General features: G+C 40.8%; 8 protein-coding genes, 2 long non-coding RNA genes, 1 other non-coding gene and 1 pseudogene across 17 annotated transcripts in view; 5 read left to right on the plus strand and 7 right to left on the minus strand.

The window, feature by feature from the left end:
- Positions 1-1,837: 1,837 nt before the first annotated feature.
- Positions 1,838-1,943, minus strand: LOC118900333. The gene has a single exon (XR_005021112.1). It is a non-coding gene; the product is annotated as a U6 spliceosomal RNA (small nuclear RNA).
- A 2,959-nt stretch (positions 1,944-4,902) lies between these two features.
- LOC118899957 (olfactory receptor 10V1) lies at positions 4,903-5,832 on the minus strand. Its single transcript, XM_036862038.1, has one exon. The coding sequence runs from the start codon at positions 5,830-5,832 to the stop codon at positions 4,903-4,905; it is 930 nt and encodes a 309-aa protein (XP_036717933.1).
- Positions 5,833-26,057: 20,225 nt separating this feature from the next.
- On the plus strand, positions 26,058-26,990 carry LOC118899599 (olfactory receptor 10V1-like). Its single transcript, XM_036861363.1, is given in 1 exon segment — positions 26,058-26,990. A coding segment is annotated over 1 exon segment (933 nt).
- Positions 26,991-41,413: 14,423 nt separating this feature from the next.
- On the plus strand, positions 41,414-42,396 carry LOC118899600 (annotated as a pseudogene).
- Positions 42,397-46,064: 3,668 nt separating this feature from the next.
- Positions 46,065-52,479, minus strand: LOC118899294. Of its 2 annotated transcripts, XR_005020923.1 has the most exons (7): positions 52,405-52,479; positions 51,844-52,007; positions 51,362-51,803; positions 50,601-50,766; positions 49,642-49,807; positions 48,333-48,469; positions 46,065-47,520 (listed from the first exon to the last, which is right to left on the minus strand). It is a non-coding gene; the product is annotated as an uncharacterized LOC118899294 (long non-coding RNA). The 2 variants fall into 2 exon arrangements; XR_005020922.1 differs by having other exon boundaries at positions 51,362-52,007.
- STX3 (syntaxin 3) lies at positions 52,140-94,131 on the plus strand. Of its 6 annotated transcripts, none has more exons than XM_036860776.1 (11): positions 52,140-52,460; positions 69,232-69,315; positions 79,816-79,915; positions 80,507-80,581; positions 81,713-81,780; positions 85,011-85,119; positions 85,975-86,048; positions 86,178-86,312; positions 88,076-88,186; positions 89,700-89,813; positions 91,575-93,512. In XM_036860776.1, the coding sequence occupies exons 1-10, from the start codon at positions 52,431-52,433 to the stop codon at positions 89,781-89,783; spliced, it is 870 nt and encodes a 289-aa protein (XP_036716671.1). In that variant the 5' UTR covers positions 52,140-52,430; the 3' UTR covers positions 89,784-89,813; positions 91,575-93,512. The 6 variants fall into 6 exon arrangements, with proteins under 6 accessions (XP_036716671.1, XP_036716669.1, XP_036716668.1 ...); XM_036860772.1 differs by lacking the exon at positions 91,575-93,512 and adding an exon at positions 94,034-94,131 and having other exon boundaries at positions 52,203-52,460; XM_036860771.1 differs by having other exon boundaries at positions 52,203-52,460; positions 93,177-93,512.
- A 2,509-nt stretch (positions 94,132-96,640) lies between these two features.
- MRPL16 (mitochondrial ribosomal protein L16) lies at positions 96,641-100,599 on the minus strand. Its single transcript, XM_036862560.1, has 4 exons — positions 100,431-100,599; positions 100,003-100,068; positions 98,171-98,319; positions 96,641-97,323 (listed from the first exon to the last, which is right to left on the minus strand). The coding sequence occupies exons 1-4, from the start codon at positions 100,483-100,485 to the stop codon at positions 96,838-96,840; spliced, it is 756 nt and encodes a 251-aa protein (XP_036718455.1). The 5' UTR covers positions 100,486-100,599; the 3' UTR covers positions 96,641-96,837.
- Positions 100,600-110,738: 10,139 nt separating this feature from the next.
- CBLIF (cobalamin binding intrinsic factor) lies at positions 110,739-125,859 on the minus strand. Its single transcript, XM_036861884.1, has 9 exons — positions 125,731-125,859; positions 124,856-125,032; positions 123,996-124,109; positions 123,440-123,580; positions 121,387-121,568; positions 116,891-117,068; positions 115,292-115,493; positions 113,028-113,146; positions 110,739-110,961 (listed from the first exon to the last, which is right to left on the minus strand). The coding sequence occupies exons 1-9, from the start codon at positions 125,831-125,833 to the stop codon at positions 110,900-110,902; spliced, it is 1,278 nt and encodes a 425-aa protein (XP_036717779.1). The 5' UTR covers positions 125,834-125,859; the 3' UTR covers positions 110,739-110,899.
- A 12,366-nt stretch (positions 125,860-138,225) lies between these two features.
- TCN1 (transcobalamin 1) lies at positions 138,226-151,809 on the minus strand. The gene is made up of 9 exons (XM_036861722.1): positions 151,665-151,809; positions 148,929-149,108; positions 147,733-147,873; positions 145,880-146,035; positions 144,416-144,603; positions 142,061-142,247; positions 140,588-140,774; positions 138,565-138,683; positions 138,226-138,392 (listed from the first exon to the last, which is right to left on the minus strand). Exons 1-9 carry the CDS (start codon positions 151,774-151,776, stop codon positions 138,331-138,333), a joined length of 1,332 nt encoding a protein of 443 aa, XP_036717617.1. The 5' UTR covers positions 151,777-151,809; the 3' UTR covers positions 138,226-138,330.
- A 53,557-nt stretch (positions 151,810-205,366) lies between these two features.
- Positions 205,367-219,381, minus strand: LOC118899919. Its single transcript, XR_005021009.1, has 5 exons — positions 219,209-219,381; positions 218,851-218,945; positions 216,199-216,376; positions 214,448-214,548; positions 205,367-205,636 (listed from the first exon to the last, which is right to left on the minus strand). It is a non-coding gene; the product is annotated as an uncharacterized LOC118899919 (long non-coding RNA).
- Positions 219,382-240,164: 20,783 nt separating this feature from the next.
- On the plus strand, positions 240,165-248,801 carry LOC118899601 (oocyte-secreted protein 2-like). Its single transcript, XM_036861364.1, has 4 exons — positions 240,165-240,228; positions 245,586-245,764; positions 246,827-246,930; positions 248,597-248,801. The coding sequence occupies exons 1-4, from the start codon at positions 240,165-240,167 to the stop codon at positions 248,799-248,801; spliced, it is 552 nt and encodes a 183-aa protein (XP_036717259.1).
- Positions 248,802-285,386: 36,585 nt separating this feature from the next.
- LOC118899792 (high affinity immunoglobulin epsilon receptor subunit beta-like) overlaps positions 285,387-288,358 on the plus strand; it is a 6,151-nt gene continuing 3,179 nt past the window's right edge. Inside the window, exons 1-3 of the mRNA XM_036861743.1 lie at positions 285,387-285,486; positions 286,625-286,748; positions 287,282-287,416. Coding sequence (XP_036717638.1) covers positions 285,425-285,486; positions 286,625-286,748; positions 287,282-287,416 — 321 coding nt within the window. The 5' untranslated portion in view covers positions 285,387-285,424. The remainder of the gene's footprint in view (positions 285,487-286,624; positions 286,749-287,281; positions 287,417-288,358) is intronic.

Genomic DNA, 288,358 nt, shown 5'->3' on the forward strand with positions numbered 1-288,358 from the left:
AAGAAGAGTTGGATGTTAGACCCTGAGCATAGTGCATCTTCCTACATGTTTAATAAAGAGCAGTGGTGGATAACTAAGAAAGACAGTATTTTATATGGTCTGTGTTAGTCTTTGGAGTATTTCTGTGCTTTGATTGGTGTGTTCAGTTTCTTCCATTAGGTTATTTAACCTGTACTTCTCCAGATGATTTTTTTTTGAGTGTCACCCATTCATTGTGGCAAATTTATGAGATATTTGAAGATATATTAGGTAGGGTCTCTGGAATCAGTGAGGTCAGCATCTGACTTGGGAGATAAAACACACAGGCCAGGAATGTTTCCCTAATAATGAAGTCCAATGTGAGACTGTCCCTTGAAAGTGATGTTATCATAGTTGAGGACAGAGGGACAATAAGAGTCAGGTAAAGCTTTACGGTGGAGGTGAGCTGGCCCTGAAAGAATGACTGTGAATTAATGATTAATGGATTAATTTGATGTTTTTGAAATCTCTAGACACCAAGCTAACATAAATAGTTACTTCCTCCAAAGAGGTCAGAGTGTACATGAGCACTACAATGTTACAGATGCTGTGATGGAGTTATACTCAAGGTACAGAGGGAGCATGGAGGAGAGTGTGGTCACTTGTTCTGGCATGGGAAGCGTGGTCAGGAAAGCCTTTTTAGATGACATGTTGCTGGGCTAAATAGCTCAATAAAAATACATATCCTTACAAGATATCTAATAGGAAAGCATGGAGGTATATTGTTTAGGTTTTAACAATCCTCTGTATTTTAAACAGAAAAGATTGGATGTAGTGAGATGTGTGCTTACCAAATCATTGAAAGGGATGGAGAAGCAGGCTCTAGGCTGGGACTCTAGGAAAGACTTTATAGCACAGAACTGGACACCCAGAGGAAACATGACATTTATCTGAAAGAGTCTGGGTGATCAAGGAGTCCCCATTGATGGAATTTTTGGCTCCAGAGCCACACCTCATCTGCTAGACTCCCAGCAGCAAAAATGGAAGCCTCATGCTCAGGGCACTTCTTTCTCCAGGTTACTCAGTTTTAATTCATGTCTTGAGGGATTGCATCTGACTGGTGGAAATTAAATAACATCCTAAGTTGTTAGGGTGTCTGGGAAGTCTAAATCCTTTTAGGTTCTGAAGTTTGTGAACACTCACCAGATGGTGGTTGGGACAGATTATGTACAGGCTAAGTTGCCTCTACAAGTTGTACATCGACTGCAAAAGTCAAAGACCATCTAGTACCGTACCCCTGGGTAGGTAGGCTGTCTAATTGGACTGGCAAAATACAGATCAGAAAATTGTCCCATACAAGTCAAACACATGGAGAATATTCAAGTTTGTAATTTATAACTAACACACACACACATGCACACACACAGCCTAGCTGGTTATCTGCTGTCCACATTGCTATCATATACATTTCTTTAATTTTTAATTTTCTTTATTTTTTATAGAGATATAATCAACATATAACATTATATTAGTTTCAGGTATGAGACATAACGATTCAATATTTGTATATATTGCAAAATGATCATCACAACAAGTCTAGTTAATATCTGTCACCACACATAGTTACAAATTTCTTTTTCTCATGATGAGAACTTTTAAGTTCTACTCTCTTAGTAACTTGTAAATGTACAGTTCAGTATTATTAACTATACTCACCATGCTGTACATTACATCCCTAGGACTTATTTATTTTTGTAACTGGAATTTTGTAGCTTTTGACCCCTCCCTTCACCCATTTTGCCTCCTCTCCCCCCGCCCCACCCACCTCTGACAACCACCCATGTGTTCTCTGTATCTATGAGTTGGCTTTTTTGTCTTTAAAAATATAGAACACTTCACAAATTTGCATGGGATCCTTGCACAAGGACCATGCTAATCTTCTCAGTATCATTCCAATTTTAGTATATGTGCTGCAAAAGGAGCGCTCATTTCTCTTTTTTCCTTTAATTAAAAAAAATTGAGATATAGTTGATTTACAATATTATTTAAGTTTCAGGTGTACAACATTGTGAGTCACAATTTTTATAGATTATACTCGTTATTATAAGATATTGGCTATATTCCCTGTGCTGCACAATATATCCTTGTAGCTTATTTATTTTATACATAGTAGTCTGTACCTCCTAATCCCCTACTCCTATCTTGCCCCTCCTTCTTCCCTCTCCCCACTGGTAACCACTAGTTTGTTCTCTATATCTGTGAGTCTGTTTCTTTTTTGATATATTCACTAGTTTGTTTTATTTTTTATATTCCATGTGTAAGTGATAACATATAATATTCGTCTTTCTCTTTCTGACTTATTTTACTAGTGGGTTTCCAAACAATAAAATAGCTATCTCAATGCCAATCTCTAGTAAAATTCTGGAAGTACATGATTGGGCAGATAACTTGTAAGCATTTGAAAAACCTGGTGATGACTAAGAGCCCATAGGAAGTTACTGAAGACAAATTATGACAAATGCACCTCAATTTAAAAATAAGGCTTCTAAATGGTTAAGTTTATACAAGTGCTGCAGTGTATTTTGATTGTATGAAAGGATTTGATATGCTTCCTATGATGTCCTTCTTGGAGAGATGGTTTATTATAGATTGGATGGCGAATTGGTTATTTTTTGCTGCAAAAGAAACCACTCCAAACTTAAGGGCTTAAAATATCAATCATTTTATTTGCCCAGGGTTCTGTGGGTCAGCATTTTGGCCTAGCTCAACTGGGCAGTTCTTCTGCTGGTCTTACTGGGGTCACTAATGTGGCTGCAGTCATTGGTGGATTGACTGGAATTGGTCTAGGGAGCCTCAACTTGACATCCAATTTGTGTTCTACAAGGTGTCATTCTAGCCCTGGTTTCTTCACATGTCAGTCTCAGGGCAGGAAGAGAGGACAGGCACCAAAGGGTAAGGGTAAAGCCCCTGCCTGCAACAAAGCAAGTCACATATCCGTGGGTGACAGGGGTCACCTAAAAACATGGATACAGGATGATGGGGTCGACAGGGGGTGGGGCTCATAATTGTGACAGTGTACCACAGATGGTGTTAACTGAGCAGGTTTCTATCTAGTTGGACAACAGTTCTCAAAGAGGAGGACTACCATAGATGCTGCATTCATCCTGTCCTATTTTAGATATTTGTTAATGACTTAGACAAAGGAAATGAAATATGATCGCAATTTTGACCATGACACAAAATTATGATGAATAAAATAAATCCTGAAGATGACTTGTCAGTTTAGTCACTTGGCCAAAACTAATAAAAACACAATATATCAGTGTTAAATGAAAAGTCCTCCATGTATATTAGTAAAATAAATTATGGTCAGGCAGCATTGAAAGCCATACGAAAACTGTATTTGATACCATATTTATGAGACTAAAATGATCAAGATGAATTAATAGAAATATAGTTCACAGGTAAAAGTAGCAGTTCCCCAGAACAAAATATTCCCAGTGTATTTTGTTTATTTCTGAAAATTTGTAGAAGAATATGGAGCTAGAGAAAATCTAGAAGGTGACTTGTATGATGAGAGAGTTCAAATATAATCTCCTGGAAAATGGTACAGATGAACCGGTTTGCAGGGCAGAAATAGAATCACAGATGTAGAGAACAAATGTATGGACACCAAGGGGGGAAAGTGGTGGGAGCGGTGGGGGTGGGGGGATGAACTGGGAGATTGGAACTGACATGTATACACTAATATGTATAAAATAGATAACTAATAAGAACCTGCTGTATAAAAAAATAGATAAAATAAAATTCAAAAATTCAAAAAAATAATGTAATCTCCTGGAGGAAAAGTTGATGGAGTACTTGCTCTAGAGAAAAGAGGACTGAAAACTTATAGAAGATGCACAATCGGTCCTAATACATGTGAAGAGCTGTCATGTAGAAGAGAGCTCTTAGAGGGGAAAGACAGGATCAGTGGGAGGAAGTTGTTTGTAGATAGACTTTAGCTCAAGATAAGGTACAGTACTTTAATAACTGGAATTGTCCAGCGAGGAATGGAGTGTCTTACAAGTTAATGACCTCTCTCCTTGGAAGCTCAAGCAGAGTCTGGAACACTCTCTGAGATAGAAGAGATCCTCAAGGAATCCAAATTCAATGATGCCCACTTTCTTCCTCTCCTATATTTTCACTTATTAAATTAAACAACATTTCCTCCATTATTACTATGCTTTTTATTACTGGGGTGCTCTTTAAACGTTATGAACAGAATCATGAGTTTTCATTTTGGTTAACAAAACAGGAAATGTAAAAAAAAATTCCTCCTTCCTTTGGCTAACTGCAAAGCCTCTTTTTTTTTTTTTTTCCCATTCAGGGTCTGCTGGGCCAATATTTAAAACATAATGTTATGACCTTGGAAAGAACACATCTCTGCCACTTCAGAAATAAGGAAACTGAAACCTAGAGAGATGGAGAAACTTGCACGAGGTAACGTATATTCCTACTGGCAGAGCGAGCTTAGAACAAGGGGAGCGTCATTGTGTGAAGACAGCTTAGTCTTTAGATTTCCCAATACTTGTGTTCTCATCCTGGATATGTCTTTTGTTAGCTATTTTAGTTTTCTTTTTTAAAAATGAAGACAATGATACTTATTATAAGCTGAGTGAGATAACCCACATAAAGTACCTAGTACGCAGTAGAGGTCCAATAAATAAATGCTGAAGCTCCTCCATCCATGCCCAAGATGTCATGTTGCCCTATGTGATAAAGCTTTATTTCAATTAGTAGTATTCATTTCCTCCAGTGCATTCATTATTCTTCTAGAATACTATGTCTCAGTTTGTTGAGGACAGTCCTGGCTCATGTATATCATCGCAGCATAATTATTAATCGCATCCCATTTCATTCTCAGAAGTGTCCTGATTTAAATAAGTCATAGAACCATCCTACCTAGAACTTGCTTAGTGCCCTCCTTAGGGCATCTTTCAATTCCTTGTTCCTCATACTATAGATCAAGGGGTTTAAAATGGGAGTGATAAAAGTGTAGACCACAGACACCACCCGGTCCATCTCAGGAGAGTAGCTGGAACTGGGGGACAAGTATATAAAGCTGGTGCAGCCATACTGCAGGAAGACCACTAAGATGTGAGAGGAGCAGGTGGAGAAGGCTCGGTGGTGCCCTTCTGCTGACTGAATCTGTAAAATGGCTACCACGATGAAGACGTAGGAGATGGAGATCACTGAGAGGGGGATGCTTAGGACGATGAAGCTGATGATATACAGAGCAGTTTGGTGAACGTGCGTGTCTGCACAAGCCAGGCGCATGACGGCAGGCATGTCACAGTAGAAGTGGTAGATTTCACTGTTGTTGCAGAATGGGAGATGGAAGATTAAAATAGTCAGTGGTAGTGACAGCAGGAACCCCAGTACCAGGGATCCTACCATCAACTCCACGCACAAGGGCCAGCTCATGATGAGGGTGTATCGTAGAGGGTAGCAGATTGCTATAAACCTGTCATAAGCCATGACTGCAAGCAGGACACAATCAACCCCACCCAAGAAGACAAAGAAAAACATTTGGGTGCCACATCCAGTAATAGAAACAGGAGTTTTGCCCATTGAAAGAAGGTTTGCCAAGGCCAGTGGGGCGATGGAAGATGTATAGAAGATCTCCAGAACTGCCAAGTTGGCCAGGAAAAAGTACATGGGGATGTGGAGAGAGTGGTTGATCTTGACAATAACTGCAATGATGGCATTTCCACTGAGGCTGGTCAGGTACATCACCAGGAAGGCCACAAAAATCACCACCTGTACCTTTGGGTCAGCTGAGAATGGACGAAAGAAGAATTGTATCTTTGCAGTTTTATTTATTTCTTCCATGGGTACGGCATTGGACCTACGAAAAGGGAAGATGGCACAGTCTCTAGGTACCTCTCATTTAATACGATGCTTTCCCAACGTTTCCATTGACGGAAGTACTTTGGCAATTATGTGCACACTTTCATTTTAAAGCAGATCATGGAACATTAAAATTTGTACATTTGCCACCTTTACCCTCAAGTACTGAAGACTGAGAAATCCTCAGTGGTGGGGATTTTGATGATCTTTGCTTTAATTCCAGTGCCTAGCATAGTCCCTGATAGAGAAAGTTTTCCAAGAAGTATTTGCTGAATGAATTAATGAATAAAGTCAATTTAAAGTTCAAAGTTACAAAATAGATAAAATAGGGTATCAATTCATTATGGGAAACTTGAAATGTGAAATTTTAGGAATGTATAAATAGCTGTGTGTCATAGTTTAAAGAAAATTGTGCTAGAGGTACATGGTGATATTGCATCACAAGCTCTGTAATTTAGCTCAAAACCTAGAGACTTTATTGATTCATTTTGCTTCCTCTCCTTTATCCAATAAATACCAGTATTTATTTGTCCCTAAATACTGATAGTTGGTCCTTCAAATTTTTCTCATATCAAAAAACAAACATTACATGATATTATTTATATGTGGAATCTAAAAAAATAATAATACAAATGAACCTGTTCACAAAACAGAAACAGACTCACAGACTTAGAGAGTGAACTTATGGTTACTGGGGGGGAAGAGTGGGGAAGGAGGGATAAATTAGGAGTTTGGGATTGACATGTACAGACTGCTGTATTTAAAATAGATAACCAACAAGGACCTACTGTATAACACAGGGAACGCTGCTCAATATTCTGTAATAATCTAAATGGGAAAAGAATTTGAAAAAGAATAGATAGATGTATATGTATAACAATCACTTTGCTGTATACCTGAAACTAACACAACATTGTTAATCAACTATGCTTCAATATAAAATTAAAAATTTTTAAAGTTCTCATATCTATTACTTTGGTCCCTTCCCACTGCCCTATCAGTTCTATCCATTGTTACCTTACATTTGGATTCTTGTGATCGCCTCCCATCTAATCTTCCATTTCCCTTTGTTTCTCTCTATAATACATCCTGCTGTCCATTATCATATTATTCGTCTGCTTAAAATTTTTCAATGCCTTCCTAATTATTAAATGACAGCTTTCTCACTCCTCTGCTGATTATTCCAGTCTCTCCTGGATCAGACTTTTTTAGGCTAATCCCACTATGGCCCTCAATTATCCCTGTTATATACCATATGGTCTACTCATTGGCTTCTTATCCATCATTCTCCTTTCTGCTTCGTATAATTCTATTTTCCTTCTAGCTAGAAGTCTTCTCTCTGTTGTCTGATTCAAATCTTGCCCACTTTTAAAATTCTAGGTTATGTTCTTCTTTTGCAAAGTCTTTCTAGGCCACTCCAGTTTAAATCTCTCTCTCCTTTCTCTGAAATTCTATGTCACTCATAATGTTATGATTTTAGAGCTAACATACTGTCTTTACTGTATCTGTATGTTCTGTCCCAAATTATATTCTAGGTTCCTGGAGGACGAGGGCTCTGTCTTATGACAAATTATCATTTATTCCATGCTAAGTGTTAGGCAAAGTGAAAGTACTGAAATGCATTAGCTTACTTCATCCATTAAACCAATTTAGTAGGCATGTACTATTATCATCCCCATTCTACAGATGAAGACATACAGGATTTAAAAAAGTTAAAAAGTGCTTTGAAGTCACATAAGTTGGAAATGGGAGAGCTGGGATTTGAAAGTTTGTCTATACAGCTTTTGTCCTTAATCTTTGTTTACACTACACTGCCTCCGCCTATACTTTATATCTCCTAAGTGGCTTTGTTATTTGATAGGTTATAGTTCAGCCATAGGTAGAACTCTGGATGGTCTATTGGAAAAAGAGCACCTAAGATCTGAGACCAAAAATGTTTGATTACAGTATTTCCAGGCAAGAGAAGCATAATTATAATTTAGACTGTGGTTTATCTAGTAAATACTGCCCTTGCCAATGCAACAAAAACAATCTCCCTTCTTTCTCTCATAAGGAGCAGAGGGGAAGTGTTTGGTTAAAAACGATGGGGACTTCCCTGGTGGCGCAGTGGTTAAGAATCTGCCTGCCAATGCAGGGGACACTGGTTCAAGCCTTGGTCCAGGAAGATCCCACATGCCGAGGAGCAACTAAGCCCATGTGCCACAACTACCGAGCCTGTGCTCTAGAGCCCGAGAGCCACAACTACTGTAGCTGGTGCGCCTAGAGCCCCATGCTCCGCAACAAGAGAAGCCACCGCAGTGAGAAGCCCGTGCACTGCAACGAAGTGTAGCCCCCGCTCGCCACAACTAGAGATAGCCTGTGCGCAGCAACGAAGACCCAACACAGCCAAAAATAAATAAATGGATAAATTTATTTAAAAAGAAAGTTTCTCCCTCATTGTGGTCTCTTCATTGTGACAAGATAAAGCTGTAAGTTATGTTTTATCTGGAAGCTATCTCAACTTTAGATTATATGAAGTGCTTTTGTTATTGCAAAGAAGAAACCAACTAGACACATGTTTCAAAAGATGGTCTGGAACATATTTGTTTTAAATGATGCCAAAATATTGAACCAAATGTCGGGCATCATGCAAACAAATAACTGAGTGCTTTGCTTACTTCATTCTTTATGTAAATCTGGAGGGGTGGTAGGGGTTATTTGAATCCATGTTGTGCTTCCTAGACTAGAATGTATATATTCTAGAATCTAGACGGTACAGAGCTGTGTCCAGAACAAAGTGAAGTCCTAGGATCAACATAGCACTGCTTTTTTAAAAAGTCAATTTTAATGTGAAAATTTTTGGATATAAAAAAATAAAGCTGTGCTGCTCAAGGCTCCGGATCCTCCAGCTCCCGGTGTGGAACGCAGCACGTCTCCACGCACCCACGGAGCAGCCATTTTACACTAGGAACTCTGGTCTGAAGCGCCGAGACAAGGCCTGTGTGCCACCCTGGCAGCAAGTGAATCTAGATGAAGCACAAAGGAAGAGGAAAAAAAAAGGTATCCACCACTTTTTGAAAGTTTGCTTTACACTGCTTCGCCATTAAGAAAGACCTACGTTAGTACTTGTTTTCACTAACTGAAAGAAATCCAAAGAAGCTCCTCCAAGCTCCTTCCCAGGAACTACAATAGCATCCAGCATCAAGCTGCCATAGCTTTGAACTGCGTCTGTGAGCATCTCTGCTTTGTCTGGATTTATTTTATGCATCCATTAGCAAGATGTGTCCAAAGCTCTAGTCTTCTCTTTGACAATCCACATAGTTACGGGGAAGTTGCTCCCAATACCAGCTCAAGAGGCATGGCGTGTTGTCCTTTCAAAGACCATCAGTATATTCATCTCTCCTGACCACAGGCAAAGCTAGAAGTGACTCGATATTTACAGAGCATTGAACCAGCGGCTGTTTTGAAAAATCCCAAGATGATATTCTGCAGGAGAGTGCTTTTGGTTAATACCACAAAAGATCAGTGTTGCCGTGCTGGATAAAAAGCCCACTTTAAGCCCCAAGTTCCTGAATGCGAGATTGCAGCCTGTCTCTTAGAATTTAAAGAGTTTTCAGTCCTTAAATGTGTGTATATGTACACAGAGATTGAAATGCCAGCAAACAAAACTAGGTGCCTTTTCATAACTCTTAATTACCTGACTTAAGCTTTGATTGCTGTGGCATCCACTTCAAAGAGGGCTCTCTGAATAAACACACTGTCAACCACATGGCTAGATAAAGAGCCAGGATGTGCCCGCTGCACTCCCCTCTCCCCCACATACATACCCAGACTCTTGGTTTTAGAGATCTTGGTTGATTTTAACAACTGACCATTTGGGCCTCTTGTTTTTCTCTTTCTAAGCTTTAAATTTCCACTCTTATATTTTAAATTCACCAATAAAAAGTGAGCCCACAAAACCCTTATAAAACAAGGGAAATAAAAGAGCATTGCTTACCAACTAGTTCTACAAGGATTGAGTCATTAGTCACTGCAGTCACCAACCAACAGTGCACCCTGAGAAGAATTCAGAATGAAAACCAGGATGAGGCACTCTGTGCTTTGGATAAACAGGCCATATGGATATTTAGATGCATATCTCAGGAAGAATTCTAATGAACCCAGATTCTTGCATCTTCCCCTACATAGAAAAGCACTAAAATCATTAACTTGGGATATCCATTCTTTGTGACTAGCCGTAATCTTTTACCAAGATGTATGCTGGACTGCACATATTCCCTAGCCAAAAATTATATACTGGTTTCTCCTCTACTTCTCTGGAGCAATTTCCTCAGAGCTACTGAGAGGCTATCTCCTGGGCTATAGTCCTAGGTAAGATCCTGAGTAAAACCTAAACTCACAACTCCTATGTTGTGCATTTTTCTTTGACACCCTAGGCCTCCACCATTCAACCCAATAAAAACAGAACTTCAGGCCTGTAAAAAAAAAAAAATAAAAAAAATAAAAAAAAAAATAAAAAAAAAATAAAAACGTGGAAATAGTATGCATAGAAAAAAGATCTGCGTGAATTTTGGGAGATAAAAACATAAGATTTCCGAGAGAGTTCTTGGTGGCTGATCACCAAGTCCTTAGGAATGTAAATCGTCTCTCGTGCTAATTAGATTACCTAAGTAGAAAAGATCTAAAAGTACAGATTTAGACCCTAGATTGGCTATTACTCAGTGGAAAATATAATTCCCCAAACTTCCCAAATATAAAATCTTGACTTGGAACACCCCCTCCTTTATTATTCCAAAGAACACAACTAAAGTAGTAGTCAACACTTTCTAAGATCGGTATGCCTAGAGAAAACTCCCAGGGGACAACTAGTCTTTGGAAAGATGGTTTATCATCTCTTGAGACTGTTTACAATCATGCGACCAAGAACAAAGCTTCATGAGTTCTTCGTCCTTCACATAAACCCTGTACAAGTTGACTAGTGGACATGAAAGATCACACATACCCACAGAATCGGAGCTCTGCCAGGTTATATGATCCATCTCGTCCAAAGAGAATGCCTGACTTGTTCAAGGTTGCCCCAGTAGGTCATTTTTTAATTCATCATTTAAATATACACGGTACTGTAGAGGATGCAAAGATGACTGAGATGCTGTCTATTTCATGGAGTCATAGAGACAAGACTGTCAGCCAGATTTTCCCTTATTCTTGTTCTGTTTGCAACACCTTCCACCCTCTCTTGTCGGTTTCTCTCAATTTAAATTGTACACAACATTTAATAACAAGGGGAAAAAGGTAGTGAAAAGGTGATCTTTTAACTAAGTCAGTAAACTGTCTCTTTGATTATACAACCAGATTTTAGGAGAATGCATTCATTAAAAAAAGCATACAAATGTGGGGGAATTGTTCTTTTTAATGGCTGAGTAGTGTTCCATTGTATATATGTACCACATCTTTTTTATCCATTCATCTATTGATGGACACTTAGGTTGTTGCCATGTCTTGGCTATTGTGAATAGTGCTGCTATGAACATGGGGGTGCATGTATCTTTTTGAATTATAGTTTTGTCCAGGTATATGCCCAGGAGTGGGGTTGCTGGATCATTCCCTTTACTGTTAATAGGTTGAGTCATATAGAATTTGCTTCTGAAAGTCAATAATGGTAGCATATAGGCAATCGCACATAATACTTTTCAACATAATACTTTTACAAGCATAGTTTGAGTATATCAAATGACATGTTCAGACACTCAACAAAAAGTTATTATTCTCCTACTGCATAATAATAGGTAACATTTATTGGGTACTGTGCACCATGCTAATCATTTTACAGGCATCCTTTCACTTAAGGGGTCCTTCAGTCCTATGCAACATGTACCTTTATTGTCCGTAGTTTTTTCAGATGAAGAAACTGAGGCTTAAAGGTTTAACCAACTTGCCCAGCTAGTAAATGGCAAAGTAACACAATTCCTAGGTCAGTCAGAAGCAAGTCTAAGCTTCTATCACAAAAATAAATTGTACCTCACTGAACAATGCACTGCGTGTAAGGCTGACTGATAGGTGTCCTAGAAAGACAAATCCTTTCATTCTAATTGTCCTTTATCTACAAACTATTTCACTGTAAAGTGACATGCCACAAGCCTTTCTCAGATCCTTACAAAGTCAGTGCTCAGTGCCCTGATTTGTAATCTCTCTCTCTTTCCTTTTTGCTCCTTCTTTTCATCCTCTCTCACCAACTACTCATTTAATCAATATTTATTTTAATAAATCTTTAAAAAATATTTATTAAGACCCCTCTCTGTGTAAGGTATAGCTCTAGAGAAGAGGGAAAAGTGTAGAGAATGAGATGGGGTGTCAATACACAAAGAGGCCAAAACTGAATGAGAGATAGAGTAATAAAAAGAATACAAGTCAAATTCAGCTAAGGGCTGTTGTAAAAGGACAATGTGTTAGGAAAGTGCAGGCGTATCTCTCTTTCCAAAAATGCTTTTTGAAAAATTGCATGTAATTAGAATTATTTTTTAATGCATACAGGGGATTCTTTTTTTTTTTTTTAACAGGAGAAAATCAAATTTCATTTTGTATGTACCGGAACATATGGGGGATTCTTAATGAGAAGAAACCTTCCAGCCATTCCTTTTATAACAGAAGTAGATATTTTCTAATTCTTCAGCTTCTATTGACATTTGGGATGACAGATATATTTTTAAACTGGAGAAACCTTGAAAGTACTGACATTATATTTCAAGGCCAGTTAATTTCGGACTCAATCTGATCTAGAGCATGATCCCTTGACTATTTTGGACAGAGCCTCCTTCTTGCCATTAATCATTTTGAAGAACATGGATTTCACAGTATGCATTCTTGAATTCTCCTTAAACTGTCTAGTAAAGGACGCTGGTTCTGAGTCAAAACTGAACTTTGACTCTTTCTGGGAAAAGCTCCACTCCATATTTAGTTTCTGTTCCTTGGCCAATGTCCACAGCAAGCCTTGTCCTGGTTACAAGCTAGGGATTTTCCTAATCTTCTAAAATCTGGAGTCTGGAAGGAGATTCTTACCTTTTAATGTACTCCTGTGGACTGTAAGCCATTGCAGATTTACATGAATCCTTTGCTAAATGCTGAGGGCCCCAGTGGTCTGTCCTCAGAAGATCTGTGGGCTGGCATGCTTACCACTTCTAGATTCATGTATCTCACTGATTCAGGGCACTATGTTAAAGCTCTTCTCAAACTAGATCTGATTCCTATCTGATCAATTCTGGGACTGAGAGTATGGTCCATCCTGCCTCTTCTTTGTATAAGGTAACATCTGTCTATACTTATATCTCTGTAACCTGGAACTTACCTTTGAAGTTCCCTTGATATTTGGACTTGAAATTATCATCAAATAATGACATTCATAATAACTAAGCTGGCTAAAGTGACGCTCTTGGTCCCCTGAGATGACTTGGGAAGGTCTGCTTGGGAAGCATAAAACAACAAGATTAAATTCAGTGTTCCTAAGAGTTAAAATTGCATCAGGATTATTCCATCGGTACAGCTTCCCTAAGGATTATTTTTTAGTCACTTGTTGATGAACTCAGTGATGAGGTCAGTTGGGGAAAAGAAAAATTACTATTTTCACTTGATTTACCTTGAAATAATATTCAAAAAAGAAAATTTCCACATGTGGCATTATTCATTGTTTTTTTTTCTTTTCCATATTCTGCAATATCCCCTTTTCTCTTTGCTTCTGGGAAATTAATTCCTCTCGACTTTACTCTCATATCTCTGATATTCCTTCTTAGTCTACATTATTCATTTTTTTTTGTTCTTTTCCATATTCTGCAATATCCCCTTTTCTCTTTGCTTCTGGGAAATTAATTCCTCTTGACTTTACTCTCATATCTCTGATATTCCTTCTTAGTCTACTTTGCTAGCTTCTATACTTGCCCTAACTCCCACTCAGGCTGGATCTTGGCCCCAGGCCCTCTTTTCTATTTACATTTTTTTGGTAGGTAATCCAGTTTAGTTGTTTGTCTTTAAATACAAAAACAGGCTGATAACTCTCAGATATGTTATTTGCAGCCTAACTTTGTCCCTGAACTCCAGACTAGTATATCCACTGTCTAGCTGACATCACTATTTGGATCCTAGTAAGTATCTCACATTTAACATATCAAAACCAGAACTTTTCACCCACCATCTACTTAGGTGTTCTGTATTGAACCATTCAAATCCTGATGGTAGTCTCTCAATTTACTTGACATTTGGGACTTTCTTGGTGGAGCAGTGGTTAAAAATCTGCCTGCCAATGCAGGGACACAGGTTTGATCCCTGCTCGGGGAAGATCCCCCATGCTGCAGAGCAACTAAGCCCGTGTGCCACAACTACTGAAGCCCACGTGCCCTAGAGCTCGTGCTCTGCAACAAGAGAAGCCATTGCAATGAGAAGCCTGTGCACCACAACGAAGAGTAGCCCCTGCTCGCTGCAACAACGAAGACCCAACGCAGCCAAAAAAAAATTTTACTTGACATTGATGAAACTAATGCTTCATTCAATTTCATGTAAAGCACCTGAAGAGATGGTTTTCTTTCAGTGTCTCTTGGAGAAATGGGGACCATCTAGAGCGTCTTTTTTTATTAAAAAAAAAATTTTTTTTAAGGTTTTTCATGAAATCATAGAACTAGAAGGGATTTTAGAGGTCATGTAGTGGGTGACCATATCTTGGATCTCCATATCTCAAAGGGCCTTCAAGATTATTAATGGAGTTTTCAAGGTAATTTTAATATTTCAAAAGCCCTAGCATATGTCATACATTTTCTTGGGATACATCTATACATGTATTGTTATTATTATCACTACTACTCTTTGTTTTTTGTTTGTTTAAAAGATAGAGTTAGGCAGATAGTAATTTTCAAAACTTGGGGGTTGGAGGCAATACATAAGAACGGTTAAAAGAGTAGGTCTAATTCAGACAGACTTGGATGCAAACCTTGGCTCAGCCACTGACTATGTGTGCCCTTGGGTACATTAATTACATTTTCTAAGCCTTGGTTACCTTATCTGTAAAGTGGCAATGATAGTACTGTCTCCCTCTCATAGAGAAGTTGTGGAGATTGAATGAGATAATGCACATGCAGTGTTCATTATGTTACATAACACTTCATTAGCTTTAAAAGGATTATTGTGGGGTTTATGGAGAAAACATTGTAAAATTCATATGGTGCAGAGAATGTTAAGAGCTACCGATTATTCAGCCTTCCTTCCAATACAGATACTTATGCTCAATATTTTATTTTTCAGCTTTGTTGAGGCATAATTGACAAATAAAATTTGTACGTATTTAAGGTGTACAATGTGACATTTTGTTATACATTGTGAAATGATTACCACGATCAAGCTAATTAGTATAACTTTCATCTCATATAGTTGTTTTTTTGTGTGTGTTGAGAACACAATATCTACTCGCTTAGAAAATTTCAAGTATACAATGCATTATTGTTAAATTTAATCACCATGTTGTACATTAGGTCTCTGGAATTTATTCATCTTATAACTGAAAGCTTATACCCTTTGGCCAACATCTCCCTATTCCCCCTACTCCCTGACCCTTGGTAGCCACACTTCTACACTCTGTTTCTATGAGTTCAACTATTTTTTAGATTCCACGTATAAGTGATACCACCACTTGTTTTTCTGTGTCTAGCTTATTTCACTTAGCATAATCTCCTCCAGGTTCATGCTTGCTGTCACAAATGGCAGGATTTCATTCTTTATTAGGCTGACTAATGTATATATGTTCCATTGGTCAATGTGTCTGTTTTTGTGCCAGTACCATACTATTTTAATTTCTACACCTTTGTATTATAATTAAAAATCAGGAAGATTAACCAAGATGGCGGAGTAGAAGGACATGCTCTCACTCCCTCTTGTGAGAGCACCAGAATCACAACTGGCTGCTGGACAGTCATCGACAGGAAGACACTGGACTTCACCAAGGAGGATACCCCACGTCCAAGGACAGAGGAGAAGCCACAGTGAGACAGTAGGAGGGGCGCAATCAGAGTAAAATCAAATCCCATAACTGCTGGGTGGGTGACTCACAGACTGGCGAACACTTATACTACAGAAGTCCACCCACTGGAGTGAAGGTTCTAAGCCCCACGTCAGGCTTCCCAACCTGGGGGTCCAGCAACAGGAGGACGAATTCATAGAGAATCAGACTTTGAAGCCTAGTGGGAATTGATTGCAGGACTTTGACAGGACTGGGGGAAACAGAGACTCCACTCTTGGAGGGCGCACATGGAATAGTGTGCGCATCGGGACCCAGGGGAAGGGGCAGTGACCCCAGGGGAGACTGAACCAGACCTACCTGCTAGTGTTGGAGGGTCTTCTGCAGAGACGGGGGCTGGCTCTGCTTCACTGTGGGGACAAGGACACTGGCAGCGGAGGTTCTGGGAAGTACTCCTTGGTGTGAGCCCTCCCAGAGTCTGCCATTAGCCCCACCAAAGAGCCCAGGTAGGCTCCAGTGTTGGTTTGCCTCAGGCAAAACAACCAACAGGGAGGGAACCCAGCCCCACCCATCAACAGTCAATTGGATTAAAGTTTTACGGAGCTCTGACCACCACAGCAACAGTCAGCTCTACCCACCACCAGAGCCTCCCATCAAGCCTCTTAGATAGCCTCAACCACCAGAGGGCAGGCAGCAGAAGCAAGAAAAACTACAATCCTTCAGCCTGTGGAACAAAAACCACATTTACAGAAAGATAGACAAGATGAAAAGGCAGAAGGCTATATACCAGATGAAGGAATAAGAAAAAAACCCAGAAAAACAACTAAAGGAAGTGGAGATAGGCAACCTTCCAGAAAAAGAATTCAGAATAATGATAGTGAAGACGATCCAGGACCTCGGAATAAGAATGGAGGCAAAGATTGAGAAGATGCAAGAAATGATTAACAAAGACCTAGAAGAATTAAAGAACAAACAAACAGAGATGACCAATACAATAAATGAAATGAAAACTACACTGGAAGGAATCAATAGCAGAATAACTGAGGCAGAAGAACGGATAAGTGACCTGGAAGACAGAATGGCGGAATTCACTGCTGCGGAACAGTCTAAAGAAAAAAGAATGAAAAGAAATGAAGACAGCCTAAGAGACCTCTGGGACAACATTAAACGCAACAACATTTGCATTATAGGGGTCCCAGAAGGAGAAGAGAGAGAGAAAGGACGAGAGAAGATATTTGAAGAGATTATAGTTGAAAACTTCCCTAACATGGGAAAGGAAATAACCACCCAAGTCCAGGAAGCGCAGAGAGTCCCATACAGGATAAACCCAAGGAGAAACACACCGAGACACATAGTAATCAAATTGGCAAAAGTTAAAGACAAAGAAAAATTATTGAAAGCAGCAAGGGAAAAATGACAAATAACATACAAGGGAACTCCCATAAGGTTAACAGCTGACTTCTCAGCAGAAACTCTACAAGCCAGAAGGGAGTGGCATGATATACTTAAAGTGATGAAAGGGAAGAACCTACCCGGCAAGGATCTCATTCACATTCGATGGAGAAATCAAAAGCTTTACAGACAAGCAAAAACTAAGAGAATTCAGCACCACCAAACCAGCTTTACAACAAATGCTAAAGGAACTTCTCTAAGTGGGAAACACAAGAGAAGAAAAGGACCTACAAAAACAAATCCAAAACAATTAAGAAAATGGTCATAGGAACATAAATATCAATAATTACCTTAAATGTCAATGGATTAAATGCTCCAGACAAAAGACACAGGTTTGCTGAATGGATACAAAAACAAGACCCATATGTATGCTATCTACAAGAGACCCACTTTAGACCTAGGGACACATACAGACTGAAAGTGAGGGGATGGAAAAAGATATTCCATGCAAATGGAAATCAAAAGAAAGCTGGAGTAGCTATACTCATATCAGATAAAATAGACTTTAAAATAAAGAATGTTACAAGAGACAAGGAGGACAGTACATAATGATCAAGGGATCAATCCAAGAAGAAGATATAACAATTATAAATATATATGCACCCAACATAGGAGCACCTCAATACATAAGGCACCTGCTAACAGCTATAAAAGAGGAAATCGACAGTAACACAATAATAGTGGGGGACTTTAACACCTCACTTACACCAATGGACCGATCATCCAAAATGAAAATAAATAAGGAAACAGAAGCTTTAAATGACACAATAGACCAGATAGATTTAATTGATATTTATAGGACATTCCATCCAAAAACAGCAGATTACATGTTCTTCTCAACTGCGCATGGAACATTCTCCAGGAGAGATCACATCTTGGGTCACAAATCAAGCCTCAGTAAATTTAAGAAAATTGAAATCATATCAAGCATCTTTTCTGACCACAACACTATGAGATTAGAAATGAATTACAGGGAAAAAAACATGAAAAACACAAACACATGGAGGCTAAACAATACGTTACTAAATAACCAAGAGATCACTGAAGAAATCAAAGAGGAAATCAAAAAATACCTAGAGACAAATGACAATGAAAACACGACAACCCAAAACCTATGGGATGCAGCAAAAGCAGTTCTAAGAGGGAAGTTTATAGCTATACAAGCCTACCTAAAGAAACAAGAAAAATCTCAAGTAAACAATCTAACCTTACACCTAAAGAAACTAGAGAAAGAAGAACAAACAAAACCCAAAGTTAGCAGAAGGAAAGAAATCATAAAGATCAGAGCACAAATAAATGAAATAGAAACAAAGAAAACAATAGCAAAGATCAATAAAACTAATGGTTCTTTGAGAAGATAAACAAAATTGATAAGCCATTAGCCAGACTCATCCAGAAAAAGAGAGAGAGGACTCAAATCAATAAAATCAGAAATGAAAAAGGAGAAGTTACAACAGACACTGCAGAAATACAAAGCATCCTAAGAGACTACTGCAAGCAACTCTATGCCAATAAAATGGACAACCTGGAAGAAATGGACAAATTTTTAGAAAGGTATAACCTTCCAAGACTGAACCAGGAAGAAACAGAAAATATGAACAGACCAATCACAAGTAATGAAATTGAAACTGTGATTCAAAATCTTCCAACAAACAAAAGTCCAGGACCAGATGGCTTCACAGGTGAATTCTATCAAACATTTAGAGAAGAGCTAACACCTATCCTTCTCAAACTCTTCCCAAAAATTGCAGAGGAAGGAACACTCCCAAACTCATTCTATGAGGCCACCATCACCCTGATACCAAAACCAGACAAAGATACTACAAAAAAAGAAAATTACAGACCAATATCACTGATGAATATAGATGCAAAAATCCTCAACAAAATACTAGCAAACAGAATCCAACAACACATTAAAAGGATCATACACCACGATCAAGTGGGATTTATCCCAGGGATGCAAGGATTCTTCAGTATATGCAAATCAATCAATGTGATACACCATATTAACAAATTGAAGAATAAAAACCATATGATCATCTCAATAGATGCAGAAAAAGCTTTTGACAAAATTCAACACCCATTTATGATAAAAACTCTCCAGAAAGTGGGAATAGAGGAAACCTACCTCAACATAATAAAGGCCATATATGACAAACCCACAGCCAACATCATTCTCAAAGGTGAAAAACTGAAAGCATTTCCTCTAAGATCAGGAATGAGACAAGGATGTCCACTCTCACCACTATTATTCAACATAGTTCTGGAAGTCCTAGCCACAGCAATCAGAGAAGAAAAAGAAATAAAAGGAATACAAATTGGAAAAGAAGAAGTAAAACTGTCACTGTTTGCAGATGACATGATACTATACATAGAGAATCCTAAAACTGCCACCAGAAAACTGCTAGAGCTAATTAATGAATTTGGTAAAGTTGCAGGATACAAAATTAAAGCACAGAAATCTCTTGCAGTCCTATACACTAATGATGAAAAATCTGAAAGAGAAATTATGGAAACACTCCCATTTACCATTGCAAAAAAAAGAATAAAATACCTAGGAATAAACCTACCTAGGGAGACAAAAGACCTGTATGCAGAAAACTCTAAGACACTGATGAAAGAAATTAAAGATGATACCAACAGATGGAGAGATATACCATGTTCTTGGATTGGAAGAATCAACATTGTGAAAATGACTATACTACCCAAAGCAATCTACAGATTCAAAGCCATCCCTATCAAATTACCAATGGCATTTTTTACGGAACTAGAACAAAAAAATCTTAAAATTTGTATGGAGACACAAAAGACCCCGAATAGCCAAAGCAGTCTTGAGGGAAAAAAACGGAGCTGGAGGAATCAGACTCCCTGACCTCAGAGTATACTACAAAGCTACAGTAATCAAGACAATATGGTACTGGCACAGAAACAGAAACATAGATCAATGGAACAAGATAGAAAGCCCAGAGATAAACCCACACACCTATGGTCAACTAATCTATGACAAAGGAGGCAAAGATACACAATGGAGAAAAGATAGTGTCTTCAATAAGTGGTGCTGGGAAAACTGGACAGCTACGTGCAAAAGAATGAAATTAGAATACTCCCTAACACCATACACAAAAATAAATTCAAAATGGATTAGAGACCTAAATGTAAGACTGGACACTATAAAACTCTTAGAGGAAAACATAGGAAGAACACTCTTTGACATCAATCACAGCAAGATCTTTTTTGATCCACCTCCTAGAGTAATGGAAATAAAAACAAAAATAAACAAATGGGACCTAATGAAACTTCAAAGCTTTTGCACAGCAAAGGAAACCATAAACAAGACGAAAAGACAACTCTCAGAATGTGAGAAAATATTTGCAAACGAATCAAAGGACAAAGGATTAATCTCCAAAATATATAAACAGCTCATTCAGCTCAATATTAAAGAAACAAACACCCCAATCCAAAAATGGGCAGAAGACCTAAATAGACATTTCTCCAAAGAAGACATACAGACGGCCAAGAAGCACATGAAAAGCTGCTCAACATCACTAATTATGAGAGAAATGCAAATCAAAACTACAATGAGGTATCACCTCACACCAGTTAGAATGGGCATCATCAGAAAATCTACAAACAACAAATGCTGGAGAGGGTGTGGAGAAAAGGGAACCCTCTCGCACTGTTGGTGGGAATGTAAATTGATACAGCCACTATGGAGAACAATATGGAGGTTCCTTAAAAAACTAAAAATAGAATTACCATATGACCCAGCAATCCCACTACTGGGCATATACCCAGAGAAAACCGTAATTCAAAAAGACACATGCACCCCAATGTTCATTGCAGCACTATTTACAATAGCCAGGTCATGGAAGCAACCTAAATGCCCATCCACAGACGAATGGATAAAGAAGATGTGGTACATATATACAATGAAATATTACTCAGCCATAAAAAGGAACGAAATTGAGTTATTTGTTGAGACGTGGATGGATCTAGAGACTGTCATACAGACTGAAGTAAGTCAGAAAGAGAAAAACAAATATCGTATATTAACGCATGTATGTGGAACCTAGAAAAATGGTACAGATGAACCGGGTTGCAGGGCAGAAGTTGAGACACAGGTGTAGAGAACAAACGTATGGACACCAAGGGGCAAAGCTGCGGTGGGGTGGGGATGGTGGTGTGCTGAATTGGGCGATTGGGATTGACATGTATAAAGTGATGTGTATAAAATTGATGACTGATTAAAAGAAAAAATCAGGAAGTGTGATATCTCCAGCTTTGTTCTTATTTTTTTTTACAAGATATGACCATTTAAATTTATCAAAGTTAACTTATATTGAAGGGTTGTCCAGACTTTGGAAAGTATATTAATTGAGAATTAAATTAAGATGTTCTTGTTAGTTTATCTTAGTTATCTTTTCTTCACATCTAGTATTTTTTTTTTCACACACACACACACTGTATTTTATTTTTACAAGAGATAAATAGACTGACACCAAGCATTGTATGTGGATGACCACAACAAAAGCAACAATGATTGCAATTACCAAACATGAAACACACTCATACTATGTCATAATATTGACATTCAGTCCAGTAATCCTCCACTGTAACAGATCCTTTACTTTGCAGTGAAAATTGATTTGTATATTCTTTGCCTCTGAGTCCTTGTGGGATTTTTTTTTTTTAATTCAAACAGAAAGTCACAAAAATTATACTCATTCTCATCAGTTCACTCAGTCCCATGTAATTAATTTTTTTTTTCATCTTGATCTTTTGTTAGCACTTTTATGAGTTCATCAGTTTTTCATTAGAGTTCTGAAAATGCTTATTCATTCAGTTCAGCAGTACAGTCAGTTACTAGCTTTGTTCTTATTGTTCAAGATTGCTTTTGCTCTGGGATCTTTTGTGGTTCCTTCTATTTGAGTTCTAGGATTGTTTTTTCTACTTCTGTGAAAAATGCCATTGGAATCTTGGTAGGAATTGCATGCATCTATAGATAATTTTGAGTAGCACAGACATTTTGAAAATATTAATTCTTCCAATTTATGAACATGGGTTATCATTTCATTTATTTGTGTCATAGTTAATTTCTTTCATCAATGTTTTATAGTTTTCAGTGTATGGGTCTTTTACCTCCTCATTAAGGTTTTCATCACTACTTCTGGATTCTTTTCTTAGTGAAGGCCTTTTAATGCATTGAATTCATACACTGTATTATTTAATGACTATAGAACAGTTAGATATTTTTATTCCCTATATGTTGTGTGATCTGCTTCTTTCTTTTAGATACAGAAACAATACTACTAGAAATAGCTTTATATGAATACCTTTTTCATCCCTTTGACTTGCTTCTTTAGAATTAATTCCCTGCAGTAGGAATATTGTGTCTAATTTTTTTTAAAAGATTCCCAACTAGGAGATGATGTACTGTCTCCTATAGATAGAATATAGCAAATCTTTATTCTTCCCCAAGTCCATATACACAAATCTGAAACCTGCAAAGGAGACAAATATGAGGACGTGTTCATGGCAAGCCAACACGGAGTAGTGGTTAAGTGTGTACAATCTGCAGTATTTGGCCAGGGTTGGAGTCTATGCTTTGGTTTTTCTCATCTGTAAAATAAGGACAATAATGGCTCCTACCTCATAAGTTTATTTTGAGGAGCAAATGAGTTAATTGGCATAAAGTGCTTGGAATAGTCCCTGACACCCAATAAATGTCAGTCATTATTATTTGTAAAGCAGTGGACATTAAGAGGCACTCAATACCTGTTAGCTGGCATTTTAGTTTTATTTTGTTTTACAGTTTTCCCTGCTGTGACTCAGGATACTTGGCTTTGTCAAGTTGGCTTCATTATTTTTAAAAAGTTGAGTGGCATTTACTATACGCAAATTATGTGTGAGTATGTGTGTTAAGGCAAACGAAATATAGAAGCTGCCCTCAAAGATGCTAATAGTGTATTGTGCAGCCAGGGAGACAGGCGTATACACAGATAACTCAAGAGTGAACAGGGTAGAGTGAAAGGAATGTGTTGACCGTGTACCAAGTGTGAAAGAGCCAGTTTCAAGCTTCCAAATCAGCACTTTCCTTTGAGGTGCTTGGTGCTTCTGGCCATGATGGCTTTGGTTCAGATGTTTCCACAGAATAGCTGATGCACAGGGATTGTTCTGCAGTAGGCATTCCGGGAAAGCAGCCTGGCTAGAAAAACAAACTTCCTCCAATTCCATTCCAGGGGTGATTGATGATAAGTTACCTGAATGAAAGATGAACTGTGCATTCATGGAATGACAGTTTTCTTATCGAAAATATAGTGATCAGTTGTGGTTAGACAAACTTTTTTCTTAATTTCTGTATAAATTGTTTACTTTGCTTTAAAAATTTGCAAAATATTGTACTCCACAGTTTGAGGACAACACTGCTTGTTTCTCCTTTTATCGTGTTATAAGTTTGCAATTAATTAAAATGATAACAGTATTGATGTTTATTAAAGAATATTAGAAAATATAGAACAGGAAAAACACTTTTCAGCCTCATCACTCAGAGTACATTCTTTCTACAGCGTGGAGATCCTAATTTTTTAAATCTCATTTTCTGTTTAGTATTATATCACAGATATCTTCATGTTATTACATTGTCTGTATAAATATAACTTTAAACAATTGCATAGTATTTCATCAACTGAATCTAGCATTCCGTATTAAGTTGTCTTCATTATTCCCTATTAAAATTATGCTATGATTTTTACCTTGTATATAAAGGTTTTTGTTGCTGTCATTGTCATTCTAATTTCAGATTAATTTCTAATTTTAGACTCCCAAAGTGTGATAACTAAACTCAAATGCTAATTTTTTATTTGGCAAATTTCAAATCTACACAAATTAAGAGGATAGTACTATGAATACTTAGGTATGCATTACTCACCTTGGAAAACTGTCAATATTTTGACAAAATATAAGCATTTAAAAATATTATTATTTTCCTAAAGTGTTGAACCTCTCACCTCTCCACCAGTGAGCTTGGTAATGCTCACTTGTCCACAACTTTGCCAGTGCTGGGGATCATTGTTAACAACTAAACCAAAAGAAAACACAATGGTAAAACTTGGTTCACTTGTTACACCAAAAAAACAGTGGTGGTTGAACGTTGTAATTTGCATATGTTTTTGGCCCTACCCCTCTCTTTTAGCAGGAAAGTGTTTTTGGCATGGCCCAGCCTCTCTGAGAATCCCCCTGAGAAGATCAATGCAAAGACCCTTCTGTAGGCTGCTACCTTCGGCTGTTTGAATATCATTGCAAAGGTAATCCATAAACACAATAAAGTATTTTTGCGTATGTGCAAGTCTACCTTGCAGCAAATTAAAACAAAATTTAAGAGTCGTGCATAAGGACTGGGCGATTTAGAGCAAAGGTGTGGTGGGTGAGATGGGACAGTGGATTTTGGTCACTGAGGGATTTCCTGAAGTTATACCCCAGGTAAGTTATGCTAGTTTCACTTATAAAATTATTTTGTGATAATTGTATGTGATATCACAAGAATAAGAGATTCCTGTATTATTTTTTCTTCAGTTTTATCGGGGTATAATTGACTAATACGTTTGAGGTTCCTTTGCTTTTTAAGTTTAGGGTCAGAGTAGAGTAATATATTTTAAAAGTGTTTAAGAGAGGTTAATCTAAAAGTATGATAAGTTGGGTTGGTGGGCAGTGAGCTAAACATGAGGGGATGAAAGCCTTATTTAGGGTGGACACCGTAATGATGCAAATGAAGGCAGATATGAGAAAGAAGGTAAAACAAGAGTAGGGTTAGTATTTGGTAAAACAAAACAGAACAAAATTGGATTGTTCAAAGTTTAAGAAAAAACAAAAAAACAAAAAATACGATACCAAAATTGCCAGTTTGGGAATGGGGAGGAGAGCAGTGTGAGCTGTCTAACTTATCTGGGCTTCTGGTTTCCACCTTTGTAAAACAGGTAAAGGAAACACCTGTGTTGCCAGCCTTTTAGGTTTGATATGAGAATCATATGCTCTTTGTACAAATATGTACTTTTAAGGTGTCCTGGGGGTGATTGGACAATCATAGTAATGAAGAGGCATGAGAATGTTCAGGAAGGTTTGCTTTAAAAAAAAAAAGAGGGGGGCTTCCCTGGTGGAGCAGTGGTTGAGAATCTGCCTGCCAATGCAGGGGACACGGGTTCGAGCCCTGGTCTGGGAAGATCCCACATGCCGCGGAGCGACTAGGCCCGTGAGCCACAACTACTGAGCCTGCGCGTCTGGAGCCTGTGCTCCGCAACAAGAGAGGCCGCGATAGTGAGAGGCCCGCGTACCGCGATGAAGCGTGGCCCCCACTTGCCACAACTAGAGGAAGCCCTCGCATAGAAACGAAGACCCAACACAGCCATAAATAAATAAATAAATAAATAAAAATTAAAAAAAAAAAAAGAGGAATGGAGATCAAGGAAAAAATGCAATTGGAAGGAGACCCTGTTGAGAACCGTTCTATTGCATGGCTGGCATGGGGCATGGCACTCTCAGACACCGCCTCTCCGAGGTGTGTGTCACACCCTTCCCATGTTTAAAAGGAGAACGCTGATGTCCATAACTTCTCCAAGGTCACACAGCTAGTAGATTAAGCAGTGCAGGAGGCAAGATCACCTGAACTGAACTCCAAAGGAAGCAATGAAGGTAAGGAATCAATGATTGCAAACTGTGTTTCTAACACAGGCAAGCTCAAGGACACAGGAGGAACATTTTGCCCATGATGTCCTTCCTGGTACCAGGGCTAATGGAAGAACACAACCAGACGGGATTGGTCCATTTCCACTTCCACCCCTTCTCAACAGACCAGGCAGTGGTGTCCCTCATATTCATGGCCTTCTTGCTGTTGTACCCAGGAAGCCTCATTGGAAACGTCACCACTGGGCTCACAGTCTGGTGAGACCACTCCCTCCATACCCCAGTGTTCTTCTTCCTCTTTGCACTGGCCATGCTGGAGATTGGCTACTCCACCAACCTTGCTCCCTTGACTCTGGCTGGCGTCCTTTCCATGGGGAGGATGCTTATCTCTCGCCCTGGCTGTGGAGCCCAGATGTTCTTCTCCATCCTTCTTGGGGGATCTGACTGTGTCCTTCTTGCTGTCATGGCCTACGACAGGTACATGGAAGTCTGTCATCCATTGCATTACAACCTCATCATGAGTTGGCAGCTCTGTGGGCAGATGACTTTAGGTTCTTTAGGTCTGGGATTCCTGTTGGTGCTGACTTTGACCATTCTGATCTGCCACCTTTCATTCTGTGGCCACAATGAAATCTATCACTTCTTCTGTGACACACCTGCCGTTATGCGCCTGGCCTGTGCAGACACCCACAGGCACGAGGCAGCTCTCCATGCCATCAGTGTGGCCGCTGTGGCCATTCCCTTGCTCCTTATCTGCCTCTCCTATGGCTGCATTGTGGCCACCATCGTGAGGATGGATTCGGCCCAGGGAAAGTGCAGGGCCTTCTCCACTTGTTCCTCCCACCTCATGGTGGTTATCCTGCAGTACGGGTGTTGTACCCTTATCTACCTTTGCCCCAACTCTAGCTACTCCCCAGAAGAGGGCCAGGCAGTGTCTGTTGTCTACAACTTTTTCTCACCAGTGCTGAACCCCTTGGTCTATAGCATAAGGAATCAAGAAGTGACTAATGCAGTGAGGAGACTATGGCAAGAATGTACTTGATCAGGGAGCCAGAAATAATCCTTCTTAGAAAAAATATTCCTCAAATCAGAAGTAGGGACATGATCTTAAGGACAGGAAGCTCAAAAGGAAAAAGGAGGGAGTGGAGAGATGACTGTCCCATGGCTGTCTCGCCTGTGAAATGCTAATCAGTACTAATTCATCCACTTTGTATTAGATTCTGATGATGAAACCCTGGATTGCCTACAAAACCAGCCTCCTCTCTCACCATAGTGCTTAGCATAAGGACTAGCACAGGAATGTCAGTGAAGAAGAGAATGATTGAATGGATGGATAAGATGATGACAGCAGTTGATAAAGTAGATGTTTTGAGAATGGGCCATCATGTATATTTCAGGCTATAGGTAACATTCTCTTACAAAGGTGCAGAGCCAGCATGACTAAGCACAGGCAACAGAGCACAAAGTTTAGAGCTAAAGGAATAGATCCAATATGGAGTCAGGTTTGTTCTTCTTTGTAACAGTAGTGTTACTGACCCAGGCCCTTGTACTCTTTAATCAATAGAAATTGATAAGAGGCCAGACGAGAATTTCAGGCAAGTCTGTATTGGGGCTTGTGCTGCAGCATGAGGGAGAGAAAATAAGTAACAGGTGCCCTTGCTTGCTCCAGAAAGGAGCTGCTTGGGTCCTTAAATGCGGTAACAAGGGGGGGCAGGTCCGTGGGTTGGGCAGGAGGTGTAGCTTAGGTGGTCTGCCCACCCACTTGGCAGTGCCATGCCCATGGATCATGCATAATACCCTGCTTTTGCTCCCAGCACCTCAGAAGTGGCAGTTGGTTTGTGGCCTTTTTGTATCCTATTGTTCATAATTGCCCCAACTGTGCATGCTTGCAGTTATTTTTAGTCCCTTATAGTTTCTTTGTATTCTGTTGCTCAAGGAGATGTTTGTCCAGGTGTAAGCACTCTGGTAAAGGGTCCCAGGTCCCAGCCTATCTCAGTAGAGTCATCTGCTTCTCATGGCAGGAGATTGGCTCCTGTGATCCTTGCAGGAGAATCCCAAAACAGCAGTAGCCAATGAGCAGGGCTGTCATGGAGACTGGTGGAGAGGACCAGAAGGAGGACTGAGAGCAGGGAAAGATATTTCCAAGATACCATCCTTAAAGAGAAAAAGAAAAGAATCCCAGTCTTTTCTTGATGTTGCAAATGCAATAGATGATTAAAGCCACCCTATTCCATATCTGATTGTGCTACACAGAAGAAAGGGGAAAAAGGGGAAAAACAGTATGAAAACCTGATGACAAGAATTCTTGGGACCCTTGGCCAGACAGCAACATTAAGAGGTACAGGAGCATGCAGAATTTTGAATAGTGCTAGTGTGGAGAGTCAATAAATATTTTATTGATAACAATGGTATTTGTTGAAATTAATGTTATTTCTCTAATTATTTTTAATTTATTCTATTCCCAATATCCTTATACAAAAGATGTGAAGCGGCTTAGAAATACATTGAATACAAAAGTTAAAAACACATTGTCAGGACTTCCCTGGTGGTCCAGTGGTTAAGAATCCGCCTGCCAATGCAGGGGACACAGGTTTGATCCCTGGTCTGGGAAGATCCCACATGCGGCGGAGCAACTAAGCCAGTGCGCCACAACTACTGAGCCGACATGCTGCAACTACTGAAGCCGGAGCACCTAGAGCCCGTGCTCCACAACAAGAGAAGCCACCGCAATGAGAAGCCCGTGCACCGCAACGAAGAGTAGCTCCCGCTTGTCTCAACTAGAGAAAGCCCACGTGCAGCTACAAAGACCCAGCGCAGCCAAAAATAAAAAAAACAAAAACAAAACAAAACAAAAACCCCCCACATAGTCAAGAAGATCAGGGTGAAGGCAAAATTCAGGAAGAATATAGTAGTAAGATTTCTATGCAGAAATGTAAACCATGGGCTTCCCTGGTGGTGCAGTGGTTGGGAGTCAGCCTGCCAATGCAGGGGACACGGGTTCGAGCCCTGGCCCGGGAGGATCCTGCATACTGCGGAGCAGCTAAGCCCATGCGCCACAACTACTGAGCCCGTGTGCCACAACTACTGAAGCCTGCGCACCACAACTACTGAAGCCTACGTGCCTAGAAGCCACGACAATGAAAAGTCCGCGCACTGCAATGAAGAGTAGCCCTTGCTCGTCACAACTAGAGAAAGCCCGCACACAGCAACGAAGACCCAACGCAGCCAAAAATAAAAACAAAAAACAAACAAGCAAAAAAAGAAATGTAAACCATGTGCTTCTCTGCAGTTTATAATAGTGGTCACCTACAGGTATCTGAGCTTCCTAGTAGCCAAAGTAAAAAATAAAATACAATCAAATTTGAGAGTTTGAAAGGTCATATAATTTCTAGACATAGGGAGAAATTTAACACTGTTTTGGGGTTAAATCTCAGATGTAAAAGAATCTTTTCTTACTGCTTTTCAAAAGCGAATACAGCACATTTAACAACATACCAACAATTATAATAATAACACTAGCTATCATTTATTGAGCCCTGAAGTATGAGCCAGATATTGTTTTAGGTGCTTAGTACACATTAACTTACTTGAATTCCACAAAGTCTTAGGAGATAGGTACCATTATTATCCCCATTTTACACATAAAAAACTGAAGTTCTGAGAGGTTAAGTCATCTTCCCAAGATCACACAGGCAGTTAAGTGCTGGCACAGTTTCATTCCAGAGCCTGTGACCTTAACCAGTATAACATATAGTAAATTTGAAATTAATTTTCTAGGGCTAATTCTCAATGTAAATGGATGGAGTGACATTGACGTTCAAGTCACTTAACACAGTTCTGGAAGGAATGATCACAGTCAACTAAAGAATACAGCTCTCTGATGTTTTAACTTGATTTTAGTTTAGGGAATAAATCTAAAACTATGAGAACCTGATTGGCAAGCATGTCTTTCTGGAAGCGCTTTCGCAAACACTATTTTACTCAAGCAGTGTCTTGATGAAATGAGTCTGTTGTAACAGACACCAGGCTGTGAGGAAGTAAAACAGGTGAGCAAATTGAATGAGGGAGGGCAGCGTGTTCATACTGCCAAGTCAGCTGGGTCAGGAAGGGTTCACCAGTGAGCTACCATGTCTTACTGACCTCAGGTCCTATTGCTGAATTTGCCTTCTAATGGTAAGTTTGAGAAATTTCTTCTTTAATTTTTGATACGTTACCTTTCATTGGTCCCTTATTCCTTCTTTAAACATTTTCTTTTACATTTTAAAAATAATACGTGTTCATGAAAAGAAATTCAAAGCAGTAGAGAAAAATGCAAAATAAAAAATAAAGCTTCCCCCAGTGGTAACCACCATTCACAGTTTCTTGTTGTGTATATCTTTCCAGAGATTTTCTATTACAGTACAGATATAGGTATAGTCAATTTCCTTCAGAAATCCACAAATGGGATAGTGTTACAAGGCTCTTCTGCCCCTTTCCTCATTTAAAGTATCTTGTACATCTTTTTATATCAGCACGTATAGATCTACCTCATTCTTTTTAATAGATGCAGAGTATTGATTTTACTCAATTGGTCCCCCTGTTGATGGGCATTTTTTTTAAAACATCTTTATTGGAGTATAGTTGCTTTGCAATGGTGTGTTGGTTTCTGCTGTATAACAGGGTGAATCAGCTATACATGTACATGTGTTCCCGTTTCTCCTCCCTCTTGCGTCTCCCTCCCACCCTCCCTATCCCACCCCTTGGGCATTTGTTTTACTGTGATAAATAATGCTGCAATGAGTGTCCCTGTCCACAAATCTTTGCATACTTGTAAATCTGTAGAATAAATTCCTGGCAGTGAAATTGCTGCGTCAAAAAAGAAAAAAAAAAAAAAAGAAAATGCAGCCAGTTAGACCCATACCCTCTTCACATTACCAAACACAAATCCTTTCAGATATATTTTAAGATATGATTGTTACCCAGATAAGTTTGACCTGAGAACTAAAAAAACTTCAAGAACAAATAGAAGAAACAATTTTTTTGTAGTGACATTCAGACCTCGCCACTATTGATCTTTCCTCTTAGAAAAAAAAAAGATCTTTGGGGCCACACAGCCTTTGCTGGAGCACGTCTCCGCTTCCTCTTCCTGGAGAGGTGAGATGTGGGTCAGGATAAAGGTCAAGGCCTCACTGAGAAACAGCAGGATTCACTAGCCCCTTCAGCCCACAGAGACACTGCACGTACCTGTCAACTATGTCCACTGTGGTTTTCAATTGCATTTGGGAGAACCAGGTTGAATGTTGGGGTCAGCTGTGTACCTGAGCAGGACCCTAGGGGGCCTTCCCAGGGCAGACCTCTCCCCCATATCCTCTGCTTTAGCTCCTTTCTGAAGTACCTAGATAATAGTATCTGATGCACATTTCCTGAGTTTTTTACAGGTGCTAAACCCACCACCAAATGGAAGAAATTAACTACTTGATGACCATGAGCACGTAGCCTCATGTCTTCGTGGATTGATAATGTTTAACCCCTGTGACACTGCCTTGTTACCTCACCTCAACCAATCAGAGAATTGTGCATGAGCTGATCACATACCCTGGGACTCCCCTCCCTCACCTTGCCTTTAAAATGGCTTTGCTGAAACCCATCAGGGAGGTTGGCTTTTTGAGCATTAGCTCTCCTGGACTCCTTGTATGGCGCCTTACAATAAGCGTTGCACTTTCCTTCACCACAACCTGGTGTCAGTAGATTGGCTTTACTGTGTGTGGGCGAGCAGACCCAAATTTTGGTTCGGTAACAGCTGGAAAGACTCAGTGAACCAGTGGGGAATGTGGAGAGAGCATCCTGGGAGAAAATGATGCATTGGTCATAGAACTAGCTTCGTGGCCTCACTGGGTACAGTCATTTTCTCATCTAAACTCCGTGGAGTCCGATTCTAGAAGAAGTATCAGAAGATGACTAAAAGCTAGTGTCACTAAGGAGTTGTTACCGAACCAGGTTGTTTGCTTGACATGCAGCAAGTCAAAACAGTGAGATGCCAAGATTTGCAGCAAAGAAAAGGTTTATTCACAAGACAGCCAAGAAAGGAGATGAGACAGGAAAACCAGTCTCAGCTCCATCTCCCTGAGGGCCAGGGGCCTGACATATTTATGGGATAAAGAACCAAGGTAGACTTCCCTGGTAGTGCAGTAGTTAGGAATCTGCCTGCCAATGCAGGGAACATGGGTTCGAGCCCTGATCCGGGAAGATCCCACATGCCGCGGAGCAACTAATCCCGTGTGCCACAACTACTGAGCCTGCGCTCTAGAGCCCGTGTGCCACAACTACTGAAGCCCAAGCACCTAGAGCCCATGCTCCACAACAAGAGAAGCCACCGCAATGAGAAGCCTGCGCACCGCATCGAAGAGTAGCCTCCGCTCGCCGCAACTGGAGAAAGCCCGCGTGCAACAATGAAGACCCAACACAGCCAAAAAAAAAAAAGAAAAGAACCAAGGTGGTCTAAGACATGGGGAAAGGCGATTTGAGGTAGGGAAAAGGTGAAGTAATTGGTGTTCTGCGCAGGCATATCTGAGTTACATGCTTCTTCATGGGATGTGTGTTCAAAATGGTGGTGTTAAGCATGATCTGAGGGTGGAGTTTTTGGCCTTCTGATGTTAAAAGGTCATTAGACACCTGCACAGGCCCAGTTTTAGGGTCAGTGGTCCCAACCAGTCTTAGCCAGCTAGAAGTAGAACTACACACAGCTGACTCCAAGTTCCTAGGGCAAACATCTTACTGTTTAGGCAATGTGAAGCTTGGAGGGTACGCAATTTGCAACAAAATAATTAAGGTGAACTTGCTCAGTGAAGGCAGGCACCAGGCAGAGGGGTTTTTAGCAAGCTTTAAGACAGGTTCAAGAATTTCTGTTAGTCACCAATTTCTGTTAACCCTATGGGGCATGGTTTCAGAGTCAGCAGATTTTTCTCCTTGCAGCCTTTTAAACATGAATAATTACTTAGCACCTGTAAGGTATAGGCACATTAAATTCAGCAAATAGAAAATCATAGGGGACTAGGAAAAAAAAGAAGAGAAAGAAAGGCAAAAGAAATGGAGAGAGGGAGAAATGGAACTGGGAGGCCCAAATGGAGAACTTAAAGAAGAAAGGTTAAAAAAATTTTGTGTGGCTGGAATTAAAAAGTAGACTGCCAGATAGGGCCTCTGGTGTCACTGAGAGATGACTGTGGCTCTGGCTGCAGCGGAAAGGGTCTAGACTCCCAATAAAGTGAGTTCCAGCCCCAGCACGGCAGCTGTTCCGTTATATAGCATTCTTTTTTTTTTTTTTTTTTTAACTTTGGGTTTATTTATTTATTTATTTTTATGGCTGTGTTGGGTCTTCGTTTCTGTGTGAGGGCTTTCTCTAGTTGCGGCAAGTGGGGGCCATTCTTCATCGCGGTGCGCGGGCCTCTCATTATCGTGGCCTCTCTTGTTGCGGAGCACAGACTCCAGATGCGCAGGCTCAGTAATTGTGGCTCACGGGCCCAGTTGCTCCGCGGCATGTGGGATCCTCCCAGACCAGGGCTCGAACCCGTGTCCCCTGCATTGGCAGGCAGACTCTCAACCACTGCGCCATAGCATTCTGAAGTGTTGAGCAGTGTAACAAAGCTGCTGAACACAAAGCGTCTGAAAAGCCATCCACCGCCTATGTGTGGCGTGTGGGTCAGCAGCTGGCAGCCTCTGCTGCAGAGCAGCAGAGTGGCCTTGTTTGTCCTTCTCTGAGTGGACCACTGATACTTGCTAAATACGTCCCAGCTCAGTACACATACAATTAGACTTTCAAGTGGCGGGTGATTGTTTCTTCTGGAATTGTTTTGCATTTTTCTTTCAAGATTGCTTTGACAAACTCCTGCCAAGTTCTCTCTCTCTCTCTCTCTCTCTCAATCTCTTTCTCTCTCACACACACATACACCTGTAGGCCTTCATTTCAACAGTATTTCCAGAGTTTTCAGAGCTACTTGTCCTTGAGATGAAAGTTTTTGGTGATACATACATGAGCATTTAAACCTTTTTTTTGTATTTATTTAAAAGTGAGGGATAAAAAATATAGCCAGTACAATGATGCTGTTACATTAAAAAAAAAAAAAGTGAGTGAAGGACTTCCCTGGTGGTGCAGTGGTTAAGAATCCGCCTGCCAATGCAGGGGACACGGGTTTGAGCCCTGGTCCGGGAAGATCCCACATGCCATGGAGCAACTAATCCCATGCGCCACAACTACTGAGCCTGCACTCTAGAGCACACAAGCCACAACTACTGAGCCCGCGTGCCACAACTACTGAAGCCCGCGTGCCTAGAGCCCATGCTCCGCAACAAGAGAGGCCACCGCAATAAGACCACACACCGCACGAAGAGTAGCCCTCACTCGCGGCAACTAGAGAAAGCCCACGTGCAGCAACGAAGACCCAATGCAGCCAAAAATGAATAAATAAAATAAATAAATTTAAAGAAAACTGTATGTCTTTCTAAACTACCTCAAACTTGGAGAGTAAAAATTTAGGCAATAATTAAAATATAGCTAAGTCTAGCAGCAATTAGACCAGTTTAGAATATCATGTCCTTAAACAATTCTTGTTTGTGTTCAAATATTGACCTACAGGGGATGGTCAAGTTAAAAGCTAAGATAGCCTCTTGGGGCTTGGTTGAACCAAAGTAGGCAGGGAATTCTCCAGAAATGAGATGAGAAGGGGTGAGAGTTGAGAAAGAACCCAGAATTCTGACTCTGCAAATCCCAAAGTCCCACATTCTTCCCTTGAGATGTAGCAGCAGGGAAGGATTAACTGTATCTAGATGTGTGCTTTCCTCAGTTCTCTGGGTAGTTTCTCAGAGATTCAGTCTCAATGGTTCCCAAGGTATTAAGAAGAGGATTCCACCTTGGGCTTCACTCAGCCTCAGGGAAGGATGTGGCTGCCAGCCTCTCTAGGCAGAAGGTAAGGAGGGTAAGGGAAGACCAGGCTGATTGAGTTGTTGTGTGGTCTAGACCCTGGGGAATGAACCAATAAACCCTACTGACCTTGGGCTTTCCTGATCCTGTGAGGGGCTTCCTCATGTGGAGATAGATACAAATGAATTGGAACATTAGTTTAACCTCCTGGAGCTAATGATGTGACACTATTGATGTCAAATATACTAACAACAAGCAGATCTTCAAAAGACACTCCACTGCTGAGGGTGAGAGAAGGAACTCTGTCTCTCCCTAGAGAGACAGAAATGTGTCCCATTTCCTAGGTTGTCTGAGACGGGTATGAGAGAGTTGTTCAAAGAGGACTACATGCTTTGTTGGGACACCCAGAAAACATAGTGTAATCTGCTGAGTTTTCAAGTTACACACCCAATGCCTAGTTGATAGTAGCTGCTAGATAAATTCTTGTCAAATAAGTGAATGCATGAACAGTCCTATTAATTACACTCAGTGAGGGGAGAAGGTAGATGAATATGCAAAGGTCTTTGCGGAAAAGGAAGGGCTCTCTGTGTGAAGAATGCCATGTCTTTGGAGGCAGTGCTGGTGCCACAAAAGAGACTCATCAAAGAGGATGCAGTGTTATGAGGGTTTATAGTTCCTGGGTAAGAAGAGGTCTGGCGTTTCCTGATTCATGTAGCAAGGAACTGTGCAATAGCAAAGGCAGGATAAAGCAGACAGTGGAAGAGAACGTTTAACCACCACCAAAGCTCACAGTATTGTTATTTTTATCCCACTGAGAAGACCCCAGAGGAGGAGTAAACTTGGGAGTGAAGAGGGGAGAGATTTCTCACTCACTCATCAATGCCTTGGATGAAGACACAAAAGGCAAGAATAATTTTTTATTTGTATAATATATTTATTATTCTTTGAATGCTCCTAAAAATAGAGTGCCTTACAGTAAAACCCTAGCTACAATGAGATCAAGATCAACTTATAAAAGGCTGTATAAAAGACAAAAGTTAAATAGAAATGAAGATATTGGGGCTGAGAAATGCTAAGCGATTGAATATAAAACTTAGTTTTGGGCTTCCTAGCAGCTAAGGCAAAAAGGGAAATGAATTATGTAGCTCTCACAGACAAGTAGGATGACTTATGTGTGTTTATTAAGAGAGAAATGTATGTGTCTGGGTGAGGGTGTGGGGAATGCATTGAGAAGTCAGGTGAGTCTTTATCCCAGGTATGTTGAACATCCATTGTATAAACAATGTGATTGTTTGTTGCAGTGGAATTCACTGTAGTTTTTAAGTGTTCCAGAGATATTCCACACAGAGAGCCTTGTATTTTTAAACTGATTTGAAAACTGACTGATATTCTGAAGAAAATTTTGAGGGATATTAAGGGCAGTATGCTTGAGGGATGTGGCTTCCTTGAGCTATGGTCTAATGCACAGTTATAGCTTTGGGAAGCATGTTCATTAGAGTCGTAGATGACAATGGGGAGAAATTGATTATTTGTTGGAGTAAAGAATTGTCATTGTCCATAAGATCTCAATGGGCTAGAATGATGAGCTAAGTCTGAAAGGTTGACTTTAAAAAGAGATGAAGGTAAAGAAAAAAAAGAGAGAGGGAAAGGAAAATAGGAAGAAAGAAAAGGGAAGGGATGGAAAAGAAAGGGAAGGAAGAAGAAAGGAAGAAAGGAAGGTAGGAAGGAAGGAAGGTAGGAAGGAAGGAAGGTTAACTACTTAACAACAAACTCAGCCCAAGTCAAGGTTGTGGTATGTCTGGAAATGAACAAGCACATAAATAAATAACTAGATTTAGCACAATCTTGGACAACATCATTGGCAAGTGTGCAGATTTTGTGGCTATATTTAGGTGTTAATCCTCGTTCTGACAATTCCTGGTTGTATAACTAGGGGTATGTTATGTACTTCAGTGTCCTTGCCTTTCAAATGGGCATTTAAAAAAGCAATAACATTTGTAATGTTAAAAATAAATACATATTCTTCACAGAAAGTTTGAAAAATGGAGAAAAGCATGAAGAAAATAGTCATCTCCCATTTTTCTCTAAAACACCATTGAGAGTTTATTGTTTCCTTTTAGACTGGTAGCAGAATTGGTGTCATATTCTGCATGCAATGTTGCCTTTTCATTTTCTTCATTTAACATTATATTGTAAGTACTTTCTCACTGTATTAAACCTTATAACAATTTTAATGTCAATACAACAGTTCATCATATTAATACACCTCAAGTGACTAGAATGTCACCTCTTGTTAAGCATTTGTTTTGTTTCCTTATAAAAATTATTATCAAAGCACACTGCACATATCTTTGTGTATTTGGCTCTATATTCCAGACTATTACCTCAGGACAGATCCTTCAATGTGAGGGTAGTGATTCAATACATATAATTTCTTGAAAATTGCTGATTTTCTTTCTAGAAGGGATATGCTCTTTTAGCATCAGAGTACTAAACTGAAGATTATTACTTCTACTTCAAAAGTACTGGGGAGCAGTCGTTGACATTGATAGAACCTCAGTAACTCTCCAGTGTTCATGTCAGTACAGTGTTACATGGTACCCAGTATTGTGCTAGGTCCTGGGTATTAGTGAAGAACAGAATCCAGTCAGTCCCTGCCCTCATGGAGATGAGGAGGGGACAGAGATACACAAGTGATCACAGAGGCAAACACATCATTAAAGGAGTGGTGAGATCCCTGGTTATAGATAATAGTTCTCTTTCTTGTGCCTGACTTGTCCCCTTAATGTCTAATTCACGAAGATTATTTGGGGTAGAGGGTGTGTTGGTCGTCTTTACCCAAAGTAGAAAGAGAGGCAGGCAGGTGTGTGCTCCAGTGCTGCTCCTAGAAAAGGAATTAAAATTCTCAAGGAATAATAGTCTTAGAAACTTCCAAGTGAAAAATTTCCCACTATGATTCCACCCATCTTCCAACCCTCTTACCCACACAAGGCTGTGCCCAACAGATGACAGTACAGAGGCAGAAGCATTTAGAAAAGGAAAGAAAAACTTGCAAAACATGCAGGGAGCCAGACTTTAAAAGTACCGGCCTGCCAGAATAAAAAACACAACAAACATTCAAAGGAAAAAATTGCAAATCAGCAAGAATACTAAGGTTGCATTATTCTGTTTGTGGTGGAAAACAACAATGTCCTTACATGATTATCATATTCATAAAGGTTGTGATATATCTTCAGACATCAGCACAGCAAAAGTAAGCAAAAATGCATTCTTTGGTGGGGGGACAAAACCAGTCAGGTGATCCTGTTAGTTTTGGTTTAACTCAGGGTGCAAAGTGTCCCCCCCCACCCCACTTACTGTGGCATGTGAAGTATTGACACTTAATCATTGGACGCAAGGCCAAGTATCAGTTTTTGTTTCTACAGTAGATATGATGTGTTGGTGTGTGTGTGTAGTCAGGGTATGTTGTTTTGGATACCATGTACACTTGCCCTGAAATTCTTTCCTACCGATCATGGGCAGCAGAAAGAAAACTGGATAAAGAGATTCTAAAATAAATTAAAATAATAAGATTCTTTTCCTTTATGCATTCAACAATCATCTATTAAAACGTTCTCTATGCTAGTCATATGGACAGGACTTGGCATTTAATTTGGGGACCATTTATAGAAGTGAGGGCAGAATTAAGGGCACTTACTGTTACCAAGTCCAAGCTTGGACTGTTCACCGCAAGACAGGACAATAAATCGAGAGACGAGTTGTTGGGGCAAGGAACAGTGACTTTATTCAGAAAGCCAGCAGACTGAGAAGATGGTGGACTCGTGTCCCAAAGAACCATCTTGCTAGGGTTTGGATGCTAGTTTCTTCTATAGAACAAAGAGGGGGAGATGAGGAGATAAAGTAAAAAAGTCAATAAATTGTTGCAAATATTTCCTGGTTCCAGCCAGGTTCCCAGGAAGGTGTTAATTTCTTCTTTCCTGCAGTCATTCATGGGTGGGCCTGGTCAGGATGTTTCCTCTGAACTAAACAAAGGTATTTTAGCTTAGGCTCAGGCATGGGAGGCAGGGTTCCCAGAGATGGGCCATTATGTATACTTTAAGCATATAGGCAACACTTTAGTGATTAACTTGTAGCAAAAACAATAGAAAACAAAGGTTAAACGAAAAGAAAAAGATCCAATATGGACTCAAATTTATTTTTCCTTGTTACACTGTAAGGGATGGTGAGGCACTCAGGGCTAGCAATGGTAGGAAACTGTTTGCATCCTGGGGCCTGAAGTGACAAGGTGAGAGAACACTGTTACTGGAGCCCAGCAAAAACTGGAGCCATGGAAGATGGGCCACCCAACAAGAGCTGTGGTCATAGAACCATCATGGTAGAGGGAGAAGAGGGTAGTGGTGTGTGTATGGGGAGAGGGATAAATACCCTACAGACCTTTGTGCTACTCTTTATTTTCCTTCAAGTACCTTCATTGGCCACATCCAACCAGAAGCCACAGGGTGAGTGAGCTCACATGATTCAGGCCTTAGTGACCAGCCTCCCAGGCGGCAGAGCAGGGTGGAGAGTGGATCTGGGGGGGTAGACCTAGATTAACCAACAAAACCTTCCCTTTGCGTATCACTAAGAGGAAGAGCAGTCTCCAAAAGTGATGGAAACATAGTGTCCAGAGAGGTGGGAAAAAAATTTGGCTAGAATAGCATCACAGAGTCCTTGGGTGAGGAATTTCAAGGAAAAGGGAGACTCCAGTGCAACAGAGGTCAAGTCAAAAAGTAGCCACTGGATTCAGCAATTTGGAAGTCATTGGTGACCTTCATTAGAGTGGTCTCTGGGTGTAAGACCGGAACCAGACTGTGCTAAAGAAAGAATAGGAAATGGTTGAAATGCAAAGGAGACAGGGAGCCTTTAGAGGATGATATAAGATTAAGGGAAGTTGCTTTTTGCCATGAGGTGTAGAGGCGGAGCAGAGGCAGATACTGGAGACAGACTGAATGATTGTGAAGCAAGATCACAGAGGAAGCAGGAGGGGCTGAGACCACTAGCTTTGCAGAGGAGAGGGGACACTTCTAGAGAGGCATATGGGGATTTGCTATGGGTATATGGAGGGAGAATGTTGTGGGTCTAGAGCTGGTGAGCATGATGATGAGTTGCCTCCAGGTAGCTTCTGTTATTTTTTTCAGTGAAGTTGGAGGCTGGGTCATTACTGTTGGTGAGAGAGGAGGTAGCAGAAGAGAGGTCTTAAAGACACCAGGGAAATTTGCCCTGGTCTTGGTGGGGACCCAAAGGAGCAGCTGACTCAGAGCCTTGGGGACAGCACTGGGGTTGATAATACCTCTGTATCCCTACCGTGGCACCAGTCAGCAGAAATTTGTGATCTTCTTTAGTCATGTTCAGCCTGGAATGAAGATGCTGGATATTACCGAAGGTAACAGAGTTGGCAGAAGATCAAGGAGCCAAAGACAGTGATAGTATTGATAAAAGACTGATGGAAGAGATGGACCATAGATCTTGGTTGGATGGGGCAGGGAGGAAAGCCCAAAGGAGGCTTATTTGGGGGAACTGGAGGCATCAAAGGTGGTCTTGAAAAGGTGGAAGAAGAATAGTATTAATGATGATTGCTAACATTTATGGAGAGTTTCCTAGGGGCCAGACACATTTAGTTCTCACAGCAATCCTACCTGCTGTGTCCTACTGTTGTCTTCACAGATGAAGCAATTGAAGCAGAAAGCTTCAGCAAGTTGTTCAAGGTCATACTGTTGGTCAATGATAACCAGACAAGAGATTGAGGGCGTAGAGATTTGTGGTCTAGGAATAGTATACTGTGGGTTAACATTTCATTGCTGACTTGAACAGATATTCATACATCAATTTTCATAGCAGCATTATTCACAATAGCCAAAAGGTGGAAACAATCCAAGTGTCCATGAACAGATGAATGGATAGCAAAATGTGGCATACACACATACAATGGGATATTATTCAGCCATGAAAAGGAACATAATTTTGATATAAGCTACCACATGGATGGACCTTGAAAATATTATGCTTAGTGAAATAAGCCAGACACCGAAGGACAAATACTATATGATTCCACTTACATGAGGTATGTAGAATAGGCAAATTCACTGAGACAAAGTAGGATTGAGGTTGCTAGGAGCTGGGAGGAGGAGATCGTGGAGGAGATCATTAGTTTATTGGGTAGAGTTTTTGTTGGGGATGATAAAAAAGTTTTGGGTATAGATAGGGGTGATGGTTATACAACATTGTGAATGTATTTAATGTCACTGAATTGTACACTTACACATGGTTAAAATGATAAATATTATGTAATGTATATTTTACCACAATTAAAAAGAAAAGATTTCAGTGGGGAGCTACTTCTGGGTGATTACAACAACAAAAAAGCTGTCGTAGAAGTAAGTTGCTGAATTTGGAGGTAAAGATGGTTTTCGTTGAGGAAGGAAGGGAGAGGCCAGGAGCTGAACAGGTCATCCAGCAGGAGCCCTGTGTCCTGACATTTATCTGTCCTCAGGGGGCAGTGCCTGTGCCATCAGCAGGCCCGATGCATTGAATCCATGCAGGATGCAAAGCAGACCGGAATGATTCACCTCCACTTCCACCCCTTCTCCAAACTCCCTGAGGTACAGATGCTGATTTTCGTGACCTTCCTGATTATGTACCTGGTCAGCATCAGTGGCAACCTCTCCATTTCTCTCATCCTCTGGATTGACCGTTCTCTCCACGCCTCCATGTACTTCTTCCTGGCCAAACTTGGCAGGTCTGGAGATCTGCTACTCTTCCACCATTGCCCCTCTGACTCTGGCAAGCACCCTGTCCATGGAGAAAACCCTCATCTCCCTGCCTGGCTGTGGTGCCCAGATGTTCTTCTTCATATTCCTGGGCAGCGCTGACTGCATTCTGCTGGCCGTCATGGCCTATGACAGGTTCGTGGCCATCTGCCACCCTTTGCGTTACACCCTCGCGATGAACTGGTGGTTTTGTGCCCGACTGGCCCTGGGCTCTCTGGTGTTGGGGTTCATCTTGGCCATGCAGCTGACTGTGCTCATCTTCCAACTCCCCTTCTGTAGGAGCAAAGAAATTGGTGTGTTCTATTGTGATGTCCTTCCTCTTATGAGACTGGCCTGTGCAGATACCCGGGTCCACGAGGCCACTCTGTTTGTGGTCGGTGGCACTGTCTTCACCATCCCCTTCCTGCTTATCACCCTGTCCTATGTGTCCATCATCCTGCCATCCTGAAGATCCGCTCTGTGGAGGGAAGCACAAGGCCTTCCCCACCTGCTCCTCCCACCTGGCCATGGTTCTCCTCCAGGATGGAGGTGCGAGCCTCATCCACCTGTGCCCCGGCTCCAGCTACTCTCCACGGAGGGGCCAGGTAGTGTCTGTGGTTTACACATTCATCGCCCCTATGCTGAACCCCTTGACCTACAGCATGAGGAACAGAGAGCTTAAGGATGCTTTGAAGAGAGCATTGATGAGGGTCCTGTCATCCTAAACGCAACAAACACCCTGGATGTTCCTGTGTAACATTGCTGAGTAGAGACGAATGGGTATGCTCTCTGAAAGACGGGAGACAGCGGCTAAGAGGTCATTGGTTTTACACTGTTACTTCTTCGTGGTTATATTATTTTTGAAAAGTCATTTTCCTTTTCTCATTCTTAGACTCCTCATCTCTAAAATAGGGATTAAAATGCCCACAAGACCTAAATTCTGGGATAGTTATCATGATCAAAAGATATATTAAGTGGAAATACTTTGTGACTTCTATTTATTATTATTATTATTTTGCCGCAGGGCATGTGAGGGCTTATTTCCCCAACCAAGGATTGAACCTGCGCCCCCTGCAGTGGAAGTATGGAGTCTTAATCGCTGGACCACCAGGGAAGTTCCTACTTTGTGACTCTTAGAGGGAGATGTAGCAGTGTACATCATTATCACTAACCTCAGCATCAAGTGAAAAGTCTGTGTTCTGCTTTGGACTTCTCTCCAGATGTAGTTCTCAGGTTTTTAGCATTGCACATATGGGCAGGGGCAGAGCCAAGAATAAGAGGCAGATCAAACCAGGACCATCCCAATCATGATTCCCATTATGTAAATGCTGAGTTTGTGCCACTTTGAATTATTTGTCTTTCATCCTAAATTATCTTCCAGGGAAAAGGGATAGGGAAAGCACTAGAGTTTTAAAGTTTTGTTAGGTTCTCTTTATTTAACTTTATACCTGGAGCTAATCTGTCTCCATCTCAATCTCTGACTCTATTAGTCTGCTTCCAAATCCCTCTCCCTTTATCCATTTGTTCTCTTCCCCATTCTCTGTCCCTTTCTTCTCTCGTTCTCGTTCTCTTGCACACACACACACACACACACACACACGCGTACACATTTATCTCATAGCCTCCCTTTCTGCCTACCCCTAGTTGATATGGTCTGAATATTTGTGTTCCTTCCAAATTCACATGTTGAACTACTAATGCCCAGTGTGATGATGTTAAAAGACGGGGCCTTTGGGAGATGCTTAGGTCATGAGGGTAGGTCATCTCACGAATGGGATTAGTGCTCTTATAAAAGAGACCCCTCAGAGCTCCCTAGCTCCTTCCGCCATGTGAGGATACAATGAGAAGTCTGTAACCTGGAAAAGGCCCTTACCCACCCATGCTGGGACCCTAATCTTAGACTCCTAGCATCCAGAATTGTGAGAAATAAATTTCTGTTGTTTATAAAGCCACCCAGTCTGTGGTATTGTGTTACAGCAGCCCAAATGGACTAAGCCTAGTGTATGTATTATGCTAAGCATGCATAATATGGAAAAATTGCTTTGTTCACTAAGCCCCTTGGTGGAGAAAAGAGGTAGTGTTGGTTCAAATCTGGATTCAGGTAAAACAGAGCTAATTCTGTGAAGACAAACACTGGATACATTGAGGAGGTGAAAGAACTCATTCATACGGTTCCGAGCGGTCTCCGTAGGATGATAATCGTTCTGACGATGATCATTTGTCTCAAGACAACGGCAGCAGAACATAGATGCTTTACTATCTTTCTGTAAGGTAGAGGAAGCTCATTCATTCTTCTACCTGTTGATTACTGAGGGATTTATTTATTCACCAACATTGAGAGAGACAGTAAGCAATGATTTATTGAACTCTACTGTGTACTACGCTCCCACCTGTGGTAGGTGGAACAGGAAATGGAAAGGTAAGTAAGAGGCAGCTCCTGCCTGGAAGGAAGTTAAAAGTCTAGCAGTATATGAGAACATACACCACGATTACACCAAGTGTCAAGTGATACAATGCTATGAGCCACCAAAGGACGGTCAGTGAAGGGAATCCAGGTTAGTTTGCTGGGGAAGGTGGCACATGAGCTGCACCATGCCAGGTCTTCAGGTCTGCGTGTATGCAGAGGGGCAGGAAGGGCATTTCTGGAGGAGGGAACTGTGAGGGCACAAAAACAAGGGCATCAGCTACGTAGGGAAACAACCTCTGTTTCCCTACCTGGAAAAGCATAACACATGTGCCATGACATTTTTCTTCTATTTTTTCTGACGTGTGTCACAGGCCTATAGGGTAGAAACGATGACCAGAAGTCATATTACATGAAGCTGAAATGTCACCTTACTCTTTTAAAAGACGAGAATCCAAAAGGATCTTCTTTGGTTCACTTACAGAGGCTTGCTTCTCCTCCTATGTTCTACTGCAGTATTCTACTGGGTCAGTGTTATTATGTGTAGGACACCAATCCTGTTGAATAATAGGTGTTTGGGGGAAATAAACATTATACGGTCAAACAAATGTGAAGAATACTGTGCTGATCAAAATAAAACTAGTGGTTTACTGCAGGTTTATTCAGTGCCTGTACTGTGCAAACGTGCAGTCATGACTCTTCAAGATGAAGGACGCATGTTGCATGTTTTCTAAATTGTCACCACCAAACTCTTTTATTCCTTGGAATCTCTTAGGAAATATTTTATCGTGTTGAATCTACTTTGGAAAATGCTGCCGTGGCTAAGGCTGACTGGATAAAAAGAGGGCGATTTCACTAGTGATTGATTGAAATATTCCAGGCACTTTTCAATTCCCCATGGTCTTTGAGAAAAGAGTGTAGTTATGAGTTAGCAGGCTTCTTTTCCAGTGATTGAATAAGGGAATTAATGATTGCCATATACCAACCCATTTATCATCATAGTAACCCATGAAATGCGTGTTAGTATTATCTCTGCTTACATATAAGGAAACTGAGACACAGGGAGGCTAAGTAACTTGTTCAAGGTCACACAGCCAGTAAACATAAAACTGAGATTTGACCTGGGCAGCGTGGTCACCAAAGCCTGGGCAAAAAACCACTCTCCCAACATGCTATGACTGTCCAATTAGAGCTTGGGAAAATCGCTTCATTTTTCTGACAATTCAGTTGCATAATAAAATGGGGACAATACTATCTACTCTGTCTCCCCGAGTTATTGTGAGATCTCCAAGGAAAAAAAACCCCAAACTGTAAAAGGATAATACAAGATGCAGCACGGTTATTCAAACATCGACATGGAGAAATACACTAGATGGCTCATTTTTTTAAATACCAAAAGCTTAAAGACATAAGTGTTCAATTCCTTTCACCTAAGGTTTCCCTATGTTTATCCTGTTACCCTTGATAGGTGTTTCACAGGTGTTGTGAGAAACAAGCATGTCTTCTGCAGCTCAGAAGTAACAGCAGGCTTCTCTGCATGAGGCTTCCTAACTGAGTCTTCCCACTTACCTTACCAGGCTCCTCGGAGAACTATATGCTTAAGGGTTCCAGGGATTGAGGAGTTTGTATAAACACAAAAACGAATGAATATGGTGCAAATTATTTATATTGTTAAATCATAGGCATAGGTATGTGGTATAGGGAGATTCGTGTTAGGAAAAACATCTGAACAACATGATATAAAACATCTTTATAAACAAAGCACATTATTTTTTAAACATTTATTTTATTGAAGTGTAGTTGATTTACAATGTGGTATTAATTTCTAATGTATAGCAAAGTGATTCAGTTATATATATATATACATCCTTCATATTCTTTTCCATTATGGTTTATTACAGGATATTGAATAGAGTTCCCTGTGCTATACAGTAGGACCTTGTTATTTATCCATTCTATATATAATATTTTGCATCTGCTAATCCCAAACTCCCACTTCATCCCTTCCCCACCCACCCCCCTCGCCCTTGGCAACCACAAGTCTGTCCTCTATGTCTTTAGAATACATTACTTTAAACACACCATTCAGTGACACAGGGAGTTGCAATTGCATTTAGCTTTAAGATCCAGGAAGGATCTTCTTTCCTCCCTAGGCAGAGGAGAGGAGAATCCCTAGGGAGTGTGTGTGTGAGTGTGTGTGTGTGTGTATGTGTGTGTGTGTGTAGTCACACACTACATAAGAATAGTAGTCAACTATTCTTTGATTTATCCTCCAAATAATTGCAGTGCACCTACCTCACAGTACCCCTGGAAGGTGAATAATATAATACCTGGTCGTCGCTCTCAACAGGTATGTAAGCAACGAGGTATAAGACAACCCAGGGTTTGCTTTTAAAATAGATCTGAACAAGTACTGTTTGGGGCGGGAGGGCAGAGGGCCAAGGAGACCACCTGAGTGAATTGGAGAAGGCCTCGGTCTTGAAGGAGGAGTAGGGATTTGTCAGATATGAAACGGAAAAAGGACAAATCAGGCAGAGCTGGGTGGGAAATCCTGGGCATATTAGATGCAGAGAAGAGGAGAGTGTTTGAGGAGGCTGAAGGTGGGGCTGTGTGTGTCAGGGAGTGACAGAACCTGGGGCTGGGGCCAGACTGTGCAAGGGCTTGAATGACATTCTAAGAAGAGTCTGGACTCCCTAATCTTGTAATAAGGAGCCACTGATGAATTTTAATCAGAAGAAAGACATAATGGAGCCCTAGGACAAGAAGATTCATTTAATTAATTTGGTAAACCCTAACTGAGTGTCTACAGCGACGTTTTGGGGCCGAGGCTGGGGTCTGGGTTCGCATTAGTGAAAAGGAGAGACCAGGCTGCTGACCTCGCGGAGCTCACGGAAGGTACAGGAGGTAGACCGGGTTACACAGTGTGGTAGGGCTATAATGAAGTCCAGGCTGTCAGGGAAGCATGTCTGAGGGACACTTAATCCTAGAATGGGTGAGGGTTGTCCAGTTCAGATACAGGGGAGAAGAGAGCTCTAAGTAGGTGAAAGAGCGTAACTCTGGCATGAATCTGGGATTTGAATTGTGTTCTAGGCAGCTGCTGAGATGGCTCTCGGTCTCCATCCCCTTGTGTTATCTCCTGGCCTTGAGTGGGGGCTGAACCTAGCACTTCTCTTTTAATCGATACAGTACGGCAAAAGTGATGTCACAGGCGAGATTAGGTTACAAAAACACTTTGGCTTTTCTCTCTCTTTCTCTATCCCTCTCACCTGCTTGGGCTGATGGAATTCAGCTGCCATGTTGTGAGCTGCGCTATGAAGAGGCCCACGGGGTGAAGTACAGCCCCTGAAGAACTGAATCCTGCTGGCAACCATGTGAGTGACTTTGGAAGCAGATCCTTTCCCAGTCAAGCCAGGAGATGAGATGCAGCCTCTGGCCAACACCTTAACTGCAGTCCTGAGGCAGAGGCACCCAGCGAAACTCACCTGGAGTCCTGAATCACAGGAACCAGAGGGTAATGTTGTTTCAAGCCGTTTTGGGGCAATTTGTTACGTGGCAATAGATAACTAATACAAACTGTAAGGGGGTGAAAACTACAAGTCAGGAAGTGTATTCTCCATCCTCCCTGCAGTGGGGAAGAATTGCTGTGGGGAACAGAAAGGACCTTCCCCTTCCATTTTCTAGCTCCTTTATCTCTTTCTACTGAACACCGCACCCTGGGGACACTGCCTCCAGGTACAATAGCCAGAAAGTGGTCTCACCTGTTCCTCAGCAGGCCCTGAGGGTCAAGGTGGGGTAAGGCTCAGTGCTTTTCTCCAGTGAGAAAGATACAGGCTTAGAGGAAAGAGAGAGAGAGGGAAGCGGAGCCCCAAACCCCAGGATCCTCTTTTTGGTTTGTTTGTAAAGGTGAAATGAAGTGTTGGCTGACTTATCTATAGGCAAAATGCAAACACTTGATTTAATCTTGCTATATTTGTTTAGTGGGGAAACAGCTACACACTAGACATGGCGGGAAACCAAGTACCCTGGTAGAGCAGAAAAATAAAAATACATCAGAGAGGAGGGGATCCTACTATGCCTGGAACCTTAAGTCACTGTCGGTCTACGTGGAGACCCTACAGTCCACTTGGGCACAAGGTCGGAGTCTTCCTCACCAGCCCATGGCCTCTCCTCACCCAGGTCCCTTGTCCCTCAGTAACTTGACTTTCTTCAGTTTATTTTACACAACTAGCTGCTGCCATCCAGACTTCTGCCTGTCATGGAAGAGCAAATATTCATAGAAAATGAACAAAATAGGGTTCATACCTAATAGGAGTTTTTTAAAAAAAGGCTGGAAGTCTGTGACAACTCCCTTCGAATAGAACGTCATAAGAAGAGAACTCTGCTGATGCTTCCCTTCCTGGGTTCCTGGGCTCCACGTGCAGTTAAGAGCGCTCTTTATGCTGTTTTCAATGTGTAAAAAAGCTAAGGAAAATCAAATGGTCATTTCTGTTATGGCCACACAGGCTAACCAAAAGGTCATTTTTTTTTTTTTTCCCTTCATGGAAACATCCTCTCATAGGAAACCAAATTTCTTTTTTGTTTCCTAGTTTTATTGAGATATAAATTGATATATAACATTGCATTAGTTTAAGGTGTGCAACATAATGATTTTTTAAAAGATTTTATTCGTGTATAGTTGATTTATAATGTGTTAGTTTCAGGTGTACAGCAAAGTAATTCAGTTATACATATACATATGCCCATTCCTTTTCAGATTCTTTTCCCATATAGGTTACCACTGAATATAGAGTTCCCTGTGCTATACAGTAGGTTCTTGTTGGTTATCTATCTTCTATATAGTAGTGTGTATATGTTAATCCCAAAATGATGACCACAATATATCCATCGCCTCACATAGTTACAACTTTGTTTTTGTTTTGATAAGAACTTCTTTTTTTTTCCAGCATCATGATTTAATTAAGGGAGCATATTCATTGTAGAGAACTGTAGAGAATACATTGATGATTGTAAATGTGACTCCTCATTACAGCCTTAAAATTTTTGAAAGACCAAAGCACAAAGATGTCAATTATATATCCAAACTACAGGTACAGAACAAGTACATGTATTTTCCATGCTCCAAAATTGAGTACACACTGTACTGTCATAGGGAAGGGGTTTACCAATGAAGACCTGACAATAAAGTACTCAAGATTGATATACCAAAATAAAATATAAAATAGGAGTTTATAAAAACAAGTTTGACAATAGCAGAGAGGACCCTTGATAAGAACTTTTAGGATCTATTCTGTTAGCAACTCCAAATATACAATACAGTATTATTAACTATAGTCACCATGCTGTACATTACATCCCGGGACTTATTTTTTTATAATTTGAAGTTTGTACCTTTCGACTCCCTTCACCCCTTTTGCTCCCAGCCCCCCATCTCTGGCAATCATCTGTTCTCTGTATCTATGAGTTTGAGGAAACCAAATTCTACCTAGTAAATGTATTTTCTAAGGGATATGGAATCATTCAAAACAAGATATCCACAAATGAAAATAAAGAATGTATGATGTTCTTGACCTTGAAAAGTTCGAGAATCACTAGTTTTGATCAGCCTCCTGACCTCACAGATGAGAAAATAGATTGTGCGATGTCAAGTGACAGCTGTTTTGTGGCAGAAACTGTGTCTAGAACTCAGTCCTCCTGGCTATGTGTCAGCAATTGTTCCGTGGCTCCATAGCTACTGTCCCTTCATGGAGAGCCCGTCTTGTGAAGGACAGATTAAATTTCTTAATTGTTTGGACAAAGGCAAAAAGCAAGAAACAGTGGTGGAAGTTACAGGAAGGAAAATTTTTGTTTCATATAACAAAACACTTTTAAACAACAGTTGGAACTGTTCAACCAGAGAAGATGCTTGAGAGTGTTTGAAAAAACTGAAAAAATTAAAATGCATTCAGGCAGAGGCTGAATGGCCATCCTTGATCATTTCCTGTGGTCCTTTTCAGACGTCTAATGTGAAGAGTTGTTCACATATCTGTCTCCTCAGAAGACTGTCTTTTCCTGAAGCGCGGAAACTTAGCTATCCCCATTAACAAAAGTTTGTTGGGACTTCCCTGGTGACTCAGTGGTTACGAATGTGCCTACCAATGCAGGGGACACGGGTTCGAGCCCTGGTCCCGGAAGATCCCACATGCCACGGAGCAACTGAGCCCGTGCGCCACAGCTACTGAGCCTGTGCTCTAGAGCCCGTGAGCCACAACTACTGAGCCCACGTGCCACAACTACTGAAGCCCGCCCGCCTAGAGCCCATGCTCCATAACAACAGAAGCCACCGCAATGAGAAGCCCGTGCACCGCAACGAAGAGTAGCCCCCGCTCGCCGCAACTAGAGAAAGCCCACATGCAGCAACGAAGACCCAACACAGCCAAAAATAAATAAATAAATAAATAAAATAAAAAACCCCAAAACAAAAAACCTCACATTGTTGTGCAACCATCCCCATCATCCATCTATAGAACTTTAAAAAAAAAATTTTTTTTTTGTTAAGGAAAGGAGGTGGAATGCGATTTCTCATTAGCTTACCGTTTCCATTTCTGACCACCAGGGGGCGCAGGAGCCTTCCCTTTACCAAAGATTGGAAATTAATTCACCTAGCGAACGCCTGGGGTAGAAGGAAGTGTGCAGGACTACAGCGAGGATTACAGACCATATCTTCATGGGAGGCGATGAAGTCAGCACGGAGCAAGCGCTAAGATTGCAGAACAGGGCAAAGTTCTGTTATAATTATGAAAATATTTACAGCCCTTTAAAAAATATATTTATTTATTTAATTAATTTTGGCTGTATTGGGTCTTCGTTGCTGCACGCGGGGCTACTTTTCGTTGTGGTGCACGGGCTTCTCATTGCGGTGGCTGCTTCTCTTGTTGCGGGCTTAAGTAGTTGTAGCGCGAGGGCTCTAGAGTGCAGGCTCAGTAGTTGTGGCGCACGGGCTTAGCTGCTCCGTGACATGTGGGATCTTCCCGCACCAGGGCTCGAACCCGTGTCCCCTGCACTGGCAGGCAGATTCTTAACCACTGCACCACCAGGGAAGTCCTACAGCCCTTTAATCTGGATGCATAGCTCAGATTCTTTCCCTGATTTGAGGATTGAATCTTAGGCCTGTCAGTCCTATTTATTGAGCTCCACTCCATATCTGCTGGATATGTCATTTGTTCCCAAGAAGGAAGATAAATAGGGAAGACGGAAGAGAGGGTGGAGGTGTGGGGCAGGGGAGGGGAGAAAGACGGAGGGGCAGTGCGAAGAAACCGCCCACTTTTCAGAAAGTGGGATCAGGTACTACTCACCTAGGGGATCAGGTCGGAAAGCTTAAGCTTTCCAATACACACATCCTTCTCTTACAGCTCTGCTCCACAGGTGACGAATCAGTCATTCCTCCTCTGTCAACAAGGCCTCACAGCAAACTGGGAAGTGGGTAATATCTCTGATTTACAGATACAGAAACGGAGTCGCCTAGAGAAACAATAACTTTCCAAAGGTATACACTTTGTTAGCGGCAGGTGTTCTGACTTCATCACTGAACTGCTTGCATTTCTCTTAAGGATCCCCATTGCCAACATCATAAAATCCAAATTCTTCGTCCCGGCCTTCCCCACCCCGCCTCACCTCCAGTTATTTCCACGAGGAGCACACTCTTTCAGCTCCAGCACGCAGTCCGCCGGACCGTGCGCATTCCTTTACTTGGAATACCCTTCCTCCAGGCAGAATTAATTGCTCTCTCTCCCCCACCTGTTATAGCACAAATCACTTTGTCTTAGAGTTCCCCCACCTGTTATAGCACAAATCACTTTGTCTTAGAGTTCCCCCACCTGTTATAGCACAAATCACTTTGTCTTAGAGTTCCTCGTTTACGGGATGTTGGCGCCGCCTAGCAATGAATCAGTCTGTTGAGGGCTGGATCCTAGCACAGAGCCCGGCACAGGTAGTGAATGGCTGTTGAATGGAAAGGCTGGAATTGAGGTCAGACAGACCCACTCGCGGCGAGATCTCCCAGTGCTGGTCCATCGGGGGACCTGGAGCTAGGGGAGGTGGAGTGAGAGGCGCGGAGGGTGGCCGGGCGGCGGCGGGGGCACTGGCCCTTTAAGGAGGAGCGCGGGGCGCGGCCCAGGTAAGGGGCGGGTCCGCCGGGCGGATCAGCGCTGCGCGCCGGCGCCGGCCAGGGAGCCGGATTTGGAGCGCGCGGCGCCGGCTGGGCCGGAGGGGGCGGCGCGGCGGAGCCTCCAGTGGCCTCGGACGCTCCTTCTCGCCCGCGGCCGCCGCCCGCCTCCTGCTCCTTCGTCCTGGCCGGGCCCGGACGCCACTTCCGGCCGCTCACCTGGGACGTGCTCACCTGTCTCCGGGCGCCTGGGCACCAGGATGAAGGACCGGCTGGAGCAGCTGAAGGCCGTGAGTCTCGCCGCACCCGGGAAGCGGGCGGGCCGGGGGCTGCGGCGGTGGAGCTGCGCGGGAGAGGGGCTTCCCTCGCTCCCCCAAATCGAGGCGGGCGGGGGGGGGAGTGTGGGGCGGGCGCAAGGCCTGTCCTCCCCAAGCTCCAGACGCACCCACCCCTCCTCTCTGGGGTCATGTGCCGGGTGATTCATCGCTAGGCTGCAATTTCCCTGGATGCCTCTAGTCTCCTCCCACCCCCGCCCCCCCAAGCTGGACACCATCAGTCTAGAGATGGGATCCTCGGGAGGTGGTGAGTGCTTGGGCCCAGCGGGGCTCTCTGTGAGGTCAGGGGTCACTCACCACCTGCCCAGTGCTGCCTGGCACTGTGCCCAGCACCCGCCTCCTCCCACGCTCCTCCTAGTTTCTCTCCTGGGGGACGCTGAGACGACTGCCCTCGCCCCCGGAGAGCAGCTCTAGTGGGTGACCTCCCGAGCTGTGAGCTGGTCACGTGCCTGGATGGGTCCAGCTCCTCACTACCCAGCTGTCTGTAATTATTAATTCCCCCCTCCCACGCCCACCCCCATCCTTGGGACAGCTGTGGTCAGGGCCAAGGATCTGAAGGTAGATCGTGTCCAGCTCTGCTGCACAAAAGCTGTAAAACCTTAGGCTACATACTCTTTTGAGCCTGTTTCCTTATCTGTCAAAGGGAGAGTGATATGCCTTAGAGATTTGTTATGAGATCAAATGATATAATGGGGCTTAGTATAGAGAAGTGTTAAAGCATGGGTTAAGTCCAACATTCATTGAACAAATAATTATTGAGTGTATTCTATGGGGCAGGCCCAGTGCTAAGCCCCGGGGATTGGGTGACTCAGGCTCGGTCTTAACGGAATTTAAAATCTAGCCCGAGATACAAGGTAGTCCATCTACTTGGGAGCTTGTCAGAAGCGCAGAAGCTTAGGCCTCAGTCTGGACCTATGGAATCAGAATCTGATTATTCATAAATCTCCCCGGGTGATCATGAGCACATTGAAGGTTGGGGAACAGGGGACTGGATAGAACTGGGTTTGCCTCCTGGCTCCACTACTTACCAGCCATCCCTTACTTAACCTTGGAGCCGAAGTTTTGTCATCTGTCAAATGGGTAGTTGTGAGGACTGAACCCAAGAGAGTATGCAGAGCCCTTGGTATGGTGCCTGGCACATACACGACTAAGCAACGGTAAATCTTATGCTCGTCCCTGCGAAAGCTCTTCGGAAAAATAAAGCCTTGTACAAGCGTGAGGGACTTCTGGGCTGATGTCACAGTTATTTTTCTTTCTCCTCCGTTGTCTTGGCTGAGACCTTCTTGACCCTCTCACCTGCTCTAGGTAGTAGGGCTGCGGAGGAGGCGGGGGTGATGGGGAAGTGACGGAGGCCAAGGGGCAGCCGCCGATGGTGGGAGTGAGCCTCCCAGCCTCCTACTTGCTCTTTGTCATTTGAGCCTCATATCATCCCGTTTACTGTCAGGGCAGAATTGATTGCCTCTGTTTTTAAAGATGAGGAAGCTAGAGCTCAGACTGGGAAGGAGGGACGCCCCAGGTCACAGAGCTGGTGAGGGCTCAGCCGGGGGTGGGGGGGGGAACCCAGGTTGCTGACCTCTGTTGCCCTGGAGCACGCTGGCTGGGGCGGCAGAAAGGGAAGAAGAGCGTGGTTTTGAAGATCTTCCTGGAGCGCGCAGCCGGCAGTCCCGAAACAATGCAGAACTGGACGGCAGGTGGAGGTGGCGCCCTTCCTTGCGTTAGGAAGTCCATTCCATGTCCGGCTTGCGGGGTCTTAGTTCCCCGACCAGGGATGGAACCTGTGCTCTCGGCAGTGAGAGCGTGGAGTCCTAACCACTGGACCGCCAGGGAAGTCCCTCCCACGGCCCTTTCAACGGCCATTGCCAACAAACAGCACAGAGCCTTCACTGAGCTTTGAGTTCCAAGTATACTTTCACTTTGCCGGGGAACCCAAGCAAGTCCCTTTGCTTCTCCGAGCCTCACTGTTACCTTCTGTAAAATGGAGCTAATGCTGTGTTTCTCCCTTTGCCTCTTGGGGATGTGGTGGAAGTGAGATTGTAGACGGCGCGGTTATGATGGCAGTGCTGTTCTGACATCACAGGTGCTGTTCCAGCCTTGTGGAGCAGGGAGACGGGTGGTAACACTGTGCAAGAGGCCCCGGCTCTGGGTTCAGAGGATTCCAATTGTGGCTGTGCCCTTTAAGAGCTGTGTTCCTTGGTGTCACTTTACCTCTCTGCTCCTCCAATCCCCCTTTGGAACGCAAGGAGTTTGGTTAATCTCAGAAGCCCCTTCCGGCAATATTAACGTTTTTCTTGAAGACTGTTTGTTGTTAAGGTTTAGATGGCTTTTGGCTTCTGGCCCACCTCCCCTAACCAGCCCCTCCTTCCCCTGGGAGAGAGACACCCCCCCCCCCCCAGCAACAAAATAACCATCTTGTCTCTCTGATTCCTTTTATCAACGTTTGCTAACCTGCATGAAACCAATTTTACCCTGAGCGCTGGTGCAATCTCCGTCTGTGGGGCTCTTTCTAAACTCTGGGGGAGGCGAGGCGTTAACTGCCTCCAGATAGCTGGAGAGCTGTCACGTGCAGGGGATTAGCTCTGCTCCGTGCAGATAGGAGGAGAAGACGTGAAGAAGAAGCGAGGCTGATGGGCAGACGTGAGGTCTCTGTAGAAAGCGTTTTCGGTAGTCAGAGCTGCCCGAGGATGGGCTGGGCTGGGCTGGCAGGACATGGGAGGGAGGCAAGAAGCTTGTTGGGATGTTGAATGTTGTAGGAATCTGAGTGTTCTTGGAGGGAGGGGAAGCACATGAGGAGATTCAAGGCCTCCATCCACTCTGAGGATGTGAGTTTCTAGAAATGCTTCATTGAGAGCCTGTCCCAAGCACTGGGAGGCTCTGACGTCCATAGGACTGAGGCCTCAGAGTTGCTCCTGTAAAGTGGATCGTCGTACCCTCCCTATAGGGTCCCTGAGGGTGAAACGAGATAATCCGTGACAATCACCCACCACAGTAAATTCGAGTTCCCCAAACTTGACCTGCTGGGAGCAGCACCCACGCTGCAGGGCGCACCTTCCTGAGGCTACGGTCACAAGCCCGGACTCGTCTTATCTCTTGCATGGCTCCTCCTGGCTGGCCGTCCCAGCAGCCTGCCCTTTCAGTGACATCAGGCAGGCTTGCCAGGAATGTGCGGTGCCTACACCCAGCCTGTCTCCCAAGGCGGTTCCTCCTGATTTCTCACCAGCTGAACTTTGGATCCGCTGAGTCCAGACAATTCCCATCCAGGAACCTCTTGCCTGGCCCTCTTTTCATCCAGCAAATGTTTACGGAGGGACTTCCCTGGTGGCGCAGTGATTAAGAATCCGCCCGCCAGTGCAGGGGACACGGGTTTGAGCCCTGGTCCGGGAAGATCCCACATGCCGCGGAGCAACTGAGCCCCTGCGCCACAACTACTGAGCCTGTGCTCTAGAGCCTGTGAGCCACAACTACTGAGCCCACGTGCCGCAACTACTGAAGCCCGCGTGCCTAGAGCCCGTGCTCCCTGCGACTGGAGAAAGCTGGTGCGCAGCAATGAAGACCCAACGCAGCCAAAAAAAAAAAAAAAAAAACCAAAACAAAAAAACCGAGCGCCTACTATGTCCTAAGCCCTCTGATAGGTGCTGGGGATGGGGATGGTAATGCTGATGAACACATACTCCTGGGCCTTAGGGAGGTCACAGTCAGCTAGGGAGACACACAAGAAACAGACACAGTGTCCCATCCTTGGGACAGAAGCAACCGCAGGAAGACCCTGCTGGCCAGCCCCTGGGGACAGGGCATTAGGGCTTGGGGGCTCTTCCCAGAAGAAGTGATGCTTCTGCTCAAGTCCGTGTTGAGGCTGAAATCCAATTCCGTCCGAGGCATGGGGAGTCTCCCATGAAGAAAGGCAAGGATCCTGGGTTTTCTCAGCCATTCTCCCGTTGGCGAGTGCTTCACACAGACAACACGATCGGTGCTTTTTGACCTCTACGTGCCTAGCATCCTGCTGGGCATCCTGTTAGGCAGAGTTTTATTTATTTTTGGCCACGATGCATGGCTGTGGGATCTTAGCTCCCCGACCAGGGATTGAACCCGGGCCACGGCAGTGAAAGCACCGAGTCCTAACCACTGGACCGCCAGGGAATTCTAGGCAGAGTTCTTATACAGAGTCCTGGTCTGAAAGAATACATGGTCATATAGGGAAAACAAAGGAGTATATTCCATGAAAAGAGAACCCCCAACATCAAAGGTAGATAATGCTCATAGAGAAGCAGTGATGTATGGAATGGAGGGCCAGGACTTTGGATCCCTGTGGAGATTGATCTGTAGAGAACTGGAAACATCTGGGGGTTTACTGGTTCCTCCACAGGCGGCGCCATTAAGGACACGCTAATGAAATCAACCACCTGAGGCCCTAAAGACCAGACTGACTTTTTCACTCTTTCTGTTCTGCCTTGTGTCTTGCTGCATCTTAAATGGCTTGTCCTTGGCCTCCTTCCCCATTTGAAGTTCCCCCATTTGAGTTCCTCAGGAGCACGGTTATAGTATAACCATCAGAAACATGGAGCTGTACGTCCCCTTTAGAGCTTAATTCCTTCCAAGACTATTTAATGAGCCCCTACTGCGTGCCAGGTGCTTTGGATCACGGCCAGGTTGTAACACCCTGCCTGGAGACTCTCTGCATTGGGATTCCATCCTTTGGTGATAAGATTGCTAACTGGTCGGTGGTTCCTTCCTCACCTCCTCCCTCTCCCTGGCAGGATTCATCCCCTGGGAGAGCTGTTCTGCCATGAGCAGGGCTGAGATGAGAGTTATAGGGATTGAGTAGGGATTACAGACCCATCAGCCAGAGGCCAGAGAGAAAATGCTTGGCTGAGAGCAGGGGATTAGTGTTATTTTTATTCCTGGGAGGGGGTGGGGGGAGGCCGGGGGTGGGGGGCTGGCAAGAGCCCGGGGAGAAACGATTGTTCATGTTGTTTTCTCTCCCTTCAGGGCTCCTTTCCCCTTTTGTCAAAATTCCTGCCCATCTTCCAAAACTCACTTTACAGGTAACGCTCCCTAAACGCAGCCTAGAAAATGCCCCCTCCATGCCGGGAGCCCTCATGGGCTGCATGTTGCTTTGCAGTGAAATACTGATACTTCTGTTAAGTCAGCGGGGTTTTTTCTTACCATGGAGTGGGCTTGAAACCACCTTCCATCTGTTTTTTATGGGTTGGACTCTTTTGCCTCCTAGGTCCCGTTGTCTTTAAGACCGATGGCTCTATTACTTGTTGGTGTCACCGTATCAACTGCAGTAACAATGATCATTTATTGAGCTGCTACTTACTGTCGGAAAGGACTTGTGTTCGGTGCCTTACACGCCTTGTCTCTAATCGTCTGAACCCCCACAAGGCACGATGGTGTTATATATTATTGCCATTTTACAACTAAGGGAATTGAGGCTCAGATTGGATTGAGATTCCCCAGCTGGGAAGTGGTGAGATCAAGAATTGAACAAGTCTGTCTTGCTTATTTATATCACCCTACACTGTATATAATCATCTCCCCAACTACGCTGTATGCCCTTGATGCGGTGGCTGATGGGACGTTCTTCTGGGGTCCCAGGGCCAGCACTCTGCATGGTAGTTCCCTAGTAAACACTTGTCCATTGACTGAGCAACAGCACCTTGACCCTTACACACCCCTGATTCATCACTAGGACTTGCTCTTCCCACTCCGTCCCCTCTGGGTTGGTGAAACTTTACCTGCTTGAAGCACAGCGTTTACTCAGGGAACCCATGAATTTGCTGACGAAGCCAGAGGTCACTGTTCCGTCCTCCAGGATGAGGATGGATGAGTTCCAAGGCTCCTAGCTGTACCCCAGCACAACACCTCACGGAGGGCTGCCCCTTTTCAGAAAGACCGTGAAGGAGAAGATGTGGATACCACAGTGAAAATCTAGCAACCTCGTTCTTCCCCTGGAAAATCTTATATGTCCCTCAAGGCTCAGTCCCAGTGTCATCGCTGCAGGGAAGCTTCCAGATCTGGCATTCACCAGGCCTTCCCTGGGCTTCCACAAATCGTTATTTTTGTCGATATGTAAAAGCAGCCACGTGATGTTATGTTAAATCCTCCTCTCTCAGGGCCCAGACCACACACGCCTCATTCCCCTTGTGTTTTCACTTCCCAGCCCACAGCTCAGAAAGCTGTAAACCTTGCTGTCCAGTGGATGAACGGGGATGTTCTACAAATGAACTTGCTGGGAGATTCTGTAGTCCCGAGGGGCCTTACCTCCAGCCTTTTGTATAGGCCCCTTTGTAGCTTCCTCCCCTCATTACTGTCTCTGCTGTTAGGTCAGCCTGTTTTCTGGCATTGGGCCGTGTCCATGGCAACGTTCTCCTGTCTCCATCTGGAGATGTGAGTAAGGTTCAGCCCCCACCCAAAGAGATTAGTGGAGCGTATACTATCTGGGTATGTTTAGCTGCCTGGGTCAGGGCAACGCGGTGCGGCGACAAGATTGCTTTTTTTTAGGAATAAACGTTTTACTCTGGACTAATTTTAGATTTACAGAAAGGTTACAAGGATAGTACAGAGAGTTCCTGTCTACTGGGTTTCCTCCATTGTTAATATCTCAAGTTATGATGGTACATTTGTCGAAACTGAGAGACTGACCTTGGTACATTGCTATTCACTAAACTCTAGACTTTATTTAGATTCCACTTGTTTTCCCATGGATGTCCCTTTTTCTGATCTAGGATCCCACCCAAGATAATGCATTTCATTGAGCTGTCATGTTGCTTCAGCGTCCTCTGAGCTGTGACAGTTTCTCAGGCTTTCCTTGTTTTTCACGACCTCTTTGGTACAGCATCTGTGTCTTAGTGCTTTGGATGTTTGCGGGGGGGGCGGGGGTGGAGGGGGGCGGGCTGCAGGCTACAGCTGGGGGTGGGGTTTGCTGTTACGAGGCATCACTCCATGGTGGTGGAGAACAAGGGCTCTGCAGCAAACTGCCTGGGCTCTCCTCCCGGCCCTGGCACTCACTGTCTGCATGGTCTTGGGGAGGTTGCTTGCATCTTTATGCTTTAGTTTTCTCAGCTGTAAGGCGGGGAGGGTCCCCAGAAGATTCTCGTAGAGATTAAGTGCCTTGGGAAATAACTATAAGGCACATATCTTAGAATCCTCATCCCAGGGTGCTGCTTAGTAACTGTTAGGTATTGTAACTATTAGTGAAGTGCTTTGGGAGGATCCTGAGGGCGAGGGGCTTGTGGGACAGAGGCTGAAAGGAAGTTGAGGAGGAGGCTGAGGACGGACTAGAGAAGACACTCTGAGCTCCTTCCTCCTTTTGGTATCCTTGGCAACTGGATACTGTGGGGTGCTGAGGGGGCAGTGAGGGGTGGGAGGAGGGGGAGGTAGTCAGGAAAAAGTGGAGAAGGCTGTGGTAGGGGAGGAAGAAAAAGAGGGTCATCTTTGAATCTCCTTGAATGCTCCTGGGGTGAGAGGGAAAGCAGGAAAAGGTGTGGTCTTCTCACCCCAAATGGCCTTCCTGTAGGTATCCTTTGGGTAAATTCATGCAACCTTCAAAATTTCCCCGAGAAGTCACCTTTGCATCCATTTTCTAATACCTCCCCCTTCCCTGGGCGGATTCTAATACCTCCCCCTTCCCTGGGCTCCGCCTTGAATTCAGGTGACGTTGGGTGCCCCATCTTCTCCTGGGTGTACAATTCCTGTGCTAAGTGCTGTCATCACTTACCGTGTGGCATTGCAATGACCTGTGTGCCTGTCTGCCTCCCATTTGAGACCATGAGGTCCCGAAGGGCAGGGGGTGCTGAGTTTGGTCTGTGTTTCTCCAGCGTTCTGTACTATTGCTTGGGAAATTATAGATGTTCAATAAATACTGTTGGCTGAGTAAGTGGACAGATGGATCTGTTATTGTGGATGGGACCTTGTAGTGAGTGAGAAGGAGAATGTAGTAGGCGAGGTGGCTGGTTATGAGACCCCAAGATCCTTCTTCAAAATAATCCACTGTGAACACTGGGTTGGACCAAGCAGGGTTCCAGCCCTGGCTTTGTTCCTTACTAGCCGTGTGATTCTGGATGAATTAACCTCCCTAACCACAGATTACTCATCAGTATAGATAACACCTGCCCACAGGGCATTTTTGTTTTGTTTTTCCTCCTTCCTCTCTCTAGATGAACTTCCATCCCTTGTCACTGCTCCTTCTCTAGACCTAGCTCAGGTCCTGAGAAACAAAAGCAGAGGAATTAACGTGGCATGTGGGGATGAAACTTTGATGATTTTTGTATGCAACAAATGGAATGCAAGATCTTTTCAAGCACACATAGAAGATTAAAAAATACTGAACATGTATTAAGACATAAATAAAATGTCAAATTCCACAAAATGTTAAGTCATATAGGCCATGCTCCCTGATGTTGATATAATAAAATTAGAAATTAACAATACAATCAGAGTCCTCCCCAGGTTTACCCGCTTTGGAAATTTAAAACCACCTTTTAAAATAACACTTGGGTTCAAAAGAAACCAAAATGGAAATGACAGACTATTTAGAAATGAATGATAATGAGAGTAGTAAAGGTCAAAATTTGTGAGAATGTCGCAGAAGCAAAATTCAGGAGGAGGTTTATTTCTTTAAATCCATATAGTAGAGAAATGACTTCATTCAAATAAATGAACTACAATTTAGCTCATTCTAAGGGTCCTGCTGCCACCTTCTGAGAATTGGCATTAGAGTTGCATCTTTTGCAGAAACACTTTTTAGAGAAAACTGTCTGCATGGCATGGTCTTGGGAGTTTAATATGTACCCAGTATTGCTCTGAACACTTCACATGCATTCACTAATTTAATCCTCACAACAGTTCTATGAGCAGATTATTCATGCTACAAACAAGGAAACCAAGTCTCAGAGAGGTTAAGCCACTTGTTTAAGGTCACACAGCTACTTAAGTGGCAGAGCTGCGTTTTCAACTCAGGCAGTCAGATGTATCTCCACATACCTGCACATTCATGGGATTATATGCACTGCTATCTTTTTCATTCATGCATATAGATTAGATCAATTTAGTTGTACTGACATTGCAGCATCCCCTGAAATAAGTGAGGGCGTGTTTCTGATCCAGCATGGGAAGGACACCTTCGAATAGAGTGTAGAAGGTAAGAACTGGGGCTCTTGGCTCCCACAGACCTGCTTTTGAGTCCTAACTCTGCCACTTATTAACTGAATCACCTGGGACAAGTTATTTAATCTAATTAAGTAGTTGTCTCAGCTGTCAATGGGGAAAGTCCTATTTGTCCCTCATAAGGTTGCCGTGAGAATTAAATAATATGTGTGAAACCACAAGAGTGCCTGCAACAAAGTACACATATTATCTGGTGGTATCATTGTTATGGCGGAACGCAAGGAGCAGGGACATCAGGGACTTTGGCTCTTGTTCAGTTGTCCAGCGACTCACTGGCCTCGGGTTTATTCCTCAGTGTCTTCATTTCCAAATGGGGCCATTTCTTGCCTCAAACTGTTCAGCCAGAACAACATCTTGAAAGTAAAAGTGCGAGGCTTACCCAGGGTACCGTTATCGCTTGATTTCCTCTATCGCAGGTGTTAGGGAAGAGGTAGTCAGTGGAAAGGGGAAGCAAACCTTCCCCTTTCCACTGGGAACCTTCCCTCTGGGAGGGTTTTGCTGGAAGAGACCACAGTGTAGGAGGGAGAAGGGGCATAGGAGAAGGTCCCTCTGACTCTCAAATGGGGAACAGAGAGCACTGAGTGCCTATTCAGAGCTGACACTTACTCAGAATTTCTGGCTTTTTTAATTAGAGAAGAGAGACTGGAAAAACCAGATGCTGGGCCGAGGGTGCACGGGCATGAGTGTGTGTTTGGAATCCTTGGACGTGGTGGTATTTGTCTTTGGGAATCCACAGTCCCTCATCCTGGAAGGAGGCTGGTGGGCGAAGTAGGCTGCAGGGACAAGAAAAATCATGCGTCCTTGTCTCTTTGAATCAGATTTATTGGGTGAAGATCTGGGTTTATAAAGAAGAGTTTATACCCCCAAGCAAAGAGCTATTTACATGTTCAGAGGAGGAGATGCGGGAATTTGTGCTCACTTGTTCCCACCGGCCACAACCCTTTAATACCCCACAGGGGGAAATCAGGACCAGATGCTCCTTCCTAGTCCAGACTGCTGGTCCCATCCTTTCTGTTATTATTTCCTTCGCCCCAAAACTTTCCCGAGGGCTCCTGGGTCTCCCCTCTTGTCCGGGGACCCTCTCATCTTTCTGGGGTCTGACACCTGAGGCAGGGAGGGCATCAGAGAGCCAGTAAACGTGACCTCTTCATTTGGGATGGCGGTTGTTGTTTGTTTTTTTTTGTCTCTTTCTTTGTCCCTTCCATCTTGCCGCTCTGATTTGTAATGATCCTTAAGGAATTGCTGATGATTTAAACGTACGTTGCAGCCGTGTTTTAACTTGTAAAGGAGAGAGAGGATGCCCTCTTCTTTCTCTTTTCTTTAGAAGGCATACATTCATTTACTTTGGTGGCTTTCCAGCTAGCTAAGCTTGCTTCTTTCTTTCTCCCTTCCTATTTTCCTCCCTCCCTATATTCCTCCCTCCCTATATTCCTCCCTCCCTATATTCCTCCCTCCCTCCCTCCCTCCCTCCCTTCCTCCCTTCCTCCCTTCCTTTTTCTCTCTTGGTAAGAGGCCTCGTTCTGAAAATGAAATCATATATTCAACCTCAGTGTAAAAAGCAGATGAAAATGAAGCTATGCAGATTGAAGGGGGGGTGCGGGCCAACCTGCTTGACTTCCCCTGGTGGTTTCTTCTTCTTCTTTTTTTTTTTTTTAATACATTTATTTATTTATTTTTGGCTGCATTGGGTCTTCTTTGCTGTGCGCGGGCTTTCTCTAGTTGCGGCGAGCAGGGGCTACTCTTCATTGCAGTGTGCGGGCTTCTCATTGCGGTGGCTTCTCTTGTTGCAGAGCACGGGCTCTAGGTGCGCGGGCTTCAGTAGTTGCAGCATGTGGGCTCCAGTAATTGTGGCTTGCGGGCTAAGAGTGCAGGCTCAGTAGTTGTGTCGCACGGCTTAGTTGCTCCGTGGCATGTGGGATCTTCCCGGACGAGGGCTTGAACCTGTGTCCCCTCCATTGGCAGGCAGATTCTTAACTACTGTGCCACCAGGCAAGTCCCCCCCGGCGTGGTTTCTGAGGCACCCCGGAGGTCTGGGGTTCCACAAAGCCGCATTGGAAAGCTAAGCTCCTTACTTGGTGAGAAAACCAAGGCTTAGTGGAGACAAGTGCTGTCCCCAAGGCCCCCAGCGCCTTTCTCTCGGCTCCGCTTTCTGCAGGGTTGGGCTGCTGTGAGTGGGGTGCAGTGGAATTAACAGGGGCTCAGGACCAACAACGGAAGCGTGAGCCCCAACTCTGCACATCAGTAGGTGGGAGGCCATGAATAAATGAGAACTTCTCTGCCCTGCAGGTTCTCAGTGACAGAATTTAGGAGGGGTTCATTGACACAGCGTACGTGAAGCAGCCAGAGTGTGGCGGCCACCTAGCACCTCCTAGGGGCTCTGCAGGTGGCAACTATTTTTATTAAAGGAGCTGATGAGGAGAGACCCACAGTCGAACAGACTAAGGATGACGAGAAGGCAGTTGAGAGAAAGGCAGTGAGGTTGAGTGAGAGGAATTGCAGGTTGAGTTGAGTCCTGGGCCCCCGAACTCTTTCCACTGTGTCCAGAGAGGGAGTCATAGCCCTGGCTGTCCTCACTGAGTGTTGGGGTGCATGTGAGGGGTGGGGGGCGGGGGATGGAGCCCGGATTCGAGCTCAGTGCTGCCTGAGTCATTGGTGGTATCTCCCATCTCTTGGCAGGAGAGGCAGCAGGAGGTCGGGGGAGAGGAAGTGGATGGTGGGGCTTGTGGTTCTCATGTACGTTTTTTACTGCAGCTGATGTTGCAGCTACTGTGGCGTTCCTGTTATCACATGCCTTGATGCTTTGATAAAGATGCCGAAGTTCTCTTCTTGGCTGTGCCCACTCATGTGGGCTGAAGATAAAGTGCATCATGTGCTTTCCTTGCCCTTGGGGTCCCTGAGGCCTCTTGGTCTGTAAGAGCACAGATGTGTCAGAGGGGAAGGACCCTTGCCTTGGGATCTGGTAGATCCCCTTCCGGAGAAGCCTGGTTCCAGCGTCACGTGACTCAGATAACCTGGGATGATGGCCCGTTTCTGGAATTTTCTGATCTGGACTAAACTTTGTTGCTTTTGTTGCCATTGTTATTTTATATTTTGGAGGCAGCACGCTACAGTGGGAAAAACTCTGCATGGGAAGATGGGAATCAAGAAACCTGGGTTCTATTCCTGGCTGCTCCAGTAACTCATTATTTGGTCTTGGGCCTTGGTTTACCCATCTCTTAAATGAGAGAATTTGATGATAGAATCGGTAGGGTTGCATTCAGCTCTAAAAGTTCTGTATCTTTTTTTTTTTTCTTTCCTGCTTAAGGGTACTTAGACCCAGATTAAAGCTATAGAGAAGATGGCTGTGCTGGATCTTATGTATGGTGTTTTTTTTTTTTTTTTTTAAAGAAATTCACGTTCTTTTATTTATTTATTTATTTATTTATGACTGTGTTGGGTCTTTGTTTCTCTGCGAGGGCTTTCTCTAATTGTGGCAAGTGGGGACCACTCTTCATCGCGGTGCGCGGGCCTCTCACCATCGCGGCCTCTCTTGTTGCGGAGCACAGGCTCCAGACGCGCAGGCTCAGTAGTTGTGGCTCACGGGCCCAGTTACTCCGTGGCATGTGGGATCTTCCCAGACCAGGGCTCGAACCGGTGTCCCCTGCATTGGCAGGCAGATTCTCAACCACTGCGCCACCAGGGAAGCCCTGTATGGTTGTTTTTTTGAGATGTTATCATGTGCTATTCGTTGTGTAAGGAGCTTAAGATTATTATCTTATGTAATCCTCACAAAAGCCCTGGTGGACACTTTTGTTCCTGTTTTGTAGATAAGGAAATTGAAGCTCAGAGGTGTTGAGCCCAGTATTTAAGGCTCAGTGACTAGCATGAGGTGGAGCCAGTTATAGAACCCTGGTGGTCCTGATGCTGCAGAATTGAACTTCTTTGTGTGAGCACTTTCCGCGGAGAACACACACTTTTTTTTTTTTTTTTTTTAAACAGGCCCTTTACTTTATTTATTTAAATTTATTTATTTATTTATTTATTTTTGGCTGCATTGGGTCTCTGTTGCTGCGCGTGGGCTTTCTCTAGTTGCAGCGAGCGGGGGCTACTCTCTGTTACGGTGCGCAGGCTTCTCATTGCGGTGGCTTCTTGTTGCGGAGCACGGGCTCTAGGCACGCAGGCTTAGCAGTTGTGGCTCGCGGGCTCTAGAGTGCAGACTCAGTAGTTGTGGCACACGGGCTTAGTTGCTTCGCGGCATGTGGGATCTTCCTGGACCAGGGCTCGAACCCATGTCCCCTGCATTGGCAGGCGGATTCTTAACCACTGCGCCACAAGGGAAGAAGCCCAGAACACACACTTTTAGACATCACTTCTTTATGACTAGGTGATGGGGAAACTGTCACTTATTAGGCACTACTGTGTGCCCTGTGTTGTGCTAGAAGCTTTCCACATGTGAACTCTTCCAAGCCTCGTAAAAGTCATAAAGTATGTGGTGTTATTACCATTTGCAGGTAAACTCAGGTCAGTAAGGGACTTGACAGAGGTCTCACAGCCAGTAATTGGTAATAACAGGTTTTGGACCTCGGTTGTGGGTGACCCAAGGCTTCTTGTTTCCCAGTTCACATGTCCTCTCACTGGAGGTGGCCCAGGCTGCCCTGTTAGAGCCTGTTCAAAGCCAACATGTGGCCGTCTTGGGTGGGGAATCCCGGTACAGATTCCAGGGGTTAGGATGGAGGGCTAGGGGCCTGTGCCCATGCTTCAGGACTCACGTGTTCCCAGCTTCCAAAACCTTCCCTTAGTCCATCCCACGATGGCAGCCTTATCCCATTTCCATAGCACGTGTACTGATTTGAAGAAAACTTGAGTTGACACCCTCATGTGTGTCTGTACACACACAGACATGGGATATATCCCCTCAGTGGGGGTCTCTACAAGACCTCCAAAGAGAGGAAACTCAACAAATGCTTGTTAACTCACCTTCCTGGAGGGAGACCAGGTTCCTATTTTCTAGTGAGGATCTCCGAGATCCTTTTTGGGAGATGGAGCTCTCTGGAGGCTGCTGAGAGGCCCAAGTATTGATGATAGTTGATAAAAGGAGCATCTTATCTCACACTTTAGAAACTGCTGGGTGGATCCAGGCTGCTGGTCTCTGGTAAGGGTTATTTGTTCAACTAGAATTGATTAAGTTTCCGTTACATATATAGCGTATGGTAAGTGCTCAGTATACATGCGGAATGAGTTAATTAATGACAAGTACAAGTAATTTTATTTTACTTATTTATTTTTTTTGGCCGCTCCCCATGGCTTGTGGGATCTTAGTTCCCCGACCAGGGATCAAACCCAGGCCCTCAGCAGTGAAAGAACCGAGTCCTAACCACTGGACTGCCAGGGAATTCCCAAGTACAAGTAATTTTAATTACAAGTGACAGAAGCCAGTTCTGGCTGAATGAATAAAAACAGCATTACAAGAATACTGTTGGGCTCATTGAAAGAATACTGGGGAAGATGTGTAGAACTAGCTCTAAGCCAAGGGGTGGCTTAGGGAGGATAGAAACAAGGGTAGCCCTGGGAACCAAGCAGGTATCTCTGTTGGGTGCTGCTATAGGTTGACTCGGCTCTGTTCATTTCACATTCAGAATCCTCAGGGAGCTTGGGTGGGGATTGATAACCTTCCCAGAATCATGTGGGGAAGGTCGGGGTTATCTTCACAAAGGGAGGTGTTCTGGGCAGGCACACACTCAAAGTATCTTCTCCAGTGGATACGTAAGGCAACCCTGACCCTCCAGGAGTTTACAGTCAGTGGGGAAGGATAGATAAGTGAAGGGATAATTAATAGAGAGGGCTGGGATTAATGCTGTGGAAGGTTTGCACAAAATGCATTGGGAACTCAGGGAGGTTTTCGGGTTTGCATGGGGGGTCGGGGAGTGTCAGATCAGGGAGACAGAGAAGTTTGTTCGAGATGGAGTTTTAAAGGCTCAATAAAATTTTGCCAGCTGGACAAATGCATTTCAGGAAGAAGTCCTTGTGTGACAGCTCAGCAATATGAAAGAATGGTGTGTCCAGGAAGTGCTAGGAGTTTCCAAGCGCCTGGTCCAGAGATGCATCATAGAGGGAGAAACGTGGGCGGGACTGGATCTTAAAGGACCCCATGTGCTCTGTCGGGCTTTGGGACTTTCAGTCCTGGGAGATGAACTATCATTGAACGACTTTAAGTGGCAAAAGGACGGGATCAGTCCTAAGTTTTAGGAAGGTGATTGTTGGGGGCTGTAGCAGTGTCCTCGAATTCAGTTCCTTTGAACGTGGCTATTAAGCTTGGGTGGCTGATGGTTGCAGACAAGCCAGAGAATGAGATTACAGAGGAGCCAGTCAAAAGAGGCTCCCCGGATGGCTGGAGAGTCCCAAATTTCAGTGGGAATTCCCGGTAACTCCATCTGCTGTAGCAGGTCAGGGGGATGGTAGCAGGGGAAGGAAAGAGTTCCCTGGTGGCTTTCCTTGCTGGTGGAGTTCCCATGTTGAGAGTGACATGTCTTGGCTTAGGAGGCCATAGGCCACTGAAGGGTGTGGAGAAGCAGGTGTCGAGGGGTTCACCCCCTCCCCACCTCCACTCCCAACAACCAGTTCTTCCTTGCTCAGAGGTGGGCTGTGTGTAATGCAGCAGTCGTCTGGGAGGAGCATCTGGGAAGAATGCAGAAGCCGCTCAGGCCCTTTAGCTGGGTGGGAAGGGAAGCACTTCGTTTAGATAGCCATTTTGTGCTTTTGTAGAGGTAGCTGAATGAGATTATGAAAGCCGGGGTCCCCGGGGGTTGCTGGGGGCTGCCGGGAGAGCTTCCTTTTCCCCATAAACGTGAGCTCTGACAGGGAACAGCACACAGTGCTGTTTCCTTTGCAGTAGGTGGTTTCTGAAAACAGGAAAATGTTTGCTCCTACTGTGATGATTTGAAGCTAGTGCTTTGGAGGAATTGGGACTGTTTTAATACAGATCCCCGGTAGGGTAGGTCATGCATCTGAACGTTGTGGAGAAGACTTCAGGAACATATGGTCCAAATCCAAAGGATGGGCTAGAATCTGCCTGTCTCCAACATTTTAGCTGTGTGACTTCGGCCAAGTTACTTAACCTCTCTGTTTTACATTCTCCAACTGGAATGAGTTATAGTAACATCACCAATACCACCACCACCACCACCAAAACATAATATTTATTGAGTAGTTACAGTATGCTAGGCACTGTGCCAAAGTGTTTTATATTCATTATCTCATTTATTTTGTAAACGAACCTATGACGTAAGTGGTGTTCTTATTAGCACTTTACAGATAAGGAAACCTAGGCACAGCGAGTTTAGTAACTTGCTCCCGTCTTCCCCTCATCCCCCTGTAAAATATCAGTAAGTGTGGAGCTAGGATTTAAACTCAGACAGTGTGACATCAGAGTTTGATACATCACAGAGCTGTTCTGAGTTTTAAAGGAGATTATGTATGTAAAATGTTCACTACAGATATAGCTTCTTGTCTTTAGCGAGCATTCAGTGCTGTTCGTTATTTCCGGTGCTTTTGGTCTCACCCTCCTCCTTTTTGTCTCCCACAGAAGCAGCTGACAGAGGATGACGATGCCGATGAGGTCGAGATTGCTGTTGACAACACAGCTTTCATGGACGAGTTCTTTTCTGAGGTAGGTGCCCTTCCGGTATTTTTTTTCTGAATGGACATAAGGAAACACAACTTCCTTAGTAAAGAATAAAAACCCCCAGATCTTTCAAGGGTAGCAGAGGAAAGTCAGTCTTTTGCTGGGGTGGAATGGACACACCAAGAAGTTACAAGGAGAGTTTCTTCAGTACTTGGAAGGATTTTTAATCTTACTGAGAAAGTCAGGAGAAGGTAAATTATATATATTAAAGAGATGCTTTTAAAGTCTTATGCTACATGACAACATTTTAATGATATCCTTTCTTGCCTGAATTACATATTTTAAATACAGAACCAACCCTGGGGGCCCAGCCACAAGTGTGTAAAAAAAAAAAAAAAAAATCGCATTTCATTGCATTTTTAGGCCTGTGATTTGGGTAGATCAGAATTGTTGTTTCCAAAAATTCAATCCCTTTGACTTTTCTGGTGATAACTGAGAAACCAAGAAACCACCAGTTTATTTTTTTCGAAATTCAGCAGAGGCAAACATGGGTGTCCCGTGTGTACAGATTCACATAGTCTTTGATGTAGAGGGTCCTGTTGGAAGGTGCTGTGGTAGACAGTGAGTGATGGGAAGCTTGGGTGGGGGGTTGGGGGGCATTGTGTATCATGGACAGAAACACAGCCTTTGAAGCCAGGGAAATTTGGGTTCAAATCTCAGCCCTGCTTCTGACAGCTGTTGATCTTGTGAACGTTTCCTTAACAGGCTTGGTTTCCTTATCTGTACGTTGGGATTGATAATGTAATTCCCCATAGGGCTATTAGGAGGATTAAATGGGTTAGTGTTTCTAAAACATTCCACATAGCAACTGACGTACATGTGTTTCAATAAAACCAAACCGAACCACAAGAAGTTCCGGCACTGAAGTTTCTGCCACCATGTTATGGTTTCTTTATTTAGGCTTTTTATTGCATATATAAAAAGGCGTCATATTGTTTTTGCAGGGGAGATGTGCGTGCTTCCGGTCGTCTGGATTGTGAGTGTGGAAACGCCACCCTCTAGTTGTTTTCTAAGGGGAGTGGAGCGGGACTTGATAGCTTATGCCAATTCATCTGTGAGAGTCACAAGCCGGTTTCAGAGCGAACCTGAGTGTGTGCTGACCTGATTGGGAAGTTGGCTGTGAATACTGCACAGATCCCCACCCTCTCCGTGGGTGGGTCCATCCCTTTGGTGGAGGAGTCATAGTGAGATCAAACAATGCTTGAGTTTTGTGAGTCCAGTATTGTTCTAGGTGTGGACTGTGGAAGGAAAGGGTCTTTCTGTTCAGTGCTGGGGGTGGACTTGAGGAGATGCATGACATCATTGTAGCTCATCCCTCTGAACTTGCCTTAGAGAACCAGTTACATTAACTTCTTTCCTAGGATAAGGATTCTTCTCCATTAACGGTGTCCTACCTCTTTTCTTAACCCGTAAGAGGGGCCCCGAGAGGCAGTGCTCCTTGTGAGGTGGGAAGATGGTGGGCCTTGGCCTCCAAGACCTGGTCTGAGTCTATCCCTCAGGCCTTTCATAGCAGTTGACCTTGGTCAGGTTCCTTAACCCAGCTGGGTTTTGATTCCTGCTCTGGAAACTGGGAATGGCAGTACTTACCTTTCAAGGCTGTTGTGAGGATCACATGAGATCACATGAAGATTGTACATCTGGAAAGCATCATCTGAACAGAACAGCACCAGACGGATGGTAGTTATCTTGGGGGACTTAACAAGGCCTCGAGGGTTGCTGCTTTTCTTATTGCTTTCTCTTAGTTAAATGCTTTTCTATCATTTAGGAAAAAAAAAAAAGACCTATCATATTTAGGGTGGAGAAGGGGACAGCGTGGTGGGGTGGAAACAGCATTATTTTTTTGGACATAATTCCCTACCTGCCACTAACTGTGTGATCTTGGGCACGTGCCTTAACTTCTCTAAGTCTCTGTGGGTTTAGCTGTGAAATGGGGAGAAAAATATTCACCAGACAGATTTGTTGGGGATGAAAGGAGCCAGCACTCGGAAAGTGCTTAGAGGGGGCTTAGGTAAATGTTACCTTCCTCTGTACTCGTGTAGATAGAGCACAGAGAGGATCAGTATTGGAGTGGGGCAGAGGCAGGAGGGAGCCCATCATGGGAAGAGATTGTGCAGGCTCTGGCGCCCCACGGATCCTGGTCTAAGTCTCAGCTCTGCCCATTACAGTGGTATAGCTTTGGAAAAGTTGTTTAACTGCTCTAAACCCCAGTTTCCTCTAAAACGGGCCTAGCGGCATTACCTGCTGGTTGTTATAAACATAAAATGAGAAAGTATACGATGTACCCGCACAGTGCCTGACCTACAGTAAGTGTGTCTTCAGTAAATTTTAGTTCTCATCACCATTCTGTTCCCCAGTGTATTTGTGAATAAATAGACCGCAAAGTTTACTTTAGAGAATGTGGTCTGGAAATATCCTTGAAGGTGGGTTAAAGTGCATTCCAGATAATAGGGATTTGGGGAAATGAAAAGGTTTCCCTCTCTGTGTGTCTAAGGAATACACCCAGTACATCCTGCAGGATACCTTGATAGCTGTGTAGATTTCTTGCGAATGCGCTCTTGTGATAAAAGGTACCTTTTGGACTGCTTTCAGCAAGTGGGTCACCCCTGGTTATTTGCTGAGGACTAATGGTGTGAATCACAGCTTGGTCAGAGAGGCATTTGCAAGGTGCAGATGAAGTCACAAGATCAGGATGTTTTCAAAATGTGCTTTGCCCTGTACAACTCAAATGGTTTCTCCAGCCTCCCAGTTATTATAGAAAAGAGTTGACCCTTGGGTGTTTAGGCCTCCTTGGCTGTTAAAAAGCCAGGGTCTAGTAAATGATAAACCTTAGATTTTTTGTCTAATTTGCAGTCGTCTGTATTTTCCTTGGTCTCTTTGTTCAGTCGGCAGAGAGTGCAGAGCTTTAGAGGAGACAGAGCCTGCCTGAGAGGGCAGGATTGGGATTGAGAGATGGAGTCTGCCTGCTATGTAACAAATCACCCTACCAGTTAGTGGGGTAAAGCAACCACTTTGTAATACTGATGGATTCTGTGGATTAGGAATTCAGACAGGGCCCAGTGAAGGTGGTTTTTTTGGGGGGGGGGCAGGGGCTGTGCCCTCGCGACTTGTGGGGTCTCTCAGTTCCCCATCCAGAGATTGAACACGGGCCCCAGCAGTGAAAGTGCCGAATCTCTTAACCACTAGACCACCAGGGAGCTCCCGGAGGTGGGTTATTTTTGCTGCACAGTCTCTGGGGCCTTGAATAGCCAGAGTCTGGAATCTCAGAGACTTCTTTTTTTTTTTTTTTTTTTTTTTTTAAATATTTGTTTATCTATTTATTTATTTGGCCGTGCTGGGTCTTAGTTGCAGCACGTGGGATCTTTTAGTTGCAGGTTGCAGACTCTTAGTTGCAGCATGCCAACTCTTAGTTGTGGCATGTGAGATCTAGTTCCCTGACCAGGGATCGCACCCGGGCCCCCTGCACTGGGAGCACAGGGTCTTAGCCACTGGACCACCAGAGAAGTCCCTGGAATCTCAGAGACTTCTTAATTCAAGCATCTGGTGCCTGAACTAGGGTGACTCAAAGGAGCACCTGTACTTGACCTCTTTCTGTGGCATGGGCTCCTCAGCATGACCAACTCAGGGTCATCAGTTTGGTAGAGGAGGCTTAGGGCTCCAAGACAAGCATTGTAGCTGTGGAAGTCATACAGCCCATCACTTGTATCATACTCTGTTGTCGAAGCAGTCACAAGCCCGCCAGATTCAAGAGAGCAGTACATAGATACCACCTCTCAATGAGGAGATTGAAGAATTTGTGCCATGTTTTAAAACCGCCAGAGTCACAGCTCCATATGCCATCACCCTACACCAGCATCACAGGCAGTGAGAGAGCAGGCAGCTAGAAAAGTTCAGAAATCCTTTGATCAGGGAGGAAAACTACCCAAGTCCTCCACACTGACTTCCCCTGTGGCTCTTTGGCCGGCAGTGGATCACATGGTCATGGCCACTCTTTTCTAGAATGGAGACCAGGAAAGTGAGAACTTAGCAAAGGGGCAGGGTTGTCAGGATTGCCATAGAACCGATCATGATGCATCCTCTGGGGCTGGCAACGTGGCTGCCCAAACAAAATCAGAGTTCTGTTAACAAGAAAGGGCAGGGGCGGGTGGGGATGGCTATTTGGATGGCAGTATGAGATGCAGAAAGACTTCTGTGATCAAACATGTTTGAGAAACACTTCATACTCTTTTCCTCCCATGGAGATTGAAAATGCACAGGAACTTATTAAAGATTCTAAGAAGTCCCGTAATAAAGAAACCTGGTTACCTTACCTATCTCAACACTTACTTTTTTCATAGAACCCTTTCTGACATGTAACTTCGGTTAGCAAGATGAATGAATAGATTTCAGAAAATGCTATTATAAAGTTTTCTTTCTTGGATGTGCTTAAAAAAGGTATATGAGGCAATTTGGCAGTGGTGTATGAAGCAAGCTTACCCCTGGAGTTCCTTGTATTCATTTGTCTATCCATTGAACAAGCTTCTACTGAGGGACACCATGTGCTTGGCATAGTGATGGAGATCCAGGCGTCTGAGGGGAACAAGACGGGTGGAGCCGTGACTGGTTAGCGGAACTGATAGGTGAGCAGTCTTGTGATTTTTGTTAAAACGAAGATCCTCAAAGTGGATGTAACTTGGAAATCTAGGCATTAAGTTGAATCTAGAAGGTTAAATACTCTCCAACTCATTCTTTTTTTTTTTTTTTAAAGACACAACCAAGCCAAAGATGGGGAGAGGGAAGGATTTTTTTTTTTTACACTTTATTTGTTTATTTATTTATTTATTTTTGGCTGTGTTGGGTCTTCGTTTCTGTGCGAGGGCTTTCTCTAGTTGTGGCGAGTGGGAGCCACTCTTCATCGCGGTGCGCGGGTCTCTCACTATCACGGCCTCTCTTGTTGAGGAGCACGGGCTCCAGACGCGCAGGCTCAGTAATTGTGGCTCACAGGCCCAGTTGCTCCGCGGCATGTGGGATCTTCCCAGACCAGGGCTCGAACCCGTGTCCCCTGCATTGGCAGGCAGATTCTCAACCACTGCGCCACCAGGGAAGCCCCCAACTCGTTCTTGAAGTAGCATCTTTGGATGACTAGGCGAGCTGGTAGGTTCTGCATTTCTGGGCTCTTTCCATAGGCAGGCAGGAAGCCCTTGCCGGTCATTTGCCTGTTTACTCTCAGGTCCATTCCCCGCCCTCCCTGTACTCTGCTCTGTATTGCAAGGTACTCGTTGCCCAGGTTCCCTTGCCAGCTGGCTTTTGGTGTGTTTGACCCAGGGGAGGCACCGCAGAAGAGTCAAGGTCGGGGGATGAAGCTGTGGTTTTCCTCCCAGACGTGTCTCCTCCACGGCCTTTCACTCCATAGACCCTGCCTCCGTGGTCCTGTTCTGCCGGTTGACTCCACCATCGTCTGGCTGCCATCAGAGGGGCCCTGGTGACCCTGCCTTCCTTGTCGCCCCTCCAAGCTGCTGTTGCTCATTGCCAGAGTGCCTCACCATCCTCTGTTTGGCTTCTCAGCTCTTGCATCTCTGTGTCAAGAATTCCCTGTATTTTCTAGCGGGCAGCTAGAAGAGCTCAGAAGTCCTTTTATGAGGGAGGAAAGCTACCCAAACTACCCAATTACTTCGGTTAAAATAACTAGATAGGTTTTTATTTTCCTGACCCTATTTTGAGTGATGCAAAGCCCAGATACACTTGATTTGAGGTGATTGTCCAAGACTACTACCTTTCACTGGTCAGTATAACTCTGAGATCATATGTTTCTTTTCATTCGTAAAAGGAGAGTTGAAATACTACTCTCAGTCTTGATAAAACCCCTTGAGGGACTTGACTTCTGTTGCTTGGCTGACTGAGACCTTTCTCTGTCCCTTCTTGTCAATGTTTGTGTTCCAAAGCAAAGAAGCAAACAAATCAAAGAGGACTTCACCAAGAACTTCTAATACAAGGACTGTTTTGGATTTTGCTATTTTTGGAGAAAAGTAAAGGTATATGAATTGTGCAAAGCAGGAATCATTTATTTGACCCTTACAACCCCATTACTTTTGTCACCTTAAAAAAGTGACATATAATAAGTTTTCAATAAGTAAATATGTAAGATTTAATGCCTAACTTAGAGGTACAAGGCACATGGGAATTTAGGAGAGGCAGAGACATTTTAGGTAGAAGAGACAAAGCCTTACACCTTACCCCAGGGCATCTGCCAGTCTCCAAAGTAGTACTTTCTCTGCTTTTAGATTAGATTAGATTACATTACATTAGATTGGATTAGATTCCACTGGCTAATTAGGTCCAGAGGGAAGAGGCCATCCATGCCTTGAAAATAACTCCCTCCTTTTAGTTGGATGATGGCGATTAGTACAGTCCTTCCTCGTTATCTGCGGGGGTGGGGGGAGTTGGTTCCAGGACCCCCGTGGATACCAAGTCTGTGGATGCTCAGGTCTCATATAAAATGGCATAGTATTTGCATATCATCTACACACACCTGTATACTTTAAATCATCTCCAGATTACTTATGATACCTAATACAATGTAAGTGCTATGTAAATAGTTATAAATACAATGTAAATGCTATGTTAAATAGTTGCTAGTGTGGTAAATTTGAGTTTTGCTTTTTCGAACTTTCTGGAATTTTTTTTTTTCCCTGAGTATTTTCGATCCGGGGTTAGTTGAATCCATGGATGCAGAACTTGAGGATACAGAGGGCAGCCTATATACTGTGGTAATTATAGTTGGTTCCATGAGGCAGACACCCAATGTGAAGAGTGGTTGGTTGACTTGCTGTCCTTACTGGATTTCCTTGGGTGGCTACTGACATCACAGAACCTTTTGTTAACATTAGCATTGCTGTGAGGATTAAGTGAGACATTGCTTGTAAAGGCTCAGCGTAGTACCTGGCACACAATAAATGTGTAGTAGTTGCTGGCTATTTTTGTCTTTATCACCATCTGACGTTTATTGAGCATGTACTTTGTGTTATGCCTTTGACATATCTCATTTAATGCCCACACAAACTCTAGGAAGTGGGAAATATGATAATCCTCATTTCACAGATGAGAGAACTGGGGCTCAGAGAGGGTAAGTGGCTTGTTCAAGGTCAAAAAACTGCTAAGGGGTGGAGCCAGAATGTGAACCTGATATGATTCTAACTTATTTTCTTAAACTGTGCTATCTAGATTGCCCCATTACTGACAAATCATTGAAAATTACATTTTAAAAAGTAACAAACAATAAGTGGGCATTGGGGATGTATTAGCTGCAAATTTAGCATGGTGATTAAAAAAAAAAAAACTTGCAGATTGGTTCCCTCAGTCAGCAACCTTGCTTGAGCATTCCTTGTGTAAAAAGCTCTCTACAGGGAGCCTTGGTTGGAGAACAAAGAAATAAGGCACATGATGTGAGTCAAAGGTAACTGAGCCAATCTCACAGAACTGGTGAGTGGATCACACACATTCACCTGACACAGGCTGAATACACACAGACCTGGGAGAGAAGATAGAGAGCTTCCAGTAGGTGATTCTTGCACCTTCACCTGGTTCAGGAGACAGGGTTTGGATTTAACAGTTGCCTTGGTTCAAACCTCGGTTTTGCCTCTTTCTGCAGTTATGGCCTTGATTGACTTCCTCAATTTCTTTGAGCCGCAGTGCTCTCGTGCATAAAAAGGAGATAGTGATGGTGACTTCCCAGACATCCAGTGAAGGGCCTTGTTTCTGGGACAGGTATATGTTAAATTGGGTTTAGTTCTTAAATATATTATTGTGCAGGGTAATGTCAGTCTATTTAAAACAACCCCAAACAGACACACAGGCAAATAGCACTTGAACTTTTAGATTCAGCACTGGCAGATTTCCCGCTAGCCCTGTCCCCCCCTGCCCCGATCTTTGGTTGTCTGGCAAATGCACAAAAGGAAATTAATTGCATGTATACCTGCTACCATGAAATACTCAGAAAGTCACCTTCGAGAAAAACTAACACTTCCAAGAAAAAACAGAGACACAAAGTTAAAAAAAAAAAAAGCTCTGTGATCGGCCAGTTGCCCATCCTGAAGTCCTGAAGGGATTCTGAGGTTATTTGGTGAACTGACTAAATTACTAGATTACTAAATCAGAGTGCCTGCAATACCTCCAAATGGTGAGGGTGTTGAGGACAGAGGGAAGAGAGCAGCCGCCGTGGGTGGAGGATGAGTGCGGGTGGGGGTGGAGGCCCCTGACCTGGAAAGTTCTGCGGGCAGGTTGAGGACGGAGCCCGAGGCCCAGTGCGCCCGTCTGTCGGGCCAGATAAGCCATTGACCATCTGGTCTCCAAGTGCCTGGAGCGACTCGAAGCTTGGGGTCCAGCAGTCTCATCCTAAAAGATTCCTACCTCGTCTTCCTACCTCGTCTTCCTACCAGTGACCCAGCTTTGGGTCAGGATGCTCTTCACTTGATGAACTAATATTCCAGGAGCTATTTTCTAAGACATCCAATCCGTTGAACATGCAAAGGCCTCTGGCTTCTTAAAATAGGGTGATTAGTTCCATTGTTAAAATTCATTTTAAAATGGCGAGGACATGTTATTCTAGAAAGTCTTTTTTTCTCAGTCCTGTTTTATACAATGCAATTGCTCTGGCAAGACAGTCACGTGATGGACGTGGAAACATGGTATGATGCACTGACACTTTAGGAGTTGCAAGAGGAGTCAGTGTTTGATGGGAGAGATGAAGAGAGAGGGAAGGGTAAGGTGGCAATTTCTGGGTCCCCCGAGGGCCTGAGTCTGAGGTGGTTACATGCCTAGAGCCACCGGCGTTCACAGGTGATAACATAGGCCTTTCTGATAATTGGGTAGCTTGGGATGCTGCTAAAAGGGAAGCAGTATGAAGAAGCCAAAAACATTGTCGTCTTAGCTCTACTGGAAAAAGCACCCCAGTCGGACTCTGGAGAGCAGTATTTGAGTGCTGTGCCTACCACCAACCCTGTGACCTATGACCTCTTTAACCCTTAGTTTCCTCATTTCAGTAATGGTCTGAATGCAGTGCTATAGATTGTTTTGCCAGCTGTGAAAATACTTCACAAATGTTTGGCTTGTATGGTAAATGGTAGCTACTTGTATTTGTATTTACACTCTGATGATATTATTAGACTGAAAATTTATTCTGTATCATTTTTTTTGGGTTTTTTTGTTTGTTTTTTGGTTTGTTTTTTTTATTCTGTATCTTTAAGCAAGTAATTCTATTCTCAAACTATGGTGCATCAAAGCCAATATATTGGGTTGGCCAAAAAGTTCGTTCGAGTTTTCTGTAACATCTTATGGGAAAAACCCAAAGGAACTTTTTGGCCAACCCATATTTGTAGAGGGTCAAATCCCCACTCCACTGTCAAAAATAATAATTTGAGGGGTAGAGAACTCAAGTTTTATTTCTTTGTAATTTGGAGAGCTGAGATCAGGGTGTCTTTTTTTTTTTTTTTAAGTGAATTATTCACCGGAAGAAAGGGCTGCCGGAAGCTGCATATTGAGTTGTATTTTCATTGTATCTCAGGCGTTAAGATCCTACTCTTTGGCATTTTACAAGGTTTCTGTTTGTTGACTGTGGCCGTGTTGACGTGCCCCTCATTGTGGAAGTGAGGCAGGTAGATGTGGTGGGTTTTGAGATCTCTTTGGCATGTGCTGCTCCCTGCATATGCACTGGCACCGCAGCAGAGGCCGTGGTGCCAGGACAGCCGGTGCCTTTGAAGAGGGAGCCAAGGCTGAACTTAATGCTCAGGCAGCAGCGTGCTGGGACGGTGTTCCATCTGGGAATGAGGCGCGGCTAGAAGTACTTTCTGATACACACCTGGTACAGTTAGGAGCCTCAGAAATGGGCAGAAATGGTCCACGGCTTGAGCTCCTGGGTCTTGATTGTCTAAGGCGATCAGCTAGTAAGAGGCATTTCCCCAGAACACGTGTCCAAGAGAAGCTCAGCATCTCCTGAGACGGTCATTGCTTCGTCTCTCTCTCTCTCTTCTTCATCTCTGTTTCTGTCTTTCTCTTCCTCTCATTCTTCTCTCTGTGTTTCTCACTCTCCAGGTTTGTTCTCTCCCTTTCACTTTTTTTCTTTCCTTTTTCCCTCTCTCCTGTCCTCACTTTCTGCTGTTGCACTTTCGGAGGAGCCGAGGATCCGCCTGGTAAGGTTTCTTGACCCTTCCCTCTGATTATTCCTCATGGGTTGTCCTGGCTCTTCTCAACTCTGGCTGGGATCTTCCCATCCAAGGTGAGTAAACGTATTCCTCTCAGGGAGCCATGAGGACGGGTCTTCAGTGACTGCTCTGTTGACGTTCGTTTCTCTGACTATGGAAGGGGGACTCACTGGGCTCACTGGTCCTCAGAAGACTTTTCCTGTCACCGTCTTCTTCCACAAACCCAGAAGGTGGGCAGGGAGCTCTGCTTTCATCTCAGTCATGGCTGTATTCTTCCTCTTGATGACAAAGGCTATCATCTTTCTAATTATAGATCGAGGAAACTCGATTCAACATTGACAAGATCTCAGAGCACGTGGAGGAAGCTAAGAAGCTCTACAGTATCATCCTGTCTGCGCCCATTCCAGAGCCAAGTGAGTGTTGACTCAGGGCTGAATCACCCAACAGTGACCCTTGGCCATTGGGGCTGGGCCTTGGTTTCCTCCCTCTGTGAGCAGCAGGGGAGGGGGTGTATTACCTTACACTAACGTATGTGCCATGTCATCTCCCATCCTCCTCTACCCTCTCCTGGCTCACTGCTCTGCTACTGTTACCTCTTCTCTTCATGGTCCCACTTAACGCATTTAGCCGAACTTTCCTCTCCTTCCCAGCTAGTCCTTCTCATAACTGTCAGTGGCTCTTACAGCTGCTCACATACCTCATCTCTGTCCCACCCACCACTGCCCCTGTGCTATTTCCTCTGCCTTAAATGCTTCCCCAGTACCCCCCTATTTTTCCATGAGGTGTTTTTATTCTGTAGTTCTGGGGTAGGATGCCAGGAAAAAATGCCTTTTAAAAATAAGCTCTCTGTGATTCTAAGGACAGATGTCTTGAGAGCCCTCCAGGATACATACTGCTCTGGGCAGTGGGCACCTGAGAAAGTTCCCCACCTCCTCTGTTGATTGTTGTAGCTGACTAAGCTTTCAGTCTTTTCTAACTGACTCTACCTGCATTTGTTTACCCAGAAACCAAGGATGACCTGGAGCAGCTCACGACCGAGATCAAGAAAAGGGCCAACAATGTCCGGAACAAACTGAAGAGTAAGAAAGGGACAAAGGGAGCAGGCAGCACTCCCACCATCCGTCTCGCATCCGGGGTCCAACTCTTCTGGACCGAAACTCTTCCTGATGGGAGTGACACCACCCTTGCCGTCTTTGCTTGTGGTCTGGGCACTGTCCCTGGAATGACCTATTATAGCCCCAGACAGTTTACCAGCTCTTGAGTCATGGCTGTGGTTGAGAGAGTCCAGAATTGAAGTTCGGAGATGGGAATGAAAGTGTGCTTTCAGCTATTGGATATTTGTGTGACTTGGTCCTTTAGCTTAGTCCCTCGACTTTTCTCTTCCTGGTCCCATTTCCTTCCCCAGCACCTACGTACATTTGAACAGTGATGTTAGTGATGTATGGATGCCAGATGCATTATAGAGTCTAGAGACATTTCTTGGGGGCCAGGTATCACCCTCCCATCACCCCCATGCCCACCCCTCAATTTAGGGCATTGTTCAGTGAAGCCACTGTCGTAGATTCAGTTCCTCTGGGGGCCCAGAAGGTTCCTTAGTTCCATGGCTGCCATCTGCATTCTTGCCCCACTGTATTTGGTGACAAGTGCATGCTGTTGGTCTGAGAGTGAAAGCAGCATTGCTCAGCCTAATTTATCATTTCTTCCCCCCAAACAGACTGTGCTGCCTGTTTTCATGCGGGTGGAGGTGGAAGTCGTTAGTGGCAGCTTCCAGTCATAGCCGTGATCGTGTGCCAAGCCCTCTGTGTGCATTCTCATTTAATTTTCACGTTGGTGTTGCTAGGGGGGGCACTGCTGTTTATTCCATTTTACAGACGAGACAACAGGAACACTAAGAGAGGTTAAGTGGCTTTTCCAAAGTTACGTGGCTAGTCAGTGGCAAGGATTTGAGTCCGAGTCTCTTAGTGACAGAGACTCATGCTGTTAACCACTGTGCTGAGAGGTATCCAAGGAAGAAGACCCGGCAGTAGTAAAGGTCGTGGAACATGTGTCCCGTGGCTCAGGTGTGAGCTGACCTTTTGAGGCTGGGCCTGCCTGCTGTTACGTCTCCTGGGCCGGGTGTGTGAGAAAGAGAGAGGAGGCCGCACTGCACAGTGTGTTTCTTGGAGGAGAGCAGCAGATGCGTTGCTAGAATAACCTCCTCTCCTATCCAGGCATGGAGAGGCATATTGAAGAAGACGAGGTCCGGTCGTCAGCAGACCTTCGGATTCGGAAATCCCAGGTGAGATTTTCCCTGGTCTAACAAGCATCTAGTCCAATCTTTTAATTTTTTTTTTCTTAGCTGTGGAGTCTTTTTAATTTAAAAAAAAAATTTTTTTTAGATAAATGTATTTATTTTTGGCTGCGTTGGGTCTTCATTGCTGCGTGCAGGCTTTCTCTAGTTGCGGCGAGTGGGGCTACTCTTCGTTGCGGTGCACAGGCTTCTCATTGCAGTGGCTTCTCTTGTTGTGGAGCACGGGCTCTAGGCATGCAGGCTTCAGTAGTTGTGGCACGCAGGCTCAGTAGTTGTGGTTCATGGGCTTAGTTGCTCCACGGCATGTGGGATCTTCCTGGACCAGGGCTTGAACCCGTGTCCCCTGCATTGGCAGGCAGATTCTTAACCACTGTGCCACCAGAGAAGTCCCTTTTTAAAGTTTTTATTGAAGTATAGTTGATTTACAATACTGTGTTGGTTTTAGATGTACAGCAAAGTGATTCGGTTTTGCATATATATATATATATATATATATATATATATATATATATATATGCTTCTTTTTCAGATTCTTTTGCATTATAGGTTATTATAAGATATCGAATATAGTTCCCTGTGCTATACAGTAAATCCTTGTTGTTTATCTATTTTATATATAGTAGTGTGTATCTGTTAATCCCATATTCCTCATTTATTCCCCCCCCTTCCCCCTTTGGTAACTATAAGTTTGTTTTCTATGTCTGTGAGTCATGTCTGTGCTTCTGTTTTGTAAATAAATTCATTTGTATTATTTTTTAGATTCCACATGTAAGTGATATGTTTGTCTTTCTCTGTCTGACTTACTTCACTTAGTATGATAATCTCTGGGTCCATCCATGTTGCTGCAAATGGCATTATTTCATTCTTTTTTATGGCTCAGTAGTATTCCATTGTATATATGTACCACATCTTCTTTATCAGTTCCTCTGTTGATGGACACTTAGGTTGCTTCCATGTCTTGGGCTATTGTAAATAGTGCTGCTATGAATGTTGGGGTGCATGTATCTTTTCGAATTAGAGTTTTTGTCTTTTCCAGATATATGATGGGGAGTGGGATTGCTGGATCATATGGTAACCCTATTTTTAGTTTTTTAAGGAACCTTCATACTATTCTCCATAGTGGCTGCACCAATTTACATTCCCACCAACAGTGTAGGAGGGTTCCCTTTTCTAGCTGTGGAGCCTTTAAAACAAAAAACAAAAAAACAACCGACAACCACTATTTGGAACTCAATTTGAAGAACTGGTGGAGGGGAGCTGCCCAGGTTGAAGTGGGGGACAGGGCCGAGTCCAGCTGGTGGCCCCTCTCACACTGTCCTCTAAGGAGGTGCCTGAGGCTCCCAGAGCACTGCTGAGGGTTTAGTGAGCCTCCTTGGTTTACAGGTGAGGAAACTGAAGTCTTCTCTCTGAAGACTGTTGGTCATTAGTTGTCCAGTTTGGAATCAGGCTGTTTGGTGGTCATCAAAGATATGATCCTTGTCCTTGAACTGGCACGATGGTCAAGTAGCACAAGGAAACTATGACATAAGACCCACAGGAGAACGTGTACGAAGACGGGATCAAATGCATGTGCTCCCAGCATCAGACGATCTCGGGAAAAACTGGGGTGGCCAGAGGAGGCTGGGCCTTGGTGGGCAAGATGCCAACATGGATAGGCTTGGGGAGAGGTTCTCCTTAGAGGCATGGGGGCAGGAGTGGTGTGTGTGGGTGCCTGGGCGGGTTGGTAGCAGTGGGGTTGGGGGTGGGTGTGAGGGGCAGACGTGAAGAGAGCAGCCTGTCTAGAGAAAAAAGTTTGTCATGGGATAGTGGACGTTGAGTTTTTGGTAGAGAACATAGCACCATATTCCAGAGGCCTTTGGCTACAGTCCAGGGAGTTTGGATCTGACTGAGTAGCCTGTATGCATTTACTTTGGGTGGCAGTTTGTTAGGAGGATAATATGGGAACCATTTGAAAACTGGATCAGAGTGGGAAAGAGGCAAGAGGCAGGTGGGTCTCTAGTTGGGTTTTGCAATGATTTTGGTCTGAATTTGCCTGGTGGTAGTTGGTCTGAAAAAAGCATAGATATTGGTGATTTTGCAAAGGAAAAACCAGTAGGGCTTGATGCTGAGAGGTGGGTAAGGAAAAAAAATGATAAAGATTTGAGTTTAGGCACCAGGGCCATTGACTGAAGGCACTGAGTTAGAAGCAAGAAAAGTTGGGGAGGTCAGTTTGAGTAACAACCCAAGGATCTTTGGATGTAGGAGGGAGTCCGGCAGCTTTAGAAAGCAGGGCCTCTGAGATTCACAGGGTATCTCCTTTGGCCTCACAATTACTATAGGAGTTCAGCAAGACAGGTTAATAGATACTGAAAACATGCTTTGGAAAGGTCAGCCGACTTTTCCAACGGTGTAAAGTTAGGAAACCAAAAAACTGAGTCTTGTACCTGGTCTTTGTTTTTTGTTTTGTTCTGTTTTCGCTTTCATACAATTTTGAAAGGTTACTTTCCATTTACAGTTATGACCAAATGTTGGCTGTATTCCCCGTGTTGTACAGTACATGCTTGAGCCTGTCTTACACCCAATAGTTTGTACCTCTCACTCCCTCACCCCTATATTGCCCTCCCCGCCCCCACTGGTAACCACTAGTTTGTTCTCCTTATCTGTGAGTCTGCTGCTTTTCTGTTATATTCACTAGTTTGCTGTATTTTTTAGATTCCACGTATAAGTGATATCATACAGTATTTGTCTTTCTCTGTCTTATTTCACTTATGCCTCCCAAGTCCATCCATGTTGCTGCAAATGGCAAAATTTCATTCTTTTTTTTTTTTATGTCTGAGTAGTATTCCATTGTAGATATCTATACCACATCTTCTTTATCCATTCATCTGTTGATGGACACTTAGGTTGCTTGGCAATTGTAAATAATGCTGCTATGAACATTGGGGTGCATGTATCTTTGCAAATTAATGTTTTGGGTTTTTTTTGATGTATAACCAGGAGTGGAATTGTTGGGTCATATGGTAGTTCTGTTTTTAGTTTTTTGAGAAACCTCCATACTGTTTTCCAGTGACTGCAGCCGTTTACATTCCCACCACGAGTTGTCCCTGGTCTTCTGGTTCCAGGACCAGTGCTGCTGTAGATGAGCCTGCGTCGGGGCTGGGGTTCTGTAAGAGTTGTGGACCTTCCCCTCCCTCCCCTCGCCTCCTGGGGGCTCACAGCATTTGACCTTGCTCCCGCAGCACTCCGTCCTCTCCCGGAAGTTTGTGGAGGTGATGACCAAATACAACGAAGCTCAGGTGGACTTCCGTGAACGCAGCAAAGGGCGAATCCAGCGGCAGCTCGAGATCAGTGCGTGTTTGAAGTTTGGCCTGTGCCCCTTCGCCCTTCCTGCCACGTGCTTGTCCGTCCCCAGTCGAGAGGCCCAGGGAGAGGGAGCAGGAGCCCCGCCGGTGGCTTCTGCCTTCTCTTTCGTGCCCAAGCTGAGGACAGGCCTCACAGCACTGGTGCATCCTGGACGTTGCGTCTTAGGCTGAAAGATGGCTCGGAGTTACCAGGCCCGAGTCGTTTGATTGCCGTGGGAGCCAGCGTTTCTGCATCCATGGAAGGAAGCACTTGCTACACGGCTGCACTCCTTGGGGCTCGTGACATCTTTTGCCACCTGTCTGACAGCAGAGAATGGTGCTAGTTGCCATGAGGAATAAAGAAGTTACTAGAGCCACGCCCTTCAGGAATCAGAAACCGGACTGCAGGGCCCCACAGGGTGGAAAGTGCTTTGAGTGCAGGAACCGAACGAACAAGGGCGCAGGCAGAACAAAGCACACGAGTTCAGGAGGGAGAGGCCGTCCAGGGCCTGGGAACAGGGCACATTTGGGTGGAGCAGGGTGAGGTTAAGGCGGATGGAGGGAGGGCTCACCCAGGAACTGGCTCCTTGTCCTGAGGACCTTGGACTCCGTGGTGGAGTGAAGGGGGCCAGGAGACATTCTGAGCTGGAAAGGAATGTAATCAGACATGGGCTTCAGGAAGGTAACTGCTGATAATGTTGAGGATGGACTGGATTAGGGGAGAAATCCAGAGAAAGGCGAGTCCGGAGGCTTGTAAGGCCATGGTCTTTAGAGTGAACTTACTGTATTCCCATTTTCAGGGAACTTCTGAAATGATGAGCTTTGCTCTTATATTTGATGCTCTCCTCCTTTCGTTATAAAGCCGGCAGAAAGACAACAGATGAGGAGCTGGAGGAGATGCTGGAGAGTGGGAACCCTGCCATCTTCACCTCGGGGGTGAGTGATGGTGGGGGCGGGCTGGGCTGCAGAGGCAGGGAGGACGGGGCGGCGGGAGCCCCGCAGGGTGTGGGTGAGGCTGCGGCGGGCGTGATGGCCGATGGTTGGTCTCTGTGCGGCCGGGCCTAGATCATCGACTCTCAGATTTCCAAGCAAGCCCTCAGTGAGATCGAGGGACGGCACAAGGACATCGTGAGGCTGGAGAGCAGCATCAAGGAGCTTCACGACATGTTCATGGACATCGCCGTGCTGGTGGAGAACCAGGTAGCCCAGTGGGTGCCGCGTGGGCAGGGAGGAGAGGAAGCCCGGGCCTTCCTGAGAAGGGCGAGACGGGACTCCTGGAAAGCCGGGTGGGGTGGGAGAATCACTGGGAACTTGCGAAGTAGATGCTGACATGTTGGGCAATCGCAGCCTCATCATTCACGCCTGTTACTTTGGCCTGGAAGTCATTTCTGATTAATAGGGGGTTTGATGTGCTCTGTCAAGTACCTGGTTCCCTCCAGCCTCAGGATCGTTGTCTTTTTTAAATTAGAGATATGGGTTCTTAATGGTGATGCCTTAAAACAATCTCCTGATAGGAACTATTTCACTGGTGACATTGAAAACATGGGGCCTTTTCCCCAGTTTAGGGCAAAAAGTTAGGTTTAACAGAGGTTTTTGTATTTTTCCATTTTTGTTTTTTCTTCTGTATGTGTGTTTTTCCAAAAATGTTGACGGTTTTTGCTAAGGAACAAGAGCAGACAACAAAAGGATTGAAGGGACAGCAAAGTAATATTTACAGAAAAACTTGAAACTCTCACAGTGCTTAGCTTGACAGTCTGTTTTGTCCCGGGTAAGCCTGCTCAGGGATGGACAGCTCTGTCCCCAGCACTTGGTCTCAGTGTCACATGGTCACATGTCTCCTGGTTCTTATGATGCAGTTAAATTCGCCACTGTGTCATGGTTTGGTGCCACTATTACCATGAACTCCCAGTGGCTCTGCCACCTGGAGAGGATTGAAAACTGCTTCCTTTGTAGAAGGAAACCTAACTGAAGCCCGAGCACCACTTGGCTGGTTTTGACATCAGTTCCCTGCTCTGGGCTCGGGTGCCTTTCTTCCACCCCCTTGCGGCCTTTGAGACCATTTCTCCTGCCCCTCCATCCCTACTCTTCTTTTTTCTCCCCACACTGCCTTGCCGAGGAACTGGTTTGAGATTCAAGTGATGGTAAGTTCTGTTCTCTGTGTAGAGACTGACATAACGCCACGGTTTGGGTTGAGGAAGGTCTAGGTGGGTGAAGGGAATTCCCATCCTAAGATGCACAGAAATCAATTGGAGAGACCAAACTTCTGGTCAGGAAGTAATAGCTGGGAAAAGGTTAGGAATCTTATTAAGAGACTGCTGTCTCTTAACCAGATAACTCAGGTAAAACCAATGTCTGTCACTTACGGGACCTGGGAGTACCTTAGAGAAAACAACTGTTCCCACCTCAGCTACTTATTGAGCACCTGCTGTGTGCTGGGCACTATTCTATAGTAGTGAATGAACTTGGTTCAGGTCTGGATGACCAGGAAGAAGCCGGCATCCTGGCAATGCCCTAAAAACATGAGATAGATGTATTGGGTTGGCCAAAAAGTTCGTTTGGGTTTTTCTGTGAGATGTTATAGAAAAACCCGAACGAACTTTTTGGCCAACCCAATATCTTGGCTTCTCTCTTCACATACTTAAAAAAAAAAAAAAAAAAAAAAAGGTGGCAGGATCCTTCAGAATATTCCAGGCATCTAGACAATGTGCTCCAGGTGCCCAGTGCAGTGCTTGTCACAGAGAAGTAACTGAGTGAATGTTTCTGGAATGAGTGACAGCCACCAAGGCCTGGGGAACCACAGGTAATCATGGGGAAGTTGTGCAAGTTTGCCCCACAGAAGGCTGCATGTTAAAGTTTCCAGATGCTCCTCTTGGTGCTGAAAAGAAAGAGAACCCCTTTCTCGTGTGAGCTAGGACTGTCCTGGGGTGGGTTTCCTGGGTGTGACTAGTGTCTGTCCTTTGCAGGGTGAGATGTTAGATAACATAGAGTTGAATGTCATGCACACGGTGGACCACGTGGAGAAGGCTCGGGAGGAGACAAAAAGAGCCATGAAGTACCAGGGTCAGGCCCGGAAGGTGAGCCTCTCCTGCTGCCTTCGGAGAAGAGAGTCCACTGTGCGCGCCGTCTCTCGCTCTTTCTCTCCTCCCTCTCCCTGTCCCTCTTTCTGCTGGACCCACCTCTTGCATCCGCGGAAAGGGAGCCATGATTGATCGTATTGAGAACAACATGGACCAGTCAGTGGGCTTCGTGGAGCGGGCCGTGGCAGATACCAAAAAGGCTGTCAAGTATCAGAGTGAAGCTCGGAGGGTGAGCCCTTAGTCCCAGCTGGACCCACCGGCTTCTCCTCTCTCTGGTCGCCCCCACCCGTGTCCTTGAGCCCGTGCCTTCCCTCCGTCTTGGCCTCGTCCAAAAGCCTGCCTCAGCTTTCCCTAGAGCACAGCTGCCCTTCCTTCCCAGGTGTGCCTCGCATGGATCTGGCTCACGTGCCCTCTACCCGAGAACCCACATTTGCAGGCAGCTCTGCATCGTTGCCCAGGTGCTGCTGCTAAGCCCCTGGCCAGAGCTCATGGTCCCTTCAGCTGTTACACTTGACTCCTCTGCTGTTCAGAAGCCTTCCCTTCATTGCCTTCCACTCCGGTAGCCCAAGCCCTGCCCCACTTGGTCTCTTTTTCTCTACCATGAACCCAGTGGTGTGCTGATGGCTTTGTGAACATTATCTTGTATCTTGGGAGCACCTATTACTTCTCCTTTATAGGTGAAACAGTTGAGAATCAGAGGTTAAGTAATTGGCTTCGGGCCACCTAGGAAGCATAGGAACCAGGATTCAAATTCAGCTTTTCAATCAAACTGTTTCCATCCTGTCTCCACGGCCCGCCCCCCACCTCTAGTTGTGGTGGCCCTGTCGCCTGAGGACTTGTAAGCTTCTCTACCTAGTGACGGGGGCGGCTAGCTCTGGTGGGTTTTGCTTTTTAGCCTGCTGTTTTCTATTTCTCTTGGGCTCTTGATATTTTTGTTCTTCAATTCTTTTTCTTCCAACTTTACCTATTGCTTGGGCAGGTATCTAGGGAGCTGGAAAGTTATTTTACATGATGAATCCAGGCTGGTTTGCAACAGCACCGTAACCATACTTTCTGATCCCCAGTCACTGTACGGGGTTTGACAGGTGGGAATGTACTTTGGGGGAGAGATGGACAGACGTGTGTAATTAGGACTATGTCAAAAATGTCTTTATACTCCTCCTTGAAAAGGAACAAATGAGTCACTTGTATCTTGGCCTGTTGCTGCTTGGAGACCCCATTATGGTTGCCCTTATATCTGTGCGCACATGAAGGCCGCCGTGTGAGCTGAGAGCTGATGCAAACTCCATATTCCCATCTGCTGGCATTGCTAGTGCACAAGTAATTTAAGAAACAAAATATCCTAATAGAGTGTCTTTATGTAGAGATGTTGGCTTTTTATTTCATTTATTTAGATTGATAAGATGCTTCCTATGTAGAGGCAGAGGGGTTGGGTTTTGGATGACTTACTATGGCTTTCTGGTTGTTTGTAATAATGACTTGTTTTTATTTCTCTTATCCCTCTCTCCAGAAATTGATAATTATCATTGTGGTAGTGGTTGTGTTGCTGGGCATTTTAGCGTTGGTTATTGGACTTTCCGTTGGGCTGAAGTAAGGGCGGCCCGGAAGGCTGCTGCCCTGAAATGTAAGTAAACGGAAGGTACTCGGGGACTCTGGATTGGCTCCCTCTTGAGAAATGAGCCTGGGATTTAAAATTCTGCTTCTTCCCCCTGTGGTTGTCCTTGGACACACCGAGCGCTCTGAGACTTCAGTACCTGTGTGTTCTTTCATCTGTGTAACTTCCTGTTCTCGGGTCCTGGCTGCATACAAGGGTTGGGTCTCCTGTTTGTTCCTATTCTGTGGGGTCTGTCCCCGCTCTTTGTCCTGTTTCAACACCGCCCCTCATTTTCACTCCCCTTCCCTAGCAAGCCTGCTCCTCCTCAGCTGGGTGCAGTCTATGTCTGGGATCTGGGGTTTGTCTTGTGAGTTCTTACTGGCTTTCAGGTATCTTGGGCTTTGCCTGCCGTATCCTTTTCAGTGTAAATGAAGCTTTGAATCGGGATTTGGGTCTGTAGGGTTTTGTTTGTGGTTGACTGGTTGGATCTCGAATGATAAGAGTAGCTAACATTTTTGAGGGCTGGGTTGTATCAGACAGTGTACTAAACACCTTACACATGCATCACTGAGTCCTCACGTCACCCGCGTGAGACAGGTGCTATTATCGTCCCTACTTTACAGATGAAGATGCTCAGGCTTAGAGAAGTTAGGTAACGGGCACGTTGGAACACACAGCTAATAGCGGACCTAGCTTCTCTTTGTAAAACAAGGTGGCCATTTATCATCATCTACAAAGTCTAGAGAACCTTAGAGGACAGCAACTTTTTAAAAAAATATTTATTTATTTGGCTGTGTCAGGTCTTAGTTGTGGCATGTGGGATCTTCGTTGTGGCGTACGGGCTTCTCTCTCTAGTTGTGCACGGGCTCTCTAATTGTGGCGTGTGGGTTCAGTAGTTGCAGCGTGCAGGCTCTCTAGTTGTGGTGCGCGGGCTCAGTAGTTGCGGCGCGTGGGCTCTAGAGTGTGCGGGCTTAGTTGCCCCGTGGCGTGTGGGATCTTAGTTCCCTGACCAGGGATTGAACCCACGTCCCCTGCATTGGAAGGCGGATTCTTAACCACTGGATCACCAGGGAAGTCCCAATAGCAACTTTAAAATTCAGGATATTAATTCCTTTAAAATCTGGTAAAAAGAATAGAGCTGACCACTGAATCAGGGTTTCATGTGTACAGCAGCAGCATGACAAGAATGATGTAGTTACTGGCACCGTGAAGACTTCTGTGACTTCTTAAGTATTATTTTTCTGAATATGTTTATGCTCCCCAGTTGTGCTCTAGGATAACATCATCACCCCATCTTCATTGGGGAAGCTCTGTGAAGCTCAGTGAAATTAGGAACTTGCCCAAAGCCTACACCGCTCGCAAGGCAGAGCAGGTGTGACGCCTGAACTTTTCTGCATCTTTTTCACGGTGCCTTTCTGCCTTCTAAGATGAGTGGGGGATAGGGGGACTAAGGAGAAGATGATTCTAGTGCCAGCAAGCTTCTGAAACTTGTATTCGAAAGGTGCTGATGGGAGCCCCACAGACAGAACAGGTGTTTTCCACCAGCGATGGTGCCTCTTTTCCCATAAGTCCTTCCACGGTAACGCGACAGCCCCCGGGAAGGGCTGTAAAAGGCCCAGGGGTTTTCCTATTTTTTTGCCTCTTGTAACAGGGCTTTTTGTTTCTGGTGCGGTGGGGTATTTAATTCCAGGCCCTGTCGTGGGTGTGCTTGTTGGATTCCTTGGGTTTGTGTTGAGTCTTCCGTTGTTCTCTTTTTGCAGCTGGTTCTGACCTTTCCTCTCCACCTTCTAGGTGTGTGGCTTGTGGCTGAGTCTTACTGTTGCTCTTCACCGTCACCCTGGCCGCTGACCGGCTCCTCCTCCCCCTGCCTCTTGTAGAGCCCACTTCACCCCAGCCTGGTGTGGCCACCCTTGTCTTCAGATGGGAACGGAGTGTGAATGGCCTTCCTGAGAGAGAGTGGGACCTGTTCCTTTGTTTTCTTGTAACCAACCTTGGACCTGACCCAGCAAACAGTCTAGCCCAGGAGGAATCTAAACTACTGATGTAGCCCTCAGAACCTTCTCCTGCCCCACCGGCTCTGAAGCACCTTCTCCTGGACTGTAGGAACTGCCCCGGCTTCTCCTTCTCCCCCCTGATGTGTCAAATTATGCCCCGCACCTTGGAGAGCCTACCTGAGACCTCCCCAAGGTGCTGTATTTTCTACCTCATGGAGTGTTCTTCTCCCCAGAATCGCGGTGTATTTTTTTTTTTTTTTTTGCCGGGGGGGATATCTTTAACAAAGCAAGGGGATTCTTCCAAGCAACAGTAAGGCTTGGACCTGAGTCTTCTACCTGGCAGGACCCCAGTGCTCATGGCTGGTTGTCCCTGTCCTGAAAGCAGGAGGGACTGGCAGAGGTCGTTCTGGTCTTGGAAGCTGACTTCTTGTTTGAAATTCAGCCTCAAATTAAGCTCTGTGTGTTCAGCTCAATGGCCAACTCGATCTCTGTCTATGTTGTACTCCCTCACGTTGACTCAAGGAGGCGCTGCCATGAGACAGTCGTCTGAGGTTACCGTCTGTAAAGGCTGGGCGTATGGAGTAACTGTTTCCGTGTCTCAGTCTTGGGAACTGGCTGTTTACTGTTAGAGTGATGCTTTGTGAAGCCATTGCCTTGAGGCCCAGAATAACCAGGCACTAAAATTAGGCCAGGGATGAGGTGCTTGAGTCTCAGGCTCTGGGAACGTTTCAGGCCGGGGCGAGTATGAGTATTCAGCCATTTCATGTGTTCCAAGTGTATTTTTATAATTGTGTGTGTGAGATGTATGTACATACATGTATGTGTCTCTCAGGAAGTAGGAAACTGGAAATGAGGATATTATAACCTCAAAAAAATAACTTGAGCTAGGCTAAAAATTAGGTAAGAGACATTTGCTTACCTGCAAATGAATCATAGTAGAAATGTGACCTTCCCACATCATCGGGAAACCTGCTGTTTTCTGCACAAGCGCTCGGAGAATCACAGATGGTTGGGGTGAGGACTAACTTGACTCCCATTAGGTTTTTCGCAGACAGAAGGTGTGACAAGCTCGACACCTCTCCCCACTTGCTGCCTGGGCTAGGCTTGTCCTGAGAACATCCCACAGCAATTTGATATCATTCATGGGACCTTCGGGATGTCCCGTCTCCAGGACGGAGTCAGCTCGGGGAGGCCAGGGTCTACTCAGCAGATCCTCCTGCTCCCAGATTCACGAGCTTGATAGATTCTTTGTCGCCCCCGCTTGTCATGGAGCAAACAAAAGCCAGGAAGTTTCTAAGTGTAGTGACTGTGCTGTGCCAGTGTGAGCCCCTTAGATCCCCTGCTGGTCTCTGCCGGCCTCCCGGATTGATGTTTCAGCTTTGACTTTAATGCCTTCTAGGATAGGGCGAGCACCCTGACGCAGGCCTGGTCCACTGGCTTCCTTTGCAAAGGAATGATTACTCCTCATCATTGCCCAGCACTTGGACGGAGCCCAGGGGACGCCGTCTTGCCTGTGGCTATGATGTCCAACAGGCCTGGCTCCGCAACGAGGGCAGACAAGCTTCAATCACAGACAGATCTTTGCTCTCCTGAGATTGAGGCCTGGGGCTTATAGTTTGGAATACAAGTGAAGGGATTTTTGTTCTTTCTTTGTACTTTTTTTAAAAATGTAAACTTGATTATTTTATTGCTAATTTAAAAATAAATGACTTTATATTGATTGTGAAACAGTTCTGGCTCGATGTCCTTGTAAAACACTTGGTGACTGGCTGCCACCATGTGGTGACTTTTGTTTAGGTTTCGGAAAGGGGTTAGATTTTTTTTTAACCATGTGCTAGATCAGATGGATCAAAAGTTCTAATTTTTGAAAATGGTTTAACTCTCAAAGAGTGCAGTGTAACTGTATTTGAGTCTTAAGATTTCAAGGGATCCCCCCCTCCCCAAAGACTTCAGCTGACTCACTGAGAGTATCTCGCTCTGGGGGGAAGTGGGGTAAATCTGATAGGATGGCAGCTGGAAGGCAGAACATGTTACATACGAAACATCCTCTGAGCTTGCCGTTGATCTGATTTTTGCATCTCTCACCGAGAAGTAACGTTTCTCTTAGTACCCTGGGTTCTAGAAGCCAGATCCATCTCCCTTTACCTTCACATCTGCTTCCATGCCCAGACCCACCCCTGTCTCCCTTCCTTTGGAACCCTCTCTGCAGTGACATTGTTTCTCATGTGCTTTTTCTTTCCTTGTCTGGATGAGCAGAAGAAGATCATGATCATGATCTGCTGTGTTATCCTTGCGATCATCTTAGCTTCTACTATTGGGGGCATATTTGCCTGAAAAAAGCCAAAACAAAACAGGTGAGCCGTCTGTGGGGAGGGTCAGGCCTGTTTTCGCTCGAGAGGCTTGTGTCCTGAGGGCTTTGGTTGTCACCAGGTGCCTTAATCTGTGTGGGATTGGGTGCTGGGATAAAGGTTGGAGAAAACCAAGAAAAATGAGTGAAGAGGGAGTTGGTAGATGGGGAGACAGAAGGTGGCAGTCTGTCCCATAAGCAGGTCTGGTAGCAGACTGTTTTGTTCAGAATGCTTTGCCTAAGGGTGTTGATTTCCTGTAGTGAAATCTGGGCACTGGCATGTGGGAACGGCAGAGGAGAATGAATTCATTATTGCATTAGAAGCACCCTGAACTCTTTGGAAGAGGGCCACACAGGGAGCCCAAAGTAAATATCAATAAAATTTTCCCCTTATGAGGTTAGGCCAGGTTTTTGCAGCCTTGTGAGTAGTCCCTTACCCCTGTAGACAGGCTTGGTGATCCTAGCCCCACACGTTTTGCCGTATAATCTATGATTTTTTTCCCTCCGTTTTTGTTATCCCCTTCAGTCCTCACAGATGGATCCTCACCTGGCATTTTCAATTCTTCTTCCACCTCTGTGGTGCCATCCCTTCTCCGCTGCAGATTCCTCAAAAGCTCTTCTTTCCATTATGAAACCTCTTAGGACACAGGACCTCAACCACCTACCAGTTAAAAGTTACACAAAGGGAGATTTACAAAAATATGGACTTGGGCAGGCAGGGGTGAAGGAACAGGGAGTACAGCACTGTGTAGCAGGTTAGGAGGATGGTTAAAGGAGACTGCAGGGTAGAGGAGAAAGCATAGGTACCTGTTTAGGAAATAAACTCGGAGCCAGAGCCCAGGCTGACGTTATGGCTGAAGCACACCCGGCTCATCAGGATCTGATTTTAACTGCTGGGAGTCAGTCAGGATCAGAGTACTTGTCACTTCTGCTCTTCCAGTTCTGGGTCTCACCTTTGACCAACGCTCTGTCTCCTTCCTTCTTCAGGGTCCAACGTTCTCCAAGGTGATTGTCTAACGATAGGCCCCAGGCACATCTCCCTCGCTGCTATGTCCCCAGTACTTAGCACAGTGCCTGCCGCTTATAGCTGCTCAAGAATCTGTTGACTTTATCTGAAATTAAGCTCTCATTTCTGCTAATGGCCGAGTCCTTGGACTTGCCTCTTAAACGCTTTAAGGCATCAGTGGGAAATGGTCTGTGTCACAGCCTGTGTAGAAATGCCTGGGAATGGTCCATCCACCCACGCAGAAGCACAGCAGGCCCCCCTTTCACAACATACACTTGAAAGTCCTTTTTTTACAGGAGGTGGTGATAGAGTTCTGTCAACGGCCTCTTACTTTGCAGAGATGGCTGGCCCCAGGACTGTGGTTCAGTAATTAAACGTGGACCCCATAAGAAACACATTATGCTGTGATTGAATGCCCAACAGTCACGAATACCATGCTCTGTGAACCCTAACAAAGAAGTGACAAAGTTAGGTCAGAAAAACGAGGCTGTCACTCACACCCCTTCTCACTGATTCACGCTGCCAGCTGAAACTGGCTTTGCTGGCCAGTAACTTGTGTACAAGAAACTGTTCCAAACACTGTCCCCAATTCAAGGTTCAGGTGTGTTCTAATGCAATTTAGTGATTAGTTATAGTACAAGAGGTTCACTAAAAATATATTAAAAACTCACGGTATACAATTCTCGAGGACCACACCACTGCTTAAATTTGTACTTTTGAAAGTAAATTATTCTTTGCCGGAGGTCTTACTTTTTAAGAAAGTGGGATTTAAAAAATTGACATTTTAGTCAGTATGCTGTTTTCTGCCCACTTTCAAAGCAAATGGTTTAATATTTTTCCTATCAATCTGTATTTCCTTTGGTTTGAATACAGGATAGAAACCATTGCTGCCTAGCTCTGAAAAATAGACGAATTTTGTTAAAGGCAAACAGGGAGCTGGAACCATGGGGCTTTGAGTCACCCAGGGCCCTTGTTCATTCAACAGTCATGATTTGAGTGCTGTGTGGCACCCTGCACTGTGCTAGGACCTGTAGGGACACAGACATAGAGCCAAATAACCCCCATCCCCGGAGGGTTTCAGGCCTAGGAAGGACCACACAATTCAGGTTTTGTTTCTATCAGTTCCTTTTGCTGAAAGGCAAGGGTATGTCTGTTGCCGTATTGTCCAACATCCCCCCTTCTAAGATTGAGAGAAGATGGGTAGCTGGGCGTAAATAAATATGTTGAATCAATTACCCTATGTACTGTAGTTTTCTTTGCTTTTCCAAAAACATTAAAAGTCTGTAACTAGTAAAATGTCATAGAAACTAGCTCCTGAAGTGTGTATATATAAAAGGCAGTACAGACAGACATTAAGTCTGACTTGAATCAGAGGTGGGAGATGCAAACATTTGCTTCAGCCTTGAAGACACTTATCTTATAGCCGGGGAGAATCAGAGCTCCTAACAAACGGTCAATCAGGCCTGGTTCTTAATCATTTAAGGGAATTAGTGACCAATGAGAAGTTACATCATCTTGAGGTGATGCTCAAACTTTATTTAATATAAATATAATGCACTTTAAAAAACCTGACAGATAATGTACAGCTTTTCAGAAAGCATCTACTCATATGCTTCTCCTTGGTTATGACATCAGAGCTACCTGAAGACTTGAAGGACTGGCTGAGGGGAATAAACAGCCTGTGTCCGTTTCCTGCTCACATCCTCACTACACACGCTCAGGCATGTAGAACTTGCCCCAGTATCGCCCCTTATGGGTCAGGTCGTAGGGGCTCAGCACTTTCCGTATCCCCAGCATGTTGGCAGTGACAATGCGCTCAAAGGTCCAGGGGTTTTGGTTGTTCCGTTCTCGTTCTTCTTGATCTTTCCGCATCTTCTCTAGAGTCTCACGGCTCACAGCCTTCGCGGGGAAGGGCAACTTGTGGGCAACCTGGTCGAGGAAACCTTGTACCTCTTGGAATTCGCAACGCCCGCCCATCTCTACTATGAGGCGGCCAGCCTTCACAGGGGTCACGTAGTGATCGATGGCACCTTTGCCGCCCCCCATGCGCTGTCCCATACCCTTGCGGGTGATGGGCTTGAAAGGGGCTGGTACTCGCCATAAGGCAAACATGTTCTTGGGGTCCATAGACCGGTTGATCGTCAGGCGCATCATTTCAAAATGCCCCCAATGGAGGTAACCGCCACCCAGTGCCTAAAAGTAAATGGAAGAATTAGAAACATATGGGGATTTAGAGATCCTTCATGGGATCTATTATGTCTCTTCTTTTATGGTAACTGTGGCTTCAATGATACACATGAAAGTAAAAATATAAGTTCTAGTAAGTACCATGGAGGAAAAGCCTAGGGTACAGTAATAAATGGGAACAAGGGTGGACCCACTTCAATGGATAGCCAGGGAAGACCTCTTTGAGGAGGTGACCTTTATAGCTGAGGCCAGAATGGAACGAACCAGCCAAGGGAAAACAGATGAGTGTTCCAGGCAGAGGAATGGCGTATGCGAAGGCTTTGGCGCAGCAAATGGCTTGGTGAGTCTGAGCAGAAGCCAGTGTGGCCGGAGTAGAGAGAGGAATGGGGAACAGACTGAGATCTGAGAGGCTGGCAGGGGCTGATCATGCAGGCTGCGGGAGTCGGACGTTAAAACATCACTCTGGCTGCCTGATGGGAACTAAATCCTTGTCCACAGCCATTCGTGTAGGTACTGACGTCAAGTCTTCACGGAAGCTACCTGATGAGTAAGGAAACGTCTGTCCCCTGTACTAATACAGGGATAGTTTTATTTTGACCAGAGGCTTGAGAAAATCTCATGGTCTGATTATGGGGTAAATTAGGTAGCCTCTTCCTTCTGCTTTCACATTATTTTCACTCTACGTTAAACAAAAAACATTTATGACTTAATGCTTACTGGGTCCTGCTTATGAGTTTAAAGAGCAACTAGTGGCAGTTCTAGTAAAACCTATGGAGGAAGAGACGAGCATGAACTCAACGAGTCTATTTTAGTCCCTGGCTTCCATCCTGTAGCCGCTTGACGCTGGACTCACCAGGATCGCAAAACTGCCTTCAGTGAACTCAGTGGCTTCAGTGGAAGGTCCCCTTATGTCACTCAGGTTTTTAGGCTCTCTTCTCACTTTTGGCACAAGTGGTACCCTTTCAACAAATCTGAGCTTGGGCTTTTCAGGAATGGAAACATCTAAAAGGAGCACAGACAACCAAGAATAAGTCAAACCACACATCTCAAAGGATTCATTTTCTTCCTAGAAAGATTTATAACAATCAGGTCAAAGTCTTAAAGTTACCACTCAACAACAATTCCAAAAGTGTGTTAGGTTTATCTTGTGGGTGCTTTCACTGACACTGGAATCTTCTGATTACGACAGTGGTTGATGCAAATGTTTTTGAACCTTTTAAGAGAGCAGAGTTTTCACCTTCAAACCAAAATGCTTTTTTAAAATGCCTACTCTGTACCTAACACTGAAAAAGGGACTGTTAGAGAAGGTATAGAGATATGAGAGTGTCACAAAATAACACTAGGTAACATTTTTGTGTGTGTGTGAATGTTTACTACGTGCTGGAATTGAGCCGAATGCTTTACATGCATTATCTCATTTAATCTTTAAAACAACTTGATAGCCTTGGTATCTTTTAGGGCTTCCTTTTTAATATTTTTAAACCTTTAAAAGTTTAACACACATGTATCAAAGGGCCCCATAAAAAAATGTGAATTATCACAAAGTGAACACACAAGCATACCCACATAACTATCATCCACATCAAGAAACAGAACATTAGGCAGGTAGTATTTTTAATCTCCATTTTATAGAAGAGGAACTTCAGGCCTAGAGACATTTTATAATTTGGTTCGGGTCATCCAGTCAAAACAGCAAAGCTAGACAGTATGTCACTTAAGAAAAAATACCACACTGCCTCTCTGATAACAGAGGTAGTGGAAAGGATACTATATTGTACATCAAAATACCTAGGTTCTCCTGCTCTGCCACATTCTTGTTGGGAAACTTACAACCTAGTACTCCTTTGATCTAGTGCTCTTTATATATACTGGGGCTTTTCATGCTAAGACCTGTACTACAATGTGCTTGCTGGGGGAGGGCCAGACATGCTACGTCTTTATCGTGTCTGACGTTTTGACAATATGGAAAAAAAAAATTAACCTGTAAGTCATCTAAAGTATTGCTATAGTAAAACAAGCATGGCTCTGTGATGGAGTCCAGTATCAAACAGGAGACTTTAAGGGCTACAGAAACTGCCCCCTGCCATTTCTGTATGTAGCTAAAGAGAAACTTCGTTATGCTTTCTCTTGCCTCCATGGCCGTATGTACTCCAGTGCATGTAGTAGTTTCACAATTATGTGTAGAAGATAAGGCCCTCAGAGGTCAAGGCCCCTTTCATTTTTTTTTGAGATTTCCAATATATTAAAAAAAAAAAAAAGGTAAGTTAGATATACCAAATTGTGGCTTACCTTAATTGTTTATATTAACAAATTAATGCTTTTCACATAATACTGTTACTGACTGCACATGTGTAACCTCATTTGGAGCAAACATCAAAAGTCTAAATTGAGGCCAATTAGGTTTAGCTGAGTGGGCAGCTGTGGGCCACGCACCAGTGGCAGGCCATGGGGAGATATTCCATGACAGGTTGGCTCCCTAAAAGCAGGAGCCTTTTTGAGTCTCTTGTTGTTCGATTTTTCTCTAGCGCTTAGAACACTGCCTGGCATCAGTATGCCTTCAATACGTAATTACTGAATGGGTGAATGGGGATAGGGGGCACAAGAATACTCCCTACTCTTTACCTATCCTCTGCTGGGTTCCATCACAGAAAAGGCTTACAAACAGGAAAACAGATAAGCTCTCACCTTCAAAAGTTGGCACCGGGAGCAGCGTCTTTAGGCCAGCGCTGGCGGGCGGCGCTGCCCAAGAATCTACAAAGACAGATCAAGTTAAACGACGAAGGCGAGAAGGCCAGGGCTTGGTACACTCTGGGCCAAATATGCTCCTGACAGAGGTGTCCTGTGGGTTTGGGACGTGGGTTCCACTAAAGGGGCTCACTGCCCCCCGCCCCCAAAGGACAAGCCGGGGACTCTGGGCGCCGATCCCCAGGTTGCACGAACGCTGTTGACCCTTTTGCACGAATCTTATGGCGGGAGGGGCGGCAGCAAAGCGCAGCCCCTTCCCCGTGCTTCCGCAACCGTGCGCAGAGTCTTGGGACTGCGCGAGATACCCGATGCGGGGGAGGGGTGTGGAGAGAGGCAAGGCCTGGAGGGAACAACAGGGGACTTCTGACCTAACAAAGGCGCCCGCAGGACGGGCGCGCGGGCGCGAGCCAGCAGCCGCCACATGGTCACGCGCGTGCGGTCGCGTCGGGCTCCCCACGGCGACCGCAGCGGACACTTCGACGCGGGCAGGGAACGCTGCACTCTCGAGCCACGCCGGAACCGGCTCCGGCCCCCACCTGGTCGGGCCGGAAGTTGCGTTCGCGCCGGTCCCCCCTGCAGTGAGGGCGGGTGGAAGCGGAAGAAACGCGAGCCTCGGAACCTGGGTTCCGGCCTGGTGTCTGCGGGTCACGCCCCTGCGCACCTTTGGCCGTTGGGGGCTCTGCGTTCCTTCTGGGGTCTCTCCGGAGATGAGGGCGGCAGGGCGGGGAGTTCTCTCCGTGAAGTACGATGCTGAGAAAGCCTGGGTTCATATGGCAAGTTGGTTCCTTAAAATTCACTACATTACGCCGCGTCTCTAGCCCCTTTCTCTCCCGCAAGACGTTAGAAAAAAGCGAAGGACTCATCAGTGTCTTAACATTTACTGGGCTCTTGCAATGTGTCGGGCGATGAGTACCTCATCCTTGCGTCTAGTCCTCCCAACGAATCCATGCGATAAGTAAGTCATTACACCCACTTTGCAGATTCCATCTCGAAGGTCAAAGGATCTAACTTTCCTAGGGTCACAGCAGGAAAACAGTACAATCAGTATTTGAGCACAGTCGGTGTGACTCCACAGACCCCAGTGAACGGACAATATGACTCGATATCAAGTTAAAATGAAAAAAAGGTATAATTATTCTGGGAGAATGTTGGGCAAATCATTTTTATGGGCCTGAAGCTTTTTAATATTTAGAAAGAGGGAGTATCTTTTTCCAAGCTTCTAGGACACCGATGGGATTACCAATTGAGGCTGATGTCTATTGTATTTAAATCATGCTAAATCTGTGCGTGGTCTTTCTCCAAGGATTAATATCGTAAATGGCAACAAATAAAACCTGTAATCTCGCAAAGCTGCTGGAAGAACTCTCCCTGTCCACAGTTTTATGTACTTCTTGATTATTTGCACACTGAATCTGTATCAAAAGAGTTAGTGAATTTTATTACAGCCAGTCATTTCTGTCCCAAGAGCAGTTTTAAATGGGTTAAACTGTCCCCGCCCCCTCAGCCCGTGGCGGATTCTGGGCAGCTCTTCTGTGCTCCCCTCTCCCTTCCACCGAACGTGGGAGATTCAAATGTACTCAGGTATTTAAAAATCTCAAGCTGAATATTGTATAAGATTGTTTGGATGGAGAATAAAGCTGCAGTACAATCACTCTTTGATTGGTCTCTAAGTCTTTTGGTGCCCTAAAACCTCTACCTCATTGCTTATTTTAAAAGAACTAAAAATTAACTCAAAATTCTACATTTAAGGAGTACTGTAATGTCTATTTTTCTTTGTAAGAGTTGTGTTAAGTACAATGGAGGATACAAATATGAAAAATCAGTGATCCTTTATGAATTTATATTTATGTAGGGATGATACGATGAGAATACAAATAGCTAAAGTTGAAATATGAGAAGTTTAAATAAAGGGTTGTGAAAAATCGAAGGGTGGACCTGAGGTCTTCCCTGATCACAGAAAATCATTTTTCCCTTCGATTTTTCACAGCTCTTTTATTTACTCTTCTCTTCTGATAGTTCAATGGCAGTTATTTGTAGGAAACTGAGGTTCAGGGATTAAACGATTTGCTACACAGGTAGTATGATGCAAAGTAGGATTAAGAACCTTGATGAACTTACTTTTATTGGAATGCATTTGCTAACATCTCTCAAAAGTTGGTCTTTGGACTTTCCTGAGGCCTCTGTTAAAAATGTAAATATCTGGTCCCCCCTTACTAAGAAACTCTAAAGGTGGGGTTCAGGAAGTCCTATTGTGAACTAGCCCCACAGGTGATTCTAATGCCCAATCAAGTTTGGGAATCAGTGCTCTATGAGCACTTTGAAAATTTAAAAAGTAGAGTATAGGTACAAGGCATTGTTTCTGGACTATCCAGGCCAGTATTCACTGGGATGTATATTTTTCCCATCTGTATAAAAATTATCTAACACCTCAGTTTTTAATCTTCTTATTTAAACATCCAGAGATAACAGAAACTTGTAGCCCAGTCCCAGGTCCGGTTGTTGACTTAAATGGCACACACAAACACACACACACACATACACATACACACCTTACTGCCATGAGAAAAATGAATGTGTCTACACATATTCCAGAGCTTTCCAGCTAAATTAGAGTCAGTCCCAACTTGGGGAGTTAATAGAGTTTTACAAGAGAGCTATTTCCAGCATTTCTCAGGGAGTAAGTCAACAGGCACGAAGAATGGATCTAGTCCTAATTGTTTGGCTAAGAAGAGGGAACAATGCCAACTACTGTTCATGCTTTTGTCTTGGCGTTTACAGACTAGATCCGTGGTATTCCTATGAATTTTTTCACCATAATAAATGATTCCCTATTGTGGCTTAGTCAAGTTATTTACAAGTCTGTTATTATAGATCATGCTGTAATAAACATCCTTATACATACCATTTTCGTACTGTTTTGGTATTTCTTTTGAGCAAATTCCAAAGAAAAATCACTGGATCAAAGGGATGTTCATTGAAAATCATTTTACCTCATAAAATTGCTTGAAACTGGCCTTCACCAACACTGTATCAGCGTGACTGTTTATATACACCCTTTCTGAGGAAGGATATGAAAGTTCTTTTAGAGCTTTGCCAATATGAAAGGTGAAAAACCACATCCAATGTTATGTTTATAACAGGGTTTTAAAGCAGAATTGCTTCTGACTTAGTTTTGCCTGAGGGCCCAAGGTATGTGGTCATCCCCGTATTCCAAAGTGAGGAGCTGGGCCTCCTAGGCTGGACTTATAAAGGAGCTGGTTGGAAGTGGCTTTGCTTTCCTTAGCTACCCACTCTCCTCCAGCCTGTAAAAAGCACTGGAAAAATCAAGAAAGGAAGTGGAAACTGGCAATGACAATAAAGATTTCTTTGGACAGAGTTGATATACTGTGAGTTTCACTTCCCCTCTCCAGTGGTTCGGGGTGAGGTGATCCATCAAGCTTAGTGAGAGACACTTCAAGATCACGCAGAGAGCTTGATATGAGGCCTCTGCAGTTTGAAGGGGGTTGGTGTTGACACAGGCTTGGGAAAGTCTATGTTTGGAGGCTGATCAAAGCAGCCTGTGACATCAGAGTAGAGAGAAGTAGCCACAGTACTACTGATGGCAGGTCAAAGGTGTGAATATCCTGTTGACCAGATGCGGACCCCAGTGCAGTGTGTGGGTTTACGGTTTTCTTATATCCTGTCCAACGGGACCCCATGGAGAGATAAGGAGAAAGAAGGTGGAAGAGGTGTAATGACGGATGTCCAGGGCCTGTGAGAAGAATTATATGCAAACAGCCAAACGTTTAGCAGAGGTGAATTTGCCTGCATCAAGGGAACTGAGATGTCCTCAGCAGTTAGGGTTAGGGTGTGTGTGTGTGTGTGTGTGTGTGTGTGTGTGTGTGTGTGTGTGTGTGTGTGTGTCCTCTGAAGACTCCATAAAGCACCATAAGAGAAAGAGTATACTTTAAACTCTACCCGGACCCGAGTCGGTACCGTTGGATGCTGTAACAAAGTACCCCAGACTGGGTGGCTTAAACAATAGAATTTTATTGCCTCACAGTTCTGGAGGCTTGAAGTGTGAAATCAAGGTGTCAGCAGGGTTGGTTTCTTTGAGGGCTGTGGGGAAGGATCTCTGCTTGGCTGGTAGATGGCCGTCTTCTCCCTGTGTCTCTTCATATCATTTTCCCTCTATGTTTGTCTGTCATGTGTCCAAATCCCCCCTTTTTATAAGAACGCTAGTCTTATTGGATTAGGGCCCACCTTAATTACCTCACTATAACTTGATTTCCTCAGTAAAGATCCTTTCTCCAAATAAGGCCACATTTTGAGGTGCTAGGGGTTAGGACTCCAACTTATGCTTTTTTTCAGGGGAGAGGAGGATACAAGTCAACTCATAACAGGTGCCATGATGGTAAGCCATCCCAAAGGGGTCAGAGGTGAGGGGTCAGGGGCAGAAAAGATCTTAAGTGATTGGTAAATGTGCAGAAGTGAGGAAATAGAGACCTCTTCCCTTGCCTCCATTTTTGTTTTCCCCACTTTCTATCTGGAGTTGGGCTGAGCTGGGAGCAGGGAGCAGCTTTACCTTCAAATGCAATTCAGAGTTTTGATTTTTACACAGTTTTGGACATTTTAGTTACTGAAATCAATATGTTTTCTGTGGTTAGAAGTGACAACACAACTTTTTTTTTTTTTAATATCAGAGAGTAATGAGAAAATGCAAAAAAAAAACCCAGCCTTACAGAGTTGGTTTGGATAAATAGTAGCAAGGTAAACTAAAGTTGATTTCTGATAGCCTTCTCTGAGTTCTACTTAGTGATCTAACTTACATCTGGTTATACTTAGTTTGCTTTTTTGTTTTTATTTTTTATTTTTTTGGCCAAACAACATGTGGGATCTTAACTCCCAGACCAGGTATTGAACCCGCAGTCCCTGCATTGGAAGCATGGAGTCTTAACCACTGGACCACCAGGGAAGTCCCTTAGTTTGCAATAACTAGCAATAAAAATTTTAAAAAATAACTAGCAATGTTGAACTTTTTCTCATCTCTTTGGTTTCATATGTTTTTGTCTGTTTGTTTTACTGTATGTGTGATTTGCTTGCTTGTGTACTTTTCAATCATACTGTTCATTTTTTTATTGATTCAGAACTGCTTGTTATGTATAAGTACATTAACTCCTCTTCAGTTGTATATGTTTTGATTTTTTTTTCATTTTTCAGTATGTCTTTTAATTTTTTTTTGAGGCATGACCATTATGATTTTTTTTTTTTTTTTGGCTGTGCCGCGCAGCTTGCGGGATCTTAGTTCCCTGACCAGGGATTGAACTTGGGCCCTTGGCAGTGAAAGCGAGGAGGCTGACCACTGGACCGCCAGCGAATTCCCCATTATGTTTTTCTTTAAGCAGAAAAATCTGACAGTAATTTTCTTAAGAGTTTTTGCCTCTGATCATATGCTTATAAGGGCCAGAGGTAGGGATCTAACATAATTCTTTTCCAAGTTGAAAATCCTCATTTAATATGTGACTTTATAATGTACTAAATTCCCACATAATTTTTTTGATTCCTTTTGACATTTTATTCCATTCTCATGTTCTCTCTATTCTGAAACCAGTGATACACTGTTTTAATCATTGTTACTTTATTACACATTTTTATATATGTCTTGTCAAGGTCTCCATTTTTGCACTTTACTTTGCAAAAAACATTAGGGCACGTTTTGCATGTTTGGTCTTCAAGATAAAATTTAAAACTTTTTGTTAAGTTCCATCTTCTCTCCCTTTCCATCTTTATTTCCTTGGCCATAATTCTTGTTCTTCATATTTTTTTGTGTGTGTGTTCATTTTAATCTCAGAATCATTTGCACTTCTGAGCAAGACTCAAGGCTTTTGCTATTTCAAAGAACTACAGGCTCTCAGTTGGGAGGGGCTAGAGGAGTCAAGTATTTAGTTCTACCTCCTCATCAGCATGTTATCTTCAATCATGAACTTGCTACAAGTCATTCAGATAGCTGGTTAAAGGCAAGTACCGTTGCATATTGTTTTTATTTTATTTTTTATTAAAAATTTATTTATTTATTTATTTATGTATTTAATGGTATTTCAGGAGATTGATTTATTAGCATAGGTTTCAGAGCTTAAAGCTGGCATCGCTGAGACAACTCTAAAGAGTGTACCTGCAAGCAAAGTCAAGGACTTGGTTCCAGAAGCAGGCAACTGTATGAAAGCTGATTGGCAAACCCAGACCCAAAGGAACAAGAATCATTTCTTGTGAAATTTAATTGTAGTCAGTTGTTTTGGAATATTTTTGATTTTTAAAAAAATTTTTATTGGAGTATAGGTGATTTGCAATGTTGTGTTAGTTTCAGGTGTACAGTAAAGTGAATCACTTATACATATATGTGTATCCACTCTTTTTTAGATTCTTTTCCCATATAGGCCATTACAGAGTATTGAGTAGAGTTCCCTGTGCTGTACAGTAAGTCATATTAGTTATCTATTTTATATATAGTAGTGTGTATATGTCAATCCCAATCTTTCAATTTATCCCTCCCCGCCCTTACTCCCTGGTAACCGTAAGTTTGTTTTCTACATCTGTGACTCTGTTTCTGTTTTGTAGATAAGTTCATTTGTACCTTTTAAAACTTGTTTTAATTGAAATATAGTTGACGTACAATATTATGTTAGTTTCAGATGTACTACATAATGACTTGACACTTGCATACATTATGAAATGTTCCCCACGATAAGTCTTGTAACCATCTGGACCCATAAATAGTTATTACGATATTATTGACCACATTCCTTATGCTATATATTCCCTTGACGTATTTATTATATAACTGAGGTTTGTACCTCTTAACCCCCTTCACCTATTTCACTGCTCCCCTTCTGGCAATCACCTGTTTGTTCTCTGTATCTGTGAATCTGTTTTCATTTTGTTTTGTTTGTTTGTTTGTTTTTAGATTCCACACATAAGTGAGATCATGCAATATTTGTCTTTCTTTGTCTGACTTATTTCACTTAGCACAATACCCTCTAAATCCATCTAGATTGTCACAAATGGTAAGATTTCTATTGATAGACACTTAGGTTGCTTCCATATCTTGGCTATTGTAAATAGTGCTGCAATAAACATTGCAGTGTTTATATCTTTTTGAATTATATTTTTTTATATCTTCATCAGGTCCATACTCAGAAGTGAAATTGCTGGATCGTATGGCAGTTCTATTTAAATTTTTAAAGGAGGCTCCGTACGGTTTTTCATAGTGGCTGCATCGATTTACAATCCTACCAACAGTACACGAGGGTTCTAATTTCTCCACATCCTTGCCAACACTTGTTATTTGTTGTCTTTTTGATGATAGCCATTCTGACAGGTGTGAGGTTGTTTCTCATTGTGGTTTTGATTTGCTGATTAACAATATTGAGCATCTTTTCATGTACCTGTTGGTTTCTGTATGTTTTCTTTGAAAAAAAATGTCTATTCAGGTCCTCTGCCCATTTTAAAATCAGGTGTTTTTTTTTTCATGTTGAGTTGTATGAGTTCTTTGTGTATTTTGGATATGAATCTCTTATCAGATACATCATTTGCAAATATCTTCTTACACTTAGTAGGCTGCCTTTTCACTTGATTGATAGTTTCCTTTGCTGTACAAAAGCTTTCTAGTTTGATGTAGTCCCATTTTTAAAATTTTTGCTTTTGTTTCTCTTGCCTAAGGAGACATATCCAAAAAAATACTGCTAAGGCTGATGTCAGAGAGCTTACTGCCTCTGTTTCCTTCTAGGAGTTTTATGGTTTCAGGTCTTACATTTACAACTTTAATCCATTTTGAGTTTATTTTTGTATATGGTGTGAGGAAGTAGTCTCATTTGATTCTTTTGCACATAGCTGTTCAGTTTTCCCAAAACCATTTATTAAAGGAGCTGTCTTTTCCCCGTCATATATTCTTGTCTCCTTCATTGTAGCTTAATTGACCATATAAGTGTGGTTTACTTCTGGATCCACTATTCTGTTCCTTTGATCTATTTTTTGTGCCAGTACCATACTGTTTAGATTACTGTAGCTTTGAAGTGTAGTTTGAAATCAGGGAGCATGATACCTCCAACTTTGTTCTTCTTTCTCAAATTGCTTTGGCTATTCAGGGTCTTTTGTGTTTCCATACAAATTTTAGAATTTGTTCTAGTTCTGTGATCAGTGTCCTATAGTTTTCTGAGTACAAGTATTTTCCCTCTTTGGTTAGATTTATTCTTATTTTATCCTTTTTGATGCAATTATAAGTGGGATTGTTTTCTTAATTGTTCTGATAGTTTGTTGTTAGTATATAGAAACATGACATTTCTTTATATTAATTTGTATCCTGCAACTTTATTGAATTCATTTATTAGCTCTAGTTATTTGGTAATGTCTCGAATTTCTATATGTAGTATCATGTCATCTGCAAACAGTGATAGTTTTATTTATTCCTTTCCAATTTGGATTCCTTTTATTTCTTTTTTCTTTGTCTGACTGCTGTGACTAGGACTTCCAAAGCTATGTTGAATAAAAGTGGCAAGAATAGGCATCCTTGTCTTGTTCCTGATCTTGGAGGAAATGCTTTCAGCTTTTCATGCTTGAGTAAGATATTGACTGTAGGCTTGCCTTTATCATGTAGAGGTATGTTCCCTCTATATCCACTTTGTTAATTCCTTACTATTTTTAAATAGGGGAAAAGTATTTGGTAGCAATCTTCCTTCCTTTTTCTCCTGCATCTTCGCAAAAGTGGTTATGCATAACTGACCACTCCCTAAAGGAGGCTTAGCCTTTACCAGCCATGACCACTAGAGGTCACAAAAGCACTTATTGTAGTCACTGAAACAACGGAATGCAGTCTGGGGCATTACAGATTACGCAAAAATGAACCCACACAGACTACATTTAATTAAGGTGCTTCCTCAAAGGGGAATTGCAACTTCTCATAGCAGACCCATTGTCAATCTCACTCCCCTGTCCCCCACCCCTGCCAATACAGATGAACACAGTTAATTACTAGGTAGGTAGTTAAAACAAGGTTTTCATACATGAAACCAGCCTGAGATTCCCCCTAGTCTTTCATGCCCCTCTTTTTCCTTCAATTTCTATCATTAGAGCAAAGGCTGGGTGTGGAATACACACACACACACCTTCCTTTGGTTGCCCAATTTTTTGTTAAAGGAGAAAAAGTCATCTTTGTTTAAAATAATTTCCCCCCATTTCCATTGCTCAATTATTATGTGTTGAATGGAGAAAACTTAGAAACCAGAGAAACAAATAAACCAAAAAACATCAATCACTAATCATTCTATCATGCAGAGATAACCACTGTCACACCCTGGGACGGATGATATTGTGATGTTGTGTAGTCTGATTGCTTCACTTGGCTATGCATGAATGTCTTTTCATGTCATCAAGTATTTATCTTCAACATGAATTTTAGTGACTTATAGGAATCCCATCATACAGACCCACCAGGGTTTACCTATGCATTGCTCTGTTTTTGGACATACACATTGTTTCCATGTTTTCCATATTACAAACATTATGATATGTTATGAGAGAGCACTTATTCACCACTCCCTGAGGGTTTCTACCACTGTAACAGTCCTGGTCTTTTTCGGGGATACGGTGACTTACCTAATAGTTGTGATGGGTGTGAGGATCTGGGCCTGTGTGGTTCACGCCTCTTTCTCCTGGGAGCCAGATTGTTACCGGAGAGCAGGTTCTTACTCTGAGATGCCAGGAGGGGAGGCCTGTGATGGGGCCGTGAAGTCTGTCCACTTCTGGGCTTCAGTTTTAGGAACTGTATTGAGGCTGCATATCTAAGTTTTTTTCTCTGATCATCCCAGCTGACATTTAGATTCTTATATATATATCTGTGTCCTCTTATGATTTCCCCCTTTCTATAAATTTCAGAATTAGGACTTTTGGGGATCAAAGTGTATATCTTATGTCTTTTGATACAAATGTTCATATTCTTCTCTAGAAAGTTTGTTCCAGTGTTGACTCCAACAAGCAGAATTTACCAGTTGATTGTCTTAAATTTTTCTCCCAAAGATCTGTAACTTCCGTATTTATATACATATGTAGGACAGGGTGAGATTATAGATCTATATTTTATATCTAAAATATTATATGTATTATTTATGGGACACAGTTGTATATCTACATTTAATATATAAAACATATTATATGTTAAATTTATATTAATATTAAATACACATTATGTTCATATTAATATATTAAATACATATATAAATTATATAAAATATATTTGAAATGTGATTTACACAGAACAAATATTGGAAATGGAAGGGGAGAGTTGTGATATATCGATAACATGATTTACCTAGTTCTGAACCATCTGGGAGCTTCATATGAAATAATTTTGGTCACTTTATATATGGATGAATGAGTGTGTACATATATATGTTTACACTAGGTGATTTGAAAAGGAGTACTTGGTATAAGAAATAAAAATAGAAGTTTTAAAGATACATCATTTCCTTTATAGAATAAAAGAGTGTGTTGGTTAATTAATCAAAAAGATCAGAATGACCTTCCAAAATATCAGCGAGACGCCCCCTTTTCCCCCTCACCGTAGGTTTAAATGATGACTGGCCGTCGTCATTGTCTTGAGAAGCCGGACTTTTTCTTTCATGGGTCACAGATGTTGAAACTCCAGTGAAGTTTGCATCATTTATTTTACATTGTGGTTTCCAAGTTTTAACCAGGAATATGGTAGCATTGTAAATACCTACTTTTTTGCACAGATTTGAAATGAGGTGAAAAAAAAATTCCAGCCGTCCTCTGGGGACGTTTGATAGAAGCTCAATCCTTCTCCTCCTTAGTACTGTGTGAAGTTGGCTGTGATGTGCTCGTGGTTGAAGGGTTTGTAGTCAGCAACTCCTGGAAACAAGCAGAGAACAACACGAGGTGCCCACGGTGCCCATAACCACGCCACCCTCCCACGGGACCAGCCCATTAAATTGGTTAGAGAGACAAAATCGCCAAAGAGTTGATTAGTATGAAGGGAGCATGGAACTGAGATTCAGGGGTCCTTGTTTCCAGGTTCTCAGTTGCCATGTGGAGCACATCTTTGGCCAAGCCCCTTATATTGTGCCAGCCTCCTTCCCTCATACACACTATTGTACTACTAGTATTTATGCTGAAGAATTATTTTCAGGATTAGAAATAATGACTGCCAAATGCCTCATACAGTATCTGACACATAATAAGTATGCAAGAAAGTAGTTACTATTAAAATGGCTTATGTAAGCCAAATTTAGGGCATTCAAGGCGGGAACTCATGTTCATTTTGGAAGATTTTGTAAGAAGTGAGGAAGGGCAGTGGGTTGAGAATTCTTGTCTTTCTGGGCAGGAAACACAGATGATGACATAATCGATGATTAACTCTGAAGTAGCCAGGCATCAGAAAGCATGACAATTTCAGGCCCAAATCTTTTTGGATCTCAGAGGACTTTCTTTTCCCCAGAGAAGAAAAGTAACTGGCAGACATGAGAATTAGCCTGATTTAAGTTCCCAGGGCAATTCTTGAGATGAAGGTGGTAAGAGAATTAATAACAATAGTGATTAGCATTTTTGAACAAATGCCATGCAAAAGGTACTGAATTTACTCATTTCAAACACATTATTTCTAATCCTCACAATAACCTAAGAAATGGTTATTGCTCTTTCCATATTATGGCTGTGGGCACTGTGCCTCAGAGAAGATTCATTATTTGCCTAGTATAGCTAGAAAATAAGAGAAGGGGCTTCAGGAATTCCCTGGTGGTGCAGTGGTTAGGACTCAGCGCTTTTACTGCTGGGCCCAGGTTTGATCCCTGGTCAGGGAACTAAGATCCTGCAAGCTGTGTGGTGTGGCAAAAAAAAAAAAAAAAAAAAAAAGAGAGAGGGAGCGAGAGAAGGGTATCCTAACCAAGGCTTATGTGACTCTAAGATCTTTCTTAAATGCTGTGCTTCAATTCCACAAATTCTGAACAGATTTTTTTGTCAAATCCATGGTAGGCTCTAGGAAAAACGTCTCTCTCATTGTAGACTTGGATAATGAAGCATCTTGACAAAGCACGGTGACAATGAACATCAGGTTAACTAGGTAACATCATCCTTCGACAAAACCATAGACCAGTACTCTTTAAGTTGCAGGATATTTTAGTATTTGCACAAACATTTTAAAGATTGTTAAGGTTTTGCTGAAGTCTGAGTTTTATTCTTCCCCCTTTCCCCACCCAAACATTCTTCTTTCTGGTGATTTTTAACAACACTACAACAAAAGAAGGCGAAGAATGGATTTTGAGTGAAGCTGTGGTCTTGATTATCTGCTCTATCACATACTATGTGTATACCTTGGGCAAGTCCCTTTTTTGTTTGTGAGACTTAGTTTTTTTTGTTGTAAAAAGAGTCACTAATGCCTACAGAGTTGATGTGAGTATGAAATAAGATAACGTTACTACATTAATAGATGTTATCTTATCCCTCTCATTTATTTCCCACTGGCTATGAATTCACTGTTCTTTTGCTTTACACATACGTGTTTAATTTTTTAACCCCAAATTGGCCATCTTCTTAGATCACACACTTAAAAAAAAAAATCTTTCTCACATCTGCTTTTTCCTTCTTTAGCTCTTACTACTTTAGGTCAATCCACTTTTCTTGTTCACTGGATATTTTCCCACTGGCTTGGAGTGGAGTTAGGATTCTTGATTTTTTCAAAAGCTATTTTAGAGAGCAACCCATCTGTTCTATCTTTCTATCTATCTATCAACACTGTATATATATTCATAATATATCTGCGTATGTACATACGTATGTAACAGCTATATGTACAATTATTGTATATACATACAGTCTCACAATTATTTATCAATTAAATAAATGAATAAATTAAATATGGCAATGAAAGAATTAGCCTTCAAACGATGGAGAAAATGCCCACATTCCTTTTCTTCTCTCACCTTCATTTAAAGGTGTTTTGCCGCTCAGGAACTGCCAATACGTCTTGTGATTAACATTTTCAGCGATATTGTTAATAGAAGAGACCATAGGTCCCCAGGATGTCATTGTGGTTTCAAATCTGTAAGAATAAAATCATATACGATTAATACCTCACTTTAAGTCAGGCAATAAGAAGTTAAGATGAAGGGACAGAGACCTTCTAAATGCTTTAAAGATCAGAAAAAATCATGTTTCAAAGAGAAAATGCAAATGACTAATGAACATAAAATTACTTCACTTGGAATTAAATAAAAATAAAATGAACAGATTTTCTAAAAACCTATCAATAAGCAAATTTTTAAAATGTAAATGTCCAACAATGGGCAAAAAAATTAGGTGAGTGATGGAATGGATATCCAAGATTGACTCTTTTGCAGTTATGAAAATCACAATTTTCAATATTTTTCAGTGAAATGGGAAAATGCTTATGCAATAATATTAAGTGAAAATGTGGGATACACGTTTTATCAGAAATATCTATCTCGTATATTATGGATCACAACTATTTGTAATATGCATGGAGAAAATACCTATAAAATTATAAAAAATATCAACAGTGATTATATTGTGCATAGACTATAGATGCTTTGTTTTCTTCTTTATGCTTTCCCCCCTCAAAATTTCTTCTATGTGTATTTATTACATTTATAGTTAGGAAAAGTTAAATCAGGCAAAATTAAAGCTAAGCTTAGAGAAGAAGTAAAGTATATTCAGCAGGTTGTTGGAAAATTAAGTATTCTCGAAATGCGATCTTTATCTTGACCTGTTCTACAGAAGTTAGGGAAGTTATGGAGCTGGTCTGTGGGCGGCAGACACGTGTACTTATCCTAACCCTAGATCCCATGTCACTCGTCTATTCCTTGGCTTTTGTCAGTCTTTCTCCTGGACATCCCTCTGCAGAATTTGGATTGGGCCATCTTTCCTTTGAAAGTATCTCCTCTTTTCCTTTCCATGACCTGGCATCTTCCCCCTCCTCCTCCTACAGCTTAGGCTTCTCCATATTTCTCTACTGTTCCCTCTTTTTGCAAACTATAAACATTCCCCAAAGTTTAATGTTCTCCTTTGTGATTTATTTCTATATCTTTCCCTTTCCCAACTGGGTAGTAGAAAGAACATAAGAGTCAGTCAAATCTGGGTTCAGATCTCAATTCCACTAGTTGCATGTTATGTGATCTTCAGAATATTACTTAACCATTTTGGGCCTAAGTGGTTCTATCTGTAAAATGGGAATAATTATATCTGTCTCGTGGTTTATTGGAAGCATTGTATCTGCCACCTACTACACTGTCCCTAACTTCAGTCGTCAACTCTATCAGGTGACTACCCAATCTCTTTTGCTTGTCCTGACCTCTTTTTCTAGGACTTCCTTTATACCTCTAAAAGCTTCCTAATGTTTCTGTTTTGAATGCCAACAATTAATCATCTAAAGGAATTGGGTTTTTCTCTGAAGGACATTCTTTCTTCCTGACACTCCTACCAATAGTTTTGAAGCTTCTTGCTCTTGACCCCCACATCCAGTCACTCATGAGCCCTGGGGCATCTTCCTTGGTATGAGTACATTTCTCCTAGATGAAGTCCTCATCAGTTTACAGCTTCATTTCTGTAGTCATGCCCTAGCTTTCCTCCTTGTCACTCATTCCCCAGACCAATTAACATTTTACAATATGACTTTTCTTACTCAAAAACTTTCAACCCTTCTCTGCAACATGAAGTCCGAATTCCTTAGCCTGGTATTTCAGGCTTTCTACAATATCACCCAATCTATCCTTCCAGACATCATTCATTTAATTCAGTCCTGTATTCTCTTGTCTAGTCAAGCTGGTCTACTCATTGACCTTAAATTCCTTGCTCACTCCTGTCTCGAATGCTTTGTCCTCACCATCCCCCTCTTCCTTGAATACCATCCTTCCATATCTTCCTGTATGGTACCTATTCTTTGAATGTGGTCCAAAGCCACCAGCCTTCCTTGACTCTTCTAATCCACACTGTGCTCTCTCTCCTTTGAATTCCTGTTTTAAAAACTCCATCTTATATTGACTTGAATGATTTAATTTTTATGAGAGCCTTGCCTAGTTACTAGATTGCAGGCTCCTCAAAGGGCTATTAAATAAAGATCTGTTACATTATCAGAAGGGAAAAAAGCAAGAAAATGAAGGAAGGAGAGAGAGAATGGGAATTCAGGTTGGGCTTGGGAGGAGTGGTGCATGTCACTTGTAACACTCACTTGAATGTGGGGTTTTTGCGCTGTGCTTCCTCTAGGACAACAAGTAGCACTGATCCTCTTTTTACACTAACATTGATGGTCTCATTGAAGAGACGCTCCACACCCCTCAGCTGGTTATTTACGGTATATTTGACGGTGATATTGTATGCTGAGGTGGGAACAGGGCTAGGAGGGTTGGGTAGAGTTGGTTGCACCTCATGACCTGGGAAGAGCAAAGAGGCCAAGTTTGTTAAAGATTATGGGGTTTGTAGTATAGGTACAAAATCTCTGTTATTGGCAGCTTATACCAGAACACATTTCAAGAGATGACAGTGGTTTTGTGTCCTTTGTGGATTGTTCTGAAGAACTGGTGTGACCTATGAAGCTCTCATTTCCATCCTAGAGAATTGATCGTAGCTGACAGCTAGCTTAATAACGACAGCTTAAGAACTGACAGCTAGCTTAATAACGAATGTTTATTTTGTTAAAAGGATTTGTAAACTGAAGGGAGGATTGTGAGCCCTAAGTCACGTATTTTACATGGTGCTCTCTGTTCACTTGGGGTTTTTTGTTAACCCGAAGAATCTGGAAGCAAAGGTAGTAAGTTTCAGACCATTTAACAAAATACCTGGGCACCTAGTGTAGAATCCTAGGAAGGACTCCATGGCCACCTTGTTCAAGTTGGGAAATCTTTGGGAAGCAGCCTAAGGAGTTAGTAAATGTGGCTATGTTTGGTATGATTGTGGTCAGATTGCTTAATTGTGGTCTCTATAGATTCTGTACTGAGATAGACAAGGAGCTTACTAATCTCTGCTTATCTCAGGAAGTCCATGCAACATAAGATGAATCATACTTTATGTTAGTATTTGATTAGAAAGAAGAGTTGGAGGACTCTATACCAAAGACTCTGGGGTGATAAATTTTTTTGCAGGACTCTACTTTCTAGATGTATATTTCTGCCATGTTTGAATTTTAAGTATCTCTGTATTATATTTGTAAATGGATAAAATAAAGATATTTCAAATAAAAAGGTAATGTGCCAGATTTCCACCCCATCCCTTTGGTGTGCTGTGAGCACATTTTTATATCTCCAAGTCTTGGCTGAAATGTCAACTCTGTTCTTCTCCTAAGGTTCCCAAACTCAATGATCGGTCATACTTTCTTTGCTTTTGCACTGTATATGGTTTCTATTTCTGCTTAATACTTATTTCATTCTTCCAAATATTGTAGTTTTTGTCTACATACCATCTTCTGACTTTGTAAATAGCAGATATGATAAGATATTGCCTAATGTTTGGTGCATTTGTCAAATGAATGAATGAAGTCATATGTTATTTGACTGTTAGGACCATGGATCTTCTCTCTCCACAAGCATCCAACAAAATGATTTACCTGTAGTAGGTGCTCAGTAAATGTGTGTTGAATGAAGTGGACGTGGGAGCAGAATTCTGAGGGCAGGACAGCACGGCTGCGTGCTAACACACAACTCTTAGGAACTGGCCCTGCCTACATGGCAGTCATGGATTTAACAAGCCCTTATGCCACTTAAAATTGGTCCAAGTATCATTCCTGGCATAAGTTGCCACTTTATAGGGAGAGACAGATGTTAAGAGTTCTTACCAGGGCTGCAAGACACATGGGGCACATCTAGGTATGTCTTGCCTTTCAGGGAAGGGAGGATTTGGGCAATGGACATGGGGTTATGGAATTTCCCCTCCTTAATCTCATCCAGTACAGAATCCATGGTCTTCTGGCAGTTCCACTCCTTGTTAGGTCGTTCAGGTGTCACAGAGAGAGCCTGGGGCCGGGGTGGGGGTGGGAGGGTGGGGAGAGAGAGAGAGACAGATTAGGTATAGCTGAGAGTTGGCCTTTATTAGCTTTATAAGGGACAGACTTGATCACTAATCTTTGTGATCAACCAGAGTCCAAAACCGAAGCTGCACGAGGTTCAGGACAACATCTGTCTTATTCACGGCTGTGTCCCCACTGCTTAGTTCAGTGTCTGTCACATAGCAGTCACACAATAAATATCTGAGCTACACTCAGATTCAGGGAGTGCTATTAGGGCTGCTGTATTTACTAACAGTTCTTGCATGTAGAAGGAGGATGAGAGCTGGCAAAGCAAGCTCCTGGGGAAGCTTTAGTGTAGGACAACCTGGCCATCTAACAGTAGTAGACTTCTTTTGTTTTTTGTTGTTCTACACACCCTTTGGTGGACTCTTCCCACATTCTTTGATCATGTCAGTACTGTCAGCTAGAGGCTCCACGATCCTGGCCACAAGGGTGGACTTGTGGGCTGGGCTAATCGTAGAGTGCCATCCTGTTGGTGACAGTGATTGATGGACACATGCACTAATCAGAGTCCTTCCACGATACACAGACATTGGGAGAGAGAAACATTTCTTCCGCCTTGCTGGGGTTAGTAATCATTGAGGGGTTAGTAATCATTGAGGTGCTAATGACCATCTTTCTCAGCCACTCTGAAGAAGCCATACAGCAGGAGAGAATGAGAAAAACTATGGCTGAGAGATGATGAAAGAGTGATCCCTGATATGATTTGAGCCCTCTATTCTGATTAATCCTGAAATCACCTAATCGAGCCCTGGATCCCCCAGTTTATGTGAAATAGTAAATCTCCATTTTTTTTTCTTAAGCAAACATTATTTGGGTTTCTGTTATTTGCAAAATGAGTCTTGATGAATACACCAAGCAAGTCACTCTACTTTGCTGAGTTTTCTGTCTCATGGGTAAAACAGAAATCATAGTTCCTGCCTACCTTTGGGGCGGTCATTGGAGGTTCAGATGGGATGCTATGCAAAAGCATTTTGTAATGGTGTGTTGGGAAGCTGTCCTTAGCACCTCCCTGCCTTTAGGGTTGTGCTGACTCATCCACCAGAGCATGTTAATGGGCTGGGGTTGCTGATGACCCATTCACCTGAAGCTTTGACTGGGAAATGGGAGAAGGGAGGGGAGCCAGAAATGACTGTGAGCTAGAGGCAGTACTGTGAGCAACTAGGCAGTTTTGACAGGCTCTGTTAACCTCCCTAACCATGACAATGGCTCTTCCCAGAGGCCCCTTTACAGGGCAGTTTTGTTAAAGGGCATCAGTTAGGCTTTCCCAGCAACCGTATCTGTATCTCGTCTACTTGCCATATTCATATCCCAAATCCCACTAAGTGAGATGTATCCCCTTGGGATAAAACATCACAACACCAACTCTTTAGAAAGCAGTAATGCATTAGCCAGTTAGAAGTCAATAATAACTTCGCATGAAGAAGTTTATGTCCCCAAGTTAGGTTCTTGTCAGAGGAACCTTGAAAGCGTTGGAATATTTATGGAAGAAAGAGGAGGAAATGCCTCTGGGAAACAATGTGGGTGGCCTAGGTCACTTGAAGGGCACTGACAGCTGGCAGAGGGTGAGTGAAGGCTGCAAAGGAAGCTAAATATCACCTCTCTTCCACTGGGAGAGATCACAAACAATTATTAAATGCCACATTGTGCCTGTGACTTTTTTATACCTTTGCTATTATGGGGAAAATGAAATTCCAGGAAATTCAATATTTGCCTAAGATGGTGGCCAATCTGGGATGCAAACCCAAGTTGTTACAGCCTTAGAAACCCTTTGTTTTTGACACCAGAACATTTTAGATTAGAAAAAGTTTATATAGTAGATATCTGGTGATTTCAGACTTCAGACTGCCTGGGTAAACTCTGGCGTAACTCAGGTAGGGAGAGGTTATGTATCCTAACTGATAAGTAATCCACGTGGCCTTTGATATCTGGATATGGATGATATCTGGATATGGAGGTCCTGCCTTTTTCCAAAGAAAAACTTTAATTCCCAGGTACAGCTTTTCACGGTGTACTCTGCAGGTGCTAAAATCCCAAATAGAATTCACAAACCAAATTAGCAAAAGCAAACACTTCTCTGTCTGGCTCTAAGGTGAGCAAGGTTATTTTAAGTGAGTCATGAATAAAACTTGCCTTAGATTTCTTCAAGACTTCCTTTGTTCCCCGACAAAGCTTTCTAGACCTGAGCCCTGGCAGTGTTTTGTTCTCTGACAAAATTTTATTGACCACGACATGATGTAGAAACTGACTTTATTTTCATTAGTTGGTCCTATGGCACATTGGAGTGGGGACTTTGTATTTACTCTTATGTTTAACATGAACTAATTTCTAGTCCATTTATGCCCTTTGCTCATTTTTTAATCTTAATTTTAAAAAATATTTTAAAAATTGAGATGTAATTGACATATAACATTATATTTGTTTCAGGTGTAGTAACAAATGATTTGATATTTGTATACATTGTCAAATGGTCACAGTTTAAGTCTAGTTAACATTCATCACCACACATAGTTTCATTGTGATGAGAACTTTTAAGATTTACTCTCTTAGTAACTTTCAAATATATAATACAGTATTATTAACAATAGTCACCATACTGTACATTACATCACTAATTTTTAATGTATAGAATATCAGACCAGTCTCCAACCCCCTGCACTAGTCCAGAGCTAAATTAGATTTAGGGTTGGCATTGTAACTCCATGGTTCTGTTTCTTTATTTTTTATTGATGTATAGTTGATTTACAATATTATTTTAGTTTCAGGCATATGGTATAGTGATTCAGTATTTTTGCAGATTATACTCCATTATAGATTATTACAAGATAATGGCTATAATTCCCTGTGCTATACAGTATATCCTTGTTGCTTATCTATTTTATACGTAGTAGTTTGTACCTGTTAGTCCCATACCCCTAATTTGCCCCTCCCCCCTTCCCTCTCCCCTTTGGTAACCACAAGTTTGTTTTCTACATCTATGAGTCTGTTTCTGTTTTGCATATACATTCATTTGTATTATTTTTTAGATGCCACATATAGGTGATATCATGCAGCATTTATCTTTCTTTGCTTGATTTAATTCACTAAGCATAATATTATGATTCTCTGTTTCTTGGGATTTCCAAGTTGGGAAGGTCATGATGTAGTTTTTCTATTAATCCCATGGGGCATTTTGAGACTCTGGAGCATAAATTTCTTAGTTTGGACTACAGGATTTGGCCACAGATGACCCTTTAATTTTTGATTCTAGTTGGTTCTCTCTCCCCGTTATTATTGGTGTGTTTTCCATGGGAAGATGTTGCCCTAATCAATGGAAGGGGAGGGGTGTGTGTGTGTGTGTGTGTGTGTGTGTGTGTGTGTCTGTGTGTGTGTGTGTGTGTGTGTGGTTGTATTTGGAGCTATATCAAGCAGCATCTTATACAATCCAAGCCTGAGACTCTATACTAGGGAAGCATAGGACTGAGTATAGACTTGATGACCAGACACATCTGGCGCTGCCATATATTAGGGATCTTTGTGAGGTTGAACTGAGACTGAGATAGTAAAAGACCTTGACAAAGACTAGATGTCCAGGCAGTTTTAGATTATTTTCATTAATCATTTTGAATACAATCCCACCTTTTTTTGGATCAAGGTAAAGATCTGATAAAAGAACACTTGATTGGCAGCATGGAATCAGAAGATTCAATATTTTTTGAGGACCTCCTTGAATATCCTTATTTTTTTTTTTTGGAAGTTAGTATGTAATTTTATTCTAAATAAGAAATCACAAAAAATTAAAAATTTTAAAAGACTGGCAAATGCCATAAAGCCCATAAAAATTAGCATACATAATTGATTATCTGCCTGGCATACCACTATAATAATGGACTTCACTTATTACATAGTTTGGCTTCCACTTTTTTGGAATATCCTTATATTTTAATACACCAAACTTTCAATTGTCTATAATTATTATGAACAAACTGATCATTATTCATAATAAACCAATATATTTCTTGGATTTATTTATTTATTTATTTTTCCATGGAAGGGAAAAGAGTTCATGCACATTTGGTTTTATACTTTACCTGTGAGGTAGGGATGAATTAACACTTACCTGCATTTCACCAGTAGAGAAACTGAGGCACAGGTGCCATAAGGAATCTACCACTAGTCACAGTAGCTGGTCCTCCCCAGAGATACTACCAGAAGCCTGGTCTCTTGATCCTACAATCCAGGCTTAGGGACATGGACCCAGCGAAGGGCATCAATGATGCATTTACCTGCATGGCAAGGCCAGTGCTGTAGATGTCTCCGATGATGCCATTGTCTTGGATCCTCATGCTGATATTCTCCACAGTATTCTTTAGTACCTGACCGAACAGGACTCTGTAACCTTCCTCTGAACCTACGGGGATCTTGTGGTACATACAGGTCAGAGCCAAGGTCACCATTGCTCCTGTGTCTGAGAATCACAGCACGGGATAAGACAACCACCACCACCACAATATGAACAACTAACATTTGTGTGCTTATTGTGTTCAGGTTCATTACCTCCTTTACCCTTCAGGACAGTCTGTGAAATAGGACCTATAATTATCTCCATTTAGGGGATGAGGAAATGGGGGCTCAGAGAGGTTAGGTAACTGCCCAAGGCCACACACCTGAATGCAGATCTGTATAACTCCACAGCTCATGCTTTGAATGAAAGTCAACTAGCAGCATTTTCAATCCCACTTCTCTTGTCCCAATGTTTATCTTTCAAAATGTCAGCAGTGGTGAAGGTCCAGCCATCACCACCTCTCACTGAAGTCCTCTCTGTCACCCCACACAACAAGTGTAGTCTCTTTTCTGGATTCCTTTAGCATTTGTTGTTCGTACCTGTTTTGCAATCTCGGCACTCTCTGCTGTTACTGTGCCCTGTGAATTCTCAGATGGGGGGAGGGCGGGGATTTTCATCTCCCATAGTACCCAGCACAAGGAATTTTTTCATTATTTCATTCTTATTATGTGTGAACTGAATGGGCAAACTCTGGCATGACGAGACCAGAACAAATCAAAGACTTGCCAGATGGCACTTTTTTCATCAATCTTTTCCTCCCCACCCTAATCTCCACCCAAAATTTCATCACCTCATTAAGGATGACCATGTTGGCAAAGAAGTCCCAATTTCCTGAACTGGCAGAGAGGTCCCAGCAATGCATGAGGTCCCAGATGGGAAACAGAGGCCAGTCTGTGTTTGACCCATGGGGAGGGTACTTGCGTAAATATCTACCTGTGTGCTGGTCTGATAAAGCCTGAAGGGAGAGAGGTTGCTCATGTGGCATGTATAAGGGGTGAAAACCTGAGATAATACTGTTGCTTAGATAGTGGTAGAGGAGAAAAGATGACCACCAATGAGGGACATAACAGTGGCCCCCACAGAGGGCATCATACAGAGAAGGGATCGTTATGTGCAGAAGAAGGACATGGTGTGGTAGAGGATAGAGCTTCCATTCACAAGCAGCCACGTGCTTGCAGGATGAAGGAATAAGATGGTTCCAGTGCATCCTTGAAGGGGAGCATTATGGGTTTAATGTTCAGAGAGTAGCTGTTTAGTATAAAGAGAATATTTGGGGACTTCCCTGGTGGCACAGTGGTTGAGAATCCGCCTGCCAATGCAGGGGACAAGGGTTCAAGCCCTGGTCCGGGAAGATCCCACATGCCGCGGAGCAACGAAGCCCGTGCGCCACAACTACTGAGCCTGCACTCTAGAGCCCGCAAGCCACAACTACTGAAGCCTGCGTGCTGCAACTACTGAAGCCCATGCACCTAGAGCCCATGCTCCAACCCTGCTCGCCACAACTAGAGAAAGCCCACAAACAGCAACAAAGACCCAACACAGCCAAAAAAAAAAAAAAAGAGAGAATATTTGGATGTAGTAAGGAGAAGCATCGAGAAGAATAGAGTGTGGAAGCAACAGCAGCGATTTAAGAGGAGGTTCAGGGTGGGACTGAGTCCAGACACTGATTTAATAATTTAATCACTCGTCTGGGAACAACTCCTGACTTGGATGACATATTTATTGTTCTCAATGGAGATTCTGATTTGTCTGTAACTGTCAGACATGTCAAGTATTGTCCTGGTTTCTGTTTTATTTTCTCTCTTTCATTTATACCTTAATTCACATGTCCAACAAATATTTGCCAAGTATCTCTCATCTACAGACATTTTCATGGTCCTGAGCTCCTCTTCCATGGAAAGCTCCCCCCCCTCCCACTTTCCCTCCAGCTCTACCCTTCAGTGACCTTGATGTTCCCAGCTCAGGGCACTGTGTGAAAGTGGTGACCTACTCACCCACGTTGAAGGGAGAGGAATTGGCCAGCAGGCTCTTGGCAAAGCGGGTCGCTATGGGTAAGGTCGTCTCCGGGTTGTTCTGGCACAGCGCCAAGATCGCCAGACTGGGCCCATAGAAGGATGAAGCATGGGTATTGAGGCCTTGGAAAGGGATAGAGGGCCTTCATAAGACTAACATTCACCATAAAGAAGATATTTGTGAAAAAGGAAAAGCCAAACCTTTTAAAGAGACATTGCTAGAAAACCTGTCCAAAAAGAAAGATACCATATGGCAAGAGATAACGTCCATGTGTCTCAGAGTAACACTGTCATCTGGCATGAGAACAGAATAAAAGGGATGCTGCTCTCTTCAATGATGGCATAGAACTGTTTCCCTGGGATAGTGGTCTTTTCTAGTTCATTGGATTGGAAGTGGAGATCTCACTTGTGGGATCATCAGAGGTACTTTGTGTCTCTTGCCTAAACTTCCACTCTCCCTTCCTTTTTCTTTATAGATTTAAAATTCTCAGGAAGGGCCATTTGCCTCACTTCCCCCTCCCTTCTGATGAGGTCTTACTGGCAGGTGCCCAGTTCTCCATTTGTCTCTGTAGAATCGATACTCGGTTCCCAGGGTCTCGGCAGGAGGAGGTGAGGGCCATAATGGTGAGGGCAAGCTGGCCAATGGTAAGGTCTGTAGAAGAGAGAACAATATAGTTAAACAAAGGCGTTCTCACGGGAGAGAGCACCAGGGGCCAGGCTGAACTCTCTGCTTCTTTCCAGATCATTTCGATTTTTTAAATAATGTGATTAGTTTTTTGATCTTTCTTAAGGAAAGAAGTATGGAAAAACATTGAAGAAGTATGGAAAAACATTAAGTAGGCCATTAATCTAGTGGCCTCTATGTGACTTGACAACCCCATAAGGAATTCCTGGTATCTGTTTAGAAAAACAGCAAGAATACCCATACAAATTCCTATATAAAAAATGTATAGTTACAAGATAATTTTAACTTTACTCAAGTTTATCTAATTTGAACCTCAAGGCAACTCCTGTGAGGTGGGCAGAACAGAGATTTTATTATTATTGTTATTGTTGTTGTTATTGCTATTAGTGTTATTGTTATTAGAATTATTTGCATTTCGCAAATGACGAACTTGTGGTTGATGGGGATCTGTGACTAGTTCAAGGTCACAGAATTAGTAAGTGGCAGAGCCAGACCTGGAAATCCACTCTTTTACATTTAATCTAGAGCTCTTTCTGCTTTACTGCCCTCCTGTGTGAATGCCCTGACTTCACACATGAGTCCTTCCAAGTATGCAGGGAAAGGTGTTTGGGTGATTCAGGTACCATCACAGGTAGCACTGGGGTGGGGCGACATGGAGGTGGGCCCTGGGGGTGGAGATTCAGGGAGCGGGCAGAGGGGCCCTGGCTTCTCACCGGCTGTGTCACTGGCCATGAGCTTGTAAGTCAGGAGCTTCTGGGCCTCCAAGTTGTAGGCTCCGGCCAGGTTCATGGCAATCAAGATGCTGGGGTTTGGGAAGGCAGAGTTGACCACGGAGCTCTCCATGAGTACTTGGATGCCATTAACCAAGGGCTGCTCTGCTAAGGGAACAGCTGCAAGGGACAAAGCCGTTTACCAAACCCCTCATCCTCATTCCCTCTTCTCAGAAACATGTTTCCTGTGTCTCTTAGGAGAAGACAGGATTAGCCTTGGTATCCTCAGGGATGCTCCCTTTGGGGTGATTTTTAAAGAGCAATGGGGAAAACATTGGGCTTTTTCTTTTGAGGCCAATTAGTCCCTACATCTTCCCAAATAACCCTTATCTTTAAGAAAGTGATTTTTCACTTTGTAACATCGAGCACTATGGCTCACAGACATTTCATGCTATTTCTAGCATGTTCCTAGAAGTCACTGGTTTCCTTGCATCCATTTTTTTCTCCCTCTTACATGAAAAATATGAAAGATTTGGGATATGACCTATCCTCAGCAGGTACCCAGCATTCTCACTAGTAGTGGTACCTGGTCAGAACGGCCACTGAGGGTCTTTCTCTGTATCATCAACCATCATTCCTGCAATGGTATTTCAATTTCTCTTAAAGTAAAATGCATAGACTTGCCTCTCAAAGAACTTCTGCTATTAAGTCAGGAAAGATGCACCACACACACTCACATCCTGACTCACCCGTTTTGGAACTCCTAGAGTGATCGCTATTTTCAGGCACTACCACGTGAGCAGACGGTCAGTGTCTGAGGTTTCTGCCTATCCCCAGGGTAACTGCTTCCCTGACCTTGGAAAAAATGCTCTACTCACAGCACGAGCTTCGGGTCTGGGTGCTGGTCCCAGTCATAGCCCAGAGGAGGGTCAGGAGTTGGAGGGTGACCCGGGTCATCCCACTCTCCCCTGTCCTGTCCATGTCTCCCGTTCACAAGTCCCAGTGTTTGCAAGTAGAGTATTTCTCTACTTTTTCTTATATACGCTTCTCTTTGTAAAACAGTCTGACCTCCTCCCCCCATCCTCCAGCCACTCCTAACCACTTATGCTGACCGCTCTCTCCCTGATAAAACTAATTTCCATTTGCTTATCTAAGTTTACCTACTATAGAGCCTCCCAGGTGCCTGAAGGTCACATCTAGGCCGCACAGTCATAGGAGACACTCTGGGCTTAATATGGGGTGACCAAGTGTCCTTTACTAAAATCCTGGGAGGCCGGCTAATGTGTGCGTATAACAGAGACTTTCTCCTAAGCCTTTGCACACCCAGACAGCCTCTTGGTTGTTTATCGGCAACCACTTCATTGAGGTTTGGGGGATTCCTAAGGCACCACCTCACTTACAGTCTGAGGCACTTGCTTTCCAATAAGCCCTCTTAGGCTCTCAGGTGAGCATCGGCCAGGTGAGGTCTGGCTTTATGCAATGAATTAAATTGACATGACCTGGGTTCCGGCCTAGGCTCTTTGAAGTTGTTTGATGTCGGGAAAGCAGTGGGCCATAAATTGTTTTGTTTGATTTCTCTTTCCTTATCTGGGGATGAAAGCAGTTTCAAACACCCAGGGCTTTCAGATATTATCTTTTAAAGTAAGTAATTGCAAAGCGTGAGATCAATGAACTATATTAAGTAATATGTATATATTAAAAACTTTTTTAGAATTGTAGCTGTATAATAAAGCAAAGTATATCTCCCCCTCACACAGAGAACTGGAAATAATGAGATTATGAAGGAGGGGTCTACTTTTTTTTCTAACTACCGCATTTTAAGTAGCTCCTTTTAGGAGGCCATTCTCACAGTGACTCCCAGCTTAGACTAACACAACATTGTAAATCAACTATACTCCGATAAAAATTGAAAAAATATACCATATGATGAAAAAGCAAAAAAAAAATTCAAATTCCTTTTAACGACCTCCAGGCCCTGTAAGATCTGGCATTTGGTTTCCTTCTGGACCTCACCTCCACCCACTTTCTCCTTTGTTCACTCTGTTCCAGCAGCACTTCTTTTTTTTTTTTTTTTTTTCTGAGATTTTTTTTTTTTTTTAACATCTTTATTGGAGTATAATTGCTTTACAATGGTGTGTTAGTTTCTGCTTTATAACAAAGTAAATCAGTTATACATACACATATGTTCCCATATCTCCTCCCTCCCTCCCGCCCTCCCTATCCCACCCCTCTAGGTGGTCACAAAGCACAGAGCTGATCTCCCTGCAGCAGCACTTCTTGTTCCTTGAACCCATCAGCCACCTTTGCTCTTGCTGTCCTCTCTGCCTGGGAAATCCTTACTCCAAATACTCTCATGGTGGCTCCCTCACTTCTTTCATGTCTCTGCTCAAAGGTCAGCTTTTAGAGAAGGCTTCCAGACCATTCCATATGAGACAGCCTCACCCCCCTGACACCCACCGTGCCCCTTACCTGCTCTAGCTCCTCTCCCTCTGTCATACTCTATGTGTAGTTCACTTACTGTCTGTCTCCTTCCCCACTAGAATGTCTGCTCCAAAGGGGCAGGAGCTTAATCTATTCTGTTCACTGCTTTGTCCCAGGTACTTGAGACACTGCCCAGCTCACAGTAGGAATCAAATGAATACTTTTTAAAAATTTTATTTATTTTTAAATTTTATTTCATATTATTTATTTAATTTTATTTTATTTTTTAGTTTCTGGTGTACAGCAGAGTGATTCAGTTATATATTCTTTTTCATACTCTTTTCCATTTTGTTTAGTACAGGATATTGAATATAGTTCCCTGTGCTATACAGTAGGACCTTGTTGTTTATCTATTTTATATATAGTAGTTTGTATCTGCTAATCTCCAAATCCTAATTTATCCCTCCCCCACCCCCTTTCCCCTTTGGTAACCATAGTTTGTTTTCTAAGTCTGTGAGTCTGTTTCTGTGCTGTAGATAAGTTCATTTGTATCATATTTTAGATTCCACATGTAAGTATCTTATGATATTTGTCTTTCTCTGTCTGACTTACTTCATTAGTATGATAATCTCTAGGTCCATCCATGTTGCTGCCAAGTGGCATTATCAAATGAATACTTTTTGAATGAATGAATTAATGAACAAATATATAGCATGGGTGATAAAAAAAAAGCATTTTTTTTTTCTTTCTTGGATTAATTTGGTGGTTTCGTAGGTGAGAACACAGGATACGTATTGGGGTGTGCTAGACAGCTTCTAACATCGACCCATGTTCCCACCTCCTGGCATTCATGCTCTTATGTAATCAATCCCCTTCTCTAGCGTGCGGGCTGGCCTTGACTCTAATAAATATAATACAGCAAAAGTGATGGGATGAGGTTGCAGTAGACCGGCTCCGTCTTGCTTGCAGTCTCTCTGGCTCTTCTTGCTTTTTGCTCTGATGAAGCAGCTGCCGCGCTGTAAGCTGCCTTATGGAGGGGCCGGCACAGCAAAGAACTGAGAGCAGCTTCCAGCCCACAGCCAGGGAGGAAAGAATCCCGCCAAGGGTCACGAGAATGAGCCTGAAAGCAGATCCTTCCTCAGTTGAGCTTTGCGATGTAAGCAGCCCCAGCCGATATCTTGATTGCAGCCTCATGAAAGACCATGAGAGGACCCAGGTAACCTGTCCCTGGATTCCTCACCCATAGAAACTGTGAGATAATACGTGTTGTTGTTTTAAGCCATTAAGTTTTAGGGTGACTTGTTATACAGCGATATATCACTAATACACAGTATTTGGTGGGAGATGAAGCCGGAAAGACAGTTTTGGTCTGCATGGTAGAGAGCCTTGTATGCCATATGAAGGAGTAGAATAATTCCCCCACCTCCAAGAGGTCCATATCCTAATTTCTGGAATCTGTGAATATGCTAAGTTACATGGTAAAGGTGAGTCAGGCTGGGACCTGGGACCCTTTGTGCAGAGCTGCAACGCTTGAACCTGGACAAACGTCTCCTTGAGCAACAAAATACAAAGAAACTATAAGGGTCTAAAAATAACTTCATGAATGTGCAGTTGGGGCAAATTCTGGACAAAAAATACAAAAAGACCAAACAAGCTCAACTGGCACTTCTGAAAAGCTGGGAGCAAAAGCAGGGTACTGTGCATGCCTCCTGTGCACAGTACCACCAAAGGGGTGGGCAGACCACCTAGCCACGCCCCCCCCCCACGCCCGATCCCCGGACACATCCCTACCTTCACCCCCATGTAAGGAACCAGCTTGCTCCTGCTCGGTGAGTGAGCTAGCAAGGGAACATGTTACTTGTTCTCTCTCCCCGCTGCTGTAGCAGGGGTCCCAATAAAGCCTTGCCTGAATTTCTTGTCTGGCGTCTGATCAATTTCTACTGACTAAGGAGGCCAAAAACCCTGGTCGATAACAAAGGGAATTAAGGTCGTTATTAAACTGACTTTAAAATAGGAAGATTATTGTAGATTATCTCGATGGACCCAATATAATCACAGGGGTCCATAAGTGGAAGAGGGAGGCAGGAGACTCAGAGAAGGAGAGGTGATGAAGGAAGCAGAGGTCAGCATGATACAATTGCTGGCCTTGAAGGCGGCGGGGCCGTGAGCTTAGGAGCGCAGGATTCCTCCAGAAGCTGGAACACACAAGGAAATGGATTCTCCCCTAGAAACTCTTGAAGAACACAGCCCTTTCAACACTTTGATTTTAGCCCAGTGAGTCCCAGTTCACACTTCTGACATCCAGAAGTGTAGGAGAATATATCTATCTTTGTTTTAAGCCAGTACATTTGTGGTAATTTGTTAGAGCAGCAGTAAGGATCTAATACAGGATTAGGAACCAGCATGGCACTGACCTTGGGTTCCAGACCTGCTCATAACCGTCCTGAGATAACCCGTGCACACTTGGTGTGCCTGCTCTCTGAACATACACTTTCTTACAGCCATGGTTGCTTCAAGACTAATGTTGACACAGTTGTTTCCATTAGCAAATAACTTTCAGAACAGAAACCACAGAGGCTACAGTTTCTTTTTTTTTTTAATTTAATTTAATTTTTTTTTTATACAGCAGGTTCTTATTAGTCATCCATTTTATGCACATCAGTGTATACATGTCAATCCTAATCTCCCAATTCATCCCACCGCCACCCCCCACCCCCGCCACATTCCCCCCTTGGTATCCATATGTTTTTTCTCTACTTCTGTGTCTCAATTTCTGCTCTGCAAACCGTCTCAGCTATACCATTTCTTTTCTTTTTTCCACACACACTGTATTCTATTTTTACAAGAGATAAATAGACTGACACCAAGCATTGTATATGGATGACCACAACAAAAGCAACAATGATTACAATTACCAAACACGAAACACACTCATACTATGTCATAATATTGACATTCAGTCCAGTAATCCTCCACTGTAACAGCTCTTTTACTTTGCAGTGAAAATTGATTTGTATATTCTTTGCCTCTGAGTCCTTGTGGGATTTTTTTTTTTAATTCAAACGAAAGTCACAAAAATTATACTCATCCTCATCAGTTCACTCAGTCCCATGTAATTAATTTTTTTTATCTTGATTTTTTGTTAGCACTTTTATGAGTTCATCAGTTTTTCATTAGAGTTCTGAAAATGCTTATTCATTCAGTTCAGCAGTACAGTCAGTTACCAGAAACCTGTACTTGTCAGAGTCTTTTCCATGAATTCCTTGAAGATGAAACCCTTTTATAGGAACATATTTGTAAAAGCATCAGAGTACACCCAGAACTGTCTGTAAATGACAAAAGACTTAAAAATGACCACGGTTAAAGATTTGATGAAAGTTCATAATAATGCACTTGACAAAGAAATTTAGTTATTTCTGAGATATACATTTTAAAGTAATAACTAGAATTATAACATTAAACCAGAACATATAAGATTTTTAGAAATTTCATGTAATGTCTGAAACATTTATATTAACATATTTCCATACAAATAACCCAATGAAAGATTAGTATTAGTTGTTTTGTTTGTTTGTTTTTCATACTGCAGGTTCTTATTAGTCATCAATTTTATACACATCAGTGTATACATGTCAATCCCAATCGCCCAATTCAGCACACCACCATCCCCACCCCACCACAGTTTTCCCCCCTTGGTGTCCATATGTCTGTTCTCTACATCTGTGTCTCAACTTCTGCCCTGCAAACCGGTTCATCTGTACCATTTTTCTAGGTTCCACATACATGCGTTAATATACGATATTTGTTTTTCTCTTTCTGACTTACTTCACTCTGTATGACAGTCTCTAGATCCATCCACATCTCAACAAATGACTCAATTTTGTTCCTTTTTATGGCTGAGCAATATTCCATTGTATATATGTACCACAGCTTCTTTATCCATTCGTCTGTCAATGGGCATTTAGGTTGCTTCCATGACCTGGCTATTGTAAATAGTGCTGCAATGAACATTGGGGTGCATGTGTCTTTTTGAATTACAGTTTTCTCTGGGTATATGCCCAGTAGTGGGATTGCTGGGTCATATGGTAATTCTATTTTTAGTTTTTTAAGGAACCTCCATATTGTTTTCCATAGTGGCTGTATCAATTTACATTCCCACCAACAGTGCAAGAGGGTTCCCTTTTCTCCACACCCTCTCCAGCATTTGTTGTTTGTAGATTTTCTGATGATGCGCATTCTAACTGGTGTGAGGTGATACCTCATTGTAGTTTTGATTTGCATTTCTCTAATAATTAGTGATGTTGAGCAGCTTTTCATGTGCTTCTTGGCCATCTGTATGTCTTCTTTGGAGAAATGTCTATTTAGGTCTTCTGCCCATTTTTGGATTGGGGTGTTTGTTTCTTTAATATTGAGCTGAATGAGCTGTTTATATATTTTGGAGATAAATCGTTTGTCTGTTGATTCGTTTGCAAATATTTTCTCCCATTCTGAGGGCTGTCTTTTCGTCTTGTTTATGGTTTCCTTTGCTGTGCAAAAGCTTTGAAGTTTCATTAGGTCCCATTTGTTTATTTTTGTTTTTATTTCCATTACTCTAGGAGGTGGATCAAAAAAGATCTTGCTGTGATTTATGTCAAAGAGTGTTCTTCCTATGTTTTCCTCTAAGAGTTTTATAGTGTCCAGTCTTACATTTAGGTCTCTAATGCATTTTGAGTTTATTTTTGTGTATGGTGTTAGGGAGTGTTCTAATTTCATTCTTTTACATGTAGTTGTCCAGTTTTCCCAGCACCACTTATTGAAGAGACTGTCTTTTCTTCATTGTATATCCTTACCTCCTTTGTCATAGATTAGTTGACCATAGGTACGTGGGTTTATCTCTGGGCTTTCTATCCTGTTCCATTGATCTATATTTCTGTTTTTGTGCCAGTACCATATTGTCTTGATTACTGTAGCTTTGTAGTATAGTCTGAAGTCAGGGAGTCTGATTCCTCCAGCTCCATTTTTTTCCCTCAAGACTGCTTTGGCTATTCGGGGTCTTTTTTGTCTCCATACAAATTTTAAGATGATTTGTTCTAGTTCTGTAAAAAATGCCATTGGTAATTTGATAGGGATGGCATGGAATCTGTAGATTGCTTTGGGTAGTATAGTCATTTTCACATTATTGATTCTTCCAATCCAAGAACATGGTATATCTCTCCATCTGTTGGTATCATCTTTAATTTCTTTCATCAGTGTCTTATAGTTTTCTACATACAGGTCTTTTGTCTCCCTAGGTAGGTTTATTCCTAGGCATTTTATTCTTTTTGTTGCAATGGTAAATGGGGGTGTTTCCTTAATTTCTTTTTCAGATTTTTCATCATTAGTGTATAGGAATGCAAGAGATTTCTGTGCATTAATTTTGTATCCTGCTACTTTACTAAATTCATTGATTAGCTCTAGTAGTTTTCTGGTGGCATCTTTAGGATTCTTTATGTATGGTATCATGTCATCTGCAAACAGTGAGAGTTTTACTTCTTCTTTTCCAATTTGTATTCCTTTTATTTCTTTTTCTTCCCTGATTGCCGTTGCTAGGACTTCCAAAACTATGTTGAATAATGGTGGTGAGAGTGGACATCCTTGTCTTATTCCTGATCTTAGAGGAAATGCTTTCAGTTTTTCACCATTGAGAATGATGTTTGCTGTGGGTTTGTTGTATATGGCCTTTATTATGTTGAGGTAGGTTCCCTCTATGCCCACTTTCTGGAGAGTTCTTATCATAAATGGGTGTTGAATTTTGTCACAAGCTTTTTCTGCATCTATTGAGATGATCATATGGTTTTTCTTCTTCAATTTGTTAATATGGTGTATCACACTGATTGATTTGCGTATATTGAAGAATCCTTGCACCTCTGGGATAAATCCCACTTGATCATGGTGTATCATCCTTTTAATGTGTTGTTGGATTCTGTTTCTTAAATTTACTGAGGCTTGATTTGTGACCCAAGATGTGATCTATCCTGGAGAATGTTCCTTGTGCACTTGAGAAGAAAGTGTAACCTGCTGTTTTTGGATGGAATGTCCTATAAATATCAATTAAATCTATCTGGTCTATTGTGTCATTTAAAGCTTGTGTTTCCTTATTAATTTTCTGTTTGGATGATCTGTCCATTGGTGTAAGTGAGGTGTTAAAGTCCCTCACTATTATTGTGTTACTGTCAATTTCCTCTTTTAGAGCGGTTAGCAGTTGCCTTATGTATTGAGGTGCTCCTATGTTGGGTGCATATATATTTATAATTGTTATATCTTCTTCTTGGATTGATCCCTTGATCATTATGTAGTGTCCTTCCTTGTCTCTTGTAACATTCTTTATTTTAAAGTCTATTTTATCTGATATGAGTATTGCTACTCCAGCTTTCTTTTGATTTCCATTTTCATGGAATATCTTTTTCCATCCCCTCACTTTCAGTCTGTATGTGTCCCTAGGTCTGAAGTGGGTCTTTTGTAGACAGAATATAAATGTGTCTTGTTTTTGTATCCATTCAGCAAGCCTGTGTCTTTTGGTTGGAGCATTTAACCCATTCACATTTAAGGTAATTATCGATATGTATATTCCTATGACCATTTTCTTAATTGTTATGGGTTTGTTTTTGTAGGTCCTTTTGTTCTCTTGTGTTCCCCACTCAGAGAAGTTCCTTTAGCATTTGTTGTAGAGCTGGTTTGCAGGTGCTGAATTCTCTTAGCTTTTGCTTGTCTGTAAAACTTTTGATTTCTTCATTGAATCTGAATGAGATCCTTGTTGGGTAGAGTAATCTTGGTTGTAGGTTCTTCTCTTTCATCACTTTAAGTATATCATGCCACTCCCTTCTGGCTTATAGATTTTCTGCTGAGAAGTCAGCTGTTAACCTTATGGGAGTTCCCTTGTATGTTATTTGTCGTTTTTCCCTTGTTGCTTTCAATACTTTTTCTTTGTCTTTAATTTTTGCCAATTTGATTACTATGCATCTCGGCGTGTTTCTTCTTGGGTTTATCCTGTATGGGACTCTCTGCACTTCCTGGACTTGGGTGGCTATTTCCTTTCCCATGTTAAGAAAGTTTTCGACTATTTTCAAATATTTTCTTGGGTCCTTTCTCTCTCTCTTCTTCTTCTGGGACCCCTACAATGCGAATGTTGTTGCGTTTAATGTTGTCCCAGAGGTCTCTTAGGCTGTCTTCATTTCTTTTCATCCTTTTTTTTTTTTTTAAAGGGAGGCTGCAGTTGTTTTTTGTTTGTTTTTTAAATTAATTAATTTATTTATGGCTGTGTTGGGTCTTCGTTTCTGTGCGAGGGCTTTCTCTAGTTGTGGCAAGTGGGGGCCACTCTTCATCGCGGTGCGTGGGCCTCTCACTATCGCGGCCTCTCTTGTTGCGGAGCACAGGCTCCAGATGCGCAGGCTCAGTAATTGTGGCTCACGGGCCCAGTTGCTCCACGGCATGTGGGATCTTTCCAGACCAGGGCTCGAACCCATGTCCCCTCATTGGCAGGCAGATTCTCAACCACTGCACCACCAGGGAAGCCCCATTGTTTTTTCTTTATTCTGTTCCACAGCAGTGAATTCCACCATTCTGTCTTCCAGGTCACTTATCTGTTCTTCTGCCTCAGTTATTCTGCTATTGATTCCTTCTAGTGTAGTTTTCATTTCAGTTATTGTATTGTTCATCTCTGTTTGTTCTTTAATTCTTCTAGGTCTTTGTTAAACATTTCTTGCATCTTCTTGATCTTTGCCTCCATTCTTTTTCCGAGGTCCTGGATCATCTTCACTATCATTATTCTGAATTATTTTTCTGGAAAGTTGCCTATCTCCACTTCATTTAATTGTTTTTCTGGGGTTTTATCTTGTTCCTTCATCTGGTACATAGCCCTCTGCCTTTTCACCTTGTCTATCTTTCTGTGAATGTGGTTTTTGTTCCACAGGCTGCAGGATTGTAGTTCTTCTTGCTTCTGCTGTCTGCCCTCTGGTGGATGAGACTATCTAAGAGGCTTGTGGAAGTTTCCTGATGGGAGGGACTGGTGGTGGGTAGAGGTAGCTGTTGCTCTGGTGGGCAGAGCTCAGTAAAACTTTAATCCGCTTCTCTGCTGATGGGTGGGGCTGGGTTCCCTCCCTGTTTGTTGTTTGGCCTGAGGCGACCCAACACTGGAGTCTAGCCAGGCTCTTTGGTGGAACTAATGGTGGACTCTGGGATGGCTCACACCAAGGAGTACTTCCCAGAACTTCTGCTGCCAGTGTCCTTCCTTATGGTGAGGCACAGCCACCCCCTGCCTCTGCAGGAGATCCTCCAACACTAGCAGGTAGGTCTGGTTCAGTCTCCTATGGGGTCACTGCTCCTTCCCCTGGGTCCCAATGAACATACTACTTTGTGTGTGCCCTCCATGAGTGGAGTCTCTGTTTCCCCCAGTCCTGTTGAAGCCCTGCAGTCAAATCCTGCTAGCCTTCAAAGTCTGATTCTCTAGGAATTCCTCCTCCCGTTGCTGGACCCCCAGGTTCAGAAGCCTGATGGGGGGCTCAGAACCTTCACTCCAGTGGGTGGACTTCTGTGGTATAAATGTTCTCTAGTTTGTGAGTCACCCACCCAACAGTTATGGGATTTGATTTTATTGTGATTGTGCCCCTCCTACCGTCTCATTGCAGCTTCTCCTTTGTCTTTGGATGTGGGGTATATTTTTTGGTGAGTTCCAGTATCTTCCTGTCGATGATTGTTCAGCAGTTAGTTGTGATTACGGTATTCTCGAAAGAGGGAGTGATAGCATGTCCTTCTACTCCACCATCTTGAACCAATCTCCTCTATAGTTTCTTAAAGAATATGTTTTGACAGTCTTTGGTTAACTCTTGACTGGACTTATTTATTTATTTCCTTGTTTGTTTTTTCCTGTGCCTAATTTTCTGGTATCAAAGCACTGCAATTTTCTCTGGGCATCTGAAATGTTTATTTGTGTTGATTACTTCTTTGCAGGTGTAAGTTTCTCCCCTCAGACTCAGTCTAGGTTCTGACATAATCTCAAGCCATAGGATCTTCTCAGAATGCAAGTGTGGCCAGAGCTAGGTTTCACTGGCCAATGTTAGTGGAATGCTAAAGAAATGTTATTCCATTGACCTTCATGTCTGTTTCAGAGATTGAAGGCATTTCTATCAGACAACAGTGTTACTACCTTCTGCTTAAAGACCATGAGCTGGGAGACACTCATCTTTCTCCATCAGAAACGGAGGTTAGCAGTGCTAGAGGGGAGTGTTGGAAAACATAGTGGCATAAAGTGAGGTTTCATATTTAATCCAATCAGAGTTAAATGAGAATTTTAAAGAAAATGACTTTAATGTTGTGATGGCATGTTATTTGACTCCATGTTGGTATACCAATGAGATTAATTTCTTGTACCACATTTGGGAAAATAGGTCTAAAACAAATTGGGTGTTTTACTGGTATTGACTGAATATTACAGAAAATGAGCTAGAATAACTGAGAGACAGTTAGGGATGTTGGAGAGACCTATTCCAACTTTGTTATATTGAGATTCAGTTTCATTGGTTATTTCAGGGGCAATATTTTCTGTTATTTTGACATATTTGTATTTATATTTTTTGCTTGAGCTCCCTTTTTGGACAGCATTGACCATATGTTCTGGTTTTCCCAGGATAGTCCCAGTTTTTAATCTGTTTTTTTTTCTGAGTATATTTATCAATAATGTTCACTTTCACTCTTAACAGAGTTATGGTTGGATGATTAACTGTATGGTCACACTGTGATGGACAGCAATGCCAGTCCTAATATTTTGCATATTTGTGACCTAAACCATTACCCTTCAATTTCACATAGATTGTATAGTCTACAAATAGATATGACAGCTGGTACTGCACGCTCACAGCACCATGGAGATCACCCTGTCTCTAACTTAGCTTTCAAGATGTGACACAGACCCAAGAGGATGGAATCCCTTGCTGTGTAGTTGTGAAGGCATCTGTCACACCGAGTTAATGAAGGCCAGGGCAGAGCTGAACCTGAGAGTTGAAGATCAGTGCCAGAAAACAGTGTGTAGGAAGAGGGTTCAAACCCTGACTATGAATGAATCAGGGTTGCTGGTGGAGGGGCAGAAGAGAAGAGTATCATGAAAACACAAGGAGCAATGAGGAAGACATTTTTGAAATAAGTTAACTAATTCTACCTCAAGGCCTCTTCCTTTTGGAGGTTATTTTGAGTGGGTTACTTTATGCTTTATCTGAAGCACCTTTTGTCCTTCGGCTTCTTAGAGGCACTTCTGGTTCCTGACTGAATGTGCACATAGCTCAGGTACTCAGTAAAAGGTGTAACCCAGCTCATGCTAAGACATGATTCAACTTTTTTTTTAAGTGAATTCTGCTGAAATGAACATTGGAGTCATTTTTTTTACATGTGTATTTTGATGATATGACTATAAGGGTGATTTTTATGGTGAAATGAAAGGAAAATAAATGTGGGAGAACAAGTGGGACCCAGAGGAAGCAGCTGGAGGAGGGGATGAAAGTGTTCCTCAAACTTTGTGGACTGACTTTTAAGTGTAAGCCTCACATTTTACCCTTTCTCCAGGGCAATATTTTTCTCTCTACCCACTGCCTGTATGAGGCCAATACATCCACTCAGTTCCTCCCTTGCATCTGTGTCTCAGAGAGCTCAGTCTCCTTACGAACTTTCTCCTTGATCTCATTGGTTGCTGCTGCACCATTAGACCTAGAACTTTATCTCCATTTTCCCCAGTTGCCCAAGGTCACCCAGATAGTTAGCAGGGGAACCTTGAGTATAACTCAGTTTATTAGACAAGTGGGTCTAATCTCTTTCACTTTGTTTCCTCCTGAGGTAGTCTTCTCTCTAATAGTAATTCCTTTTTGCTATGAAATTATTAGAACATGCTCTTTTTGTATAGTTGTTGATCTTTTATTGAACATGCAAAGAGAGGATTAGAGGTTATTGACTATGCTATTGGGGTCGAGATAAGTGAAAAGGAAGGTGTAAGATCAATTTCCACATGGAATCTCACTACAAAAGGGTTAGACCCAGCTGAGGATGGTTTGGGTTTATTAGTATTTGCTCCAACGAACCTCCAAATATTCTCCATTTTTGACAACATAACTCCCAGCTCCTGAAAAGGAAGAAGAAGGAGAAGCGGGTCAAATCATTTGACCACCAAATCATCAGATAATGGATATGGCTCTGCCAACTCCTTGGCACGTTCCCTGCCAAAGCTTACACCCTCACACCTGAATGCTTTGGGCATCTCACTCTGCAGCATTGTTTGTCGTACTCTCCCTTACCTTGGCTCAGCGGTTGGCCATTGCTCAGAAGTTCCCAGTAGGTTCTGTCATTATTGTTGGCCCTTATGTCCTGAACAGAGATGATGTAGGGCCCCCATGGGCTGTCCTCCACTTTGAAACTGTGGGGTACAGTGAATGGGTTACAGGAACTTAGAAGGTCGAAGGCAACTCTCCATGGGCGTTTCTCAAACTTTAACATACTTAAGAATCACTTGAAGATGTTTCAAAATACACAGATCTCCTGGCCTTATCCCCAGATACCTTGATTCTGTCGGTCTGGGCTGGGACCAGGAATCTGCACATTTTATAAACATTCCAGGTCATTCTGATGCAGGCCCTCTACAATCCATGCAAAATTAGCGAAATGATTCCCCTGGTTTCTCCCCCTCCTTCCTGCCATAGTAGACACTTTGCCATCAAAAATTTCGAATCTTCTACCCAAGACAGTAACTGATGAAGACACTAAAGCAGTACAAGAAAGTGTTAATTGGTTGTCCTAGAGGCACTTAGGAAAGAGGAACAGGAAAGGATAACTTAGTAATTCATATCTGTTTATTAAAAAGTGACATAGTCAATGTCTTTTTCACATTCTTTACTCACATTTCTCTACCCTCCTGGGAACACTTGAAAGCAGGCTTTATAGTTATATATATACACATAGACATATATTTTCATATATATATGATTTTCTCTGTTGCATCTTACAGCATGTTATTAAACACAATAAGCTATTGTCAGTTAGGTTTAAGGAGCCAAATAAGCCATATTTTTCAGAGGCAAAGTCAATATCTTAACTTTAATATTTGAACTCTCTAGGCCAGGGAACCTTAATCTAGGAGTCCATGAACCTCCTGAAAGGTGGGGGAGGCATGGAGAAGCTTCTGGGCATTTGTAAAACCTCTGATTTAAATAAGAAGTTTTGGGGACTTCCCTGCTGGTGCAGTGGTTAAGAATCTGCCTGCCAATGCAGGGGACCCAGGTTCGATCCCTGGTCTGGGAAGATCCCACATGCCGCGGAGCAACTAAGCCCATGCGCCACAACTACTGAGCCTGTGCTCTAGAGCCCATGAGCCACAACTACTGAGCCCACGTGCCACAACTACTGAAGCCCAAGCACCTAGAGCCCATGCTCCACAACAAGAGAAGCCACTGCAATGAGAAACCAGCGCACCACAACGAAGAGTAGCCCCCACTTGACGCAACTAGAGAAAGCCCGCGTGCAGCAACGAAGACCCAACGCAGCCCCCCCAAAAATTAATTAATTAATTTAAAAAAACCCGCACATGTAAAAAAACCATAAATGACAAGTTTTGCACTTACAGACTTAGAGAATGAACTTACGGTTACCGGGGTAAAGGGTAAAGGGTAGCGGGGGTGGGGGATAGACTGGGAGTTTGGGATTGACATGTACACACTACTATATTTAAAATACATAACCAACAAAGACCTACTGTATAGCACAGGAAACTCAGCTCAATATTCTATAATAACCTAAGTGGGAAAACAATTTGAAAAAGAATGGACACTTTTATGGGTATAACTGAATCACTTTGCTGCACACCTGTAACTAACACATCATTGTTAATCAACTATACTCCAATATAAACTAAAAATTAAAAAAACAAATGACACATTTTGTGTGTATATTCCTTTTTCTGGGATGAGAATCCCACTCATCTGACTTTCAAAGGGGTCAGTGATTCAAAAATAGTTAAGAACCACTGTTCCAGACACAAAATGTCTGACTTAAGAGGTTCTATTTATTGAAGGAGTTTTACTGACAGAAGAGAGATCCCTGGTACTTATTTATCTATTCAGTGAGCAATAATTTAATACTTGCTACATGCTAGAAGAGGAAGAAGTTTCACCTCCCTTTTTTTAACCCCTGCCGTGCGATGTTGGTGAACAGCAAAAGTACTGACTGAGAGGTGTTTTAAATGTACATTGTATTCAGGTGCAGATGTATTCTTGCTGAGTCATAATCAAATTAAATTCCTTAACCTTAGGTTATGTACAGACGTACCGAAATGCAGCCTCATTTTGTTTCTGAGCTGCCTTCATCACATCAAGGAAGACAGAACCCTTTCTCACGGTGACTTTGGTGGAATTGAAAATTTCATTGATTTGCACAGAGTAGTTGACTGAAATATACGAGGGTGAGATGATAGGTGTCACAGTCACAGGCTTGTCAGTGGAGATGTTGAATTTAACTGGCAGAGACAGAAAAGCAGAGAAGAATGATTATAAGGAATAATAAAAATGATGTTAGAGTCTGCACACCTATCCAACCCCTATGCAACGACTCTTTCCCTTGATGCAGAGGAAGGTTTGTACAAGGAACAAGGGTCAGCAATCGAGGGGCAGATCTCTCATATGACTAAAGCACAAATTAAAACTACATACTCACCGGCTTGTGCAGGCTTGTGCCTGCGTCAACTTCCAGCTGTTTCAGCAGTTCAATTGCCCCATCTCCCATTTCCCACACAGGCTCCTGATTTTTGTTTTTTGCTTTGGTGCAGCATACAATAATGCTCCCCCCCCCTTTTTTTTTGCCTTTTAATTTTTTTATTGAAGTATAGTTGACATACAATATTATGTTAGTTTCAGGTGTAAAACAATGATTCGACATTTATATTCATTACGAATTGATCACCATGGAAAGTCTAGTAACCATCTGTCACCATACAAAGTTATTACAATATTATTGACTATATTCTCTATGCTGTACTTTATATTCCCATGAATTATTTATTTTACAACAGGAAGTTTGTATCTCTTAGTGCCCTTTCCCTATTTTTTCTCAATCCCCGGCCTTTTTATTTCTTAACATTTATTGAAAACATTATGTGCCAGGCACTGTACTAATCATTTTACATGGATTTTCTCCTTCAGTCCTTACAAATAACTATGTTACATACTATTATCATTTGCATTTCTTATAGTAGAAAACTGAAGCTTAGAAACTAAACATTTTGTCTAGGATCCCTAAACCTACATGTGCCTGAACCAGAAATGAACAAGACAGAAGGAAAAGTCTTCTTTCTTTGTACCTTGTTGCAAAATCAGTTGTTTGGTTAATGATTCATGCTGCAATTTTCTTATAATACTGCCATATTCTTTCCACATTAATGTCTTATGTCTCTGAGGGACCACTCATTGAGCATAATGAAAAGTTAGAGACACCATACTTTTTAGGATGGGAATGATGCTCAGAAAATCTCTGTATCCAGCAGTCAGAAAACATCCCTTTGGAGATAGACGTCCTTTAATAAAGTCTACCTTGTTCATCAGTGTTTGAACCAAGAACAGCATCTACTACTCTGTTAAGGACAAATCCTCAGGTGCTTATGATCACATATGGAGGACTGAGTTCTATCTGGGAACTGTTATGCTTTAGAGGTTTAACTGGTCACTTTTGGTCCCTGAGGAAACCTAAGTCACACACACTTTGGGTGTTATGCTGAAAGGCAAAACGGTTTGCTCATTAGTGCTATACCTGGACTGCAGACAGAAGAACAGTCTTTGTTGACATCCAAGTAGGTCTTTCCCATCAGGGCAGGTAAAATCTGGGCTGCAGCAATTGGCAGATGGAATGCTCCCTGAGAAATGTTGTAAAGTACTGTGTGCAGAGTTTCTTGGCAATTCCCTTCATTTTTGTAATAGTTTGATGAGACAAACAGAGCCTAACGTGAGAGAGAGAGAGAGACAGAGACAGAGAGAGAATGAGAATAAATGAGAGAAACTTCACATAATGGGAAAGCCTGCATCTAACTAATTTAGTAAACCTTTATTGGACATTGACTACATAGGAACCACCTTAGACCACTAAAATACCTTTCCCACCATCAAGAAGCTTATAAGCTAGTTTGGGTGGGGAGGTGGGAATTGTTAAATCACGCAATCTCTCATAGTGTCAATGAGAACAGACTTTCTATACCGTATTTACTCTTGTACCACTGATGCTGAAACAGTACTTGTCATATAGGAGGCAATCCATAAATAGTGTGAACAGATTCTTGTAAAGGAGTCCCTAAGATGAATGCCCTAGGAGAAGCATCTAGCGGCATGGCCTTTCCAAAGAGGAAGAGCTCATAAACATTTAGTGAGACTGAGGAAAGACTTGGTGGAGAAGGCAGTGCTTGAATAGGCTTGGTGGTATGATGGCATTTCAGTAGGTGACATGAGGAGGCAACAACCTGACCAAAGGGGATAAAGTAGGAATGGCCAGAACCTGGCCTGGCCATGATGAGAGTATCTGCGTTTTAGTAAAATCCCCAGAGGATTCCTCCTGGCTTAGGAGAACTGGTGTAGAGGGAACACTCGGGGCAATTGTGGAAGGACAGCCTGGAGAAGGAGGTTGGGACAAGATTGTTAGACTCTTGAATTTCACGGTGTGGTGTCTGCTATCATTTGCTTGACAGTGGGAAGTCTAACAGGTCCTTAAACAGAAACTATCCAGGCAGCAGATATAAACTGGACTGAAGGGGCAGAATTACAGGGTAGGAAAAATTAAGAGGGTATTAGAGTGAGTAAGACAAGGACTAAAATGGACTAAACTTGAAGATGTTGCTCTGTGGTTTCTCAAGGAAAGACAGTTCTCCTTTTCATTTTTTCTTGAAGACTCTTAAAGATAACCAAGTAGTCAACCAGCATTTGTGGGATACTAAAAAAAGAAAACAACTCATCATATTATATCTTCTGTTATAAACTGTCTGGTAGGTAAGCAGCTCTTGGTCCTGCTGTGAATGAACACCACCTGTAGGGTTTTTAAACAAGACCAAGGCCCATGTCCCACCCCTCAATTTCTGTATTAACTGGTTGGTGTGGGGTGTAAACATTAGTATTTTATAAAAGCTCCTCCAGGTGATTCAAATGTGCAGCCAGAATGGGAAACCATGGTTTTATATTAATTTCAAACTTATCAAGTGTGAACAGTAACAATAATATGAACACTTTTTATGATTGGACCCTTGCTTACGTCATCAGCCTCATCTTGTAATTTTTCCCAAGCACCCTGTGCTGAACATTTTGATCTTCCTAAAATACGGAATGTTCTTTTGTGCCTTTGTCCTTTGTCCTTGCTTCTTCTCTCCCTTTGAAAGTCCTCTCACACTGAGTCAGCCTAGCAGACCCAAATTCATACCAAAGAGTCGGTGAAGTCTTTTTTTTTTTCTATAAACCTTTCTTCATCTCCTCTTGCATCTACCCCTTAGAGTTGAGTAGATCAGTGAGTAAATGCAGGAATAAATTCTCAGTCTTCAAGAAACATATACAGGATAGTGTTGGCATTGAGTATGAGTTTTGAAACCAATTATTTCAGTCCTATCCCCATCTGCATCACTCTTTGGCTTTGTGCTATTAGGCAAGTTACTGGTACTCCATGATTCACACTCATTATTATTACTTCCTAGGAAATAGAGATAATAATTCTTTCTTCACTGGGTGGTTGTGCATTAATGACTTAATGTCAATAAATACCAGCTGCTGTTACTGCCACTACCACTTATTATTTCCATACCAGTAACCTAATTTGGGAGGTAAGGTGAAACGCCAAACAATGGTATATGGTAAAGTGTGAAACTGCATGTGATAAAACAACAAGACAGATTGTAGCAGGCTCTAGAATTTCTTAAATGTAGTCAGGAAGAGCTTCATAGAAGCATCGGATATGGAAAGGTAAAGGAGAGGAGAATACATTTCAGGCAGGGGAGGGGAATCACATGAGTAAAATCAAAATCAGTATAGGAAACAGAATGGATAATAAGTCTTTAGGAGGCCAGTAAGGGAGGACGAAGATGTTGCTTTCCTCCATGAATCCCTTCTCTGTCTCCTGGTTTACCCTCTGACTTACCTGCATAGATTCTCCTGTGCTAAATATGTTTCCAAAGAGACCATCATGTTTTGCAGACAGAATCTTGTTTACCAGTGATGTTATATAAACATTGGTTTCGTTTAAATCCTTTTTATCTGCTTCAATCTTCTCCTTTTCTATACTCCTCTTCACACAGGTTAGAGCAAGAACAGCCATTGCTCCAGTATCTGTCAGGAAGCAAAACACCAGTGATAGGGTGACTAACCATCCTGGTTCACCCTGGATTGAGTAGTTTCCTGGTATGTGGGACTTCCAGTACTAACAACAGGACAAATCTGGGCAAACTGGGATGGTGGGTCATGCTCGTTAATGATGGAAGAGAAGAATTTTAAGGTACAGCAGTCATCCCTCTGGCACTAACCTCTCAAATATTGCAAGATTCCTTCCTTATGTTGAATAGCCATGTACCTTGTACTCAGAAACTCACATCTTGGTCATAGAAACACATATGGATTTGTAGGTGCAAACACATGAATGGTCTGCTTTTACATACTGGTTGCTCTCATCTTTTTTATCTTTTAGCCATATTGGCAAAGAAATTGAGAAAACCCAGGATAATACTCCAAACAAATATGTCTTTGTAAAGTTCCAAGGTTTCCATTAGACTGATTAAGAAATAGCACTTAAGAGCAGTTTATTCAATAAACCTTCTTAATGGGGAGGAGGAGGCAAGAGATGGGAAGAATGGAGGATAAGGTCTTTTTTTTCTGGCTCATTACTTGGTTTCCTCTATGTTCTTTAGGCACGGTGCCTTCCCTCTCTCATAGAAGAAGGAGTATAAAAACTCACTTTCTCCTTACTATCCTGAGACACTGAATGGTGGTTTTCTTTGAACTTCTTGGAGAAAAATGAGCTTGTGGCTCTGGGCCCCTAGGGACTGAGCAACAACACTACTTGTCTAAAGGGGACTTCTTTTTGGATGTGTAAGCTGATCCAGTGGGAAATTTCTGGTCCTTCTCCATGGTGGATATACATTTTATTGATCAAAATATTGGGCCTGACCACTGGAGAGGTTGTATTATTCAAGTAATCCCACACATCCAAATGGTCCCAATAGATTAGAGAAAGATGCAGGGTTGAGATAAATGAATTCCACTGCATTCCCTTTCTCTAATATTTATACTTCCTAAGATGTCTTATCTGAAGAGTCTCATGATCTATCCTCATTTTAAAGATGGGAAAATTAAAGTCAAGAGTTAACATCTGTTGGTTACTCAAAGAAAAGTGTGAGTAGGAACCACGTCTTTCTACTATACTGCACATCTATAAAGAGGCTTAAATACTACTCAATATCCATTCTTCTAAACAAAAATTCTCTTCTGAGGAGACTAGGGTAAAGAGGATAGAAAAAATTCAAGTACTTACTGGTAGAAAAATTCAAAGGGCAAGGCCTATTGGTGCCTATGTCCTCGAAACCAAGGGAATTGGGTTTAAATGACTCACCTACTGAGAACTGGCCACCAAAATAATAGTTTTTATTTTCAGGAGTGAAGTAAGGAATAACGTTGGTGATTGAGTAGCTCCCATCGGACAGACACAAGGTCAAGAGGGCCAGGCTGAGCTGGTAATAGTTAGTCAGCGGATTGCCACTGTGTGTTTCTGGCAGAGAGAAAAGAAATACCTTATTCACGGAAGGGGTACCGGAATAGTACATTTTGAACTTATTTCTACTTACTTTATCTCCATTTCTTTACATTTAAAGAGAGGTGAATAACAGAGGGGAGATATTGCTCATAGAATCGGCAAACTTCAGAAATTTAAAGGTTCTTAAGGGCCACCAAATTCAACTCAACTCGTTTCATTTTATAACTGAGGAGATTCAGCATTAAAGATATAAAAAATACTCCTGGCAATCCCACTTCTAGACATATACCCGGAAAAAAACATAATTTGAAAAGATACATGCACCCTAATGTTCACTGCAGCACTATTTACAATAGCCAGGACATGGAAGCAACATAAATGTCCATCAATGGAGGAATGGATAAAGATGTGGTACATATATACAATGGAATATTACTCAGCCATAAAAAAGAACAAAATAATGCCATTTGCAGCAACATGGAAGGACCTAGAGATTGTCATACTGAGTGAAGTAAGTCAGACACAGAAAGACAAATGTCATATGATATTGCTTATATGTAGAATCTAAAAAAAGGGTACAAATGAACTTATTTACAAAACAGAAGTAGAGTCACAGATGTAGAAAACAAACTTATGGCTACCAAGGACTAAGGGGGGGAAGGATAAATTGGGAGATTGGGACTGACATATACACCACTATATATAAAATAGATAACTAATAAGAACCTACTGTATAGCACAGGGCAATACCCTGTAATGACCTATGTGGGAAAAAATCTAAAAAAGAGTGGATATATGTATATGTATAACTGATTCACTTTGCTGTACACCTGAAACTAACACAACATTGTAAATCAGCTATACTCCAATAAAAATTAAAAAAAATACTATCCTGATGTTCAGGTGGCTACATAGTTAGGACTAGAACGCACAAATGTACCTCACTAGCAGCTGTGATGGTCAACCTATTTTTCCCAGTGATAAAGTGCTTTTTGCCATCTTTAGCTCTTGTAATATTATAGAATCATATGTATATGCTTTGATACTTATGACACAGTGTCTCGTATTGCTCAGCTATTTCTGGTGTAATTTGTCTAAATGCCAAGCTTCTGGAGGACTAGAGAACTGTGACCTGTATGTTTGTGTGTTGGTGTGTGCATTCATCATCCTACGTAAGGTCAATGCTCAGTTGAACATATTGGAAAAGAAAACTCAAGATGCATGTTGAAAGAAGGAAGAAGGGAAAGTGATCTTCAAAGGTATAGTGGGGGCTTCCCTGGTGGCGCAGTGGTTGAGAATCTGCCTGCCAATACAGGGGACACGGGTTCAAGCCCTGGTCTGGGAAGATCCCACATGCCGCGGAGCAACTGGGCCCGTGAGCCACAACTACTGAGCCTGCGCGTCTGGAGCCTGTGCTCCGCAACAGGAGAGGCCGCGATAGTGAGAGGCCCGCGCACCACGATGAAGAGTGGCCCCACTTGCTGCAACTAGAGAAAGCCCTCGCACAGAAACGAAGATCCAACACAGCCAAAAATAAATAAATAAATAAATAAATAAATAAATTTAAAATTACCTTTCAAAAAAAAAAAAAGGTATAGTGGGATGAATGAAGTGAAGAGGAGATGGAAAAAGTAGGGGGAAACTTCATACAGTTCTGAATCAGTGGAGGAGAAGAAAAGGATGTCCAGGGTTTCTGAACATTTGATTCTCACCCATATTCTCAATTTCTGCTTTGAATTTCTCTCCTAGTTTGCTAACCAGATGAGCATCACGTATAAACTCTTCATCAAGGTTTTTACATGCTCCCAAAGCCAGGATAACCAAGGCAAGCTCTCCTGAGGTTATCTCTGACTCTGAAAAGAAAAGTATTCAAGTTAAACAAGGTACATGCTTATAATATTTTTGGCCTCCTGTCTTCCTTGTGACTTATATTGTTGTCACTCCTTTCTCCTGTTCTACTCTTTACTAATATTTTATTGTTCTCTTCTTTATCCCCAAAACAGAGCACTTTTTCTAGCAGTACTGTATAAATGCAAGCGGGATCTTAATCTTTCCCATGAAATTATGGGTTCTTTTTGGAATCATGCAATCCTTATAAAAATGAACAAAGAATAAAAATAGATAAATAATAAAGCCTTGGAATTTTCTCTCCTTGTGGGTGCCATCTTTCCTGGATAGGAATAATTGACTTGTATGTTCTGCCTTATAGAGTGTCCAAACTCTCAGGCTGCTCCTAATTCTCACAATAATATTGTTAGGTAGGTAGGGGTGGTATATTTCCCCCTTATACTCATTAGAAAGCTAAAGCTCGATATTGAAATGAAAGGCTCAAAGTGGAATCTGGTCTCAAACTCAGTCCATATGTCTGTTGCTCTATGGTTGCCTCTCTACTGTCAGCTTTCTTTGTTGTGGTCCACACCCTCTCTGGTCCACACCCTCTCTGGTCATGAACTCAACTATTTCATATAACAGTCTTAATGGATGAGAGTCTATAATTTCTTTTGCTTTTCCTTGTAACTTCTTGAAGGAATATGATTTTCAGGGCTCAAAGAAGGAAGGCCTAGCTCTAGAGTAAGTGGCAGGGGATTGATGTTTTGAGGTACCATTGTGTCATCTCAATTTTTTTTTGAATTTCATGTGAACTTTATCAAAAAAAAAACCCCACTACATACTTGTGTTAGATTTTTTAAAAATTTAGGTAACATTTAGGTACATTTAGGTAACATAACATTAAATAAGTTTCATGTGTACTACATTTTGTATCTACCCCTGTTCACCTCAAGTTTTCTACAGCTAAGATTGATGTATCAAGGATGTTTTGGACACACAATTTTTAGAACTCACTGGAGATCATCTTTATAGATAGGTAAGTCTTTTCCTAACTCTTCCAGGGAATATAGGCACTCACCTCTCCTGTTCGTATCTTCTTGAATTTGTTGAGTCAGCTGTTGTTCTAGCCTTTGGTTCTGAATCCCAACAAGTCTGAGGGTCAACAGGATGTTGGCACTTTGGATTCCTTTGGTATAGTTTGAATTTACCATTGTGTTTACTAGAGGATTTAGATAGGAGCAGTTTTCTTTGCTTACCTCTGTGGCAAGGGAGGGAGGAAATAAGAAACACACACATAAAATATTAGGGCTAGGAACAAGGATGATACTAAAAGATTTAGTAACAGATATGGCACAGACATAGACCCTTCCAGTAGCCGCTGGCAGTGTTGCTGTAACAATACAAAAGTGGGTCTGGAGCCCCACTCTGCCAGGTATTACTTTTTGGCCAACCAGCATGGAAGTGTTAACTATTTTAACAACTGTTCAGCCTTACCATTGTGTCCTGGCAGAATATAAGTCCTGCCTGGTAGATCTAGTACCTAATTTGAGGCCTAGAGAGGGTATCCTTAAAGAGACCTTGGTAATTGGAGCCTAGCCCAATCTACTTTCTGGATTCAGTTATTTCCTTCTCCATCTTCTTCTAATTCACTTGGGTTAATGCTGAAGAGAAGAAGAGAGAAGAGAAAGAAGGCAAAAATTCTACGTGTCATTGGTGATTGAGCCCAAAGCTGCATTGTCTGATTGCCCAAGTGGCCAGGCATCAAGATCAATTATTCAGCATTATGGACCCTTTGGAAAACCTTCTGATTTTAGCCTACGACGTGTCCAAATCCCAGGGGCAAGGATGGAGGGAGTCCCATTACATTGTGGAAGTAAAAGGAGAATCCGGACCTCCCAGGAACTGGAGAATAAGAAGAGTTAGCTATCACTGAAAACATTTCTAAATATTCTTTGACCATAATCTTAAGAAAATCCTACCCATCTCCAGATTATCTCATGGGTTTGTGGAATAGTGAGAAGAATCTGAACCCTGAGTTCAGGCAGACCTTGGCTGGATTCTTTGCTCCTTAACTTATAACTGGGGGTAAGTTACGTAACGTTCTTTTTTTTTTTTAAATTAATTTATTTTTGGTTGCATTGGGTCTTCGTTTCTGCACGCGGGCTTTCTCTAGTTGCAGCGAGTGTGGGCTACTCTTCGTTGTGGTGCGTGGGCTTCTCACTGCGGTGGCTTCTCTTGTTGTGGAGCACGGGCTCTAGGCGCACGGGCTTCAGTAGTTGTGGCGCACGGGCTTCGTTGCTCCGCGGCATGTGGGGTCTTCCCAGACCAGGGCTCGAACCTGTGCCACCTGCATTGGCAGGATTCTTAACCACTGCGCCACCAGGGAAGTCCCAAGTTATGTAACTTTCTTGACTTCAGTTGAAATGGTATATATTAACACCTACTCCATGGATATTGGACAAAAAAACCCCACTAAGTAAACTATAAAATACTGTACATATTATTACCTCTAGCTCAACTCGAGTTTCTAGGGATCACTATACTTAGAGAGTCCAGGAAATGTTATTTTCCTTGCCCACCTTTCTTCACTTTAAAAGAGAGAGTCAGGAAGATCTGAATGGAATGATTGTAGAAGGGTCATGGTTTGTTACAGGTACAATTGGACAATTGTGAGTCACCTCTGAGATTTGGTGGAAGCATCCAGTTCAGCAGATTTTCTGGCACTGAACTAGACTTTAGTTCCTGGTCAACAACTCAAATCAGCTTCCTTAACCACTAAAAACAAAGTTAATTATTTTTTACAATGAATGAAACTCCAAAGCCTCCATGGAGACCCCCTGTTCTTAGGATACAACAGAAGAAATGACAGGCCAGGAAGAACAATTAGAGCTGGCAGATTCGGAACTTTAGTGTTTCTGCTGTGGGATGGATCGCTTCTTGTGGGCTGCAGAGACCAGGAACATGTAGCCGCAGCTGACACCACATTGTGGCACCATCTTTGGACTGGTTTGAAGCTCAATTCCAGGGTAAAGACTTACAATAGAGAAATCATGCACCTGTGAGCTATACCGGACTTTAAGAAATCACCTGCTTCAACACCCTTCTCTGATTATCCTCCATTTATGGATGAAGCTAAAAAAGTTCAGAAACATTGGATCATTTGGCTATTAAGGGGTCAGACTATACCTGACCCCAGTTTTTCTTTCTCTTAGTATTTTTGAAATAGAATCACATACTCTCTGGAGCCTACACCCAGAGGAGAGATGATGGGTTTCTACCTACGTCCTGTGGGAAAGAGTTGAAAAGAAGAAGATGTGTAGCTTGGAATATCTGAACTCAATAATGACAAGAGAGCAGTCTTCGTTATTTGAAAGAGATTATTAACATTATTTTTTTCTTCGTAGTTAAACAAGGAGTTAACCTAAAACCCATAGGTTGAACTTCAGAAAAATAGATTGCATCTCAAAATCAAAAGATACCTTTCCATGATCTTGAATAATTTCTGGGTCATGAATTTTCTATCAGTGAAAATGAATAAGAATAGACAGTTACTGGGGAGGCCAATTGTGGTAGAAAGGATCTTAGCATAGGAAGAAGAGTTAGGCAAGTTAATGTTGAATCTATGATCCCTTTTAAAACAACATACATTGTGGAACTTTCCTCACCATCTCCTGCCACCCTTTACATTACTCATAGAGTCCAACAGCATACAGAATTGGAATAGGGTCTTTTCTCAGGTAACTCTACACAAAGCTCCCTGTCAGTAGCCTTCAGACTATCATGCTAGAGCAATTTTAGGTCAAAGCATACTCACCACAGATCTGGCATAGTTGACTTGGAATAAGAGAAAACAATAGCAACCCCAGTAGGGGCAGCTGGTGTGATGGTCTCATCTCTCCAACAGTGTACAGGAATGGTGAGGACATGGCTGGCTATTTACTGGGTGATGGACAGAGGGTAATGAGAGCTGCTCCTTCAGTTTGCCTCAGTCTCTTTCACTCAAGCAGATATTGAGTAATGTCAGGAGGTGTGGTCAAGTGTGTTTGTCCAAATAACGTAATAAACCAGGAAGAAGACTTGAAAAGTATGGTCAGGGAGAATGAGGAAATAATTTTTCTTTGTTTCCTATCCCAAACCTTTAGGATTCATATTCCCTACTTGCCTTCAGCCCAATGAGAATAAATTATGTGAATGACTGTTTTCAGTAATGTTCTCTCTTTCCCATTCCACTTTGGTTGTGTTTTATTGATGTCTCCTGAGAGATTAAGTTTGATGGGGACAAGGTATAAAAATGGAAGTAGAAGTTGTAAGTCTGAAGTTGGAACAGGCAGGATGGGGGAGCCTGGCACATGGGAAGGTCTTTGGCATAGTGTTTTTTTAAAATTTATTATTATTTTTTTAATTTTAAGCATAGTGGTTTTTTTTAAAAAATATATATATTTATTTATTTATTTTTGGCTGTGTTGGGTCTTCGTTTCTGTGCGAGGGCTTTCTCCAGTTGCGGCGAGCGGGGGCCACTCTTCATCGCGGTGCGCGGGCCTCTCACTATCGCGGCCTCTCTTGTTGCGGAGCACAGGCTCCAGACGCGCAGGCTCAGCTGTTGTGGCTCACGGGCCTAGTTGCTCCGCGGCATGCGGGATCTTCCCAGACCAGGGATCGAACCCGTGTCCCCTGCATTAGCAGGTAGATTCTCAACCACTGCGCCACCAGGGAAGCCCATAAGCATAGTGGTTTTTGACCTATGATTTTTTCCTAAGATAGATGCCCTGAGAGTTTTCTAGCCCAGGAGGAAAACCATAGAGATATACATCAAATGTGGATTTTGGGTGTGCCAGGAAGGGTGCTACATGCTCCATGCTCCATGTAGGAAATGTTGTCTATCACAGTTCTTCCAAAAGCTGTTAGAGAATACTCTGTTTGGCTTTACAATGTTTGCTCTGGGTCAGCAAGATGGTGGAATAGGAGGTCTCTCATATATAACCCCACAGCAATAGTAATCTTAGCAGCCATCCATGGACAAAAGTTCCTATGTGGAAACTATGGGTTCCAGGTAGGAGGTTGTAAAACGCCAGTGGAGCCATCAAGGAGGACTGTATTGAGAAAGCAAACCAAAGGAAACAGACTTGTGTTCACAAAGAAGCAGGCAAACATGACACCACCAAATGAAACTGATAAATAGGCCTAACAGACATGTACAAAAAACATAGGGAAGAAGCTCCTTGCCATTTGTCTTGGCAATGATTTTTTTTTGGATTTGAAACTGAGAGCATAAACAGCAAAAGCAAAAATAACAAACGGGGGACTAACTTGGTGGCTCAGTGGTTAAGAATCCGCCTGCCAATGCAGGGGACACGGGTTCGAGCCCTGGTCTGGGAAGATCCCACATGCCGCGGAGCAACTAAGCTGGTGTGTCACAGCTACTGAGCCTGCGCTCTAGAGCCCGTGAGCCACAGCTACTGAGCCCACGTGCCTAGAGCCTGTGCTCCCTAACAAGAGAAGCCACCGCAATGAGAAGCCCACGCACAGCAACAAAGACCCAACGCAGCCAAAAATAAAAATAAATAAATAAATTTATTAAAAAAAAATAACAAACGGGACTATATCAAACTGAAAAGCTTCTGCATGGCAAAGGAAACCATCAGCAAAATAAAGAGGCAGCCTAGGGAATGGGAAAAAAATATTTATTAGATACCATATACCTGATAAGGTATTAACATCTAAAATATATAAGGAACTCCTACAGATCAATAGTGAAAAACCCAAATAATCCCACTGGAATATAGGCAAAGGACCTGAACGGATATTTTTCAAAGAAGATACACAAATAGCCAGTAAGTACATGAAAAGGTGCTCAAAATCACTATCATCAGGGAAATGCAAATCAAAACTACAGTGAGATATCACCTCACGCCTGTTAGGATGGCTATAATCAAAAAGAAAAGAAGTAACAAGTGTTGGTGAGGATTTGAAGCAAAGGGAACCCCTGTGCCATGTTGGTGGGAATGTAAATTGGTACAGTCGTCATGAAAAACAGTATGGCGTTTTCTTAAGAAGTTAAAAATAGATCTATTTTTTGATTCAGCAATCTCAATTCTGGGTATATATCCAAAGGAAATGAAATCAGTATTGGTATGGAACTCAGTTTCTGTTGCTTGTTGCTCAAGAAACCAACACTGAGAAACAAGTGTTGGGTAAAGGAGAAGTAACTTTATTTTAAGGAAGCCGACAACCTGGGGAGAAAGTGGACTACTGCCTGAAAGAACCAACTCCCAACTCTTCAAGTGTTAGCCAGGATTTATATAAGAAGGGAAGCAGGAAACGGCTGCAGGCTACTTGCTGGGGGTAGGCTGCTCTTCTATTTTCGGAGATGTGTACCCTAATCACGAGGTGCTTTGGTGATATTAGAACCTGAGTGTGGTCATTACATTGTCCAGATCAGCATATCTGTTCTATGGGTCAGTGGTCATATATTTCTGTAAAAATAAGAACAAAGGCAGAAACAAAGCAAAAAACTCAAAGTGAAACAGGAACCAGTCCATCAAACCCCTGAGCTTTAACTATTAACCATTCTTTGGTGGAAAAACAAGCACAGTTACAGTATCTCAGAGATATCTGTACTCCTACATTCTTAGCAACGTTGTTGCCAAGAGCCAGGATTATGGCATCAACCTAAGTGTCCGTCAACTGATGAATGGATAAAGAAAACGTGGTATATATATACAATGCGATATTATTCAGCCATGAGAAAGAAGGAAATCCTACTATTTGTGACTAAACGGATGGACCTTGAAGGCATTATGCTAAATGAAATAAATTAGAGAAAGACAAATACTGTATGATATCACTTATACGTGGCATCTAAAAAAAGTCAAAGTCATAGAAGCAGATGGTAGAATGGTGGTTGCCAGGGGTTGGGGGAAAAAGGGAAATGTTGGACAAAGGGTACAAACTTTCAGCTATAAGATGAATATATTCTGGGGATCTAATGTACAGCATAGTGCCTATAGTTAATAATACTGTATTGTATGCTTGAAATTTGCTAAGAGTAGGTCTTACGTGTTCTCCCCCCACATACAAAAAAATGGTATTGTGTGAGATGACGGAAATGTTAATTAGCTTGATTATGGTGATCATTTCATAATATATATGTATATCAAATCATCTTGTTGTTCACCTTAATATATATACAATTTTTGTTTGTCAATTATATCTCAATAAAGTTGGGAAAAAAGAGACTATATCACCTTAGCTATGGGCTTAATTATGACATCTTTTCCTCCATTTTTTTCCTCTGCTAATGCTAATATGTTGATCACTGATGGGTTTGCCTCTGTTGTCCATTACAGTGGACAGATCCGTTTATTGGTCACATTCTACTACCTCTAATTCATTCAGTCTGCATTACTTCCACAATTTTCCAATCTAAGGGGGGGAGGGATAAATTGGGAGATTGGGATTGACATATACTCACTACTATATATAAAATAGATAACGAATAAGGATCTACTGTATAGCACAGGGAACTCTATTCAATACTCTGTAATGACCTATATGGGAAAAGAACCTAAAAAAAGACTGGATATATGTATATGTATAGCTGATTCACTTTGCTGTACACCTGAAACTAACACAACATTGTAAATCAACTATACTCCAATAAAAATTAGAAAAATAAAAAATGTGTCATTTTTTCCTAGTTATTATATCAGAAGCAATGTCCTGCAGCTAAAAACTGTTTTCTCATTTCTGGCTTAAAACTATTCTATTTAGACTTGAATACCCTCACCCTTTCACTGAAACTGGTCTTATCAAGATCACAAGTCACTTCCATACTGCTGCTTTCATTGTGAATTTAAAATTCTCATTTACCTCACCTGATGACTGATTGCTCTTTTCTCCTCAAATACTTACTTTACTTGGCTGGAACACCATCCTTTTATGGAGTTTTTTTCCTACCTTTCTGAGTGATCCTTTTTTCATTTTCTCTTGCTGGTTCCTCCTAACGTGCCTGATTTTCTAAAAGTTGTAATATTCTAGGGTTCAGTTCCTGGAACACTTCTTTCTCCTTTAGCAATCTCGTTAAATCTCAAGGCTTTATGCGACACCTGTATACTAACGTTTGTAAAATTTATATTTCCATACAGGAGATCTCCTTAATCCTAGACTTGACTTTGGGCTTGGTCATGTGACTTACTTGGGTCCATAGGAAGTTAGCAAATAGGATGTAAGTGGAAGGTTGAAAGTTGCTTTTGCACTGAGTTCTGTTGTGTGAATCTGGAGACCCACCATGTGTATGAACATGAGCTAGCCTGCTGGAAGGGCCATATTGTGGAGAACTGAGACAGTCTAGCCATCAGCCTGCCAACCCCCGGCAAGGAGTGAGGTGATTCTAGATCATTTTGCGTTAGTTTAGCCACCAGATGAATAAAATAACATGAATAACCCCAGGCAAAATTAATAGAATAACTATCCAGCTAAATCCAGCCCAAATTGATGACCCATAGATTTGTGAGAAAATGATTGTTAATCCACTAGATTTTGGAGTGATTAGTTACACAGCAGTCGATAACTGACATGTGATACTTAGAATTTTTTCCAGTTATATAGTTCAAGCAATACTTTTGTAAGCTGACCATCTGTTTCATTTCTAGCTACCTCATTATTCATTAGCTGATGTCTATCAGTCAAAACACTTCTATTGTCACTCTGGTTCTGTTACCAGTTATAATAATTGCTCCAACCTTGTCTTTGATGGTTAAGTAGTGTCATCTAATCTTGGCTAATTTAGGATCACATTAGACTGACTGAGATAATTTCAATGGTCAAGTCTCTCACTATCATTCTCAACCATTTCCCATCACTAGTTCATTTCCTAATGTCATAGTTAGGAGAGTATTCTCTGGACTTTCCCAAGGAAGAGAGAGGCTAGGTTAGTGGGTTGCACATGATATAAATTCTCTTCAACATTCCCATCTCCTTAAGCATTTGACAGTGCATTTCTGACCTCTCATTCTTCCTAATGTAGGTCACTATTAAGTCCTGCTTTCAACCAAGCAAAATGTTGGGGTCACTTCCTATAGCTAAAGTTAGCACAATTCATAGTCTCTGGTAACTGCATCTACATTAATATTTGGCATGATCCAACATTATATTCTGTTTCCTTTGATCTAATATGCCACGAATCCAATTCCAAATATCTTTCCTAGGTTTCTGCAAATGTAAATTAGAAAGATCTCGTAATTATTTTTGTATTTAAGCTGTCTCCTGTTGGATCAAACTTTGCACTTGTCTTCCTGGGGCATAGTGGGATCTAACCCTAGTGATGGTTCCAGAGACAATGAGTGGTCATAGGTCTAGGCTTTCAGGAGAACAGCCGTATCCTTGCAGGAAAACTGCCTCAAATTAGATTGTTACAGGGTCTTTAAGCAAAGGAAGCCTAGGCTGTTCAGCCAGGATAGGAGAAGCTAATTCCTTTAACAAGAAAGTTTCAAATTGATTAGATGATTAAGATTCTCAGGTCCTTTCAAGTATATGCAAAATACCTATCTTGATTCTTAGGATCCCACTCCTTCCTAGTCAATGATCAAATCCTTACAACAGAGACTTTGGTGGGCTGTAAGCTATACTTGCATTGTAATTCTGCAAGCTGTACAGTTAGATCTTGGCATTAATTCTCAGCCTCCTCTGGCCTGTGGGTATAAGAAATACTGACATCTTGTCAGGCTTGTATAGAAGTTCTCTGGTTTTCTGAACATAAGTCAAACAGAGAACTTAAGATCTTGAACTTAACATTGTATTCCTGTAAGCTGATCCATAATGTCAGAAGTAGCCGTCTCACCCCATGTTCTCCTAAATCATTATTGTTGCTATCACAGCCAACTGCAGAAGCTAACTGATCTTCAGCAATCTTGCCTTCAGCTGGCTCATCATCGTAAGAAGCAATGGGTGACAAATTAAGTAGTGTGATGCCAGCACATGCCACAGATTATTAATATTTCCTTTTCTGCTAATAATGAGGGGTTTTAGAAGAGCTGAAAGAGTAAATAGGAGAAGATGAGGCACCCCAGAGTTTAGCAACTGCAGACTGTCACTACCCTAGACTTGGAGGGGCCAACGGAAGCCATGGAACTGTGGAAGGTAGGGCTGCCTGGCAGGGGTACCCTCACTGGAGATGTCTCATGAGGAGAGATTAAGGAGGAGAAATACCCTAGATCCTCCTTTTCTCCCACCCTCCAATCTCCTGCCAGCAATGTCTACTCTGCTCTGCCAACACCAGTGAGGTTGGATACAGATTCATGATCAAACTCATGAGGCACAGTAGGCTTCACCCAGGATCAAGTCTACCTAGCCATAAGAAAGGATACAGGACATGAAAGTACCTGCAAGCACAATATCAACATAGAGGAGACGTTACAAGTCCCAGGCACAGCTTCTGATGTTCCGGTCACTCTGTGCTTGATATGAGCATGGCCATGAGTGGCTTGAGTAAGATGGACAACCTTGGCTCAAGGAAACCAGCAGTGCTGGGGTCTCTTCACCTTTTACACCTACCTAGTTATGCACCTCCTCAAGTATACGTGACTAGCTCTCACTTTCTGGGGGCAGCAACAGCAAAGCAATACGTAGTCTTTATCTAGATTGTCATTTATTTTGTACCTGGTATAGGTGAATTTATAACAATTTCTTGAGTTAACGTTAGGAGAGTTAACTGAGGGTCAGATTCCCAGGCATCCGTGAAAGCGAGATGACAGGCCATAGACCCAGCTGTAAATCCTTACCATCCGGCTTCCCACTGATGACTCCTAACTGGAAGCCAGTTAGGAGAGGGGTGTGGTGGCGTGTGGGGCAGATGTTTGCAGGGATCAGCCCTCTGATTCAGAGCTGAGCAGAGGAAGGGCAGGGAATGGCTCTTAGAGTAGTCAAGTGACTGGCAGACTCTCTTAACTTCTACAATTGTCTTCGGCTTCTACCATCACATCAAACTCCTCAGCTGACATTACGTACAAATTGTTTCCACATGCAATGGACAAATTTCAGTTTTCACTTAACTTGGCCCCCTTTTGAAAAAACAGCTTTTTTTTTTTTTTTGAGATAATAATTCGCGTCCTATACATTTCAGCCATGTCAGGTGGTTTCAATGGTCTTTCACGTATTCACAGATATGAGCATTCACAGATAGGTGCGACCATCACCACAGTCAATTGTAGAACATTTTCATCACTCCAAAAAGATCCTTTGCCTATTTTTAAATTGGAACATCTGTTTTTTTATTATTGAGTTGCAGAGTTCCTTATATATTCTAGATACAAGGCCCTTATCAGATATATGATTTGCAGATAACTTCTCCCATTCTGTGGGTTGTCTTTTCCACCTGAACTCTTAAAAGCTTTGAATATAGTTGATTCTCCAGTTTGAGACACATTTCCCACATCACTTTTGTGGCAATAGCATCAACCTCCACCCCTGTTGTCCTCCCAGTTTTTTTGACTACTCCTTCTTTGTACTCACTACCAATATATATAATTTTAAACTTTAAATGTTGTATGTTCTCAGGGCTTTGTATTAAACTATTATTTTTTCTCATGCTACGTACTCTAGATGTTCTCACATCCAGGTTGAAGCCTTCAAATATTCTAATATTTTCCACATTTTTATTCCTGTCTTAGATTCCTCTCTCAGTCCCAACTTATGGCCAAATGTTTTCTCCACATTTCTACTTGGATGTCTCATAGGAATCTCAAAATCAGCATATCCAAAACTGAAATCTTTTTCTTCTGCTGCTAACTTGCTCCTTCATTAGTACTGCCATCCTTGCTACTAAATAATAGCTGTGTGACCTTAGGAAAGTGCCTTAACCTCTCTGAGTCTCAGTTTCCTTGTCTGTAAATTGTAGATAATAATAGTTCTTCTCCCCTAAGTTTTTGTGGGAATTTGATGAGTTACTGTAAGGGTGATTAGAATAGTTCCCTGTATATAATAGGCAGTACATAATTGTTAACTCTTATTATCTCACTAATAACTATCAACTCAGTTGTATATACCTGAAGTCTGGTTGTCAAGCCTGATAACCTCTATCTCCCTCAATCACTGATCTAATCAAACACTCTACTTTCTGGAACCTGCTTCTTTCTGCCGTTACTGCCACGACTCTGATTTAAATTACCATAATTTCTGCACCCTCACAGTAACTTCCAAATTTTTGTCTTCGCCACTTGTACCCCCTTCCAATTCATTCTCCATTCAACTCCTAGAGCAGCAATTCTCAAACTTGATTAATACATAGACCCCATTTAAAGGAAAGGAATTCTCAAGGAACACAGTTTGACATCCACTCTCCTAAGACTTTTAATCTATGAAAATGTCAGTTTTGAATTTTCCTTGCTGTAGAGATTCTTTATCATTGTGCTGGTAATGTTTTCAACAAGTTACTTAAACACCCACAGAATTGAAAATATATCTGTGATTCTTTGGGCTTGGAGTATTCGATTTCACACCTAAAGCCAGAATTCTGATTATTTGCTTCCCAGTTAAAACCTTGCAGGCTTCCATTGCTCTTTGAATAAAACTCCATATTTTAAATGTGATCTCTAAGGACCTGTACCTTCTGACCTTGGCCTGTCTCTCCAGCGTTACCTCACTGTCTGGTATATTAGGTTCCAGCCTCACTCTTTCCAGTTCTTCTATTGTGCCATGTTCCTTCCTGCCTCAAGGAGTATTTGCATGTGTGGTTTTCCTCTTTTGAGTGCTTGTCTTCAGGTGGCGATGCTTCCTGTTCCCTCAAATGGCCTGCTCATCCTTCAGCTTAAATACCACAGTAGTCCCCCCTTATCCATGGTTATTCTGTTACCTGTGGTCAACCGTGGTCCAAAAATATTAAATGGAAAATTCCAGAAATAAACAATTCATAAGTTTTAAATTACATGTCATTCTTAGTAGCATGATGAAATCTCATGTCTATGGCTCCATCCCTCCTGGGACCTGAATCATCCCTTTGTCAGGTGTATCCTGCCCATTAGTCACTTAGCAACTGTCAGGGTTATCAGATCCACTATTGTGGTATCACAGTGCTCGTGTTCACGTGACCCTTATTTACTTAATGGTGGCCCCAAAGTGCCAGAGTAGCAAAGCGCCATGCTAACAATTCGCATACGCCAAAGAGAAGCTATACGTGCTTCCTTTAAGTGAAAAGATGGAAGTTCTCCACTTAATAAGGAAAGAAAAAAAAATTGTATGCTTAAGTTGCTAAGGTCTACAGTAAGAACGAATCTTCTACCCATGAAATTATCAAGAGGGAAAAAGAAATCCGTGCTAGTTTGGCTGTCACACCTCAAACTGCAAAAGGGAAGGCCACAGTGCATGAAAAGTGCTCAGTTAAAATGGAAAAGGCATTACATTCGTACAATAAGGTATTCTGGGAGAGAGAGGCCACATTCACCTACCGTTTATTATAGTATATTGTTATAATTGTTCTATTTTATTACTAGTTATTGTTCTTAATCTCTTATTGTGCCTAATTTATAAATTAAACTTTATTATAGCTATGTACGTATAGGAAAAACAGTATAGATAGGGTTTGGTACTATCCTCTGTTTCAGGCATCCCTTGTGGTTAAGGGGGACTATACTTCCTCAGGGACACTCTCTTGGCACCTCCAGACTTGGTTGTGTTCCTCTGTTATCTACACCCTTGGCACTCTGTACTTTCCTTTGTAGCACATAGGAGAACTGCAATTAGTTATTTGCAGAAGAATTATCAATATTTCTTAACTGTGTTTGTTTAATGTTTGTTTCCCTGCCAGGCAGTGAGCTCCTCAAAGGCAAGGGTAAATCTTCCTTGTTCACCATTGTATCTCCTACTGCACCATGTAAAATGCCTGCTACGGGAGAGGTGGTCAAATATTTGCTGAAAGGAACCGCCCCAGATGCTTAAACCAAATAATAAATTAATAATATGTATTGACCTATAATCACACTGGAATAAATGTTAGAAGTTTACATAGGAACAAACTAGAAAATAAAAGTAAAAGATTGAGGTGGTTTCCAGCAAGATTGAGAGAGAATTCAGGATTTAAGCATCTGGGGTCTGAAGTCAAGGTCACCCAAGTATTAAGTACGTTAGAGTCATCTATTATTCAGTATTTCTTTATCTAATCAAGTAAATGCACTATGAGATAATCTGTGCTCCTTTTGTTTCGCCTCTGTACATGCTGTTAAACACGACTTATGTAATTCCGTTTATTTGCTTGATTTACTAGAGGTGAACATTGAGGGGTGAAACAGGATGTCTAGTAAAATCCAGGTCCTTCAAGGTCATTGGCTGAGCTAGACAAGGTCCTTAGAGCTTCCAAGGAGATCAGTAGATATGGCCCAGGACCAGCTACTCTGAGCTGAGCCCAAATGGCCCAGGTCTGTTCCTATCCAGCATATATGGGGACAGGAGCAAGGGTACAAATGGAAGCACATGTTCCAGATATCTTATAAAAGTTATAAATCAATCAAAGAAACTGTTAAACAAGATATGTTCTGACCTCCTATTTTAACGAACCAACTTTCATAATGAGATAGAAAGGCAGATTTTAATTTGGAATTTTCAGAGTCCTCAGAGTTCTGTGTTGGAACATTGCAATGTTGTGAGAACCACCATTTATCTCCACTCCACTTCACTCTCCTACCCATAGCCTGTGGCCCAATTTCTCCTCTCTTCCCAATCCCACTCCGATCTGTGTTGTGAGGGGCCCCCCACACACGGAGAGCATGGGTGTGGACACTACAGGTGACGTGTCCAAGCTCTGGTCATATTTCTAGTAGGCAACTACCTTTTGGTCACCCACTGGGCCAAGGGGTACCCACACCGGGGAGGACAGACTCAGGGGAGAGACTCATGTGGGCCTTGGGTGTGAAATGAGGGCCATTTGGGTAGAAAATTCTGGAGGTTTGGGCTCTTGGTGGCTTGTCCTCTTGATCCAACACATCTTCTCCCCCAGGCGAAGGGCACAGTGGAGAAGGCCAGAGTGAAGCCCTCTAAAGCCTGAGTCGTGAGCAGCGGTCCTTCCTTCCCAGATCTGGAGGTGATACAAAATGGCCTGGTGGCATGCTGATTTATCCCACCCCTTTTTTCCTATTATAATATGTGGATGTCTAGAAGAAGCTACAATTGGGAGGAGGGAAGTGCTGCCTTGGGTGAAGGTTTTTTTTTTTTCCTCTTATGCAAAGACTTTGTTCAGATTGCTGATTCTGGAATTAGGCCCAATATCATGCTGGTTGGACTGGTCTCTCTGTTTTCTTTTAGATCATTCCAGATCCTCAAAAGGGCACAACTACTAGCACAAATAACATAAATGTTTTACAGCATTTAAATTATATAGGTGTTGGAAATACCAGGAGAATATATGAAGGGAAGTAAGATTTGGAATCATTTTTTTATTCCTCATTGATGTATCAAAGATGACATTTATGGAGCAATCTCTAGTCACATCTAGTTTTTAATTTAATATTAAGATCTTACACTTCAAAGGACATAGAGGATTTATAACGTTGGTGGTTAAAAAAAAAGGCTCTAACGTAAAACAGATGAAAATGAAATGGAAATCACTGAAGGAGAATTGGAGGCCTCCCTCCCTCCCTCCCTCATCAGTAGTCCTGAGGACCTCTGCTCCAGGTTTCTCAAAGTATGAGAAACCTCCACGAATCACCTGGGGCAATTGTTAAAAATGCAGATTCCTGGGCCTTGTCCCTCTGGTTTAGACTCTGGAAATGTACATTTTTTCAGAAGAACCTGCAGTGACTCAGATGTCCTCTAAAGCTTTCAGCTACAATTAGATCCCATTGGACTGGAGTGGAACTAAGACATCTATATTTTTAAATAACCCTCCTGATAATTTTGATAATTAACCTAAAGTTTGTGAGCCACTGAACTATGTGGTCCTCTAAAGTAATATTATCTGAGTCAGTGGTTCTCAAAGTGTGGTCCTGGGACCAGCACATCAGCATCACCTGGAACTTTCAGAAACACACATTCTTAGGCCCCATGGCAGCCCCGAATTAGAATCTGGGGCACAGCCTAGCAATCTGTGTTTTAACAAGTCCTGCAGGTGATTCTGATTCTGCTAAGGTTTGAAAACCACTGGCTTAAAAGATCTCCCTAAATGTCTTTCCCCAACGATTCAATAAACACACACCGACGCTCTGAACATCTTCTCCCAGGAACTTCAGAGGGCCTGGAGAAGTCACAGTTCTCAAAGATTTGCTGGTGGCATTTTCTCTGCATCCCTGATTTCGGTAATGGAGTGATCAGGAGAATGTCAAGTTTCAGGTGGTAGAAAGAAGTCTTTCTCTGAATATAAAAAATGCTGGCTTTTATAAAGAGTTTAATTTCGTTCTTTGTGCTTTCCATATTTTCCAGATAGTAAGCAATTTGGGTCAGCAAAAACAAACCATATTCCTGGAAAATAAAATCAATCAGCACAAAGTGACTTGTAAATGCAGTCAGCTGGGTGTGGCATTGGCTATAAAATTATTCAAAACAGGCCAGGTGCTGCCAGTTTCCTGTGTTTTTCCAGGGTCTTTGGTTGGGAGCTGACATCGTGAAGGCTTCTGTGGGGTTACGATCAACTTTACTTTTCTGCATAATTTTGGCTTCTTCTGAGCAAGAGTCAGGTACAAGAGCAACCCTCATGTTTTGCTGAAGGTGTAGAGGTTGCTGGGTCTTTTGTTCTGTGCTATTTTGAGTAGAAGTGACTTGCCATTTTATTTTCCTGACTTCTGTAGTGGTGTTGCTTCCTCTCTTTTGCCCTCTACCTCCCCACCCTCCCAAAGAAAGTGATTTCTCTAGTTTATCCTCATGCTTGGGAAAGAGCTTTTTTTTTTTTTAATTTTTAAATTTTATTTTATTTATTTTTATACAGCAGGTTCTTATTAGTCATCAATTTTATACACATCAGTGTATACATGTCAATCCCAATCGCCCAACTCAGCCCACCAACACCACCACACCCCTGCAGCTTTCCCCCCTTGGTGTCCATATGTTTGTTCTCTACATCTGTGTCTCAATTTCTGCCCTGCAAATCGGTTCATCTGTACCATTTTTCTAGGTTCCACATATATGTGTTAATATACGATATTTGTTTTTCTCTTTCTGACTTACTTCACTCTGTATGACAGTCTCTAGATCCATCCACGTCTCAACAAATGACCCAATTTCGTTCCTTTCTATGGCTGAGTAATATTCCATTGTATATATGTACCACATCTTCTTTATCCATTCATCTGTTGATGGGCATTTAAGTTGCTTCCATGACCTGGCTATTGTAAACAGTGCTGCAATGAACATTCGGGTGCATATGTCTTTTTGAATTATGGTTTTCTCTGGGTATATGCCCAGTAGTGGGATTGCTGGATCATATGGTAATTTTATTTTTAGTTTTTCAAGGAACCTCCATATTGTTCTCCATAGTGGTTGTATCAATTGACATTCCCACCAACAGTGCAAGAGGGTTCCCTTTTCTCCACACCCTCTCCAGCATTTCTTGTTTGTAGATTTTCTGATGACGCCCATTCTAACTGCTGTGAGGTGGTACCTCATTGTAGTTTTGATTTGTATTTCTCTAATAATTAGTGATGTTGAGCAGCTTTTCATGTGCTTCTCGGCCATCTGTATGTCTTCTTTTTTTTTTTTTTTTAAAGATTGTATACTTTATTTTTTATTTATTTATTTTTGGCTGCATTGGGTCTTCATTGCTGCACGTGAGCTTCCTCTAGCTGTGGTGAGTGGGGGGCCACTCCTCGCTGCGGTGCGCAGGCTTCTCACCGCGGCGGCCTCTCCCATTGCAGAGCATGGGCTCTAGGCACGCAGGCCTCAGCAGTTGTGGCACGTGGGCTCAGCAGCTGTGGCTCATAGGCTCCAGATGCAGGCTCAGCAGTTGCAGCACATGGGCCTAGCTGCTCTGTGGCATGTGGGATCCTCCCCCACAAGGACTCGAACCCGTGTCCCCTACATTGGCAGGCGGATTCCCAACCACTGTGCCATCAGGGAAGCCTGTATGTCTTCTTTGGAGAAATGTCTATTTAGGTCTTCTGCCCATTTTTGGATTGGGTTGTTTGTTTCTTTAATATTGAGCTGCACGAGCTGTTTATATATTTTGGAGATTAATCCTTTGTCCGTTGATTCATTTGCAAATATTTTCTCCCATTCTGAGGGTTGTCTTTTCGTCTTGTTTATGGTTTCCTTTGCTGTGCAAAAGCTTTGAAGTTTCATTAGGTCCCATTTGTTTATTTATGTTTTTATTTCCATTACTCTAGGAGGTGGATCAAAAAAGATCTTGCTGTGATTTATGTCAAAGAGTGTTCTTCCTATGTTTTCTTCTAAGAGTTTTATAGTGTCTGGTCTTACATTTAGGTGTCTAATCCATTTTGAGTTTATTTTTGTGTATGGTGTTAGGGAGTGTTCTAATTTCATTCTTTGACGCGTAGCTGTCCAGTTTTCCCAGCACCACTTATTGAAGAGACTGTCTTTTCTCCATTGTATATCCTTACCTCCTTTGTCATAGATTAGTTGACCATAGCTGTGTGGGTTTACCTCTGGGCTTTCTATCTTGTTCCATTGATCTATGTTTCTGTTTTTGTGCCAGTACCATATTGTCTTGATTACTATAGCTTTGTAGTATAGTCTGAGGTCAGGGAGTCTGATTCCTCCAGCTCCGTTTTTTTCCCTCAGGACTGCTTTGGCTATTCAGGGTCTTTTGTGTCTCCATACAAATTTTAAGATTTTTTGTTCTAGTTCCGTAAAAAACGCCATTGGTAATTTGATAGGGATGGCATTGAATCTGTAGATTGCTTTGGGTAGTATAGTCATTTTCACAATATTGATTCTTCCAATCCAAGAACATGGTATATTTCTCCATCTGTTGGTATCATCTTTAATTTCTTTCATCAGTGTCTTATGGTTTTCTGCATACAGGTCTTTTGTCTCCCTAGGTAGGTTTATTCCTAGGCATTTTATTCTTTGTGTTGCAATGGTAAATGGGAGTGTTTCCTTAATTTCTCTTTCAGATTTTTCATCATTAGTGTATAGAAATGCAAGAGATTTCTGTGCATTAATTTTGTATCCTGCAACTTTACCAAATTCATTGGTTAGCTCTAGTAGTTTTCTGGTGACAACTTTAGGATTCTTTATGTATGGTATCATGTCATCTGCAAACAGTGACAGTTTTACTTCTTCTTTTCTGATTTGGATTCCTTTTCTTTCTTTTTCTTCCCTGATTGCTGTTGCTAGGACTTCCAAAACTATGTTGAATAATGGTGGTGAGAGTGGACATCCTTGTCTTGTTCCTGATGTTAGAGGAAATGCTTTCAGTTTTTCACGATTGAGAATGATGTTTGCTGTGTGTTTGTCATATATGGCCTTTATTATGTTGAGGTAGGTCCCCTCTGTGCCCACTTTCTGGAGAGTTTTTATCATAAATGGGTGTTGAATTTTGTCAAAGGCTTTTTCTGCATCTATTGAGATGATCATATGGTTTCTCTTCTTCAATTTGTTAATATGGTGTATCACCTTGATTGATTTGCATATACTGAAGAATCCTTGCATCCCTGGGATAAATCCCACTTGATCGTGGTGTATGATCCTTTTAATCTCTTGTTGGATTCTGTTTGCTGGTATTTTGTTGAGGATTTTTGCATCTATATTCATCAGTGATATTGGTCTGTAATTTTCTTTTTTTGTAGTATCTTTGTCTGGTTTTGGTATCAGGGTGATGGTGGCCTCATAGGGTGAGTTTGGGAGTGTTCCTTCCTCCACAATTTTTTGGAAGAGTTTGAGAAGGATGGATGTTAGCTTTTCTCTAAATGTTTGATAGGATTCACCTGTGAAGCCATCTGGTCCTGGACTTTTGTTTGTTGGAAGATTTTTAATCACAGTTTCAATTTCATTACTTGTGATTGTCTGTTCATATTTTCTCCTTCTTCCTGGTTCAGTCTTGGAAGGTTATACCTTTCTAAGAATTTGTGCATTTCTTCCAGGTTGTCCATTTTATTGGCATAGAGTTGCTTGTAGTAGTCTCTTAGGATGCTTTGTATTTCTGCGGTGTCTGTTGTAGCTTCTCCTTTTTCCTTTCTAATTTTATTGATTTGAGTCCTCTCCCTCTTTTTCTTGATGAGTCTGGCTAATGGTTTATCAATTTTGTTTATCTTCTCAAAGAACCAGCTTTTAGTTTTATTGATCTTTATTATTGTTTTCTTTGTTTCTATTTCATTTATTTCTTCTCTGATCTTTATGATTTCTTTCCTTCTGCTAACTTTGGGTTTTGTTTGTTCTTCTTTCTCTAGTTCCTTCAGGTGTAAGGTTAGATTGTTTATTTGAGAGTTTTCATGTTTCTTGAAGTAGGCTTGTATAGCTATAAACTTCCCTCTTAGAACTGCTTTTGCTGCATCCCATAGGTTTTGAATCGTCGTGTTTTCATTGTCATTTGTCTCTGGGTATTTTTTGATTTCCTCTTTGATTTCTTCAGTGATATCTTGATTATTTAGTAACGTATTGTTTAGCCTCCATGTATTTGTGTGTTTTATGTTTTTTTTCCCTGTAATTCATTTCTAATCTCATAGTGCTGTGGTCAGAAAAGATGCTTGATATGATTTCAATTTTCTTAAATTTACTGAGGCTTGATTTGTGACCCAAGATATGATCTGTCCTGGAGAATGTTCTGTGCACACTTGAGAAGAAAGTGTAATCTGCTGTTTTTGAATAGAATGTCCTGTAAATATCAATTGAATCTATCTGGTCTATTGTGTCATTTAAAGCTTCTGTTTCCTTATTTATTTTCATTTTGGATGATTTGTCCATTGGTGTAAGTGAGGTGTTAAAGTTCCCCACTATTATTGTGTTACTGTCGATTTCCTCTTTTATAGCTGTTAGCAGGTGCCTTATGTATTGAGGTGCTCCTGTGTTGGGTGCATATATATTTATAATTGTTATATCTTCTTCTTGGATTGATCCCTTGATCATTATGTACTGTCCTCCTTGTCTCTTGTAACATTCTTTATTTTAAAGTCTATTTTATCTGATATGAGTATTGCTACTCCAGCTTTCTTTTGATTTCCATTTTCATGGAATATCTTTTTCCATCCCCTCACTTTCAGTCTGAATGTGTCCCTAGGTCTGAAGTGGGTCTCTTGTAGACAGCATATATATGGGTCTTGTTTTTGTATCCATTCAGCAAGCCTGTGTCTTTTGGTTGGAGCATTTAACCCATTCACGTTCAAGGTAATTATCAATATGAATGTTCCTATGACTATTTTCTTAATTGTTTTGGGTTTGTTTTTGTAGGTCCTTTTCTTCTCTTGTATTTCCCACCTGGAGAAGTTCCTTTAGCATTTGTTGTAGAGCTGGTTTGCAGGTGCTGAATTCTCTTAGCTTTTGCTTGTCTGTAATGCTTTTGATTTCTCCATCAAATCTGAATGAGATCCTTGCCAGGTAGAGTAATCTTGGTTGTAGGTTCTTCCCTTTCAGCACTTTAAGTATATCATGCCACTCCCTTCTGGCTTGTAGAGTTTCTGCCGAGAAATCAACTGTTAACCTTATGGGAGTTCCCTTGTATGTTATTTGTCATTTTTCCCTTGCTGCTTTCAATAATTTTTCTTTGACTTTAATTTTTGCCAATTTGATTACTATGTGTCTTGGCATGTTTCTTCTTGGGTGTATCCTGTACGGTACTCGCTGTACTTCCTGGACTTGAGTGGCTATTTCCTTTCCCATGTTAGGGAAGTTTTCGACTATAATCTCTTCAAATATTTTCTCCGGTCCTTCCTCTCTCTCTTCTTCTTCTGGGACCCCTATAATGAGAATGTTGTTGCGTTTAATGTTGTCCCAGAGGTCTCTTAGGCTGTTTTCATTTCTTTTCATTCTTTTTTCTTTATTCTGTTCCGCAGCAGTGAATTCCACCATTCCATCTTCCAGGTCACTTATCCGCTGTTCTGCCTCAGTTTTTCTGCTATTGATTCCTTCTCGTGTAGTTTTCATTTCAGTTATTGTATTGTTCATCTCTGTTTGTTTGTTCTTTAATTCTTCTAGGTCTTTGTTAAACATTTCTTGCATCTTCTCGATCTTTGCCTCCATTCTTTTTCTGAGGTCCTGGATCATCTTCACTATCATTATTCTGAATTCTTTTTCTGGAAGGTTGCCTATCTCCACTTCATTTAGTTGTTTTTCTGGGGTTTTATCTTGTTCCTTCATCTGGTACATAGCCCTCTGCCTTTTCATCTTGTCTATCTTTCTGTGAATGTGGTTTTTGTTCCACAGGCTGCAGGATTGTAGTTCTTCTTTCTTCTGCTGTCTGCCCTCTGGTGGATGTCAAGAGCTACTTTTTATTTTTCCTTTTAGATGTAGGTATTTTCCACTGTGCAGCTCTCCACCCCATTCACCCTGCCTGGGGGAAAAGATTTCCATGCTTGGAGTTTCAGCTTTCTTTTCCATGTCCCATCCTGATCTACTCATTATCCAGCCCCCTATCTCTGGTCATCCCCTGTCCCCTTCTTTTTATTTATTTTTTTAGTTAAAAAAATTTTTTTGGAGTATAGTTGATTTACAATGTTGTGTTAGTTTCAGGTGTACAGCAAAGTGAATCAGTTATACATATACATGTATCCACTCTTTTTTAGATTCTTTTCCCATATAGGTACACTGGCTTTGTCATGTAGACCTAAGGCCATCACACCAGCTTGAGGCTCCCCCAGTCTGGGGGCAGTCCCACACAGCAAGTGAAGCAGAGACAGCATCCCATATTTAGCTTAAGTGTGTAGTTTTTAAGGAAATGGCACTGGGTGAAGGAGATGGAGGTTGTCTCCAGATAAGCCTGCAAATCTGACCTGAGGTTAATTTTCACTCACAACTGTTATGGCTTTATCTGAACAATCACACTGCATCTGTCAAGGGTGCTCTAAGGGGTATATATACATATACATAGATAAATCTATATATGTATCTATCTATATATATTATAATAAGAAGCTCAGATTTTCTTTCAGTGTCCTCTAGGACAAAAATGTCTATCTGAATCTTTCTTTTTTGGATTCTTTCAACAGTGTCCATAGGGTGTACTTCTTCTACATTCTGGGCTGTTGTTCCATTGACTCTACTTGGTCAAGGCCACCTCTTGCATTCTGATGAAGTGTCTCTGGGAACTGGCTCTCCTGTCACCAGCATAACTGAGAAGGGGTATGAGTTTAATTATCTTGTCATTGAGTGTGGGATTCGGAAAAAGGTAAGAGCTGTGACCATTTCAAAATAACAAACTACCCCCCCATCTTACCTTGCAGTGGCTGCTGTGCTTAGCTGGTGCAAGATGGGTGGAGTCAAGGTCAAAGCCAAAGGTGAAGAACCTGCTCATTTTTATGACACTTGAGTTTGATACTTTTAGAATAGAAAGACCAATGGGGCCCAGGAATTGGCCTTGAAGAGCTCATGGCCCATTGGGGAGAATACATTGCAGTATATTTTATTATGACTTTTCAACCACTCGTACATCTTTTGTCCTTCGATCTCCTAAAGTCTAGAAACACTGAGAAGAAGGTATCATTCCCAGTTTTCATATTAAGTAACTGAGGCTAAAAAAGGCTAACAATTTACCCAAAGTCATGCAGCTGTCCAAAAGAGGAAGGACTGAAGCTTAGATATTGGTAAATTGAGATTTACATACTTCTTTGGAAGAAGGAGGCAATGGAAAATTGTGGATCACAATGTATGTCAGAGATACAAAGCACTCGGGGATTCAGAAGGAAAGATCTGAGAATGTTTGATGAGAGGTGAATTTGCTAGTACTTTGACAATTTTTACATCTCTGTCCGTGAATGAGTTTGGTCTATAACTGCCCTTTCAAATATACTCCTTGGAGTTATTGGCTAAGATTGTAATTTTTTGATCCTTGGTGGTAAAACCTCCTATTTTTCATTTTTCTTTGTGGTTATACAGCTAGAGTGAAGTCAAGTCTAGGTGACTTGTCTAAGGTAATAGAACTAGGGAACGGGAGAGCGGGAATGAACCTGGATTTTCTGACAGGAACTTTCAGGCAATTCAACATTGACCTTTGGTGGAGGAAGAAAAAGTGGACTTTGCACTTAACATGCAGTGGTTTTACAACATGAGCTAAAAAAATATGTATGTAGAGAAACATTATGTGGAGAATAACTCAACTATCTATTGAGAGGTGTGTGGTTTGTGAGTGATATAAACAATTCCAGTTTCCTTCAATTTACTACTTTGCATCCACAAAACTTGCTAATTCAACTTCTTTTTTTTTTTTTTAAGTTTTAATTTTTATTTATTTATTTATGGCTGTGTTGGGTCTTCGTTTCTGTGCGAGGGCTTTCTCTAGTTGTGGCAAGTGGGGGCCACTCTTCATCGCGGTGCGCGGGCCTCTCATCATCGCTGCCTCTCTTGTTGCGGAGCACAGGCTCCAGACGCGCAGGCTTAGTAGTTGTGGCTCACGGGCCTAGTTGCTCCGCGGCATGTGGGATCTTCCCAGACCAGGGCTCGAACCCGTGTCCCCTGCATTGGCAGGCAGATTCTCAACCACTGTGCCACCAGGGAAGCCCTCAACTTCTTTTTTTTTTTTTTTTTAAATTATTATTTATTTATTTGGCTGTGTTGGGTCTTCGTTTCTGTGTGAGGGCTTCCTCTAGCTGCGGCAAGCGGAGGCCACTCTTCATCGCGGTGCGCGGGCCTCTCACTATCATGGCCTCTCTTGTTGCGGAGCACAGGCTCCAGACGCGCAGGCTCAGTAGTTGTGGCTCATGGGCCTAGTTGCTCTGCGGCATGTGGGATCTTCCCAGACCGGGGCTCGAATCCGTGTCCCCTGCATTAGCAGGCAGATTCTCAACCACTGCGCCACCAGGGAAGCCCTCAACTTCTTTTTTTGAAGTACGCACATTTCTAATTTCTATTGCCTTCATGTACCTTTCTCATATTTCAAAGCATGACTTATTATGGGCATAAGGGAAAAAAACAACAAAGGCTAAAAGATTGATAGCATGGCTTTACAAAGTTTATACAATTAAATAAGAGATACTAAGAGCAATGCAGAGATCAACTACAATGTTTTTATAGGGACAAAAAACTATGAAATGAAACAATCCATCAGAGCTACAGATTTCTTTAAAGGTTATTTTCTCAGAGCATGAAAACCATTTTTAAAGTTTTCAGTATTACAAGACCCTTTTGAAATTATACTTTCAAGGATAGATTTGTATGTGTGGAATAATTTGGTTTACGGTTTTGAAAATTCTCAAGTTCCAGGAGTGGGTGGAGGGGTGGGGGAGGGGGATTTTGGTTTAACACCTTACCAAGTCAGATTCTTTGAACAAGTTTTATGGTACAAAGGATCTCTTCCTTGGTGGCTTCATTTCTTTCTCAGGTTTACTTTTATTTATTATGAACATTTTCCATCAAAGGGTAGCATCTAGAATTCCATTAGTTAGTATTAAAAAAAAAGCAGGGCTTTATCACTCGGTTTAACTACACATCATGGAGTAGGGAAGAAGAGTTTATTTAAAAAATTAAAAAGTGTACAATATAGTGGTTTTAGTATATTTACAAAGATGTGCAATCATCATCACTATGTAATTCCAGAATATTTTAATCACCCCCAAAAGGCACCTTGTATCCATTAGCAGTCACTCTACAGTCTCCTTTCCCCCAGCTCCTGGAAACCACTAATCTAATTTCTCTTTCTATAAATTAGCATATTCTCGACATTGCATATAAATGGAATCATGTAATATGTAGCCTTCTGTGACTGAATTCTTTCACTTAGCATGTTTTCAAAGTTTATTCATATTGTAGTATATATCAATACTTAATTCCTTTTCATTGCTGAATAATAGTTCATTGTATGGATATACCACACTTGGGTTGTTTCCACTTTTTGGCTATTATGAATAGTGCTGCTATGCACATTTGTGCACAAGTTTTGAATTATCTTGGGTAAATATGTAGAAGTTAAATTGCGGGGTCATGTGGTAACGCTAAATTTTTGAGGAACTGCCAGACTTTCGCAAAGTGACTGTCGCATTTTACATGCAGTGTATGAGGGTCCAATTTTTCCACATCCTTGCCAATACTTGCTATTTTCTGTCTTTTGGATTCTGGTAACCTTAGGGGGTGTGAAATGGTATTATTGTAGTTTTGATTTGCATTTCCCTGGTGACTAATGATATTGTGTATCTTTTAATGTACTTATAGGATGGATTTCTTTCTTTTTAAAAATTTTTATTGAGGTATAATTGACATATAACATTACATTAGTTTCAGGTGTACAACATAATGATTCAATATTTATATATATATTACAAAATGATCACCATGATAAGTCTAGTTAATATGCATCACCACATGTAGCTTCAAAATTTCATTTTCTTGTGATGAGAACTTTCAAGATATACTTAAAAGTATACTGAAAATATGCAATTCAGTATTATTAACTAGAGTCACTATGTTGTACATTACATCTCCATCACTTATTGATTTTGTAACTGGAAGTTTGTACCTTTTGACCCTCTTCGCCCATTTTGCCCACCCCCAATCCCTGCCTCTGGTAATCACCAATCTGACCAGTCTGTTCTCTGTATGAGCTTGGGGTTTTTTGTTTGTTTTTGCTTTTTAAGTATATTATATATACTTTCCATATATAAGTGAGATCATGCAGTATTTGTCTTTCTCTGTCTGACTTATTTCACTTAGCATAATGCCCTCAAGGTCCATCCATGTTGTGAATGGTGAGATTTTATTTTTTATGCTGGAATAAAATTCCATTTTTGTGTGTGTGTGTGTGTGTATGTGTGTGTATATATTTTCTTTATCCATTCATTCATCAGTAGACACTTAGGTTGTTTCCATGTCTTGGCTATTGTAAACAATGCTTCAGTGAACATGGTGGGGTGCAGAAATTTTTTTGAATTGGTGTTTTCGTTTTCTTCATATAAGTACCCAGAAGTGGAATTTCTGGATCATATGGTAATTCTATTTTTAATTTTTTTTGAGGAACTTCCATACTGATTTCCATAGTGGTTGCACCAATTTACATTCCCACCAACAGTGCACAATTGTTCCCTTTTCTTCACGTCCTCACTGACACTTGTTATTTCTTGCCTTTTTGATAATAGCCATTTTAACAGGTGTGAGATGATATCTCATTGTGGTTTTGATTTGCATTTCCCTGATGATTGAGCATTTTTTCATGTACTTGGTGGCCATCTGCATGTTGTCTTTGGAAAAATGTCTATTCAGATCTGCCTGTTTTTAAAAATTGGATTTTTTTTTATTGAATTGTATGAGTTCTTTACATATTTTGGATATTAACCCCTAATCAGATATATGATTTACAAATACTTTCTCCCATTCAGTAGGTTGCCTTTTAATTTTATTGATGACTTCCTTTGCTGTGCAGAAGTTTTTTAGTTTGATGTAGTTCACTTGTTTATTCTTACTTTTATTTTTGTTGCCTTTGCTTTTGGAGTCAGATCCAAAACAAAACAAAACAAAACAAAACAAAACAAAAAAATATTGCCAAGACCAGTGTCAAGAAACATATTGCCTATGTTTTCTTCTAGAAGTTTTATGGTTTCAGATCTTACATTCAAGTCTTTGATCCATTTTGGGTTAATTTTTATATATGGTGTAAGACAGTGGTCCAGGTTCATTTTTTGCATATGGCTTTCCAGTTTTCCCAACACTATTTATTGAAGAGACTGTACTTTCCCTAATGTGTATTCTTGGCTTGTCATAAATTAATTGACTATATATGTAATGGTTTACTTCTGGGCTCTCCCTATTGTTTTCCATTTGTCTATGTGTCACTTTTCTAGTATTTTATTAAGGAATTTCATATCTACATTCATACAGTATATTGGTCTGTAGTTCTTTTTGTGATGTCTGGTTTTGGTAGCAGGGTAATACTGGCTTCATAGAATGAGTTGAGCAGTTTTGTCCTCTTCTATTTCTTGGGAGAGTTTGTGAAGCATTGGTATTAATTCTTTAAATGTTTGGTAGAATTCACCAGTGAAGCCATGTAGGCTTGGATTTTTCTTTGTGGGTAGTGTTTAATTATTAATTCAATCTGCTTACTTGATCTAGGTCTATTCAAATTGAACATATTTTGAGTTAAGTCAAATTAAGACCAGGATTTCAGGAAAACTTCCAGAGAGCTCAAATAATGACAATTCTCTGGGGATGGGATTTTAGGGAGCCCCAGACTGTTCTGTGTTCTTTGGGTTCTGCTAGGCTGTTGGTTTTCATGGCTACTATGGAGCTGGGGAGATAGGAATTGGCATAGAACAAGTTAGAATGTCACAAAGCTCATTGTTCTTACTGAGATTCCACGGTTAGTCTTGAATACATGTTCCTTGGATGGTTGCAAGCCTTAGGTTAATTTCTAGAGTTGTGAGAAAGTTAAATTTGACAGTTTCTGCCAGTTTTTTTTTTGTCTTTTATTTTTTAGAAAAGTGAATTTTTGTTTTTGTTTTTTGATTTTAATTGAAATATAGTTGATTTACAATGTTGTTAGTTTCTGATGTACAGCAAAGTGATTCTGTTTTATATATGTATATATATATTCTTTTCAGATTCTTTTCCATTGTAGTTATTACAAGATATTGAATCTGGTTCCCTGTACTATACAGCTGGACCTTGTTGTTTATCCATTTTGCATATAGTAGTTTGGGTCTGCTAATCCCAAACTCCTAATTTATCCATTACCCCACCTTTTCCCCCTCTGGCAACCATAAGTTTGTTTTGTATATCTGTGGGTCTATTTATGTTTTATAAATAAGTTCATCTGTATCATTTTGTAAACTCCACATGTTAAGTGATATCGTATGATATTTGTCTTTCTCTGTCTGACTTACTTCACTTAGTATGATAATCCCTAGGTCTATCCATGTTGCTGTAAATGGCAATGATTCATTCTTTTTATGGCTGAGTAATATTCTACTGTGTGTATATACCCCATCTTCTTTATCCATTCATCTGTTGATGGACATTTAGTTTGCTTCCACGTCTTGGTTACTGTAAACAGTACTGCTATGAACATTGGGGTGCATGTATTTTTTGAATTAGAGTTTTCTCTGGACATAAGCCTAGGAGTGGGAATCCTGGATGATATGGTAACTCTATTTTTAGTTTTTAAAGGAACCTCCATACTGTTCTCCATAGTGGCTGCACCAATTTACATTCCCACCAACAGTGTAGGGAGGGTTCCCTTTTGGAGAAGTGAATTTTTGGTGATCTTTATTCTGCTATACTGGAACTTACTATTGAATACATTTTTAATTAATAAGAGAAATAAGGAGCACATAGTATCCATTTTCAATACTTTATATACAATTGATAGAATTTTGACTGAAATAACACATTTAATAGCAACACATGTTACTGCATGTTATATGTCTATTAAATGTCCTTGGAAATATTTTATTTACATGAGAATATTTATTGTATAAATTAACAGGTTGAAAAATGGTAATCCAGTATGACAATTTAAAAATGAGTAATAGCAAAAGTATACACCTAAATGTGTTTACAGAGGTTGTCCCTGTGTTAGGATTATGGAAATTTTTATTTTGCCATAACACAGTGTTTTTGAATGTCTCCCCATTGAATTGTAGTCAGAAGACACAAAACTCCAATTATGGCTTTAAATACAAGTGCTTCTCTGTAATCTTTCTAGCACTGTGGTAATGTTTGAAAGCCAAATCTCCAGAGTAAAATTATTAAGTAGAAGCTGTAGCCTTTGTTTCTAGCCTGGCCATTCATCATTTCAATTTCACAATTTCAGTCTCCAGAAACGCTAACTGGTGGCACCGATGGTCCAGAGCCTGAGCTGGCATTTTCTTAGTGGTCTTTGTGGAAACAGTCTCTTCAGAATCCATGGGAAGAGACTTTAGTGTAAAGATCTTACATCTTGAATTGATCTGTTTCTTGTTCAAATTTCATGAAAACTCCTGTGTGAGATGGTATATTTCAATTAAAAGTCTTTTTTGTCCCATTAGGTTTTCTCCAGGGGAGTGATTTTTTATTCAGTGCTGTATTGCAACATAATGCACAAAGGAGTCACTGGAAAAATTCCTTTAAGGTGTATTGTTTTCAGGGGAGTGTCACGGGCCAGCTGGTTCTCATTTTACTTTCTATGAACTACTTGTTAAAAGTAAAATGTTTATAGCACAGGGAGATCAGCTCAGTGCTTTGTGACCACCTAGAGGGGTGGAGTAGGGAGGGTGGGAGGGAGATGCAAGAGGGAGGAGATATGGGGATATGTGTATATGTATAGCTGATTCACTTTGTTATAAAGCAGAAACTAACACACCGCTGTAAAGCAATTATACTCCAATAAAGATGTTAAAAAATAATAATAATCCAGATTTAGAGGTAAAAAAAAAAAATGTTTAGAGAGTGAAACTCAGTGCAGTTTGAATCCTAGAATGATTGGTGGGCGCAGTTCCTCAGTCCAGGGAAATACTTATCCATGTCATTTGTTCATTGCAGATGCTCTGCCCAGATCCCCTTGGATTGTCATCACCATTTCTGTGTGCTCCACCCCTTGATTCTGTGCAGTTTGGCCTTTACTGACCCCAGCTGGGCCTGGGAGTTTACAAAATTTCCTCTGCCCCTATTAATGAAAGCCTGGCTCTGTTGCCTGATTCAAGGACAAACTGTGAGGCAGGATTTGACTTTAAAGCTTTCTTGCAGGTTCTGCTGAGGCTAGGACTTTGACCGAAATAGCACACTTTTGTTATCTTTATCTTCCTTTTCTGTTTCCCTCTTTGCTTTATTGGGAGCACTTCTATGATAAATCCCCTGTATATAAATCTCTTTGTCAGATTCTGCTTTGGGGGAACACTACAAAGACAGTAAAATGGGTTAATACAGCTCAAAGGTTGATACGCTCAAGATCATGTAGTTAGGAGATGGCAAGTCAGGACCTAAACACACCGTCTCATATAGCTGCCTCTAAAGATCTGGAGATGCTTGGAAAAATAAGAATGGTAGACAAAGTACACATTGTCCACTCTTTAAGGCCAAACATTTAGACGAAATTAAATCCTGACTTCAGTTTATAATTCTTTATTCTATACAAGACCTAATGTTTTCCAATTTGGGTAATTTAGATAAATCCTATACACCCAAATGCACATAATTGGATTGAAAAAGTTTTTTTTCTAAAAGGGAATTCGGGTGCTTGTTTAATATAGATACCATGACCCTATGGCTTTTGGGAAAACGTCCTAAACTTTTTTTTATATTTTAAGGATCAATGAAATAACCCTTTTACTGTTCTAGTATTTTATGAGTGGAAAATTTTAAAGATCTAGGACTCTTACTTTATGCTAGTGAGAGCTGTCTTTAGATAACTTCTTCATAAGGCTATCAGAGCTAACATTCTCTACAATGGGGAATAGATTCTTCAATAGTGGGTCATTGGGAGGCGGAGGGGGAAATTCTTAATGTTATTAAGAATTAGTGTTATTCCCACTCCCCCTCCCCCAAAATCAACGTTGTCATAAATGTCAAAATTTCATTCTTTTTTATGGCTAATATTCCATTGTATATATGTACCACATCTTCTTTGTCCATTCATCTGTTGATGGGTGGACTCTGCAAAATAAGACAAACATAAAACAGAGTCACGAAGACAGAGAACAAACTAGTGGTTACCAAAGGGGAGGGAGTGGGAGGAGGGGCAACATAGGTGAAGGGGATTAAGAGGTACAAACTACAAGGTATAATATAATTTACGAGGATGTAATGTGCAGCACAGGGAAATAGTCAATATTTCATAACAACTTTTTATGGAGTATAATCTAGAAAAATATGCAATTTTTAATAGATTGTACACCTGAAACTAATATAATATTGTAAGTCAACTACACTTCAATAAAATTTTTTAAAAATCAAGTAGGGGCAGCGTGGTGGTGGTCTTGAATCGATGACTGTTAAAGTAGGGTGGACAGCAATGAGTCCAGCCAAAATGAGACTCAATGGTTTATTTATTTATTTATTTATTTATTTATTTTAATTAATTAATTTATTTTTGGCTGTGTTGGGTCTTCGTTTCTGTGCGAGGGCTTTCTCTAGTTGCGGCAAGTGGGGGCCACTCTTCACTGCGGTGCGCGGGCCTCTCACTATCGCGGCCTCTCTTGTTGCGGAGCACAGGCTCCAGATGCGCAGGCTCAGTAGTTGTGGCTCACGGGCCCAGTTGCTCCGCGGCATGTGGGATCTTCCCAGACCAGGGCTCGAACCCGTGTCCCCTGCATTGGCAGGCAGATTCTCAACCACTGAGCCACCAGGGAAGCCCTGCTTTATGTTTTTAAAAAGTGTTTCTTATAAACAAGTGGCAATGTAGCCGTTGCATATTCTCTTATGATAAGATATATATAAATATATAATCTTTATGGAGAGATGATTTTACAAATAAAACATGCTGTGTCTTTGTGGCTATACTTCTTGATGTCTGAATAATAACCTCAAAATAGGGCCTAAGCTGGGATGTTGGTGTGGAAGGGTCATTGTCACCCACACAGCTGTTAGTAGCATTCAATAAACCACTCACAGAGGTACTGGTAGTTTGGTAACGCATTCAGATTCTTTTAGTTTGACTTCTTATGGTGAGTGAAGATGAAGTTGGAAAAGATAGAGTTGATAAAGGACTTTCAGAAAGGTGAGTGAGTGGTTCCACCTGTCACTTAATTAAGCACAACTTCCCACCAGGAACCCTCCTCAATATTAGCTATTGTATTACTGTGCTCCTCTTGAACCAATCTTGAGCTTTGAACCCTTATCTCAGAGTCTGATCCTATGCAGATTACATGCCACTTACTAGCTGTGTGGCTCAGGGCAGGTTATTTAATTCCTCCATGTATCACTTGATCATCTGTATAATTGGAGGAAAATAATATCTACCTCCTAGGACTGTTTTAATGACTAAATGAATGAATTTATGGAAAACTTTGAGAACAACCTATGTTCAAACTTTAAGTCCTATGGAGCAGATACAATGAATAAGCCATAGGTCTGTCAGTTTAATACTATTAGAGATGAGTTGCAGAATATTTTTAGCATGACCTCACTTGTAAAGCTTTAAAAATATGCAAATGCGCGATATTTGTAAAACGAACGCTATCTATATATACGCATTTAGTAGAAGTGTAAAACCATGCATGGGAATGATGGTTACTATCTCAGGAGAGGGAAGGAGAATTACGTTAAGTAGGGGCACATGGTGGGGGGGATCTCCATTGTAATGTTTTATTTCTAAAATATATCTGAAACAAACACAAAAATGTTAAAATCTGTTACAGCTGAGTGGTGGGCATATAAATGTTATATCCTTTAATTTTCCAGTTGTTTGAATAGTTCTTTTCTTTTTCTTATAAATTACACCTTGAATATAGAGCCCGAATAACATTGGCTTGTATGTCTGCACTTTTACAAGGTGTTCTTTATCAAGTTCACTTTCCAAATCAGAGAACAAAGCCTAAGAGGTGGAATCGCCATGTTCACTTTGCTAGCAAGAAGCAAAGCCAGATCTGAATGGTGTCTTTTATACTCTAATCTTCCACAGATGTTATTAATATTGGCAGATGCAGGCAGTAGTGTTCTACTGTTTAGCAGTTTTCTGAATTGTGGACACGTCATATTTTCAATTCAGTAGAAACATAATAATCCTTTACTGTTGGTAGCTTGAGTCCTTTAAGAAAGGTTTAGTAGCCATGGTGGAAATGAACACCATTGGGTCAACAAGGAGACAGAATACAAAGCTTGACTACACTGCAGGCCTATTGGGAACAGCTGTAGTAAGAATATTTCTTTACCTTTCTCCAAGATCAATAGGATGAGGTTAATTTTCATTCTTGGATTCTAGGAACAAGGTAAATTGATAATATTTTTTTCTAATGAGTTTTGGATTTCTTATTTGACAGTACTTTCAGTTGATCTGAAGCTAATTAAGAATTCACTTTGGAGGGTGGGATTCCACCAAGCTTATTTCCATAGCAGGCTAGGATGGTCCTCTAGGTTTGAATCCCCTTCAACTTGCCTGTCTAGGTGGATAAAAGCCTTCAAGTCTGTTGTAGCTGCCCCCCTCAGTGCCCCAGAGGGAGATAATTGCATTTTAACAAAATATTTTTGGAGGATTCACCTTAAATCTGAAATAATGACTTCAAGTACGTAATCAAACAACCCCATCAGTTAAGACAAAGCTTTGTGGCATCCCTAAATTGATCCCACAAAGCCCCGTATAAGTCACTTGACCTATGTAGGACAAACTCTCAGGAATTTCAGAGATCCCCCAGGTCCACGAACATGGAAAAGAGCTGTTTAATTGTATGAGACCTACATACACTTTTGAGTACCAGAGCTGTCATAAAAATGTTCCTTTCAGGAGGCTGAGTGATAGTGCTGTAAAAGTTTTCCTTTGGTGGATAACCCTTTGCACCTGAGCACAGGCACAGGCCTAAAATCTTGCGAGGCTTCCTAAACCTTCACCTTCTGTTTCCTGAACAGTCCTTGCTGGCAGTCTTCATTATCAAGATGAAGGCCTCTATGTGGTTAAGAGAGCTGCTTTTCCTTAGCCGCTTGATTTTTACTAGGTCTGGGCTGTTGCCAAATAGGTGAGAAATATTGGGTTGATGGTGATTTAATTGAATGATTGCCAGTGATGGGCCTTCAGCGTGGTGGCTTTGACAGGAGTGTTTTCTCCTAATAACAAAGGCCAATGGGAAACTTTATGCCCTTTGACCAACATCTCTTTGTTAGATGACGCAGGCATCTCCTTTCTGCCTTAGTCCCTGGTAACCACCATTATACTTTCTCCTATGAGTTTAATTACTTAGGTTGTTTAGATTCTTCATATAAGTGGGGTCATGTATTTTTTGTTCTTCTGTGTCTGGCTTCTTCCACTTAGCATAATGTACTCCAGGTTCATCCATGTAGTTGCAAATGACAGGATTTCCTTATTTTTAAAAGATGAATAATATCACATTGTATGTAAATATCATATTTTCTTTATCCATTCATCCATTGATGGACATTTAGGTTGCTTCCATATCTTGGCTATTGTGGATAGTGCCTCAGTGAACATGAGAGGACAGATATCTCTTTGAGATCCTGTTTTCATTTCCTTTAGATATATACCCAGAATGGGATTGCTGGATCCTATGTCAGTTCTATTTTAATTTTTTGAAGACTCTTCCTACTGTTTTCCATAGTGACTGCACCAATTTACATTCCCCCCAACAGTGCACAAGGGTTCCTTTTTCTCCACATTCTTGCCATCACTTGTTATATTTCATTTATGATAATAGCCACTCTAACGGATGTGAGGTGATATCTTACTGTGGTTTTGCATTTCCCTGATTAGTGATATTGAGCACTTTTCCATATATGTGTTGGTTATTTGTATGTCTTCTTTTGAGAAATATCTATTCAAGTCCTTTGGCCATTTTAAAATCAGGTTATTTATTTATTTATGCTATTTTGGATATTAACCCTTTATCAGATATGTGGTTTGCAAATATTTTCTCCCATTCCATAGGTTGCCTTTTCACTTTGTTGATGGTTTCCTTTGCTGTGCAGAAGCTTTTTAGTGTGATGTGATCCCATTTGTCTATTTTTGCTTTTGTTACTTGTGCTTTCAGTGTCATATCCAAGAAATCATTGCCAAGGCCAATGTCAAGAAGATTTTTCTCTATGTTTTCTTCTAGGAGTTTTCCAGTTTCAGGTCTTATATTTAAGTCTTTAATCCATTTTGAGTTGATTTTTGTGAATGGTGTAGCATAGGGGTCCAATTTTATTCTCTTGCCTGTGGATATCCAGTTATCCCAATGCTATATAAGTCCTAGAGATCTACTGTACCCATAGTGCCTGTGGTTACAATACTGTACGTTTAAAATTTTGCCAAGAGGATAGATCTCAGGTTAAGTGTTCTTATCACATGCACAAAAGTAAGAGAATGGGAGGAAAAAATATGTGTAAAGGTGTTTTTTTAAATACTACTAAAAGAGAGGGATAATATGTATTCTTATATTTTTAAAAAGATTTAATTTTTTAAAAGCAGTTTTAGGTTCACAGCAAAATTGAGAGGAAGGGACAGGAATTTCCCATAAACCCCTGCCCCACCCCCGCCCAGGCACAGCCTCCCATTATCAACATCCCGCACCAGAGTAGCACCTCTGTTGCAGTTGATGTGTCAACATAGATTCATCATACGCACCCGAAGTCTGTAGTTTACTTTAATGTTCACTCTTGTACATTTATGGGTTTGGACATGTGTCCACCATTAAAGTATTACACAGAATAATTTCATTGCCCTAAAAAACCTCTGTGCTCTGCCTATTCATCCATTCTGACTCACCGTAAAAGCTCCAGTCTTAATTATGGCCCAGGAAGCACTCTGCAGTCTGGTTTTGTTATATTCCAGGGAAGAGGGCTAGGGAGTGCCAGCACTCAGCTCCTACCAGGCTACCCCATCCTCCTCACTCTACTTTATTTATTTATTTTTTTAAATAAATTTATGTATTTATTTATTTATTTTTGGGTGTGTTGGGTCTTCGTTTCTGTGCGAGGGCTTTCTCTAGTTGCGGCAAGCGGGGGCCACTCTTCATCGTGGTGCGCTGGCCTCTCACTATCGCGGCCTCTCTTGTTGCGGAGCACAGGCTCCAGACGCGCAGGCTCAATAATTGTGGCTCACGGGCCCAGTTGCTCCGCGGCATGTGGGATCTTCCCAGACCAGGGCTCGAACCCGTGTCCCCTGCATTGGCAGGCAGACTCCCAACCACTGCGCCACCAGGGAAGCCCTCTACTTTATTTTTAAAAATTTATTTTATTGAAGTATTTACAATGTTGTGTTAGTTTCTGCTGCACAGCAAAGTGATTCAGTTATACATATGTATACTTTTTCATATTTTTTTCCATTATGGCTTATTCCAGTATATTGAATATAGTTCCCTATGCTATGCAATAGGACCTTGTTGTTTATCCATCCTGTATATAATGGTTTGCATCTGCTAATCCCAAACTCCCAGTCCAACCCTCCCCTGCTCCCCTCTCCCTTGGCAACCACACATCTGTTCTCTATGTCTGCCCTCACTCTGTTTTAGCTGTTTGACCTCCTTGTCATTCGTTGAATAGGCCAGGCATGCTCCTGCCTTAGGACCTTGGCACCTTGATGATCTGCCTGGAATTCTCACTGCCCCCTATTCTTCTATGGCTGGCTCACCTGACAACTTCAGGTCTCTGCTTAAATGTTACTTTCTCAGTGAGGCCTTTTGTTTTTGTGCTGTGAAGTTTTATTTATTTATTTATAAATTTTTGTTGACATATAGTTGATTTACAATGTTGTGTTAGTTTCTGGTGTACAGTAAAGTAATTCAGTTATACAGTGAGGCCTTCCTTGACTGAGAAAATTATTTTAAATTTTATCCTATGTACAGCTCTAAACCTTTTATAGTGTTTATCACCATCTAATATGATACATATTTTACTTATTTATTTCATATTCTCTGTATCCTTTCATTATAGTATCAGCTCCAGGAGATTCCTTCCCCCACTTCTGTGTCTCCAGTGCCTAGAACAGAACCTGGCATATAACATATTTCACTCATTCTAACAAGCACATTTTTTTTTCATATAATAAGACGTCTGAATTTTAGAGGCTTTATAATCAATGACATTCCAGTTGGCTGGCGGACAGGTGTGCTGTAGCTGCGATCACTTGCACATGAAGAATTTGATCTGAAATTTTCTGTTGACACCTCCTGGTAAGATCAGAGAGGGTCAGCATGAAAACTTGAGAAATTGGGGTCACCCATGGACAGGCAATTCTGGAGATAAGAGTGGAGCATTCTTTTAAGAGATATTGCATTATCCATGCTTGTGATGGCTCAAAGCATGATAATTATGTGAGAAAACAGGGACTGATGATTCTGAGCCAGGAAGCGATTTGGAAGACGCAGACTCACGATGAAAATATTTTAGGATTTACTTTCACCAGCTACTTTGTTTACATTTGCTTTTGTATGTAGCATGTGAGTGATATGATTAAAAATGTCCACAGAGCTCTTTTAATTTGCATAGAATGATTCCAAGATTAAGTACCGAAACGTGTCAGATTAATTGGTAGCTTCTTTAATCTTAGTGGTCCATAAAATAATGGTGTATCTAAAGTTGGAAGAATCTTAGATTCAAGGAAACAACTGGAACAGATGCTCAAAGATTTGTTAAATGAGCGAATGGAAGTTCACCCTGACTTTTTTTCTTCTCCAAAAGGCCCTCATGGCTCCTTCTAAACCTATGAAACAGTGCCATCTGCAGGGAAGGCAGCTCATGATGTCTGGTTTGGTTGTGAAGTCCCTAGAGAAGTCAGTATTTGTTTTTCTTCCCTGTGAGGTAGGAGATAGATGGGCCCCTGGGCTGGACAGCTGGTGTTTGTCAAGTGGAGCAAAATTGAAGCTTTGTTCTCACCCAGACAAGTCTCCAAGGACAAAGGTAGTGGCAGAAGCTGAGCTCTGCTGGAATAAAGAGATAAGATGACCACTCCTGAGGTCAAGGAAAACTTCCCTGTCTGCACATGCACGGGAAGGCTCCTTGGGGAACAAAAGGGGATGGGGCGCCACCCCATAATAAGTGTGGACATGCACCCATAGGCCTCTGCAGTGGGATCCATCTTAGCAAAAATTTGCACATGTATGTTGGGGAGAGTCCTAGGACGGGTCAGGTGTGAAAAAGAAACAAGATAATTGGCCAAATGTAAACAAAGACCTGGAAAGACTGCACTCCTCATTAGAGAGGACGCCCATATCCTTTCTGCCTTGTTTCTGACTTAAACAGTTTCTCTGTGTGCTCTCCCAGATGTTATGCTGTGTCTCTAATAATAAACTTTGGACCTGTTTTTACAGTTTTTGCCTCCTTGAAACACTCTTGCTTTCAATGGGGGTAAGAGCCAGGGGAACTTGGCTTCTAGCCTCTAGCCCCTGGTGGTCTAGTGGCTAGGATTCCTGGTTTTCATCCAGGCTACCCAGGTTGAATTCCTGGGCAGGGAACTGAGATCTCTCTTTGGGACTGCTCACTGCTGTCTCTCCAGGATCACCTGTGTGTGTGCCTGTGTATTCGTGGAGGGGGCAGGGGAGGGTCCTAGTCTATGCTGCAGGGGAGCGGGGCAGAGAATGAAGATCTAGAGTATAAAGAAAAGGTCTGAGCCTTGAGGTATTTTCAGTCTAGCTTGAGAGGCTGTCTTTTCTTCCAGCAGAGATTTTCATCTTCAAGAACCAACTCACTAACCAAGAAAATCTTTTTTTTTTTCCCTTTTCTTCAAAGTGATATTGTACGCCTTTTATTTCTCTTCTCTGAACACGGGGAAACACAAGGGTGATTTTTCTTTTCTTGTCAAACTCTTCTCTTTCCCACATATTAATGAACAATGTTTGAGCACCTGTTCAATGCCAGACCCTGCTTTAGGTCCCAGGAGATATGCAGTTGGCAGGAAACACAAGGCCACGGAACTCATGGAGCTGACTTTCTGGCATAGAAGATAGACAATAAACACATAAACAAATCATTGATAATTTCATATTGCAGCAAGTGGTTTAAAGTGATAGTGGTGGGTAAAAATGGAAACTGAGTGGGGAAGGGCAGGGCTTAGAAGCAGCATGCCCTGGGATGGCCTACTAAGGGGGTGATGTCCAAGCTGAGAAAGGATGAGAGCATGCCAGCCACCAGTGCTTCAGTGAAAGGGCATTCCAGGCTAAGGGAACACAAAATGCAAAAGCCCTGATATGAAAAAAAAACAACAAAAAACCCTGATATGGAAGAGAGCATGGCACCATCCAAGGACAAAGAGGAAGTCAATGTGGCCACACAGGTGGACAGACTTGGGATCTTTTTGAAAAGCACAATGACCAGGAGTTGTTGGTGGACTAGGTATGGAGGGTGAAGGAGTAAAGGAAATGGATCAAAGATAATGTCTAGGATTTGGGACCTGGGTAGTCAGGTGGATTATGATGCCGCTTAATGATGAACAGTTTGCAGAGAAAGATGAATTCTGGACAAGTGGCCATGTCAAGTAGGCAAATAGATACACAATCCTGGACAAGTCAGAGAGGGAGCCAAACAAGGGCTCAGGTTGAACCAAGCCAACAACCCCGGTGTTAGTCTCAGTTCTGATGTTAGGCTAGGCTATCTTGGGTACCGCTTCATCACTTCAACAGACATGTACTGAGCATCCACTGTATGGAATTTTCAGCCATGGATACAGAAAAGGGGGAAGGAATCTTTTTTCCAGGGTACAGTTTTTTGGTGGAAGGGGGAGGGTTTAACGGATGAAAAGAAGTAAGAGTGTGAAGAATGAGAATTGTGTGCCGATGGGTGGGGATCACTCATCTTTACTGGAATAGTTCTTAATTCTTGTCACCTGGCTGTGCTGAGTTTCCCTGAGTACTTTTGGGGAAGGGGATCAGAATTGCAACATGATATTTTTCTATTTCAACAGGGATAGAATGTGACTTCTTTTACTTTCTTAGTTATGGAAGAGGAGATTGAATCTCAAAAATGTGTATAAGGCAATGAATTATATTTGGGTCCAGTGACCCATGAGTTGGCAGACTGATTTGAGGTGGGTTTTTTTTTGTGTTGTTTTGTTTTGTTTTTACCCTGTCATGGCTTGTGAGATTGAGATTCAGGTAAGAGTAGGATGCATTTCTCACACTTTTGTCTTTTTGCTTTTATAAAGTCCAAATACTTGTCCCGAATTTGTCTTTGTAATAAGGTGCTATGCTACTAATTTTGCTTTCAAACAATGCAGAATGAGGGAAAAGTAGGTTTTCTACTAAGAATGAGGGCATTTACTAAAGTAGGAGATGAAGAGTGAGTTTTCCGTTTTCATTTATGTACTTGGGGTATCCTCTATACAGGACACTACAGTTGGGTTGGCAAACTTTTTCTGGAAAGGGGAAGATAGCAAATATTTTGGGTTTTGTGAGCCATGCCTTGTAAACCATGATATCTATTGCAACCATTCTGTCATTGTAGCTCAAAAGTAGCAATAGGCAATATGCAAATGAATGAGCATGTCTGTGTTTCAATAACACTTTTTTTTTATGGACACTGAAATTTGAATTTCACATAATTTTCATGTGTCATGAAATACTCTTTTGGTTTTGTTTCACTCACTTAGCTTACATAGGCTAGCTCTACATTATATAAGGTATATCTTTGTAGTATAAACTCCTGACAGTTTTTTGGATTATAATGCAAGTGCCTGACTTCTTAAGCTTTTGATTGCCGATGCATCCACTTCAAAGATGGCTATCTCAAAAAAACACATCACCAGATAGAGTCGGGCCCCATCTCTCATTGACTTAGATAACTGACCATTTGACCTCTTTAATTCCTACTCTTAATGTTATAAACTCATCAATAAAGGGTGTGTCTGCAAAAACCTAGGTCCCCAACCCTGGACCCCAATAAAAGCAGAACCCCAGGCCTGGGCTCCCTTTCTACCTGTGACCTCATTATGTGGCCCTAGATATGCTGTGTACCCTCCAGGACCTGTGAGTAAGAACCCTTGTCTTTCAAACTTTCCTGATGGTTATTGCTGAGGGCATCTTGAAATCCTAAGAAAAACCACAATAGTGGGCCAGACACGACCTTGGTTCTGAAAGGGGAGATGTCTGTGGGAAGCTCTCAGTGGCCCCAGGTGGTGCCCTAGGCATTTCTAGCCATAGCCTCACTGTAGGTGGGATGAGGGCAGGAAACAATCTTGCTGCAGATCTCGTATTTCAAAACTAATTAAAGACTTATTTTTATCCCCACAAAATAAGACAAGATGAATGTGTTGGTGGACAGAAATGGAGGAACGTCAAAAATTTAAAGCACAATAAATACTTGTAGTAAGACTTTTGGTATTACTATTGCCTTTTTCCAGGTCACCCCAAAATACTAAATTCAAACAATAGTTTGACTTAGGACCAACTGTATTGTAGCAGTGTTCATCTTGCATCTCTGAGCTTAACCTTTTTTGGGGTCCTTCTTCACAGCATTTTATAATATCTAATTTCCATTCTAAACTTATTCTTGGGAAGTGTTTTTCTACAACTGTACTATCATTACCACTTAGTGTTTGCAGAGGAGTGTTTTGGACTTGATACATTTTTGTCATAATAATGAGATGTTTACATTACTAGACAGTGTCCCAAACCATTCATATAAATTATGAGTAGGTACAATAATACCCTTAATCATGCAATAATGTCCCCAAATGGTGAGGACATCTATTACCAGCTAAATTGTTTGAAAAACGTGGTAACATTAGTGTTCTAAAGTAATCCTTTTTGGTTAACTAACATTGTTTTCTTGCTCTATTTAAAACTCTGTATAACTTACATATGTATCTTCTGAATCCAGTAACTTCTGCTTCATTGACTGAACAGAACTTCCTAGACCCTTTAATATGAAGGTAGTTTTTTCCCCAGTGGGTTGAAAGGTAAATGAGAGTCAACAGACATGAAGGTCATTTCAAAGAGCACTCATATGTTATCAGCTTCTTAGTTTAAATATGCAAACTTTCTCATGACATATGAAATAACTTCCACTCAGATTTCTGTGTTCTATCAGGTGTCTGCAGATAGACACTTTTTAACTGTCCTGCAGTACATTCCAAGGAACCAAACACGGACTTCTGAGTTTTATTGGATATGTAAGACTTCCTAGTGAGTCCCACATTGTATAGCTCTTTAGTTTTGTTTTTCTAATTGAAGTATAGTTGATTTACAATGTTGTGTTAGTTTTAGGTGTAGAGCAAAGTGATTCAGTTATACACACAGACACATATATATGTATATATATAATTTTTATCAGATTCTTTTCCTTTATAGGTTATTATAAAATATTGAGTACAGTTCCCTGTGCTATAGAGTAGGTCCTTGTTGGCGATCTATTTTATATATAGTAGTGTGTATATGTTAATCCCAAACTCCTAATCTATTGCTATTCCCACCCCCTTTCACCTTTGGTAACCATAACTTTGTTTTCTATGTCTGTGGGTCTATTTCTGTTTTGTATATAAGTTCATTTGTATCTTAGATTCCACATATAAGTGATATCATATGATATTTGTCTTTCTCTGTCTGGCTTATCTCACTTAATATGATACTCTCTAGGTCCATTCTTGTTGTTGCAAATGGCATTATTTCATTCTTTTTTTATGGCTGAGTAATATTCCATTGTATATATGTACCACATCTTCTTTATCCATTCATCTGTCGATGGATATTTAGGTTACTTCTATGTCTTGGCTAGGACTTCCAAGACAAGTGGTGAGAGTGGACATCCTTGTCTTGTTCCTGATCTTAGAGGAAAGGCTTTCAGCTTTTTTTTTTTTTCCCCTTTCATTTTATTTATTTATTTATTTTATTTTAATTTTTTTTTTAACATCTTTATTGGAGTATAATTGCTTTACAATGGTGTGTTAGTTTCTGCTTTATAACAAAGTGAATCAGTCATACATATACATATGTTCCCATATCTCTTCCCTCTTGCATCTCCCTCCCTCCCACCCTCCCTATCCCACCCCTCTAGGTGGTCACAAAGCACAGAGCTGATCTCCCTGTGCTATGCGGCTGCTTCCCACTAGCTATCTATTTTACATTTGGTAGTGTATATATGTCCATGCCACTCTCTCACCCTGTCACATCTCACCCCTCCCCCTCCCCATATCCTCAAGTCCATTCTCTAGTAGGTCTGTGTCTTTATTCCCATCTTGCCACTAGGTTCTTCATGACTTTTTTTTCCCCCTTAGATTCCATATATATGTGTTAGCATACTGTATTTGTTTTTCTCTTTCTGACTTACTTCACTCTGTATGACAGACTCTAACTCCATCCACCTCACTACAAATACCTCCATTTCATTTCTTTTTATGGCTGAGTAATATTCCATTGTATATATGTGCCACATCTTCTTTATCCATTCATCCGATGATGGACACTTAGGTTGCTTCCATGTCCTGGCTATTGTAAATAGAGCTGCAATGAACATTTTGGTACATGACTCTTTTTGAATTATGGTTTTCTCAGGGTATATGCCCAGTAGTGGGATTGCTGGGTCATATGGTAGTTCTATTTTTAGTTTTTTAAGGAACCTCCATACTATTCTCCATAATGGCTGTATCAATTTACATTCCCACCAACAGTGCAAGAGTGTTCCCTTTTCTCCACACCCTCTCCAGCATTTATTGTTTCTAGGTTTTTTGATGATGGCCATTCTGACCGGTATGAGATGATATCTCATTGTAGTTTTGATTTGCATTTCTCTAATGATTAATGATGTTGAGCATTCTTTCATGTGTCTGTTGGCAATCTGTATATCTTCTTTGGAGAAATGTCTATTTAGGTCTTCTGCCCATTTTTGGATTGGGTTGTTTGTTTTTTTGTTATTGAGCTGCATGAGCTGCTTGTAAATCTTGGAGATTAATCCTTTGTCAGTTGCTTCATTTGCAAATATTTTCTCCCATTCTGAGTGTTGTCTTTTGGTATTGTTTATAGTTTCCTTTGCTGTGCAAAGGCTTTTAAGTTTCATTAGGTCCCATTTGTTTATTTTTGTTTTTATTTCCATTTCTCTAGGAGTTGGGCCCAAAAGGATCTTGCCTTGATTTATGTCATAGAGTGTTCTGCCTATGTTTTCCTCTAAGAGTTTGATAGTGTCTGGCCTTACATTTAGGTCTTTAATCCATTTTAAGTTTATTTTTGTGTATGGTGTTAGGGAGTGTTCTAATTTCATACTTTTACATGTACCTGTCCAGTTTTCCCAGCACCACTTATTGAAGAGGCTGTCTTTTCTCCACTGTATATGCTTGCCTCCTTTATCAAAGATAAGGTGACCATACGTGCGTGGGTTTATCTCTGGGCTTTCTATCCTGTTCCATTGATCTATGTTTCTGTTTTTGTGCCAGTACCAAACTGTCTTGATTACTGTAGCTTTGTAATATAGTCTGAAGTCAGGGAGCCTGATTCCTCCAGCTCCATTTTTCGTTCTCAAGATTGCTTTGGCTATTCGGGGTCTTTTGTGTTTCTATACAAATTGTGAAATTTTTTGTTCTAGTTCTGTGAAAAATGCCAGTGGTAGTTTGATAGGGATTGCATTGAATCTGTAGATTGCTTTGGGTAGTAGAGTCATTTTCACAATGTTGATTCTTCCAATCCAAGAACATGGTATATCTCTCCATCTATTTGTATCATCTTTAATTTCTTTCATCAGTGTCTTATAATTTTCTGCATACAGGTCTTTTGTCTCCTTAGGTAGGTTTATTCCTAAATATTTTATTCTTTTTGTTGCAATAGTAAATGGGAGTGTTTTCTTAATTTCACTTTCAGATTATTCATCATTAGTGTATAGGAAGCTTTCAGCTTTTTAACAGTGAGTGTGGTGTTAACTGTGGGTTTGTCATATATGGCCTTTATTATGTTGAGGTATGTTTCCTCTATGCCCACTTTCTGGAGAGTTTTTATCATAAATGGATGTTGAATTTTATCAAAAGCTTTTCCTGCATCTATTTAGGTAATCATATGGTTTTTATTCTTCAATTTGTTAATGTGGTGTATCACACTGATTGATTGGTGGATATTAAAAAATCCTTGCATCCCTGGGATAAATCCCACTTGTTCATGGTGTATGACCCTTTTAATGTATTGTTGGATTCAGTTTGCTAGTACTTTGTTGAGGATTTTTACATCTGTGTTCATCAGTGATATTGGCCTATAATTTGCTTTTCTTGTTGTATCTTTGTCTGGTTTTGGTATCAGGGTGATGGTGGCCTCATAGAATGAGTTCAGAAGTATTCCTTCCTCTGCAATTTTTGGAATAGTTTCAGAAGGATAGATGTTAACTCTTCTCTAAATATTTGATGGAATTCGCCTATGAAGCCATCTGGTCCTGGACTTTTGTTTGTTGGGAGTTTTTAAATCACAGATTCAATTTCAGTACTTGTAATTGGTCTGTTCATATTTTCTATTTCTTCCTAGTTCAGTCTTGGGAGATTGTACCTTTCATTTACTTCTGTTCTGATCTTCGCGATTTCTTTCCTTCTACTAACTTTGGGTTTTGTTTGTTCTCTTTCTCTAGTTGCTTTAGGTCTAATGTTAGGTTGTTTATTTGAGATTTTTCTTGTATCCTGAGATAAGATTGTATCACTATAAACTTACCTCATAGAACTGCTTTGCTGCATCCTCCCATGGATTTTGGATTGTCATGTTTTCGTTTTCATTTGTCTCTAGGTTTTTTTTCTTTTTGGCTGTGCCATGTGGCATGCAGGATCTTAGTTCCCCAACCAGGGATTGAACCTGTGTTCCTGCAGTGGAAGCATGGAGTCTTAACCACTAGACCGCCAAGGAAGTCCCTGTCTCTAGATATTTCTAATTTCCTCTTTGACTAGAAGTAAGTTATTTTTTAAAGTGAGGGATGGCTTATAGCATAATGAATCACAGCTTTCTGAATACTACTAATTTTTGATGCATATTTGATGCACAGTTCTTAAGTAGCTATAGGAATAGAGTTCCTGAGTATGCATAGGAACTTGCATAGAGTATGCAAGTGGATGGCCAGATTTCTCTCTCATGGAAGAGAGGGCCCATCATTTGATGCACAGGGGAATGATCCAATGGTACATACATAGTCAGATTCCTGAAAAGACAAAAATACAGAGCACAGATCCTGTGTTCATTGTTTCTAAGAAAAGCAGAGTATATGTTTGTGTATAGATCTTGAGACAGAATGTTCTATCTTTCAAACTCTGTCATTCAGACAGCAATGATTCATTTATAGGATTATATGCATGGTGTTATGGATGGTTATGGATACTTGACAACTTCAATCGTCAAAACACATATTGTTATGCAGGCATTTAATTCTTTTAGGAAGACTTTGAATCCTAACTTTAGGAGTCTTCTGAGTTACCCTTTACTGTGGGTTATCTGCACACTCAAAACCACCATTTTGTACTCTTAATAATATTATTTTTAGGATCCAGGTATCTACTGATGTTGGAATCGAAAGATATTTTACCTTAGTTTCGTTTATAAAATTCTAAACAAAGTTTTAGGGGTTAAACTCTTATTTAAAAGGACCCCAGTTAGTGTCCCAATACAAACAATTAAAAAATATAATTTCTGTTCTCGAAATGCTTTAGAAACAGGGTACTTCAATAAAGCTTCATGACCATTGAACAATATTAAGAAATGCTACTTGTAAGTTTCCTTACCTCAGCCATCTTGCAGAATCAATCTCTTTACCCTCTCTTTTGGCTTAGCCTGTTAAATTTTTCTTTGAGTACCAAATCAAAGGCAATTTTTAGAAACTCCTTTTTGGATAAAATGGGAGAAAAAGGAAATACATGCCTTTAGATCTATTTAGATATCTTTGTTTATGGACTGTACTTAGGGTTGAACCAATTTGTTATTTGTGGCATCCACAGATGTGCTGCTCATATTTCCTTTCAGGGAAAGATGCATTGCCCATCCCAGAACAACCTCCAGCTCTTAACTCCATTGCTCCTTTAGCCTTTGAGCAGAGATCATACTCTTCTCTTGGGCGTTCCAGTCCATGCCTGAGCAAGACTGGAACAAAGGTCTAGCCATTGCTGCCCAACCTGGGACTCCTCTAAAGGGCAACTTTTAGAATCCCTTGTTGGACCGGCACAGATACAGTCACGTCTCAGTCTTTGTCTGATGACTTCCCCTGATCGATTCTTTCTCCCTTTCCTTTCAGAGGAGTTGTTACTCTTCAATAAAAATTTACACTCCTGAGGAGCTGAGTCAGGATGGCACAGTAGGAAGACCCTGAGTTCACCTCCTTTCATGGGCACACCAAAAATGACAACTATTTACAGAGCAACTATTGATGAGAAAGACTAGAATCTACCGGAAAAGATCCTCTACAACTAGAAATATAAAGAAGGAACCACAACAAAACAGGTAGGAGGGGGGGAGGAAACAAAACAGGTAGAGGCGGGGAGGATGTGGTATAGTCAAGACCCATATCCCTGAATGGGCAACCCACAAACAAAAGGATAATTACAATTTCAGAGTTCTCCCCAAGGAGCAAGGGGTCTAAGCCCCACATCAGGCTCCCCAGCCTGGGGGTCCTGCACTGGGAGGACAAGTCCCCCAGAACACTTGGGTTTGAAGACCAGTGGGGCTTGATTTTAGGAGACCCAGAGGCTGTGGGAAATAAAGACTCCACTTTTAAAGGGCTTTCACAAGATCTCACACATTCTGGGACCCAGGGTAGAGCAGTAATTTGAAAGGAGCCTGGGTCAGACTCACCTGCTGATCTTGGAGAGGCTCCTAGAGTGGCAGGAGGCAACTGGAGCTCACCCTGGGGACATCGACACTGGTGGCCATTTTTAGAAGCTTGTTCTATCACATGGACACAGGTGCTGGCAAGGACCATTTTGTAATCTTCCCTCTAGCTTATTAGCCTCAGGACTGCCCCGCCCTGCCCACCAGCCTGTAGGCACCAATACTGGAATGCCTCAGGCTAAGCAACTAGCTGGGTGGGGACACAGCCCCATCCACTAGTAGGCAGGCTGCCTTAAGACCCCTGAACCCACAGCTATCTCTGGACATGGCTCTGTCCACCACAGAGCCCAGGACCTGGCCCAGTATGCAGGCACTAGACTGGATATCCCAGGGCCCTACAGCCAGCGAGTCTGGGACACAGCTCTGCCCACCAGTAGGTAGCACCAGTCTGGGGACCTGCTGGATCTCAGCCCTACTCACCAGTGGGCTGACACAAGCTTCAGGACACCCTGGACCCTGCAGCCAGCTGTGTCAGGAACTGGCCTCATCCACCAGGAGGCTGACACTAGATCTGGGAATCCCGGCCCCATATCCACCCAACCCAGAACCTGGCTCTGCCCACCAGTGAGCCAGCACTACCCCAGAGACCCCCAGGTTTTCACAGCCAGACTTCTCATGACCTAGCTCAGCCAATCAGCAACTGGCAGCCTCCAGGCAGGCCCTGGCAACCAATCAGACCTGGGACCAGCCATGCCTACAAGACCACTCATAGCCCACCACAACAGAAGGACCCACACAGCCTGCATGGGGGGGAATCCCTAGAGGATATAGCTCTGATGACCAGGGGGGAGTGCACTGCTGGGACACATAGGACATCGCCTACAAAGGGCCACTTCTTCAAGGCTGGGAAATGTAATCAACCTACCATATACATAAAAATAAAAACAGCAAATTAGGCAAAATGAGGAGATAGATGAACACGTTCCAAATGAAGGAGCAAGATAAAACCCCCAAAGAAGAACTAAGTGAAATGGAGATAGATAGGCAATCTAACAGATAAAGAGTTCAAGGTAATGATCATAAAGATGCTCAGAGAACTCCGGAGAAGACTGGGTGAACAGAGTGAGAATGAGAAGTTTTTAATGAAGAGTTATAAAATATAAAGAAGACAGAAACAGATGAAGAATACAATAACTGAAATGAAAAATACACTAGAAGGAATCAACAGTAGATTAAATGATACAGAGGAACAGATCAGCAAGCTGGAAGACAGTAGTGGAAATCACTGATGCTGAACAGAAAAAAGAATGAAAAGAAGTGAGGACAGTTTAAGAGAACTCTGGGCCAACATCAAATGTACTAACATTCACATTATAGGGGTTCCAGAAGGAGGAGAAAGAGAAAAAGGTCTGAGAACATATTTGAAGACATAATAGCTGAAAACTTCCCTAACCTGGCAAAGCAAACAGTCACCCAAGTCCAGAAAGCACAGAGAGTCCCAAACAGGATTAATCCAAAGAGGTCCACACCAAGACACATTGTAATTAAATGGCAAAAATTAAAGACAAGAGAATATTAAAACCAGCAAGGGAAAAACAACGAGTTACATACAAGGGAACTCCCACTAAGCTGTCAGCTGAATTTTCAGCAGAAACTCTGCAAGCCAGAAAGGAGTGGCATGATATAGTTAAAGCGATGAAAGGGAAACGCCTACAACCAAGAATACTCTACCCAGCAAGGCTCTCATTCAGATTTACAGACAAGCAAAAGCTAAAAGAGTTCAGCATCACCAAACCAGCTTTATAAGAAATATTAAAGGGACTTCTCTAAGCAAAAAAGAAAAGGCCATGACTAGAAACATGAAAATTATGAAAGGAAAAAGCTCATCAGGAAAGGTAAATATACAATACAGGTAGTAAATCAACCATGTACAAAGCTAATAGGAAGGTTAAAAGACAAAAGTAGTAAAATGATATCTGCAATAAGCAGTTAAGGGACACACAAAACAAAAAATGTAAGGTATGATGTCAAAAACAGTAATCATGAGGAGAGGGTAGTAAAAATGAAGGATTGTTAAAATGCATTTAAAATTAAGAGATGAGCAACTTAAAATAATCACATATATGTATATAGGTTGCTTTATATAAACCTCATGGTAACCAGAAACCAAAAATATATAATAGATACACAAAAAAGAGAAAGAGTTATATTTGTTTAACTAAAAGATTCAAACTCATAGAAGCAGACAGTTAAATGGTGGTTGCCAGGACTGGGGGAGGGGAAATGAGGAGTTTTTATTTAACAGGTACAAAGTTTCAGTTAGGCAAGATGAGTAAGTTCTAGAGCTCTGTTGTACAACACTGTGCCTATAGCTAACAGTATTGTATGGCACACTTTTTAAGAGGGTAGATCTCATGTTAAATATTTTTATCACAATAAAAAATAATTAAACATTTCTGTCCCCAAAGTTGCCATAAACACTGTTAAGAAATAACATAATACTTTGCAAATCCCCAAGGATTAGTATCCTGAATATATAAAGAATGTCATGCAAATCAATTGAAAAACAAATTCTGCTCAGTATGCTGTAATTATATAAATGGGAAAAGAATTTGAAAAAGGATAGATGTATGTATATGTATAACGGAATCCCTTTGTTGTACACCTGAAACTATCACAACATTGTTAATCAACTATACTCCAATATAAAATGAAAAATAAAACAAATTCTGATATAAAATGGACAAAAGCCATCAACAGGCAGTATGCAAAAGAGGAAATGTGATAAAAAGCAATCTCATTAGTAATCATGACACAGTTCATTAAAATCCAGAAGCACCCTTTTCCCCTTCCAGACTGGCAAATATTGTTTCCTGAAACCAAGTGTTGGTGAGGGTGTGGAGAAACTCTAGAGGGAGGATAAACAAGTACAATAACTTTATTGAGGAACTGCTAACTATCTAGGAAACAGTAGAAATGTATACTCCGTGTGTGTGCACATATACATGCTCATGCACCCCAGCATTTCCACTCCCTTGGAACTGCACCCTAGAAGACCCAGGAACACTCATACATACGCAGGAGGAGCTGTGTACAAGGATGTAAATAGCAACATTATGAAAACTAGCAACTGGTGGCAAGTTAAATGTCCTTCAGCAAAGACTGGATACATAATTTGTGGCGTGATCATACAATAAAATATCAAAAGCAATAATGAACAAAGATGTACAAAACAATAGTATATAATATTCATGGCTGCATGATACTTACAGATCCAGAAATTATATTGTCATACCTTTCTGGCCTATAGAACTAGTCCACATCTCAGAAACGAGGAAGAGCAGCCACCCTAGTAGGAGGAAGCCCTTCATTTGGTCAAACCCTGAGCCAAAGCCCACTCAGGAAACAGGAAGTTGGGAGGGGCCAGCTGCTTCCTGTGTTATAGCAGCCGAAGCCATGCTCAGATGTTGGCAGTTAACCACATTTTGGACAGCATTAGAGAATGTCCTATTAGCTCAGCCTCCTAAAGTTTGGTATTGTATGCTCAAAATTGCAGATTAGTGGGACATGTAAGCAAAATGTACTATGTGAGGGTTTCTAGAACTTTGTCATCTTTAGGCTTATGAAAGTACCGTTAAATTGTCATATAGCTCTTGATTCAGGTTTAGGGAGTTGTGGAGGCTTGTAATGGCCCACTCTCATGTGTAACTCCTTCTCTGTTAGTGTGGTAGAAGCTGTGAATATGCTGAAATGTTATTCCTTTAATTATGTTACTTTATAGGGCAAAGGGGATTTTTTTTTTTTTAAGTTGACTTTGAGTTAATCAAAGTGGAGATTATCTGGGTGGGACTAATCTAATCACACAGGCCCTTTAAAGGCAGAGAGTTTTCTCTAGCTGGTGGCAGAAGTCATTAGAGAGATTTGGGAATGTGAGAAGGATCAGCCCTCTTGCTGGCTTGAAGATGGAGGGGGCCAGGTGAGAGGACACATAGGCAGCTTTCAGGAGCTGAGAAACCCCTGGTTGAGAGCCAGCAAGGAAACAGGGACCTCAGGTAACCCCAAGGAACTGAATTCAGTCAACACCCTGAATGAGGCTGGAAGCAGATTCAAACCCAGATCCTGCAAATAAAAACCCATCCTGGCCGACATCTTGATTTTGGCCTCATGGGACCCTAAACAGAGAACCCAGTTGAGCCTGCTTGGACTTATGACCTATAGAACTGTGAGGTAATGAGTGGTATTGCTTTATGTTGCCAAATTTATGGTGATATGTTATGTAGCCATAGGAAACTAATACAGAGGGTGATTTGGGTGCTTGAGAAAATGGAAAGATCACAGTTGCTGGACCCCAGTGAGGTGGGAAAGAATAGTAGGGAATACCATGCAACAGTAAAGAGGAATACATTTGATTTGATTTAAAAACATGCATTTAGCTCAAACACAGAAAGGTAACTGAAAAATGCAAGAGAAAACCATAAGATATAGGGCACCAAACTATTTAGAAATGTACATTAAATTATATTTTTCACATATGTACATATATGTTAAAAATTTTGGAAAGTAGTATGGAAGGATATATAGTAAATATTTTTAAGTGTGACCATTATATAGTAGGATATGGAATTGGAGATGCTGAATTAAGGAAAAAAATAATAAGAGCGTCTTTACATAGATGAATGATGCTAGTTGGCCATGCTAAAGGGTATGATCAACAGAGTTCTGTCTCCTGAGATTCACAATCACAACACATAGTAGAACAAAACAGTAGACAAGAGAAGAAAACAAAAAATAAATTCAATTATAATTATAACTAATATTAAGCATTTACTATGTGCCAGATACTTTTCTAATTATGTATTTGTATTAACATATTTAGTGCTTCCAATAAGCCTATGAGAGAGGTACTCTTACAGTCCCATTTTGCATTGATTTGTACACAGTTTAGGTAGCTTACATAATGTCACACAGATAGTAAGAGTCCATAGAAATGAAAATCCAGTAGTCTGTTTCCAGAATCTATTTCCTTAACCACTGTGCTAAGGTAGGTCACGGAGTCTCATTTCCATCAATGGATTTCATCTCCATCAGCAGTCTTCATATTGGAATATTTCTATGCATGAGAGTACACAAAGTACAGGGGGAGTTCATGCAGCAATAATTTCAGTGCATTTAATTTCCAGAGTCTCAACTGCCATGTATACTCTTTCCAAACACTGATCTTCCAGAGAATAAACATGAGATCTCAGTGTCCTTTTATTTTACAAATATAGGCATATCTCTTGCCCAACCCAAGTGATATTCTTTGATGGCATGGGTAATAAAAACTGGAGTGCCAAACAAAATAAAACATTGAAACACTGGCTTAGTAGCACTTCCTTCATCAAGACAAGGGGTCAGCAAACTTTTTCTGGAAAGGGCCAAGTAATAAGAATTTTAGGCTTTGTGGTTTCTTTCACAGCAACTCAACTCTGATGTTATAGTGAAAAGCAGTTTAAGTAAATGAATGAACGTGGCTGTGTTTCAGGAAAATTTTACTCGTGGGCTGTAGTTTGCCAACCCCCAGTTTCTGTCTTTCCTTATCTTATGCATATTTATATTAAGGGTGAAGCTTGGCGTCACGAATGGAGAAATTTGACCAGGATAGAGTACTCTGAATTCAAACGGTCAAAAAACTATTGGTTTCTGATGCTGATTATTTTTATTTAATGTTTTAATTGAAAAATATTTTAAAAATTTAAGACACATTATATCAAACCCATGGATAAAATTGGATGTGATTTTTTTTTTTTAATGAAGTATAGCTGACTTATGCTGTGTTAGTTTTAGGTGTACAGCAGAGTGATTCAGATATATATATATATGTATATGTACATGTGTATATATATATATATTCTTTTTCAGATTCTTTTCCCTTATAGGTTATTACAAAATATTGAGTATAGTTCCCTGTGCTATACAGTAGGTCCTTGTTGGTTATCTGTTTTATATATAGTGGTGTATATATGTTAATCCCAAACTCCTAATTTATCCCTCCTCCCTCCTTTTCCTCTTTGGTAACCATAAGTTTGTTTTCCATATCTATGGGTCTATTCTGTTTGTAAATAAGTTCATGTTATCTTTTTAAAAAAATTCCACATATAAGTGATATCAGATGATATTTGTCCTTCTCTGTCTGGCTTATTTATTATGATAATCTCTAGGTCCATCCATGTTGCTGCAAATAGCACTATTTCATTCTTTTTTATGGCTGAGTAATATTCCATTGTGTGTGTGTGTGTGTGTGTGTGTGTGTATACCCATGTGATTATCTTTTCAAATTGGTGTGCTAATAGATAGTTAAAACCTACTTTGTCGAATCATATTATGGATAATTCAAAAGATGATAGTCAATGCTTATCTTGTTTTGTCTTATAAAATATTTAACATTTTATCTCTCCTACTTTGATAGAGACTAGTCATATACTTATTAATCTCATTTGTTCTCGTTGGGCATACAGGAAAGCTGCATTTCCTAGTCTTTCCTGCAGTTGTCTTGGAGTTATGTGACAAACCTAAGTATGTGTTATGGGCTGAATTCTGCCATCCCCCAAATTCATGTATTGAAGTCCTAACCCCTAGTATCTCAAAGTGTGATTTTATGGAGATAGGGTCTTTAAAGAGATAATTAATATAAAATGAGGTCATGTGAATTGGCCTTAATCCAGTATGACTGGCATCTGTAAAGAAAAGGAGATTAGGGTGTAGACATGCACAGAGAGAAGACCACGTATGGAGACACAGAGAAGATGATCATCTACAAGCCAAGGGAAGAGGCTTCCAGGAGAAAAACAATCTTTCTGACACTTTGATGTCAGAATTCTGGGATTCTACAGGATAGGGCAATAGAGCTATAAGCTCTGAACATGCATTTTCCTTCAAGGAAAGGGAAAGAATAACTCTGAAGGTGGTTTGGAGTTTGGCAGGGCTGACACTGCCACCACAGGCCCACAGGGCTCAGGGCCAATGGGCTGGGGCTGCTGCCCCTGTGGGCCTGGAGTGCAGAGCATGAAGCCAAAGAGGATTATTCTCGAGCCTTAAAATCTAATGGAGGGCTTCCCTGGTGGCGCAGTGGTTGAGAATCTGCCTGCCAATGCAGGGGACACGGGTTCGAGCCCTGGTCTGGGAAGATCCCACATGCCACGGAGCAACTGGGCCCGTGAGCCACAATTACTGAGCCTGCGCGTCTGGAGCCTGTGCTCCGCAACAAGAGAGGCCGCGATGGTGAGAGGCCCGCGCACCGCGATGAAGAGTGGTCCTCACTTGCTGCAACTGGAGAAAGCCCTGGCACAGAAACGAAGACTCAACACAGTCATAAATAAATAAATAAATAAATAAATAAATAAATAAATAAATAAAAGAACGTGAATTTCTTTAAAAAAAAAAAAAAAAAATCTAATGGAATTTGCCCTGCTGGGTTTTGGCCTTGCTTTCCAGTTTCTCTTTTCCAATTTCTCCCTTTTGGAATGGGAATGTCTATCCTATGCTTGCTCTACCTTGTATTTTGGAAGCAGATAACCTGTCTGGTTTCACAGGATCACAGCTGGAGAGGAATTTTGCCCCAGGATGAATCATACCTCAAGTCTCACCTATACTTGATTTAGATGATGTTTAGTTAATATTTTGGTCTTAAGAGTTGATGTTGGAATGGGTTAAGATTTGGGGGGATGTTGGGATAGGGTGACTGTATTTTACATGTGAGAAGGACATGGTTTTGGGGGGCCAGAGGGTGAACTGTTATGGCCTGAATGGTGTCCCTCCAAAATTGCATATTGAAGTCCTAACCCACAGTAGATCAGAATGTGACTGTATTTGGAAATAGAGTCTTCAAAGAGCTGATTAAGGTTATCTGAGGTTGTTAGGATGGGCCCTAATCCTTTATGTCTGGTGTCCTTATAAGAAGAGATTAGGACAGGGACACATACACACAGAGGTCCACGTGTGAAGACACAGAGAGAAGATGGCCATCTACAAGCCAAGGAGAGAGGCCTCAGGAGAAACCAACCCTGCCCACACCTTGATCTCAGGCTTCTAGCTTCTTAGAATTGTGAGAAAATAAATTTCTGTTTTTAAGCCACCCAGTCTATGGTGCTTTGTCATGAAAGCCCTAGCTAACCAATGTAGTATGAGACTAATATTTGCTCTGCTCTGGGATATTTGACTCTGTTATTATGTTCACTGCCTAAAAAATCTTTTTTTTCTTCTATGCTGGTCTATAGTATTTAGATATGTTGACCCAAAACAAATAGACTGCCAGCTATTCCTCCAGCAAAGATGGGTTTATTTGGGACTAGCAGAGAGTTGTAATCTGGGGTCTGGAACCATGGCGAGCCACGTGCAAGTCCTGGCACAGCAAGGGCAGGAGAACACTTTAATAGGGAGGAAAATGGCTCCATGGCTTTTCACTGGCTGAGTCCCTGCCAGGAAAGAAGAGGATTGTTTCTTCTTCCTGTTGTGCTTTTATCATCCCAGGGCGTGAGAGCTCCCCCTTCCGGGTCTCCCAACTCTATTTAATTGAGGTTTCTGTTTAATACATTTTTACAGATCATAGGTAGTGAAAATATTTGGTGGCACCTGGAGACTGGGTGTGATGAAATGTATATGTTATCATTAACAGGTCACTTCTAGAAATAGTTACAAATATTACCTAAGAAGAGGCATACCCCTGATTCAGGACAAGTTCTGTTCAGAGGACACTGAAAAGATTTTAATTTAATTTTGGACTTGGTGGTGGTGTTGGACTAGTAATCAAAGCACTCTCATTTTTGACCTAACAATTACCACCTGCTTTGTTAATCTAGGACTAAGCCCTTCTCCATATTGCCTATCAGAAGCCCTGTCAGTAAAATGAGAATATTTCTAGGTGTCTTCCATTTCCTTTATCATTTTGGAAATAAATAGTGTGGGCTGAAAGAGGACATTTTTACCCATAGCACTAACTTCATTTATTTCCAGCAGTTCTTTAATTTATTCTAACCAGTCCTAAATAAATTAGCTGGATTTCTAGGCTATGTTATTCAGCATAACTAGGATTAACCTTTAACTACAAGTACTAAACAACCAGTGAAAACATAAGCCTGCATATAACAAGTTTTACAGATGATGAGGCACCCTAGCACAGTTCGTTAAGAAATAATAGATGACCTATTAGGAGAAAATGCATTTTATTATAAGTCCTTATGAGGTTAAAGAGAGAGGCAGACCCTACTTAATAAGGGATCATAAAACAACAAAGGGGCATTCCATTTAAAATCAAATCATCTAAAACATTTAAAAATGTAAGATAACAAACGGGATCCTTAGACAGAAATTCAGCTTCTAATGTGCAGTGGTGCTACAGAGGGTTGAGTCAGCTTCAAAATTCTCAGGTGGAGAAAGATGAGCTGTGTGATTTTTTCAAGGGGTGAAACTGCACATTAAGGTAGTTGTTCTGCAAACAGAAGAAAGGAATCAGCATCTGCTAGTGTAGTTCTCCACCTTCTGTCTCAGAGGACCTAGTGTCCCTCCCTAAGTCACAGGGAGGGATGGAGAGGGCAGGTAAGAAAGAGGTAGTGTTTGGGATCATGTCCTAAGAAAATTAATATAGGAGTTATTTATATCTAGGGATACAAATATTTTTGCTTCTCTTAACTATGAAATATATCAGAGATATGTAACATGTTTAATATAGCATCTATAACACATCTCCAATTTTTAAAAGTGCTTACCATCTCTCTAGTATATAAACATCCAAAGTTTATAATAAATATATCTGTATGTATTCAGAATTTTCCTTCTCAGCTGTGTAGGAAGGAAAATCCATACAATTTAGGAAATATACTCCTTGGCAGATGATAGGCGTTTAATCCTTTCAGGACAGAGTCTGAGTTTATGATATTTCTGAGTGCACATTCTCATGGATTATCTACCTTACCCAAGTCCATGTTCTATGGTTTTGGTATTTTAAAATGTTTCTCTTTAATATTCTATTGATACTGATTTTGGTAAAAATGTTTCACTCATTGCCTCACCCTCCATGGTGCCTGAGGGATAATCTGAGTCATGTGGTTAATACCAGTTAATATGCCAATTAATGCCAGACAGACAAGGGGTTGCCCATAAGATCTACACCTCTAGTAATCTAGGGGTGCCCTAACCAGCCTTTCCCAAACTGGAAGCACAGGTGTTTACACAGTTTCCTTGTAAAAAGCTTGTTTTCTGTTATAAAATATCCTTGAACAGCATTAATCTATGTACTTTAACTAACCTTACCTTAACTTGGCAGTTGATTGTATTTCCAAAGTATAAATTTGCTATTCCTGATCTTTTTGAGGGGCCACCTTGTTTATTTGCATCATTTCCTATAATTATTCTTATAGGAGCTGGATGGCTACAGAAAGAGAAAAGAAGACAAAGAAAGAGGAATGGGATTAAGATCTTGGCAAGTCCTGGTGACTGAGGTTCAGAACCTGAAGCCAAGCCCTTACTTCTCATTTTTCCTGCTTTCGCACCATTACGATATGTTGTCATCCTGTCTTTATTCTAGAAACTGAGTTATTGGTTTAACAACTGAACCTAGTAAGCTTTATATAAAAGAATTCCTTCCCAAATATACCACCAGATTTACAATTAGCTGATCGAAGTCATTAGCTTAAAATTCGATGATCTTAGACCATCTGTAAAAGGTAATGTCTAAATGAGCCAATAAGAGCCCCATTCCATGGATAATGAAGTTAAAATATTTCACATTTAACTAGTTAAATCTAGTATTCTAGTAAACTCTACTTTGCCTATAAATTCATAGTAATCAGTCTACCCTCAGCCCCTTGTTGATTTAATCAGAACATCTAATATGGCTAAGAGATAAGAAGTATAATTTGTAATATGGACACTGCATATAATTGGAACAAAGTGATTTCTTAGTCTAAGAGCTACTAGATATATGGTGAAGTTAGACCTGCTAGTATTACACACAGCTTTCTACCACATTGAAGAGAATTAACTGATGGAATGATACACCAGCTACTATGTCCTTCACATGTTTTATGAGCCAAGCACTGTTCTAATCTCTTTATGTGCATTCTCTCATTTAATCCTCACGACAACTCTGTGAAATAGATAGTATTATTTCCACTTTAAAGATGGGGAGACTGAGGGCTAGAGTTATTAAGTAACTTCCTCAAAGTCACGCTGGTCATAAGTAGCAGACTGGGAGATGAAGAACACAGAAGAATTTGGCATCAAGAGAGAAAGGGTCGACTCACCTAGGGGGGATTAACCAAGATGGTGGAGTAGAAGGACGTGCTCTCACTCCCTCTTGTGAGAGCACCAGAATCACAACTGTCTGCTGGACAATCATTGACAGGAAGACCCTGGACTTCACCAAGGAGGATACCCCACGTCCAAGGACAGAGGAGAAGCCACAGTAAGACGGTAGGAGGGGTACAATCAGAGTAAAATCTAATCCCATAACTGCTGGGTGGGTGACTCACAGACTGGCGAACACTTATACCACAGAAGTCCACCCACTGGAGTGAAGGTTCTGAGCCCCACGTCAGGCTTCCCAACCTGGGGGTCCGGCAATGGGAGGAGGAATTCCTAGAGAATCAGACTTTGAAGCCTAGTGGGAATTGATTGCAGGACTTTGGCAGGACTGGGGGAAACAGAGACCCCACTCTTGGAGGGCACACACAAAGTAGTGTGCACATCGGGACCCAGGGGAAGGAGCAGTGACCCTGGGGGAGACTGAACCAGACCTACCTGCTGGTGTTGGGGGGTCTCCTGCAGAGGTGGGGGGTGGCTCTGTTTCACTGTGGGGACAAGGACTCTGGCAGCAGAGGTTCTGGGAAGTGCTCCTTGGCATGAGCCCTCCCAGAGTCTGCCATTAACCCCACCAAAGAGCCCAGGTAGGCTCCAGTGTTGGGTTGCCTCAGGCCAAACAACCAACAGGGAGGGAACCCAGCCCCACCCATCAACAGTCAAGTGGATTAAAGTTTTACTGAGCTCTGACCGCCACAGCAACAGTCAGCTCTACCCACCACCAGAGCATCCCATCAAGCCTCTTAGATAGCCTCAACCACCAGAGGGCAGAGAGCAGAAGCAAGAAAAACTACAATCCTGCAGCCTGTGGACCAAAAACCACAGTTACAGAAAGATAGAGAAGATGAAAAGGCAGAGGGCTATGTACCAGATGAAGGAACAAGAAAAAAACCCAGAAAAACAATTAAATGAAGTGGAGATAGGCAACCTTCCAGAAAAAGAATTCAGAATAATGATAGTGAAGATGATCCAGGACCTCGGAATAAGAATGGAGGCAAAGATTGAGAAGATGCAAGAAATGATTAACAAAGACCTAGAAGAATTAAAGAACAAACAAACAGAGATGACCAATACAATAACTGAAATGAAAACTACACTAGAAGGAATCAATAGCAGAATAACTGAGGCAGAAGAACGGATAAGTGACCTGGAAGACAGAATGGTGGAATTCACTGCTGCGGAACAGACTAAAGAAAAAAGAATGAAAAGAAATGAAGACAGCCTAAGAGACCTCTGGGACAACATTAAACGCAACAACATTCGCATTATAGGGGTCCCAGAAGGAGAAGAGAGAGAGAAAGGACCAGAGAAAATACTTGAAGAGATTATAGTCGAAAACTTCCCTAACATGGGAAAGGAAATAGCCACCGAAGTCCAGGAAGCGCAGAGTCCCATACAGAATAAACCCAAGGAGAACCACGCCGAGACACATAGTAATCAAACTGGCAAATATTAAAGACAAAGAAAAATTATTGAAAGCAGCAAGGGAAAAATGACAAATAACATACAAGGGAACTCCCATAAGGTTAACAGCTGATTTCTCAGCAGAAAGTCTGCAAGCCAGAAGGGAGTGGCATGATATACTTAAAGTGATGAAAGGGAAGAACCTACAACCAAGATTACTCTACCCGGCAAGGATCTCATTTAGATTTGATGGAGAAATCAAAAGATTTACAGACAAGCAAAAGCTAAGAGAATTCAGCACCACCAAACCAGCTCTACAACAAATGCTAAAGGAACTTCTCTAAGTGGGAAACACAAGAGAAGAAAAGGACCTACAAAAACAAACCCAAAACAATTAAGAAAATGGTCATAGGAACATACATATCGATAATTACCTTAAACGTGAATGGATTAAATGCCCCAACCAAAAGACATAGACTGGCTGAATGGATACAAAAACAAGACCCATATATATGCTGTCTACAAGAGACCCACTTTAGACCTAGGGACACATACAGACTGAAAGTGAGGGGATGGAAAAAGATATTCCATGCGAATGGAAATCAAAAGAAAGCTGGAGTAGCTATACTCATATCAGATAAAATAGACTTTAAAATAAAGAATGTTACAAGAGACAAGGAAGGACACTGCATAATGATCCAGGGATCAATCCAAGAAGAAGATATAACAATTATAAATATATATGCACCCAACATAGGAGCACCTCAATACATAAGGCAACTGCTAACAGCTATAAAAGGGGAAATCGACAGTAACACAATAATAGTGGGGGACTTTAACACCTCACTTACACCAATGGACAGATCATCCAAAATGAAAATAAATAAGGAAACAGAAGCTTTAAATGACACAATAGACCAGATAGATTTAATTGATATATATAGGACATTCCATCCAAAAACAGCAGATTACACGTTCTTCTCAAGTGCACATGGAACATTCTCCAGGATAGATCACATCTTGGGTCACAAATCAAGCCTCAGTAAATTTAAGAAAATTGAAATCATATCAAGCATCTTTTCTGACCACAACGCTATGAGATTAGAAATGAATTACAGGGAAAAAAACGTAAAAAAGACAAACACATGGAGGCTAAACAATACGTTACTAAATAACCAAAAGATCACTGAAGAAATCAAAGAGGATATCAAAAAATACCTAGAGACAAACGACAATGAAAACACGACGACCCAAAACCTATGGGATGCAGCAAAAGCGGTTCTAAGAGGGAAGTTTATAGCTATACAAGCCTACCTAAAGAAACAAGAAAAATCTCAAGTAAACAATCTAACCTTACACCTAAAGAAACTAGAGAAAGAAGAACAAACAAAACCCAAAGTTAGCAGAAGGAAAGAAATCATAAAGATCAGAGCAGAAATAAATGAAATAGAAACAAAGAAAACAGTAGCAAAGATCAATAAAACTAAAAGTTGGTTCTTTGAGAAGATAAACAAAATTGATAAGCCATTAGCCAGACTCATCAAGAAAAAGAGGGAGAGGACTCAAATCAATAAAATCAGAAATGAAAAAGGAGAAGTTACAACAGACACTGCAGAAATACAAAGCATCCTAAGAGACTACTACAAGCAACTTTATGCCAATAAAATGGACAACCTGGAAGAAATGGACAAATTCTTAGAAAGGTATAACCTTCTAAGACTGAACCAGGAAGAAACAGAAAATATGAACAGACCAATCACAAGTAATGAAATTGAAACTGTGATTAAAAATCTTCCAACAAACAAAAGTCCAGGACCAGATGGCTTCACAGGTGAATTCTATCAAACATTTAGAGAAGAGCTAACACCCATCCTTCTCAAACTCTTCCAAAAAATTGCAGAGGAAGGAACACTCCCAAACTCATTCTATGAGGCCACCATCATCCTGATACCAAAACCAAAGACGCTACAAAAAAAGAAAATTACAGACCAATATCACTGATGAATATAGATGCAAAAATCCTCAACAAAATACTAGCAAACAGAATCCAACAACACATTAAAAGGATCATACACCACAATCAAGTGGGATTTATCCCAGGGATGCAAGGATTCTTCAATGTACGCAAATCAATCAATGTGATACACCATATTAACAAATTGAAGAATAAAAACCATATGATCATCTCAATAGATGCAGAAAAAGCTTTTGACAAAATTCAACACCCATTTATGATAAAAACTCTCCAGAATGTGGGCATAGAGGGAACCTACCTCAACATAATAAAGGCCATATATGACAAACCCACAGCAAACATCATTCTCAATGGTGAAAAACTGAAAGCATTTCCTCTAAGATCAGGAACGAGACAAGGATGTCCACTCTCACCACTATTATTCAACATAGTTCTGGAAGTCCTAGCCACGGCAATCAGAGAAGAAAAAGAAATAAAAGGAATACAAATTGGAAAAAAAGAAGTAAAACTGTCACTGTTTGCAGATGACATGATACTATACATAGAGAATCCTAAAACTGCCACCAGAAAACTGCTAGAGCTAATTAATGAATATGGTAAAGTTGCAGGATACAAAATTAATGCACAGAAATCTCTTGCATTCCTATACACTAATGATGAAAAATCTGAAAGAGAAATTATGGAAACACTCCCATTTACCATTGCAACAAAAAGAATAAAATACCTAGGAATAAACCTACCTAGGGAGACAAAAGACCTGTATGCAGAAAACTATAAGACACTGATGAAAGAAATTAAAGATGATACCAACAGATGGAGAGATATACCATGTTCTTGGATTGGAAGAATCAACATTGTGAAAATGAGTATACTACCCAAAGCAATCTACAGATTCAATGCAATCCCTATCAAATTACCAATGGCATTTTTTACGGAGCTAGAACAAATCATCTTAAAATCTGTATGGAGACACAAAAGACCCCGAATAGCCAAAGCAGTCTTGAGGCAGAAAAATGGAGCTGGAGGAATCAGACTCTCTGACTTCAGACTATACTACAAAGCTACAGTAATCAAGACAATATGGTACTGGCACAGAAACAGAAACATAGATCAATGGAACAAGATAGAAAGCCCAGAGATTAACCCACGCACCTATGGTCAACTAATCTATGACAAAGGAGGCAAAGATATACAATGGAGAAAAGACAGTCTCTTCAATAAGTGGTGCTGGGAAAACTGGACAGCTACATGTAAAAGAATGAAATTAGAATACTCCCTAACACCATACACAAAAATAAACTCAAAATGCATTAGAGACCTAAATATAAGTCTGGACACTATAAAACACTTAGAGGAAAACATAGGAAGAACACTCTTTGACATAAATCACAGCAAGATCTTTTTTGATCCACCTCCTAGAGTAATGGAAATAAAAACAAAAATAAACAAGTGGGACCTAATGAAACTTCAAAGCTTTTGCACAGCAAAGGAAACCATAAACAAGACGAAAAGACAACCCTCAGAATGGGAGAAAATATTTGCAAATGAATCAACGGACAAAGGATTAATCTCCAAAATATATAAACAGCTCATTCAGCTCAATATTAAAGAAACAAACACCCCAATCCAAAAATGGGCAGAAGACCTAAATAGACATTTCTCCAAAGAAGACATACAGACGGCCACGAAGCACATGAAAAGCTGCTCAACATCACTAATTATTAGAGAAATGCAAATCAAAACTACAATGAGGTATCACCTCACACCAGTTAGAATGGGCATCATCAGAAAATCTACAAACAACAAATGCTGGAGAGGGTGTGGAGAAAAGGGAAACCTCTTGCACTGTTGGTGGGAATGTAAATTGATACAGCCACTATGGAGAACAATATGGAGGTTCCTTAAAAAACTAAAAATAGAATTACCATATGACCCAGCCATCACACTACTGGGCATATACCCAGAGAAAACCGTAATTCAAAAAGACACATGCACCCGAATGTTCATTGCAGCACTATTTACAATAGCCAGGTCATGGAAGCAACCTAAATGCCCATCAACAGACGAATGGATAAAGAAGAAGTGGTACATATATACAATGGAATATTACTCAGCCATAAAAAGGAACGAAATTGAGTCATTTGTTGAGACGTGGATGGATCTAGAGACTGTCATACAGAGTGAAGTAAGTCAGAAAGAGAAAAACAAATATCGTATATTAATGCATGTGTGTGGAACCTAGAAAAATGGTACAGATGAGCCAGTTTGCAGGGCAGAAGTTGAGACACAGATGTAGAGAATGGACATATGGACACCAAGGGGGGAAAACTGCGGTGAGGTGGGGATGGTGGTGTGCTGAATTGGGCGATTGGGATTGACATGTATACACTGATGTGTATAAAATTGATGCCTAATAAGAACCTGCAGTATAAAAAAACAAACAAAACAACTAATACTAAACTTTCATTGGGTTATTTGTATGGAAATATGTTAATATAAATGTTTCAGACATTACATGAAATTTCTAAAAATCCTATATTTGTATTTGTATGGAAATATGTATGGAAATATGTTAATATAAATGTTTCAGACATTACATGAAATTTCTAAAAATCTTATATTTGTATTTGTATGGAAATATGTATGGAAATATGTTAATATAAATGTTTCAGACATTACATGAAATTTCTAAAAATCTTATATGTTCTGGTATAATGTTATAAGTAATAATCCTAGTTATTACTTTAAAATGTATATCTCAGAAATAACTAATTTTCTTGTCAACTGCATTATTATGAACTTTCATCAAATCTTTAACAGTGGTCATTTTTAAGTCTTTTGTCATCTACAGACAGTTCTGGGTGTACTCTGATGCTTTTGCAAATATGTTCCTATAAAAGGCTTTCATCTTCAAGAAATTCATGGAAAAGACTCTGACAAGTACAGGTTTCTGGTAACTGACTGTACTGCTGAACTGAATGAATAAGCATTTTCAGAACTCTAATGAAAAACTGATGAACTCATAAAAGTGCTAACAAAAGATCAAGATGCAAAAAAAAAAATTAATTACATGGGACTGAGTGAACTGATGAGGATGAGTATTTTTGTGACTTTCTGTCTGAATTAAAAAAAAAAAAATCCCACAAGGACTCAGAGGCAAAGAATATACAAACCAATTTTCACTGCAAAGTAAAGGAGCTGTTACAGTGGAGGATTACTGGACTGAATGTCAATAGTATGACATAGTATGAGTGTGTTTCATGTTTGGTAATTGCAATCATTGTTGCTTTTGTTGTGGTCATCCATGTACAATGCTTGGTGTCAGTCTACTTATCTCTTGTAAAAATAAAATACAGTGTGTGTGTGTGAAAAAAAAACAAAAAAACAAAAAAAAAATAAAACACTCACCTACAAAAAAAAAAAAAAAAAAAAAAAAGAGAGAGAAAGGGTCTCAGGAAGCTTTGGTTAACCCTGTCATAGTAACTTAATCTCTCAGCTCTCCTCTCCTCCAAGAGCCTAAGGCAATTGAGAGGATATGGCATCAGTTTGGCATCCCAGACTCACCGAGGGACAGCACAGGCCACAGGGATTGAAGCTTCAAGATCCGAGAACTTGGACTTAAAGATGATTTTAGATACAAAAAGGAGATGATCTTCTGGGAGGACCTGATGAGACAAAGGGAATGTGTAAGTTGACTTCAAGAATCTGTTAGGAATTAGTGGTTCAGTCAACATCTCTTAAAAGTGGGCACACCCACACTGAAAGTTATCTTCCCAGTGGGACAGAGGACCGTTGTCTAAGTGGTCAGAAGAATTAACATCTGGTTTGGGTATGGTTCATACGAGGCGAGAGTACCTGCTGGTTGAGTTTGAATAATATTGCTTCAAAAGTCGTTATTTATTATTATCAGGAAAAAGTTTATAACTTCTCTTGACAAACTTTTTAGATTCTAGGAGTCCTCAAAATACTGAACATAACATTTGAATATTAGATGAGTGAGAGATATGTCTAATTATAAAGAATACTTTAAATAGGTTTATATGGTCTTCCGAAATAATGTGTTTTAAGGAAATGTGAAAAATATAGTACACACCATATGAAGATTTCATCTCATCACCCGGAGACTGCCACAGTGAATATTTGGGCATCTTTTCTTTGTTTATTCTCAATATTATCTAACATAATTGAAACTCTCTTATTAGCTTATCTGGCCCTGCCATTCATTCTCATCAACATCCTAATATATATATTTTTTACAGGAACTTGAAGATAATATTAAAATTTGTTTTAAAAAGACACTAAATCTTTGTTTCTTAGTTTTTGAGGGGAGAAAAGTGAAAGGAAATGACTCTTTCCTTGGGGTTTCTCACGGGAGGTTGGGTGGTATAAGATTGATGACATGTGAACACAAGGCATCAGAGTTACCTATGAGGCTTTCAAACTATCCATATCCCTCCTCAGACTGATGTCCTTGATCTACCCATCCTGCCTCCCAAACCAGGGAGGGGCACCAGAAGCGCTGGTGGGAGCCAAGGTGTCAGGAAGTGGTCAGGCAGTCATTTGAGGCATTGGATGTGTCAACCACTCCCACTCTTCCTCCATTTGCCTACAGCCAGGAGGGACTGGCTTCTTCTTAAGACTATAAAAATTTAGAGGGATGTGAAGCTACTTGGTTAGCTTTTACACTACAGAGCAGGGATGGGCAACGTTTTGGAAAGGGCTAGATAGTACACCCTTTTGGCTTGTGGGCCGTGAGTCCTCTGTTCCAGCTACTCAGCTCTGCCCTTATAATGTCAAAGTAGCCACAGACAATTAGTAAATGCATGAATGAATGAACATGGCTGTGTTCCAATACAACAAAATTTAGGCACCCTGAAATTTGAATTTTAAATACTTTTTACCTATCACAAAACATTATTCTTCTTTTGTTATTTTTTAATCATTTAAACATTAAAAAATCTTTTCTTAGCTCATGGACCACATAAACGTAGATGGTGGGCCAGATCAGGCCTGCAGCCTGTAATTTGCTGACCCCTGGTATAGAGAAGAAAAAAATAAGCCTGTTCTTTTCTAAAATTAGGACAAGTTCCATGTCTTATTTAGGTTTGCATTCTCTAGAGGGAGGTACAACTGATTGACAAGTGGATACTGTTCATTCCTATCTTCCTTCACTGCCCATGGCCTTGATATGACATTTGGCAAAATCAGTTTAGCTTGTTATTAGGGAAAAAAACTAATAAAACCCCCATGGCATGCAATTGGTGAGCCTGAACGTCTCTGAGATTTTTTAGTTAATTAGGAGGATACCTAATTACCTCAATCCTGATGTTGCAATCAGTGGGATGGTATTGAAACTCATAAAATCTTTGCTACACTGAGGTTACAGGGCATCAATCTCCCAGAAACACTTCATCAGGAGCCATAGGTAGACCATTATCAAATGCAGTTGACTTAACCCTGGCCAAGAACAAGAGGGGCTGCATCGTACATATACTATTGGGAGGAAGAAAAGAGAAAGTGTCAGGTAATACAGTGGTCCCACTTCGGGGAAGCTCAGGGCCAGTTAACAATAAAAGACACCCCCATTGGTAGAGAAAAACAAATTTCGAGGTGATATTCCTAGTCCTACCTTTAGAATACTCACATGCCCTCCCATCTCCAAGAAGAATCCGAGTGATCCTGTGTGTGGATGAGAATTAACCCAAACAAGATCTTAGATGCCTTATTTTTCAGTTCTAAGTGGAAGACCATCTCCCTTAGGACATTTATATTAGTAATTATGGACAATTACTAATATAATTACTACCTTTATTCCTGATTTAAATTCCTGGAAAGCAAAACCTTTGCTCTAATCTTGGTATCCCTGTTTAGTCTTGGTATCTTCTCAAGCAATACAGTCATTTGACCAAAATTAACAAAGCTAGGATAGAAATCTAGTGATCATAGCTTAACCCAGTGCAATTTTTCAATACTTCATTTTCTCTTACTACTAATTGTGACCTAGTAATTATTTTCTTTAAAATTTTGTCCTCTTTGCATGAGAATATAAGCTCCATGAGAATGGAGACTTGGTCTGTTTTGTTCATTGTTGTAATGCTTAGAGCCAAGAATAAGCCAATACAATAACTGCTCAATACGCATTTGTTGAATGAATATATGAACGATACTGCCTGCTGCTGAGAAAGTGAGAAGCAGGCACAGAGCCCCCCTGGGCTCTGTGTTTTAGGAGAACTAAACAGAAGTAAAACTTGGACTTGTGATGAAGAGGAGGGCCCAAAGATGAAGTCTTCTAGATGACGCTTCTAAAGGATCAAAGAGAACCAGTGGTTTCAAGATATATTATACCCTGCCAGTCAAAAGACAATCAAAGAGGGCTTCCCTGGTGGCGCAGTGGTTGAGAGTCTGCCTGCCAATGCAGGGGACACGGGTTCAAGCCCCGGTCCGGGAAGATCCCACATGCCGCGGAGCAAATGGGCCCGTGAGCCACAACTACTGAGCCTGCGCGTCTGGAGCTTGTGCTCCGCAACAAGAGAGGCCGCGATAGTGAGAGGCCCGCGCACCACGATGAAGAGTGGCCCCCGCTCACCGCAACTAGAGAAAGCCCTCGCACAGAAACGAAGATCTAACACAGCCATAAATAAACAAATAAATAAATAAATAAAATTAAAAAAAAAAAGACAATCAAAGAGATAATATTTATAATTGAAACATTAAAGTTTGCTAAAGGCCAAGAAACAAGGTGGTGAAATATAGGATCTGGCAGTTAAATCCCAGAGTAATTTGGGACTGCTGGTAAATTAGAGGATAAATTGGAAAATCTGAGAAGGAATTATCTGCTCTTTCAAATAGGCAGTCAGGGACTTCCCTGGCAGTCCAGTGGTTAAGACTCTGAGCTTCCACCACAGGGGGCACGGGTTCCATCCCTGGTGGGGGAACTAAGATCCCTCATGCCACGTAGTGCAGTCAAAATGTAAAAAAATATAAAATTAAAAATTAAAAAAAATAGTCAGTCATAGAACTACTGGAAGGTCACCTATGGTGGGACTGACTAGATTTTGGGGGTAAACTGTTAACAGTCCCAAAGCCATCTTTAGCTGCTAGCAATTTCCAATCACTAGAGACTCTCAGTCCTACAGTTGTGAAAGTGACTCCACATAAAACAACTGGCCTATAAAAAGAAACGAAATTGAGTTATTTGTAGTGAGGTGGATGGACCTAGAGTCTGTCATACAGAGTGAAGTAAGTCACAAAGAGAAAAACAAATACGGTATGCTAACACACACATATGGAATCTTAAAAAAAAAAAAAAGGTTCTGAAGAACCTAGGGGCAGGACAGGAATAAAGACGCTAACGTAGAGAATGGACTTGAGGACACGGGGAGGGGGAAGGGTAAGCTGGGACAAAGTGAGAGAGTGGCATGGACATATATACACTACCAAATGTAAAACAGAAAGCTAGTGGGAAGCAGCTGCAGAGCACAGGGAGATCAGTCGGTGCTTTGTGACCACCTAGAGGGGTGGGATAGGGAGGGTGGGAGGGAGACACAAGAGGGAGGAGACATGGGGATGTATGTATATGTATAGCTGACTCACTTTGTTATAAAGCACACCAACACACCATTGTAAAGCAATTATACTCCAATAAAGATGTTAAAAAAAAAACAAAAAACCACAACTGACCTGTCCATTCTCTCTTTTCGGCTCGTGTATGGTGGGTAGACTAGGTATTCTCCCTTTACACAGAGAGGAAGAGGGTGACTTGAACATTAAGTCCCTTGTTATCCTGGGCAGTGAGATTTAGTGCAAAGGCCCTGATTGGCGACTTGCCGAAACAGAAAGGACAGTGTTGTCAGAACGTAACAAACCGAGAGTGAAATAATGCCATTTTCAGCAACATAGATGGACCCGGAGATTATCATACAAAGTGAAGTCAGTCAGACAGAGAAAGGCAAATATTTGATACATACGCATACACTGTGAACGCGTTTCTCCAAGGTTTATCCCAAGCATCGTTGTCCACAGCTGAAGCCAGGATAACCTGTCCATCTCAGGTATCTGGAAACTTTGAAGAAGTTCAAAGTTAATTGACCAACCCAATTTTCCTAACAGTATGATGAGTATGATGAGCTGTCCTTAAAGGGGAAAGGGATATTATGGGAAAGGGGAAAGGGATATTATGGGAAAGGGGAAAGGGATATTATGGGAAAGGGGAAAGGGATATTATGGGAAAGGGGAAAGGGATATTATGGGAAAGGGGAAAGGGATATTATGGGAAAAAGGAAGGTGCCAGGGGTGAAGGCAGGTGGGGAAAGAGGGCATTCCCACCTCAACCATCCAAAGCAGATCATTTAGTGTAGGCCCTTAGCTATTAGCAATGTGGCGGCTAATTGAAATGTTCAGATCTGGAAAGTCAAAGATGCAGCCTCATTATTGATCATCAATTGCCCACCAAATCTCCTATTACTCTGTAAATACCTGGCTGTTCTCCAGAGCAAGCCCAAATCAGAGAAGAAAGGAGACGCAGTACCAGAAAAACCTTCATCTGGCCAGACCCCAAGGCAACATCCGTTCAGGGAACAGGAAGTTGTGAGAGGTCCAGTTGCCTTGTGTTAATATAACTGAAGCCCGTCAGGTGTCTACAATAATCCATCACTTTGGGCAGCCTGGGGAGAGCCTTTACTCTCTATAAGCAAAACCTCCTAAAATTTAGTATTTTATTATTATAGGTACTAACGATTAATAAGGTGAGTAATTTGTATCATTTGAATATTAGCACTGAGCAAAGTTTATAAAGCTCTGAGTTTCTCCAGAAAAACAGAACCAACAGGATGTATGTATGTATTTTTTGTAAGGAATTGGCTCAAATTCATAACATGTGATTATGGAGGCTGAAAAGCCCCAAGATCTTTAGCTGGCAAGCTGGAGACACAGGAGAACTGATAATGTAGTTCTAGCCCGAAGGCCTGCAGGCTCAAGATCCAGAAAGAACCAATGTTTCAGCCTGAGTCTAAAGGCAGGAAAAACCAATATCCCAGCTCAGAGGCAATCAGGCAGAGGGCACGCCCTCTTATTCAGCCTTTTTGTTCTATTCAGGCCTTCAGCTGACGGGATGAGGTCCACCAACCTTAGGCCGACAATCTCCTTTACTCAGTTTACAGATTCAAATGTTACTCTGGATTTAAAGGAAGGATTGGACTAAGGAGGAGCTAAGAAAACTTACATAGTATTGTTCTAGATGGGAGAAGAGGCAGTTAGATAAGGGAGAGTAGTTGATAACGTGAACTAATGTAATTTCGTGAGAAGTGGTGAATGGATGAACCATGAGCAGGAAGGGAGGACAGACAGGACAAGGATGACTTAATGAGAGCAAATGGGAGGTAAGAGGAGAGACCAGTTAAATGTGAGGAGCCTCAGACTATATTTTTGAGAGAGGAGATAAGTGTGAGCTCATCAGTTATTCAACAATGTTGACTGGAACCAACGAGAAGATAATATCTAGGGCTAATTGGAACCACCCATTTTCAGCTTTTAGGAAAGAACAATCAAACTTAGCCTGGAAGCCCAATGTCTCATGGTCATCAAGACACCACCCTTTCAAACTACTATCAGCCAAAGTCCACTCATTCCTGGCACTTTCCCAGAACATGTCTATGTCAGAGAAACGAGTAGAAGGTAACTCCACAAGGGCCTGCATTATGCTAGGTCACAGGTTAAGAACGCCTTGGGTGATCAGAAGTTGAGAGGAGCTGGGAAGCCTGAAGTGGGTTTATACCTAATAACACACTTAGATGCATATAATGACCCATTACTCTGGAGAACAAAGAGAAAGCCCTTGACACACTTATAACTCCACCCTCCTGAGGTATGAAGTGCAGGATGTTATTGTGTCAAATCAAATAGAAGCATTTTGTGAGTCATCTTGAGGACTTTTGAAGTGCCAGGGAGGGTGCTGTCCACAGGCTAACCTTCAGTACTATTATAGGGTGGTTCCCAAAGTGGGGTCCCCGGGGTAGCAGCATCAGCACCACCTGGGAACTTGTTAGAAATGCAAATTCTTAGTCCCACCCTGGGAGTGGAAGCCCAATAATCCGTGTTTTTAACAGGCTCCCCAGGTGATCCTGATGCATGGTAAAGTTCAAGAGCCACTTTACTTTGTAGGGGGCTACCCATGTGGGATGATTTCAGGAATGCCAAGCCTTCTGGTCGAAATGCTGAGATACTACTTATTCACTGTTAGGGTTAATTTTTCAGGTTTGAAGTCTGCTATCCATCTGGGACAGACGAGAGGAGTAGCTTCATCTACTTCCCATTTTAGACAAAATCAAACTAGGTAGAGTTACACTTCCAAAAGAGATTTCAAGCGTCAAGTTAAGCACACATTGTTATCATTGCCAATGCAAGACCTCTCTTGATTTAACTGATTTAATCCATCAATCCCTCCTCCACCATAGGCGACTCTTCTAATGTATTTAATGACTACCTTTTGAGTCCAATGTGAAATGTGTGCTTTTCTCCCCACCCCATCTAAAATTTCACATACATTAATATTTCAGGGGCTTCCCTGGTGGCGCAGTGGTTGGGGGTCTGCCTGCCGATGCAGGGGACACGGGTTCGAGCCCTGGTTTGGGAGGATCCCACATGCCGCGGAGCAACTGGGCCCGTGAGCCACAATTACTGAGCCTGCGCGTCTGAAGCCTGTGCTCCGAAACAAGAGAGACCGCGATAGTGAGAGGCCCGCGCACCGCGATGAAGAGTGGCCCCCGCTTGCTGCAACTAGAGAAAGCCCTCGCACAGAAACGAAGACCCAACACAGCCATAAATAAATAAAAATTAAAAAAATTTAAAAAAAAGATTTCATATCCCTCTTCCTTTTTTATTTTTCCTTCTTAGCACTAAACACATACGCTGCATTTTACCTCTCTATTTTGTTTGTTTCTTCTTATTAGGGTATAAGGTCAAAAAGGGAAGAGATTTTTGTTTTTAAAATTCCTGTATTCTTTAGGCATGAAACAATATTTTGCTCATAGTAACCTCTCAGTATATACTGGTTAACTGAATGAATGGTATTGTGGCAGTGTAACTAAAGTACCAAATCACTGATGATTCTATTTCAAGTATAATTTTGTATAGAATTGACTTCTAGGCTGAAGTCAATTGACAGTGTGGGATAGTCTTGCAGTGCACCTCTTGCAGTGGGCCTCTTCAAATGTGCATGTTCTAGAAAATATGTATTTTTGTATCTATCTGTCTATTCATTCATCCCTACACATTTTTTGGTGGGAGGAGGTTTATTTTGGAATCTTGGCTTGTATGCATGATTTCTGCAGCTTTCGGGGGGTTTGGATTGCTCCCTGAATGGCTTTGTTTACTAAAACATTGGTAAGAGCAGTAAAAATAAAAGATCATTAGAAGAAAAGGTGGTAAGGTGGTAAGGGGGAGGAGATGGTAGGTTAATTCTATGAGTGGGAAAATTATAATAATGGAAAGGGGAGTTGCACAGTTGGCTGGTCAAGTATCAGGAACTCTGGCACTGGGAACACAGGCAGGGTTAGGTGGGGGTCTCTTTAGGTGTGTTGCCAATGTTACAGAGTTCAGGAAAGCATGTGAGCCTGAGACTGTGGGTCCCATTCCTATAAATGCACAGCCTGAGAGAGGCAATCAGACGGATGGGTCAGAGGAAGTAAAGCAAACAAAACAAGGCAAAACTTTTGAATTGGAAGCAGCTTTCCTTACAGGGCAAAAAGATGGTCACAAAAAGTAATAAGGGGATGCAGGCTTAGCCGGCCAGTTTCTTAATACCTGAGCCCTATGTAGGGAAGTTTTCAGAGTCTTGGTCTTGCCCTAGGCAGACTGAGATCAAGGTGCCCTGTACCCTCACCGAGAAACTAAGCTGCTTCTTGTAGAAATGACAGCGGAAAGGACCTGGGCTTGGACCACTATAGCTTCAGAGAGTGGGTTTTCTTGGCTTGAAGTCAGGCCAATTAGACATGCAAATTGAAAATATCTATTATTAGTAATGTCTGCACAGAAAATATGTGGGGCTTACAAGGGGAGGGTTGACTAAGCAGTTAAGAGCTCATCCAGGTCCGTGACCAGAAGCTCAATGGGCAGTTTAGACTTCGGAAAAACTCTGTCCTGTATCTGGGGATATTTTCCCTTCTCCACCATGTTATACCAAAGAAAGTGACTGTGTTTGGATCATTACCACAGAGCATACGATTGAGATTCCTCTGATGGTAACATGGCTTTGAAATTTTAAAAGGTGATACATCTTGACAAAAGTAAACTTTGAAAAGGTATCAGTAGACATGATCATAATTTTCAGAATTTTCTGTGCAAGTAGCCACTTGACACAGAATCTCTGGGACCAAGAATGGGAGGGTTGTTGATATTGCTTGTATTGGGGGATGTGTCATAGTATGACCAAGTGACTGTTGGAGGAACACATGGACAGAGACAAAATCCAACCCTCTGAGCTTGTATTATAGAATAATTTGGCGGGGGGATCTAAGCAGACATCTGGTTCACTCATGCTTCTGAGCTCTCTCTGCTTCTAGTGGATTTCAATTTCTATTCACTCTCTTCCAAGCAAGCTTAGTGGCCATATTCCTGCATGCAACTAGAACCAGTTTTCAACACCTGGGTGCTAAATAGCTGTTGAGAACAATGTTGGTAATAACCTTTCCCCCAGCTCCCATCTTTCTGGTAACTCAGCCCAGCAGCTTAGAATGCTACATGAGAAATCCAATAAATACAGATATACCGTAAAGTATGTCAAGTTTTATTCATGGACTTGTGGCCACTTTGAAAGTTAAAAACACAAATGGCCTTTCTCAAAGGCATCATGGTTATAATCGATTAAAACCAATTAAAAATATGTAAATATATAAAAATAAAATGCCACATGACATTGTTAAACTGGGTTACTTCTGTGGTGCTGCTGGATGTCCAAGAGCACAGCTTCTACAGTTCATAGAGGAACGGAGGGGTCACGTTCCTCGGAAGGGAGTCATTGTGTGGGCCATAAAAAGGTGTTGATTGTAGAATGACAAAGTTGAATACCAAACATCAGCTACTTATTATGAGACTTAAATTTCAAAAATACTTCAAATGAGCAGGAGGGTTCTCTGAGCTCATACCAATGGGAATGGAACCAGTAAGACTACATAAGGTAAGCTTCAGGGTATGACTTTCTTATGACTCCCAGATATGAACTGTATCCCAGACGGTCTGGGATAGTTCAGATTTTAAGAACAGGAGCAACACAGATCCTGTCTCTTAAAGATTATAGAAAAAAGGAAAACGAAATTCAAGGGAGTCTTGTGCATGTTTGAAATTTTGTTTGAACTGGACCCAGTGGGAAAACCCAAATGACTCAGCTCATATGTTTCCTTCAAAGACAGTTTCATATGTTTTCCTTCAACCTTAAGTCAGTCAGTCTCTTCATGAAAGATAAGAAAAATGTTCAAAACTGGCAACCTCTGAACTTATCAACTCTTCCCTTCTATTGCAGTCACTGGTTTCGGACTCCAATATCCAGTTCTGAACACAGTAAAGTGAAATCTTTACTGTCAAGGAAAAAAAACCATAGGGTGAGTAGAGATTTATAAGACTGGCAAGTATAGGGTCTTCCTCATATGAATACCAAGTAAGGTGTGAGACAAGTACAAGAAAGAGAATTCAATATAACCCTTCTTTTATAAAACTCTACCACTGAATTGTATGCCATTCAGACCCCAGTGGGGATTTGACCTTACCTGTTCTTACTTGCCCTGAATACTTTTTTTGATCATAAAATCCCTGACTGGGCCCATTAAATGTTGGCCTTTGTAGGCATCCTTATCCAGTGTTCTCTCAAGTGTGCATGGCCACACCTCACGCAGTATCTGTACTGTATCAAGAACCACTGTTGAGCAGGTGGGGATGTGGTTAAGCTACTAATCCTTTCAGTCTTGCTAGAGGGCCCATCACATGAGACACAGGAGCTTTGAAAGGAAAAACGAAGAGAATTAAAAAGTAATACAGAGGCTTGAGATATCATTCCTGAGATTGAACTTTGGGCCCAGGTGTAAATGGGCCTTGCTTTCACAGCTATAACTTTTTGTTTTAAGAATAACACATTAGGGCTTCCCTCATGGCGCAGTGGTTAAGAATCCACCTGCCAATGCAGGGGACACGGGTTCGAGCCCTGGTCTGGGAAGAGCCCACATGCCGTGGAGCAACTAAGCCTGTGCACCACAACAACTGAGCCTGCGCTCTGGAGCCCGCGAGCCACAACTACTGAGCCCATGTGCTGCAACTACTGAAGCCCGTGATCCTGGAGCCTGTGCTCTGCAACAAGAGAAGCCACTGCAACGAGAAGCCTGCACACCGCAACGCTCGCTGCAACTAGAGAAAGCCCGCGCACAGCAATGAAGACCCAAGGCAGCCAAAAATTAAAAAATAAAATAAAATAAAATAAAAAAATAAAAAATAAATTTAAAAAAGAAAAACACATTATCCTGTTCTGTTCAACACCCTCTGCCCCTCACCAAATCCTCGCTGTGGGCTAATAAATTATGGACCCAGAGACTGTTCTCTGTTAAATTAAGAAAAACCATTTCAAGAAGATATGAACAGGAATTTTTTCTTGAAAACAGTAATAGGTCTAAGGCAAGATTTTCCTTGCATCTCTCAAAGTTTATTAATAGGTTTCCAAAGAGCTAATAAAGTCCTATTCCTTTTACTCAAAAGACTACATCAGTCAGGTGGGAAGCTGAGAGACAAGAGCTTACTAACAAAGAATGGCAGAGGATAGTGATGTAAAACAGTGGTTTTCGAGTCATTCTACCTACAATTAAATCTAGGGCTTTCCAGCTGTGTCACATTAGCAACTCATTTAACGTATCTGTGACCAATTTTCTCAAAGATTAAATAGGGGCGATATTAGTGACTCATGCCTAGGGTTGATAATGACGATTAAAAGGCCTGAACTTCTTGTAAACTTGTGGTTGGCACATAGTAAATGTTCAGTAAATGAGATTATTGTCATTAGCAAGGGCCAAACAGCAATTTTTGCTCAAAAGCTGTTGCCTGAAAGAATCTTTGCTTGGCAAACTTTCTACTTCTGTGTAATTCCAATTGGCTTATAAGAAATTGTATACTTACTGCTCAAACTATAGAATTTTCTTTTTCTTTTTAAAAATGGGCTGTTGGGTGCTATTTTTCTTTCAATTTTTTAAGTTTCCAGAGAAGAAAGGCATCTGAGGGTAAATTTGGGAGAAAGAACTGATCATGCTTAGTTCAGGCCCATTGTAGTTTTCTTCGTGGAGCTAGACTGTCTTCAGAGGGTCACATTCTGGTCTGCTCTGCAGCCTGGAGGCCAGCTTACCGGAAAGAATCTTTGCAGGCAAGGGGGAGACCTACAATTTTCCAGTTCTTTTTTCCCCTGGGTCAGCAAACATTTCAGGGTAGGACTTGTAGGAGGTTTTCTAGTTGCAGATCTAAAGCTTCATTTGCCAACTGGCTTTATTAGAAATAAAACTACATTCTGATCTACATCTTCTATATCCTATGACTTATTACTTAATTGATTTCAAATTCAGAGGGGAAATAGATTATTATTTATCTGACTTCCCAAATTCCAACTCCTCTGCACAGCTCAGAGCCTCTTGAATTACAGAAGAGTGAAAGCCTGTCGATCTGTATGCCTAAGAAATCTTCCTTTTTCTTTTGTGTGTCAAGTGTTGGTGTTCTGAATTAGGCTGAGCAGCATGTCCTCATCATCTACAGGAGAGAAGGTAGAAAGAATCAAAGATCTAGAATTAAGAAGCAAGATTCATTTCTAGCTTTGTAATATGTGTAACTCACTTGTCCTGAGTCTTGACCTCTGAACAGTGAGCTGCTGCCAAGATTAAATAACATTGGTAGACACACTGTTGAGCTAAGAAGCTATATAAAAGCAATCATGATTGTCAAAGTCTCTGAATAAATGGTGATAAATTTCAGCAAAAAAGCTATTAGTATTTTAAGAAGGAGCCAAACGATGTTTTGGACTAACCTGGGAACCATACACTCCAAATGAAGTTCAGCAGAAATTAATTGATTCTTTGGTTTATAGGTAAGCCAGGAATGAATGACAGCTCCATCATAGAAAACCTGGTGGGAAAAAAAGGCCTTTGAAATTTGTGTTCATTGGTCACAACATATTTTATTATATTCAAATTTAAAACTGGCTGTTCCAGTGCCTCTAGAGATCATGATATTTACCCCAGTTAAGGTAATTAAAGTGATCTTTGGCAAAGCAGTGGCATTTAACCTCAGGAGAAAACAGAACAAAAACACATGGCATAAGATTTTGAATAGAATTGGCAATTGAGGGACATGACTGAAAGTCTTACGTTGGACTCCTCAAATCAAAGTTTGAAGGAAAGAAAAAAATTTCACAGCCTCTTAGGAGAAAAAGTGTTCCACAAGGAAAGGATTTTAAAAGACAATTATCATGAGGTTTTGAAATAATTTATATAATTTCTAAATTAAAATATATTTTCTCTTTGATCTGCTCACCAAATCCTTGAAAACATTAGCCCAAAAGGAAGACAGCGAGTTAGAAATTGTGCATGTGTGCTACCCGACTGAGTCTTCTGAACATAAAATGGGTACTCCTCACATGGAACATGTGAAATATGTTTGGTGATCAGTAAATGAGGTATAATACCCATAATCATATCATCCTGAGTTTAATTGTATAACTATTTTATTTCCACCCAATTAGCCCTCCATTGTTTATACTATTGAGATTATACTATATATTTTATGTCTATCTTCTTTTTTATCACCTTTTTTCCCACTTCTTCCCTCCCACATGAGGTTCTCAAGTCCTTAAATTATTGTATAAATTTATTAGCTGCATAGTATGCTATAACATGAATGAATCATATGTTTCCTGGGGTCTAAATGATTTATCTGGTTCAGTGATTCAAATCAATGGGTAAGATGGAAAAAAGGTAATTTAAAAAATATGAAAAGCCCTCATTTGGATTGTAGAGCAATGAAGCCAGAGCTTAGGCTGTTTCAGCTGTCATGTTCCTAAGTGCCTCAGTGAAAGGCTGCTTAGAACACCAAGGTGGGAGAGAAGTGTGATGATTTTGTTTAGTGTGGCAATTTTCTCAACCTTGACCCTACTGGCATTTTAGGCTGAGTAATCCTCATTGTGGAGGCACCGTAGGGTGTTCAGCGGCATCTCTGGCCCCTACTCACTAGATGTCAGCAGCAATTTCTATATCCTGCCTAATATGACAACTAAAATTGTCTCCATACATTGCCAAGTGGCCACTGGGAGGCAAAGTCATCCTGGCTTGATAACTGCTGGTTTAGGCTGTTGCCAAGGGCTCTAGGAGTGACAGCGGCTTTTAACCACTAAAAGTGGCTCAACTGCCTTTGGCTCTCTCCATGGCAGGTGTGGCAGAGCATATCTGAGTCACGAGATCTCACAGTAGGGATTAAGGGCTGCTGCAATGGTGTCTGCCGAACAAGCATAAACGGAGCTCTTAGACCACGATACGTATGGGCCGTAAAGAGACTACATTGAAAGAACTTCACACCAACCTGTCCAAATGATCCCTTCCATTGACCTGCAGGCCAGGTTCCTGGCAGAAAATATTTAGCCTCATGGTTAAAGCAGTGCAAATCGAGATAAACTGGATATGCTATTATACTTACATTTGGTGTGATAGAAACCTCCTATATCAAAATCTTCCTAGAACTTTCCTTACGCTGATGTTGATACAACATGGGTACATTTTCAATAATCTTTTGTGAGATAAAGGCCAAGTAAAGTCTATTTCTAGTTCAAGACCCTCTCAGATCTTTCCTCCAAACTCCTCTGATAATTTTTTTTTTAAAAACATTGTTATAGGGACTTCCCTGGTGGCGCAGTGGTTAAGAATCTGCCTGCCAATGCAGGCGACTTGAGTTCGAGCCCTGGGCCGTGAAGATCCCACATGCCACGGAGCAACTGAGCCCGTGCTTCACAAGTACTGAGCCCGTGATCTAGAGCCCGTGCTCTGCAACAAGAGAAGCCACCGCAATGAGAAGCCCCCATGCAGCAACGAAGACCCAATGCAACCAAAAATAAAAAATAAATAAATCAAATAAATTTATAAAAAAAACAAAAAAACAAAAAAACAAAAAAACATTGTTATATATTCTATAATTAGAGTTGTTAATCCCAGAATCATAGTGGAAAGCAAAACAAGACAAAGGGCTCATTAGAATGGCATAAGCAAACCTAGCTCTGCTATGTATTAACCTTCTGAGTTTGGTTACATCGCTGGCATTTGTGTCTCAATTCCTTAATCTGCATATATGGGGATGACATTACTTCATAGGATTATGAGGATTAGAAAACGTGTGAAAATGCTGGATAATATGCTGTACACATTGTGGGTGTTCTACCCTAATAGACTGTAAGCTTCAGAAGAGAAAGGTCTTTGGGTGTCCTATTCACTCTCCATGTCCTACACATAGTAGGTGAATGAAAACAGAGAAAAGGTTTTTCATGTTCTTTCTGGGCTGCTGCTCAGGCTTTCATAACAATGAGCAATACCAGTGGCATATTATAATAAGAATAAACAGGGACTTCCCTGGTGGCGCAGTGGTTGAGAGTCTGCCTGCCAATGCAGGGGACACGGGTTCGAGCCCTGGTCTGGGAAGATCCCACATGCCGTGGAGCGACTAGGCCCGTGAGCCACAACTACTGAGCCTGCGCGTCTGGAGCTTGTGCTCCGCAACAAGAGAGGCCGCGATAGTGAGAGGCCCGCGCACCGCGATGAAGAGTGGTCCCCACTTGCCACAACTAGAGAAAGCCCTCGCACAGAAACGAAGACGCAACACAGCCATAAATAAATAAATAAATAAATATTTTTTTAAAAAAGAAAAGATAAACATTAAATAGAAATATTGGAAAATTATGTATATAGACAGTTCACATAGATGAGTGATACCCGTTTAAAAAACTTACTTATTAGAAATCAGAGCAGTGGAATTATTTTAAAATGTAGCATCATATGGTAGTTCTATTTTTAGTTTTTTGAGGAACCTCCATACTGTTTTCCACAGTGGCTGCAACAATTTACATTCCCACCAACAGTGTACTAGGGTTTCATTTTCTCCACATCCTTGCTAACATTTGTTATTTGTGGTCTTTTCGATAATAGCCATTCTGGTGAGTGTGAGGTGATATCTCATTGTAGTTTTGGTTTGCATTTTCCCTGAGATACAGCAATTCCACTCCTGGGTGTATTTCCAAAGAAAATGATATAGCCAAGATATGGAAGCAACCTAAGTGTCTATCAACAGATGAATGGATAAGGAAGATGTGGCATATTTCCACAGGAAATTTCCTAGAAACAATGATACCACCTCATTAGCAGTGACGCATCTAGTGCCCAGCTTTTGTTTTCTAAATATTATTTCACTTTTAGCCAAAGTTTATTGGAGAAATGTCTGATTATGAAGAAATGTCTCTGCCAAATTTGGGAGAAAGAATAATAATTGTAATGGATGATAATGCATTGAATTAAAAAAAAATCTGTAAGTCCATAATGGTACATGTGAAACAAAATGATATGATGGCTATAGCTAAGGGAAAACTCTTCCTTACAAAGGAACATTGATATATGTTGATGATTTTCATTTACATGTGAAAACTCAGTTTTCCAGCCACCATTGTGATAATTGATTCTGGGAAAGATCATCAATGGATTCTAAAAATATTGGGTGCAAGTTTGGGGGAAATAGGTATACACGCAACTTCAGAGTCACCTCCTAATTATTTATTAATTACAAAATGTAAAACACATTTTTACGGGGCTTCCCTGGTGGCGCAGTGGTTGAGAGTCTGCCTGCCAATGCAGGGCACACGGGTTCGAGCCCTGGTCTGGGAAGATCCCACATGCCACGGAGCAACTGAGCCCGTGAGCCACAATTACTGAGCCTGCGCGTCTGGAGCCTGTGCTCTGCAACAAGAGAGGCCGCGATGGTGAGAGGCCCGCGCACCGCGATGAAGAGTGGTCCCCACTTGCCGCAACTAGAGAAAGCCCTCGCACAGAAACGAAGACTCAACACAGTCATAAATAAATAAATAAATAAATAAATAAATAAATAAATAAATAAATAAATAAATAAATAAAAGAACGTGAATTTCTTTAAAAAAAAAACAACACATTTTTACAATGCAGAGATTGGGTAGAAACTGGTACCTTAAGCAAAGGCTCAAACTTAACATCCATTAGTATAATGGGACAAACTTACATCATGGACCTTCTGTTACATAAGCTGCATTAAGGAGGAGAACCAATATAGTTTTCTTGCAAAAAAGTGTTTAACCTGTATGTAATCAGAAGGAAACAATCAACCAGATCCCAACTGAATACATTATGCAGAATAGCCCCTAGGGAAACAGATTAAAGGAGACTAAAGAGAAATGACAACTGACTGCACTGTTTGATGCTTGATTGGATCTTGGCTAGAAAAAAACTATAAAGGACAGTGGAAAGTTGGGGAAATGTGAGTGTGGAATGCATATTAGACAGTAGTATCAATATTTAATTTCTTGACTGTAATACTTATGTTGTGTTATGTAGCTGAGTATCCTTGTTCTCAGGAGATTCAGGCTCAAGTATTTAAGAATGAATGTCATGGTATCTGCACCATACTTGCAAATGTTCAGAAGAATTATATATGTAAATATACAAAATCATACACACAGGATATAAGAGAGCAAATACAGCAAAATATTAACAATTGGTGAATCTAAGTAAATGGTATATTCGTATTCATTGTAAATGCTTTCAACTTTTCTGCAGGTTTGAAACTTGAAAAAAAATGGTGGGGGAAGTGTTAACAGCACAGAGGCCCTCCTCTCCTCAGAAAAGCAGGTTAATCACCACCCTAACAAATAAAATCGGAATTCACTGCCAAATAAGCACCCTGTGAGTTCATTCAAGGAGTTACCAGAAAGGTTACAAGGCATAGTCACATTTGTCAGCCTTCATTTACATAACAAAACCAAGATAGGCTTCTTAGAAAACAATCTCATTTGGAACAAATCAAACAGAAACTTGGCACATGTGCAGACATGAAAGTGATTGGTAGCAGTGAATGACATCACAAAAGTTTAGGAAAATGGGTACATACACCTGATACTTTGAAACAAATGGGAAAGTAATTATTCTATAAATTGTTTAATATAAATAAAAGTGGATATACAGGCACCTGTGTTATCGAATATGCCCACAGATGCCTCCATAGATGCAGAGAAGACTTGGTTCTTTGGACATTGTTTACCTGCACTTTTCATTTAATCAGAACCTGCGATCTCCAGTAATACAATGATTAGGAGAAAATACAGCACTCTCGAGGAAAGAACCATTCAAGCTGCATTAAATGATGTGTCAGCTGCGTGTGGCAAGTCTATTGCATTTTCCTGTTTACTTAATGGGCCTTACTCTGCATGAGAGGAGATGAGGGCCTCTGTGCTGTTAGCAAACGTTCCTCCTTATTTCTTTGATTTGGTCTGCATGGGGTCTATTACCAGGTATGAATAAGAGAGAATACAGAAGAGCAGTTGTGATTTAAGTGGTATGATGGCCTTTTAAAAAATCGTGTAAGTAGTTCCCTTTATGGCTTTCCAAAATGGGCTCTACCCTGACTGTAAACTGGTAGCTAGTTCTACGTGTTTCCGATCAGATTGATGGTTTTATCATTGTGTGGATGCCATCTTGACCTTCCCTTCTGACCAGCTAACATGCTGATCCCAATATATTATTTTCATATTTTATGAACAAGTCAGAGGCATCTTAAATTTTGGTAGATTCTCTTTTGTCATCGTCTTTCTCCTAATACTCAGTCCCATGCTTGTCATACGATGTATGTTACTGAATTTAACCAAACTAGGAATTAGTTGCTTAGGTGGGAGAGATTTCTGGGCTTCAGGACTGAGAAGACATTGGCTTTCTTAACTCTGGTTATGGTGATTGAAGGTTGGAACAAATAGTAAAGGGAATGAACAGCTGCGTTTGATTGGATTCTGATGACTTTGCCTCCACACACACTCAGGCTCTGTACAGATTGAGATTTCTCTGCCATTTATTTGCCGAATTTCTTTGAGTGAGATACTTGAGGTTTCTGTGCCTAAGCTGAACCAACTGCTAACATCCCTCTCTCACAGGGATACAGTGAGGCTGGAATAAGATAATTCATTTAAAGCATTTGAACAGTGCCAGTCTACTGAACACCCTCCAGAGTAAGTTGTTTTCACAATTATTTTTACCTATTTAAGAAGAAACCTTAGCTTGCTCCAGTATGCCAACCTTCTACTATTGGAGTTAATATTGATTAATATCACCACTGGTGCATTTTCCTCCACCTGGGTTGGCCAAAAAGTTTGTTCGGGTTTTTCCGTAAGCCTAACGAACTTTTTGGCCAACTCGATAGAATGTTTTAATTCTGCAAAGAAGAACATCAGTGAATGTGTTCAAGATGCCTTTTGTCCCCCCTAGGAATCTATAGAGAGATTGCACCTTTGACATCGTTAAAACCAGTGCTATAGCATCATTCCCCAGGCTTTCATATCATCTTGACTGATTACAACTAAAAGCTAAGGACTTCCTCCTTCTGATAATCCTCAGAGCTGCATAACTGTGGATACACTTGAACAAATCTTAAATCATGTGTGCTCATTTTCCATAAGCAAATTTAGCTGCTCCGGAGGGTGAGTCAATATATCAATAATATGCTCCCAACCCTATCTGTCATATTTGTGTTTATTTGATATTTTTCTCCTATTCAGGTTTTAACTGCTCTATTATATGCCTCCTCCCCCTGGCCCCTAATACATAGACCAGCTTCTTTACTATTACTCTATGAGACCTAACACCAAGTCCTAGGTGATTCCTTTCTCTTCTCTTTCCTTCCTCACAATTAGTCCAAATGCCAATAGATAGGTTTGAGCAAGGTAGGCCTCTGTGCCGGGCGTTTGAAGTAACTTTTGTGACCCCAAATTGGAGGTTGAAGCTCCACTGGTATTAGGATAGTGTTCACACAAGGGTATAGGTGAAGGGGCTTGGTTCAGGGTTTTAAAACTCAAGCCACTTCCTAGTTGAGTGAGAAGGACATTTGCTTGGAGGAGCAACATAACCTTGGGTTTCAGAGCACTGGTGGGATGTGAAGAGGTTACCCACGTGGGGAGGGATGGTCACAGCATGGGGGGCAGTGCTGGGGCCTGAGGGAGGGGAGTATGGTTTATACATGGTGGGGATGGGGCATGATAGTAGATTGTTTCATACAGAGATTTTGATCTGAAAATTTCATTTATTTTTTTGGGGGGGGGTTTGTTAAAACTATCTTTATTGCCTAAAATGTTTTTGTCTTTTTTTGAAATAAAAATATCTTTTCACACATATTACATGACTACATCCTTATTGTAAAACATGCAAACTATGAAGAAATATACAGAACAAAATATAAAAATCACTCTTTTTTTTATGGAAGTATAGTTGATTTACAGTGTTGTGTTAGTTTCTGGTGTACAGCAAAGTGATTCAGTTATACATGTATGTACATATTCTTTTTCATATTCTCTCCCCTTATGAATTATTAGAAGATATTGAATCTAGTTCCCTATGCTCTACAGTAGGACCTTGTTGTTTATCTATATTATATATAGTAGTTTATATCTGCTAATCCCAAACTCCTAATTTATCCCTCCCCCAAACCCCCTTTCCCCTCTGGTACCCATAAGTTTGTTTTCTTTTTTTTTTATAGGTCATTTTTTCCTTTATTATAATCCATTCAAGACAGCCCACCCATTTTCAATTAATAATACCAGAATCACAAGACAGGAGGTAACATTGTTTATATAGCAACTGGGCTGGGAATAAGCTAACACAACATTGAAAATCAACTATACTTCAATTTTAAAAAGTTTTTAATTAAAACAAAATAAAAGGAATGACAAAATGCAATGCAAACTTCAAGGTGAGCTTTGGAATTACATGATGTTGCCATGAATTGACGTGCCAAGCTTGTTAGTTTTCCCAGCCCACTTGCTACGTGAGTTTGTTTTCTGTGTCTGCGAGTCCATTTCTGTTTCGTAAAGGAGTTCATTTGTGTCATGTTTTAGGTTCCACATGTAAGTGATAACATATGGTAAAAATTTACTCTTTACTTTCAAATCCCTCTTTTTTTCTCCCCTAGATAAAACTCTCAACAGTTTGGTGTGAATTCTACAAATGCATCTATCTATCTATCTATCTATCTATCTATCTATCTATCTATCTATCTATCTACACACATTCAAACGTTCTGAAAAGCTCATTTATTAAAGATAATGGAAGCCAGACTTCTCACTATTAGAGAAGGGATTTAAAAATATAGGAAAAAACCTGAAATGAACCATATAGGTTTGAATTCAAATTGGAGATTTGAATTTGAACTCATGGTTTTCAAGTTATAGAAACAGATATAGAAATTATGTAAATCTAAGCATGCACATACCTTGCTGCTTCATCTGCTGCATATTTCTCTGTCTTCTTATTTTGTTTAACTTACTGTGTTTGGGGTCTCCTTTTCGCAGGCTGCAGGTTCGTAGTTCCTGTTGTTTTTGGTGTCTGCCCCCAGTGGGTGAGGTTGGTTCAGTGGGCTGTGTAGGTTTCCTGGTGGAGGGGACTCGTGCCTGTGTTCTGGTGGGTGGGGCTGGATCTTGTCTTTCTGGTGGGCAGGACCGCGTCCGGTGGTGTGTTTTGGGGTGTCTGTGAATTTAGTATGATTTTAGGCAGCCTCTCTGCTAATGGGTGGGGCTGTGTTCCTATCTTGCTAGTTGTTTGGCATTGGGCAACCAGCGCTGGAGTCTGCTGGCCTTTGGGTGGAGCTGGGTCTTAGAGTTGAGATGGAGATCTCTGGGAGAAGTCTCGCCGATTGATATTACGCGGAGCCGGGAGGTCTCTGGTGGTCCAATGTCCTGAACTCGCCTCTCCCACCCCGGAGGCTCAGGCCTGACACCCGGCCGGAGCACCAAGACCCTGTCAGCCACACGGCATAAGAAGTTCTTCATAAGATCCCCAAAGATGATTTCCCCTAGTCCTGTGATAACTTCATAGCCACCTCCTGTTGCTACTGCGTGGAGCTCGAGTGTTGTGAGCGTTGGCTTCAAACGCCAGAGACGCCAATCATCCCCACCTGAGCAGGTGTCTCCCTAAGCATGCATATAAACATACGTCTGTTTTTGTAGTTTTATCCACAGACAGGCCATGGGAATAGTGACCCTCCATAACAATGATCACATCTAGCACCCACATCTCAGTTCCTAAATACCATGTTCTACTTAAACCAGGGCTCCATGGAGTAACAGCCAACACCAGGGCTGGGGCAGGAGAAGTACAAGTTAAACCGGGAACAACTTTTGGTGCCAAAAATTGGGAAAGTGCTCAAAGAATGCTGCAGAAATGTCAAAATTATATAGGCACTATTTCAAGGGGCTCCTCCTGGTCAAATCTGAAATAATTTGAGCATAAATATAAATAATGATAGTAATGAGTTATAATCTACATAATAAAATAGGAAATCACAAGTGTATACTAATATAAGCAAGTAAGTTGAAAGATTAGTGAGGAACAGGATATTTACAGTTTCAGAGTATCTCCCCATAAAATATAAATCAATTACAAAGTGAGAAAGAGGCACTTTACAGTGAAGAAGCCTGGAAGACAGTACCTTAATCAAGCGACCAAATTTGCATCATCAGTAATAGGAAAAATTGAAGTTGAGCACCACTGGATAGGATGCCATAAGAACCGGACACCACTGCTGTGATAATCCTGCAAACCTAATGTTGAAGAAATATCAAACACAAATTGAGTGCAATGTACAACATACAAATGACGAGGTCATGAAAAATCAAGGAAAGATTGAAGAAATGTTGGAGAATAAAGAGATATGACAGCTACATGTGAGTCTGAACTGGATTTTATTTTATTATTATTTTTTGCTATAAAGGCCATTAATGAGACAATTGGGGAAATTTGAAAGAGGTGTGAAGATTAGGGCCAGTAATATGTTAATATTAAGTTTTTGATTTTGATGATACTCAAACTTTTGGTGTCAGGACCTCTGACACCAAATAGTCTTTAAGATATTGAGAATTCCAAGGAAATTTGTTTATGTGGGTTTACTCTATGCAAATTACCATATTGAAAATAAAGGTAAAATTTAAAAATCTTTATTAAATAATTTAAATAGCTGCAATAAACCTGTCATGTGTTCACATAATAAGCATTTTATAAAAAATAATTATTTTCCAAAATAATGGAAGAGTAACATTGTTTTACATGTTTGCAAGTCTCCAGTCCAGTTTAATAGAAGACCACTAGATTCTCATATGTCCTTCTACATTAAGACTTTGTGATATGTTACTTTGGTTAAAGTATGTGAAAAAAACTTTGCCTCACACAAATATGTATTTGGTAAAGGGAGGAGTATTTTAATACTCTTCAGATAATTGTGGCTATTGTTTGATACCACTAATTCTCTACAAAAGGTAGTTCTTCAAGGTTAGTTGCAGTGTGGAAACAGAAAATATATCAATGAACATTTCATACTCAGTTATATTAAAATCCATTGATCTCTCTTGTATTTTGAATGAAACGTTTACACATGCATGCTTGTATCACAGTATGCATTGGTTATTTGGAAAATATTGGTTCACTCAGTTATGCAGAACTTCCAAATGTTAACATGTTTCATTATGCAATACAAAAAAAAAAAAATCACAGTTGCACTCTGAATGTGGGGAATGCAAGTTTTCTAAAATTCTAAATTTTGCTTGTAAACTTGAATTTTATTACTGGATACAAAAACTGTCAGTTGTTTTCTTTGAAGTGCCAGCCAATATTTCATTCTGTTTCTAAAAATATCTGTCAAAAACCCAAGTGCAAACAGTCAATGTTTGTCTGACAGTCATTCTTGCAGGTAAATATGATGTTCTATGAAAAAAGGTTGTGTTCAGCTCACAAATCAAACAATAAATTGCATAATCTCCACGCTTTGACACACAGCAGAAGCGCTTCATTCATACTTTCCATTGTATCATGCAGAATATTAAAAAGACATACTCAAGGGTCAATCAACATTTAATAAAATGAATAATTTTTACTGCTTTGATTCTTAAGTGAAACTGGCTTCTACTGTGAGTGTGTGGTGGTGAAGAATACAATGATGACTAACACAGCTTGGTGGCACTGCCTTTCTTGCTTAGGCAGTGGTGTTGACCCCCATTGTTTTTATACATCTGTGCAAAGGTCAACATGGTGAAAAGGGCATATTATGTCTTAGCATTATTATGAAAATAGTTTTGATCCTGTGGGCCCACAGCATCCAAGGACAACATATTGAGAATCATTGCAGTGGGAGAATGTCCTTATTTGCAGGAAATATACTCTAAAATATTTAGGAATGAGGGAGTATCATATTAGCAAATTACTCCCAAAAATGTTCAGGAAAAAATAAGTTATGTATATTTGCAACATTTCTCTAAGTTAGAAATTGCTTAAAAATAAGATTTATATATTATCTCTGCCTTATCTCTATCTATTTTACATTAAAGTTATATTGAAATTCCATTATCCTTTTACAACAAAATTTGGAATTAAAATTGGAATTTCAGAAAAATGGACTTTGTTCATTCTGCGGCTTTGAGTAGTCCCAGGAACATTGTATAAAACCCTGGAATTAACTGTGCTCAAGTTTGAGGAAAATAGTCATGTGTTATATTTTTTTTGTACACTATTAATTTTAGCTAGACTGTTTACCTTTATCTCTCTTAAGATTCAAAACAAACTTATAAGGTAGGTAGTATCATTATCTCCTTTTTACAGAGTATGAACATGAGCCTTAAATTAACTTGTTTAACTTTCCCAAATTTACATAAACTGAGAGTGGAGAAATTAGTCTATGATTCTAATTAAGCTCTTAACTAGTAGACACAGGTGCCTTTAGGGAAAAAATATTAGATGCCTATATTGGAATGATTTGAAAGATGAATGTAAAGTTTATGAATTTTAGATGAAAGAAATGTTAATAGCATCAGGAGAAAGTTTTTAAAAAAAAAGAAAATGAAAGACAAAATAATAATGTGGACTTATCTTTGTCTTTCTTCAGCTCTCTTTTGTCTTTGTAATTGGTGACTGGGTTCTCCAGGCCTTCTAGATGCAGGAACTGTGTGAGTCCCCGCTCTGGGGTTTCACTCTCCGTTAGAGGACGTGATGTTGGAAACTAAAGTCCTTTTTGTGACATGTAGGGAAGCCCTGTGCACGTGCTTATTTGAAAGCAGATTGTAACATTGAAAATATAATTCAGATGTCACTGAAAACAATGATAGGCCTTCAACTCAGATTCTTTGAAGTTTATTTACTGTGAGCCTTGATTTCCAAGTTCACTTTAAAACTAAAAATGTCACGATTGACATTTTAGAAAATACAAGAAAAACCTTTAGCTGGAACTTTTATTCCAACTATTAAAATGAATTTATGTTAATTATATATAAAATTATATATACATATGTATATAAAACACGAGGATATATATATATATATATATATATATATATATATTTACCCTTATGATATTGTGTGTGTGTGTATCTTGTGTTATAAGCAAATAATTTTAAGGCTTGACCCAACTAGACCAACTAGAACAATTTATGGAAGAATTAACAGAGACGAATTTGTGGATTTTCTTGAGGTCAAGAAAGACGGTTTTTCTTTAGGTCTCTGTCTCAGGGATTAAAGTCACTTTATCATCTCTGCTGCTGATTCTTCCACAGCCAAACCCATAGAAATTAAGAAATAATAGTCTTTTGATTTCAAATATGTATGATTTAGGTTATTCAGCATATTAGATGACACCTGAAAATTACCTAGTGAGAACAGTTTTCTATGCTTTAGCTTTTTTTGGAAGTGGGTGCCTTGCCAGCTTCTCAGATGATTTTTAACAGGCCTCAGGCACACACAGTTACCAATTAGCACTTTTCACCTGATGGGCCTCTTTGAGCATCAGGGTTTGGGTAATCAGGAGAGTCTCAGCTTTTAGTTGGTTGACACTGTGGAAACCACCCCATGGGTGATCTAACTAAGTAGCAAAATGAAGGCAGCTGAGCATGGGATGCCATATAAAATCACTTAAGCTGTTACCACTTCCTATTTCCCAAGAAATCCTGTGCTGGGGGTCTGCTCACATGGAGGTCTCAATGGCTTTAGAAATCTTGATTCTCCTTGCTGCCTTGATTTGGCCCTGCGCTGAGAACATCAACGGTAAATGAATTAGAGAATGCTTCCTTGGAGGGTTACTCAAAATGACTGCTTTCCATCTTTCCAAGCAGGCGATCTACTCCCTATAGAGATCTGATCTTACCATTTGCTAGAAGAGAAATACTTTCAGGCCAACTGGACTTGAGTCTTTATATTGAGGACACATTTTAACTTTCTGCCTAAATGTCCGAGATGTTTCTTTCTTCTATGTTATGATCTTCTATCTGAATCCTCATTTGCAGAGATTCTTCGGAAATAGTCCTCGGCTCTATGTTTTAGGCTGCCCTTTTGAACTCACTGCCAATTACCAGTACTTGATGGTATTGTAAGGTATTTGATTGTATCTTTACTGACCTTCCTGCTTCCAGACCCTTCGTATTTCCCCTTGATGATGATACTGCTCTATTGTTCTTTTTAAAATTCTATCTGACCTTCACTTGTGTTAAATTCATCAGCAGTTCTGCAAAGCCAATAGGATAAAGCTAAATCAGTGTCTGGTCTGTCTATAAATTGATTCAAATATCATTTCTATTATACCTGGAGTATTCTCCATATTTTGTGTTATCCAGATGCTTCCCAGCTTCAAGGCCAGACTAAATTTCAACTACTCTAAGGCAGCATTTCAATATTACTTTTTGTGTTCTCTAAGTTTTTTAAAAAGTCACTTGGAAATTCCTGTTTCCTTCTGCTTGAAGTGGGGTCTTTTTTGGGGAAATGATATGTGAATTTCTTTCCCATTTGGCCTATAAGCCCTTTCTGAACAAGGACCACATTTAGTTTCTGATCTTTCCATTTTACCTAAGATGACTCTTTCAGAATGCCTAGGTTACTGCAGCTCACCCTGTGGCAGTTAATTATTGGCATTTCAGTAATTTCAATCATTTAGTTCCACACATGTGGAGAAAGGGCAGTGACCTGTGAGTCGGAGAAGAATTCCAGTTATCTGCGAGGGGTGAGTAGGGTGTTCAGGCCTGGCTATGGTACATGATGCTTGGGTGCAAGGAAGATTCTACCTCAGTGTATGCACAGCTATGCATGTTCCTCAGGCTTTTGCTCAAACAATTTCTCAGCTACTTGAGACACAAGCTCAGAATGTCAAACTGAAACTTGACCCTAAAACTAGTATGAAAAATAAGTAGTGAAGCCAGAAGCATGGACTTCCTGTATGTCCATATCCACTTACCCTTTTGAATCTATCTTAATCCAATTGTTGGAACCTTTTTTCATTTAGGAAGGATTTCTCTGGTAATCTTCTCTAGCTGATGTTAGAACAATATTTCGAACACATGGAGAGAGGTGATTTGGAGGTTACAATCACTGATGTAGAACACCTGCCTTCTCCAAAGCCTACTTTTTTCTTAAACATCTCCCTATATTTTCTTACTTTCTTGATGATTTATCCTTAAAAACCAAGAACTTCCAGGCTCAAATGGTGCTGGAGGTATCTCGCTCATTAATCGTAGAAATATTTCTTCATGCTGGGAAGATTCAGATTTTCCAAAGTGTTTAAGAGAATCCTGGATGTCCTCCAAGGCCTACTAGGTCTCTATGACTGGTTTGGGAACTTTCCTCGTCAAGATTTGGATGACTAGCTATTTTCGTTGTGTGATCTTATTTTATTACTTTGCAATGGCTATGTAAATGAGCACTGCCACATAGAAAAGAAGATAGTAAATGACAATTAGCCCCTCTGACACGTGACTAGCTTACTCAGAGTCATGTTAGGCTTATTTGTGAGAAGTATGAGATACTAAAATATTGTTACACTCCATTTATAGTTATTACAAAATGTTGGCTATATTCCCCATATTGTACAATACATCCTTGTAGCCTATCTTACACCCAATAGTTTGTACCTTCCACTTGCTCACCCCTATATGCCCCCTCCCCACCAGTAACCACTAACTTGTTCTCTATATCTGTGGGTCTGCTTCTTTTTTGTTATACTCACTAGTTCATTGTATTTTTTAGCTTCCACGTAAGTGATATCATACAGTATTTGTCTTTCTCTGTCTGACTTATCTCACTTAGCATAGTGCCCTCCAAGTCCATCCATGTTGCTGCAAATGGCAAGATTTCATTCTTTTTTCTGGCTGAGTGGTGTTCTATTGTATATATATCTATACCACATCTTCTATATCCATTCATCTGCTGATGGATGCTTAGGTTGCTTCCATATCTTGGCAATTGTAAATAATGCTACCGTGAACATTGAGGTGCATGTAGCTTTTCATATTCGTGTCTTTGTTTTTTTCAGCTACATATATCAGATGGTCATTTTTAAAGACACTTGTTTATTTCTTCCAATGACTACCTGTTGTCAATTCCTCAACTAAGATTCATCTACAGGGAAAGAATTTAATGAGTTCTTGCTGTGGAAAAATTATCTGATTCTTAGCATTTCTATAGTTACCATAGAGGAAGAGTTTACTAAGTAAATCTGTGAAGAGTATGCGGTCGAGGTCAATTATGATTATGATTTGTGTCTTACAGCACATGTACCAATAATTAATTTTTAGATGATATATAAACTCCAATTATAATGTTTGGCACATAATGTATTATCAAGATTGGCATCAGTGACAAGTCATCTAAATTGCATTAGGAAGAAAATCTTGCCTCCTAATAATTTTTCTGACCACATACTCATTCACCAGATATCCTCTAAATGCAGCTGTTAAGTAAGGCTTTAGACTTGGAACCCCTTACCAATTTACTCATCACCTTATATTCTTCCTGTAGGAGATAATACCTAGTTATCATACCTGAGTCAAACTCCTATTGCTGCTTTGCTGTTTCATTTTTTCCTTCTGCCTTTAAAGACATGCTGGTGGGGGACTGGAGGCATTGATCAGACTTCGGCAGTGACTGAATTACTTATTTGTGGAACAAGAGGATACTACCTTTGTTTACTTTCTGGGTTTTGTTAGGTTCCAAAGAGAATTGATGTGCAAATGCTTTGGTTGTGGCTATATTCAGAACATATGTAGTAACTAAGGAGACCAACGAGAGTCTAGGAAATTTGTCTTAAACATCACCCCAACCCATTGTAGCTTAAGTTCCAGTTACCCGGTAGAATTGCCCCCTGGAGTGAACTTAACCATTTCAGCCCGGTTTACATCTTGGTCTGAGGCTCCAAGTACAATCAGTCTAATTGGCAGAACTTATATTCAAGCTGACTGTAAATCTTCGCTTTTGGTGGCCTTCACTGACTCATGAATATACTGTATTGCAGTCTACCAGCTTCTGTTAAGCTAGTAAAGGTGTGTCTGCAGAATTCAAACCCCTTCGGCCAGCAGCAAGAACTCTGTCTTCCTAAAGGTGGGCTTACCAGTCAGGCTTTCACTCTCCTGCCCTTCCTTTCTTAAAATAGAAATTCTGCAATTTCTGTTCATCTAGAAGTCCTGCGTGCAGGTACTACTATCGGCAAGGGCTGTGATTCAAATATATATATGTATCTGTGTTCTGTTTCACTGGGAATATAAAGAAAACTAAGAAATAAAATCCATGTTCGAAGTATTTATTCTAGCTTTGATGATAGGTTGTATTACAGTTGCTTATATTAATGTCAAAGTAAGAAGATAAGATTTAAACCCTGTTACTCTAGCTGTTGTAAAACACGAGGAGGCTGTATCAGATGAGGTCGAGTCATGTTTCAGGTTATGATTCCAATATCTTAATAAATATAGGATATATACTGGATATCTAAGAATAGTCTGTTTGCTTGGAAAAAAAGCTTTTTAAAAGTGTTCATTTCTCATTTGTGTCAATAGATATATAAGGTGTGCACTGTGACTTGCATCTTTCTCACAATTGTTTTTAGATTTATATGTTTATAGGTGTAACTATAATTTATTTTCCATGTTGTATGGAATTTGATTATATAAATGCATTACAATTTATTTCATGATTCTTCTGTTGGTGATTTGGCCTGGAGTATTTTGTTCATTCATTTTTTTTTAAACAATATGTTTCACTTACATTTGAATATTTGTTCATTTACATTATTATTGCTAGTATACTTGTAATTTATTTATTTAAATTTTATTTATTTTTGGATGCGTTGGGTCTTCATTGCTGTGTGCAAGCCCTCTCTAGCTGCGGCGAGCGGGGGCTACTTTTTGCTGCGGTGCACGGGCTTCTTATTGCTGTGGCTTCTCTTGTTGCGGAGCATGGGCTCTAGGCATGCGGGCTTCAGTAGTTGTGGCATGTGGGCTTCAGTTGTTGTGGCTCGCTGGCTCTAGAGCGCAGGCTCAGTAGTTGTGGCACATGGGCTCAGTTGCTCCGCCGCATGTGGGATCCTCCTGGACCAGGGCTCGAACCTGTGTCCCCTGCATTGGCAGTGGATTCTTAACCACTGCACCACCAGGGAAGTCCTATACTTTGTAATTTATTGCAACCATCTTACTGCTTTTGTCTTTTTTGGTTTGTTTTTTGTTGTTTTGTCTTTTTATCTTTTCCTTTTTTGCCTCCTTCTATGTTGTTTGAAATTTGCGTATTTTTGTCCTTCATTCTATTTTGTTCTTCTCCAATTTGGAAGTTTTACCATCTAGTTTATTAGGTCCCACCCACCCCCACCCCGACTACTTATCATGCACCTTTAAATACTAAAGTTAATAAATCTTTACTTTCCTTCTGAACAATAGAAGGACCTATGAAATTTAACTCTGGTCATCCCCTGAGAACCTCTGGTTAATGATTGTCTAGCACACTAAGTCAGAATCCAGTACACTTTTACTTCATTTCCAAAGGGAAAATGACTCAATTAGAAATAGTGATTATTATAACTTACTGAAGATCTCAATGTAGAGGATAGAATGGGTTTCACATTAAAATTTTCATAAAACTTCCATCCCAGACAGTAGATTTTCTCTCTTCAGACTATTTCCTCTTGTGGCTATGATTGTTTCTGGTTCTGGTTGCTCTAGATGTGGATTCTACCATACCAACCTTCCTCCTTTTCCCTCTTTGAAAAGTATTACAGAGAATACATCACTCCTCTTCTAATGTACTGCAGTTTACTTCTGTCCCTTATGTGTAGTCCTAACTGTATCATCCTCTTTGGAATCTAATTTCTTTAAGAGGAGGCAGGGGGCTAAAAGATAATGCTCTTCTTGTGTATTGAATTTTTTCCCTGTGAAATAACTGAAATTTACTTATTTGAGGCTATAATTATGCAGATATTTTGGAAAGTAGTGGTAATATGAAAACCCTCTACATGCTGTTCTTTAAGCTATGATAACCTTTGCCAGAGAAAGGAACATCTTTTATTTATCACAAAGGGCATAGCTGGATGTTCTTTGAGCTCCCCCTTAAGATAAATACACATCTGACATTTTCTCATATGATTCTTTCTGCAGTGAAAATAAGTTGTTCTATGGACTGGTTGATGGTCTCTGTAAGCCCATGTGCATACAGCAGCAATTTGTATATATTTGCTGATGAATTATATCTGGGATCGGGTTGCCCTGTGACTCGGATACAAACATATGCCTATGATTTTATATACCCTGTGCATGACTGTGGGATCAGGACAAAGGTAAGAATAATGATTATCTGTTTAAAAAAAACAAAAACAAAAAACAAACCTAGATATTTTTTTCACAATTTTATGCGTGGTGCTAAAATTATTGTCCTGTTTTTTTTTTTTGTTGTTTAAGAACAAATTTTGCTTCTAGTTAGAGTAATTTATGGATAGACGGCAATACAGTTCCGTACTTGGTCACTGAATATTGAGTCCTCTTTGTGCATAAGACTTAAAGCACAGATTTCCAGACTGGTTAGTGAACTGATTTGAAGTTGTCTTTAGGCTTCTACTGTATTTCACTAAATCTCAGGAGATAGTTTTAAATTCCATTCAATGTTCCTAATGTGAGAGGTCACCAATTCTGGGAAAGTATTTCATATTCAACAATAGATCATTTGAATTTACCCATGCTCTTTGAGGATGTGTGTCTCTATGGGGACTAGATTTTTACTGGAATAAAGTCTCTGTCAGTTATTTTGCCAGGCACAAATCTTAAACCTGTGTTGTTATCTTGGGGTGTTATCTTTTCATAGATTCCCAAATTTAAACAATTTATAGTCACACTATAAAAGTATTTGGGGTCAATGCCTATTTAAAACTGTCACCTATGAATTAGATGTTGTCTTTAGTTTAGAAATGAGGGAGCTAGAACTTCAGAAGGTGCTTTAATAATTTGCCCAGGGACGCACAGCCAGTTGGTGGTAGTTCAGATGCCAAAACAGGAGGATTCCCCTCCAAAGCTTATGTTTTAAACCACTCTGTTATTTGATCTCCAAATCATCTTTCTCAGAAGAACTATTGAAAACCTTTTGTTAATGCATGATAAAGATAGCTCTGAGTAACAGTTTCAGTTTGCTCCTATGTACTGTTAAGATTTTTTTCCGGGTACTTTAAGTTCACTCTTACAGGTAATACTCCTCTTGTGTCCCAGTGGGTTGTCAGACCTTCGTATGTACCTGAAAGTGACAGTAGCCATTTCTGAGACCTTGAACGTTTTCTACTTCCTATTCAAATGTGTACATGGGCCCCTTTGTTACTAGAAATATCTTATACTTAACCTTTTTGCTCTCTTAGGTTGTTTCGGAGGATACTCTCCTTTTTCAAACAGAGGTGTACTTTAACCCTAGGAATATACATTGTGACCATCAGAAAATCCCTTTGGAATGTTCTGCCCCTAGGTGAGTCCAATAGACCACACTCCTTTTGAATATGTTAGTTTCACCTTTACTTACCATGTGCTTCTGCAGAAGTGTAGATTTTAGAGACTATAACATGACTCTCTCATAAGCATATGTCCAAATGAACACCAAATTAGCATTTAAAAATATTTTGAGTACTTTTTTATTTTAAAATTTAAATTTTAAAATATTCATTTTAGAATAAAAACATTATATAATCTTGTGTAACTAGGTTATTTTACAGTAACTGAACTTTAAAGCAAATCCTCAGTCACCTTAGTAAGTGGAAGAATCAAACATGATATTATCTTTCAGTGTTTTCTCCTTCGTAATACTCTTCTTCTAACATATTTTATGGTTCAATTCCATGTTAGGAGAGTAAATGACTAAAAAGTTAAGAGAAAACCAATTCTTCATTTTAATACTAACTCATGGACATACATGAAAGGAAAGGCTTATCAGCCTATCATTAAATGCAGTTTGTTTGCAGTTCTGTGGAACCGAGAGGCTGAATCCCAAAAGGACTCCACATGAACTTTGAGACCAAGTGGAATAGTATATCCCAATACACTTTTACCATGCCACTGGAATATTTACCCTGAGTGTTATAAATCTGAGTGAAAAATCTGAGAAACCACCTGAAAACCACAAGGAAAAATTTTATCCTTGTTTAATATATGGAAATAGCTGACATGAAAAAAGAATTTTGAGCTCAGAGCAAATGTGCAATATCTTTGAACATCATCAGAGTCCCTTTTTGGGGGGTGAGGGAGAATTGGTATTTTTAATTGTTGTAAAATATACATAAGATAAAATTTACCATTTTTAAGGGAATAATTCAGTGGCATTAAGTACAACCACATTGTTGAATACTCTTGATCTTCCCTTTAACTTATTTTAAGGAAAGACCAAGGCTGAGAGATTCAGTGATATTCTGGGGAGTAGCTGACCCCTGAATAGAAATTAACAGTTGATTCTGTGTACACACACACACACACACACATACAGACATACTCACACACTCACACACACACTCATACACACACACAAACACATACACATACAGAGATACACAGACACACACACATACACACACATACTCACTCACTCACTCACTCACACGTACACTTTCATTCCTATATATTGGCCAGTGCTTAGAGTAATGTAAAAAGTTCTAACCTAATCCCCTCGGGCTATTGCTTCTCCATAGGCTACCAGATTAATAGTGATGACTAAGGCATTTCTATTTTGATTGTAAAATTATTATATTGTTTGCAGTTATCTTTCTTAAAAATGAAGACTAGGCCAACAAAGGTATATGATTAGGTTTTTGGTGCATGAGCTTTACTGCTGTACACACACACACACAACACACCTCTGTCACCAGTATACTGGGTCACATTAAGCTTTTGACAACTTTTACTGTTCTTAGGATCCATTTGTCTAAGTCTGTTTTACTGGGTGCTTTGGTACTCTACTAAGACAAGTATTACAAATCATCTATTATCCAGAGGGTGCAGGTACGCCTAAATAACCATATTGAAAATGATCATGATGTTAAACAGTGGTAAAAAAAAAAAAAATAGCTTGACCCCAAATTTAGATTCAGAAAGACCTGGTACCAAGTATGCCAACCCTATCTGCTTTTTGTTTCTCTTCTCTTTAGGAAATCAGTGTGGCTTACACCAGTTTCTACAGATAATGAAATAAAATTGGATCCCAGTCCCTTTATTGCTGATTTTGAGACAACACCAGAAGAGTTAGGATTATTAAATTCTAGTCAAACTGACTCCATACTTAAGGAGAAATTGAAACTTGGAAATTGGGCTCATGAATTTTGTTGGAAAAACAATGCTTTTATACAAAAATAATTGCTATAAACCTTTCCTTAGGTATCTGATCCCTAAAACCCCTAATTCAGTGAAGTTCCTGATTCAGTGAAGGTGAATTTTTAGATACTTTTATTTATTAGGGATATGTCTTATTAATTTAATGTTGACTATCAGATAATCCTATTACCCATTAAATTTTATTTTTAGTTCTGTAGAGTAGATTCAGAAATAGGTCTTCAATGACAACAGGATTTAATTGATATAAACCTCCAATAAATATTTTCTAAATACATTTTTTTGAAGAATAAAAAAATAGAGATAGGTATGAAAATGTGCCAGAGACTAAAATTTAACATACTAACTCCCAGGGAAGCCAAAGTCCTTTTTTTGTTTGTTTGTTTTGTTTTGTTTTGTTTTTTGGTTTGTATCTTAAACACAACAACTTACAGCTGCTATCTGTTGTAAACTAAAATTTCCTATTTGGTATTATTATTATTTTTTTTTAATTAATTTATTTATTTATCTAAGGCTGTGTTGGGTCTTCGTTCCTGCGCGAGGGCCCTCTCCAGCTGCGGCGAGCGGTGGCCACTCTTCATCGCGGTGCGTGGGGCCTCTCACTATCGCGGCCTCTCTTGCTGCGGAGCACAGGCTCCAGACGCGTAGGCTCAGCAATCGCGGGTCACAGGCCCAGCTGCTCCGCGGCACGTGAGATCCTCCCAGACCAGGGCTCGAACCCGTGTCCCCCGCATTGGCAGGCAGACCTTCAACCACTGCGCCACCAGGGAAGCCCCAAAGTCCTTTTATATGAAGATAGTTTAACTTGTGTGGGCTTTCCTAATTAATTAGTAAAGTTGAGTCTTAAAAGTAATTGAATATACTTCATATTTGCTTATTAAAGAAGGAAATTAGATTTATAGTCTAGAATCTAAGTAACTACTTCCTTAACTGGAATTAGAGGTCAGGTTTTCCTTTATCTCTGATATTATTCTTCCACACTTGAAATAATTGACTGAAGAGGTCGACATGGAATCATCCTGCCACTTTGGAGCAATTTACTGGATGGTCATTTATCACCAGCTATTATGCTATACTCTTTCCCCTAAACAGGGAGTCTACCCATGTAATACACCAAAGAGCACCCTGATTTGGGGGAGAGTTCTTGTATCAATTATGAAAATTGAAGTGTGCCATCTGTTATTCAATAAAAACTTTTAAATTTTTTTTATTTTTAAATTTTTATTTACTTTTTATTGGAGTAGAGTTGATTTACAATGTTTTGTTACTTTCTGCTGTACAGCAAAGTGAATCAGTTATACATATACATATATCCACTCTTTTCTAGATTCTTTTCCCATATAGGTCATTACAGAGTATTGAGTAAAGTTCCCTGTGTGTCAATTGCTTATCGAATGTACATTTTAGATGCTATATCCTTTTGGAAATAAATTTTGCCAACGTAGTTTTTTTTTTTTTTTTTTAATGTGTAGTGATAGCAAGTTTTTAAAATTTATTTTACTTATTTATTTATTTGGCTGTGTTGGGTCTTCATTTCTGTGCGAGGGCTTTCTCTAGTTGCAGCAAGTGGGGGCCACTCTTCATCACGGTGCGCGGGCCTCTCACTGTCGTGGCCTCTCTTGTTGGGGAGCACAGGCTCCAGATGCACAGGCTCAGTAGTTGTGGCTCACGGGCCCAGTTGCTCCGCAGCATGTGGGATCCTCCCAGACCAGGGCTCGAACCCGTGTCCCCTGCATTGGCAGGCAGATTCTCAACCACTGAGCCACCAGGGAAGCCCTGTTTAGTTTTTTTTTTTTAATTTAAAGTGCTGCTATCTTATTGCCAATAAAATGCTGCTTACAGTTGTCTACATGAATTTAAATTGTCATAACGGGTATCTATCTTTGGTATATATGTATATACAACTAAGAGGTAATCGTTTTGTAAGGCTTAATGTGTGTCAGGCAATGTTTCAAGCATGTTGCAACAATTTATTTAATCCTAATAACCCAAAGACTTATGTATTAATATTCCAATTTCACAGATAAGAAAACAAACATAGATTAAATAATTTGCCTGCATTGCACAACTGGCCTCTATTGGTGATCAGTTCCTAATCTTAGAGAGAAAGCTTTCAGCTTTTCAACCGTTGTGTATGATGTTCACTGTGGGCTTGTTGCTTGTGTTAAGGTGCATTCCTTCTATACCTAATTGTTGAGTTTTTATCTTGAAAGAATGTTGAATTTTGTCAGATCTAACCACTTCTATCCAATATAATACTGAGAGTCCTAGCCAGAGCAATTAGGCAAGAAAAACAAAAGGCATCCATCAGAAAGGAAGAAGTAAAGTTGTCTCTGTTTGCAGATGACATGACGTAACATACGTAAAACCCTAAAGATTCCATCAAAGAACTATTAGAACTAATAAACAAATTCAGTAGAGTTGCAGAATACAAAATCAACACACAAAAACTAGTTGTTTCCTTACACTAAAAATGAACTATCTGAAAAAGAAATTAAGAAAATCGCATTTACAATAGCAGCAAAATAAATAAAATACTTAGGAATAAATTTAACCAAGGAAGGAAAAGATCTGTATACTGAAAAGTATAGGACATTGCTGAAAGAAATTGAAGAAGATACAAATAAATGAAGCAATATCTCATGTTCATGTATTGGAATTGTCAAAATGTCCCTACCCCTAAAGTGATCTATAGATTCAATGCAATCCCTATCAAAATTCCAATGGTATTTTTCACAGAAAGAAGAAAAAACAATCCTAAAAAAAATCCAAAATTTGTATGGAACAACAAAAGACTGCAGAGCCTAAGCTAATCTTGAGAAAGAAAAACAAAGCTGGAGGCATCACACGTCCTGATTTCAAATTTTATTACAAAGTTAAAGTAATCAACACATTATGGTACTAGAATAAAAATGGATACATAGAACAATGGAACAGAATAGAGAGTCCAGGTATAAACCCACATATATACCTTTAACTAATATTCAATAAAGATGCCAAAAATATACAATGGGGAAAGAATTGTCTCTTCAGTAAATGATGCTGGGAAAACTGGATTCCCACAAAAAAAAAAAAAAAAAGAAAGAAATTGGATTCTTACCTTACACTATATACAAAAATCAACTCCAAATGGATTAAAGACTTAAACAGAAGACCTGAAACTTTAAAACTCTAGAAGAAAACAGGCAGAAAGCTCCATGACATTGGTTTTGGCAATGATTTTTTGCTTATAGCACTGTATGTACAAGCAACAAAAGTAAAAGTAAACAAGTGAGACTATATCAAACTAAAAAGCTTCTGCACAGTAAAGGAAACAACAAAATGAAAAGGCAAACTACAGAATGCAAGACTGTATTTGCAAAAACCATACATCTGATAAGGGATTAACATCCAAAAGATCTAAGGAACTCCTGCAACTCAATGGCAAAAAAACCCAAATAACCAGATATAAAAATGGGCAAAGAATCGGAACAGACTTTTCTCAAAAGAAGACATACAAATGGCCAACAGGTTCATGAAAAGGTGTTCAACATCACTAATCATCAGGGAAATGCAAATCAAAATCATAATGAGATATCACCTTACACCTGTTAGAATGGCTATCCTCAAGAAGACAAGTGTTGAGTAGGCTGTGGAGAAAAGGGAACCCTAGTACAATATTGGAAGGAATGTAAATTGCTTCAGCCACTATGGAAAACAGTATGAATGTTCCTCAAATAATTAAAAATAGACTTACCATATGAGCCAACAATCCCACTTCCAGATATATATCCAAAGGAAATGAAAACAGGATATCAAAGACATATCTGCACTTCCAAGTTTATTGCAGCATTATTCACAAGAGTCAAGATATGGAAACAACCTAACTGTCCATCAGTGGATGAATGGATAAAGATGTAATATATCTATATATCTACATCTTTAGAAAGTGGAATATTATTCAGCCATAAAAGAAGGAAATCCTGCCATTTGTGATGACATGGGTGAACCTGAAGCATAATATGCTAAGTGAAAAAAGCCAGACAGAGTCAGAAAAGTGCGGCATGATCTCACTTAGATATGGACTCTAAAATAGTTGAACTCATGGAAACAGAGTAGAAGGGTGGTGGTCAGGGTTGCGGGGGGGGAGTGGAAGAAATGGAGAGATGTTGGTCAAAGTGTGATTTTCAGTTATAAGTAAAGCCTGGAGACCTAATGTACAGCATGGTAACTATAATAAATAATAATGTACACTTGAAATTTGCTAAGAGAGTAGATCTTATATATTCTCAACACATACACACACAAAATGTTAACTATGTGAGATGATAGATATAATTAGCTTGATAATGGTAATCATTTCCCAATGGATAAGTATATCAAAACATCACATTGTACACCTTAAATATATATAATTTGTATTTGTCAATTATACCTCTAAAAAAGCTGGAAAAAAATAAAGACAAAACTGGGTGATCTGGATCCAGATCTGTCTGCCATTAACCACTACACTCTACTGCTTCCATCAGTTTAAGTTGCTGAACTTTAGTTTCTAGAAAACAATTGCCATTAAAGCAGTTCCACAGCCCTCAATAAAACTTAAGAAGTTTAGCTAAGGACAGAGAGTGCTTTTTTTCTGAATCTGGAACTAAAATTACTTTATGCCAACAGACTTGGGAGGGTATAGAGTAGGATGAGTGATTGCTCAAGGCAAAGGAAATTATTGGGCGTGAGGTAACAAGTTTCTTCAATATTCTTGTGCTAAAATATGAAGAGTGTGCAGGGTGGCCCTTAGCCCTCTCATCCTGCCACTTCATTATGTAGGCAATGTCAGGAAGGCTTAGAAAGGGGAAGCAGTTTGTCTTAAATTCATATGAACATTTAATAATAGAAGCTAGAACAAGTCCAGTCCCAGGAGTTCATTTCACAGACTCTCCCATCTTCCTTAAATATCATGAATTCAGTTATTTCTCTTTTCTCTGTATTATTTGTATTTATTACTTTAAAACATTTGGAAGTGCTTATTTTGATGGATAAAAATGTCAATTTCATGGGGGTTCAATCAGAGTTCAGTTTAGTTTCCCTTTCTTCCTCAGACAGTACAACAGGGAATATTATATATTTAAGAGGAAAACACATCAGTGGTTAAACATGTAAATTAATTACTCTTAAATTTTGTTAACTTTTAATTATACAACTTCTAACTTTACCTTCACAAAAACTAAAAGAAAGTATCCATTAATTGTGACTGGGCTTTATGCATTATCTTTTAACGAATTTATTACTCAATCATTTACCAAAAGAAGAACGAGAATGTCCATGTCCACAAAAACTTATATCATTATGGGGAACCTCTTAAGGCCACCAGTAGGAACATACAGTTTTTATCGCAGTGAAATGAGAAGATATTGCAGGCGTTGTAAGCAGGGAGTGACATGATTTGATTTATATTTAAAAATCACTCATTACCCTATGAACATGGATGAGAGCAGTAATTAGGAGGCATTGTAAGAATTTAATTCGACATTAAGGCAAGTGATGATGTTATCATGGCATGAGCTTGTGGTAGAGAAGACAGAAAATATGTAGACCAATTTTCTATATGCTTTGGAGATGGAAGAAATAATTGCCAAATGGATTTAAAGTAGGGTAAGAAATAAATCACGATCAAGCATGACAACTTGGTGTCTGGCTCAGGCAATTGTGTGGATAATAACAATTTTACTAAAATTGAGAAGATTGAGGCTAGGACATTGCCCATGATAAGCTGAGATGTCAAGGTCACTAGATAATTAATCAAAGACCACCTTAAATAGCATTTGAGAAAATGAAAGCAAGGGGTGGAATATGACTAAGGGATCTACTTTTTGACTGAATTCAATTTAATGTTTTTCACTCTCTTATTCAAATGTATGGAAAATATATAAGAATTTAAATTAAGTCTGCAGTTTTATAATTAATTCAAAAATATATGAGTACACCCTTTGTTCCTCTCCCTTCCACACACTGCTGTTTTCTTTTCCTATTTGCTCATGGAAACTTGTTTGCTTTTTTTTTAAGTTGAGGAAATGATGGTCTTTGGCCGGTTCTTGAATAATAGTTTAGGGTAACTTGACTGTGTTGGAACAGCTGGAATCTAGGAGTAAATGAGCTCAGATTTGAGTCTCATTGTGCCGGTTGTATAAAGCAGCATAAACTTGTTTCTTCACCTGCATCAAACAGTGTTGATTAGGTTCTGCTACAATAATACTGCCTCAAATATCAGTGGCTTAAAAGGACAAAAGTTTATTTCTCACTCAGGTAAAGTCAGCCATGAGTCTTAACAACCTCTCAGGCAGTAGGAGCTCAATATTTCAATCTACAGATATTTTATGAGACCTTCGTATAAAATGTATTGTTGGCTCCTGTGAGTTGGGCAATAAATGATGAGAGCTGGTAGGGTTAAAAATCAAATATGCAAAGATTTCAGAACTTCAACATAATTATTTTGGTTAAGGTGTCACTTAAATCATTTCCAGTCCTTATTGGAAATAAACAATGAATAAAATTGCAAGAATGTCTCTGTTGTTAAATATTCTGTGTTTGTAAGTTTGTAGCTGGTAGCTTGGCCAGACTCTCCATAGAAGTATCAGTTTTTGTTTATATGTTCATTGTCTGTTTCATTATATGTAAGTGATTGAGGAATAAACACCAAGAACACTTACAAAACCCAATATAATCACACAAGTAATCAACACATTGTTTGCAGTTTTGCTGGAGGCAAAGCCTGTCTTGGTATAATTAAAACTCATCAAAGAGTTAGTATTAAGTCAAATGCTTAAATGCTGATTTATTTTCTTCTCGAAAACACATTTCTGTTTTCCTTGAGAAGTGGAGAGCGGGGCAGGTGAGAGTAGGAATTCTTTTTCTTCAGAAGGAAGTAAGTTTTAGTGACATCATGGAGTTAGAGTTCAATTATAAAGCAAAAAAAAAAAAGAGAAAAGAAAAGTTCAACATTCCAAGAATTGGTAGTGGCTCTTAGCTTGATTATGGTTCTGTTTACATTTCTTTATACATTAGTCAAAACTCACGGGACTGTACACTTGAAAAAGGAGAAAATCTATTGCATGTAAATTATATTTCTATGAACCTGACATAAAAAATATGCTAGCCTGGCTACAAGGCACAATGATCTACAGCCCATAGGAATCTAACTGCATGGAGATACATTTAATAGTACATCAGATAGACTTTTAGGCTGAGATGTATTGTTCTATCAGAAAATTAGAATTGTTCTATGAAGCATATGCTCTTAAATGTATTGAGAGGCCAATAGGGATTTTTGTGGAAAGATGGAAAGAAGATGGAAAAATAAGGAGGGGAAAAAGCATCAAGGATCTAAGGACATTTGGATTGAGGCACCTAGGCAACTTCCATGTGAGGGGCTCAACCACACTCCAGGGACAGACCCAGGTAGGATCTTGAGCATAGCCCACCAAAGGGCTCAGAAAACGCCCTAGTGGAAATCTGCAGGCTGACTCTGAGAAGGAGACAAAAAAAAGCGACCCATTTAGTCTCAGAGAATGAGTTACCAAGAAGCAACTGGAAGATGCTCAGAAGGTCCACCTGGTCCATAAATTGGGGCAGACTGATCAGGGTGGGATCGCTGTAGAGTGTATCACCTATGGCTCCCTGCAAACTAAATGCTGTTTTTCCTGAGGAATCTATGGCTACTTGCAAACTGGAAGTCTAATACCATGGTGGGCTGAGAACACCACCCGAGTCCCTCTTGGGAGATATCCTTCATTGATCCTGGGACTGTACAGGTGGTAGAAGCACACACTATATGGTTTTGCATATGTAGGAAAAGGAACTCAAGTTCCTTTAAAATATGGAACTGTGTTAATTCTAGTCCCTCCCCCATTGGAAAGGACTACAGGAAACTGCATACAGTAAGTCCCCTACATACGAACCCTCAAGTTACGAACTTTCAAAGATGCAAATGTGCGTTCGCATGTCCAATCACGTAAGTTAGTTCACATGTCTGGCGTACATTGTCACATGCGTGCATCCTCTACAAGTAGCTGTGCTTTTGTGTACTTTACTGTACAATACTGTATAGAGTACAGTATCTTTATTTCAAGCCCAGGATGTCCAGAAGCAAGTGTAAAAGCAGCGGTGATGTAGCTGGTACTGCTAAGAAGCGCCAAGCAATAACGATGGAACTTGCTGTGCAACACGAGGAGCTTACGAATGAAGACCTGATGGAATTGGAGGCCCAGAGAAAGGATGAGGAGAAACAAGAGGAAGAAAAAAATAACTGAAGAAGGGAAGAGATTCACGATGCAGGAAATGGCAAGAGGACTTTCTTTATTTGAGGAGGCACTGTTAGTTTTTGAGGCACAGAACCAGAACATAGAATGGTACGCGAAGGCTGCAGCAGCAGTTCAGAATGCAATCCAGTGCTACCGTGTCATCTACGACGAGAAAAAAAAAGCTACTACCCAGACATCGCTGGATGGTTTTTTCAAGAGGGTAGATAGAACTGAATCCACCAAGGAACCAGAACCTGTGCCCTCAACGTCAGGCGTGAGTGAAATTGCAGCTTGCCCTCCGTCTGTTTTCTCTATTTTTTGTGTTTGTTTTTTATGTATTATTTGTGTGAAAAGTATTATAAACCTATTACAGTACACTATATAGCTGATTGTGTTAGTTGGGTGCCTAGGCTAACCTTGTTGGACTTAACGAGCAGATTGGACTTACGAATGCGCTCTCGGAACAGAACTCGTTCTTATGTAGGGGACTTACTGTACATTGTATGTGCAGGCATTCTAGAGCATACAAGGTAACAGTCATCAACAAAATTAATTATGTGCATATCCTATGGTGTAGCAACCACAGTTTTAATTGTATATCTCAAAAAAAATTTCACACACGTTTACGGAAGATGGATATGAGAAGAATCTTTAAATCATTACAGTGGTGAGAGTTGGGATTCATTTAGGTGTTCATCTCAAGATTGCTGGTCAGGTGAAAAGTGGTCAGTGTGCACTAAGCAGGATGATGCAGCAGCTGAAGGCAGCAGAGTAAACACGTAGAATAAATATGACTGGGGATTCATGGCAGAGCTCAGTAGAAAAAGGAGATAAATGAAATCTATAACACAGTGGCATTTATGTACATTAAAAATGTATGATTCGGGCTTCCCTGGTGGTGCAGTGGTTGAGAATCTGCCTGCCAATGCAGGGGACACGGGTTCGAGACCTGGTCTGGGAAGATCCCACATGCCGCGGAGCAACTGGGCCCGTGAGCCACAACTACTGAGCCTGCGCGTCTGGAGCCTGTGCTCCGCAACAAGAGAGGCCGCGATAGTGAGAGGCCCGCGCACCGCGATGAAGAGTGGCCCCCACTTGCCGCAACTAGAGAAAGCCCTCACACAGAAACGAAGACCCAATACAGCCATAAATAAATAAATAAATAAATAAATAAATAAATAAATAAATAAATAAATAAATAAATAAACAAACCCAAAGTTAAAAAAAAAGAAAAAGACTTCAGAGAGATAATGGACTGAAAAGTACCTTCAAAAAAAAAGTATAAAGCTCTCTTCAGGTAACATTTAAAAAAAAAAATGTATGATTCACTTTGTTATAAAGCAGAAACTAACACACCGTTGTAGAGCAATTATACTTCAATAAAGATGTTAAAAGAAAAAAAAAAAAGAAAAGAACTACCATATGACCCAGCAATCCCACTACTGGGCATATACCCAGAAAAAAAAAATGTATGTATGTATGTAAAACAGAAATATGCGTTTCATAAGGACACAAATAAAATAATATGCATTAAGCTTATTATGATTGCTGCCTTTGATGCGGAGGAGAATGCAGACAAAAAGCAATAGATAAGAGAGAGAGAGAATAAACTGTAATTCTTCACTTAATGTCCATCTTGCACCACAGAGAACACACTTATCAGCATGAAGTTCTACAAAAATAGCTGTCAATGAGTGAAATCTACTTAACTCCAAGCTAAGATTCATTTTTTTCCCCTAAAATAAAGTATGTGAGCCACCTTGGTAGAAGGGACACTCTTTTTTGGAGAAATTAATTTTTTCTTTCCTATCTCATCCTCTAACCATCTGATTTTAATGATCTTTCAAATTTACCCGGTGGTACCCCAATCTGGCTTCACATTAGAATAACCTTGGGACCATTTTAAAAAGTGTCCATGTGAGATGGTCTACTCCAGTGATACTGATTTAATGTCTTATAAACTCCCCAGAAAATTTCACTGGGCAGTTGAAAGTTGAGAACCACTGCACTAACATTTTCTTATCTAGGCTATTTCTCTTTCTTCTAACAAATATCATGATAAATTCTCCTAGTTTCCTGAGGCACTCTAAAAATGCAATGTCTTTCTTCAAATTCTAAGACTATACCTCTACCAAGTGTATTTTCCGCTTTATCCAAAAACAACATGAGGTCAAAACAGGAAACAATCAAGGCTAATTTCTTTTTTTTTTTTTTTTTTTTTTTCATTTATTTATTTTATTTATTTATATTTGGCTGCATTGGGTCTTCGTTGCTGCGCGCGGGCTTTCTCTAGGTGCGGCGAGTGGGGGCTACTCTTCGTTGCGGTGCACGGGCTTCCCATTGCGGTGGCTTCTCTTGTTGCGGAGCACGGGCTCTAGGCACGTGGGCTTCAGTAGTTGTGGCACGCAGGCTCAGTAGTTGTGGCTCATGGGCTTAGTTGCTCCGTGGCATGTGGGATCTTCCCGGACCAGGGCTCGAACCCGTGTCCCCTGCATTGGCAGGCGGACTCTCAACCACTGCGCCACCAGGGAAGCCCAAGGCTAATTTCTGATCATTGGTTTCTTTTTATTTGATGGCTCACTGTTTCCCGCCCCTAGTTAACAACAGTCCTTATCTATCATAACTTTTTATTGTCTTACAATTATACTGAATAGTGTCGTTTCTAGCAGGGCATTGTTTCAAAGCAGTGACTGAAAAACTTGCAAAGTTATAAGCTAATAAGCAATGAATCAAACACATTTAACATATTCCAAAGTCAGAAACTTTATATGGTTAACTGATGGTTTTTCTCAACTAGAGTTTATATACTTATTAAGACATATAAAGGTATTACCTCCAGAAGAGCATAATTTTAGTAAGTATGTGTATACCTCAGCGTGCGTGGGTATAGGGATAAAACCAACAATGCAAGCATTGCTATTTAGTAACTGGATTAAGACAAGTAAGTCTTGAGAAATACATCAGTTTTCAAATAGTCTGATGGGTCCCTTGTGAATGAACAGCTAGAACGTTGACTCCACTCACATAAAGATTTATTTTTTCCTTTTGGAAATCAGCAACTTGAATTTTGAACTTGATTATTTATTATGATATTTCAGCGCCAAAAGCTAGCCCGCCTCCTTGAAAACATTTCCTCTTGTAATTGGGGGATATTGCACACAAGTGGAAGAAATCCCTACGAATCTTCTTTTGGAAGCACTTTCTCATAATCATTCTCTCTCTGAAGAATTGAAGAAGCTTCTCATTTTCATTTATTTATTTTGAGTTCACGTGAAGACCTTAGTTGCTAAGACCTCAAGGTGCATTCTGTCTTTAATCTTGATACTGTTCCCTGAGGTGGGTACTCGGATCTGAAATTTACAAATGAGATAACTGAAGTCTTATTTAAGCAACTTCCTTTCTAAGCTCTTTCTTTCTACAGCTCTAAATTTAAACAAGTATGTTGAAAGGAACTGCTTTTGGGGGGTTTACTTCCTCATATTTCTTCCTTTCCTTCCCTTTCAGCACTTTTTGCCCTTCCTTTCTTCTTCAATATTCTATTTGTAATGGCTCTGGCTAACATGAGGCAGGGAGGGTCATAGTTTTCCTGCCATCGTTTTAGCTATTTCTTTATTATTTCCATTTGGTCTTCTCTGTATTCAGTCCCTTCCTTCACTCCCAGATAGTTCCTTCAGAGCCCCTGCTTCCAGGCTCCGTTCCCAGCCCTGTTCACAGAGCTCCTGTATGTTATGTTTTCCTGGTTGCTGGGCCCCTGCTCACTTTATATTCGGTGCCCCAGAGTTCACAATCCCCCTTCCCAAGCTGTCTCTCGGTTATGGCATCTGGCCCTCTTTCTCTTTCCTGTGACCAAGTCCCCATTTATGCTCCAGTTTCTAGAACTAGGACTTTGCCTAGTTTGCTGTGAACATTCTTCTTTTTCTCGTAGACTTTCCCAACCTGACATGCGGATCAGGGACTGCGCCCCAGTTCTAGGCCTCCCCCTCAGGTCCTGCCTGGGACCTCTCTAAGGATTGCGGTTTGAATCTTCACCTGTTATCTCTCTCCTTACTCCCTGCCTCTTTCCTCTGATTTTTCCGTCACCTATTTCAGGACCTTATTTATTTAGGATGACTGTACCATTTATCTTCTAAACAGCGACACTTCTGAAAGCGAAAGGAGGCGTAATTAAAGTCCCACTGGGGGAACAGGCCTGACTCCGACTTTACCTGACCCAGAACCTGAGTTTTGCACACAGCTTGACTGGTTACCGTGTGATGTCGGGAAAGCTGGTTAACATTTCTATGCCATACTTTTCTATATAAAATTGGGTGAATGGTTATACCTAGAAGAGCTAGGTATTACGAGAAAGAAAGGAGTGACTACATGGGAAGCATTTAGAATGGTGACTGGTACATAGTAATCATTAAATGCATTTAAACTACAATTTGCATCATCTTTATGTTGTTGGTGAATTAATTAGCCTTTCTAAGACTGTGTGAATTGAATGTGATAATGAACGTAACCACCCTCCCTCCTCCAGACACTACTCTTATAATCCGACTTTGTCTCTTCTTACCGTGCAAATAACTACCTCCGTTCCTCAACCCTTTCCCACCCATCTCCCCATATTTCTGCTTGTATTTCTTGTCCTAACAATGTATTAAGCAACATCTCAAAGCCAGAAGACAGTTAGTCCTGACACCAGTTTCCTAATCAACACTCACCCTTCGGGAGCGCACAGTGAAATTGAGAGGCCGCAGACGCAGATGTGATTAGCACACTCTGCAGGCCACCAAGAAAACATTTTCACTGACTCCTCTAAGGCGAAGATACATCAAGCCTGAGCCAAAAGAGGCTGCTGTCTTCCAGAAAAGACACCATAAGTGATCCTTACGGAGTGGCTCCTGCTTGCAACGAAATGGGTTTGAGAGGAAAGAATTTGGCCAATGCCTGAAGCCTCCAAGATAAATCCTAAAGATTCCCTCTCCACAGAAAGCCCCCTTTCCTTATTGTCTGTCAAAGGTGCCACCCAGTGGGCCACTGAGAATGTCTGCAGACTTTTTTGTTTGGTTGCTGACTAGAGATTTGGAACATTTAGCTATGAGGATGGCTTCCCCTTAGAATTTGATTGTTACTCTGATGCCATGGTAAAAAAATGCTAGACATAATTATGTAGTTATTGCTTTGGAGAATGTGGGCATGGATACACATACACACAGACACACACCCCTTAGATATATTAAATCCAAATGGCTGCACCCAAATTTGGCCGCCAGCTCTAGTAATGAGGGATGGTCTTCATATACTTGAGGTGTGGGATTTGGTGAGTGAATTTCTGCACAAGCTCAGAGGGACAGAAATGATACTCAAGCCAGATTACAGTTTCTGATCCCTAGCTCCTCAAATTTCTGGCTGTGTGGCCTTGGGCAAGGTACTTAACTCCTCTGATGTTCAGCTTCCTTGTCTGTAAAATGGAAAGGATCATAACAGTAGTCCCTTTCATATGGATATTGTGAGAGGTAAATTGGTGAACATGAGTAACACACTTAGAACAATGTCTGAAACACACTAAAAGCTAGATGGGTGAACTTGGCTGAGGGGTTCTTAGGAAACCCACACTTCTCTCATTTAAAAAAAAAAAAAAAAAAAGAAAGCTAAATTGACCAAATTATAGAACACAGTTGATTTTACCTGGAGGCTGAAAATTCTCCCTGATATTTATGGTTATTTTAGAAAGTCAAACTAAATAATGTGGTTAGAATAAATAGATAACCAACAAGGACCTATTGTATAGCACAGGGAACTCTACTGAATATTTTGTAATAACCTATAAGGGAAAAGAATCTGAAAAAAATAGTTATATATGTGTATATAACTGACTCACTGCTGTTCACATGAAACTAACACAACATTGTAAATCAACTATACTTCAGTTAAAAAAAAAACAGTGCTTAGAATAGATTTTCTCCCTCCAGAACTGCTCTGGAGTTTCTGTGTATAAGGGGTTCCAATCCTTGCAAACATATTTTGTATTATCACCCATAAGACGTGACTACATCAGGCTGGACCACAAGTTTATTTATTTATTTGACGTGTACTAACTGAGTGCCCACCACATGACAGACTGGTATTTCAACGCTGAGAAGACAGAGAGATACAGTTAAGTATCCAGTCAATTGAGGCTCAGACTGATAAGTGTATGACAAGGGAAAATTCTGAGAGTATCTAAAAGGGGTGCTTCATCCAGGCTTGGCCAGGACCAAAAAAGTCTTCCTTTATCAAAGTATGACATGTGGGCTGAGATTCAGGCTGGAAGAAGAGCAGAAATTATTCAGGTGGAGCTTGAGGGGAAATGTGTTTCAGGGAGATGGGAATAGTACTGATGAAGGTTCAAGACTTTTGAGAGTTTGGGAGGATTGAAAGAAAGAAAAGGCTGGACTGAGCTTTGAGCTAGGGAGTGGTGAGGAAAGAAGCTGGAGATAGAACCAAGTAATTCTCTGATGATGAAAGAGCAACGTTCCCCACATTACATACATTTTAGCATATTAGATATTCTATCTAAAATATATACCTATTTCCCAAGGGATAATTTTTGAACCTGGACTTTGCAATGTTAATATGAAATTAAAATTATTTCCATTTTACAGATGTGAAAACTGAGATCCCCACTACTAGGTCGTACAACTAGTAACTGGTCAGATTTGGATTTGCAACTGGCTCCTCCACGGTTCTTAAACTTTTTCCATTGTGCTGTATTGCTATCCAGAAAGGTATCTTCCATATAGTACTATATAATATAATGACTTAAAAAATTTTGGACCTTAAAGAAGATGTCTCAAGTAGAATCTGAACTCACGAGCTGTATAAGTTTGGGAAAGTTGCTGAAGCTGTCCATGCCTCAATTTTCTCATTTTTAAAATGGGAATAATAATATTGTGACATAAAGTTGTTGGAGGGATTAAATATGTTAATACAGTCACAGAAACTAGACAGTGCTTGGCACATAGCAGTGAGTGAGTATTCAATAAATGATACCTATAATTATTACTAGAATGTGACTAAAGCTATCTTCATCACATAAGAGATCACTGCTCAGTGAAACCATATATGTGGATGTCCAGGATTGAAGAGAGGCAGGGACTACATAATATATCCATGCATGTAAAAATGGAAAAGGAATGGCTTTTTACTGTTCCAAAGTTAAGTGCCATGCCCTGGCCTATTATAATGATCTGATGATGCCTGCTACTCCAAGATAAAACGGAATTGAACAATGTAAAAACTCTGCACCTCTGCCCCATTGGTGGAGAGTCATTTTGATGTATAGACAAAATGGAACCCTTCTGTTGCACTCAAAAAACATTATTAGTTAGTAGTAAAAGGGAAAACATCAAAATCTTGGATTTCTTTTCTATGACAGCCATCAACAACCCCACATGGCCTCCCAAGAAGTTGATAGTGCAGAGCTGGGGGCAACCTCGTCAGGTAGTGTCCCAGGAAGCCAGGTGGAACCAGAAGTGGTGAATAATTCTGCCTACTGGCCCATTAATTGATCATAAAATTACCAAGAGGAACTACAAGCCCTTGGGGTAAGTCAGCCTCAGTTAAAAAATTGGCTTAAGATGGAAGAAAATAAATATCATGTGGAAAACCTTGTTTATGCCCATAAGGGGGAATTTCTGAGTTACTCATCACTGAATCAATAATGTTGTTCCTTTAAGAAAAGACCGGGGCATATTTTAGACCTGAGGAGTAGAAATGCAGAGGCACAATCTCATGGTGGGAGACATCCTATCAACACTGGAGAATGGTCTTCATCATATTATGGCCCCAAAGTATGCTGGGAAGACAGTTCCACCCAGTCTATGTTATCAGCCATACCTCCTTCACTCTTCTGCCACTTTCTGAAAAGAGTTTGTGAGAATGAGCAGAAGTAGGGGGGAAAGGGGAGGATGAAATGTTGCCACTGGAATCGGTGGGAATCGCAGGGAACAGAAACCTCCCGGCCCCGCCCTTAGGCCGCCGGCAGGGGCGGGCAGACTCGCGGGTGTCACCTCAGCTCCCTGCGGCGGCGGCGGCGGGACAGGCGGGCTCGGGCCGGCGCTGCTGAGGGGAGGGGACTGCGGGGGGTGGCTTAACGGCACCCGAGGCCGTTGCAGGCCTCAGCCGTACCCAAAGGAGCGGGGACCCGGCAAACAGCTTGGTTTGCGCGATCACAGCGTACAGAATGGATCTTGGAGGAAGGGGTCCCTGCTGGGCCTTCAAGGAAACCACGTGTAGACATGAACAACCTTCAGTCTCCTGGCCTCTGGAGTTCACTGTTGGCAGAAAGCAGACTTTGAATGGACCATGATGGATCCAGGATTGGGAGAGAATTGGACCAGAGCCCTTTGTGCGTCAGGGCGTAAGTAGGTTGATTGCAGCCTGATCTCAGCTTGGTTCAGTCTGTCCTGTAGCAGGAGTTTCTCAACTGTGGAGTTGGAATGCAAGGTCTCTTGGGAAAAGGTGACCCTGTTCTTCACTGAGAAAGCGTGAAGGTTCCGGTTGAATCAGTCTCCTGAGGTTGCTGTGTAACCTGAGTGTCCAGAGCTGGAAAGCCTCTGGCTGTTTTGAAGAATCAAGTATTATATTAAACTTAGGGAAAAATTTCTAACTTTGTAGCCTTCCTACCTGGAGAAAGAAAATAAAACCCTTTGAATCAAAAAAAAAAAAAAAGAAACCTCCCGGAGTAGGCTTTTGCCCAGTCAATTTAGGCTTCATTTTTCTGACCATTTCAAGCACTGATATCTCCTTTCTGAGGAAAATTAAAATGATCTCTTCTCCAAATACCATATGATATCGCTTATATGTAGAATCTAAAACATGACACAAATGAACTTATCTACGAAAGAGGAACAGACTCACAGACAGAGAGAACAGATTTGTGGTTGCCAAAGGGGACGGGAGTAGGGGAGGGTTGGGTTGGGAGTTTGGGATTAGCAGATGCAAACTATTATATATAGAATGGATAAACAACAAGGTCCCACTGTATAACACAGGGAACTATATTCAATATCCTGTAATAAAACCATAAAGGCAAAGAAAAATAAATGAATAAATAAAATGGTCTCTTCTCAATGTACTCTACTATCTGACCATTTATGCTTCCTCTTTTTTCGCTTCTTACAGGCTATCCAGATCCTGAATGGAGCAATAATTCTGTCTCTGGGTGTTTTTATGGGTTGCTTACAAAACTTGCCCCATCCATCCAATTACATATTTTTCTTGGTCGTTTATACAGGCTATCAGATATGGAGCGCTATATCTGTGAGTATTCAAATTTCACTGACCGTAGATAATTTCTTATATACCACTGTTAGAAATGTATTTTGGCAACTTTTCCCTCAAATTTTAGGAGTGGCTTGGTAAACGATTACGAGACTTATGAATTAAAAAATAGAATGAAGTTTTGAGAGAGCCATGAACATGTAGAGAATTCCATTTATCAAAATTGAGTCATGGAACTAATAGCAGGTCAAAATAATAATTTAAAAATTAGTGGATATGGATACTGAACCAAGATGGTGGACAAGAAGGACGTGCTCCCACTCCCTCTTGCGAGAACACCAGAATCACAACTAGCTGCTGGACAATCATCGATAGGAGGACACTGGAACTCACCAAAAAAGATACCCCACATCCAAAGAGAAAGGAGAAGCCAAAATGAGACAGTAGGAGGGGCACAATCACAGTAAAATCAAATCCCATAACTGCTGGGTGGGTGACTCACAGACTGGAGAACACTTATACCACAGAAGTGCACCCACTGGAGTGAAGGTTCTGAGCCCCACGTCAGGCTTCCCAACCTGGGGGTCCAGCAACGGGAGGAGGAATTCCTAGAAAATCAGACTTTGAAGGCTACTGGGATTTGATTGCAGGACTTTGACAGGACTGGGGGAAAGAGAGACTCCACTCTTGGAGGGCACACAAAAAGTAGTGTGTGCATTGGAACCCAGGGGAAGGAGCAGTGACCCCAGGGGAGACTGAACCAGACCTACCTGCTAGTGTGGGAGGGTCTCCTGCAGAGGCAGGGGGTGGCTGTGGCTCACCGTGGGACAAGGACACTGGCAGCAGAAGTTCCGGGAAGTACTCCTTGGCGTGAGCCCTCCCAGAGTCTGCCATTAGCCCCACCAAAGAGCCCAGGTAGGCTCCAGTGTTGGGTTGCCTCGGGCCAAACAACCAACAGGGAGGGAACCCAGCCCCACCCATGAGCAGTCAAGTGGATTAAACTTTTACTGAGCTCTGCCCACCAGAGCAACAGTCAACTCTACCCACCACCAGTCCCTCCCATCAGGAAACTTGCACAAACCTCTTAGATAGCTGCATCCACCAGAGGGCAGACAGCAGAAGCAAGAAGAACTACAATCCTGCAGCCTGTGGAACAAAATCCACATTCACAGAAAGAGAGACAAGATGAAAAGACAGAGGGCTATGTACCAGATGAAGGAAGAAGATAAAACCCCAGAAAAACAACTAAATGAAGTGGAGATAGGCAACCTTCCAGAAAAAGAATTCAGAATAATGATAGCGAAGGTGATCCAGGACCTCGGAAAACGAATAGAGGCAAAGATCGAGAAGATGCAAGAAATGTTGAACAAAGACCTAGAAGAATTAAAGAACAAACAAACAGAGATGAATAATACAATAACTGAAATGAAAACTACACTAGAAGGAATCAATAGCAGAATAACTGATGCAGAAGAACGGATAAGTGACCTGGAAGACAGAATGGTGGAATCCACGGCTGCAGAACAGAACAAAGAAAAAGAATGAAAAGAAAGGAAGACAGCCTAAGAGATCTCTGGGACAACATAAAACGCAACAACATTCGCATTATAGGGGCCCCAGAAGGAGAAGAGAGAGAGAAAGGTCCTGAGAAAATATTTGAAGAGATTATAGTCGAAAATTTCCTTAACATGGGAAAGGAAATAGCCACCCAAGTCCAGGAAGCGCAGCAAGTCCCATACAGGATAAACCCAAGGAGAAACACGCCGAGACACATAGTAATCAAATTGGCAAAAATTAAAGACAAAGAAAAATTATTGAAAGCAGCAAGGGAAAAACGACAAATAACATATAAGGGAACTCCCATAAGGTTAACAGCTGACTTCTCAGCAGAAACTCTACAAGCCAGAAGGGAGTGGCATGATATACTTAAAGTGATGAAAGGGAAGAACCTACAACCAAGATTACTCTAACCCAGCAAGGATCTCATTCAGATTCGATGGAGAAATCAAAAGCTTTACAGACAAGCAAAAGCTAAGAGAATTCAGCACCACCAAACCAGCTCTACAACAAATGCTAAAGGAACTTCTCTAAGTGGGAAACACAAGAAAAGAAAGGGACCTACAAAAACAAACCCAAAACAATTAAGAAAACGGTCATAGGAACATACATATCGATAATTACCTTAAATGTCAATGGATTAAATGCTCCAGACAAAAGACACAGGCTCGCTGAATGGATACAAAAACAAGACCCATGTATATGCTGTCCACAAGAGACCCACTTCAGACCTAGGGACACATACAGACTGAAAGCGAGGGGATGGAAAAAGATATTCCATGCAAATGGAAATCAAAAGAAAGCTGGAGTAGCTATATTCCTAACAGATAAAATAGACTTTAAAATAAAGAATGTTACAAGAGACAAGGAGGACACTACATAATGATCAAGGGATCAATCCAAGAAGAAGATATAACAATTATAAATATATATGCACCTAACATAGGAGCACCTCAATACATAAGGCAACTGCTAACAGCTATAAAAGAGGAAATCGACAGTAACACAATAATAGTGGGGGACTTTAACACCTCACTTACACCAATGGACAGATCACCCAAAATGAAAATAAATAATGAAACAGAAGCTTTAAATGACACAATAGACCAGACAGATTTAATTGATATTTATAGGACATTCCATCCAAAAACAGCAGATTACACTTTCTTCTCAAGTGTGCACGGAACATTCTTCAGGATAGATCACATCTTGGGTCACAAATCAAGCCTCAATAAATTTAAGAAAATTGAAATCATATCAAGCATCTTTTCTGACCACAATGCTATGAGATTAGAAATGAATTACAGGGAAAAAGACATAAAAAACACAAACACATGGAGGCTAAACAATAAGTTACTAAATAACCAAGAGATCACTGAAGAAATCAAACAGGAAATCAAAATATACCTAGAGACAAATGACAATGAAAACACGATGATCCAAAACCTATGGGATGCAGCAAAAGCAGTTCTAAGAGGGAAGCTTATAGCTATACAAGCCTACCTCAAGAAATAAGAAAAATCTCAAATAAACAATCTAACCTTACACCTAAAGGAACTAGCGAAAGAAGAACAAACAAAACCCAAAGTTAGCAGAAGAAAAGAAATCATAAACATCAGGGCAGAAATAAATGAAATAGAAACAAAGAAAACAATAGCAAAGATCAATAAAACTAAAAGCTGGTTCTTTGAGAAGATAAACAAAATTGAAAAACCATTAGCCAGACTCATCAAGAAAAAGAGGGAGAGGACTCAAATCGATAAAATTAGAAATGAAAAAGTAGTAGTTACAACAGACACCGTAGAAATACAAAGTGTACTAAGAGACTACTGCAAGCAACTCTATGCCAATTAAATGGACAACCTGGAAGAAATGGACAAATTCTTAGAAAGGTATAACCTTCCAAGACTGAACCAGGAAGAAATAGAAAATATGAACAGACCAATCACAAGGAATGGAATTGAAACTGTGATTAAAAATCTTCCAACAAACAAAAGTCCAGGACCAGATGGCATCACAGGTGAATTCTATCAAACATTTAGAGAAGAGCTAACACCCATCCTTCTCAAACTCTTCCAAAAACTTGCAGAGGAAGGAACACTCCCAAACTCATTCTATGAGGCCACCATCACCCTGATACCAAAACCAGACAAAGATACTACAAAAAACAAAATTAGAGACTAATATCAGTGATGAATATAGATGCAAAAATCCTCAACAAAATACTAGCAAGCAGAATCCAACAACACATTAAAAGGATCATACACTATGATCAAGTGGGATTTATCCCGGGGATGCAAGGATTCTTCAATATATGCAAATCAATCAATGTGATACACCATATTAACAAATAGAAGAAGAAAAACCATATGATCATCTCAATAGATGCAGAAAAAGCTTTTGACAAAATTCAACACCCATTTATGATAAAAACTCTCCAGAAAGTGGGCATAGAGGGAACCTACCTCAACATAATAAAGGCCATATACGACAAACCCACAGCAAACATCATTCTCAATGGGGAAAAACTGAAAGCATTTCCTCTAAGATCAGGAACAAGACAAGGATGTCCACTCTCACCACTATTATTCAACATAGTTTTGGAAGTCCTAGCCACGGCAATCAGAGAAGAAAAAGAAATAAAAGGAATACAGATTGGAAAAGAAGAAGTGAAACTGTCACTGTTTGCGGATGACATGATACTATACATAGAGAATCCTAAAGATGTCACCAGAAAACTAGTAGAGGTAATCAATGAATTTGGTAAAGTTGTAGGATACAAAATTAAAGCACAGAAATCTCTTGCATTCCTATACACTAATGATGAAAAATCTGAAAGAGAAATTAAGGAAACACTCCCATTTACCATTGCAACAAAAAGAATAAAATACCTAGGAATAAACCTACCTAGGGAGACAAAAGACCTATATGCAGAAATCTGTAAGACATTGCTGAAAGAAATTAAAGATGATGCCACCAGATGGAGAGATACACCATGTTCTTGGATTGGAAGAATCAATATTGTGAACATGACTATACTACCTAAAGCAATCTACAGATTCAATGCAATCCCTATCAAATTACCAATAGCATTTTTTACGGAACTAGAACAAAAAATCTTAAAATTTGTATGGAGACACAAAAAACCCTGAATAGCCAAAGCAGTCTTGAGGGAAAAAAACGGAGCTGGAGGAATCAGACTCCCTTACTTCAGACTATACTACAAAGCTACAGTAATCAACACAATACGGTACTGGCACAAAAACAGAAACATAGATCAATTGAACAAGATAGAAAGCCCAGAGATAAACCCACGCACATATGGTCAACTAATCTATGACAAAGAAGCCAAGGATATACAATGGAGGAAAGACAGTCTCTTCAATAAATGGTGCTGGGAAAACTGGACAGCTACATGTAAAAGAATGAAATTAGAACACTCCCTAACACCATACACAAAAATAAACTCAAGATGGATTAGAGACCTAAATGTAAGACCGGACACTATAAAACTCTTAGAGGAAAACATAGGAAGAACACTCTTTGAAATAAATCACAGCAAGATCTTTTTTGATCCACCTCCTAGAGTAATGGAAATAAAAACAAAAATAAACAAATGGGACCTAATGAAACTTCAAAGCTTTTGCACGGCAAAGGAAACCATAAACAAGACGAAAAGACAGCCCTCAGAATGGGAGAAAATATTTGCAAACGGATCAACGGACAAAGGATTAATCTCCAAAATATATAAACAGCTCATTCAGCTCAATATTAAAGAAACAAACACCCCAATTCAAAAATGGGCAGAAGACCTAAATAGACATTTCTCCAAAGAAGACATACAGATGGCCAAGAAGCACATGAAAAGCTGCTCAACATCACTAATTATTAGAGAAATGCAAATCAAAACTACAATGAGGTACCACCTTACAGCAGTTAGAATAGGTGTCATCAGAAAATCTACAAACAACAAATGCTGGAGAGGGTGTGGAGAAAAGGGAACCCTCTTGCACTGTTGGAGGGAATGTCAACTGATACAGCCACTATGGAGAACAGTATGGAGGTTCCTTAAAAAACTGAAAATAAAATTACCATGTGATCCAGCAATCCCACTACTGGGCATATACCCAGAGAAAACCATAATTCAAAAAGACATATGCACCCCAATGTTCATTGCAGCACTATTTACAATAGCCAGGTCATGAAAGCACCCTACATGCCCATCAACAGATGAATGGATAAAGAAGATGTGGTACATATATACAATGGAATATTACTCAGCCATAAAAAGGAATGAAATTGGGTCATTTGTTGAGACGTGGATGGATCTAGAGACTGTCATACAGAGTGAAGTAAGTCAGAAAGAGAAAAACAAATATCGTATATTAACGCATATATGTGGAACCTAGAAAAATGGTACAGATGAACCGGTTCGCAGGGCAGAAAGTGAGACACAGATGTAGAGAACTAATGTATGGACACCAAGGGGGAAAAGTGGCGGGGGTGGTGGTGGTGGTGGTGTGATGAATTGGGTGATTGGGATTGACATGTATACACTGATGTGTATAAAATTGATGACTAATAAGAACCTGCTGTTTAAAAAAATAAATAAAATTAAATTAAAAAATTAAAAAAAAAAGAAGTTTTAAATAACTTGCAAAAAAAAATTAGTGGATATGTCCCTAGAGATACTTAGATGTATAAAAGGTCTTTTAGAACACCTAGTCCAATAAATCAAACCCATATCTGGAGCTTGGGTGAGAATATGAGAATGATATTAAATATGTATATGTATGTAAATAAATATTATTTACATTTAATATAAACATAAGCATAAAGATAATTATATTACATTGAATATGTGTACTTATTATATGATAAAGTATGCACACTCGTATAAACCTGTAAAAGGCCAGGAAGAAAACAAAATGAAAATCTTATACATTTATTCAAAATTTAAACTCATTTAAAATTTTATTTGTATAAAACAATGAGCAAAATCAAGTATAATTTTGTGTTCTAGAATGTGAATTTTAAAAGGAAGTTTTGTACAAGTACCGCTAGATATCTGCTAACCAAGGAAAGATCAAGAAAAGATGGTTGAGACTTAATATTCCTTTATCTGCTTCACTTCCTATTTTCAAGTAGTTTATTGTTTCAGGAATCTTATCTGTCGTAGTTGGGAAAAAAACCCATAAAAACACTGGTAAGTGGAAGTTCTTCTTTTTTCATGGTCATAGGAGTAGAAATAAATCATCCATTAACAGTAAGAGAGTTGAGGTTGGTGAATCCAGCCGAGACCCTGAGTGTCATTTAATGTGCAAGAAAATTAATTTTCTTTTCTTCAGGCATTCAGGTGGTAGATCGTCAGAAAATCATATAGATTGTGAATATGATTACTGGGATGATTACTACGACTATTTGATGAATCTGAAGCTTAGAAAAAGGCTTTTTGATATTTGTGTGTTCTTAATTTTAACTAATTCTAATTATTTTGAGGGGACACTCTCCCACCATTAGTTTCACAGCTGAAAGCTAAATAGTCTATATTTTTAGTGCTCATTAAACACTTAGTAAGTCTCTATTATGTGTTCCCACTCAACCACCTGCCCATTTATACTACTTTTCTAGCCCATTCACATTTATACTCTATCCTCAAATGCCAATGCCTTTTTTCTCATCGCTAGTCTCTGTTGATTCCCTTGCTTCCTATTCCGAGAAACTCAAGCCATTGGAGGAGATATTTCAGACCCCCAGTATAACTACTTCACGGACCAGATCTGTACCGATATATTTTTTTCATTCTAACCTCTTACCATAGGTGATTCCTCTATGATTTTCTTCAAACCAGCACCCCTTCTGGAATACTAGATTCTGTTTCTTTTTCTCCATGCAAGTGCATCACTCCAATTCTCTTCCTAGTAGATCTTTTTAATCAGCCCATAAGCATCCAATAATTGCTAAGAAAAAAACAATCTTGACCTTATTTTCTGCTGCAAGCTACAGTCACAATTCATTTTCCCTCCTGTAGCTAAACTCCTTAAAGGAATGCTCTACACTCTGATTATTACTGTGCTCAAGTATTATATACATAGTCCTTACAACAAACATCAGAAACGAATGAAAACATTTTCATTTTACAGTTAAGATACATAAAATCTAGAAAGAATTTATGATTTTTCCAGGGAATACAGCTAGAAAGAGACAAGTTTAAAAATAATAACTTAATTCTGTCCATGTAAAACAATGTATGCTCCTATTTGCAAATAATATGACCGATAAGGAATTAATATCCAGCATATATAAATAGCTCATACAACTCAGCATCAAAAAAGCAAACCTGATTTAAAAATGGGCAGAAGAACTGAGTAGACATTTTTCCAAAGAGGAAATGCAAATGGCCAACAGACACATGAAGAGAAGCTCAACATCACTAATAATCAGGGAAATGCAAATCAAAACCACAATGAGATATCACCTCATGCCTGTCAGAATGGCCATGATCAAAAAGAACACAAATTACAAACGTTGGCGAGGATGTGGATAAAAGGAAACACTCATACACTGTTGGTGGGAATGTAAATTGGTGCAGCCACTGTGGAAAACAGTATGGAGGTTTCTCGAAAAACTAAAAATAGAACTACCATATGACCCCGCAATTCTACTCCTGGGTATATATCCCCCCCAAAAAACAAAAAAACTAATTTGAAAAGATACATGCACCTCAATGTTCATACCAGTGTTATTTACAATTACCAGGATATGGAAGCAACCTAAGTGTCCAGCCATCAATAGATGAATGGATAAAGAAGATGTGGTATAGATATACTCAATACTACTCAGCCATAAAAAAGAACAAAATTTTGCCATTTGCAGCAACATGGATGGACTTGGAGGGCATTATGTTAAGTGAAATAAATCAGACAAAGAGAAATACTGTATGATATCATTTATATGTGGAATCTAAAACATACAACAAACTAGTGAATACAACAAAAAAGAAGCAGACTCACAGATATAAAGAACAAACTAGTGGTTACCAGTGGGGAGGGGAGAACAGATGATATAGAGGTGGAGAGTGGGAGGTACAAACTATTGGGTGTAAGATGGGCTCAAGGATGTATTGTACAACTCAGGGAATATAGCCAATATTTTGTAATAACTGTAAATGGAATGTAACCATTAAAAAATATATAAAAAATAAAAAATAAATTTAATTTTTAAAAAACATATGCTCTTAAACATGAAATACAGTGTTTCCTCTTGTATTTTTACACCAGAATTCTTTTCCAGCCTTCATTCCAAGTCTAACATTTAGATCAGCTCTAACTCCAGGAACCCCACAAATCATCATTGCATAAAAGTTTCTCTCCAATCCCAAAAGTCAGTGACAACCTCAAACCCTAGGGGGAGGTTGCAGAGCATGTGAATTGTCAATCATTTAAACAAACCCACCTTTCCTGAACAACAGTAATTTGCTCTGAATCACAGGATTGAGATAGAGCTGGCTGTGCACAATTCCAGCAAAGAAAGGATCAGCATGAGAGAAACAAGACCCTAGGAGATATGATGCCTCCTATTAAACCCAGTAGAAACATTCAGAGGAAAAAAAAAATGTCAGCAGGAAACCAAACTATAACAGCTCCCTCCCATAAAACAGGTCAAAGGGAATCACAAATTAGATTTAATACACAGCCACACACCAACACTCTATATGGGACACAATGTCCATCTAAAAGCATGGAAACATTTTTCCTGGAAAGAGAGACACATTGTATTTGTATATCAACCCATGTGAAGTAGCTGTAGAGAAAAAAAATGCTGACACTACCACTAACATCTACCAATTGGAACAGGAGTAAACTAAGGAGATGTGTAGGCAGTTTAGCAAATGGGACAAAAATGACCCCTCCATCATTTCATTAATAAGTACTTCCTGGAGGTTTAGGCATTTACACCATTCCTACAAACTAAAACACTAACCTGAAAAGTTAAACGGAAAATTATTGGACTAGTGATCGTTCTGTTGTCACTGAGGCGCCTAGAAGAAGGAAATACAAAATTGCTCTGGAGGGAAAATACCCCAAAATCCACAAAAAAATCAAACCGTATAAATACAAACTTAGATTATTAAAAATATAATGAACAAAGTGAGGACACAAACTCGCATAAGTAGTATCAGCAAACAGGAGGATTAGGAGTAAGTCAGTAAATAACAGTTCATAAGTCATCATGGGGAAAATGGACAAATTTGGAGGAAAATATTAATTTCTCAGTTGACCACAGAAGAGGGAGAACACCTAAACATGAACAAAAAATACTTTGAAAAGGTTATTAAAGAACTTCCCTTTTATTTTTTAATTTTTTTTAAACAAATTATTTGTACTGTTTTTTTTGTTTGTTTTATTTATTATTTATTTATTATTTATTTTTGGCTGTGTTGGGTCTTCGTTTCTGTGCGAGGGCTTCCTCCAGTTGCGGCGAACGGGGGCCACTCTTCATCGCGGTGCGCGGGCCTCTCACTATCGCGGCCTCTCTTGTTGCGGAGCACAGGCTCCAGACGCGCAGGCTCAGTAGTTGTGGCTCACGGGTCTAGTTGCTCCGCGGCATGTGGAACCTTCCCAGACCAGGGCTCGAACCCGTGTCCCCTGCATTGACAGGCAGATTCTCAACGACTGCACCACCAGGGAAGCCCTATTTTGCAATTTTGATTTAAAATCATAGACCAATTTGGTGGGAATTGAAATATATTTGTAATTTATAATATTAAATGGTATCATTTATATTTTCTCCTTCAGGTCTTATTTTATTCTTTTTAATTATATAATTTTTTTCTTTTAAGAGCTTGCTCATCTTTGGTTATATTTACATCTGCAAATGAAGGCAATTTCATTTCTTTTTTAAAGATCAGTATATGTCCTTACATTTTTTTTCTCTCATTGAATTGACAGGGATAACTTCTACAACATTGAAAAGAGGAAGAATATTTGCTGTTTCACCTCTATATGTTGTTTGCTCTTGAGCATATGTGCATGAGAGAGAGAGAGAGAGGGAGAAAGAGAGAGAGAGAGGAGTTATTATTGTAGATATTTAATGCAAAAGAGTTAAGGAAGTACAGGCCACCTTTGAACATATTTTCTATTGCTGATTAGCTTTAACTATTTACTTTGTAATGGTTTGAGGTTTACATAAGAGTTGTAAAGCCAGCACAACATTCCCATATACTCTTTATCCAGCCTCCTCTAATACTAGCATCTTACATAAACATGGTACATTTGTCAAAACTATGGGATTATCACTTGTACAACACTGTTAACTAAGCCATAGACTTTATTAGGGCCTCACCAAATTTTCCAGTAATGCCCCCTTCCTGTCCCAGGATTCAATCCCGGGTACCACATTGGAGGTAGTCGTCCTGTTTCCTTAGTCTCTTCTCCTCTGCAACAGTTTCTAAGACTATTCTTGCTTTTCATGACTTTGTCATTTTTGAAAAACATTCTCTAGATGTTTTGTAGAATGTCCCTTCAGTTTGGATCTGTCTGATACTATCCCATGATTAGAATAGATTTATGTTTTTGGTGGGGAAGAATTCCACATATGTGAGAGCTCTTCTCATCACACCTTATCAGGACATCCAGTACATTCATGATACCAACATGACATCATTGGTGAAATTAACCATCATTACTTGATTAAGGTGGGGTCTGCCAGGTGTCTCCACTGTAAAATCACTATTATTCCTTTTTCATCTTCTATTCATTAGAAGTGAGTTAATATGTCCAGTCCATACTCAAGGGGAGGAGAAATGAGCTCTACCTCCTGGAGAAAAGAATATCAAGACAAATGTTGACACCACAACCGTAATAAATATTTTACAGAGAATATTTTGAGGCTATGCAAATATCATATTTCTCCTTAAAGTTTCACCCACTAATTTTAGCATTCACATGTAGATTTTGCCTGGGGCAACTATTACTGTGATGTTCAAAAAGTGATTTTCTATTTCTCTCATTTCTTCATTTATTACTTGAATTCTTCTGTGAAGATTTGTCCCTTCTCTCTCATTTATTTATTAAATCATTTATATCAGTATGGACTCATGGATGTTTACATTACTCTTTGGGTTATGGCCAATATTTATCTTGATGCTTAAATTATTCCAGCTTTGGCCATTGGGAGCTGAGTTGGCTCCTGTGTGGTTTTAACATGCCCCTTACCCTTCTTTCCCTTTTCAGCACTTTCCTATTTTCTAGAATTACAAGATACTTCAGGCTCACTTCCCTGTTGCAGACCTAGAATTTTCATTTCTACAGGGTGTCCTGGTTCCTTTTTTTTTTTGGAGAACTATATTTTATAAACCCCACAGAGTTCATTCTAGCAAACCCACCACCCTGCTTATTTATAACCTGTTTCCTAAGTGTAAGAAATCTGGCAACAATTATCCAAAATTTATTTACTTGTTTATTTAACTTTAGTATTATTGATCTGAAATAAATAGACTGCCAGATGTTTCTCCAGCAAAGATGGAGATCTGCTGAGAATTGCAGCTGAATTATCTGGGATCAGCAGAGAATCACAATTCAGGGTCTGCAATCATGGCAAGCGATGTGCAAGTCCCCACACAGCAAGGGAGGAACACTTTTATAGAGGAGAAGAGGGAGTTGAGAGGGCTACATAGTAAACAAAGGGTCCATAGCTTTTCACTGGCTGAGTTCTTGCCAGGAAAGGAGAGGACAGTTTCTTCTTCCTGTAGGACTCTGCTACCATCTCAGAGCTTGAAAGTTCCTCCTTCTGGCCTCCCAACTCTATTTAATTGGGGTTTCTGTTTATTAATTCTTTGAAGTGTCCATGTAAAGTTGTTCCAGCATTGCAGACTAGTATTCTTATAAGAAATAAATTTACCTACTAAAGTACAGCATTGCTGTACAGTTCTTTTATTTTAAAAAAATTTCATTGAAGTATAATTTATGTACAATATTATGTAAGTTGCAGGTGTACAATATAGTGATTCACAATTTTTAAGGGTTATACTCCATTTATAGTTGTTATAAAATATTGGCTATATTCCCTGTGTTGTACAATATAGTTTGTAACTTACACAAAAGAGTTTGTACCTCATAACCCCCACCCCTATATTGCCCTTCCCCCCTCTTTTCATCTTTAGCCTTAAGGTATGCAGTCAAAGCAGTGGTTTTCCAGTTACTTAGGTCAGCTCCTTTCAACTCCTATCTCTTTCAGTGAGCTTTTCCTGCATTTATAATATGGTTTAATTCATTTTTCATAGTCTGCATTTCATCCTGGGCTCCTCAGATATACTGGTTGATTTTTCTCTTTCTTCTTTCTTTCTGTCTTTCTTTTTTTGGGGGGGGGGGGAAATACAGGGGAATTGTTTTCTTACAGTAAACCACATTCTCTCCTTGACGACAATAAATTACATGATCCTTTGTTTGGAATTCCTCTACACCGCATTCCTTTCTATCCCTCTTTGTAGAAGCAGTGTAGAAGTAGCACAGCTCAATAGTAATAAAACCTAAGCTCACAAGGGAAGGGTATTAACATTTATTGAATATGTACTATGTCTCAGGCTCCTTGTTAGGTACATTTATTATCGAGTTTAATTTGGCTCTCAGAACACCGTTATGATTGAATAAAAAATGGGAGAGTTTGGAAGGAGAAATTAACATTGACTATGAAACTGTTAGGTTTTACCCCTTGCTACTTTACATTTATTATCTCATTTAATCATAACAACCCTTACAAGTGGGTATTATTATTCCCATTTGAAGTGAAAATCAGAAAGAAATTCACCCATAATCACAAAGCTAGTAATATACAGGCTCATATTCAATTTGAGTCTGAATAGAATAAAACTCCAATTTTTAAAATGATTATTTTATAGGTTGCAATGTGCTTCTACTTATCTTTTCTTCATTGAGTCTTACCAAAGTCCTTCTGTCAAGCCCAGGTTTTATCTTGGGTAGGCTGGGGCCAGGGCAGCAGTATAGTGTGGTTTAGAATAGTTGGAATCCTAAGATCAATATTTTGATATTTCTTAGGGAGGGGATATTTTAGAAATATCTCAGAAAGAAAAAAAAATACATTACTCATAATCTGATTGTGACAAAAATGTAAGAGCTAAAAACCAATAGAGGAAAAAATAAAATCAGAGAATGCTAAAGGGAGCAATTGGAACACTTAAGGGTTAGTGAGAGAGACAGAGAATGATGCCTTGATATTTAAAAAAATAACATTTTTTATTGCTCTTTGAATGTTCCTGGTGAACCTTTCTCCAAAGAGGCTCCTCTGAAAAATCTCTATGAAGACCTATTGTCTCTGATGAATTAGCAATTTGAGAAGACCTTGGAGTTTACAATCTGTAATTTGTGTACTGAGTCCAGGCATTTTCCTCCAAGTTTACCAGCAAGCTGGGGACATGGGAGAAGTGATTGATTGATCCATGTTTGGTTATCACTCATTCATTAACTCATTCAATAAGTATTGTGTTCCTACCATGTGCTTTGTCATTGTGCTAAAAATTCAGAAATAAAATTATAAGCTGTAGAATTATTTTGTTCCTATTTTCATTGAACGATAATGCATTTAGTCAAGTGTTTACAATAAAACCCCAACCTAATAAAGGGTTATGTAAATGGCAACAATTTGATACTGATTAAAAAAGAATTTGAGTCATTGATTTAGGCATTTGCCTCAGAATGAACTGTCTCAACCATATCTGATTTAGAAGATATTTAGATGAGACTTTGGACTTAGTCCTGGAACAAATTAAGGCTATTGGGATGGATGGGTATATTCTGTATGCAAGAAGAACATGGAAGAGGCAAATTTTGGATGCCTGCCATCTCCCTAATAAGATGTTCACAAAAATTAAACAAAAGTTTATGAGGAACTTATCCAAAAAGAATACATGTGAATTTTTTTTCCAATTGTTTCTTTTTAAAATTAAATTAATAAATTAATTTATTTTTTAAAAGTTTAAAATATTTTATAAAATTTTTAAAGGTTACTTTCCACTTACAGTTATTACAAAATATTGGCTATATTTCCCATGCTGTACAATACATTCTTGAGCCTGTCTTACACCCAATAGTTTGTACCTTCCACTCTCCCCCCACTGCATTGCCCCCCTCCCCATACCGGTAACCACTAGTTTGTTGTCTATATCTGTGTCTGCTTCTTTTTTGTTTTATTCACTAATTTGTTGTATTTTTTAGATTCCACATATAAGTGGTATCATACAGTATTTGTCTTTGTCTGACTTATTTCACTGCCATGGGAACATTTTTTAAAACAAAGCACATGGCTCTCTAGTTTGAAAATGGTTACTGGCTATCCAGTAAAATGAATGCATAAGATTTACACTAAATCTTAACATTAGGTATGTCTTACCTCTACGGATTAAAAGGTATTATAAAAGTTTTCAGAGAGAAAATACATGGCACATACAAATATCTGGAATTAAAAATTATGTTGAAATTCTCAAAATGAAATCTAGATGCTGGAAGAAAATGGAGTGAATAATTCTGGGTAAAAAATATTTTCTGGTTCAAACTCTATATCTCTTTAGAATTCAATTAAGTCTAAGGGTATTAAAGAAAGGAAATGCTCAGGCCAACAAAGACTCAAAAATACCACCCAGATACCGTTTCTCAGCATGTGAGCAGGGAATATATTCTATCAACATGCAACAGCATACTGAGAAAGAGTAAAAGGCGATATGGAACAGGACCCTGTGGGGCTTCTGAGCACAAAAGCCTTTCTGTGTCCCCCATTTCTTTGATTAGGAAATAGACTTCATTCAGCCTCCAAGAATTTCCCAGAGTTCCAGCTGGGCAGGTTCAAACAGTTGTTAATTAGAAGGGAGGGGATGCAGGACAAGGGAGGAGCAGTCAAGAGAAACAATAGTGCAGCCTTGGGGCAGGGTCCCGGTTCCCCTCAAGGGATACACACAACAATATCTTTGAGCTGTTTTGCAGACACTGAAACCCCCACTAGTGGTAGAAGTTAACAGTGTGCTGCCCACTAACTCGGAGACCCCAGATGGGTTGGAACCAGAAGGTTGATGATGTTGACTCCCACTTACCTCCCCAACAACCAATCAGAAGAATGTCCACAGGCTGATCACACCCTCTTTGAACCATTACGATAAAACTCCTCACTACCCCCCTCCAGGCTGGAACACACAGTTTTGAGAGCATTAGCCTGCTGTTGCCTCCTTTGCCTAGCACAGCAATAAAGCTGTTCTTTGCTACTTCACCCAAAACTCTGTCTCCGAGATTTAATTCCATGTCGGGGTACAGAGGCTGGATTTGGCTTCAAAGGTGGGGTCAGGAAATAGGAAATCCAGTATAAAGCAGGGCAATGGGAAGTCCTAGGATCATTCCTGAGTGGCATGTTTACTGGCAACCAGTCCAGATTGAAGCATGAGGTGACACAGGGGACTCCAGGAAAAGAAAGATGTGATGCCTCACTCTCCAGGGTTAGCAAAATGAGGATTGATAGGCAATTTATGCAACATGTGTAAGGTATTAGAAGATGAAATTATGTTTAAAAAATAAGCCAATAAAGAATAGGAAGTCACTAGAAGTTGTGAAATAATACTGAAAATAGTAAAAATGAATTTGAACAAACATTCAAATATAATTATATTGGAAGGATAGGTAGAAAGGAAGAATGGGTTTAAGAAAGCTAACATACTAATGACCCATAATAAAGAATAGAACGGTTAACGTCCACACCTTGTCTATGATTCTAGAGGTCTCCTAACTTTCCTCTCTGAGCAGACGTTCTTCGTCACAAGTGGACAAACACAGTTCACACCTATAATTTTCCTTGTTGAAAAGCGTCATTTTGGAGAATAGAAGGAGTGTGAGCAAATAAAGAATTAACATGTGCTGGACCTTGGCAGTTAAGTGGCCTAGAGGCTGAGACAGCAGTTAAACTCCAATTTTAGAAACAGATCAAAAAGATTTTAAGCCCTTGGATAGTCTACATAAATATTTCTCTATTTCCGAAGTCATGTAAATGAAGAGACAGAGGTTTTCTCTTCAAGTTTGAACTCAGCTCTAGGCCTTTTAGAAACACTCATCTTGTTTCATAAACAATATTTTCTCATTTCCTTCATTTTAATAACCAAGTTTCCCATGGAACATTGGGAGCTTGTATCAGTCTCAGCCCCTCTCACCTGTGAACCATATTTATTGAAGCCATACTTGGCTCTGGGATGTAGAAATGAGAGAGAGAGAGAGAGAGAGAGAGAGACTGGAATTCCTTTGGGAGTATCAGAAAATACCTCGAAGAGATAGCAACTTTCAACCTGCAACATGTAAATTCGTGCATGTTTAAGCGAATTGAGCATTCAGTTTGAGAAAACAGTTGTTCAGATGGGATCTCAAAGCAAATTTCTTTTGAGTTTGGGGAAGTAAACCCAGTGTATATCTGAGAGAAGAAACTTTGCTTGTCAAAGAGGAAACCAGATGGTGACTGGGTGAAAAGCATGGACAGATGTGCTGCCAACAAGAGGAAATATATGCAGTGGGAGGGAAGTGTTAGTGCTATTATCTCTTCCTTTCAGTCAGAGGCGTGGTTGAAACTCATCTTGATAATATTGCCCCCACCAAAAAAAAAAAAAAGACATTTTGTCATAGGTTTCAATGTTTACTGTTGTGAAAGATGAAAGAGTATGTCTATAAGGACCAAAAGTGAGGGCACAGAGATGATAAGCATCTCAGCAGGGGGTAAGAAGAAGATGCTGGTGAAAACTGAGATATGAAACAAGTTGAAGATCACGAGATACATCTCAGTTACTGATATGCATGCTGCAAGTTTCTGTTGAAAATTCTCACAAAATAGCATCGTGTCCAAACACCAAAGACCATCCTCAATGTTTCCTGTCTAAAACTCAAGTTTAATTTCTAGTTATTCTCTGCAAACATAATGAACTATTATAGACTACTCCCAGAGAACACCATAAACAGGCATTTTTTCAGGCCCTGTTTTAGCAGATGTGGGGTTAATTCCACTGAGGGAGAGGCAAATGAATGAAAACTCCTGAGGTTACCATTTGAAGTCTTGGCTCAAATGTGAACTTTCTCTGGGAATCTCTTACTTGACTTCTACATACCCTCTAAGAGGTAGAACTCTTACATCCTCCTTTGTGTTCCAGCAGCCTCTGACATGTTGGTAATATATTATTTATCTTTGTTCTACTCTGCCAGATAGTGAGCCAGACAAAGGCGCGGACCATGGGGTTCATCTCTGCATGCTCAGTGGCAAGAGCAGTGCCTGACATGGAGCATTAAGTCCCTTTTGGAGGAATGTGTAAGTGAATGAGTTTCATTAATTCCAACAACATACTGGTCAGGTCCACCAATTCTGGAAGACACAGTGGGAGGATGGCACGTGGGTTAATACATTTTTGTTATGAAAGGTGTGCTAATATATCTTTTAGTGTCCCCTGTTCACACAAACATCTTAAGTTTCTTAGAGAAAGAGAAGAAATTTTTATCACAAACCAGAGAGACAATACAGATGCACAGAGGTAAAATTTGTAGTATCTTTATAGTTTAATAAAGAGCCATTCAAGATTATGCCTATAATCAAACTGAAATAAAAGAGTCCCAAATCTGTGAATCTCACCTGTATATTCATTTTGCTATGGTCTAGCTAGATATGTTATTAAAATAAGCACGTCAGTTTAGCTCCGACCCTAATTTAGGCATACTGCTCAGGCCAAGGCTGCTTAGATCTACTCATAGAATTTGTTATGAAGTTCATGCCCCTCAGTGTTTCCATAGTCCCATCCTTGCCATCACAAAAGTCAAGGCAGTAGGGAGTCAACCTAACCTTTTAGTAGACAACGGAGTCTTCAGTGTGAAAACTTCTTAGCTTTCACACTATCAGGAATGGTTCCCAGGCGTTAGAACTCTGCCTGTCCAGTTTCTGAGACCATCTGCTACAAACAGCCATATAAACACTGCCCAAAAGACAGGAAGAAAGAGAAAGACAATAAATATTGAAGTCAAGAACAAATCCAGAGATTCAGAGACTAAGACACACTCATACTTGCAAACTGTGCTTCAGCCTTAGATTACGTGTGAAGCCAAGTTTTCCAAGGACAATTGGAGAACTTCTGGCATAGGAATGGCTGAACCAGGTCACAAGCAGAGAAAGCACCAGGAGAGAAGCCAATCTCTTTATGTCCTGCGGTTCTCTCTCACCTTCTCAGTCCCCACTAAACCAACTCATTTTTAGGTTCTGTAAATCCTGCTGGTTTCAGGCAGAATTATCTTCCAGGAGTCTCAAATTTCCCCATTTCACTCTCATCCCTATTCAGTAGCCCACTCAATTTTGCTCTTCCTTATAACAAGAAAAGCCCTATTGATCTTAGCCAGGAAAATTATCTTTCTGACCAATGTCTTAAGCATGAAGATAGTTATCAGTGTCATGAGTCAACCCATCTTAACTGACCATCCGGAGACTCTGTGAGAGGGACCCCACCAAGGCTCATCGTCACACTGTTCTTCACCACCATACAGCTCAGTTAATGAAAAAATGGACACAGAAATTGGGAGCAGAACAAATCTTGCTCTCCCAAACCCACAAGTGCCCACCAGGTAGGTACAGGTTATTCTTTTTTTCAATTTCCAGTCACTTAGTGAACCAGAGACAGCCACAGTGCTGGGGAGATGCCAAATCATGAACATAGGCATGGACCCATCAGGTTTAACTAAAATACAGAGTATAAAGAAGTTATTTGCTATACTTTTTCACTAGTTCTCTCTGGTTGATGGGGAAGAAGGTTTTTACTTAGCTTTTAAATTGGGAACAACTTAAGTTTTCTAACAAAAGAGGTTCGTATTCTGGGTATGGGGTAGGGGAGTTTGTGTTGGTTTGGCCAATTTTCTGTACGATGTTACGGAAAAAAAATGAATGAACTTTTTGGCCAACCCATACTATCAGTAGAGATCTCTTGCCTATGTGTCTGATGTGTGTTAAGGGACAGAAGCTTTTCAAAATGACCTTGGGCTTCTTTCTGGTTAGTCTTTGTGAATCTCAAGCTGTGGGATCCTGCCTCACTGTTTAGAGGGGAAATGTTCCCAGAGTGAAATCTGGTGGAGATGTGCATTGTCTAGTTTTCCTGCGAATACCAAAAATTAACACATGTTAAGACTTTCTTCTTAAAGGTTTTAGGAGAAACTAAAGACAGAGTTTTGGGAATCAATATTGGATTGAATATCATGGCAAAATATTGAGTAGAAGACACAGTATTTCCAGTTAGCCTCCTCTGAGGATGAAAATAGGAAGAGAGATCGACAAATCCTTCAAAACCATTCCTTTATGCACATGAAATTGAGTGTGTCATTGACAAAATATTTTCAGATACATTTCTATGTTAAAAAGACTGAGAGATGCATAGGTAAACATGTCTGTTGGATTGTTTTTAGTTGTATGCATCAATACAGATTAATGAGAAAGAACCTGGTAATAATTCTAGATTAAGAATAAGACTTGGCCTGGGTTTTTTTTTGTTTTTGTTTTTTCCCTTTTGTTCCATCTAATCATTGATGAGACAGTAATCTTGGCCACTAACTTGGACCCTCTGAGCCTCAGAGTTTCTTGTACTTTACAGTGAAGATTTTCATTGCAGGATTGTTTTGAAACATAAACAAGCACAATTCCCCTGTCAGTGAGAGCTTTGCACAGGGAGTTAGAGAATTTTCTCATGGCTGCATTTCTGTTTAAACTTCATAGTGCGCCTGAAATTGAACTTTCAACAGTATCTCTCCATGATAACGACTTACTGGAGAAACCTGCCCCATCCCCACCACGCCAAACGTGGCTGACTTTTTTGAAGAAGGAGCTGGAATTCCTGGGGGTGAGTGAGCCTCCTCTAATCTCAACTAGAGTAAAGACTGGCTCTAAGAAAGTGTATCTGTTGGCATCCACGTAGTTTCCCCACTCAGACTCATGAGGAGTGAAATACTTGGTAGACAAAAACTTGACACTTACTGCACCCTGTTGGGTAAAAAGAAGCATTTCCTCATGAAGACTGGGATAAGAATAGCAAATAGGATCTGTCAACTCTGGTCAGTTGCCAGTTGATTAATATCATCCTGTGAAGGATTTGTAACCTTTATCTTCTCTTAGATGGAAAGAGCCATTATTGATGTCCACCATGAGAATGTAAATAAAGACACAGGAGAAATGTTCTGGCTATTCCTGCATTAAGTTGTGCCTACATAAATTCTTAGAGTGGCCAGATGATAGTGGAAAATATTGCATTTGGATACTTTCTCAGGACTGCCTAAGACACCAAAGCAATTTCTTACATTTCACCTTGATTATAAGGCAATTGATGTAATCTTAGGAAAACGTCTTATTTCACAAAACTTATGCATTTTTCTACAGGTAACACAAATTCTGATTAGTTTGATATGCCTTTATTTTGGAATAATCGTCTGCTCCGTGTTCAATAATTCAGAATTTAAAGGAGACTATTTTTCATCATTTAAAGCAGGCTACCCATTCTGGGGAGCAGTATTTGTGAGTATATGTCTACAATTGTCTCTGAAATAACACTGTACATGGCTTTTCTTTTATTCAGATCAGATCCGACCAATTGTTTATTCTAGTATTTAGAATATATGAATATATTCTAATATGTAGATGGAGATATGTAAATATACATACATATTTGCAGTTTACGAAGCACTTTGAGTTGAATATGCTATCACACGTTTATCAGATAAGAAACCTGGGATTAATAAAAGTTAAACATATTACCCAAGAGGCATTTAGCTAATAAAAATTGAAACTAAACTTTCAGAAATCAATTTCAGAAAAATTTCCCTAACCCTATCCATCAATAAAGTTATCTTAGTGAAGGGAGGGGGAAGAGATTGCTGAGGTGAGGAGAACAAGACTGACATTTGAGGAACTTCTACTGTGCCCTAGAAACTCTTTTAGGTGCTTTCTCATTGTATCTTTTTTAGTCATTGTACTATTTAGAAACTAGATGGCTGAATGAGCTCACAAAGATATACAGCTTTATTGAAGTATAACTGACATACCATAAATGGCACATTTTAAGGTGTACAATTTGATAAATTTTGACACATGTATACACACGTGAAAACCTTACTGCATCAATAGAATGAATATACTCATCACTGCCAAAAGTTTCCTTGTTTCCCTTGGTAACCCTTCCCTTCCTCAACCCCTGTCTTCCCATCCTCAAGCAATCACTTGTTTTCTGTCACTATAGATTAGTTTGCATTTCCTAGAGTTTTATACAAATGGAATTATACACCATGTTCTGTCTACTGTCTGGCTTCTTGCACTTGCATAATTATTTTCAATTAATCCATGCTGTTTTTTGTATCAACACTTCATTCACAAGGATATATTATTTTAACCCTAATCACATTGGCTTGGCACTCTGCTAAATACTTAGGTCTCTGGTCACTCGTTCAAGACTCTCCTTGA

The sequence above is a fragment of the Balaenoptera musculus genome, chromosome 8 (assembly GCF_009873245.2).
Source record: "Balaenoptera musculus isolate JJ_BM4_2016_0621 chromosome 8, mBalMus1.pri.v3, whole genome shotgun sequence".
Lineage (NCBI taxonomy): Eukaryota > Metazoa > Chordata > Mammalia > Artiodactyla > Balaenopteridae > Balaenoptera > Balaenoptera musculus.

Bases quoted from the DNA above. Each gene is read 5' to 3' on its own strand.
- LOC118899957 (XM_036862038.1), bottom strand. From the start codon at position 5,832: ATGGAAGAAATAAATAAAACTGCAAAGATACAATTCTTCTTTCGTCCA.
- STX3 (XM_036860776.1), top strand. From the start codon at position 52,431: ATGAAGGACCGGCTGGAGCAGCTGAAGGCC. The intron at 85,120-85,974 runs GTGCGTGTTTGA...TTCGTTATAAAG, and splicing joins CCAGCGGCAGCTCGAGATCA to CCGGCAGAAAGACAACAGAT. The intron at 86,313-88,075 runs GTAGCCCAGTGG...TGTCCTTTGCAG, and splicing joins CCGTGCTGGTGGAGAACCAG to GGTGAGATGTTAGATAACAT.
- MRPL16 (XM_036862560.1), bottom strand. From the start codon at position 100,485: ATGTGGCGGCTGCTGGCTCGCGCCCGCGCGCCCGTCCTGCGGGCGCCT. The intron at 98,320-100,002 runs GTGAGAGCTTAT...TGCTCCTTTTAG, and splicing joins CCCGGTGCCAACTTTTGAAG to ATGTTTCCATTCCTGAAAAG. The intron at 97,324-98,170 runs GTGAGTCCAGCG...ATTTACTTTTAG, and splicing joins AAGGCAGTTTTGCGATCCTG to GCACTGGGTGGCGGTTACCT.
- CBLIF (XM_036861884.1), bottom strand. From the start codon at position 125,833: ATGGACAGGACAGGGGAGAGTGGGATGACCCGGGTCACCCTCCAACTC. The intron at 121,569-123,439 runs GTGAGTAGGTCA...TGTGATTCTCAG, and splicing joins TTCCTCTCCCTTCAACGTGG to ACACAGGAGCAATGGTGACC. The intron at 113,147-115,291 runs GTGAGTGTTACA...TTATTCTTACAG, and splicing joins CGCAAAAACCCCACATTCAA to ATTTGAAACCACAATGACAT.
- TCN1 (XM_036861722.1), bottom strand. From the start codon at position 151,776: ATGTCCTCACCATTCCTGTACACTGTTGGAGAGATGAGACCATCACAC. The intron at 147,874-148,928 runs GTGAGTGCCTAT...TTTTCTTTTCAG, and splicing joins AGAAGATACGAACAGGAGAG to AGTCAGAGATAACCTCAGGA. The intron at 144,604-145,879 runs GTGAGTCATTTA...GCTTCCTGACAG, and splicing joins TGGTGGCCAGTTCTCAGTAG to ATACTGGAGCAATGGCTGTT.
- LOC118899601 (XM_036861364.1), top strand. From the start codon at position 240,165: ATGGCTTTAGAAATCTTGATTCTCCTTGCTGCCTTGATTTGGCCCTGC. The intron at 240,229-245,585 runs GTAAATGAATTA...TTCTTTCTGCAG, and splicing joins CTGCGCTGAGAACATCAACG to TGAAAATAAGTTGTTCTATG. The intron at 245,765-246,826 runs GTAAGAATAATG...TTGCTCTCTTAG, and splicing joins ACTGTGGGATCAGGACAAAG to GTTGTTTCGGAGGATACTCT.